The following is a 288,358-nucleotide window of genomic DNA, read 5'->3' on the forward strand; positions in this document are numbered from 1 at the left end:
AAATAAGTAGACTTCACTTAATAAATTATTTATGAAGTCAACATGAAATTCTGGGGCCTTTTCTTTGGAATTAAAGTACAATTCCAGTCTGTGAATAAAACTGAGGATTCTCTCAACTGAATTTGTTGAATAAAGACAACAGGGTTTTTGAATGAATATGAGTGAGCAGAACATTGCTGAATGCCCAGAAAATCACCAAAGTCCTTTGATTGCTCTGTTCGAACAGTATAAATGCTGAAGTTAGAGAACAATTTCATGCCAATTTCTTTGATGTCAAAAGAAAGAACACCGGATGCTGTCAGAGTAGTTTTATGGAGAATGAGGGCAGGGCACCAATCCTTTCATAGAGCCACTCATTATTCTACCCAGAATAAACATTGTTCTCTGCACCTAACACAAACACCCATCACAATGTGTATTTATATTAGCTCCATGAAATGCATTGCAATTTTTTTCTTCACTGACTGTTAAGTCTATAAGAGGATCTCCACAAAACTTTGCTCATTTTTATTGATGTCTCTTCTGGAAGAGATCATATTTGGGATAGCCTTAGAAGCAAGCCTTTTTCAGGAGAAAAATCCTGCACAAAGGGAATTATATTTTCTGCATTATGATTGCTTGAATCTTGCACCTGTGGGCTGTGCTGTTCAAGGTGAGGCAGGCAGAGCTCTGAAAACCCTGTGGTCGTGAATGGAGTGGTTACATTATCCTATTTCAGATTTGTGCCGGCACTTGACAGTTTGCTTGCAATGTTGGAATCAGAAAATACTTCTGGCATCCGTATGTTAAGACAGTCATTCGAGCTGAAAGACTGATGGCGATACACAGTCTGGGAGCCATCACAACCTCTGAGATTATTTTATCTTCTTCATGTGAATTCCTGTAAGGCAAAAAAAAAAGTTATTTTATCACTTGCTGGGGTATCAGCCGAAGAACTCATGCGTCCCTTGTGTTTAACTCTTGGTCTAAACACTGTTCTGACTCTCCACCATTTTTGATATTGACTGAACAAAGAATTTCAATGTATTTTTCTTCCTGTTAAGTAAGTAGCCACTGGTCAGAATTCATCACAGTGGGGCTGGGTTTGTAGCTCGGTGGTAAAACACTTGCCTCGCACCAGTGAGGCACTGGGTTTGAGTCTCAGCACTACACTAAGATAAATAAATAAATAAAAGTTCATCACAAAATTTGCATTTTGGCATTTGGGGGCTCAAATACATAAATGAAACATAGATAATAGGAACCTGGGGAAAAAGATCAAACATGATCTCACAGCTAGCTGCCTGAGCACATCTGTCACTCAAATCCACGCTGGGAACCAATCATAAGTAGGAGTTGGAACAGGTTAAATGGTTGTGAAATCTTACATTAGAAGTAAGTTGAATTTGGTATCAGATGCAAAACCATGGATGCTTCCCATTTTCCTGCCAGGGAGAGCTGTGTTTGGGGGCTCAGTCAACCAACAAAGCCAAGCTGACTTTTCCTAAGATTTTGGAGAGCCTGGGACTTGGCGTGGATGGATTTGAGGAGCAGCAGCCTTTAGGGCTAGGGTTTAATCAGACATGTGGGTCATGGCTGACCTGCTTCCTATCAAGGTCTGGCCTCACCTAGTGTTGTTTGGCTGGTTTTCAGGACATGTGGACTGAGTTAGTCTTTGATTAGTGCCAACTACAATTCATGATGTGGGGCTTTGGTGAAACAACAATCTCTTCCATTCTGGAGTTTAAAGTACTTTTATTCTTAGCTCTTCCTCACTGCCTCCTGACCCCCAGTTTGTCAGCATCCAGACCTTATTTGTGGAGGTCAGGATCTGCTGCAGTGCCAGCTCAGGTTCAAATGACTGTGGCAGCAAATTAGCTCTGTTGAAGTTTTGTAACTTATTGGGAAAAAAAACACACACACAAAAAAAACACCAGAATCCAGGACATTTCGGGCATCCTGACAAAGCAGGACAAATGCAGGGCAAAGCCATTAAATACAGGACATGCCCTGTATATGCAGGATGCCAGTTACCCTGATTTAGGGATCTGTGAAATTGAAGTGGGTCATAGCTGTTTTTCTTCTTTTCATCATTTTAAGATAAATGTGAGGTTTAACCATGAGACAGGTCCTGTTCCAGATCCTGACCTCTATGTCAGACACATGTAATAGCTCAGGAGTGCTGATAAATAGTGGGATATTTCTGAATGTGTGGAATGCAGATGAAGGGAAACCATGGCAGCAAAGTCTGCTGAGGGTCCTCATCCAACTCTGTCACCAGCCTCAGCCAGCCCCATAGACAGTGTTTTAGTGTCCTTCCCCTGGGACCAGGGTCACCAGAATTTCTGTGGGTGCTTGTTTGTGCTTCTAGAGTATCAGAACCTTGGAAGCTTGCAGTTCAGAGGACCCTTTGGTGATTGGCAGGTGTTTCCCAGAGTTTCTACTAAAGCAATTAGAATGTGGAAGAGTTTACTGCAAAGACAAGCTTCACAGCAAATGTATGAAATAAAAGGCATTCACTTCCCTGGAAACACCTGTCAGAGAGAAATGAGAAAAGGTATTCACTTGAGCATAGAAACAAAAAACAAACAATGCACATGAGAATGAGATTAATGAGAGCTGTAGGAGCTGAGGCACCTCTAGGGATGTCAGGAGGGAATGAAAACCCAGTACAGGGAGATGGGGACACATTCAGGGACAAGAAGGCGGAACATTATAGAATGTGAGCACTCTCACCAAATTAATCTGTGGGCTTAATGCAAAACCAACTCTTTAAAAGTGTTTAAAGGATTCCAGAGGAAATGAAACAATTGGAAAAAAAAGCAAAGATAACAGGAAGGCAAGTGTGCAAGATTATAAGAGATTCTGGAACCAAATGCAAGTGATGCAGAATTCAAATCCTTTAGATACTGCTGTCTAGTTAAGATCCATATGAATCTGGCTAGGACCAGAACACCCTGGGAAATTAATTTTTTAAATAACAGAGTGCTTAAGATTTTTATCAGAAAGTACCTCCAAAATCCACTCAAGGATATTTTGAAACCAGCTTTTCAAGAATGGACATGAGCTGAAGAAGTGGCTTGTCTGGTTAATGACATCTGGATGTCACAGGCTCAAAATTCCCTACCAAAAAAAAATATGGTAAGCTCCCTTTTCCAAAGAGAAACATATAGCTGGTGAAGGAGCATAGGACCCTCTATCCCCTTCTCCTCATCCAATCAGTAAGCAGTTTCTCCCCTCTCCCTTCTGGTAAATTACTGCTGCCAACCAATCAAGGAGGCAGACTTGAGCTTTTGCTCTTGTCCTCTTGCTGGTTGACCTTGCAATAAAGCTTTCTTTTTGCAAAACTCAGTACCATAGTATGGCTCATTGTGCACTGGGGAGGGAGCCCTTTGCTTGGTGTCACATAAAAGAGTGTATAAGCAAAAATATAGAAACACAGACCAAAGGAAAAGAATGCAAGCACAGCAGTGTCTGGAACTTGCTGGAGCTAAGTCTCCAAGAGAGGGAAGGATTATGTAATGAATGCTCTTGGAATAACTGGATCACATTATTGGGAGGAGGGATAAAGGAATCCATGCAGTATGTATTGCTGTGGGGTAGATGAGCAAAGTATGCAGTGAGCATGACAAGGAGGGTGACTTTTTAATATGTTCTTCTGATTCTCAGCTTGTTTGATGGTCAAATGAGAACCACTGTCTTCCCATGTTATTGTGGGGAATTTTATTAAAGGCTGTATGGAAGTTCAACTCGGAAGCTTACTCGGTGCTCAGTCCTCTGGTGTCCCTGCTCTTGTATAGAAATGAAGCAAGATGAGCCAGGAGAATGAGGTGCCTGGGCTAGTCCCTGGAACAATGGAAGGTGCGGTTCCGGCCCAGCTGATTGTAAACTGCAGAGGGATTTGATGAATCAGACCATCCCTGCATCTAGCAACAAAGACCTGCCTGGGCAGATTGAACAGCGTTCCACCTTTTGCTTTTCCCTGGCATAAGCCTCTTTGTGCCCAGCTGTGCTGAAAAGGGGAAACGCAACAAAATGTGAGCAGAGAAGATATTTTGGTGCTCTTTTCTAAAGAAGGGAAAAGAATTGCTGATCTTAAAAGGAACCTTTGCTCTCTAAAGATTTTAAAGCTCATTTTGCAAATTTGGAAATCAGAGTCATCAAGGCAGAATTTAAAGCAAAGTCCAAAGTTCTAGGATTCACTAAATCACAAATGTCCAGCTCTACTCTGGGCATGGCTCTGCTGTGGGGCAGGATTCCCAGTGCCCAGGTGGCTGTTGATGATGACAGAGCATAACCTTCTGTCACCCTAGTTCTTTCTTTCAAACCAATTTGCACAAAAATACAGGGCCAGGGAGGGGCCAGTGGCCTTAAAGGAATGTGGTGACTTCTGAGGCTAAGAAGAGGGGACTTCAGAACAACCTTCAGAATCCCCTCCATGGAGCAAAACAAACGACCAAGGAAAACAAAAACAAAAACAAACAAACAAACAAAACACCGAAAAGCAACGAAACCTTCACAGCCCTCCCAAACTACAGAAAAGTGGCTGGGGATACATTGCCCGAAATTTCTAATGGATGTGCTGCAAATGGGACCAGACCAACAGCTGGATTCCATCCACTGCCAAGTGTCCAGGGCAGTAGGTAAAGGACCTGTGAAGTTCCATCCTCAGCCTCTCATTTGGAGAAAAGAGGCAGGAGTGAGACTCAGGGTCTACTTCTCAGGATGAGTAAACTACTTGGGATCCATTAAAAGGGGATTTTTCAAAATAAAAACTGCAGTAATCTAGCTTGGAAGAGACACAAATTGCCACATTCTAGTGGGAAGGACATAGCTGATTATGCTGCAAAACATTAAGGGCAGTGGGAGATAAAAAGGTTCAGACCGAACACCTAGAGATGACAAGTAGGACAAAGGGTAAAAGCAGGGTCACGAGGAAATGAATAATAAATAGCAGTCCTAAAAGCCCACGGATGGAGTGAAATGAAGAAGCCAAGCCGTGGAGAAGCAAAAACAGCGATATGTAAATGAAGTCTGGGAGGCTTTTTGAGATGGTGAAGACAATGTCAAAAAGTACAAAACAGAGGGGGAAGAGGATGAAAAGAATGAAAACAACCACTGGGCTCTCACAGTGGCTATCTTTGTTTCTGGAGAAAAGAACAGAAGCTGAACAGGCACAACATTCAGAGATAAGCTAGAAAACGTTTCCATAATTGGAAAAATGAGGGGCAGATTGCCCAGGGAAGAAGAGCAGGTTGTGGGTACAGGTCATGGTGGGGCCATATGGCTAGGTCTTGGCCATCATGGTGGGCCTGGCTCTGATTCCAAGCCCTCTGCTCCTTTTCACATGGAGTTGGAGGGGTGAGGAAGCCTGCATATCCAGTCTCCCTGGGGTGGACCCAGGAGGACTAAGTAAGGTAAATCACAGACGGAGAGAAGCATTGTGCATGCGTAAGCAATAGACCAAGCCTGAAGGCTACAGTGACTTTGTGTCTGCTGTCATCAGGTGCTGCTCCAGCAACAGAAATGCCAGCTCTGAGCTTGCACATCCCCTTGTCCAGCTCCTTCCTGTCCAGGTTCCTTTTTGCCCATCCCCCTTCCTGTCCAGGCTCTTCCTGTCCCGCCCCCTTGCTCAACCCGCTTCCTGCCCAACTCCTTCCTACCCAGTTTCCTTCCTGTCCATCCCCTTTTCTGTCCTTGCCCTTCCTATCCACTCTGCTTTCTGGTGCACCTCCTTCCTGCCCACCCTGCTTCTGCCCAACCCCTTTGGTAAGCACAAAGTGATGGATGCAAACCTCAACAGATTCAGAGAAGCCATTTATTCATTCACACACTTGGGCACCATAGGGGCTCATTTTCTGGATGTGAAAATGGCCGTCAGCTGCACCATCTCTCATCTTTTTTTCGGGGGCGGTCTTGTAGAAATATTATTTTTCATAATGCTTCATCCTTTCTGTCCAACTCCTTCCTGTCCAGTTCTGGTCCTGGTCAAGCCCCTTTCTTTCCAGGTCCCTTCCCATCTAGCCTCCTTCTTGTCTAGCTCCTTCCTATCCAGTTCTTGGTCTTGTCCAGGTTCCATCCTGTCTAGCCCCTTCCTTTCCTGTTTCCTTTCCTTATTTAAGTCTGTATTTCTTGTTCCAGGGCCCCTCCCCACCCCTGACAACCACACACATCTGTGACAAGTGATTCTCCAGAGCACCCACCTATGCCAGGGCAGGATGACACAAGCTATCTTTTGATTAGTGAGCGATTTGCCAGAATATGCTGCAGTTCACAGGAGCTGATTTGGCTTGGGTTAGAGTGCTGAAATTTGCCGATTTCTGCAGTTTATGAAACTCCCCAGATCAGCACATCTGTGGCTTATTTTTCTTTGTGCCTCACCAGGCACCATCCAGCCCCTTTTCCTGTGTTCAGGGAAGAGCTGAGAGGTCCAGGCCCAGGATTTACAAAGGGTATGAAGCCCCTGCTCCCAGAAAAAGCCCTGTTCCTGCTGCCCCAATCTGATCCCTTCAGTGAGTAAGTGGCTTCCCATCCTGACCTTCCCAGGAATTAAGCCCTGGACACTCACAGGAGCTCTCTGGGCTTCTGTGCACTCTAGAAAGAGGGAACTTGATTCACTCCTCAGGAGCCAAATCCCCAAACAAGTGGAAGCCAGAGATTGGAGCTTGGCCTGGAAAAACTTTGACCCATGTGGATGTTTCCATAGCTTGGCTGTGACTGTGGTTATTGTCCTTCCTGTCTTCATTAGCATTCTCCCTTGTGTCTTACTCTAGTTCTTTTAGTGGCAAATGCATATAATCAATCTTAAGGAAGAGTGGTTTTTTTTTTTTTTTTGCTGTGTTTTTTAAAAATATTATCACTGGCCTAAAGTAATGACCAGATGTACACTCTTTTAAATCTCCAAATTTCATTTATGTGATCTTCTCTCCTTAGAATTCTTAAAGGATTATATCATAGTGACCGGTGGATTTATTTTAAGTTGTACAAAATTTTAAGCAAGTATTTCTGGCAAGATTAAGCCATTCTCTAATTTTTAGAAGACTTTTATTTATTTTTTTTTTTAGAGCAGTTTTAGGTTGGCAACAAAATTGAGAAGAAAAGACAGTTTTCCTTTATACTCCATTACCAACAAATGTACAGGCTGCCCTACTATTAATATCCCTCACTAGAGATATATTTATTACAATTAATGAGTGTTTCGGTCATCTTTCTCATTACTGTAACCAAAAGACCTGACAAGAACAAATTAGAAGAGGAAAAAATTGATGTTCACTCATGGTTTCAGAGGTTCAGTCCATGGTTGGCTGACTCCATAGCTCCGGGTCTGAGGTGAGGCAGAACATCATGGTGAAAAGGTAGAGTGGAGGAGAATAGCACAATATGTGGCAACCAGGAAGGAGAAAGTGAGCTCTACTCACCAGGTACAAAAAATAGCCCCCAAAGACATGTCCCCAGTGACCTACTTCCTCCAGCCACAACCTACCTGTCTAAAGATACTACCTAATTAATCCATACCAGTGGGTTAATCCACTGATTAGGTTACAACTCTCATAATCTAGTCATTTCATCTCTGAATTTTTACATCTTCTCACATATGAGCTTTTGGATTATACTTCATATATAAACCATAACATTCTATCCCTGGTCCCTAAAAGCTCATGCCTATCTCACAATGCAAAATACATTTAGTTCATTTCCAAGAGTCGCTGAAGTCTAAACTGTTCCAGCATTGCCCAAAAGTCCAAGTCCAAATGTAATCTGAAACTCAAGGCAAACCCTTGGATGTTTTTCCCTGTAACGATCAAAAAGAAGTTATATATATATATAGTATATAATGGCACTATAAACATTTTTATTCCACAAGGGAGAAATAGGGGCATAGAATGAAGGGATGGGATCAAAGCAGAACTGATATTCAGCTGGGCAAACAAGTCCTATAGCTCTATGTCTAGAATGTGGGTCACATGACATCAGGATGTTCTCTACAAAGGGCTTGTGTAGCTCTAGCCCTATGGACTTGCTGATTGAAGCCCACATGGCCTCTCTCTTGGCTTGTCTCTTGAGCTTTTGTTGGCAAGTGTTCCAGGATACATAGCAGTGTTGGTTTGCTTCTCACATCTTCATACAATGCCCTCTTAGGGGCTGGTTTCAGGGATTCCAACCCTGCTACACTTTGCCTGGCTTCCTATCTTCTTTTGAAATCTTGGTGGAACCTTCCATGACACAATAACTCTAGCATCCTGAATTCCTGCAGAACCAGCATCACGTGGTTGATGCCAAGACTGCTACCATACTGAGCAGGAACCAAACCTCCTGGGACCACGGCTGCAGAAGTTGCTGAGTGTCTACGTGGCTGAGTGAGGTGAAAACAACTTCCTAGGACACCTGGGCAAGCTGCGTGCTCTTCTTGAAGGAAATTTTATTTTTACACCCTTGAGCCTGAGATGGGTGTGGTCCTGCCAGTTCATGAGATGCCGTGAAGCCATCCTTCCTGTGGATTTTGGGTAAAGTACTTAGCATTTCTTTAGTGGCTATAAACTCTTTAACAACCACAACTTACTTAACAACCCCAACTTACTTAGCCTCTGTTTTACTCATACTTTTCTGGCCAAACTGCAAGTATTTAAAACCTTTCTGCTGCTCCTTCTTATTACAGTGAATTTGGCCAAAACCTCTCAGCAGTATCTGTGACATCCCCTGAATGCTGTAGTACACTGAAATTTCTTCCTCCAGATTAATTAGTCCATCACCTTTAAATTCAGTCTCACAGGAAGTGTCAGGACATGAGCAAACTGTAGATAACTTCTTTGCCAGAACATGAATGGCCTCTAGTCCAATTTTCTCCTTCTCTTCTGAAACCTCAGGAGCACAGTCTTTACTGTCTGGAGTCCTTTCCACATTCTGGTCTTTTGAGCTTCCACCAGAATCACCCATTAAGTGTTGCCTACAATATTCTAAAGCTTTTCCAGCTTGCATCTCTAAACTTTTCAAAATTCCTCCTAAAAACAAGCAAAAAAACAAAAAACCAAAAAACTTCTGAAGGTACAAGGGTTGTAGCTTAGTAGTAGAGTGCTTACCTAGAAGCCACTGGGTTTGATCCTCAGCACCACATAAGAATAAATAAATAAAATAAAGGTAAAAACAAAACAAGACAATACAAACTTCTGAACCACATGGTCAGGTTGGTTACAGCAACAACCTGACTTATAGTACCAATTTCTGTTTGAGTCAGTTTTTTTTTTTTTTTTTTCACTATAACCAAAAGACCTGATAGGAAAAACTTAGAGGAGGAAAAGTTTATTTTGGCTCATAGTTTCAGAGGTTTAGTCCATGGTTGTCCAACTCCATAGCTCTGAGTATGAGGTGAGGCAGAACATCATGACAGAAGAGTGTGGTAAAGGAAAGCAGTTCAAGACACGGCAACCAGGAAGCAGAAAGAGAGCTCCACTCTCCAGGGACAAAATATAATGCCCAAAGGCATGCCCCCAGTGACCTCCTTCCTCTAGCCACAATCTACCTGCCTACAGTTACTACCCAGTTAATCCATACTAGAGGATGGCTTGATAACTCATTTCCTTTTAGTTCTTTTCATTGACTGAATATACCATGGTTTGTTTATTCGTTCACCTATTGAAGGACATCTTGGTTGCTTCCAAGTTTGGCAATTATGAATATGGTTGCCATAAACATCCATGTGCAGGGTTTTTTAAAAAAAATATTCTTTTTAGTTGTCTATGGACCTTTATTTAATTTATTTATTTATATGTAGTGCTGAAAATTGAACCCAGTGCTTCACACATGCTAGGCAAGTGCTCTACCATTGAGCTACAACCCCAGCAACATGTGCAGGATTTTGAGTGCACATGTTTTTTACTCCTTTGAATAATTGCTCAGGAGTGGGATTGCTGGATCATATGGGAAAAGTATATCTAGTTTTGTAAGAGACTACCAGTCTATCTTCCAAAGTGGCTGTACTACTTTTCATTTCCACTGGCAATGAAGGAGAGTTTCTGTTGCTCTGCTTCCTCACTAGCATTGTGTGTTGCCAGTATTCTAGTGAACAGCCTCTACCTCAGAGCAAAGCCTGTCCAAGGAAGGGACATGACCTTTGTCCTTGAAAAGACCCACAGAGCACTCCTAGGCACATTCCCACCCTGCTAAGTTGTTTATCTACAAATAACAGGAGAGATCTGCTGCACCAGGTGTCCCTGACTCAGTCAGGCCAGATGGGGGACCCATAGCAACCCCCTAGCAGCCACCAATCAGCATGAGACAGGGAAATACCTGTGATGCCAGATGACCCTCCCAGTAGTTTATGGTGGTTGATAACATGTTGGGAAACCATGTAGTTCAGCACAAACACCCCTCTTGGCTTAAACCAATCAGTTCAAATGAATCCCCCTCTTGTAGTAACCAATCACCCCTACCCAGCTTGTTCCCACCAGTGAATGTGCTAATCATGTTTTAGAGTTGTTATTTGATTTTCCCGCGATGTGTGATGATTTGCTAAGAGATGCTATGATGCATGTGGGGGTCCCTGCCTTCTCCAAAGAATGTATAAAACTGCTACAAACCCTGGGCTTGGGGCCTTTCAGCATCACCAATTGCTGTGTGCGCACAGAGGACCCAGCTAGCTCGCAATAAACACCTCTTTGCTGTTTACATCCATCTTGGTCTCTGGTGGTCTTTTGGGGGTCCCAAATTCGAGCATAACACTAGACTTTGACCATTCTAAAAAGAATATAGTGAAGGAAATATGTTTGAAAAAAAAGGGGGGAGAGGGAGGGAGGAAAAGATGAAAGAAAAAGGAGAGAGAGAGGAGAAAGAGAGGTGTGCATTTTCTAAGGCCAGTCCTAACATAGCCACTGCCCGTCCAGGTCATTCATTACCCCTCCAGGGGCAGCAGCTGTACCTTGTACTCTGGAGCAATATCAGCTTACTTCTCTAAGAAACTGATTTCTGCAAAGACAGTGCTTATCTGTGAGTGGTGTAGGAAAGAAATGAAGGGATATTTGAATGAATGGAACACATAGTTATTGTCCCCATCCCAACTCCATGTGGATGTGGAGGTGACTGTGGCATTTGCTGGTGTCGATAACATTCCAGCAACTTCCCAGGGATGAATTTCCTAAAATGTTGGTATCTGGTCCAAGCTCAGAGCCAACTCATGATTCCGATGGGCACCAGTGGGATCTGGGATCAAGATTGAATGTGCACTGCCAATAGCAGGGCCACTTAACTGCTGCAGTCCAGGGCACAGGAGCAGCCAGGAGGCCTCTTGCCTGAGGTCTAAATGTTTAATGGACCATTAAAGCTCAAATAGCATTAAATTAGATATGTTTTGTCCTAATGACAATTTTGGAAAATATGTACACGAGCCTCAGAAGTCATCTATGTAATTCCCTGAGGGTGGGTTGCAGTTTTGATACCTCAAGTCTAGGCCCAGACCATAATGAGAGGAGCTGGCCATGTAATCACTGTGGCCAGCAAATGAGTATTATGAAGCCAGTTGTAATGGTTAATTTGAATTGTCAACTTGATTGGACTAAGAAATGCCAAGGCTTAAAGGGTTTATGGGTGTGTCAATGAGGGTTTATGGGTGTGTCCTGGAATCCTCGGCATGTGGAATAGCCAATTGAAATGGAGACCCTCCCTAAGCATGGGCAGCACCGTCCAATAGGATGAGGGCTTGGATGGAATAAAAGTTGGAAGAACAAGGAAGCAGCAGCAGATTCAAGGTCCATTCTTCTTGAATGGGTTGTTGTTGCTGTAATCATCTGAGGATATCGAACCCTTGCTTCTTCACTCGTCCAAAGAGAACCCTGCCAATGATTATCCAGAAGCCTTTGTTCTCAGACTAGGGTAGCACTATCGATCCCTCTTTTGGGGGCTTCAGTCTCTTGGACTGCACAGCTTCTGGTTCTTCCAACTCTCCAGCCTGTAGATGGCCATTGTAGACTATCCAGCTTCTGGTCACATAAGCCAACATAATAAGTCCCCTTTTTATAATTATACTTCCTATTGGTTCTGTTTGTCCAGAGAACTCTAATACACCAATGCACTTTTTTGCCATCAGACTTTTTCAGAAGCAACCAGAATCTGAGTTTTCACAAGAAAGTCGCAATTCTAAAATATTACCTTAAAAAGAAAAGTCTTTAGGGGGTATCTCCACAGAACAGGCTTGATTCTTGAACTTCCAACTAGCAGCCTTGACCTCACATCAGATCTAAACACTCTCCCTGAACACCTGCTCAGCTGTCCCCCTGAGGGAAGTCAGAAAGGCAACCTGGTCAAGGTGACCAAGACAGAGCACAAAGGGCACAACACAAATTCACACAGCCCCAGTTCCTAGAAGTGCTCCCTCCAGGGAGGCCATAGAGGACTCAAAAGAAGGAGGCCCTTGGGATGTTTTATCTGCAGCCCTCCTCTAACAAATGAAGCAACAGTCATGGGATATAGAGCCTGGATTCTCTCCTGCTAAGATGTAACTCCTCATCCCTATAGAAGGGAGTATGGACTCACTATTCTCAACATCACAGACTGTCAGAGCCCAGTTCCCCAGTCTTGGGGAACTGGCTGCCCAACACCTGACTTTTGTAAGTGAGGAAGTGAAGTTAGTGAAGTTGAGAAAGAGGCAAAGATGCTGGGCCGTCCGAGGGAGCAGCTATGTTGATGCATACCCCCTTAGTCTGAAGTTGGCCCAGTATAGGAAAGGCTGGAGATATAAGATGCTGCTCCAGGGCCTGCAAAGGCTCAAGTCAGGGTTGAGAGTGGACAGCCTGATTAATCCTCATGGCAGAGGTTTGATGGGAAAATCCCCACATCCACTTATGGCTGGTTAGGGGAATGGATAAATTCTGACCTAGTCATTTCACAAGTAGAAGGGCCAGCTGTGCCCCTAGTGCTAAGCAATGCAGACCCCCTCCCACTTTCAGGCAGCTTCTGCAATGAAGAATGAGTTAGCTGTGGTGCTTGGGGGATGTGGGCTCTAGAGTCACTAGGAGAAGCCTGCCTCCACACAGTGGAAACCTAAGACCTCCTGGGGCACTTGGCCCATCTGCAGGTACCATTAACCCATGGCATCATTGCTGAGCATGTGACACCACAGGGCCACTGTCACCATTGCCCAGGAGAGAGAACACCAGAATGAGGGGTGCAGGCAAGGTGGGGTGCCAAGGGAGAAGAGCAGGTAGGGATGGCCTGTAGAAGATATGACAGGTGAAGGTGTAGAGTGGGGTGGGGAGGAGTTGCCAGCGGACGTCATGGCATCAGAGCAGAACATGATAATGCCTTGTACTGTAGAACATGTCCAGGGGTCATGAAATAGTTCTCAGGAGGACTGTTAGAATTTTACTCCTTTAAGCACTGGCTGTCATGGATGTTGGCTAGTCTACATCAAAGCAAGGCTACCCAGTCATCTTTCCACAGAAACTGGAACACGCTGCTATTCTGTTTAAGCATAGTAGAAAAAACATATAATTCATCTCTGACTCATGATTGTTTGACTTAAAAATCTCCCACTTTATGATGGTGGAAAAGCAATACTCATTCTGTAGGAAATGTATTTCAAATTTTGAATTTGGATCTTTTCCTAGGCTATGATAGGCAGTTAGATCCTCTGTCACCATGCTGCATAGTGACTGCCACTGTTGCTCCCAGCCAGCCCCATGATCACAAGGGGAAAAAATAGATACTCTACAGTGTCTTACGTGGTTGAGCTGTGATGTTCATTAGGTTAAGTGTAATACGTGCATTTTCCACCTACAATATTTTCAACTCATGATGGGTTTATCCAGTAATTTCAGAAACATTTGCTCATGTCAAACACCTGCAAAGGGGGTATGGAAGTGCTTTGCATGGAAGGGGAGGAGGAGGAATATCCTGCTACCTATGGCTCTGGTACCTCCCTAAGGTGAGATCTGTGCTTAGCCACCTCTCCTCCTTTGGCCCCGGGATGAGTAGGTTTGTCCAAATGGCAGAGGGGCTTTGGGTGTATTCATGGCTTTGGCCACTGTCCTGCACAGAAAAAGGCTGGAAGTTTGCTCCCCTTCCCTCAATAAACTGAGACTTCCTTGAAGGACAGGTACCTATTGTTTAATTGTACCAGTCCTCACCCTCCCAGGGCCTCACCCATGCCTGGCTCCCAGGAATGTTCATCAGATTGGGTTGAGCCTAGAAATGGTTTTATTGACTCCCCAGAAAACCTGTCTCCAAAAGCTCTATGCCTCCCAAGTCCTAGGAGAGAACTATATTTAGCAAATGTTTTATTTCCTAAGGTGCATAGCTTGGTAAAGCCAGCTGGGGGTTCATCTAATCAAGATGCACTTGGGAATATTTATGCTAATCCCTGAACCAACACCTGTTATTTGGGGGAATGAACCCCTTTCCCCCCATCATCACTTCTGGCTGTGCATGTCCTAGGCTGGGGGAAGCAGGAACCTTGCCTGCAGGGCCACCATCCACCCTGGCCTCTCATGTCCCATTTTGGGTCTTCTTCCTTTAAAAAAACCTTCTCATAGGGGTTTAGCCCTGGAGGGGCCTCAAGAAAGCCTTGCTCATACCAACTCATACATTTTACATGTTTTTACAAATATGTGGACTATTGAGTGATAGCACACTGACGGACACACACACACACACACACACACACACACACAAACACACTGTATTTTGTCTTATGTTCTCTTCTCATGTCAATCTTAGCCAAAATCACACGAAGACAGTTTAGAGAGAATTCTCCAGTGTCAACATCTGGTCAGGTTCCTGTCTCCCACATAATGTCTGATCACTATGGCCTGCCTTCAGTGAGAATCCTGTTAGGGCAATTTAACCAGAATCTCCCCACCTTGATGTCAGCTCTTAAGTCATTTTCTGTCTACTGATCTCCTCCACTCCCATTCTGTTCTTTGGCTGAAAATCCCTCCTTGTCCTTTCTGTGTTCAGAACTGAGCCGAGTTCTACACTAAGGTCTCTTTCCCCTGATTGTAATGGTTCCTGAAAAATCTGTTTTTACCACTTTAACTACTATCCATCTGGCTATTTGCCTGCTGTTAGACAGACATAGTCTCCCCTGAGCAACTGCTGTGCTATTTTGTTCAAAAGCAGGTGATGCTTGTATATTCCAACACTGATTCTCCAGCCCCAGCTGGGTGTCCTACAATTCAATTCAAATCTGACACCAACTACCTGGAGGGAGAGCAGACCTCACAGGTTAAAAGGCAAGATCTGCAACAAGAGTTCCCCTGGCTCAGACACCAGCCACCCACAAGGGAGGTCCCTACTTCTGCCCACACAGCTGCAGATTCAGGGGTTCTCACAAGTCTGCTCATGTTCACTAATTTGCAACAAACAAACAAAAACCAACAAAAATATCTTAAAGAACACAAGACCTGGCTGTGTTTGTAATAATAATTTTATTATAAAGGATTAGGTTAAACAAAAAGATGAACAGGTATAGGGCCAGGTCCAGGAGGTCCTGAGCATAGGAACTTCATGGACATGGAGTTGGAGTACACTACTCTCAGCCAGGTGTTCACCAGCCAGGAAGTTCCTGAGTCTGGTGTTCAGTTTTTTTTTTTTTTTTTTTTTTTTTTTTTAGTTTCATTATAGACCATGAGTGATTAAATTGCTGACTGGGTGCTTAAACTCAATCTTAAACTCAACCTCAAGCCCCTTCCTTCCCTAGAGGGGGTTTTGTGGTAAAAGTTCCAACCTAATCATGGGTTTGGTGTTTCTAGCCACCTGCCGCATCCTGAAGCTACCAGGAGTCACCTTATTGGCACATCCAAGATAAAACACTCCTGTCATTAAGAAATTCTAGGGCTCTTAAAGCTCTATTCCAGACACAAGGGACAAAGACCACATATCCTTTATTATTTTACCATGATCTGAGAAAGAGGCATGGTATAAAGAAATTGAATACATTAGTTTCTTTCTTTCTATTTTTTTCTTTTTCTCCTTCCTTTCTACACGAGACTTTGAAAACAAAATCAGCTGTCCCCATTTGAGAGGAATGAAGGGTGGATTAGTGTCAATCCATATGAAGAAGTTTGAGTGGGCTGCTGGTTTGACACGGTATGAAATAGCTTGTGAAAAATTTAAATTTCCTTCATAGAAGAAAATTCTCGAGGAAACAGACATGACTCACCACCATGCTTAGAAATGGAGGTAAGAAAATGAAGGTCATAAAGTCCTATCTCCTTGTTATGGGCTGAGCTGTGTCCCCTAAAATCCATATGCTCAAATCCTAACCCCAGGACCTCAGAACATAACCCTACTCAGAGAAAGATTCTTTAAGAGAGGATAAAGTTCAGAGGAGGTCCCTAGCATGGGCCCTAATCCTATATGACCAATGTCCTTAGAAGAAGAGGAGACTAGACACACAGAGGGGTGGCCATGTAGGAACACAGGGAAAAGAAACTAAGCCAAGACAAGCTGAGGAGAGAGAAACTAACCCTGCTGCTATGCTGATCTGGGGCTTCCAGTTCCCAGAACTGGGAGAAGATACATTTTTGTGGTTGAAACCCCAACTGTGTGGGTTTGTTGTGGCAGCTTGAACAGATGATTATTCTTGTAAACTGTTCTATGGCCTAAACACAATGATGCATGTTTCTGTGCAGAACAGGGTTTGCTGTCACTACACATTAGATGTTGTCACCATCCTGCTGTTGATGTGGTTCCTCCCTTAGGAGAAACAGTGTGACATGTCCTGCATGGGTTATATAGCTGCCATGTGAAGACAGGTCCCAGGCACTAGGAGCACTACCCCACAGACAGATTATCCTCCAGACATCAAACTGCTGCAGACAGATTTGGATCAGAATGTTCTAGTTGCTCCCAGGGGGGTACAATGAGGACCATAATGAAAGACCCACAGGAAAGTAGATCTTGGCAAAACTGTAGGAATGCTTTCTCATACACAGAGCTGCTCTACAATGAAATTGCTCCTTGGTGAGATGATGTCCTCTCAGGACAGAAATTCAAGCTGTTTGGTGACCATCCAGTCAGCAGACTGCAGAGCTGATCCTGCATGACTTATGAGGCCATCTATATCTGAGGGCCTACAACTGGACATTTATGTCCTCCTCCCCTTGCTCTAAGTGGACTTAGAGATGTGGTTTACATTGGCTTGTTCCGAGATAACATAATGTTGAGTATATATTATAGTTTTGTGTTTTTAACGTACTTTTGTTTATTCTCAAGGTTTTTAAGATTCCATACTATGTTTACTTTTAATTTTTAAGTACTTCTCGCTTCCAACAAACCACTTGAATTCCATAAACACCAAATGATTCATTCACAGCACTCAATGTTTAAAGTTTTCTTTGTTCTCTGACTTCTTCCTCTCTTTTTATAATCCCTACAGAAGAATATGAGATGACATTTTAATGTGATTAAAGCTCCAGAATATAGCCAGCAGTTTCTTTTAGGTAATTTTTCATTAGAGTCAAATCTGGAAGGCATTATCGTTTTTAAAAACTGATGCTAATGAGGATTTTTTGTATTTTGATTTTTGATTAGTGGTTACTTGATTTCTGAATGTTCAGTACTGAGATTTCCCATGTTATTCAATGTGCCCCATCCCACCCCTTTTGATGCCAGGACTGGGGAAGCCAGTTTCCTGCACTGGTTATCAATTTTGTTTTGACAATCCTCTTGTTAGCAAGGACATGCCTATCTGCTCTCAATGTCTGGCAGAGACTTTGTATTTGGAGGACATGTTTGTGGCTTTAGCAGAGAGCACTCTGGGAGGTGTGATCTTAAGCAGCACCTGCCCAGCCCTAATTACTTTCTTTTGTAGAGAGATTCTATGGCTGTCAGATTATTAATCATGTGTATCCACATCACTATACTTTATAGCTGAATGTAAGTATGTTTGGGCTCTTATGTCACTTTCGTTGTCATTTTCAGACCTTCTTTGCCAACATATAAATTAAATCTTCCCAGAGTCATCATCCCTGTCCACCTTACTCATGTAATAATTTTCCTACTTATTGATTCAACAATTGTATCTTTATATAATATGAAAGGCAGTCTACCCCAAAAGCCACCTACTCCCCTTTCTAAAAAATTATCTTTGATATGTCAAAGATCAATATCTTTGATGGATGTGCTAATTAGCCTATCTGATCACTATACATTGCATATGTGTATTGAAATGTCACACTTTACTCCTTAAACGTGTACAATGACTATATGTCAGTTACATTAAAAAATAAACATAAATATAAATTTCTTTGACCAACTCAATTATTTATTTTTACAAATAAACTTTCAGATGAGCTAGTTACAACTCAAAATAAAAAGAAAAAGAAACAAAACTCATCGCAATTTTCTTTAAACATTCATTAAATGTACACATGAAATAAATCCTATGAATAGCATGTAGAAAATGATGTAAATTGCAATTTACAATTTGAAATTGGAGTCAGTGACATTGGGACAACTGACTACTTACCTTATGAAGCTGGAATTCATGTGTAACTCTCAATAGCAGCACAAATGTCATAATGATAAAGATTCAAATGTAAAGAGAAAACAAAACTTGGCTGGAGTTGCAGTTCCGGGAAGGACAGAGGAAGTACACTCAGGTTGTCTCTCCCATCAGATACAGCTGTGAATCCTGGACAGAGCATATGGAACAGTGACATAAGAACCCTGAAATGTCAATAAAGCAGGTGAATCTGGAAGAAGAGGAGAATATGAAGTGTCACAGAGCCTATGGTGGCTCAAGGCAGCCACAGCTGAGAGGTGGCACAGACATGGGCAGGGAGCTTTAAGAGAAACCTTGAGCTCTGGCTGAAGAGTAGGAAAAGGACTTAACACATAGAAATAGTGGCTGAACTCTTTCCTATCCCCCTTTTCTTTTCTCTATCCCTCTAGGGCTCCAGCCCCTAGCAATCTTACAATGGTAGAAGCCTAGGAGAGACAGCAGCAGAAAGGGTCCTCAGATACTTAAAACTCTGGAGAAGGGAACCTCCCTCCAAAACCAGAGAAGCAGGTGTCCCAAGAGGGTGGAGCAAATGCCTGTTGCCTCATTTATCTCTTTGTCCTCCCACCCCTTGTCCCAGAATGCAGGTGCTGCCAACAGAGGTGCTTGACAGAGTGAAGAACTAAAGCACCACACTCCACAGTGGGGTCACCAAGGAATTTGAAATTGCAAGGGAAATTATTAAAAATGGAGGTATCCAGCCCAGGTGTGATGGTGCACACCTGTAATCCCAGTGACTTGGGTGGCTGAGGCAGGAGGATCACCAGTTCAAAAGCCAACCTCAGCAACTTAGTGAGGCCCTAAGCAACATAACAAGACCATATCTAGAAAAGGGCTGGAGATGTGACTCAGTGGTTAAGTGCACTTGGGTTCAATCCCTGATACCAAAAAATAAAACTTAAAAATTAAAAAGGAGGATTCATGAAGTTGTTTGTGAACTCTGTGAAACCCAGGGTTTATGCCCATGCAGTGCTTATGTGAACCTGACTCTAAACAACATATTGAAGATTTTGAGATCTGAACTATGGGATCAAGCAGTAGCCAGACCCCAACCTGGCCAGTGAGTGGCCTATAGGTAGGGCAAATCCGGACAACACTGCAGAGATTTAGAAAATAAAACTAACACTGAGACCACAACTCATGGAAGGCATGTTGGAACTTGTAGTCTGAATCATACATTTAGGAGACAATCTAAAATTATTTTGCACACAAAGAATTAGTGTGCAAAAAGACTATTATCTTTTCCTACTCAAGTTAACTTGAGTAGGAAAAGATAATCAACAGAAGCTGATGCAGCAATGATAGAAATGATGACATTATCAGAAAAAGACTTTAAAATTGTTATAAAAATGCTCCGAGAAGTAACAGCAAACAATCTTGAAACAAATGTAATATAGAAACTCTCATAAGAGTAATAGAATATACAAAGGAGAACTGAATGGGAATAGTAAACCTAAAAAAACTCAATAGCCAAAGTGGGGGGAAAAAAGGTACCATGGGTAGCAGAAAGAAAATGAGAAAGGAGTCAGTATCTAATATAATAAGAAAAAGACTGATAAAGAAGGCAGTACTAGAATCTTAGTGACCTGTGGAATAATGCTAAAAGGTTTTGCATTTGTGTCTTAGGGTTCCCAGAATGGGAGATGAAAGAGGATCGTATAGGAAATATATTTGAAGATAAAATGATGAAAGACATACCAAATTGTCAGAAGACCTAAGCCTGAAGATTTAAATTCAGTAATCTGTAAGCAGGGCAAATACACAGAAACTCAACAGATATATCATAAAGATACTAAAGTCAAAGAAAGAGTCTTGAAAGCACTTCTTAAAAAATGATGGAGTACATACAGGGGAACAATGGCTCAAAGGATTGTGGATTCTCATCAAAACCCTAGAGATCAGAAAGAAGAGGGAAGACAGTTTTTAAAGAAATCCATAATTTTACACCGAGAGAAAAATACTCTTCAGAAATGAAGATGAAATATAGACATTCTTAGATGAAGAAAAACTAAGAAAATTGAATGCAAGCAAATCTGTTCTGATAGACTCACCAAAGAAAGTCATTTAGATGGAAAAAAAAGTTACTGAAGGGAAGGGAGCATCAGAAATAAAGGAAGAGCAACAAGAATGGTCAACATATGGATAAATGTAAGAGCTTGTTCTTCTCCTGAATCCATTAAAACGTGTTGCTAATTGAAAGCAAAATTTGTAACACTGCTTATTAGAGTTGTCAAGGTATATAGATAAAATTTCTAAAATCGCTACAAACAGGGGGAAGATAAAGGGGTTTCTATGTTGATAAAGATTCTATATTCCACTTGAAGCAGTAAAATACGGATTGTAAGCTGACTGGGACAAGTTAAGATGCATATTGTAATCCTGAGAGCAATCATTACAAAAAAATGTATAAAGGATATGAGCAAAACCACAATGGACACATTAAAATGGATTACTAAAGATGTTCAAATAATCCACAAAAGAAGGAAATGGGAGGCAGAATGAAGAAATAAAATGGTAGACTTAAAATCTGAACCCAGTAATAATTAGATAAAATATAAGTAGCCAAAGTATACCAATTAAATGATAGAGAATGGATAGATTAAAAAAATGATCCAACTCTGTTATTTGGAAGAAACTTACATCAAATACTATGATATAGTTAGATAAAAAGTGGAATGCCTGAAAATGATAATAGTATAAAAACTCTGGTTAGGAAAGATGGAGTAGCTATATAATAATCAGACAAAATAGATTTTGGAGCAAAGAATAATCCTAGGGATAAAGCACGGTATTACATAATAATAAAAGAGTAAATTTTCCAACAAAAAATAATAATACTAAATGTGTATGCACTTAAAATTATAGAAATAAAAATATGGAGCAAAAATGAGAAATATATAACTCTACAATTATATATGGAGATTTCAATATTCTTCTCTCAGTAACTCATAAAACAGACAGAAAATCAGGAAGAATATAGAAGAATTGAACTACACAACCAACCAACTGCATCTAATTGACATACGAAGCACTCCATCACGAAACAAGAATGCACAATCTTTTTCAGTGCAAATTAAATATTCACTAAAATAGACCGTGTCCTGGGTCAAAATTAAACCTTAACACATGTAAGAGAATTGAAATCATGCAAAGAATGCTTTCTATATAAAATGAAATTAAAGCAGAAATCAAAAATAGAAAGAAGAAAGTCTCCAAACACTAGGAATTTCAATAACATGCTTCTAAATCATCCATGAATCAAAGGGAAAGTCTCAAGGAAAACAGAAAAGTATTTTATATTGAACAAAAATGAAAATATATCAAAATTTATAGGATGAAGATAAACTAGTTCTTGGAGGGAAATTTATTTCATTAAAGCTTACATTAAAAAAGAAGAGCAGTCTCAAATTAATATCTAATCTTTCATATTAGGAAACTAGAAAACGATGAGCAAAAACATCAAAATCCAGCATTTTAGTTAACATTTACACTATTTGCAAAAAGTGAACTTCTCCTTTATAGTGTTCATACTTTATTTTTCCTCTTTTTGTTTCTTTGATTAGACTATTCAGGAAATTTATTAGGGATGGCAAGTGTTCTTATCTGATCTCAGATTTTAATAGAAATATCTATATAATGTAGCACCATAAAGTGAAATGTTAGATAATCATTGAAATGGATTATTCTTTAGAATGTTAAATGATGCCTTTATTTTATCCTGAGGTCAAGAAAAATTTTAAAAATTAAAAATAAATATCAAATTTGATTTATGTATTATTTATTTTAAATGGAATACAGTTAAATGGAGCAGAATTGTAATATTATTTCTCCTTAAAAGAGATAGTGATATTTTTATCTTGGAGAAGGAGGAGAAAAAGGGAAATGGGGTATAAATGGGAACAGAAGATAGCTGGTTATATTTGCAGAAAAGATTTTACAAAAATCATTATGATAAACTTTGTAATTAAACTTGGTAAAAGGCCATTGTTGCTATGAGGACATAGAGAATCATCCAAAAAAAAAAAAGTACATTTGCCTTTAGGAAAATTTCAAAACCAAAAGAACAACTTATATAAAAATCCAACCAGAAAATGAATGAAAAGTCCATTCATAAATATTATTATGGTATCATCAACACAATCTACGTATTCTTAGTACTTCAAAAGGTAATATTAACCACCATCTCAACTTATTTTTCAGTTAGAGTGGATAAAATCAATCCTGTTTCAAAAATAGTCAGAATAGAAAAAAAAAAAAACCTTTAGGAACTTAAATACATGGTACAAAGAAAAGACTAGCAGTTAGTATGAGCCCCTGCCCTATCCCAGGCATAACTAACTTCATTTCCCTCGGTACACTGTGGTCTGCAATGCAGAGGGCAAAGATGGTTATGGGAATGCTCACTGTGAAGTGCATCGGGTTGACCAGCCTCAACCTTGCGCTGCTGCTGGAGGAGGAGCCCGACTGTAGCAGGTGCTTTCTGCTGGGAAGCCACATAGTTGGAAACTTCCAGAATGGTTGGGAAGGGAATTAGTCAGCTCAGGCTGTCAAAGCAAAACTCCACAGATTGGGTAACTTACACAACATACACTTATTTTCCCCAGCTCTGGAATCAAGGTTTTGCAAATTTTGTTCCTGGTGAGGGCTTTCTTCCTGGCTTGTAAACAACTAACTCCTTGGGGAAGTCCTCACATAGTGAAGAGAGACAGAGGGAACTCTGTATATCTTCTTTCCTTACAAGGACACTAATTCCATTGTGGGACCCCATCCTCACTTAACCCTATTTACTTTCTAAAGGCCCTATCTCCAAATACCATCACACTGAGGGCTGGAGCTTCAACATCAGGATTTGGAGAAGGGGCACAGTGAAGTGCAGGCCCAGAGTAAAGGTGCATAAGGAATGCAGGGTTGGGGCTGTATTGTGTTTTGTCAAACGCAGACCTGGCACTAAGAGGTTCCGAGTCGACAGTCATGCAACATGGACATGAGACAGTTGTTTTATGGCAATTTTTGATATGTAGTTGTATATGCTAGAGCTGCCATGAAATTTAGGTGGCCTAAAATGGTTTATTCTCTCACAGAACTGGTGTTCAACATCTAAGATCAAGCTGTAGGCATGGCCTCAGTCTCTCCAGAGACGATAGGGAAGGATTCTCCCTCTTTCATTTTCTGCTGGCTTTGCTATAGACATTTCGTAGCCTCTGAGCAGCATTCTAGAGGAAAGGGGAGTGGGGTGGATAGTAGGCCTTTCTGGTGGGCAGAGGCCTTGCCTGGTGGGCCGTGGAGTGGTAGGGCGTTTGGGAACAGTGGATAATCTCATGGCCAGCACTTAAGACCCAGAAAGGCACAGGTACAGCTGGAGTGCCTAGGACCATATTGCAGATGGAGATGGGGTTTGCATATAGGTCTGGGCAATAGGCTTTTCTGAGAAGAAGTCTCACCCCAGCTTGGAGCTGAAGCTCACCATGCCTGGTAGGGAGCAGCTGGGAGGAAGGAAAAAGATTTCTAGTAGAGTGGTCATTTGGTGAGGGGTAGGGGGAAGATTTGCTTTGTCCAGGCAAGAGTTGTCGAGGGTTAATGTTGGGCTATGCCAGCAGAGTAAAGGGATGAGGCAGCAGGTGACAGAGCCATCCGAGAAGCATGACCTGGTATGATTTGTCCAGGACTTGTGACGGGGGAAGGAGAGAGGGAGGTGAAGGGAGGGAATACAGGGAATAGGCAGGTAACAGGGGCAGTGACATCATAGGGGTGGTGGTAGAGTCAGCGTGAGGTCAACTCAACTTTTCCACCCACCCACTGCAAGTGCTCGGACCTCTACTCTTCCACCCATCTCTTGGTGGCAGTGGGGCATCCTGCTCCGTGCTGCCTCCCAAGAGGACCATGTGGGAGTGTGAGGACCTGCCCCTCACACAAATGAGACACCTCCATGGGGCATGTGAGTTTTTGCATGGGGATATGTTCAATCTTTGCTTTTGGGAGGCATTGCCCTGGTGGGCTGTACTTCTCCCTGCGCCCCCCCCCTGTCCAGTCCCTCCACCCCCCACATTGCTTGCTTTCTTCTCCCCAGGTGATCTCCCTGACAAGCTTCCTGTATGCCGGTCTCCATTGCAGAGGTTGAGTTAGGGGCTGATAACCAGCAGCAAACCCTGGTAGTAATAGCAACTCCCCAGAACTTGCTGAGGACAAACCGAGGAGATGTTTGTAGGACTGTGAACAGCCTCTGCAGGGTGTTGTCATTTTACACACAGAACTTTAGAGTTGGCAGATGAATATTCGGGGGGAGGCAAGGAGTGAGGTCTAAGTAGAAGTAGAGACTCCCTCCTCACCACCTAAAGTGGGCACCGAGGGCAAATTGCTTGTCTCCCAGGTGGCAAAGAACACGAAGTCACTGATTTCCTTTCTTCACTGTAGATTTGCAAAAGCAAGGCGAGGGCGAGCGGGCAACTGTGTTGGAGCATGCAGAGTGCAGGGGAGGCCAGAATTAGACTGCAGGTGGCCACAGAACGGAGGCCAGCGGAAAGTGGATGCCAAATGCAACATGGGGATGTTAAAAAATACACACTTAATTGCTACAGAAAGTGCTGTGAGAATCAGAACTATATTTGGATTGGAATGGCTTATTGGCAAAATATTGCAGCAGATGCTAGAAGGAGGTTTAATTGGAGGAGGCTGCCGGCTCAGATTCTAGAGATTCTGTGTCTGATGCAATTTAAGTTTTGCAAAATATAACGTCTTTTAAAAGGTTGAGAGCTACCATGCAAACCATTTATAGTTGTTAAAGCAGCATTTCTCTTTTTAAAATAATTTGAAATGATCTCTAATGACTGAAAAAGAAAAGTGGTTTCTGGGAGTGGGTGAAGGAAAAAAGAATGACTACAAATGACGTGCTCTATGTCATTATTTAATTTACCCTTCACACTGAAACCCCTGAAAATTAAATAATTTTCTTTTCCCTTTCAAAATAAATTAGGCATCACAGAGATTCAGTGAAGAAAATTGATTCTATCATTTCTAATAAGGATGAAACATTGCTTGAGAGCCATAACATTTTCAAGACCCATTTGCACACATCCTTATAGGATATCAAAGCAAAGATTGGGTTGTCGGCCCCACTCCCTCCTCTAAGACTTGCCTGTCACCCTCAAAGATCACTTCCCTCCCAGTGCTCTTCTTCCTGACCCAGATCACAGCCACAGTTGGTTGGTCAATGGGTAGGTTGTCACCTATCTAAAAGTACACTCTGATTTTTTTTTCCTGCTGGGCACAGAGGAAGGAGACAGAGGTCAATGGCAACCAGGCAGTAATCTTGAAGAAGTGAAATGTAGACTCAGGGCTGAGATGTCCTCTTCAGCTTTCCACCAGCTCTGAGAAGCAGAGAAAAATATTACAGAGAGAAAAGAGTCAAACATGTGTGCAAAGAGGAGAGCTGAGAGAGAGAGAAGGGATGGATGCTCCTGGGTTCTGGCTTCTCTTTCTTGCCAGTTACCATCCATTCCTAGGACATGGCTGAGTCTCTTCCCTTGAATTCTTTGAGAAACTTCACTTACTATAATAATTTCTCCCAAGTTTTTTTTTTTTCAAATTGGGTTCTAGAACTTTCAAAGAAATTCTTAACTAAAGCAGACTTTTTTTTTTTTTTTAAGCAATGGGTGAGGCTTATAGACACAGATCCTAGGAGGAGTGGGATGTGACCTGTGATCCATCTCTGATAGCATGAGCAGCTGTCAGCCTCACCATGAGGTGGTGAAGTAAGAACTTGGGCTGTACCAGAACAAGGTGTGCTGGTTCCTTCAAGCAGCCTTCAGAAAATAGACCGGGAGGATAAAGTCATTCAATTGAAGACTGTAAGAGAATAGTAAGGAATACTTATCTTCAGGTCCAACAAGTGCCCCAACAAACCAAAGCAGCTGAATTCCCTCCTTATCCCTTCCTGCAGAAGAATTTCAAGCAAATATTTAGAAATGGGGTCCTGAGGCTGGAAGGTCATATGCTGTAATGCTTGCAGATGGTAGGAGTCATTAACATTCAGGTTGCTCCCAACCCCCTTCTTGTTGCTGACCTCAGAGTCAGCTTCCTTAGAGCCCCACCTGTAATAGTGATTTGAGATCAGGGGCCATCAGAACTTCTAGTGTGCCACAGAGCTACCTGGAAGCCTTGTTAGAGCTTCAGTTGCTGTGTCCCTCCAAACTTACTGATTCAGTAGGTCTGGGGTACAGTCCTGGAATTTGCATTTATAACAAGTTCCCAGATGTTGCTTGTCTGAGGACCACATTGGAGATCCACTGCTCTACAGAAATGTGACAAAGCTTCTGAGTTAAAAATAGCAATAAAAGTGGTTAGCAGGAACACATTCTAGTGGCAAGGAGATATTCTAAGAGGGACTAGAGAAGAAAGTTGTTCTTTTGTCTTGACAGGGTCTGGATAGGAGGGCAATCAATAACCGAGCGTGGAGGACGTGGACAAAGGATTCAAGTGGGCCCCTCAAGTCCTAAGAGTGGTCTAGCCCTAAGAGTTTAGAAATTCACAAAATAAGAAGGTTTTCTTTCTAGTATAATAAACACACATACTTTTCTTAGGCATTTAGCTTCCTGATACTTTTTTCTACATATCCTTGTAATAACACCCAAACAAAGAATGACAGACCATTCTCCTTTCTTGTATCTCATCCATGTTTCTTCTTGCTTCCTCTCTTAAAACCAAAGTAACTGTTGCATGCTCTATATCATCGTCAATTAGTTGTGATTGTTCTTGAAACTTTCATGAAAGAAAGCAGATAGCAAGTGGTCTTTGTGCTTGTCTCCTTATGCTCAATGTGATCTTATAAGATTCATCCATGCATTGCAGGTGCCAGTACCTTTATCTTATTTTGAAGTTGTGCTATGTTGTCTTTTTTTTTGGCGGGGGTGGGGGGTGGGGGGGGACAGGGGATTGAATCCCAGGGGTGTTTAACCACTGAGCCACATTCCTAGCCCTTTTTAGTGTTTTTTATTTAGAGATAGGGCCTTGCTAAGTTGCTGAGGCTGGCTTTGAACTCATGATCATCTTGCCTCAGCTTCCCAAGCTGCTGAGATTACAGGCATGCACCACTGCCCCCAGCTGTGTTGACTTTTTAACAACATGAAATCACTGTAGATGGACAGGAAGTTGCAAAAATAGGGCAGATAGGCCTTCTATATCCTCCTGTTGTTTCCCCTGTTTAATTCTTACCTGCCTGTAGACCAATATCAAAGCCAGGAGGTTGACTTTGGCAAAATGAGTGTGTATATTGTTCTGTATAATTTTATCACATTCACATGCAGATTCATGCAAACATTACAAAACCAAGTTGTAGAGATATCCCATTATGAAAGTCATCCCCTGTGCCATCTTTTTTAGACATACTCACCCTCTCTTCTCCACTACCTTCCTTAACCTTTGGAACCACTGAGTGGTTCCCCATCTCTACAACTTTTATTTCAAGAATTACATGTATGCATGTGTGTGCAAGTGTGTGTTTATTTATGTTTATTTTATACACTGTGTGTATTTATGTGTGTGTGTGTGTATATATCTATATATATAGATATATAGATATAATGCATATGCAACCTTTTGGTTGCTTTTTTTCCACTCAGCATCTTGCTCCCAAGATCTTGCCCATCTGTCATGTGTATCAGTGTTCCATTTCTTTTTACTATTGAATAATATTCCACGGGGACAGATGAACTGCACTTTATATCACAGTTCATCTGCTGAAGGACATTTCGTTTTTTTCCACTTTGGGAATATTACAAATGAAGCTGATATTCTTATACTAATTTTTGGGTAGACTTAAGTTTTCATTTCTGTGTGATAAATGCCTAGGAGTATAATTGTTAGATTGTGTTGCAAGTATATGTTTAATTGTCAAAGAAACTACCGGAATGTTTTTTCAGAATGGCTCTACCACTTTACATTCTCATCAGTAACATGAAAGGTCCAGTTTTTCTACTTCCTCGCCAGTGTTTGGTATCATCATCTTTTTAGCCATTCAGATAAATGGGAAGTGACCCCTCCTTGTGGTCTTGATTTGTAATTCCACAAGTGGCTGAAGATATTGAAAATCTATTTATGTGCTGATTTCTCCTTTGAATGTTCTCTTCCTCTGTACATCTTCATCTTTTGATCATTTTCTATGTTGATATTTTACAGTTCTTTACATAATCTAGGGAGTAGTTTTTGTCAGATATGTGGCTACAAAGATCTTGTTTCTAGTTTTTTAATGTCTTTTAATCCATTGGACAGAGTCTTTTGCAGAGCCAAGATCTTTATTTATTTACTCAATTATTTTGCAGTGCTGGGGACTGAAACCAGTGCTGCATGCATGCTAAGCAAGCACTCTATACTGAGTTACAACTCAACCCAAAATAATTTTATACTTTAATTTGAGTCTGTGGTCTATATTGAGTTAATTATAAGGCATAGAATGTGAGATTTAGGTCAAGGTTTATTTTTTTTGCCTGTGGGTGTACAATTACTCCAGCAGCATTTGTTGATAGTTCTATCCTTCTCCCAATGAATTGCTTTGACGTCTTCTCAAACATTGGTTGGCTGTGCCTGAGTGGATCTATTTCTGGGCTCTCTACTCTGTTCCTTGATCTATGTGTCTATCTTTTTGTGAATACCACACCATCTTCATTTCTGTAGCTATATAAGTCTAAGTCATTCAGGAAGAGTTACTCCTCACACTTTATTCTTATCAAACTTGTTTTGTCTCTTTTCTTCCTTGGCCTTCCCATCTTGCCCACATCTACAAATAGTCTCACTGTGATTTTAAAAGAATTACATTAAGCTCTTATCAATTAGAGTAGGAGTAATATCTTTACTATATTAAGTTTTCCAATATAAAACACTGTGTCTCTCCATTCATTTAGGTCTTCTTTCACCAGAATTTTGTAGTTTTCAACATACAAGTTCTGTATATGTTTCATTATATTTATATATAAGTATTTCATTTTTGAGCAATTATAATGAGTACTTCATTTTCAATTTCTGTTTCCATGTGTTTATCATTAATATAGAGAAATAAATTAATTTTGTGCTTTATTTCTAGTTTTTTAAAAAAATATATAATTATAATTTCTTTGTGATTTTTTAGGTAATTGTAATTTCTTTGTGATTTTCTAGGTAGGTAGTCCCATTACCTGCAAGTAGAAACGATTTTATTTTTTCCTTTCTAATCCTCATGACTTTTATTTCCTTTTCTTATTCCATTTATCTGGGAACAGAGCTAAGTCTTCACCTGGAAGCATCATCCAGGTAGCACTTCTCAAGGTACACATGAGCTGAGATTGTCTCAGGTGAAGAGGGGGGATGGCAATGAGGGGTTGTACTGAAAAGGTGGGTGAAACCTAGCACATATATCATTCGATGTGATCTGTAGCTACAGGCTGTAAGGAGACATTGGACAGTGTTAAGCACAAGAGTGACACAACCATATTTCCATTTTGAAAATTTAAGTTGATTACTACAGAGAGGACAGACCACAGGCAGGGAGAGACTTGGCCCTGGCCTGGGAAGCAGGGATTGAGAGACCCAAGAGGTCCCCACATGGGTTATTTAGTTAGGCGTCTGATTGGATTTAGAAAAAGCAAAACAATTAGTTAAGTCCCAGGATATTTTCTTGGTGATTGCATAGGTAGAAAAGTAATTTACTACACCAAGACCAAAGTGGTATGACTTTAAGGAGAAACAAGGAGATTTCAATGTTGCACAGGCTGAGTTTGAGATGATTAGATGAGGATCTTTAGATGTGTCAGCACAGAGCAAAGTGTCATCATAGCTGCTGGATTTTATCTTACGATTCCTCTAACCCAGCTACAAAGATGTATTAAAAAACACGACAGGGAACAGACTGGAAACAACAAATGCAGTGAAAATCATGGTGCAAGGGCAGCATGTGAGTCCTGCAGGACAAATGGGATTCATGCTCTCTTGTTCTTGGAATGGCCTCATTATATGGTCACTGAAGTGTCCACCAAGGTGGCGTGGCTGGTAAGGACATAGCACAGGCATCTGTGCTGTCACGTTACAGCATAAGCTGCTCTGGGGTTTGTGGCGGGGCAGGTAGAGGGAATTGTAAAAGGGAGCATTTACCCAGGGATGCTATTTAAGTTAATTTGGCTTTTCAACGATCCCAGACATGCACTCGATGAAGACTGGTCATTGAACATGCCTCAGTACCACAGTGACCCAGGCGGGATCACCTCTGACTCGCAGCAGTGTATGGAGGTCTCCTCTGCCTCTCCATCCCAAAAAGGCAGAACTGGGAGTGGATCTTGTGCTTAGAACAGACCAGACCCCGGGGGGAGGCAGGACCCGCTGAAATAGGCAGTTTCAAACAGATATTGGAAAGTAAAAATAGATCCTTGGCTTTAAAATAAGTCTCTCAAAATAGCGGTTTCTTTGGGGAAAGAATTAACTGGAGGGGTGTGAGGAAGCCAGCTGGGTGCTGGGAATGTTCACGCGCTTGATTTGAGTGGTGGTTTTGTGGGCTTATATATAAGTAAAGAAAGTCAATCCATATTCGTAAGATCTGTATGTTTGACTGTGTTTAAGCTGCTATGGGATGAACTGTGTCCTCCCTCAAATCCACATGTTGAAGTTCTAATTCCCAATACCTTATAATGTGACCTTATTTGGAAGTAGGGTTATTGCAGATAGGATTAGTTAAGTTACATGTATGTAGCTATTCTTAATTAGGATGGGTCTATGATTCCATATGATGGGTGTTGGTGTTAAAAGGGGAAGTTTGGACACAGGCATACACAATGAGAAGGTTGGAGTCAGGGGCCACAAGTGCGCAAAGCACAAGAAACTGGAAAGATGTGTAGAGCAGATACTCCCTCACAACCCCAGAAGAGCTGACACTTCAACCTCGGATGTCCATCCTCCAGGAGAGTGGGATGATGGATTCCTGCTGTTTAAGCCACCCTGACTCTTGACTTTGTTATGGCAGCCCTGTAAATTAATGCATGAACTATACCCTACCTTCTAATGATGATTATCTAGAAGCTTCTGAAACTGCTGCCCCAGCATACTACCCAGCTCTTTAAGGAGAGAACTAATAACACATCCAGACATCTGTCTGAACATCAGGAAAGTACCATGTCAGCTCCTTCCTTTCCAGATCTTGGTTGGAGTTTGTGGCTATTTGAAGTGAACCTCTTTTTTTTTGGGGGGGGGGGAGGAAGGTATTTGTGGGTTCTTTGAGGAAAAATACCTGCATTTCAAATCAGTCATTGTTAAAAACTGAAATAGATGGAGGTAAATATTAAAATAATTTCTGCATAGGTAAGGAATTGTAATTACAAAAAGGATAAAATAAAACAGGAAGGAAAGTACATATTTGTTTACTTAAAAAGTGAGGACAAACATTTTGCCCTCAAGCACAAAATGCATATTCTTTCAAATGCGCATAAAATGTTTTCCAGGATAAGTCATACACTAGGCCATAAAAAAAATACTCAAGAAATCATGTTAAAGGATTAAAAGCAAGGGATGTTCTCTGACCACAATGAAATGACATTAGAAATCCATCAGAGAAAGAAATTTGGGAAATTCATGAGTGTGCGTACATTAAAAAAATAACAAAAAAACTTCTAAATAAACATTGAATCAAAGAAAAAAAATCACAAGAGAAATTAGAAAATGCACTGAGATGAATAGGAAAAAAAAAAAAACTCCTAACATCTCAAAACATGAGATGTGGTGAAAACAGCTTAGAGGGAAATTCATACTTATAAATACCTAGATTAAAACAGAGAGGAAAGATTTCAAATCAATAACCTAATTGTATTAGCCAGGGTTAGTTATGGTTTGGATTTGGAATGTCCTCCGAAGTCTCATGTGTTGGAGGCTTGGTCCCCATTACAGGGATGTTCCAAGGTGGAGCACTTAGGAAGTGATTAGATCAGTCCATTGACGGGTTCATAGTTGATGACACTATGGGGAAGTGGTGGAAACTGGAGGAGGTGGGGCCTATTTGGAGGAAGTAAGTCACTGGGAATGTGCTCTGGAAAGGTATTTCTCGCTGTTGTCCTTTCTTCTCTTTGTGTTTCCTGGCTGCCTCTTGGTTAGCAGCTTTGTTGCACTGTCTACCCCTCCTTGCCATGATGCCTCATCATAGGCCCAGGAACAATGGAGTCAAGTTACCATGAACTGAAACCTCTGAAACCAGGAACTAAAATAAATCCTTCCTCCTTTAAGTTGATTTTCTCAGGTATTAGTCATGGTGAGGAAAAGCTGATGAACAAAGTATTCTCCAAAACAAGAGAACCAATAAGATATTTATGTATGTTTCCGGAATTGGTTCACAAAAGTGTGGGGCCTGAAAAATCCAGACATGTTAGGTAGACAGCAGGTTGGAGACCCAAGAAGAATTAATCTTAAAACTCAAGTCCAAAGGTGGTCTGTAGGAAGAATTCTTCCTTCTTGGTGGAGATCAGCTCCTAGTGCCTTTTAAAGGACCTTCACTGATTAGATAAGGCCCACCTATGTTATGGAAAGTAAAGCACTTTACTCAAAATCTGTAACTAAACATTAATTTCATCTGCAAATGTATTCACAAAAAACCACATAAGTAATATTTGATCAAATATTAGTACTATGGCCTTGTTAAGTTGATCCATAACATTAACTATCATCCTAAACTTCCACCTTAAGAAATCAGAAAAGAACTAAACCCAAAGCAAGAAGAAGAAAGAAAATGATAAAGATTAAAATGAAAATAAATGAAATGAAGAGAAGGAAAACATAGAGGGAATGACTGAAACCAAACTTTAGTCTTTTAAAAATATCAACAAAACTGACAATCCTTGAACTAGACTCAGAAAAAAAGACCCAGTTTGTGAAAGTCAGGAATAAAAGAGGGAACATTACTGTCTATGAACTATGCAGAAACAAAAAGGATTATAGGGGAATACTATGACCATTATATTAGGTAATCTAAATAAAATGGAAAAATTCCTAGAAACATACAAAATGGAGTCAAGAAGAAAAAGCAAATCTAAATAAATCCATAACAAGTAAAATAATTGTATTGGTAATAAAAAATTCTTCCAGTAATGAAACACCTGGGGCCAGATGGATGGTGAATTCTATTGAATATTTGAAGAAAAATTAATATGGCTCTGTCAAAAACTCTTCCAAAATTAAAAGAAGAGGTAATAATTTCCAAGTTTTCCTATGAGGCCAGTATTACCCGGATACTGAAATATGACAATGTAATAAAAACCAGAGACAATATCTCTTATGGGTAAGATTCGAATTCTCAACAAAATACCAGTAAACTGAACTCAATTACATATAAAAAGGATTACACACAATGATCAAGGAATGTACAGGTGGTTCAATATATGAAAATCAAACATTATAATACATAATATTAATAGAAGAAAGAAAAAAATATAATCATCTCATAGATCAGAAAAAAAATTTGACCAAATCAAGTACTCTTTCATCATAAAACAACAAAATAGAGATAGAAGGAAATTTTCTCAATACAATAAAGGGAAATTATGATTAACTTGCAGCTGGCATTATGTATAAAATTGAAAACTGAGTAAATCAAGGAAGAATGTGCTCTTGCCAATTTTATTCAACATTGTATCAGGGAGATTTTTTAACCAGGACAATTAGGTAAGAACAATAAAAGGCATCCAGATCAGAAAAAAAAAAACTACCTCTATTTGAAGGAACACACAACAATAATAGCAGCAGCAGCAAATAAACCAAACAACCCTTACTGAGCTAAAACAAGTTGAGCAAATTTGCAGGATACAATACACAAAAATCAGTTTAAGGTGGATGCACTGGTGCACATGTATAATCCTATTTACTTGGGAGATTGAGGCAGGATGATTGCAAGTTCAAGGTCATCTTGAGAATTTATAAGATCCTGTCTCAAAAAATAAAAAGGGTTCTATAGGTAGCTCAGTGGTAGAGCATCCCTGAGTTCAATTCCAGGTATTGCCTCCCCCCCCCCCACAAAGAATCAGTTTAAATCAACAAAAAGATATCCCATGTTCATGGATATTCATGGAGTAGAAGACATAAATTTTTAGGATGACAATACTCTCCAAAGTATCTACAGATTTGATGCAATTCCTAGAAAAATTCCAATGAAGACATTGGTACAGTTGTCTGGAATTTCATACAGAAATGCAAAGACTCAAAATAGCCCCAAATAATCTTGAAAAAGAAGACCAAAGTTGGAAGACATGCATTTTCAGATTTCAAAAAGTTACCACAAGCCTATGATAGTCAGAATAGCATGGCAATGGCATAAAGATAGATCAATGGGATACAATTAAGAGCCCAGAAATAGACCTGCATGTCTATGGCCAACTGATTTCAATAGGGTGGCGAGACAATCCAATGGGGGAATGAACAGTCTTTTCAACAAATGGTGCTGGGATAATTGGATCCCCACATGTGAAAGAATGAATTCTGAGGCAAGCCTCACAAAAATTAACTCCAAATGGATTGAAAATTAACTCTAAATATCACATTTAAGAGTTAGAACTGTAAAGCTTTTAGAAGAAAATAGGTGTAAATTTTGTGACCTTGAACTAAGTAATATTTTTTAGAAAAATTTATGACACCTAATGCACATGCAACCAAAGGAAAATATAGGTAATTTAACATCAAAATTAAAACCTTTTGTGTATCAAAATACATTATTAAGAAAGCAAAAAGAAAACCCACACAATGGGAGAAATTATTTGCTAATAATATATCTGATGAGTGTCTAGTATTTCGAAAATACAAAGAGCTTTTACATCTCACCAGTACATATATATATTCAAATCCCTTTTAGTTAGGAGACTTTACATATATATAAAGACTTTATATATATATATATATATATATATATATATATATATATATATATATATATATATATATATATAAAGTCTCCTAACTAAAAGGGATTTGAATAAATTTGCCCAAGGAATGTATAAAAATGACTTCCATTCACTGCTGGTGGAAATGTGAAATTGTAAACCTACATTCAAAATCACTCAGCAGTTTCTGAAAATATTAAACATAACATTATTAACCCAGCAATTTCACTACTAGCTACATTACCCAGGAGAGTTGAAAACAAGTTCACACAGAAAATTGCATACAAATGTTTATAGCAGCATCATTCACAACAGCAAAAAAGTAGATGGATAAATAAAATATGCTATATTCATATAATAGAATATTATTCTGGCATAAAAATAAATGACGTATTGATACACACTATGATATAGATGAACTTTGAAAAATCTTAGGCTAAATGAAAGAATCCAGATACAGAAGGCCAAATAGTATATGATTCAATATATAAGAAATTTGTCTAGAATAGGCAAATCCATATACAGAAAGCAAATTAATGGCTTTTAGGGGCTTGGAATGGGGAGAATGGAGAATGACTGCAAAGAGGTACAGGGTTTATTTTGGAGGTGATGAAAATATTATGGAATTAGCGGTGAGCTTACAACCTTTTGAATGAACTAAAAACGACTGAATTGTGCACTTTAAAATGGTGAATTTCATAATATGTGGACTATGTCTTTTTAAAAAGTAAAGCCTAAGTAAAATGAATAAGTAAATAACAAATCAGAAAATTATTTGCAACCCTACAACAAACAAAAAGTTAGTATTCTTAAAATATGTAAAGATCTATTGAAATTAATTTTTAAAACACCCATAGAAGCATTAGCAAAGAACATGAACAGTGAACAGCCTCACATAAAATGAAAAAATATTTAAAAGACAAGAAATAGATGAAGAAATGTCTGCATCACTAGCAAAAGAGTTCAAATTGAAAGACAATATTAGTGATTATAGTCTTATAGTTGTGCAGACTTTTATTTTTATTTGTTTATTTAGTTTACTGAAATAAATTTAACAAATGAATTTCAGTACAATTTATTTGTACTGGGGATTGAACCTGGGAGTACTATACAGAGGCACCACACCTCCAACGCTTTGTATTTGTTTGTTTTTTTTATTTTGAGACAGGGGCTCGCTAAGGTGCTGAGGTGGGCCTTGAACTGGTGATCCTCCTGCTTCAGCCCTCCAAGTAGATGGGATTACAGGTATGTGTCACCATGCCTGGCTTAGTTCTCCATACTTTAAATGTTTTCTGTTAGGTGTATTAGTTTCTATTTTAGAATCATAAAAATTCATTTAAATTATGTCTAATGAAGCCCTTGGAGAATGTGGCAGGGAGCTGGTGACTTGGTGGCTGAGAAGGGACTTTCTGAGGCCACTGGCTACATGCATGCTGATAGGCACTTAGGGAATTCTCTGTAATCCTACGATAATGTATAAATACTCCATTTACAGGTAGTAAAACTGAGGCCAAGCTCTCATGGTGTAACCTGCTGAAGGTCAGGTGGAAAAATCACTAGGAAAACAGGTTCAATCAGGGTCCCAAACTCTTGCTGCTAGGAAAGTGCTTCTCAGGAAGCACCAGGAATTCCCTTCTCCATTCCTCCTGGCAACATAATCTTAATTGCCAGGATTCTTTTCTTTTCCTACTTTATTATTTCAGTAGCCACTCCCAAAATCTGGTCATTCCGGAAGCATCCTGAACTGAGGCCTGGGCTAGTAACCAGGATGCTGAAGGAAGGCTCAGATAGAGGCCAGACCTGGCTCTAGGAAGGTGAAGACCTGGATAGCCCCTCTGGCAGCTGCAATACAGAGATGGACAGCATACTGCTTCCTGGGGAAGCAGCCCCTTACATGTTCCTTGCAGGGTGCAGGAGAGCCTAGGAGGGTGGGGACAAGAGGTTCTGGTTCAGAGAACCCAGGAAAGACAAACCCCCAACAGGAAAACACAGAAACAGTCATTATTGCAGCAAAGATGTGAGACCTGAGGGGTTTGCAAGGATGCAGTGGAGTAGGAATTGAGAGGTGGTAGGCTGAATTTGAAAGACCCATCAGGAGGGCATAAGAATCCCCCTTCTTATGATGGTTGGAACCATGTGTTCATGTGCATTTGTATATTCCTGTATATGTGTGTGCTTGCTTGTATGCTGGTGAACATGAGTGTGTGTGTACATAGCAGGTGTGTATGTGTGTATGTATGTATGCACACACATGCATGCATGCACTGTGGGTAACACATGTAGTGATACTCTCTGCCTGGATGGCCTTGACCACGTCTGTTTCTCTGAGCCTCAACTTAGAGACTCCCAAAGCAAAGCAAAATGAACTCCATTCTGAGGTGAATTAATGTGGTTTCGGGGCAGGTAACCACCTACACTGCCTTTTCAGTATGAAGGATCCCTGGTTGTTGGATCTTTCTCTCTCAAGAAAGGTTCACTCAGGGCCAAGACATAAACACAGCAGGGAAACGTTGTGGCCTTTCACATTCCCAGCAATGACAGCCGTTCTTCCACTTTTCTTGATTCCTTACAGTTACCCCAGTTAGGAAGGGGCCTGTGTAGGAGCATCAACTGGGACATGTGGCCCAAATTACTGCTGGGGACCTTGGCAAGTCACTTGTAGCTCTGTGACTATATGCTCCCTCTTGACTGCATGAGCTGACATACAACATTACAGTAAGCATGATGTAAATGGGCTTTAATACCTGCTTCTACTACTGATGCTCATGTTGCAGACATGACCCCACATAAGGAAACCATGTCCACTGTACATTGGATTTTTTTTTTTCTGGTGTGTTTTGGAATCCTGCCAACTGTACAACTTTGACTTTTGCTTTTTCCATTTAACCTTACTTTGTAAGAGCCTGTCAGTGTCATTAATAATTTTAAGATTCTTGATGCATTAAAAGTTTCACATTTTAATCTCTATAATGTCTGAGCTGGAAACTGTGGGGGAACCAGTACTTCTCCCATGGAAACCATATTCCTCCCATAGCTCTTGAAAGTAAAATGTAGCTAAGCTATCATCGTGGCTCTGTAAAGTTATGTGGACATTTAGGTAATGTTTTAGTCAGCTTTGCATTGCTATGACCAAAAGACCTTACAACAAGAAAAAGAGGAGAAAAAGATTATTATTAGAGGAGAAAAAGATTATTTGGGGGTCACAGATTCAGAAGTCTCAGTCCATAGAGGCCAACTCCATTGCTCTCAGCCCAAGGTGAGACAGAACATCATGGTAGAAGGACCCACTGGAAGAAAGCAGCTCAGCTCAGGGCAGGGTGAGGAAGTAGGTTGGGCATGAGGACCCAGGTAGGGATGATGCACCCTTCCAGGGTACTCCCTAGTGACCCACCTCCTTCAGCCATAGCCCACCCGTCTATAGTTATCACCCAGTCCATTCAGTCAGGAGGGACTGATTAGGTTACAGGTCTCACAATCTAATTATTTTACCTCTGAATATTTCTACATTAACACAAGAGCTTGGTGGGATGCCTCATATCTAAACTATAATAGGTAAACAGGAAAATCTTCACTCCAGGTTTTGAATCAATTTAGTATTATTTCTTGGCCTTTTGGCTAAGATCAAGTGAATCACTTTAGTGTCATAATTTCTGAGTTGACTTTCAGTGGTTGTGCATGAATAGGGTGAGAATGGCAAAGCCCTCTTGGCCAAATCCTAGTTCACCTGCTCCAAAGAGAGCACACATATAAACCACCTGGAAAAGTTATGGAAAGAGGGCATTGCTTCTGTATTTTGTAGTTAAATAGAGAACATACTATGTCTATCAAATAGAATTATTACTTTATTTTCCTCTTCAAATAGTAAGAAATGCAAATTTGAATGGTTTGAAAATATTTCCTCAACTTTTCAATCCCTTTATTCCCTGCCCCACATGCAACCATGCTGGGGATCAAACCCAAGGACTTGCTCATGATAGGTAAATGCTTTATCATGGGTACACCCCAGACCCAGTCCCCCACTCAGTTTTTTTGGCAGTACTGATGATTGAACCCAGGGCTTTTTGCAAGCCAGGAGGCACTCTACTATTAAGCATACCCCCAGCCCTTTAGTTCCCTTATCTTTTAAACAGAGTGAGAAAACAGGTAAGATACAGGCCCTTCAGGGAGAAAAGGAAGTGTTTATTTGTAGCTCTTCCTAACAAGCACAGCAGGTATGCTTAACATAGGTATCAGGCCAGCAGCCACAGTGCTTGGAAATTGTTAAAAATGAACATTCTCTGACTACGTCCAGCTAAAACAGAAACTCTGAAGGTGTGGGGTGGTGGAAATCCAAGTTTGGGGCAATCCTCCAGGTGATGCTAATGCAGGCTCAAGTTTAAGAGCAAAGCATTTGAGGTAATATTCCTAATTATGTAATTCAGAAAAATACATATATCCACAACACCCACATATCCACATATACATAATACACACAAACATATATACCTACATGCATATTTAAATGTGTACATGTACACATACACACATACATAACAAACATGCACACTTATGTATGTAATACATACACAATACATAATATGTGTATACACACATAATACATACATACACATATGTCATACACATTTAATATATTCACACATGCATATATACATATAGTACACATACACACACACCCAAACAGTTTAAGGCTCTCTCTTGTGACCTTTAGAGAAAAAAAGTTGTAAGGTAACTACGAACAGGTTTGGTCTGTAACTGAGACTTTTAATCTCTCTGCCACTCAATTTTTTTGTCTGTAAAAACAGGGTAATGCCTACCCCTCAGAATCACTGTGGACCCTTGTGGAAGACAGGCCCAGGTTCTGCTCTGCTTTCCCTTTCATCCCCAGCATGTTCCAGTAAGATTCACTTGAGCTCACCTTATTTGTAGGACAATTTCTTTCAAGGAAGCACACTGCAGCCCCATTTTTTAATTTCAAATTACATAATAGTTGATTGATACAAAGCAAGCATAACCATATAACCATTAAAAGTAAAAAATGACCTTAACCAATGCCCCAGCTCAAGAACTGAATCATTCCCAATGCTATGTATTTTTCTAATCCAGCATCCTGATTCTAAACCAGAGGTCACAGCAGCACTGAATTGTGAGCTTATTAGGCTCCTGATCTCATAGAAAAAGAGGATTTCTTTAAAAATGTGTGCATCCCTACATAACATAATTTCGATGTTCTTATTTTCAGGTTTTGTGAAGAGTGCCATCATTTCTCTGAGTTATGCATATTATTGTGTCACCATCATGCATTCATTTTTAATGCTTCATAATATTCAATTGTGTTGATACACTGTGAATGCTTTTTTTCTTATTGGAAGTGTTGTCTTTTGGTTTACATGGGTAAGATGTTATCCAGACTTTTAAAAAGAGAAGGGAGTCAGCTCTGGGTGGCAGATTGTGCAGATATTGAAATTTAGAAGGTATATCAAATTGTTTCCCCTGAATTGGATTAATTTGCCTTCCTGCTTCTACCCTTCGGCTCTGCATTAACACATATGCATTTGCCAATCTGGGGAAATTAGAATGATTTTCATTTGTGATTTCCATTAACATGTTCATAATTACCAACAAGATCAGATGTGTTTACATGTGTGTTTATTTGCCAATCATGTTTCCTCTTCCTTGAAATGTTTGTCCTTTGTTTTAGCTTTTTCTCCGCTGTGTCAAAAAGATCTGAAAAAGAACAAATTTCGAGGAGGAAAAGTTTATTTGGGGGCTCATGGTTTCAGAGGTCTAGTCAACATGTTATAGGGCTGGGGCTTTGGGGAAAGTGAGGCAGCATGAAGACTGCCTCCCTTACTCTAAACCCCAATTTTTGTGATCAGGTCACAGAGATTTCAGACAGTGTTGCTCAGAGTAACAGGAATGAGTTTATTGAAGGGATAGGAAAAGGGAAAAGGGGACACTCTCAAGAGAGAAAGTGGGTCCTCCTAGAGAAGAGAGGACAGTGTGCCTTTCTTGCACTCTGATTTTATTGTCTATCCCAGAGAAGTTCCCAGTGAGTCCCACCCACGACTCTCTCTTGACTTTTGATTGACCTCAGGATGATATCAGACTCTCCAGTCCCCACTGCCAAGACAGTTTGGTCACTTTGGCCCTTTACAGATGGGTTCTGATTAGATTCTTAACCACAAATTCCTACACATTTTATGGTTAGGAGGAATTATCCTTATCTCCCTGAGTTTCAGGATCTGGTCTGGGAAAGGGTCACAGAATCTCCCCTTTTAGGGTAACTGGGGTTCCTCTTATCCACATTGTTTGGGGCCTGCATTTCTCCTGCAGACAACACGTAGTTTGTTGAGAATGTGACATATCCTGTCCACTTAGGCCAGGTACAGGGCTGCAGGTAAGTTGCTTCTTGGAAAAGAAAGCATGTGGGCAGGGGCAGCACAGGGGCCCATTTTATAGAATTATTCCCTTAACTTCATGTTCCCACCTCTGTCATCTGTCGTTCCTCTATCACATAGATGACCAACTCCATTCTTTGGGGTCTAAAGTGAAGTAGATCATCATCGTGGATGAGTGTGCCAGAGGAAAGCAGCTGAGAGCATGGTACCAGGAAGCACACAGAGAGGGCTTTGCTCAACCAGAACAAAAATATACCCCAAGGCATGCCCCCAGGGACTCACCTCCTCCAGCCACACCCTACGGTGCTTTCAATTACCATCTAAGTTCCATATCAGTAGATTAACACACTGATTAGGTTTGTACTCTCATAACCCAATCATTTCTTGCATTGTGTCACACATAAGCTTTTGGATGGCACATAATATCTAAACCATAACATCCCTATCTATCTAAACCATAACATTCTTGAGAGAGACTTTCTTTTTTTTTAATGAATTATAAGAATTTGTAGTCATTCCTCAATATCAATGAGGAATTGGTTCCAGGACTTTTGAGGATTCAAAAACACACCGAAGTTCAAGTCCCTCATACAAAATGGTGTAGTATTTGCATATATGCACACCTATGCACTTCATCCTGTATAATCTAAATTATCTCTAGATTATTTATAACACCTAATCAATGTAAATGCTATGTGAATAGTTATTATAGTATACTGTTTAGAAAATAACTGAGAATAAAACTGTGTGTTTTCAGTACAGAGGTGATTATTTCCTAAATATTTTTGATCTGTTGTTGGTTAAATCTGTGAATGTGGAACTTTTGGACGGTATAGTAGTTGGTTGCTGATCCACTCTGAGCTGTGTAAGTGACATAGATCTTTTCCCAGTCTTACGCAGATGAGGTCTTTGGTGAACAGGAATTCTTAATTGCAATGAATAAAATTTATTCAGTGAGTATCTTGCCTTTGATATCTTCTTGAAGTCATCTTCCTTGCCTCAAAGTAAAAAAGGGCCTCTTTCTTTCTCTTTTTTAAATGAGTTAAAATGTCACCTTTCACATTTGATTCTTTATTCTATGGAAGAGTGCAGTCTTGTGTGCAGAATCAAGATAGTTTCCATTTCAGATTTCCCAGCAGTATTTATTGTACCTTTGTCATTTTCCCAGTAATATTACCTTTGCTGAATACCAAATTTCCATATACATATGGGTGTATTCCTAGGTTGTTTTGTTTGGTTGTTTAGTTTATTCCTCTTCAGGATTGTCTTATTCCTCCATAGGTCTCTGCTCTTTCGTTGAAATTTCAGAATTTCTTGTCAATTTCTTTTGGAAACCCCTTTTAGAATTTTGATTGAAACTGCAATAGAATGACAATCTCACCTTGGGGAGAATGGTCAGTTTTTGGATTTTGAGTTTTCTTACCTATAATCATAGAAAATCTTTTCATTTATTTGGATTTTCTCCAGCAACATCCAAAAATTTTCATATTTTTATTCCTGCAGGATTCATACCTCTTTTGTTAGATTTATTCCTTGATATCTTATAATTTGCTACTATTCTATGTAGAATAGATTAGAAATGTCTCTTTCTCTGAGTATTTTTTCAAAGGTATAAATATATAGTTAATTTTTTATGTTGATCTTATATCTAGTCATACTATTAAATGTATAGCACTTCTGATAATTTGGCTCCAATTTTTGTTGTATTTTCTATGTAGGAAATAGTATAACACCAAAATAATAGTAGTTTAATTCCTTACAATTTTCAGAGCTTAACCCTTTTGTTTTTCATATTGTAAATGATTTTTCTTTTTGTATCTTTCAAAGACTATTAGTAAATTGTGAGTGCATGCAATGAGACTGGGCTGTCTTTTGATAGGAGTTATCAGGTTAAGATTCTCTTTCTGTTTGCATTTTATTAGAGGACTTAATATGAACGTGTGCTGAATTCTATCAAATGCTTTTATTGCATCATTTGAGATGATTATGTGGTTCCCCTCTCATTAATCTTTAGAGAAAGATATTTATAGATTATTCTAATGCTAACAAAGTGTAGGAACTCATAAAAGAAGATATAAAGTATGTCCTCTGTTTCTATTTAGATGAAGAGTTTTTGTGATTCTGGAGATATGCACCCCTCAAAAGTTTAGGTTGGGCAGAGGAGTGAGTTGTGGAGTTCTAATGTATAGCAGGTGAGGTAGTTATGAAGCATGTGTTATATACTTGGAATTTGCTGAGAGAGTGGCTTTCACTACACACACACACACACACACACACACACACACTCAGTACCCAAGTACCCAAGTGAGACAGTGGGTAAGTTAATGAGCTTGATTGTGGCAATCATTTCACAACATATTAATGTATCAAAACATCACCATCTAATCTTAAATACTACCATTTTTTGCTTGTCAATCATACCTTAATGAAGCTGGGAAAAAAAGAGATCGTATATTTATTTTCTATTTCATTAATTTAGACTTCAGATCGTGAACACTTTACTAACAGTGCTCATAGGATATTTGAATTTTTTCTAGAGTTCTTTATTCAGCCTCTGAAGTTGGGTCCTTAGCTTTTTAATTTTCAGACTTTCTTCTTCCTACTTAAGTATATGAGACTAAAAGTTTCTTATTAAATACTGTTTCCATTTGCATCTCTTAAATTTTGATATGCAGTACTTTTTATTGTTCAGTTTTAAACATTTAACATTTTTTTCTGTAATAACTTCATTTGGAAATATTTGCTAAAGTGTTCCCATCAATGCACTGATATTAGCAAAATTTTAAAAATTGCATATATTTTAATTTGTTTGTTGCTGGATAACTGATTTGTATGAATCTGAGTCTCTGAGAGTTTTGAGGTTTGCTTATAGGGGAGGAAGCGGTCTCTTTTACTTAACTTCAGTTCTTATGGAGGCTTTTGGACTGGATGTAGGAATCCAATTAATATAAGTTGATCAACAAGATATAATCATAAGTGTTTTATTAATTTTACATATAAATGGGAATCTTTCAAAGAGTGAAACCCCTCTCCAAATGACCAAAGCATGATGCTTTGATATTACTGAGACAAAGAACAATAAATGTGTGAAGGAATGACAGAATAACTGGGTCTCTAGACTAGGGTAGTAAATTTTAGGGATGTCACTAAGAGATATATGAAGAGGTGTGAAGACAGTGAAAGATAAGAGTTACTCCAGTAAGGTGGTGCTGGGCTGTGAGCCAGAGGAAGCTGTGGAGGCCTCCAGCTTGGCACTCACTGTCCCTCTACACTGCCTTGGGACTATTGGGACCTGCCATCTGCCACAGAACTAGGTGGCAACTCCCAGGTCTTGGGAAAAGTGTCAGTGCCTGCCGGACAAGGAGCTGATGACAAGTGGGGCCTGACCCCCAGGACTGGAGCCAAGCATCCTGGGCACCTGCCCAGGTGTACAGCAGGCCCTTTAGTGATGGGGAGGCAGCAAACAGGATCACAGTGGCTCTGTGGTTCCTGGGACTCTATACTCCAGGGCTCACTCCTGCCCATCTCCTTGAAGTCACCAGGAGGGACACACACTAGGGCCTTATATTAGGTTCTTGGTGATACACCTAAAACAAATTCCAGCATCTCTGGGGAATACAACCACTGTAAAGGAAACATCAAACCAAACAGCCCACACCCTCCGCTCTGGTCTGAATATTTGTGTCTCCCCCAAATTCAGACATGAAGTCTTTTTTTTTAAAACACTGTTTCTTTATTTTTTTTTTTGTCTGGAATAATAGTTACTGTTCTAGACAATGCTTGACTATCTGTTTATATATTTATCTTCTTATCCTTGAATCTGTCTTATAATTTTAAGAGTTATATTTTTCTTTTATATGTTATCATTATTTCTTATTTGTGAAATAAAAAGTGTTAACAATTAAAAAAAAAAAAGAGTTACTACAGTGAGTTTACCCATTCAGGTCCATTGAAGCCTATTTTCTTGCCCTGGTATAGGGAAGACATCTTTACCAAATGTGGGCAAAGCCAGATCAAATGCCCCCCCCCTTTTTTTCTGATGGGTAGTACTGCGGATTGAACTCAGGTACACTCAACCACTAAGCCACATCCCCAGCCCTATTTTGTATTTATTTAGAGACAGGGTCTCACTGTGTTGCTTAGTGCCTTGGCATTGCTGAGTCTGACTTTGAACTTGTGATTCTCCTGCCTTAGCCTTTGGAGTCTCTAGGATTCTAGGTGTGCGCCAACTTGCCCAGTGCCAAATGGCCCTTTCTGAAGACAGAATTCCTCAGGTAATTTCAGCCTGAAATAATCTCTACTCCCACTTGGCATACTTTGAGATGGCACATCCTTACCTCCTCACACCCAAAACTGAAAGGAGCCAGGAAGGATCCTCTTCTGTAGGTTTTGGAGAGATCCTGAACCTGCTGACACCTTGATTTTGAACTGTGGGCCTCTAAACAATGAGAGATTAAATTTCTATTGTAAAATGACCACCCAGCTTGTGGTGATATTAGTATGGCAGCCCTAGGAAACTGCCAAGGTCTCACCAGACTTCAGGTACCTTGGTTTCTCTCCTGTGGTCCTGGACCACACAGGTTATCTCTAATTTGATTTTATGTCCCAAATCTCTGTCCCCAGTTCTCAACCCATGGCAACAAGTACTCAACAAACACTGATTGGATTAAAATATATGGATGAGGGCCTGACATGGTGGGGCAGTGTTAATCCCAGCCACTGAGGAGGCCGAGGCAGGAGGATCATACATGACTGCAAGTGACCACAATGCTGCCATCCACAGTGTCTCTCGCTGGTGAGAATATAAGTATTTTCCTCTTTATACATGTTTCTGTGGCTTACAAAACTTTTACCAAAAAAAAAAATGTTATGATCAGAAAAATCAACTTACTGTGATAAGGTTTGAAATCCACCACAGGACAGGTTGCTGTGTGCACCAATAAGCAAATGAGAATATTCAGGGAAAGGACTTTGACAATAGAAAAGTATACAGCACATGTATATTAATATTGTCATACTATTTCTTTTGCTGGACAGGACAAAATATAAACATAGAGAAAAACAAGTCAGATCCTACATTTATTCAGTTCACAATTACTAAGACCCAGTCCTTAACCTGCCAGAGGAGGTACAGATATTAATTAGATGGGAGCCACCTCTCCAGGACCTGGATAGGCATGATGATAAACCAGGGGTCTCTGCTCTATGTCCAATTTTCTTGGCCAGGTTTTTGTCTTAAGAAGAGAGAACTGGAATAATTTAGGCAAGACCTTCCTCCTTCTCCAGAAAAGACCTTTTTTTTTTTTTTTTCCTTACCAGGTTCTCTCCTGGTGCTTTATACAGACAGGGAGTAACTGTTCAGTTACAGCCTGCTAATTAACATTCATAGGGAAAAACAATTAAAACACTACTGAAGTGACCATGGAAGAGAGGATTAAAATGCCAAGGAGATGCCCTGCACACCTGAGAGTAGCTCAATTGGATCTGACCTTGTAGCAGCCCCACTCTCTGCCATGCCCCAGTCCCTATACCTGTGCTCTGACCATGACCAGCAGGCTTTGGGGGGTGCTTCAGGATATTGCACCTAGAATTTGGAAAGTTTCTAATAGTATGTATGTGCAGTGGGGTGTGGGGGGGGGCATTCACTTTGCACAAACCTGCAGTGCTCATTGTCTGGCTGTATCGGCTCTTAGGATTTGTTATCTGCACTAGACTTCTTTCTACTCCACCAGTCCAGGTGAGATCTCTTCCTAATAACTCCAGTCTCCTGTAAAGAGGTGACTCTAAAAATGGAGTGATTATTCAGCCTTTGAAGAAGTGCTGAGACTGCTGTGATGGAAAGAGCCAGGGGGCTGACCTGCCTCCTGGACCAGTGAAGGAGGATCTGCCCCACTGAGTGGGAGGGGGAGAGTAGAGGATCTGCCAATTGAAGGGGAAGAAAGGGGACAGGGATGGAGGTGGGGAGGGCAAAAAGGGTCTTCCCACTGAGAGAGGGGTGGGGGGACAGGGAGAGAGGGCTGTCTTCTACTCTGATGAGCTGCCGCCTAGGACCCAGGGATGGAATCCATCCACATAGTGTGGGTGGAAGAGTTGGTCCTGGGGCACTTGATACCCCTTGAGTGATTATGTGTCCAAGAAAGAAACTTTTATATTAAAAAAGAATAAAAGAAATATTCTGACCAGTTATTATATATGACCCTTGATTGGATCCTAGTTTAGAAAATAAACCAAAGAAAGAGCTTTTGGGGAAACAGTGTGGAAAATGTGAATATGGTCTGTATAAGGTCAGGCACCAGTGTTCAGAAGGAGACAGATTAAAAGCTGCCGAACAAGGCTTTATTGAGATTCCCTCCTGGGTAACACCCGTCCAACAGAGCAGGTCCCAGGGAGTCGCACCCAGGCTCAGCCAGATTGTAATTTTATCGGGCTTAGGGCGGGAAGGGAGGGCTTAGGACAGGAAAGGGAGGTTTTTAGGGTCCCTTGTCCTCCTGGGTTGGTCAGGGGATCTTGCTGAGCTCCATGTCCTGCCAGGATCAGTCAGGAGACCCTAATGATTAGCAGGTGGTTATCACTGCTTGTCTGTTGGCATCTGATTGGTTGTCGCCTGGTGCTTTGTTCCCTTAGCCACCTCAACCGACCTAACAGTCTGGGCCTCAGAGGATATGAAAAATGACGGTGGCCAGTCTACTGGATTTTCCTAAGAGTGACGATAATACTGTGATGGTGAACTCCTGTTTTTATTCTTAGGAAAGAAATGCTGAGGTATTTAGAAATGAAGTTTCACAGCCTCTATAATTTCCTTTCAACCCTCTTTATGGTTGAAAGTCTTCATATCAAAAGTCAAGAAAGGGAAAAGGGAGGGAAGAAATGTCTGGGAATAAAATCCGAAGTGTGCATGACTATTAGCAGAAAACATCCCACAGATAGGCCCCCTAGTTCTCTTCCAATTAATACAAATAAACCAAGTCTGAGTTCATACTCAGAGATCATCAAAGATGCAAAGAAACAAATGACTGAAAGTGACAGTCACCCGATTTAGATCCTCAAGGTCCCCAGACATTGTTATGATCAGAGGTGAAGCATAAACTAGTGATGAACAGCATTTGAAATGAACTAAAGTGTACTTACCAAAGAGCAAGTGCAGAGGCTCTAATAGCAAGAAGACAGTGAGAGCCATTAGAAGAAGAAAGAGACCTTCACCGGCCATGGAACAGGCTGTACCGAGCACAGACTCCAGACAGCAACAAATAGAAGGAAACAAATGTGGATTATTATTTTAAAGGGCTGAGAAAAGAGTAACTCCCAAGTTGGAATTGTGCCATTTGAAGAATAAACTTAGCAAAAGAGGATAAAATGAAGATGTTGCCAGAAAATCAAAGACCAAGAGAGAAACTCTTAACACCGAAATAGCTACAATAATGAAGCTTCTAAGGAACTGCTCCAGGAGGAAAATAAAATGAACCCAGAAAGTTGCTCTGGATTGTAGAATGCATAAAAGACAATGGCTGGGTCTGGGAGCAAAATTTTGCAATATTTTATTCTTAAGAGCTATAACTGGTAATGACACACAGAAGTTGCCAGCAAAGAATCAGGTCAGCAAGGCTAATGCTGGCCAAAGCTAGCTGTCTGGTGGTGTAATATCAGACAAGACAAAACTTCCATACCAGAGTGTTATTGGCATAGAGAAAATTACATCATAAAGACCAGAGTTTCAATTAATTGGCAAGATATCATTCTAAACTTGCAAGCAAAAAGTAGCCTCCAAGGATATAAATTAAGAACTGGTAGAACTACAAGGAGAAATTGCAAACACCATCAGATATGGCTCTTTCAAATATTGACAGATCAAGCTGACAAAACATTAATAAAGAACAAGGAGATAAACTTTTTTTTTTTTTTTTTAAGATGGAGTTCTCACTATGTTGCTGATAATGGCTTCCGTCTTGTGGTCCTCCTGCCTCAGCCTCCTGAGTAGCTGGCATTACAGCCACACGCCACTGGACCTGGCTACAAACTCATTTTCTTTGTTACGTTTATAGAGCTATGTTGTCCGCAATTAGAGAACAAACAGTTTTCTAGGCACATATTGAGCATTTACAAAAATTCACTACTAGGTCACAAAGTGAAAGAATTAAGAATGTGCCATCTCAAACCATGCCAAATTAGTATATTGATTATCTTAAGCTGAAATTGCCTGGAGAGTTCAGATGGGGCCATGTGGCCTGGCTTTTCTCACATGCAGTAAGCCTTGAAGATTCTTTTGGAAGGGGTGTTTTCCCTATACCAAGGTAAGAAAATAGCCTCTGATTACCAGAGCTGGAAACTGAGACTATAATGAACTGGAATGAACAGTCTTTAGAGCAGCCGTATCTTCCACTAGCTTCATACCTTGCTTTATATCCTGCAGTTACACCCTAGAATTTATAACCCTAGTCTAGAGATTCATTTGTTCCCTCATTTCTTCACAAATTTGTCATTCTTTGTCTAAAAACTACAAAAAAAATCTTGATTTGACCATTCCTTTGGACCTCACACTTGCAGAGATCCCCATGTACATGTAAGATTAATAAAGCTTGCATGTTTTTCTCCTATTAATCATTCTTGTGTTTACTTGGTTCCTAGACCCACCTGAAGAGCCCACCACAAGAACCAAGGAAGAACAGAGGGGACCCCTCCACACTCCAGGTGCAATCTTTGACAATCTTTCGCTTCTGCCAATGTTGCTCCAAGAGCTGCCTCTGTCTTCACATGGATTTCTTCCCTGTGTCTATCCTAAATCCAGGATGATGGCATCTCAAGATCCTTAACTAATTGCATCTGCAAAAACCCTATTTCCTCATAAGGTCACATTCTGAGGTTTTGGATGAACATGAATTTTGGGGGGGGACCTCATTCAACTAACTACACAGACATTGGAGAGTGCTAAGATGAAGGGAGAATAAAAGGGGGGACCTGTGAGGGGCCATAAGGAACTGTCTTTCAATGAAGAGGCAACTGTGTTGGCCACAAACAGTGGACACAGTGACAGTGTTTTGTTCAACTGGTGTCCTGATCTTACCCAGTGTGCTCCCATAGAGATGTCTTTCTATGTGTTTCCCCCACAACCCCTAGCCCCAGGGTCAATACTGACCCCAGGTTCCTTCTGGCCGGTCAGAACACCCTGGCCCAGCCCTTGTCTCAGGCACATGACCAAGGCAGGGCCAGAGATACTCTTGGTGGGGATCTGAAGTACAAACTGAGAGATTCTCCTCGGCAATGATGTGCCTGAGAACACAAATGGGGATCTTTCCTGCCTGGTGGTCAGAGCTGTTCTGGACACAGACGTGCATCTATCCCTTAGGTTGGGTCACTTCTTTGGTGTCTGGAAAATAAAATTTGGGCCTTAGGCAAAGACTCGCATGAACCAACTCTGCATTCTGGGCTTCCAGTTCTTTCAGATGTAATTGAGAGGTTTCTGGCCAAGGAATGGGTAAAACTGAGTGAAGTAAGAAAAAATAGGAATCTGGTCTCTGCCCCCATTTCCTGGCATGCTCCTAAGACCCTTGGAGTCTCTGAAGAGTTGTATCTTTGAATGCTGATGAGATGACTGTGGCTGGGACTCCTGGACAGCCTCATGATGGCGGCTGGCTGCCAGGGAACCAACCGTGAGGTTATAGGGTTGGAACTTTCAGTCCATCCTTAACCCTGAGCGAGGATGAAGGGCTAACAGTTGAGTTCATCAACAATGGTCAATGATTGAAGAGAGATCTTCATTAAAAAGCCAAAATGATGAAGCTCAGAGGTCTTATCAATTGGTGACCAAGAGCACATCCATGTGTTGGGAGGGTGGGGGACCCCAAAACTTTATAGGGCCAGAAGCACCTATTCATGGGACCTTTCCAAATCCACTCTAGGTATCTCTTCATCTGTTCAACTGTATTCTTTGATATGTCCTTTGTAACAAACTGGTAACTGAGTAAGGAAGCTATTTTCCAGAGTTCCCTGAGTAGCTCTAGCAAACTACGAAACCAGAGCAAAGAACCTTCAATTTGTGAGAACCTTCAATTTGTAGCCAAGTGAGACAGAGGTGGTGAGTGGCCAGGGGACCTCCTGCCGTGATTGGCATCTGAAGTGGAGGCAGCCTGTGGGACAGAGCCTTTAATCTGTGGGGTCTGATACTAACTCCATGTGGATACAGTCAGAACTAAGTGGAATTTTAGGGCACCCAGATGTTGTCAGAATTGATAGAGGAAGCCAGGTGCCATGGTGTATACCTTTAATCCCAGCAGCTTGGGAGGCTGAGACAGGAAAATTGCAAGTTCCAAGTCAGCCTTAACCTTGAATCAAATAAATAGATAGATATATAAATGAAAGAATGAAAAGAAAGTGCTTGGGAGGTGGCTCAGTGGTTATGCATTCATAGGTTCAATCCCTGGTAGGTCCCCAAAAAACTGATAGAGGAAAATGCACGTATGTCACGTATTTTGGTGATCAAAAGTATTCGGTGTTGAGTGTGAGTAAAAATAATTGACTTTTCCCTAAATTCTCTGAAAGGAACAAGAGAGATTGGACAAGGGTTTGATCTTGCAGGGGGCTGGCAAGATGCAGCTATAGACTGCAAGGGACAAGTTGGGTTTACAGGTGACTCAACAAAGGTGTGTTTGGGGGAGGGAACATTATAGGTCTGAGAGCTGCAGGGCTGAGTTGCTTACTGGTTTCCCCTATCCTTAGGATGCCATTAGGTGTTCTTTGGTCAGACAAATTGGAAATGCTGCCTTAAATGAAGCTAAGCACATTCCTGCTCACAGCATCTCTTGGATGCATTCTAACACAGCATTTCTTTTTTTAGGGTTTTTCTCAGGCCTCTGGTGCTGCAAAAAACACACTTTAGGGGATTCTTTGAGGCACTAGGAAATCATTGATTTTTTTAGAGCAAGAAACTGGTAAGACCCTCTTCATATATCAGGTCAGATGTGTGGGAGCCTGAGCAGGGTTGAGCAGCAGGATTGGGGGATAGCTGGAGGCAGAGTGGAGGAATCTCTGAAGACCTTGGTGGCAAGTGGCAGTGATGGGCTTGGAGCAGAGATGCAGGGGAGGAAACTATTTTGGGGATGGAATTCATAGGACTTGGTGACAGATTGGACGTGGGGAGGAGAGGGAGGTGTGGAGTGTGCCGCTGGGTTTCTGGCCAGGATAAGGTGGTGTGCAGAGATACAGAGAATCCAGAATGGGCTGGGTGGAGTCTGGTTTGTATTCATCGTGTGCTGACATGAGCACTGTCACGTGCATGCGTGTGTGTATGTGTGTGTGTGTGAGAAGTGTGATCAGAGCTGCTGCCTCATTCCCAGATCTCGAGCGGGAGGAGCACTATCTAGCTCGAACCCGAACAGTAGCCACAGGACCACACTGGGCAGAGGTCCAGGGCTATCAGGGTGCACTGCAGGAGCCTCTGGCCCTTTCTGTAAAATGCTGGGCTCCGTGAGCTTATCTCAGGTCCCTTCAGTGCACAGACTGCCTGTGTTGAGCAGGAGACCCCTACCCTCAAAAGGAGATGCAAAATTTATTTTAAAATCCTTCTGGAGTTTTGGTTTTCCTTTTAATCCCAAATGGCCTTTTAAGCTTCGGGCTCCTATATTTAACCTATTTAATGAGATTTCTTTTCCAGTAATTCCTGAAACTGGTAATCTCTAATTGGGTCAAATTCTCTACCCACAAGCCAGCGATGCTATTTTTAGTGCAAATCCTCAGGCTGAAGCTCCTCCGGCCTTTCAGACGCAGCTGTCAGCGCCGACTTTCTGCCACGCTCCGCTCTCCCCAGCCAGACCTGATTTTAAATATTTTCCCGGTACGTTTCAGGGTGAGCCTGCCTGCCCAGCCCTCCGGCCTCCTCCCCATCTGCAGCCCCAGGATGGTTTACACAAATCCATTTAACGCTCATCAGCTTAGGTCCCCAGTGTCACTATAAATAATCGAGTCCTGGCAGCGGCTTTGGGGAAGCACCTGAGCTCTGCTTCCCCGATGCCTTTTGTCCCTGTTGTGGATGAGCCACCTGGGGGACAGACAGGGAGGAAGGCAAGGGCTTATGCTGACCCTGAAAACCTTTGGGGGGTGGGGTGGGGTTGGGATTTAGAGAATCCCTTCTGGTGTCCTCATTCAGCCAGGGGACCTTGTTGGTCCTCAGGTTGTTCCAGGTGCCTCATCCTGCCCACAGCCCTTCCTGGATGCCTTCTGGTGGCAAGAGCCATTGGGGGAAGCAAGTTGGCCCCTATTGTCTCAGTGGCTTCCTGTTCTCCTGCCTCCCCCACCGGACTGTATGCTCCTGGGACAGGGTGGGGCTTCTCTGCCTTGGTGTCCCCAGAGTTCTAGGGGAGTAAATGGACTCCTTCGTAAGGGTGACCTAGGGGCAAATCTGGGGAGCTCTTGTCCCCAACCTTGCTTGAAGTGCACACATCTCAGTTCTGTTGGGGGTGGGGGTGGGGCAAAGAAGAAGCTGCCACCGAGAGACTGAGTTAGGCTGGTGTGGACGTGGTTGTTTCCAGAGTCCACGTGCTCAGCGGTCATGATGGGCCCATGACCAGCAGGCCCTAGCCCCATTTCCTTCAAATCAAGAGTGTTGGAAAAAGGATGAAGTCTGGGGGTATCCTGAGGCTTCTTTCCTGCTGCCCCCAGTTCCCTCCCCCCAAGTTTTTAATCTCTCAACAAAATCCACAGTGAGACAGTTCTGGAAGGTTCTATTGTCCTTCCTACCCCTTCTCAAAAGAAATATGCCCAGCCCTGTTTCACATTCATGTCACAAGTCTCGAGTCCTGAATTTGGAAGGATATTTCTCATTTGAAAGTTTGCCCACTGGCAGAGCATGTGACCTGTCATTGATTCAGGTAAATAAACTTTTCCTTTCTGGGGATTTTGGCCAAACTCTCTGAAAGAGTTAATTTTATGTCATTTTGGCTGAGTGGCATGCCCAGAAATCTAATGAGATGTTATTCTGGATATGTCTGTGAAGGGGATTTTGGATGAGGTCACATTTATTTTTTATTTTTTTAGTCTGCATTCTTTTAAATTTTTTAAATTTATTCTGATTTGTTATACATGATGGCAGAATGCAATTCATTTCATATTACACATATACAGCACAATTTTTCAAGACACTGATTGTACACAAAGTATTTTCACACCATTCGTGTCTTATACATGTGCTTAGGGTAATGATGTCTAACTCATTCCACTATCATTCCTACCCCTTGCCTCTTTCCTTCCTCTGCTTCCTCTCTGCCCCATCTAAAGTTCCTCCATTCCTTGCATGCTTTCCCCCCAATCGCCATTATGGTCAGCATCCTCATTTCAAAGAAAATATTCAGCCTTTGTTTTTTGGGGATTGGCTTGCTTCACTTAGCATTATGTTCTCCAACTTCATCTATTTACCTGAAAATGCCATGATTTTATTCTCTTTTAATGCTGAGTAACGTTCCATTGTGTATATATATACCAAAGTTTCCCTACCCATTCATCTACTGAAGGGCATCTAGGTTGGTTCCATAATTTAACTATTGTGAATTGTGCTGCTATAAACATTGATATGCTGTGTAGCATGCTGTTTTTAAGTCCTTTGGCTGTATATCAGCGACAAAACTTCTGAAACAGAAGTGAGGAAGAACACCCCATTCACAATATCCTCAAAAAATAAAATAAAATACTTGGGAATCAACCTAACAAAAGAGGTGAAAGATTTATACAATGAAAACTACAGAACCCTAAAGAGAGAAATAGAAGAAGATCTTAGAAGATGGAAAAATATACCCTGTTCATGGATAGGCAGAACGAACATCATCAAAATGGCGATATTACCAAAAGTTCTCTATAGGTTTAATGCAATACCAATCAAAATCCCAATGGCATTTCTTGTAGAAATAGATAAAGCAATCATTAAATTCATATGGAAAAATAAAAGACCCAGAATAGCAAAAGCAACTCTAAGCAGGAAGTGTGAATCAGGGGGCATAGCGATACCGGATTTCAAACTATACTACAGAGCAATAGTAACAAAAACAGCATGGTACTGGTACCAAAACAGGCAGATGGACCAATGGTACAGAATAGAGGACACAGAGACTAATCCACAAAGTTACAACTATCTTATATTTGATAAAGGGGCTAAAAGCATGCAATGGAGGAAGGATAGCATCTTCAACAAATGGTGCTGGGAAAACTGGAAATCCATATGCAACAAAATGAAACTGAATCCCCTTCTCTCACCATGCACAAAAGTTAACTCAAAATGGATCAAAGAGCTTGATATCAAATCAGAGACACGGCATCTGATAGAAGAAAAAGTTGGCTACGATCTACATACTGTGGGGTCGGGCTCCAAATTCCTTAATAGGACACCCATAGCACACGAGTTAATAACAAGAATCAACAAATGGGACTTACTTAAACTAAAAAGTTTTTTCTCAGCAAGAGAAACAATAAGAGCGGTAAATAGGGAGCCTACATCATGGGAACACATTTTTACTCCTCACACTTCAGATAGAGCCCTAATATCCAGAGTACACAAAGAACTCAAAAAATTAAACAATAAGATAACAAATAACCCAATCAACAAATGGGCCAAGGACCTGAACAGACACTTCTCAGAGGAGGACATACAATCAATCAACAAGTACATGACAAAATGCTCACCATCTCTAGCAGTCAGAGAAATGCAAATCAAAACCACCCTAAAATCCCATCTCACTCCAGTAAGATTGGCAGCCATTAGGAAGTCAAACAACAACAAGTGCTAGCGAGGATGTGGGGAAAAGGGTACTCTTGTACATTGCTGGTGGGACTGCAAATTGATGCGGCCAATTTGGAAAGCAGTATGGAGATTCCTGGGAAAGCTGGGAATGGAACCACCATTTGACCCAGCTATTGCCCTTCTCGGACTATTCCCTGAACTCCTTAAAAGAGCGTACTACAGGGATACTGCCACATCGATGTTCATAGCAGCACAATTCACAATAGCTAGACTGTGGAACCAACCCAGATGCCCTTCAATAGACGAATCGATAAAAAAAATGTGGCATTTATACACAATGGAGTATTACTCTGCACTAAAAATGACAAAATCATGGAATTTGCAGGGAAATGGATGGCATTAGAGAAGATTATGCTAAGTGAAGCTAGCCAATCCCTAAAAAACAAATGCCAAATGTCTTCTTTGATATAATGAGAGCAATTAAGAACAGAGCAGGGAGGAAGAGCAGGAGGAAAAGATTAACATTAAACAGAGACATGAGGTGGGAGGGAAAGGGAGAGAAAAGGGAAATTGCATGGAAATGGAAGGAGACCCTCATTGTTATACAAAATTACATATAAGAGGTTGTGAGGGGAATGGGAAAAAAAACAAGGAGAGAAATGAATTACAGTAGATGGGGTAGAGAGAGAAGAAGGGAGGGGAGGGAGGGGGGATAGTAGAGGATAGGAAAGGCAGCAGAATACAACAGTTACTAATATGGCATTATGTAAAAATGTGGATGTGTAACCGATGTGATTCTGCAATCTGTATTTGGGGTAAAAATGGGAGTTCATAACCCACTTGATCTAATGTATGAAATATGATATGTCAAGAGTTTTGTAATGTTTTGAACAACCAATAAATAAAATAAAATAAAATAAAAAAATAAAAAATTAAGTCCTTTGGATATAAACTGAGGAGTGGGATAGGTGGGTCAAATGGTGGTTCCATTCCCAGTTTTCCAAGGAATCTCCATACTGCTTTCCATATTGGCTGCACCAATTTGCAGATCCACTAGCGATGTATGAGTGTGTCTATTTCCCCCACATCCTCCCGACTTATTGTTGTTTGTATTCTTGATAGCTGCCATTCTGATTGGAGTGAGATGAAATCTTAGAGTAATTTTGATTTGCATTTCTCTAATTGCTAGAAATGTTGAACATTTTTTCATGTGTACGAGGTTACATTTAAATTGACTGACTCTGAATGAAACTGCTTGTTCTCTATAGGGCCCAACGGAACAAAAAGGATTGGCCTCCCCCAAGTAATGAGGAATTCTCCAGCAGATCATCATATTGGAGTGAACTGGAACATGGTTTCTTCCCTGGAACTCCAACCTTCCCACCCATTCTGCAGATTTGGGACTTGCCAGTCTCCACAATTGCATTGAGTCAATTCCTTAAAATGAGTCTCTTTTTCCATATGGTGTATGTATGTGTGTACACCCCCCTACACACCCATGCATGCACATGTGCACATGCATACGCACACTCTATTGGTTCTGTTTCTTTAGAAAGAAACTTTGACATGTATTGCCCTGTCCATCAGGCTCCAAATATTACTATGCAGTGTACTTCCTGAGATAACTGTGTGGACAGGGTTTAAGCCCATCAGGAGGAGCAGGAAAGAGGGAGGAGAGATGCAGCTTATTGTATAAATGCTCTTGAGCCACACTCAGCAAGGAAGCAACCTAGAGATGGCCACTTCTACTCTCCCAATACTGTAGTCCCTGGCATTTTCCAGCATCACTGTCCCCTGAAAAGACACTCCCACAAGGAGAGGAGGAAAAGATTAGGCATCTTTTATGAAGTTTGCAGTCATCCCCGAGACAACTGGGTTTGATCAAGTATCTGTCCAAGGAAATCACACTGGAGTTGCAATTCTTGATGGAAAAGCTCAAAGCATAGATGAGGACAGACCTTGAGCATCAGGAGCCAGCAAAGTTCCCATGAGGTTGATCCCACTGAGCACTGGAGGGCTTAGTAAGAATAGAACATGTGCCACATGCCATGTCCACCAACAGACAGGAATTTACCTTTCTTTCAGAAAAGAAGTGGAGATTTAGGGCTCTCAATAAACCTTGGTGAATATAATTTCTTTTGAATTTAATATAAATAAATTTCAATTGAAAAAAAAAACAGAAGTAGGATATATTTGCTTTGGGCTACTTTGGGGTGTGTGTTGTACATCTAGGAAGATGACTGACTCTTCCTTAGGAAAACCTGAGTGTATGTGGGTGGGCTGGAAGGACCTGTTGTCTCCATCCTAGAATGTGGACAGGATGGGACAGACAGGCTGCAGGTCTCTACATGCAGATAGTGTAGGGATGTTAAAATTTTTGGTGGACACCCAAGAACCTGGGATATCAGTTAATTTGTAAAGGGGAAGGGAAAAGAGGAAGGATCTCAGAGGGGTTTATGGGACCCCAGGGAGGTGTTACCCTGGGACCAAAGGAGTTCTGGCTAATGAAGTATAGGGTGTTGTAAGGGAGAAAGAGATTTTCCCCTATCCCCCCGCCCCACTTAGTTCCTATGTGGGCTCTTTGGCTGGATGTAAAAACACAATTAATACAAGAGCTGATGAACCAGAGGAAAGCATGAAAATTTTATTGAATTTATAGGCACAAGGGGATCTTTACAAAAGAGTGAAGTACAAAAAAAAATGACCAAAGCACAAAATTTTTTATACTTTTTAGACAAAGAATGATAAGTTTGTGAAGGAATAACATGACAGATGGTTCTCTGGATTAGATTAGGGATGTTATTAAGCATCTATGGGGGGCATGTGGAAGCTTGTGGAAGATAAGGGTTACTTCAGAGTTTGTACATTCAGGTTCATGGTAGCCCCAGTTAGGAGCCTCTGGTAATTAAGTCTATTTTCCAGCCTCAGTATGTAAAGAACACCCCTCCCAGAAGAATCTTTAAGGCTTGCTGCATGTAGAAGACAGGCCAAACGGCCCTTTCTGAACTTAGCGTTTCTCCAGTGATTTCAGCCTGAAGTAATCAAGACACCAGTTCAGCATATTTTGAGGTTACATGTGCTTGCTTTCTTCTGCATCCATGTCTCACGTTCAGTTTTAAAACCTCACCCCAGCACTGTGCTCCCTCTATCCCCAGCTCCTTTTTGAACTTTGCTGTGAAATTTTGCTCCATGTTGCCTTGGTGGACCCATGTGCCACATGCCATGTCCACCAACAGACAGGAACTTGCCTTTCATTCGGAAAAGAAGTGGAGATTTGGGGCTCTCCAGTAAACCTTGGTGAATATAATTTCTTTTGAATTTAATATAAATAAATTGCAATTGAAAAAAAAACAGAAGTAGGATATATTTGCTTTGGGCTATTTTGGAGTGTGTGATGTACATCTAGGAAGATGACTGACTCTTCCTTAGGAAAACCTGAGTGTATGTGGGTGGGCTGGAAGGACCTGTTGTCTCCATCCTAGAATGTGGACAGGATGGGACAGACAGGCTGCAGGTCTCTACATGCAGATAGTGTAGGGATGTTAAATAAGGGAAGGTAACTTAGGGAGAGAGGACTGGGAGAAAGAGGACACCAAGGATGCGTGAGTCCCCCCACATCTCTGCAGGTGCTTTTCTTGGAGCTGTCACACTTCTGATCACACATTGAGGATTTCTGGGTTAGCACCTGCCTCTCCCACTCAGCCAGGAGTTTGAAAGGGCAGGGCTGTGCCTGCTTTGCTCAATGCCAAGACCTGTGTGTGTGTGTGTGTGTGTGTGTGTGTGTGTGTATGGCATTGGAATTGAACCCAAGGGTGCTCCACCACTGAACTACAACCCTGGTTACTTAATATTTTTTTTTTTATTTTGAGATGGCATCTCACTAAGTTGCCCAGGATGACCTTGAACTTGCAATCCTCCTGCCTCAGCCTCCTGAATAGCTGAGGTTACAGGTGTGTGCCACTGTGCCCATTTCACCACCAAACCTTATGCGCCACGAACGATACACAGATCTCTGCCCAAATGCTCAACTGCTAGTTTTCCCTGACAACTGGGACAAACAGTGACTGTTTATCTGATGCCTGGCAGTCCTTAGGCTGGCCTGGGACCCCGGCACAGTGTTGAGGAGGAGGAGTCTCCCAAGACCCACAAGTGTTGCCCTCGGTCCTGCAGAGGCCAAGGGCAGGGCGGCCTCAGAAGCCTCGATCACCATCTTCGGCTCCATCTTCTTTTTGTGCCACGAGGGACATCACAAGACTAGTGGTGCTCAAAGTGGCTGAATCAGTGAGCCCAGATCCTACATCCCGTGTGCGCCCTGGTTGTCTGCAGACTGTCTTCCACCCCCTTCCTGCAGCTGCAGCTCCTGCCTTTAGCACCAGGACCTCTTCTCCTGGGTTCCGGCTGTCTGTGTGCCGCCTTGGTTCCAGAGAGGAGCACGGGGACAACCAGCACCTCCCACCAAGTCACGTGATCAGGTGGCAGTGAAGCCCTCATCACAGGATTCCTCCAGGCTCTAGGGCTGTGGGACAGATGCAATTGTGGCCACACCCAGGCCTTTAGTCTCAGAAATGCCACCTCCCTCGTAGTTTTGAGTGAAGGTAGTGTGTATGGTTTTCCCGTCACTTTTTGGTAGGAGGAATCCTAAACAGAGGCTCATGATGGGTTCTGATTGCGGGCCTTAAGTGACTAAGAACCCTTTCCCATGCCCCACAGGCTCTAAGCCAAAAAGATGTCCCAAGAAGAGCTGGGACACACACTTGTGTCACATATCAGATGAAGCTGGTGTTTGAAAGCCACCTTTATAAAGGGGAAAAATGGGAAAAGGCCAGCATTTGAGGGTTGTAGTCCATTTTATGTTGCTATAACAGAATACCTGAGAATGGATAATTTATAAAGAGAAGATGTTTGTTTTGTTCTCAGTTCTAGAAGCTGGAAGTCTAGGAGCACAGTACCAGAATCTGCTCAGCTTCTGGTGAGGGTCTCATGCTAATCATGCATGGTAGAAATTGGAAGGGTGAGCGAGCACAAGGGGAAGAGGAGAGGGATCAAACTCCCATGGTAGCTAACCTGGTACTGTAAAACAGTATTAATCCATTCATGAGGCTCCACTTCCACGACCCTGACACTTCACACTAGGCCCACTACTGAAAGCTGCTGCACTGGGGAATTAATGCCCAGTATGAGTTTTGGTTGGGTTGAATATTACGTATATTCCAACCGTAACCAGACTCAACTTGGTCTGGGTGGAGCCCCAGCATTGTCAATCAGCGTTGAATGTTTGCCATTTCTGAGACTAAAGTGAGGATCATTTGATTACCTAGAAATTATTTGAACAAAACTAACTTTACTGATTATCCTATGGGCACTGAATCAACAACCTCTTTCCTGTCCAAGCTCATTTCTGCAAGAGGCTCAGAGTCAACAGAAGTAGAGACTGATCTCTCCCAGCAGCTTCACAAGGGAGATTTTGTCCCTAAATATGAAGTGGCAGTGGAGTTGCACCCACTCCTCCAAATCTCTGACCAAGTCAGTAGAAATTAGTGAGCTCTCCACCAATAGAATTTGGGTAAGTTGGCTTTCCCAGCTATTTTGGTCACTAATCAGATGCCTAATTTTGTTGTAAGAATCTGAATGACCCTTGCCCATTTCTATGAATAGAAAACACTGAATTGTTACAAGGAAAACTGTCTTTATTCTACATACACCAAGTGCAGGCTTGTTGTGCATGTGGACCTTTCTTTCTATGACACCTAGGGAGCTAGGCACGAACTCCCAGATCCACAGTAAAGGAGTCAAAGCACAGGTTAAGTATCTTGTTTAAAGTTACACAGTTGGGTGGGTAGCACCAAGATACTAGCCCAGCAATATGACTCAGGGTCCATACTCTTTTAGCCATGACACCACATGGCTGCTTTGTGGAGTCTGTGTGCTGAATCTGGGTCAGATGGGCTGAGGCTCCAGGTTGAACCCACTCGGCACCACCCCCATGATGCTGCAATTCATTTAGTTTCTTCAAAGGCCAGGGCCCTCTGCAGTGGTGAGGCTTTCAATACAAAGATAGACAGGAGAGATTAATTACTAAATGGTGAAAAGCAAAGGGATGCCCAAAGGCATCATTGCTCAAAAAGCCCTCAAAGAGGGCAGCAGCACCCTGTACTAACAGGAAACAAGATTTTGAATCCCAGCCGCCTTCATGTGAACAAAGGTGCCCAAATTGTCCCCACCCCCTTTTTGAGGGGGATACTGGGGATTGAACTCAGAGGCACTCGACTACTGAGCCACATCCCCAGCCGTATTTTGTATTTTATTTAGAGACAGGGTCTCACTGAATTGCTTAGCTCCTTGCTTTTGCTGAGGTTGGATTTGAACTCCTGATCATCCTGCCTCAGCCTCCTGAGCTGCTGGGATTATAGGCAGGCGCCACCACACCCGGCATGTGTTTGTTTTTATTAGGAGGAAAGTGTATGCTGCGGTGACGCAGAGGTAACAGATGCTGGCCCTCACAGGCATGTGCACACCAAGTGGCTGACGGCACTGACTTCTGATGAGGGAGGCAGGTGCTCCCCAGAAGAACAGAATTTCTCACCATGATTCTCAAATCCCCTTGGCTATTGTTCAATATGTACTCACTGCAGCATGGAACACGATCCAGGACAGACCACATGCAAGTGTAATAATTGTCAGCATCCCTTAACAAAGCACCACAGACCGGGCAGCTTCACCCACAGAGCTGCCTCGCAGTTTTGGAGGCAGTCAGTGTCCAGATTTCCCATTTTTATAAGGACATCAATCATATTGGAGGGGGGCCTCCTGCAATGTAGCACAGCCTCCTCTTAACTAATTATATCAGCAATGACCCTATTTTCAGGTAAGGCCACATTCTGAGGTGCTGGAAGTTAACTTCACCGTATGAATTTTGGAGGAGATGCAATTTGACCTGTTATAACCACCAAGAGTACAGGGTGTAATATTTCACTGTACTAAACATGTACTTTCCTGTTGTCCCTGATTGCAAAGTGTCCATTTGAAAGTTTTCACCTTCTAACCCGGAAAATGGGGAGAGAGTATTAAAAATATCTGCATACAAGTCCACACCAACAAAAACAACTGTGAATTCTTGTCCCTCCTGAGATTTAACAAAAGGGGTTGGAGTGAGGAGTTCTATTCTTTAACCAGACACTGGCTTGTCCCTTTTGTGACTTGTGGCCATCTCCAAACATCTCTATGTCTCTGACTCTTCGTTAACAAAATGGGGGCGATAAAAGTTTCTTTCCAAGACACCATAGAGGTCGATGGTTCAACAGGTAGGAGAATGATGGAGAAGCAACTTGGCATCCTGTAGCCCGGGACACTTTATTTAAAGACTGGCATGTGTGGCAGTGAGCAAAGGGTATTGTACCCTTGGGCAACCTTTTTCTCATTCAAACTTGAATATAAATCCTTTCAGGCTTTCTGGATGGCAGCTGATGCCAACCCTACCAAAGAAACTTTTTTTTTTCTTTTTACCAAATAAATTTTTTGAATAAGGAAAGAGGTGAGAGCCAACAGGTGCAAGAACTAGGGAGCTAGGCACGAACTCCCAGATCCACAGTGAAGGAGTCAAAGCACAGGTTAGGTATCTATGAAATTTGTCCCCAGATAACTTTATCACACTTCTCTCATTTTCATGGAATTTGGTCATCTTTGGACATTATTCAGCTTTGCTTTTACAAAATCATTAAAATATCAAACCACACCATTTAACAAGAGAATATGTACTTTGATTCTTGAACAATTTTGTAAATTTTGCTATGTGGGATCAGGTGATGGAAATGGTGCTTTGTCAAGTGGGCCAGGTCATCTCCCCAGTATCAGTTGCTACCCTCCACAGGCTGTACCCCAAAGAGGGGAGGACAAATGGCCACAAAATGAGGTTACAGAGTGGTAGCTGTGAAACTTCATAGAAGGGTAGGGTCTGTGGGTGCTTCACAGGGCCAGGAAGGCTTTCCAGAGAAGGTCACCTGCTGAGGAGTCATTCCAGAAAGCAGAACTAGCTGGTCACCAAGTGTTTCCTGAAGGCCTTAGGTATGAGCTATTGGGTAGATGGGTTGGGAACATGTTCCTACTTAAGGCAAAGACCATGTGGCATCATTATCCTCAACTCTCTGGTAGAAGCAGATGAAAAGAAAGTTGATAGGTGACCATGTTGAACCTTTTACAAAAATGGCAATTCATGGAGCTCAAGCTAATACTAGTGCCAAAGAAAATGGAAACACCACCAATTCTAATCCTTGGGCCCATATAACAGAATGTGGGCAGTGGATTCCAAGCTATTAGAATTCCTGGGTTCTTCTAAAATAGACCAATACCTGGACAGAATCAATTAAATCAGAGTTTCTGTATGGTGCCTACTGAAGTGTAATTAGCCTCTTCTGGTTACCAGCCTCTCCTTCCTTCTTTCCTTCCTTCCTTCCTTCCTTCCTTCCTTCCTTCCTTCCTTCCTTTTTCTTTCTTCTTTTTATCACATTGGTCATGCAGTCTCATATATACACACAGTAATAATAATGTCTATTTCATTCTACTATCCTTCCTATCTCCCCAACCCCTTCCCTCCCTCCATCACTTCTCTCTATCTAATCTAGGGTAACACCATTCTTTTTTTCCCCACATCTTCATACATGTATTTTGTATAACACTGAGGGTCTTCTTCCACCATCCATGCAATTCCCTTTCTCCCTCCCTTTCCCTCCCACCCCTCTTCCCTATGTAGAGGTAATCTTCTTCCCATGTTCTTTTTCTCTTCCCCATTTTGAGTCACCCCCTTTTTATCAGAGAAGACGTTCGGCATTTGTTTTTTTGGGATTGGCTAACTTCACTTAGCATAATCTGCTCTAATGTCATCCTTTTCCCTGCAAATTCCATGATCTTATTATTTTTTAGTGCTGAGTAGTATTCCATTGTGTATATATGCCACATTTTTTTTTTTATCCATTATTTCATGGGACTCCTAGTTCTTGGTTCATCCCCATGATCGTAGAGGGGGCAATTACCTGGGATTTTCGCTAAAGGAGGACAGAATTAACGACTCTAGGGCCCCATCCTGAAGTACCAGCACAAAGTTCTCTCACCTCCAGTAAATGTAACCCCATGTGCTAGTGGGACTCCCTACCATTTACCCTTCTGAAGATAGAAAATCTCTCTCCCTTATTTGGGCATCCACCTTGTCGTTAGGGCAAACAGCATCGCTGTCTCATCTGCCATCTCCCCCCTAATTCCTGCACCTACACCTGACATCGTGTTCCCTGGATAGAGCAGTGCCAGGACCCTGTTCTGGCTTAGTTCAGCAATAGAAATGACCCCTCAGGAGGAACCCCCGGGGGCTCTGCCTCTGGAACTTCACCCAGCCCCTCCCCACACCTCCCCGCTTGCAGCTCCCGCCCGCTCCCGCACACACAGGGGAGACCTGGAAGGATCCTCCGTAAAAGATCCCCGCGTGCGGGCTGAGGGGCCCGGGTTCGAATGCCATAGGCCACTGCCATTCTCCTCTCCGCTCTAGGGTGGGGTGGGGGAGCGGTTCTTTTTGGTTACACCCGGCCTTGACTCTGGGTCCACACTCCGAGCGCAGACTCTTTTCCAGTGACCTGTTTTTATTTGGGGAGGGGGAACACATTTGGCAGGACTACCTCTCCCTCCACGAGGAATTTCAGCGTTTTTAGCATTCCAAAAGACTCCCAGGGGGTGGGTTCTACTGTGCACGGGTGGGGAAACTGAGGCTCAGAGGGATAAGGGAGGTGCCAAGGTCACGCGGCCCCTTTGACGGGCGGGGACGTGGGGCGCTGAGTTGGGACGCGGGCCGTGCGCATCCAGGACCGCTGCTCCCGGGGCTCGGCTGTCGCAGCGCGGTCGCCGGGGAGGACCGCGGCCGGGGCGCGGGCGGGCGCCAGTGCGCAGGCGCGGCGGGCTGGAGGGGACGCGCTCGGGGCGCGCGCGCTGGGCAGCCGGCGCCCCAACTCCGCCCGCCCCGCGCCCCGGCGCCTAGCCGCCCGCCGCCCGCCCGCCCAGGCGCCGCCGCCCGCGCCCCGGCGCCCCGGGCCGGCGAGGGGCGCGCCCGTAGCCGCTGCCGCTGCATGGCGCTGAGATGGCGGGGGCGCCGCGCGGCCGAGGCGGCGGCGGAGGCGGCGCGGGCGAGCCCGGGGGCGCCGAGCGGGCGGCCGGGCCGGGCGGCCGGCGCGGGCTCCGGGCGTGCGGCGAGGAGTTCGCGTGCCCCGAGCTGGAGGCGCTGTTCCGCGGCTACACTCTGCGGCTGGAGCAGGCAGCCACGCTGAAGGCGCTGGCTGTGCTTAGCCTGCTGGCGGGCGCGCTGGCACTGGTCGAGCTGCTAGGTGCGCCGGGGCCCGCGCCCGGCCTGACCAAGGGGTCGCACCCGGTGCACTGCGTCCTCTTCCTGGCGCTGCTCGTGGTCACCAATGTCCGGTCCCTGCAGGTGCCCCAGCTACAGCAGGTCGGTCAGCTGGCGCTGCTCTTCAGTCTCACCTTCGCGCTGCTGTGCTGCCCCTTTGCGCTGGGCGGCCCCGCCAGGGGCTCTGCCGGGGCGGCTGTGGGGTCAGCGGCCGCGGAACAGGGGGTTTGGCAGCTCCTTTTGGTCACCTTCGTTTCGTATGCCTTGCTGCCCGTGCGCAGCCTGCTGGCCATCGGCTTTGGGCTCGTGGTGGCTGCCTCGCACTTACTGGTCACAGCCACCTTGGTCCCCGCCAAGCGCCCGCGTCTCTGGAGGACGGTAAGTGCTGCCACGCGCCCCCCTCCCTCGTTTTCCTTTTGGTCTGAGACACACCTGCCTAGCGGGACTGGGAGTGCCCAGAGTTGGGCGCGCTTTTTTCCCCCTGCGGGTGGGGAAACTGAGGTGCTAAATGGGGGGTGGTTTTTCAAGGTCACTCAACAAGCTGGGGACGCAGTAGGGACTAGCACTCAGCCCGGGCTTTTCCCCGAGATACCGTCCACAAAGCGGCTCTGGGCGTGCGATGTGGAGACGCGAGACAGGTGTGGAGAAGGGGAGGATTGGCCAAGGTCGGGCGGATGGTGAGCGTCCAGGAGTGGGCAAGAGTAGGATTCACTACTGTTTCACCAGACCCATCCTTACGGAGGGTGAAAGTGGGAAGGGGCGCGGGCTCCAGGCCGGGCTCCTCCTCTGGAGTGCAGCCCGAGGCTCCTCCCTCGCCTGCCTGGAGCGCCTTTGGGGCTCACCTCTTAGCCCTGAGGACCCGGGGTAGAAAGGTGGGGGGGACTTTGTCGTCCCGTGTGGACCCGCCATGGTCCAAAAGGAGCAGGGTTTGCCAAGGTCACACACCTCCAGTTCCTCCCGCCCCACTCCACGATCGCCCTGACCCTGGCTCCGCAGCGCTGGAACTTTGTCACTGTCTTCCCAGCTTGGCGGGAGTGGTGGTTGCAAGGACAAGGACGCAGGACGTCTGACTCCTGCGGGCTCCTCTGGACTCTGAAAGCGTCTGTTTCTATCAGGCCACCCCACCCTGATGGGAGATGGACCAAGCGACTTTGCTCCCAGGGATTTGGGGAGCTTTCCCTGGTGCCCACACCGCTCGGTGCAGAGGGATGGTTTTGTTTTTGTCTCTCCAGTTTAGCAGGAGGGTGGTGTGAACCAGATGGGTTGGGGATCCCCTCTAAGGAAAGAACGTGGCTGTGTGTGGGGTGTGGGCAGATGGGGAGAGAGAGAGAGAAAAGGGCCAAAGGGGAAGCTTGACAGAGGGAAATTCCAAATTGGGCAAGAATAACGTGGTGGGGGTAAGGTGTGTGAGATAGTGTGTTAGACAGTATTGCCTGGGGGACCAACAGGATCATCCCCCAAGGACCCAGAGGATCTGAAGACCAACACCCAACCCAAGACCCTGATAGGAGGGGCCACACTTGGACGGGGGGACATGGGATGCACAGCTAGGCACAGGGCAGGCACATGTGGCTCGCAGTTTAAGGTCAGAGACAGACTGGCATGTGCTCAGACCCATGGCAAAGAGCACAGGAGGAAAAAGGGAGAATGTGTAGAGCAGAACTGGCAAGGACGGGGTTGGGAGTGGGAGAAGGAGAAGTAGGGGTGAGGACCAGAGTTAGAGAAGAGGGGAGGAGAAAGGCAGAAAAGAGAGGAACAAAACCATAGGGTTGTGTGTGGGGGTAGGGTTCTCCAGCGTGCCCCTCTACTGCCTCCTCTGGGCAGTGCCTGAGCTTTCCATGACCGTTCTCAGGAGGATCCTCCCATGACTCCCTGGCCCCTCTTCTACCTGCATTTAGCCTCATGCTGGTCCTCACAGCCAGACTGTATCCCCAAGATAACCTCCCCATTCTGAGGGGGAGGGAGGACAGACGCCAGGAAAGCCAGGAGGTGGGAAGGGGACCGGGATCCCATCAGGCTAGGCTTCCCTTGTGCACATCTGGGAGTCAACAGGTGCCATAAAAGGCTGTGTAATTGTTTTCTTTTAAAAGAATTTTCCCTTGCAGCCTCTAGGCATTCCTTTCAGAGAAAAGGTTATAAAAGAGAAGGGGAGTCTACAGGAGTGTCTTTGCACCTCCCCCTGGTGTAAGAGGAGCCCCTGTTACTCTGGGGGGAGGGCAAGAGAAAGCCTACCCTGGGGGCAAGGATTCTTAGCAGATACAGGCTACTAGCTCCCCTGGCAATGTAAACCCCTCCCTCACCAAGTCTCGGTTTCCCCACCTATATAAAGGGAGAGCAGTCCCTCTGCAGTGCGGTGTAGCCAAGGAGAAAAATCCATAGTGGAAAAGCACATATTGGAAATCTTCTGCCACTTCTAATCACTTTGGCCTCGAGAATGTTCGTATACCACCCTACAGGTTGGTAGGATATTGACAAATAGGTGGAGATCAATGCAGAGAAACCTATAGTGAGGAGGAGCTAGGTGATCCCTCAGGGATTTTTGTCTTCTTCAAAGTTCTTCTGTAAAGCCTGTCCTTAATAAGCTCTGCAACTTTGTGCTTGAGATGAGGGAGAAAGGTGGCACTTGCATTAGGGAGCAATGGCGTTTCTGCTCCTCCTCTCTGCTTTTCTGCTGCCTCCCATTGGGCCTGTCACCCTGCAGTGCACTCACCTGCTGACAGTGCTTCCTTCTCAGCTGCGAACTCTGGGGAGGCAGTAGCCATGCAGGCAAGGGGTGGATCCCCCAAAGAGACTGAAAGGTGGACAGAATGAGTGAGGGAATCTTGGAGGGGTGTTGTCCCTGCTGCATATGTATCAGGGCCTTGCTAGTGCTGAGCCCCATGAAAGCACCAGGAATTAGCTGTCTCCAGAGTCAGGTCAATGTTCTTAGCAGAGAGGTGCTTTCCTAGGATCTCAGACCCAAGTGCTTTCTTGTCAAGGATAGCCCTGAAGAGGCCCGGAGAAAGTCTGCACTTTACACAAGGGCCTGGGTTCATTCAAGTCCCTCTCTGTGCAGTGGAACATGTCTCTTTTCAGTCACTGCCTGTCTGCAAGGAGGCTCTTGCAGCTCCTACAGCATTCCTGTGCCATTTCTGGTGGACTAGGCTCTGAGTATGTGGCCCCTATGCTCTGGGGCATCTAGTTCCTCTTACACAGAACCCAGGCCAGCCCTAGGACACTGGGAGGTGGAGAGAAGTGGAAGCCAGGTACATGGCTATTCACATGTAGCTAGTACTAGCCCCTCCCGCAAAGGGTGTGCTTGATACTGATGCCCTGGAGAACACAGAGGTCTTTAGGGAAATGGCCTTGTTCCCCCTGAGACCCAGCAGAGAGGAAGTGCCCTTAACTGTGCCCTGAGTTCTTCCCTCTTTCAGTCCCTTGCTTTCAGGTCATTCATGTACCTAAACAAAATACATTTTTGTTTTGTTTAATTGGGCTACTGTTGGAATTGATAGCATCCTGTTTAAAAGCATTTATGGGAAAAGGCTGGCCACGTGGACTGGAGAGTGTTGGAGTTGGCTGGAGATGAATGCAGCACCCTGTGAGCTGTGGGACATTGTGGGTGGGCAAGAAGTGGGAATGGGATGGGCCCTCTGATGATGCCCCTCACTCTAGGTACTAATAAAATCTCTGAGGGAGGAGGTGACAGACTCTTTGATGTGGGCATGTTCAGGGTTACCAAGGGAGTGGTGGGAGTTGGGAAATAAAAGCAGGAGTGTGTTGGAAAAGGTCCTTGCCCTGGAATACTAGTGAAGGGCAAAGGGAACCTTGGGAGAATGGTGCCCTGTACTGGGCTCACTGGCTCAAGGTCCCTACCCTCAGTGGTCCTTCTCCTGCCCTGCCCACTCCTGTGTGTGGAGCAAAGAAGGCAGACCCCACCTCTCCCAGCTCTGAGCTTCCTCCCTGTGCTACCTTGCTCTGCACCTCCCCCAAATGCTTGCTTTTTGTCTGCTGTGAGTCAGGATTACTGCTATTATTTTTTTTATTTTTGAAGTGGCAGAGGTCTATTGCCTTGTACACAATATGTGTCAATATGGTTACCTTTCATTACAAAGGGAATATATTTTGGTTTCTGCTGAGTTCCTAACCACAGGCAGAATAAAAGAAACCACATTATCACAGATGTCTGCATGACCCCATCCCTGCCTGCCATCAGAGCTATCAGCATTCCCTTTTGGGGGCTTACCATGGTTTTGGATGCTGTCCCTTTCCTGTCTCTGAGGGATAGAGGGCCAGGGCTGAGCTCCCTGGCTTGATAGGTTCCTGCAGGGCTGGAGCCAGGTGGCTCAGATGTTGATAGATAGGTGGGCTTGTGAATGGGTGGATCTCCCTGCACTTCAGGGGTGCTGGTGTAGCTGTGTGACCTGGGGCACAGGATGATCCCCCTGCTTCAGTTTCCTCCACTGTCAGTGGGAACAGTTGTTCATTCTGCAGGTTTGTAGGACAGATGCATCTTCCAGATACTGTATGTGGATTGTGTGGCGGGCATTCTTCCTCTTGCCTGCGCTATCGGGGCTCAGTGGCAGGGGAGCAGCCATGCCACTCACTTACTCTCAGCAGCTGTTCTTAGCTGGTGACCTGCTAGTTTGATTTAGTGAACCTGAACTGTCAAGCGTCAGAGTGAAGCTAGTCTAGATCACATGCTAGGAGAGACCCCATGATGCAGATAGCAGTCCTCTGTCTGTTCTTTATCAACTGTAACGGCAGGAGTAGGACAGCACAGTTAGAGTGGGCCATATGGCTCTAATGGAGGTGTCCCCATGGAGAGAGCCTGTGTGTGTCCATCCTGTCAGGCTGGCCCTTTTCCAGCCAGCCAGGTAGCATGGGAGGCTGCAGTGGCAGGGCCCCAGTGTGGACAGGAAGAGCAGTGTAGCTTTTCTTAGGGAAGAACCTGTTCTCACAGCTACAGGGTTCTCTTTATCTTAGGGACTGAATGAGGTAAGGAGCAGAGTATTCTGCTCTGCAGGATGCTGCTTTACGCTGGCTGAGGATGTGAATCATGTCTGTTCCACTCCTTCATGCTTTCACACACAAGAACACATGTCTACCCATCCACCCTACCACACCCATTCCCACACAGACACTTCCATACACACACACATGTCACAATCATTCTTACACTTACATACACACTCATGCATGTGCACATATGCTCACACATAGGCACACTCACATACTTTACCCTTTTACAAACCCACCGGCATTCACACAAACTCCCACACATGCACTCTCAAACTCAGTCTTACACTTACACATACTCACACGTGTACTCACAAACCCTAAGCACACACACACACACCAATGCATATTCACACACTCATAACACTTGATGCACATACCCACACAAGAACCTGTGTGCATTTACACTCATTTTCACACTTGTACACATTTACATGTACATGCATAAATACACACACATTCATGCACTTATGATCCCACAACACTATGCACACACAAGCACACTCATAAACTAACACATTTGCACACATATATTCATACATCCACATAAACATACCTACCTGCACACTTATACTCATTCCTTTTCATATACCACACTTTTATTGATATACACCTCTTTTTGTGTGTGTATGTGGTGCTGGGAATTGAACACAGGACCTCACGCATGCAAAGCAAGTGCTCTGCCACTGAGGTGCATCCCCAGCCCTTTTTATTTTGAGATAGAATCCTGCTAAGTTATCCAGCCTGGCCTAGAACTTGGAATCCTCCTGCTTTAGCCTTCCAAGTAGCTGGGATTACAGGTGTACACTACCACACCTGGCTAAGGTGCACCTCTTTTGCGGGGGAGATGCTCCACCTTTATCTCTAAAAGAGATGCAGCTCCCCAAAGGGTGCTATATGCCTCTAGTCTCAGTGGTGCCTAGGCGGAGAACCCAGCTGAGGCCTACCTCCTTTACCTCCAATTCCATGACCTTGGGCAACCCAGGGTCTGTAGAGCAAGGATACAAAGCTTAGTCCTTGCTTGGATCAAGGAGATTGGGTGTGTCCCTGGGGACAGTAACTAAGGGTAGGACCCCAGAGCCCTAGGTGGGGAAGGGAGTGGGACCTCCTACTAGTTGACCTAGGCCAAGGTGAGCCTGCCTTCTCTGTCTCCCCCAGCCCATCCATGGCAGTAGTCCCTTCAGTTGTGTGAGGTCCTTTTGTTTCTCTGTCCTCCTCCTTCCCTGGGCTTCTTCCCCTGTCCTTTTTAACTTATCATCTTCCTCTACTTTCTTCTCAGATGGGCACCAGCAGCCTATGTGTTCTTAACCCCAAAGGCCCTACCTTGTCCTTCCCATGTGCTGTGCAGACACACAAGTCTCAGGAAGAGAATGGGGGTCAACCTAGGGGCCGAGCTCTGGCTTTGTCCTGAAGGCAGCACAGAGCCTGATGATCTTCTCCCTGGGTTGGAGGGAAGCAGGGCCCGCTTTGATCTCTAGCTGGGTATTTGCCCCACCTTTTATCAAGGCTGAGAAGAAAGCTCAGAGTTGAGGGAGAGTTGTACTGCCTGATTCCCAAGCCTTGACGTGATTTTGCAGAGCCTGGATGCAGTGCTTGGGGTGGTGCCCTATGTGGTACCTGTGTGCATGTGCTTGTGCGTGTGTGTTTGTGTGTGTGTGTGCATGTGTGCTCATGCATGTGCCTGCTTATTTACACATTGAAATGCACATGGGTGCATGTTCATGTGTGTCTCTGCACAGCCATGCCCATGTGCTCACATATTTGTATGTGTTTTGTGTGCATGCATTCATGCATGTATAATTGTGTGTGCACATGTGTGTAAAACACTTGGTAACATTCAGGGGACCCCAGGGATAGATGGATAGGAAGCCACCCGTGGTGTAATAGGGTCCCTAGATGTAACAGGCATTCTATCCCATCCTCTAAGCCCTGCGGAGGAGAAATTTATCCCTGGTAGCACATTTTGAATCTGTGTTTTGTTTTCACTCTAAAATACAGACTAACCCTTTTCTTAGAGTACAGTGTTCCCCTCTCCAAGTAGATTCTCCAGCCTTCATAAGTGGCCCAGTCTGAGACAGTGCTCATGCACATGCATATGCATGGTGCTTGGCTGGCCCAACTCCCTGGTGCTTGGCCACCTCAGTGCCCTTTTCTTAGCAGTGTGGTTCATCTGATTGATGTCATTTCACATGCTGTGTGTGGTGCATACCCACTGCTTTGACCCTTGGAGCTTTGATGTTTCTGATAGATGGGATATTGTTGCTCACCTAGTGGTCTGTGGGGCTCAAGGGACCACATGGCCAAGGATGGAGATGTGGGATATACACGTGGGGCAAGGAGGATGGCCAGGTCATGGTAGTGCCCTGACTGAGTTAGCATGCCTGGCCACTTTTTTCTGTCGTATCCTGGCTGTGGTCTGTAGGCTAGCTCTGTTCAATAGTCCTGATGGCCTTCTTGACCTCTTGACTCTGCTCTTTCTGGTCTATCTTGGTAAATCTGTATAATGCTGCTTTCTTTGGAAGGTACCACCCTGTCCCAAAGTACCTGTTTGTACAAAGTTGGGTCTAGACCTCTTAGCCTGTGGTTGGCATTCAGCCTTTCCAAGAGAAGCATCACTGTGGGACATCTATCTGTCTGCCTGCCTGTACCATCAGGAGGGCTGCTTCTCAGCCTGTGGGGTGCCTGTGGGTTTTCTTAGCTCTAACATCCAATCCTTGGAAACAGTGTTATCATAGCAAGTGTACATCTGAGTCTTCTTGGGAGGGCAGTGGAAAGTTCGAGACTCAGCAGTTGCAGGTATGCATTAGGAGTTGGGCAGCCACTCCAAAACATCCTGCTCCTTAAGGGAACTTGCAGCAGTGAGCATTCTGAGTGGTCACTGTAAGTGTGCACTGTGCACCTGCCAGCTTGGGGAGCCTGTGCTGGAACCAGCCTGGTGATGCTATTCTTGGAGATGGTTAGTGTATTTCTCTTGGTGCTTTTGCCTGCATCTATCTTAGAAGAGAAATAACCTCCTGTTAAGAAAACTTGTTGCCTTCCTAAATCAAAGTGAAGGATCTGAACAACTGGCTCCTTGAACTTGTTTTCCATGACAGCTATTTTCTCCAATTCTGTGTGCCCTGCTGTGTGAACAATGAACTGAAGATCACGATTTAGGAATCATTGGTTTATCCTGTAGGTTTGAAAATATCTTTGATGTTTACTTATTTTTTTTTTTAAATCTCCACTTTTGGACATCACAAATGTTTCCTGAGCACTGATCATGAGCTGGGTGCTGGGTAGGGTCTTTTCCCTGGTGGGACCCTGTGGAGTGGGCATGTCTTGGGTATAGTTTGTTCAAAGGTCAGCACTGCACAGAGCCACTGTTGGTGTCCAGGTATTTGAAGGGGTTGGGGTGTGGAGACATCACAGATGCTATGGATGGGGGTGGGGACATGTCTGAAGTGGGACTGTCTGAAGGCCTGGTGGGTGAGCTTGAGCCAGAGTCATCCTCTCTGCAAGGCTCAGTTGGTCCTCTGGGAAGGTGTGTGTTGAGCTCTGGGGCGAGCTGCTTGTCTCTTCTAGGAACTGTCCTGGAATGCTTACTGCTTAGGGACTCAGACCTGTCTTCTGAGTCTCTACCTTTAGTTCTTAACTTTCCTAAGATGCCTGAGCCACTATGCACATGTACACCTTTTCCTCTCTCTCTCCTTAGTTAAAAAACATGGGTGTGCATGATGTGCGAGGAGAGGGGGGCACTGTGAGGGAGCAGGTGGCAAGTACAGCTCCTGCATGGGATCATAACACCTGGGACTCCCTTGGCCTTGAGGGGCCAGGGTTATACAAGAAACATAGGGCCTGTTTCCCCAGCTCTGTGAGAATCCATTTCTTCACAAGGCAGAAACCCGTGGACAGAAGCTCTCTGGAGAGTCCCCAGATCCTTCCTTCCTTCCTTCCTTCCTTCCTTCCTTCCTTCCTTCCTTCCTTCCTTCCTTCCTTGTTATTAAACTTGTTTTTGTTTTACTTTTATTATGGGAAATTCAAACATACCCAAAAGTAGAGAGCTGGGCATGGTGATTCCTTGAGTACTCGTCACCAGCTCCAGCAGTGATCAGCATTCTGCCAAACCTCTCTCAAATGATGCTAATTCTAAAACACTTATTAATTCAAAAACAGACAACTAGCAAGCAATTAGGTTAATTTAAGAACATACTTGTGCATGATGTTGCAAAAGTAGCTACTGTTCAAAGAAAATAACACTACATTTTCCACCCAGCCATTGATGGATGCCCATAGGCAGGACTGAGGGGCCTGTGGATGAGGTGGGCTGACCCCACCGACCAGATACCCACAAGTCTGGGCAAAACCGATGGCAGTCAGTGTGTTTGTGATGAGAATGTGTCCAGTGTGGTGTGGGGAGCAGTATGCAGGATCAGCCTCTTCTCTGGAGGTGGCTAAAGCACTGTGTGCTGATGTGAGAAAGCACTTCCTGGATCAGGGTCTTGTGTCCTGTCTGCATACGCCTTTCTGGCAGAAGCTGGTCTGGGTCAGCCCCCATTGGTTTCTTCATCCCCACAGTGGTGCAAATGCTGCCCAGGCTCCATGCCCAAAGTGAGTGTAGCCCAGGCAGCTATGGGTTGAAACTGGAGCAGGTTCAGTGATGAGGTTTGCATATTGAGTAGGGTAATGTTAAATGGGGATACTACAAGATGAGAGAGGACTACTCAGCCCAATCCAAGGATCAGGAGATCACTAAGTGAAGGAGGGAAACCTGCAGACAGGCTGCAGCAAGGGGAGCGGTCTTGAGAGTATGATCTGCCTAGCACCATGTGCTGAACACATGGTGGTGTATGTAGAGCAGGACATGGACTCATGCATGTGCACAAGCTTGAATACATGTGCGGAGCATGGTGGGCAGAGAAAGGTGAGCTTAGTTCTTGACAATCTCCAGCATGCCAGGGATGTAGGACTCTGCCCAGAGGATCTTTTGTTGAGCATACTTCATCCAGTTGCATCCCAGCGTGGGTTGTGCTGGCCAGTGGCGGGGTAGAGAAGTGGGTGGCTTGGGGCCCTCAGGCAGGAATTGATGAAAGTGAGGTGATAGAGAGGGAGGTCAAGGGACTCACAGGTTCTGGACTGGGCAGTGGCACCTGCTCCTGGATGTGGATAGGGTCTCAGGGGTAGGGACCAGGGAGTGTGAGATAATGATGTCAGGTTGGGACAGGCCTTTGCTTCAGGGACTGTGGGACATCTCAAGGCTGCCCCAGCTGCTAGTGCAGTGACTTTGAGGATTCTCCATCCAGTGGCTATTCCATGTCTGGTGGTTTGTCTTCTCATGTTTATTCTGGGGTGCTGAGTTTTCTGCAGGAAGCCCTGGGAGGGGAGTGTCCTCATCACACCGTGCCACTTCCACATCTGTCAATGTGACTTGTCACCATTGAGCTGCTATGATTGCTGCCAGGCTTCTCCACACCCTGAAGTACTTCTTTTTTATCTTTCTTTTCCACATCATGCACTTTGAGAGGAAGCAGTGTGCCCAGCCCACACTTAGGGAATGGGGAGTTTACCTCTTGGAGGGCGGAGTCGTTGCGGATGACTTGGAATGCGCCCAGGGTTTGCCTGTTTGTCTCTTATCCTTTGTTCACATTTTATTCAGCCATTGGTTTCTGTCGGTATGAACTTGTGGATGTTTATTTTTCACTTTGGGTTGCTACTTCATTTTATTGCTCAGATTGTCCCAGCTCTGGCTACACAAAACTCTTTCATCTTGATACTGTGTCCTCTGACACACCCCATTGTTGTATGTGTGTGACTTTTTAAAAGCCCTTGCCTTACTTTGTGGCACTACACGATGCTCCAGGTTCCTGTCATTATGTTCTCTGCCCCAGCCCAAGAAGGCAACCCTTGTTTCTTCTCTTGGAGGTTTGTATTATATCATGATGTGGGCCCTGGGTGTCCTCATTGCTATCGGGGTGCCTTTGCTTCTGTCAGCAGACAGAACTAGGAAATACACACCCATGCATACTTTTGCAGATATTTGTGTTTGTGCCCATTCATGTCTGAATTGAACTGCATATAAGTTCATCCTGATGTCTCAAACTCTAACTTGCTACTTCACAGACCATTCTAGTCTCCTCCCTCACCAGCCTGCAGTCCCCTCCTGCAGTGAGGAGCTGGCTCTTGTGGTGTTTGGGGTTTAATGCCCAAATACATAGAAAGGGCCTCCTGCTCATGGGACCCTCTCCTGAAATGTAACTTGTGGAGCCTCACTGAGCTGGTTCTTCGGGAAGCCCTTCTTCCCCAGGCTCTGCCTGCTGGGTGGGTCCCTTGAGGCTTCTGTGTTCATCCCTGAATGGGTGGGTTCACCCTTTTGTGTTGCCAGCCAGCCTTGCATCCTGTTGGGGAGAGGACCAAATGGAGCTTTCTTACACTCTTGCTGACCTCTGTAAGGTGGGAGCTCTGGTCTAGGTGTTGGATCTGCCTCCCTCACTGGGGCATTGTTTGGGCAGGTCCTTGGGCCACTGCAGACGAGTACACAGGCATCTTGGTGCCTGGGAGATCCTGTCCTCTCTTCTGTACTCAGTGTGTCTCTCTATAGAATGGGATCTGTGGTCAGTGGCAGGATTTGGTGGGGGATGTAAGGGAGGATGGGGAGTAGTTTCCAGTGCTTCCCCCATCCCAGTAGACTCTCAGAAGAGTGGCTCTGCTGTGCTACACACTGAGCTTCCATCTGTCTGGGTGGAGGTCATCAGGAATGTCTGTGACATCAGCTTGATCCTTGGTGGTCCACAAAGAGCTTCCTGAGCTCACGGGGTAGAAGTTGTATTATGATGTGGAACATGCACGTGATGGTTAGATGGGGGCTCCTTTCTTTATATAGCAGTGAACTGAGAGTCCTCAACCATGCTACCCTCCTTGGATACATCTATTCATGAGACCTAGGCTCACAGTGTAGGAGCCCACAGTGACCTAGAAACTAAGAAATGATTAGGAGAAAACTAACTGAAGAAGGGATAGGGATTGTTTAGAAGGAGAGGGAGGGATGGTAGAGAGGGTGTCCATACTGAGACTAGCAGCTTGGGTCCTCTCTGTGCTGGGCTGCCATAGAACCCATGGGTCCAGAGGTGACATGCATTCCACCTGGACCAGATTGCCTTCGAGGAAAGCCAGAATTGAATCCACTGCTCCAGCAGTGACCAGTCAGCAGGGTAGGAGCCAGGCTTCCTCTCCCTTCAGCTCAGCAGCTGGTGGGTCTTTTCCTTTGGATCCACTTGGTGGGTTAGGAATGGTCTGTAATGACTTGTCAGTCATTTTGATACACAAATGCTCCAGCTGATTTTTATGCCCCTGACTGCACTTTCATATACTGTAATCTGAGTCCATTGTGTTCTAGGGGGAAATCATGGGAGAAAGGAAGCGTAGATGTCGACAAATCTCAAAAGGGAGGTTTTATTCTTAATCATAGTTTTAATTTTAAGGGCTGGGGTCTGCCTGCCTTTCATTTCCTTTAGACTGTGGATGGTATGCTTTTGTGCAGGCCCTTCTGCTGGCCTTATCAACTCACCTGATGGCCTGGCTCCTTCCTCCGGCCCTGGCCCTTTCCAGATGCCTGTGGTGCCCGGCGACCAGCCAGTTCTCCTTTCGGCATCCATCTGTTTCAACAGTTTGCTGCGTTGTACTGAGAAGTGCTCCTGCCCCTCAGGCCCCTCCTGCCCTGCCTGGCCTCTCAACTTTTAGCTACTGCTCTTGTCTTCTGTTGAGGGCAAGGGGAGGATAAGGTCATGGCCCTCCAGGGCCCTCTAGGTCATCTGCCTAGTGCCCTTGATGTCCATCCAGCCTGCAGAGTCCCTGAGGTACTGTCCACCCAATGTTCCATCTCCAGGGCTGTTGGGAGCAGCAGAGAGGCTGGAGGGAATTAGCAAAGTGTGTCCTTGCACCAGGAGAACAGACTTTCAGGGAACCATCTGTAGGAATGCTAAGGGTGTAATCAGAAATGCTGGTCAGAACTTTACTTCTGAGGATTTTACTATGACTGGGGCAAAATAATGGAAACCACCAGAAATGCAATTGAAGATCAAGGTTATGTGAAAGAAAGCATCCATTTGCAGCAGTTATCTTGAGTTTTTTTAACATGGCAATTCAGAGCACCTAATACATTGTAATCTCTGTCCTTCCTGTTCATGGAAAAAGTTGGGTCTAATCCTATCCATTCTGTGAAGAAGCTCAATAAAAGGTGTGGAAAGAAAAGAGAAATGGCCAATATTTAGATCACAGTGTAACAGAAGTCAGGGGTTGCATGGATATATTCAGGTCACAATGGCATGTCAGGGTCACAGATGTTCAGGTCACATTGAGATGTTCAGGGTCACAGTGAGATGCTCAGGGTCTTATGGAGATGTTCAAGGTCGCAGTGAGATGTTCATGGTGGCATGGAGAATTTAGGGTTATATTAAAATTTTCAGGTCACATTGAGATGTTCAGGGTCACAGTGAGATGCTCATAGTCTTATGGAGATGTTCAAGTTCACAGTGAGATGTTCATGGTGGCATGGAGAATTTACAATTATCATAAAATTTTCAGGTCACATTGAGATGTTCAGTGTGATTTTCAGGTTACAGCGAAATGTTCAAGATTGCATGGAGATGTTCGGGTCACAGCATTGCTTGGGGTCACAGGTAGATTTTCAAGGTCACATGGAAATGTTCGGGGTCACACATTCTCCCAGGTCGTGGTGAGATGGTCAGGGTTACTTTGTACAATCAGTGTCATAATGGGGATTTCAGGGTCACCATGATGACTTTCAGGGACCTGGAAAGAACCATATCATTGGGTGTTGTATTAGGCAACTTTTGACCACTGTGACAAAATACCCGAGAAAATCAAGTTAGAGGAAGAAAGATTAATTTTGGCACATGGTTTCAAAGGTTTCAGTCTATGTTCACTTGGCTCCATTATTTCTGGGCGTGTGTGGGATGGTGCACTGAAATATAGCTGCTCAAGTAATGGCAGCCAGGAAACAGACAGAGAGTGTGTGTGTGTCAGAAAGGGGCTGGGGGACAAGTATAGCCTCCAAGGACCACTTCCTCCAACTGGGCCCCACCTCCCAAAGTTTCTACCATCTCCCAGTAGTGCCACAGGTTGGTGACCGAGTCTTTAACACATGGCCTTCAGGAGACATTTTAGATCCAAACCATAGCAGATGTCTTTCCACCTTCTCTGACCCTCTCCTGAAGATCACCTTCCCACTGTCCTGCTGGAGGAGGCTGAGGTCAGGGTGTTGACATCTAGGAAGGACAACCAACTAACTCTGAATTTTGTGGTTGATGCCAGCTCCACTTGGTGAGGTGGACATGTGCTTGACTTCACGGGGGGGGGGGGTCGTGCTATACAAAGACCAGCTCTACGGCGCAGGGGAAGGTTCATGTACAGGATAGCCATTCTGTGGGGCCTGTGGATTCATGTTCCTCATCCTCTCTTCTGGTCACATCTTTGAGAATGCTCTAATGTGTTTCTAGAGTACATGTGACTGTTGATCCCAGGATTGTATTTTCAGCCTCTGGGTGCATCATTAGAGGAATAAAAGAGTAAATTGAGACACAATAAAAATTTAAAGAGTTTGACAGGTGCAATTCATGGATTGGAAAACACTGAATCAAAAGAGGTTTAATATTTTTTTTTTTTTTTGGTGTTGTGGATCATGCATACTAGGAAAGCATTGGGCTAATGTTCTGATAACAAAGCATTGAATTTAAGGGCAATCGAAGAAGCAAAATAAAGAAATAGTCTAGTGGCAGTTATACTGCTGCTTATTTGATTTCCATCATTGGAAAGTTCCTCAATAAACTGTTTATTCTATTGGTTGAGCTTATGTTCTGTTTTCTTCTAGTATAGGTGCACATGAAACAGCTCAAGTTAAGGTTTGCCTGTGTTTGCAAATCAAGCCAAGGGTAAGGTCACTTATGAGGCCTGACTGGCTTTGTTGGCTAAGGGTATCTTAAGTCCTGGCCCCCATTTTAATTTGCTTTAGCCTAGGTCATCTCATACACCTCAAGTTCAAAGGTGCCCAAACCCTGAATCTGTCTTCTCTCTGTGGACCTGTCCCTGTCTTGGCTGTCCCACCTGCTCCCTGGCCTAGCATCTAGTTCACCCTTCCTGTAGCTCCTCCCACCCTATTAGGGCAACTTTTCCATTTCTCTTGGGAGTTATCTCAATGGACACCTGCTCCATGTGCCACTGTGTTTGTGTTACATTTGTTCTCTGTTTAATAGTGTGTGGCACACAGTTGCGACTCAGGGTATTTGTGGCTAATCTGTAAAAAGCAGTGACATTTGGAAACTGGATTTCTACTCCCTGGGGCAGCGGTAGAAATGCCAGGTTTAATCAGACATAGAAACTTTTCACTTTTACAGCCGAATGATAGACCCTTGTTTCACACAGTGCTTGTAAACTACATTGGGTAGAGGGTGGGCATCCCCTGCTGGGAGGTGGGGCTGCTATATACCACGTAAGAGGTGCCTCTGTGGTCTGCAAGACATTGGGACAGACCAATGAGGAGACCTGCAGGGGCAGCAGTCAGGGCTGGAGCGTGGGGCCCAAGGCCTAGTCCTAGGTCCACCAGGCCTGGAGGTGAGATCAGGCAGGGAAGTCCTCTTTGCTATTGACAGTTCCTGTGAAGTTCCATTCTTAGTCCTCTGAGGTCTCAATTAGAGCTGGATCAAGGGCCAGGAAATAATAGAAGCTACATTCCTAGGGTCCTCTTTTAACCAAAGCACGGGGCATCCCTTTTGGTCTGGCCATCATTGCAGACCTCGGAGCTGGGCTCCTATAGGATTCTTCTCAACTGGGCCCTCAGAGCTGGGAGAGCAGGAGATGGACCTTAGGATGCAGTTTCCTCATCTTGGGTTGTTGTTTACCTTAGGCCCAGATCAACATCTTGGGTTTTATTTTTGTCAACTCCTGTTTCCTGAATCCTTTTAGAGCATTCTATGCAGTCTTTGTGAACAGTGACACTCTTCACATCTCTATTTTCTAGGTATATTATTTTTCTGGGACTGTCGTAACAGTGACACAGTGGGGTCTTAAATAACAGAAATTTACTTTCTTATAGTCGTGGAGGCTGGAAGTAAAAGATCCATGTGTGGACAGGGTTCGCGGCTTCTGAGACCTCTCCCCTGGGTGTGTAAAATGATATCTTCTCTCTGAGGCCTCTTAGTCTTCCTTCCCTGTGTCTTTATCCTAAGCTATTTGTAAGTTCACCCGTCAGATCAGATCAGGGCCCACCTAATGATCTCATTATACTTTGGTCACCTCTTTAAAGACCCCATCTCCAAATACTGTCACATTCTGAGGTCATATGGGCTAAGGCTTCAACTTAGGAGTTTGGGGAGGGCAAAATTCAGCCCATAATGTTAAACTTGGATGCCACTCAATTCTGTGACATCCTTTGGCATGTGCCAACTGCCTGGATGGACAAAATGTGTTTCCTGCTCCTGCTCAGGGGATAGCCTACTTCATGGTGTGTCTGGGGGCCATCTGCAGAAGCCTCTGATGGATATGGTGGTTGTGGGGCTGGCTGTGGGGTTGCAGAGAGTCTCTGCATGCTCCATGGATGGCTTGTGCCCCTTCTACATGCTGCATCTGTGCTCTCCCTGCAGCTTGGCGCCAATGCCCTGCTCTTCGTGGGTGTGAACATGTATGGCGTCTTTGTGCGGATCCTGACTGAGCGCTCTCAGAGGAAGGCCTTTCTGCAAGCCCGGAGCTGCATTGAGGACCGGCTACGGTTGGAAGATGAGAACGAGAAACAGGTCAGTGGGAGCAGAGTGGACAGGCCCTTTGGCCTGTCCCTGTCCCAGGGCTTCAGGCACCTGGGTCAGTCGGCTGACAGGAGGCAGCTGTGGTTATGGAGTAGAGGAAGCTACCCACCATCTGTCGTCTCTGAGCCTCCAGTTTACCTCTTGGTGACAGGGCCTGCAATTCTTAGTGTTACGTATTGGCATGTGGGGCTGTGGAGAAGACACCCTCCATATTTTATTAGTCTAGTGGATGTGAAACCTGAGCTTGCTGCTCCTACAGAGGCTGAGTTGCTCATGAGCCATGGGACAGTGATTGGGGGTGGCATTTGTGTGCATAATGTCCCTGACGCAGCAGGAAATGGTTCACCTGGCCTTAGAAGGACCAAACTGGTCCTGGCCACACCTTACGTCAATGTGAATGTGCAGCTGGCCCTGAGTTGTCGGTCTGAGGGACCCTGGGCAAGGACCTGAGGCATGTGCCAGCTCTGGCCTTGACTGATTCCTGGGCATTCCTAGGGTACTCAGGGGCTATGCAGGAATCTTAGTGTTCACAGTGGCAGGCCCTAGCATGACCTGAGTACCCTCCTTGGGACTCTTTGCTATGGCCTGCTAAGGCAGCATGACTGGCACTCCATTCTCAAGGTGAAACAGGCTTGGGGGAGCCTTGCTTTAGTCCTACTTACCTCCTGTGGCTCGGCAATGTGTGTCTTTGCATAGGGCTCTGTCCACAGGTGGACCAGGGAAGGGTGAGCCTCAGGGTGAGGCCTGGAGCATCATGGCCTCCCCTTTGCTGGGAGGATTCAGATTTCTCCCAGCTGGGGGCTCACAGGCCCTCTGCATACCAGCACTAATATCTCAGGTGTGTGGTTATCAAGGAAGTGGGAGAACACAGCATCTGGTTCTCAACTGTATTCTTCTTTTGTTGTAAATGTTATACTTACTGTAAATTTAAATATATGCACAAACATTTTTTTCTTATATATGCATTATAATGAAACCTACTAAGTTGGATATAATTGAGGAATAGATCACATATGTTTAGATTGTGTTTTTGGGCATATGGGGGACAGTAGGTGTCTGTGTGTTTATGTGTGCATGCATACTTGTAGATATGCATGTGTGGATATGTGCATATTTTCATTTGTACCCATATGCACACATATGTCAATGGGACTGTGTGTTCCTATGTCATGTGCATATCTATGTATGTTTATATGTCTGTGTGGTTGCATGTGAGTATATGTATCTCTCTCTGGGTATGTTAGCATCTGTGTACATGTTCGTGTGTGTGTTGTATACTGTATGTGTGTCCATGTTCATGTGTGTGTGTAAATCGTACATCTTCTGAGACTGTGTCTCTTCTGAGACTTCTGCCTTGACCAGAGTCATCACACTGGTAGCAATATCTTTTTGTACTTTCCAAGAAATGTTTGACCCTGTTTTTATTTCCTCAGTGAGATTCCAGAACTGAATCTTTAGAAACCCTGTTTCTCCCTTAAATTATATCCTCTGTAGTACTGGAGAAAGCAGGCATTTTGTGGGTCATCCTTGTGTGTATTTCTGAGCACCCTTTCTTTTCCTCTGATCCCCTGCCATCTCCTTTTCAATACCTTCCTTTCCTACTTCCTCTGTTTTGTCAATTTTCATTTCTTTCTGACTTTTGCTGCTTCTCCTGTAGATCATCTTGTCTCTCAGTATGTTACTTTTTTTTTTTAAAAAAAAGTTTTCTTCATATATCCCTTTAGGTTATTTTGTTTTTATTTATTTTTAAATTATTTTTTGATGAACATATTAATTGAATATACTTATCAATTGAGTCCATTGTGACATCTCAACACATGCATGTAGCAGCACCGATTGCATCAGGGTAGTTACATTTCCTTCTTGTCATTTCTTTATGTTTGGAGCCTTTGAGTCACTGTCTACCAGATTTTTGTAGAAATGTATAACAGGTTGTGAAGTGTAGTCACCCCACTATGATGGGGAACACCAGAACTTATTGCTTTTATCTGAGTTTGTTTCAGGTCCCATTGCCCAGCCTCCCTCCATCCTCCTCACCTCTGGCAGTCACTCTTCTCATATGTAGAAGCTACTTTTTTAGCTTCTACATATGAGAGAGAGATCATGCTACAATTGTCTTTCTAAAATGGCTGCCTGGGGCTGGGGCTGTAACTCAGTGGTAGAGTGCTCGCCTCACAGTGGATTTGATCCTCAGCACCACATCAAAATAAAGGTATTGTGTTCATTTACAACTAAAAAAAAAATTTTAAAAAATTAAATAAAATGGATGTCTTGTTTCACTTAACATCCTCCAGTTCCATTCATTTTGCTGCAAATGTCAGCATTTTATTCTTTCTTTATTTGGTATTGGGGCACTACAACCACTGAGCCACATCCCTGGTCCTATTTTGTATTTTATTTGGAGACAGGATCTCACTGAGTTGCTTAGTGCCTCATCATTGCTGAGGCTGGCTTTGAACTTGTGATCCTCCTGTCTCAGCCTCCCAAGGTAATCCCTCCTGGGATTACAGGCATGTGCCACCGTGCCAGGCTTCATTCTTCTTGATAGCTGAATAGTACTCCATTGTTCATATTTTCTTTGTCCGTTCACCCAGGCTGATTCCATATCTTAGCTCTTGTGCATAGTACTGCAGTAAACTCCTCTAGCCATGGCTGCTTGAAGGCGTAGCTTTACTTGGTTTTCTAGCAGTCCTGGGAGCCAAGGTTTATTTCTTAGCTCTACAGATGAGGAAGGCTAGGATCAGACAGGAAATTTCAAAATGGTAAATGTCAGCCAATCCCATTAATCCAGCTGAATGCCCTCTTTTCAAGGTTTTGTCTTTATGTGTATTCTTTTGTCACATATTTGACACCGTGGCATAAAGAATTTTATTTTCTGCATTAAAATAGTTTCATTTGCACCACTTGCATTATAAATGTGATTTAAATCAACAGTTTCTTCTTCCCCTTAGTACATATGCTCCAGTGTTCTCAGCTTCTGATATTTAGATGCCATGCTTTCAAAAAGGTTTTCTTCTTGCACGTCTGCATTTATCTAGCTTTCAAATATTCTCTTAGTTGCATTGTTAGGTGGAGTGAGTATAACCTGCTTTTCCCCCAAGTTCCTGAGTGTTTTCCTAAAGGTTGTGCTCCTATATATCTTTAAGAAGCTGTGTCTGATTACACTCTTCTCCCTGGAATGCTAGTGCTCTGTCTGGGCCATGCCATCAACAGCCCTAGGGAGCCTGTTAAAAATGCAGATTACATGCTCTGCCCAGCCTGGGGATGGGAAAGCCAGGCCCAGGCCCAGGGAGGGTTGGATTCTGGTGAGCAGCCAGCAGTGTTCTGTGTTGCATCTGATTTGCTTCCCATCCCCTCTTCTGCCTCCCATTATGTCTCTTTATCTTTCCCTCTCTTTATCTCTCTTTTCTCTGTTTCTTTATGTGTCACTGACTCGTCTCTGTTTCTTCATATCCCTATCTCTGTATCTCTTTTTGTTTCTGTCTCTCTCTGTCTCCATCTCTCTGTTTCTCGGCATCTGTCTCTTTCTCCCTGTCTCTGCCTCTCCATCTCCTTTTCTGTGTCTGTCTCTTTCTCTCTGTTTCTTCATATTCCTTTCTCTGTCTCTCTTTCTGTCTCTATCTCCATCTCTGTGTTTCTCTGTTTCTCTCTCTCTCCTATCTCTGCTCCTGCATCTCCTGTTTCTCTCTTTCTTTCTGTTTCTTCATATCCTCTCTCTGAGTCTCTTTTTCTCTCTCCCTGTCTCTATCTCTGTTTCTCTGTGTATCTCTCTCTCTTTCTCTCCTGTCTCTGCCTCTCCATCTCCTTCTCTGTCTCTGTCTCTCTCTGTGTCAGGCTGTGGCCCCTCCTGCTTGTCCTGCCCCTCCCATTACTGATGCCATCCCTTCCATCTCTGCTCACCATCTGTTAATTGTGCACTTGACTCTCCTAGGAGCTGGGTGCACAGCTCTCCCCACCACAGAGAGGCAACACTCTGTCCACAGCCCCGTCTTTCTCGGTCCATTCCCCTAGCTTGGCTTTTCTTTGAATGAAAATTCAATCCTTAGTGTTTATAGTTTCCTTCATGGTTTCCCCTGTTGCCTCAAAGTGGAGCTCATGTTCTGATAGTTGAATACTGAGTGAGGACCTGGCTTCTGTGAGTTCCCAAGTCCACCCTGAGATCTCTGCAGACTCTCCTTTTGCTGTATTTTTCTCTGGATCCCCTCTGAGCTTGGGGCTGTATCTCAGGAAGACTATCCTACTCGGTGGGCTGGTACCCAGGACTCAGATGCCTGGTCTCCTGTGGGATGGCAGAAGTAAGGCAGCACCAGGACCCAGCAAGGCCTGCCAGCTTCTGGGTTCTCAGGCATCATGAGCTCATGGTCAATCCGTGTCTGTCCAGGGGGCCTTCTGGAGATGAGGGAGCAGCTCTGCTCCAATCTCCCTGTATCAACATGAAATCATAGCCTCCTCCAGCAATAGGCGAGGGACCCTCTACCAGATAGCTATGTGACTGTAAGTTCCATTCATGGCACAGATGTATCCAGTGGTTGCTTTTAGAGCCTTCTCTACCCATGTAGACTGTTAAGACAAGATGGTGGGTGATTGGAGGGGATCTGGAAGGACATACCTGATGCTGGGGAAAAGGACCTGGGACATGCACCCTAATTCCAGGAGGAGACCTTGGCTCCTTCTACTTCTGGGAGGAGTTTTGGGATTGCACCTGGGTCCTGGAAGATCTGGGCAGTGGAACCCAGTCCTGGGAGGAGTCTGTGCCTATGCAGGAATGAGATGCAGGGCAGAGTTCAGAGGGGCTAGAAGGTGAGGCCTGAGTAGGTTGAGACTCAGGGAAGCAGCCTGGGCAGAGACCCCAGTGGGGTGCTCCAGTGTATGTGGTGCTTTGGGGCCTCTGGTGGCCTCAGCTGGAGCTAGAGAGACCTGAAGGTGGATGGGAAAGCAGGGCTGGTCGGGAGTGTCTCTACTGTGGCTCTTTTCTCAGTGGCTGCATGGGTGCTGTATGAGTGCTAGGCCCTGTAAAAGGACCGCTGCCTGACACTAGTGGGACAGAGGCACGTGGACATGTTGGGAGTCCGTGCACCTGTGGGAGCCTGGAGGCAGGGGAGCAACTGCACTGGGGGAACTTGGGGACTTCTTTGCCCCCTTTTCCTGAGTGTGTAATTTGGGGTGCCTGGCAGGGAGGGGGCTGTACTCAGCTCACAAAGAGCACACCTCCCAGGAATGTCTGCCGATCTGGCTATGCTTCTGTGGCCAGCACTGACCACCTGTGCTTATGAGGGGGAGAGCAAGGGGCTGCTTCTCTGAGATGTGAACTTCTACATTAAAAGTCCCTTGCCCTGTCCCAGGGATTTGATGGAACAGATGAGAACCACAGGGACAGCAGCATTCTGGCCCAGTGCTGCTGGTCAGAGCTCCAAATGGAGGCAGTGGGGCCTAAGCCCTTCTCCACTCTGTTTACAAATTGGATCCCTTGACCCCAGGCCAAAATTGTTGTTAGGTGCTATACCTTAAGCCTTGGGGAAAACCTCCAAGAGCCCTGGGTGATGCTGCCTTGTTGGAATCCACCAGCCACCAGCCGGGACCGTCTCTGAGGCTGTACTTACTGCTCATTTTTGCAGCACGTCCATGAGGAGAGGCATGTTTGATACAGCCATCAGGAGCCCATGCCCTCCATTGTTTACACTGACAGCTGTGTGGCTGCCATGCAGTCAGCCAGGCTGTGTTGCCGTCCGCGTCGGCCCGTTAGGCCCAACTGCTTGCATCATTTCAGGCTCTGAGGCTTCCACCGACATGTGTGCACAAAGAATAACAACACCGCTTTAAAGAAAATAAGAAATTACTCTATTCAGAGCCAAATATGAATGATCATGGTCCAGGAAGACACGTTTGAGTTGCCCTGAATGACACGTTCTTTCATGAAAGATGTTACATGGAGCTTATACAAAGAAGGCCATGCATAAATACATTCCATAAATCCATTGGTGGGCAGTAGGTAGGTGGGCTTCAGCAAAGGGGGAAATTTCTTCCATAGGTTTCAGAAATCATAACATTCTTAGATTTGGGGTTGGTGAAGGCTAGAGGGCTGTTAAGCCTAAGGATATATATTCCAAAAGGTTTATCTAATAGTCATGTGGAGGTTAGGTCATATACAAAGGTTATGAGTAAGTAGCTATTTTTCTAAAGGGCTTAAGATATCCCAATAAATTTGGGTTCTCAACCTGCAGCATTCCATCTCTCCACAATCATCATGCTCTCCCCAGCCAAGGTCAGATACTCTGCAGGTCTTTATATGGCATATGGCTTCTTCAGAGAACTTCAGGTTTGCATGCTTTTGTTTGAGGAATGTTGGAGTTGTTCTTCCTACTCTTCCTGGACCTTCTGGAGTAGCCAGTAGCAGAGGAGGAGATGGGAGAGAGGGTAGAGCAGGGGGCTCCTCTGTTACATTGTACCACTTATTGTACTTCTAGAAGAATTTTTACTCCTGAGAAAAGTTACCTGAATTATCAGTATCACTAAGGCTGATTCCTTTGAGAGGGGCTTGTATATGCTAAAAAGTCCTACCCTCCCAACAAAATAAATGAACAGAACAAGGGGTGTCCTGACCTATGGGACCTGGGTGGGAATAGAAATTCCCAGTGCAAAAATGTTCTTCTTGTCCCATGTGGCTGAATCTCTTTAAAATTAAGAGGTATCTATTAAATGACTAGGCCTCTGTCTCATTGTTAAGATTGTAAGGACTTTATTCTGTTTTATTAATCTGAGAACTGGGGCTCAGATTTTTAAACATTTTGGGAAAGGTAATGAGCAAATCACAAGGTAGTGGTGGGTGGGGCAGAGCCCAGGCAAAGCCCTGCGTTGTCTCCCTTTGTGTCCTGTCCTCCTCAGAGCACAAAGGCTCACTCAGGTGTACTTTACAGAAAACTGAGTTAAATGTTCCAAAGGGATGTGAAGATTCTAGCAGGGCTCTTGCTGTTTCAGAACAGAAATGTCAAAAGTGGATTCTTAGAAAGAGAAAAACCTGAGAGACATCTATCAAGAAGAAAGAGAGCTGGCACACATGAGTGGTATGAGGGACAAGAAGAGGCCGGCTGCAGACAAAGCAGTGACCCAAAATAGATAATAGAGAGATGCTAAGAATAACCTTTTGCCTGCATATTCGAAAACTTAGACAAAATGGACAAATTCCCAGAAACGTGTCAGTTGCCAAAGATGATCTGAAAAGAAAAAGAAAGCCTGAAAAATCTTACAACCATCAAAAACACTGACTCAGTCTTTTTACAGGGTTACAAAAATGACAGCAGGCCCTGAAGGGTTTGCAGATGAGTTCTGTTTTTTTTTTTCTCCCGTACCAGGTATTGAACCCAGGGATGCTTGCTTAACCACTGAGCCATCTCCCCCATCCCCTTTTTATGTTTATTTGGACAGGGTCTCACTAAGTTGAGACTGGCTTTGAACTCAAATTTCTCCTGCCTCAGCCCTCCTAAACTGCTGGGATTACAGTTGTGCACTACCATGCCGGCCTGTCGATGAGTTCTGTACAACTTGGAGGAAGATGTCATTCCAACTGGATCATGCACAGGATAGGAAACTGATTCTCTGAGTTCCATGGGACCTTGCTTGAGCTGGGGTGGGGGTGGGTGGAGCGTGAATCTAACAGGAAGCTCAGATGTACACGCCTGTTTCCCTTTCCAGTTTTCATTAGTGGCCCCTCTTGGGCTCTGTGCTTCATGTGCCTGAGTGGACTGGGAGGGAGTCCCTTAGCTGCTTGTCCCCTTTTGGTGTTGCTAATGCACTGGGCTCTAGGAGAGAGAGGGGCAGGTGTGCCACTTGGTTGGGACCTGACTCCCTTGTGTAGTTCATCCCACAGTAGCCAGGACACCGTGTTAGTGGAATTGAGGCCCCAGTGGCCCCAGAAAAGTATTGGCTCGGGTTGACCTTAGATCTCCTGATTCCTGGTCAGATGCCTGGAAGGGGAGGTGACTACCTCCATTACGTCTTTTTTGAGCAGTCCCTGCCTGGCATTCTTTCTACCTGAAGTAGTCAGCATGGGTGTGGTGGGGCACCCTCCTCTAGCCTGGATGCTGCACCTTATCTATACACGCAGTGCTGAGTCCTTTGGCAGGACTGTCCAGGGGTCCTCTGACTCCACAGCCCTCCAGTATTCCTTTACTGCTCTGTGATCAGCCTTGCCACATTGTTTCTGCCACTTATGCTTCGGAATCAGACCTGTAGAAGCCATGGGGATCCAGTGTCACCTCCTTGTTCTTCCATGGTGGGGGCTGTGTGTTGTCAGGAAGAGACCAGAGCTGGTTGAATCCTTGGTCTCTAGGCAAGGGGGCCTGTGGGGATCCCAGCCATCCACCTCCTATGTTGTGTTTCTCATTTGTCTTAGGCCTATGTGGTAATTGGAGGTGGTGGCCAACATGCTGTTCCTGGGACAGTCCTCTTGGTTCTCCTCTTGATGGCAAAGCCCAGACACAGGAGCCACTAGGATAACATAGAGGCGTGGTGTGGCTGGGAAAGAAGGATCCCTTGAGCCCCAGGGTCTCTATCCTTGGCCTACAAATAGCCACCTTCTTTCTGTGTATTCCCTGTGTGCACATCCCTCGGATCTCGGTCCAAATCTCTTCACCAGTCAGACTGGATTAAGGCCCACTCCAGTGACCTCATTTTAATTTAATTACTTTCTTAGAGGCCCTGTCTCCAAATATGGTTACAATGGGGGGTTGGGATTCAACCTATAAATTTGAGGGAGGGAAAAATTCCACCCACAACATGTCCCAAGCCACGTGATACTCTGTCATGTAAAAGTCAAGTACATGATCCAAGAATGAGGAGATGCTGGCTCTGAGCCCTGGGTGTGGGTGGAGTGCAGAGTACCTGTTCTTGTCCCTAGATGGCCAGGCACAGAGATAAGGAGCAAATCTTGGCTCCTGTGCAGCTGGTGGAGAAGCCACCTTGGCTGAAGACTGGACCCTTTCTGTTGGTTCCCCCCTCCCTCCTGCTCTAACCTGAGATGTGCTACATGGTGGCAGAAGGAGCAGGAATCCAAGCAGGCTGTCTTCTTGATCCAGATAGGTGGTGACTGTGAGCAGCTCATTGGCCATCCTGAGCCTGGGACTCACCAGCTTGAGTACAGATCTGCCCCTTCCTCAGGATTTTCTCCTCTCAGCCTAGGGTGCCCTGCAACCTACTTGGGTCTGCTGTCCCTATGGATGGAGATGTCCTTTCTCAGTACTCCAAGAACTTTAAAAAGGGTTATTCTTAGTGTTTCTAAGGTCTTTTGGGTTTCCCTTAGTATTGATCTTCTCACCTGGCACAGTGATTGGCAGAGGTCTTGTCATGAATATAGGTGGACCAGGAACAAATTCCATCTGAGGAGGATTCATCCTCTGGTCTCCTTGGCCCAGCTCTCCTGGGGCCTCTCTGTTTGCAGATCTCACACACCCACGGTTGTTGACCTTGGCAGTAAGCTGGGGTGAGGGGCGGGGTGAGGACAGTGGAAGACAGACCTTGCTCTTTGACATGTCTGGCTTGGAGCTGGTGTGAGAAGAGAGGGTCCTGATCTCAGCCAGCAGGGCAGGTGGAGGACAGTGGCTGAGGTTGCTTGCCGGACGGGGGGCAGAGAAGGGAATACCCAGCTGGTTCCTCCAGATATGGAGAAGCTTCCAGAAATGACCAGTTCTAAGAATCAAGGAGGTTCTGACTGGACCAAGGAGGAAAGTCAATCCCAGGTGCAAGTCTATGGTGGGGTATAGGTGGATCTTGGGCAGTGTGGGTAATCAGTACCGCGGCCTTCAGGGAGTTGACTCAGAGAACTCTTGGCAGCCTGGCTGGACAGAAGACTGAGGGTCTGGTGTGTGAGGGCAGGGGAGATGCAGATGGACACTGATGTGCTGCCCCTCCTGTTTTGGACAGCCATCCCCTGCCTCCTCTAGGCACCTTCACTCCCATTTTCCCTATGCATTTGGGTCTGAGTCTTCAGCATGACCTCCCACAAGCACCTGACTGTTCTGAGTTACCTGGGAAGATGGATCTCATCTGTGGGGAATCAGCTGGACGATGTTGCCCTGATGTGGTCTCCAGCCACCATAGGCACTGGTGAGAGATGCAGCAGATGATGCCCTGCCCAGACCTACTATAAACTTCAGCTCTATCACTGAATCTCAGAAGGGGTGTCTAAAGAGGGTCCCAGGTGCTTATACACAGACTTCCATAGCAAGCACCTGGCACGGATTCTGGCAGCATATGCCCTCTGTGGAGTGTGCTGTGTGGAGGAGTATGATCAGAGGTTTAAGGGGTATGTAAGAGTTTGCCAGATAGAGGCAGGTGCCATTCAGGCAGCAGACTGGGGGAGGTCATGTGTTAATTTGGGGAAAGGATGGCCAAGTGCCTGCCTAGGCATGAGCTCTGCCTTCCTTCAGCATGGAGATGATAGGGATGTGGGTTAAAAGGACAGTTCCACCAAGACCACCTGGGGTCCTCAGGATGTTTATAGCCCCACCCTGAGGGTCTGGCCATGGGATCTGTGCCTGTCACAGCTGGAGAGCACAGGAGTGAGAGAGCACAGATCCTCTGCCACCCCCACAGCCTATGGGGGAAGGGACCCCCAGTTCAGCTTCCCCTTCCTAAGTGTGGAGGCAGGTTCCTCCAAGGGCCCTGCCTGTTCCTCAGATGCCACTACTAAATCAGAATTCTAAAAATAACACACAGCTATTTAAATCTCACACTCAATTTGTTATCCCAACAAGGTAAATGGAACGATTTTGAGTTCCCGGTGTGTAAGGAAATTTATTAAGAGAAAGAAAACTTTCATTTAAGTAATGTAGGATGGATTGCTAAACAGGCCGAGCCATTCTCATTACTCTTTTCAAAACACTGCAGTTGTTATTTATAACTTCATTTTTAATTCTATTTTTTATGGTTTTGCAGTTCTGGGAATTGAATGCATTGTTACTTAAACATCTTTGTTGATAGTTGACATGTAAAGTTTAATTGAAAGATCAAAAGCAGTTTCAATATTTATAGAATTATTTTTATATTGGATTATTATACAATAATCTTAATCCTATGTGTTTATTTTATTTGATATATATTTATAGATCTTAATCTTATTAATCATATTCTTACACATTAATCTTATTTAATAACCTTACACATTAATCTTGTTTAACATATATTAAACAATCTTAATATTATTGTATAGAATTATATAGTAATCATTAGAAGACAGGAATGATTGAAATCAATCAAATTGAGAATAAAAAAAAAAATTCCAAAGGATCAATGAACAAAGAGTTGGTGTTTTGAAAAGCTAAAAACAGGATTGACAAACCCTTAGCCAAATTAACAAAAAGAAAGAGAAGATTCAAATGAATAAAATAAGAATTGATAAAGGAAATATCACCCCAGACACTACTGAAATCCAGAGGATCATCAGAAACTATTTTGAAAATTTATACTTCAACAAACTAGAAAATATTGAAGATACTGACGGATTCCTAGAGAAATATGACCTACCCAAATTGAACCATGAGAAAATAGAAAACTTAAACAGATTAATATCAAGTAATGAAATGAAGCAGCTATCAAAAGCCTTCCAAAAATAAAAGCCCAAGAATGATGAATTCTCATCTACCAGATCATTAAAGAACCACTAATACCAATACTGCTCAAATTATTCCATGAAAAGGAGAGAAAACTGCCGAATTTATTCTATGATGCCAGTATCACCTTGATACTCAGAACAAAGACACATCAAGGAAAGAAAACTTGAGGCTGATATCCTTGGTGAATATAAATGCAAAAATTCTTAATATTAGCAAATCATATACACAAACACATTAAAAAGACAGTGCACAATGTTCAAGTGGGTTTCATCCCAGGGATGCAAGGTTGGTTCAACATATAGAAATCAATAAGTGTAATTCACTGCATATATTGATTAAGGGACAGGAATCACATGATTATCTCCATAGATGTAGAAAAAGCATTTGACAAAGTCCAATTCAACTTATGCTTATTCATGTTTAAAACACTAGAATAACTAGGGATAGAAGGAACTTACCTCAATATTGTAAATGCTATATATGACAAACCCAAGGTCAACATCATAATGAATGGAGAAAGACTGAAAGCATTTTGTTTAAAAACAGGAAAAGGACAAGGATGTCCACTCTCAACACTTCTATTCAAAATAGTCTTTGAAACTCTAGCCAGAGCAATCAGAAAAGAAAAGGAAATTAAGGTATACAAATAGGAAAGAAGAGCTTCAATTATTTCTGTTTACTGAGGACATGAGTCTATATTTAGAAGACCCCCCCAAAAACAAACTTCACCAGAAGATTTCTAGAGCTGATAAACAAATTTAGTAAAGTAGCAGGGTACAAGATCAACATATATAAATCAGTTGCTTTCCTATACTCCAATAATGAATCTGCTGGAAAAGAAATTAGGAAAACTATCCCATTTACAATAACCTAAGAAAAATACTTGGGAATTAATCTAATGAAAGAGGTGAAGAACCTCTACAATGAAAACTATAGAACACTGAAGAAAGAAATCAGAGAAGTCATTAGAAGATGGAAAGACCTCCCATGTTCTTGGATAGACAGAATTAATATTATCAAAATGGCCGAACTACCAAAGCGTTATACAGATTCAATGCAATTCACATCAAAATATAAAGATATTCCTCACAGATCTAGAAAAAGCATTTCTAAAATTCATTTGGAAAAATAAGAGAACCAGACTATTTTGAGCCTCAAAAAGAGTGATGCTGGAGGCATCACAATAGTGTGATACAAATTATACTACATAGCTGGGAGTGGTGGCACACTGCTGTAATTTCAGTGGCTTGGGAGACTGAATCAGGAAGATTGCAAGTTCAAAGCCAGCCTCAGCAATTTAGCAAGGCTCTTAGCAACTTAGTGAGCCCTGTCTCTAAATAAAGTACACAAAAGGGCTGGGGATGTGATTCAGTGGTTAAGCACCCCTGGGATCAATCCCTGGTACCACCCTCCAAATGTATTACAGAGCTATAATAACAAATATGGCATGGTACTTGCACCAAAACAGATGTGAAGACCAATTAAATAGAATAGAAGACACAGAGGCAAATCCACATAAATATAATTATCTGATAATAGGTATCTCCTATGTATATTCTTAGCATACATAGGAGAAAAGATAGACTTTTTAATAAATGGGCAAACTGGAAATCCTTATATAGAAAAATGCAACTGATGCCTATTTCTCCCCTGCATGAAAGTCAACTCAAAGTGGACCAAAGCCCTAGGAATTAGAATCTCTGCAACTGCTAAAATAAAATGTCAGCCCAACACTTCAGTATATTAGGACAGAAACTGGCTTTCTTAACAAGACTCCTAAAATGTAAGAAGTAAAATTTAAAAAATCAGTAAATGGGCTGGGTGTGGTGGTGCATATCTGTTATCCCAGCAACCTGTGAGGCTGGGGCAGGAGGATCACGAGTTCAAAGCCAGCCTCAGTAATTTAGTGAGGCCTTAAGCAACTTAGTGGGAACTTGTCTCAAAATAAAACATTAAAAAGGGCTGGGGATGTGGCTCAGTGGTTTCAATCCCTGGTACCAAAACAAACAAAAAATCAACAAGTGGGATGACATCAAATTAAAAAGCTTTAGCTCAATAAAGGAAACAAATAACCTGAAGAGATAGCCCACAGAATGGGAAAAGATCTTTGCTACCTGCTCCTCAGCTGGGGCATTAATATCCAGAATGTATAAAACATTCAAAAAATTTAACACCAACAAAACACATAAAACAAACTAATAAATGGGCAAAAGAACTAAACAGACATTTCTTAAAAGAAAAAATACAAATGGCTAACACATATATGAAAAAATGTTCAAGATCTCTAGCAATTAGGGAAATGCAAATCAAAACTACATTGAGATTTCATCTCATTCCAGTCAGAGTGGCAGCTATCAAGAACACAGATAACAATAAGTATTGGTGAAGATGTGGGGAAAAAGTTACATTCATACATGGTTGGTAGGACTGCAAATTAGTGCAGCCACTCTGGAAAGATTTGTGGAGATTTTTTTTTTTTTTAAAAACTAGTGATGGAACTACCATATAATTCAGCTCTTCCACTCCTTGGTATATATCCAGAATATAAAATCACCATTCTATACAGCCACATCAATGTTTATAGCAGCATAGTTCACAATAGCCAAGCTATGGAACCAACTTAGGTGCCCATCAACAGATGAATGGATAAATAAAATGTGGCATATGTACACAATGGAGTGTTATTCAGCCACAAAGAAGAATAATAAAATTATGGCATTTGCAGGTAAAAGAATGGTACTAGAGACTATCATGCTAAGTGAAATAAGCCAAACCTCAAAAGTCAAATGTTTTCTTTGATATGCAGAAGTTAGTCCAAAATAAAGAGAGACAGAGGGAGAGGGAGGAGAGGAAGAGAAAGAAAGGAAAAAAATAGGGGGAATTCTGTCAAAATGGAAGAAAAGATGTATGGAGTAGACTAGGGTATTGGGAAGGGAGGGAAGGATAGGATAAGGAAAGAATGGTAGAATGACTCTGACCTAACTTTCCTATATATGAATATACCACAGTGAATCTCACCATTACGTATATCCACAAGATACTATTAAAAAAACAAACCAACCATGAAATAGCAGAAATATCAGTAGATTATAAGGAAAGGTATGGGGGAAGGAGGAGGGAAAGGAGAGAGGAAGTACTAAGAACTGAATTAGAGCAAATCATATTCCATGATTTAATAAATATGTTAAAAGAATCCTCATGTTATATAATGAAAAATAAAAAAGAGAAAGATCATCCTAATCCTATGTTGACTTTATATACATGTATATATCTTAACCTTATTAATCTCAATAATATTAACCTTACATTTTAATCTTATTTAACCCATGTATTAAGTCATCTTAATATTATTATGTAGAACTATATATAATAATCTAATTTTAGAATATTTTTATTATTTCCCAAAGAAACCTTGTATCCATTAGCTGTCACTCCCCATCATGCCCCTACTGTCCCTCAACCATACCTAGGCTCCCACAAATCTGCTTTCTGTCTCTATGGATTTAACTATCCTGATATTTTATACAAATGGAAACATATAACATATGGTCTTTTGTGACTATAACTTTCCTTAGCATAATGTGTTTAATGTTCATCCAGATTGTGGTATGCATCAATACTTCATTCATTTTATGGACAACTACTTTTCTACTGTATGGATGTCCAATCATTCTAGCATTTGTTTAAAAACCATCCTTCCTCCATTGAATAACTTTTGGGCCTTTGTCAAAATTGGACAAATTTGTGTGGATTTCTTTCTTGATTCTAAATTCTGTTCCTTTGTCCATTGAGTTTATCCTTCTACTAGTACCACATAGTCTCAATTATTGTTTCTTTCTAGTAAGTCTGAAATTGAATACTGATTCCTTCCACCTCATTATTCTTTTTTTAAAAATATTTTTAGTTGTAAATGGACATATAGCCTATATTTTATTCATTTATTTTTATGTGGCTTTGAGGATCGACCTCACATGTGCTAGGCAAGCTCTCTACCACTAAGCTACAACCCCGGCCCCTTCATTATTCTTTTTTCAAAATTATGTTAACTGTGTATAATTCCTTTTCATTTCCATAGCAATTTTTAGAATAATCTTTCCCATGTCCATAAAGTCATTGCTGGGATTTTGATTGGTTTTGTATTAAGCCTGTTTATCACTTTGGAGAAAATTTGCATCTGTACTCTGTTGTCTTCCATGAATACAATATGAACATAGTATGAACATATAACATACTATTATGTTCTCTTTAATCAGTTTTGTAATTTTCAGCATAAAAATTCTATACATTGTTTTGGATTTATAGCTATATTTCATTTTTGAGCATTTGTAAATGGTATAGTATTTTTAGTATCAATGTCTGTTCATTTCTAGTATAGAGAAATGCCCCTGGATTTTGTAAGTTAATCTTGTATCCTATGACCTTTTGAACTCAATTATTTGTTTTAGACATGTTTTAGTATTATTTTGCCTTTGTAGCATTTTTTTTGCCTATGTAGACATCATATATTTTTTATTTCTTCCTTTTCAATCTATATGCCTTTTCTTACCTTATTGCACTGCCTAACCCTTCCAGTGTGATGTTGAATATGAGTGATGAGGGATGATATCCTTCCCTTGTTCCAAGTAAAAGCCCTGAATGTTCCATCATTAAGTATAATGTTAGCATTTGGGGGATGTTACTCAGGAAGTTCACTATTCCTATTTTCCTGAAAGTTTATCATGAATAGATGTTGTATTTTGTTACATTCTTTTCCAGTATTAATTGCTATGTATTTTTTATTCTTTATCCTATTGATGTGGTATATAGCATTGATTGATATCTCAATATCGAATTAGCATTGTGTTTTTGTCAGTTTATGCATTGCTGCGACCAAAATACCCAAACAGAACAACTTAGAGGAGGGGAAATTTATTTGGGACTCTTGGTTTTAGAGGTTCAGTCCAGCGGGGGCCAATATAAGGCAAGCACATCATGGCAGAAGGCCCAGTTAGGGGAAATTTGCTTAGCTCATGGTAGGATCAAGAAGCGGGTGTGTGTGTGGTGGGGAAGGGGCCACAGGGAAGATGCAACCTTCTAGGGCATGACCCAAGTGACCCACCTCCTGCAGCCATGTCCCACCTGCCAGATACCCAATTAGTTCATTCAAACTGGGAGGAACTGGATAGGTTACAGCTCTCACAAGCCAATCACTTTACCTTCGAACATTCCTGCATTAGCCCAGGAGCTTTTGGCATTCTTGAATTAAACGCATTTGTCAGGGTATATAATTCTTTATTTTTTTGTGTTGGTGAATTGCTGATACCTTGTCAAGCTCTTATAATCAATATTCATTTTTAAAGGGTGTTGGTGTTTTAGTTCTTCATTGAGTCATTTTTATGATGACTGTTATGAGGTCTTCATTAGCTGTTCTTGCGTCTCTGCCTTCATTGTGCTTGTTCTAGTTCTTGGTGTGATGAATGATAGACATTGGGGGTACATTGCATGAAGCTCTGAATCTTATTTGAACCTTGTGTTTGGATTAGTTTTCTTTGACATCACTCTAGCAGGGGAAGGGGAGCTACAGTCTCTTTATGCCAGGTTTAGGTTGAAGTCCAGGCTCCACACTCAGCTCCCATGACCCCCGTGAAAGGAGGGCTTCTCCTTCCTGCTGGGTACGAGGGTGACTGTCAGTCCCTATGGACCCCACTAATAGCTCTGGGATGGGGGAGGGGGAGCCAGGCCTGTCATTTCCATTTGGTGATAACAAATGCTCCTCCTCACTCTATGGGGTCAGTGGGGACTATAGGGCTCTCCTGCTCCTCCCCCTCCCCCAGCCCAGAGCTATTAGAGGGGTCCATAGGGAATGATAGTAACATTCCTACCCAGCAGAGGAGAAGCCCTCCTTTCACGAGGGTCCTGGAAGCTGAGTGTGGAGCCTGGATTTCAACCTCAACCTGGCATGAAGAGACTGTAGCTCCCCTTCCCCTGCTAGAGTGATGTCAAAGAAAACTAATCCAAACACAAGGTTCAAATTAGATTCAGAACTCATGCAATGTACCCCCAATGTCTATCATTCAGCACACCAAGAACTAGAACAAACTGGCTGTTCCCTCTTGGTCTGTGGGCTGGAGAGAGCATCTTTTGTTGAGCCTTCTCTTCATTTGTGCCCCCTGGTGTTTCTGAGTTGCCTACTTCTCCAGACTGGGTCTGGGACACAGGAGGCAAGCAGAAGGTCCTGGGAACTCCCACCTTGTTTCTTGGTCCTGGTTTTCTTCCTTCTTCCCTTCACCTGTAAGTCTTGTGATGTTTGATATGGAACCTCCAGGACTTTCAGTGGTCCTCAGTAGGAAAAACAGGGAGAAATACTTCTCCATCTTCCCAGAAAAGGGCCCTAATATAGTTGTCATTTAAATATCAAAACTTTATTAAGAATAGTACATTTGTTCTAAGCCACATTTTGATAGTTGAGATGAATGTGTTAAGGTTTTAACACAGCCTTTGCAGACACTGTAATACTCTGATTTCTGGTTTTGTGTCTTATTTTGTTGTTTAGAATTTATCAACGTCATCTTGAATTCCTAATGTTAATGTTTATTGTGTTTGGGGCTTCAGGGTCAGAGATTGGAAACTGATTGCAGGCATTATTTTTTTTCATGTGTACGAGTTACTTTGTATTAGGTGTTTTATTTTGAATCAGGGATAGTATGTGACATTATCAGATGTTTGCTTTGCTCCCATCTTTAGTTTTGGTTATTAACAGGTACTGGCTTTGGGTACTTTTTGTTAATCTAATGGAGGGGATTAATGCTGAGTTCTTGGCTGGAAGTACATTCTACCATTAGAAACTTCACAATGCCAGTAGCTTAAGCAAGTAAAGTAGCTCTCTGTTTTCATATATGCATTCCAGGGCAGGCACTCTCTGGTATTGTGCCAGGTCTGATCCATGAAACTCTTCCCAGTCTGGTCTTTCTGTTTAGTTCACCACCTTTGTCCCTACTGTGTGGCCTTCATCCTTGTGACTCAAGATGGTAGGTAGAAATCCAGCCTTTATGATTACCTCCCCAACAATGGGAGGGGAGAGAAGGGAGGAGCTGACTTTAAGGAATATTCCAGAGGCTTCCTGTGTTAGTCAACTTGACAACTTGAAATCGGTCTTGAAAATCAGGATTGGGTCCTTGTTCCCCTCAGTGTTAAAGATTAAACACCTGAGAAATGCCCAGGCAAGAAACAAGTTTTATTTAAGGAATACAACAGAGACTCCTCTGGAGAAGAGGGGGTTCAGAGCTGGTGCTTGAGGGGGTAACGATATCTTGCCCCTTTTATAGATTTCAGGTTTCCCTTCTTCTCATGCCTTTGTGGTCCAAAGGCAGGAAGAGAGCCTTCCAGGGGGTGTTGCCTGTGTTGGAAAGTGAGATCCTTCCCCTCCCTGGAGGATTTTGGTGATCTGATGATGGGAAGTGCTATCTATCTGCCCATTTCCTTTTGTTTGATAATCAGCTACCTGTTCTTTGCCCCGGTCTCAAACTTTCCATCATTATAATGAAATAACCTGAGATAACTTCCAAAGGGTTTATTTTGGCCCACAGTTTTGGAGGTTCCAGTTCAAGATAAATTGGCTCCATTGCTTTGGGCCTTTGGCGAGGCCACCCATCACGTTTGGGAGCATGTGGCAGAGCAAAAATTGCTCACCTCATTGCCAGGAAGCAAAGAGAATGAAGAGGAAGGGACAGGGCTTAACTGTTCCCTTCAAAGATACGTGAGCAGTGACTCAAAGACCTCCAAAGGCCTCTCCTCTCATAGGTTCCACCACCTCCCAACAGCACCACCAGGACCAAGCCTTTAACATATGGGCCCTTGGGGAATATTCAAGATCCAAACCACAGCACTCCCACATGGTCCTCGTCATCTGTCTCCTTGGTCACATCTAGCTGCATGGGAGACAGAAAATGTGGTCCTTTTGCTAGGTAGCTAAGAACCCTGAGGCAAATGAGGCCTTCATTGTGGTGTCAGCAGTAAAGTAGCTTGCTGGGACGGTAAGCCGATGGCCAGTGGCTGCCATAGCTACTTCTCCTAATACCCTGTATCGAAATCCAGCCTATGAAGTATCCTGTGCCAAGGGCTATGTGCAGGAACTGCTTAGGGCCCTTCTCTCTTTCCCTCTTGGATGAGAATCTAGGGCCCAGATGCCCCCTTTCCCTGGAGGTTGGTTCAGTCCTGTGGCCTGTGGTTCATTGTTGTCCTGTCTTCATTCCCAACTGTGCAGTGCAGTGAGGTGATGGTAAGACCAAGAACCCCTAGGACCTGCCTACAGGTGTATAGTGGGAGTGTTCTGGGGGCTGCTGGGGAGGTTGTTTCGAGGACATTGACTGTACAAGAAGGCATGGGATGGGTTCTGGGTGAAGGACAGTGCTTTACTTGGGTTGGGAGTATTTTCATACTTGGTAGTTGCAGGTGAGAGACAGATGGGAGATCAGTGAGCTGAATGCTGGAGTGATGGGGTGGTGTGCTGGTGGGAACAATGGCCTTGCAGTGACTGCCAAAGCTGTGTGAGGCTAAGGCCCAGCCTTTGGGTTCTGTGTACTCTCAGATGTTACCCTTACCTGTCAGGCATGATGGCACTGGGACAGCTTCACTAACTCCCCTGAAACCATTGAGTCAGTAATTGAAGCCAGGCCTCCTGGGATCCCGATGTGGGTCTCTCGGGGTTCTGCCCAGGGCTGCTCTGGTACTGCCTCCCAAACCTGCACCTGGCTTGTTGACTTGAGGAGCTTCTGATTCTCTCCATAACTCTGGGGCCATTGGAGCAAGCACTGAGCCTGCACTGTGCTTCCTCAGGGGCCTTTCCTGCACGGCCTTCCAAGTTTATGCAGCAGCTTCACTTTCCTACCTGGCTGGTGCTCTGGAGCCTCAGGTCAGTGACTGACGCTGCTCCTGGTCCATAGGAGCATGTCCAGAGTGAACACCACCTGGGTTCTCTCCAGCTCAGTATGGCCGGTTACCTACAGTTGTCCCTTTCTGAGAGCCACATTGGGGGCTGTGTCCCAGAGTCCCCTATCAAGGAAGGGACCTGACAGCCTCTTAGCACTAGACATGCTCCAGTTCCCACTCCCTCTGCAAAGGGACTTTCCTGAGGCTGTTCCGAGGCAGGGTGGCTGGAACATTGCATGTCTTCTCCCCTTGTGATCTAAGGTGGAGAGTGGTCATGAGTGATTCAGCCTCCTGCAGAGTCCCTTCTGGAGTGTCAGAAACCATCCACAGGAGTTTCCTGGGGCGCAGTAGAGGGTCTGTAGAACAACTTCTGGGCAGAACCCAGGCAGGTCTTGCTTGGACACATAAATTCAGCTCCATTTAGCCTCTGAGGGGGGTGGGCCGGGCTTCATCCTCCAAATTTTATATGGAAACAGCTCACCTGGAGGTTTCTCCTGTGTGTCCAGCATGTTTTCCATCATGGGATGACTGTACACATGTAGTGTCATCTGTGGTGTGGAGCAGAGGGGCAAGGCCTCCTGGCCACTTCCCAGAATCCACCTTGCGTTCGGAGTCTGTGTGCCTGGTGTCCTGATGGGTCCTGGGCACAAAAGTATGGGCACTTGTTCTCCTGGAAAAGTCAATTGGGATGGCAGCTGCTCCCAGTCAGGATGTGGGCTTCTACCCTGAAGAGTGGGTTGGAGTCTGGGAGCCCTGAGGGCAGCTTCTTTAGCCTGCACTAGCCTGGGAGACAGGGAAGGCAGGAATGAGACTTAGGTGGCTGCTGCTGAGGCTCCCCAGAGGGTGGGTGGACCACAGATCAGGAGCCTAGGAAGAAGGCTGCAGAGAGATGAGGCAGGGATGGAGCTTTGCCTCCTGCTCTTGTCCTTGTGTCCTCCCTTATCAATGGGATGTTTTATTTATTTATTTATTTATTTATTTTTAAATATTTATTTTTTAGTTTTTCAATGGACACAACATCTTTATTTGTATGTGGTGCTGAGGATGGAACCCAGCACCCCATGCATGCCAGGTGAGCGCGCTACCGCTTGAGCCACATCCCCAGCCCCTATTTATTTTTTTATGTGGTGCTAAGGATTGAACGCAGAGTCTCACATGTGCTAGGCAAGTGCTGTACCACTGAGCTACAACCCCAGCCCCTAAATTCCATTCTTTTAGTTTCCTCTCCAATGCAGTGTGAGAGGGGACGTGGGTGGGCCTGAAGGAAAAGCGGAGACCCTCACACCAAAAATCCAGCATGAGATTTCTCAGACACAGGGCTGTGCCCTGTGGGTCAGGGGCCCGTGGAGGCTAAGGTCGGGAAAGGATCCATGTTCCTGGAGAGAATCAAAGTCCTACTCACACTGGTGCAGATGAGGAAACTGAGGCCTTGGGAATGGCCCTCTTTAGGGTGGCACAGCTGTCCTTGAAAAATCCCAACATGGGGGATCTTAGAGGGGATCCAAGCTGTGCTTTCCAACTTGTCTGCAGTTTGAAATCAATTCATCTAGAGAATACCCACACAGCAACGTAGGTATCTGAGGGAACACACTGAGGATCAGCAGTAAACTGACAGACTTGGAAAGACTCAGAAATTCTGGTTACTGAAACAGACAGTGAGAGAGAATCAGTTATGAGCTTGCACATGTGCTGCCTAGACAGGGGAGGAGGGAGGGAAGCCAAAGAAAGGAGACAAAGAGGCAAAATGATAAGATTGCTTTGAAAATAGCAGTAGAAGAGAATATTAGACTGAACTTAGCTGACACAGAAGCCGCGCATTGTGACAGAAGTGTTCTGCTTTTCTCCGTTTTTCAGTAGAATACTGTGGCAGGAAGCCATTTTGTGAGGGTCTGCCTTAGTTGGCCGTGCTAGAAAAGCTAAACTCTGGTGTCCACTCAGTCCTGGAAGTGGTAGCAGTTTTGGCTCCAGAGAATGATTTTGAATTAGACTGAGAGATCAAGGGGAGCCTAGGACTGCTGAGAGCCAATGCCCATCATAGTGAGAGAGGAATCCGGGCTGGAGCAGAGCTGCTGTGGGACCAGAGCTGTGACAGGGTGCACTGAACCCGCAGCAGAGCTTTCAGGGCTTCCTCGGTGGAGCTGAAGGGTGGGATGTGAACTGTGTTAAGAGTACTAGGTGTGGACTCTGCCCCATGAACATGCAGTGCCCCCACCAGAGGTTTGGCCTCTGGGCTGTACAAATCCCCAGACCATCATGTTTATGCTTCCAGACGTATCTCCAGCATCTGGGCCTGACACAGAGCCACTAAGTGGACCAGCATACAGTCCTGGAAGTGGGAAGAAGTAAAGATTCCATGCCCCAACCTAACACTGAGCCTGTGTATTCAATTACCGCCTCCACACCCAGAGTCTTTCAGAAGTCATGCTTCTGTAGCTTGAATATTTGCCACACCCTCAATCCTTCACAGATTCTTAATCCAGAAGTCCTCAAAGAAAGGCTCTCTACCTTATGTATCCAGGGAAGGAGAAAAATCATAGTTTTGATATGAGTTGTATGGTAATTATTAGTTTTGATTCCTTCATTATTGTGATTGCATACTTTTATATAAAATCATACTTCAAAAAATTCGCTATTTCTCTTTAGTCCTTTTTATCTTCTTTCTCATTTTTATACCCTCCTATTTGTCCTTCTTCATCTTGTTTTCTCTTCATTTGTCCCTCCTCCTGCACTACTTTTTGGGGAGCTTAGACAAGAAGGATGAACCCTTAGCCGAAATAAGCAAAAGAAAGAGAAGACCCAGATTAATAAAATTAGAGACCAAAACACAAAACAAAAAAGAAGCTATTACAACAAAAGCCAGTGAAACCCAGAGGAATAACGAAATTGAAGACACAAGATAGGCAGAACTAATATTGTTAATATTAGTTAATATTAATATTAATATTAGTTAATGTTAATATTTATTAATATTATTTTACTAATAATATTATTTATAATATTATTATTAATGTTAATATTAGTTAATGTTAATATTACCAAAAGCAATCTACAAATGCAGTGCAATTTCTATCAAAGTGCCAATGATATTCTTTTTCTTATTAGAAAAAAGAATCCTAAAATTCATGTGGAAGAACAAAAGACCCTGGATAGTCAAAGCAATCCTGAGCAAAAAGAGCAATACTGGAGACATCATTATACCTGGACTTCAGATTATACTGCAGAACCATAGGAATAAAAATAGCAGGGTATTTGCATAAAAACAGACATGCAGACCAATGGAGCAGAATAGGCACAAACAAACCCACACTGATAACGTTGTCTGATTCTGGAAAAGGTGACAAGAAAAGGCAGCCTCTATAAGAAGTAGTGCTAGGAAAACTGGACATCCAGTGTTAGAAGAATGAAAATTATTTCCTGCCTCTCACCTTGTAAAAAAATCAACTTAAAATGGATCCAAGATCTAGGAATAAGACCAGAAACTTTGCAAGCATTAGAAGGAAAAACAGGGGCAACACTTCAACATAGGTGCAGGCAAACATTTACTGAATAGGACCCCTATGGCTCAGGAAATAGGAGGAAAAAATCAATAAATGAGATGGCATCAAATTAAAAACCTTCCGCACAACAAAGAAAACAATAGACTGAAGAGACAACCCATGAAATGGGAGGGAATCTTTGTCAGCTCCTCTTCCAACAAAGGATTGATAACCAGAATACATCAAAAACTAAAAAATTCAATATTCAAAAGTCAATTAACCCAATCATTAAATGGACAAATGAACTGAACAGGCACTTCTCAAAAGAAGTAGTACAGATGGCCAACAATTTTATGAAAAAGAGGTTCAATATCTTTAGCAATTAGGGAAATACAAGTCAAAACTACACTAAGATTCCATTTCATTCCAGTCAGAATGACAGTCACCAAGAATACAATTAACAATAAATGCTTGTGAAGATAGGAGAGTAGGGGGAGGATGAGGAACTTATGCACTGTTGGTGCGAATGTAAATTAGTATAGTTACTGTGGAAATCAATATGGAGGTTCCTCAAAAAGCTAAAATTAGAACTATCATAAGATCCAGCTATACTACTTCTTGCTATTTATCCAAAAAGAATTAAAGTCAGCATTCTTTAGGGATACATGCATTCCTATATTTATTGCAATACAAACTTAAAAAACAGATTGATAGACCAATGGAGCATAATACTGAACATTATTACAGTAGCCAACTTAAGGTGTCCCTTAACGTATGAATGGAAAAAAAGAAAACACAATGGAGTTTTAGTCAGTCATAAAGAAGAATGAGATTATGCCATCTGCAGGAAAATGGAGCTGGAGATCACAATTTTGAGTGAAATAAATCAGACTCAGAGAAGAGACTCATGTTTTCTCTCATATGTGGAAGGTAGAGGGATATCAGGGAATAGAGGGATTTCATGAAAACAGAAAGGAGACCATTAGGGTAGAGGAAGGGGATCAGGAGGTGGAGAGTGGGGAAAGTATTTGAGCATGAAATCGGCCAAATAATGTTTTTATGTATGTCTGAATATACCACAATAAAACCCACAATTCTTTATGGTTAATAATGATTATTACTAAAATTAATATTATTTATCACTGATTTTTATAAAACCCAAACATTTTTTTGGGGGGGGGGGATTTTAAAAATGCCTTACCTCCATAGAGCAGGGAGAAATAAGGCAAAGGCCAGGAGAAAATATCACTTCATCCCCAAAGCTTTGTCTCTATGTTAGAACAAAGATCTGGCCAGTCTCTGCCTTGGGAAGAGTGACTTGTGAAAGCAATCTGAAGGACTCTTTCTGGACTGAATTGGGGCTGTGGAGGCTGCGAAGAGGGTCTGGGTAGGGGCTCAGGTCAGAGATGGTTGTCTTTTTGCAGCCATGATCCCACTGCACACTGAAGCTTGGAGAGCCCAGCAGGCCAAGACTCAGTATCTTGGCCCAAGGAGCAGTGTGCAGGGGCTGTGGGCAAGGCTGTGTGCTCAGGAGGTCAGGCCCTGCTCAGCCAGCATTCTTGGAGCCAGTTACTTGCTCAAAGTCCAGTTCTGGTGTGGGACCCACTGAGGCTCTGGGAACTGGGCAGTGTCTGCAGACCTGGATGCTTATAGGCTAAGCCTGAGGAGGGTCTATAGCTCCTCATGAAGGACAGCTCTTTAACCCATCCTTATCCAGGATGGTCTGAGGAAGAACTGGGAGTCCCATGTTGTCTGATGTGAACCTTCTTTCCTCTCTAGGAGCGGCTGCTTATGAGCCTCCTTCCCCGGAATGTTGCCATGGAGATGAAGGAGGACTTCTTGAAGCCCCCTGAGAGGATTTTCCACAAGATTTACATCCAGAGGCATGACAATGTGAGGTAGGGCTGGGCCTGTGGTGTAGAGGTGAAGAGGGAGATGGGCAGGGGTGAGGAAAGGCTGGGGGAGGTGGTGGGATGATGGAGGAGGAGAGGAGATGAAGGAAGCAGCCGGGAGATGGTGGAGGGAGGGAGAGGAGGGGTAGGGAAGGAGGTTGGAAAATCATAATAGTTAGGGGAGGAGTGGGGAGGTGTGGGCAGGAAGCCTAGGTAGGCATCTGTCCTGCAGGGAGTCTGCTCCCATGTGGAAGGGGCTGTGGCTTCTTAGATGACGCTGGAGTTCTCTCTTCCATTTCTTACTTCACTACCCTTGAACTTCTTGTGTTGACCAGAGGGTTAGAATTCTGTCCCTAAAATTGGGTCTGAGCAGGGACATTATGGGCTGAGGATTTGCCTATGTCTGAATTATAGCTGAATATTATTTTAGTTGCTGCTTGGGTCTGGGGAGTGCTTATTCCACTTTTCATCTCTTGACCGTCCTTGAAGGTAGGGACTGTTATTCCCATTTTCCAGGTGAAGAAGCTGATCTCTCAGGTGAATCAGCTTGCTGCAGACTCCGAAGTTTGTCTGTCTGTTTTTAACATTATGTTGAAAATATTTATCTTTCTACATTGTACATTCTTTTCAAACATTTTTTTGCTAAAGTGTAGCACACTTAGAATAGTGGAGTGTCACTTGTTTGGGATGGGCACTTTGCATAAGTGCTACTCATGTAGGAGATAGTTTTGGGTGAACCCCAAAGCACTTTCCTTTTCAGCTTTTGATAAGCTGGCTCTTCTTGGTTTTGGGTATCATTGGCCCTTGAAGACACAAAAAAAGTATACTATCTTATGTCAAGCACCATAGGCTGATGCGAAATGAAGTTCTTAAACAGAAAATGCAAGAATGCTAAACAGCAACACAATAGGAATTCCCATTACCCAATTATAGCAATACAGATTTTGTGTTTGTCTCTGCATTTTCCTTTACCGATCAGTTTCATAAAAGACATAGAGTAGATGAATGGGTAACAACAACAACAACAACAACAACAACAACAAATGGGTAACAAACAAAAATCAAACAACAACAATAACCACACATAAGCCTAATGTTTTAGACAACTTTTCATTGCTGTGACCAAAAATACCTGATAAGAACAGCTTAGAGGAGGAAAAGTTTATTTGGGGCTCATGGTGTCAGAGGTCTCATTGCATAGATAGTCGATTCCATTGATCTGGGTGAAGGTGAGGCACCAAATCATGATGGAATGGCCCAGTGAAGGAAAGCTTCTGAGCTCATGGTAGGGTCAGGAAGCAGAGAGGGGAAGGTGAGAAGGGACTTTAGGGACTACAGAGGGTTGTGATCCTTTCAGGGCATGCCTTTAGTGATCTACCTCCTGCAGCCATGCCCCACCTGCCCATAGTTACCACCCAGTCTTTCCATTCATACTGATTTAAAAATGGGCAAAGGACTTAAAAGGACAATTTTCTCAAATGAAGAATTTCACATGGCCAATAGGTGTATGAAAAAAAAATGCTCAACGTCACTAATCATCAGAGTAATTCAAATTAAAACCACAACAAGAAATCATCTTATACCTATTAGAATGACTCCTTTCAAAGACAACAGATAAATGTTGGTGAGGTTATTGAGAAGAGGAAACTTTTGTACAGTGTTGGTGAGGATATAAATTGGTATAGCTATTATGGACATCAGTATAAAAATGCCTCAAAAATTACCGGGCTGGGGATGTGGCTCAAGCGGTAGCACGCTTGCCTGGCATGTGTGTGGTTCGGGTTCCATCCTCAGCACCACAAACAAACAAAGATGTTGTGTCCGCCGAAATCTAAAAAATAAATATTAAAATTCTCTCTCTCTCACTCTTCTCTTTAAAAAACAAAAATAGAACTACCACAGGGTGTATATACAAAGGACATGAAATCAGTATATCAAATAGGTATCTGCACTCCCATATTGCATTATTCACCCTAAGCAAGATGTGGAAGCAACCTAAGTGCTCTCAAAATATGAACGAATAAAGAAAATATGATATATATATTCTATACTGTAGAATACTATTCTGCCTTAAAAAGAAGGAAATCTTGCCAGTTATGCCAATAGAGATTGAGCTGGAGGACATTGCAGTAAGTTAAATTAGACACATTTCCATGTGCAACTAAAATGGTAAAACTCATAGAAGCAAAGGGGGGAGGGTTGCTTGCCAGGAGCTGGAGGGAGGTGAAAATGGAATAAAGTTGATGAAAGAATGAAAGTTTTAGCTACATAGGCTGAATATGTTCTGAAATCTGATGTGCAACAGGATGATTAAACTTAACAATATATTCTTGAAATTTGCTAAGAGTTCAATCAATTTGCTCCAAGGTTCAATCTTATTAACACGTGTACATACACAGAGGATGGTAACTAGGTGGAAGTGATGGATATTTTAATAATATATGTGTATATCAAACCATCAAGTTGTACACCACACACACCCAATATTTATGCAGTGATATTTCAGTAAAGGTGTTACAAAAGAAAATGTGGTATGTACATAAAATGGAATACTACTCCTTCATAGAAAAGGAAAGTCTGCTTTATGTAACAATATAAATAAGAGTTGAGGGCATGATGCTGAGTGAAATAAGCCAGTCACTAAAAGACAAGTAATGCATGATTCTATTTATATGAGGTATTTAAAGCAGTCAAATGTGAAGGTAGGTCACTAAAGAGTGAAATCAGAGTGGCACGGTGTTTTCTGGGGAGTAGGGGAAGGGAAACTGAGGAGTTATAAGTTAAGAAGAGCCATAAAGTTTCAGTAAAACTAGATGAATAAGTCCTAGAGATCTGCTATAAAATATTGTACCCTTAACTAACAATAATTTGATTTCATGTTAGATTCTTACCAGAATAGAATTTTTGTTGTTGTTGTTGTTGTTACCAGGGATTGAACCCAGGGGCATTCCACCACTGAGCTACATCCCCAACCCTGTTTTGTATTTTATTTAGAGACTGGGTCTCACTGAGTTGCTAAGCACCTTGCCATTGCTGAGGCTGACTTTGAACTCATGATCCTCCTGCCTCAGCCACCCAAGACACTAGGATCGGCAATTTTTTTTTTTTTTTTAAAGTCAAGGTTCTCCTGGGGAATACAGCTGGAGTTGAACACAGGGTCTGGACACCTAAGTGCCTTTCCCTCAGCTGGCTTCTTATCTGGGGACAGGGAAAAAAAATGCAGATGCAGGGAACCACCACTTTTCTTCTCTATTGAAAGTTATCCATCTGCATCTCCTGATTGGCATCTTAGTCCCCCAGCAGTGGGTAGGATGTTGCAGGTTCAACACTCTGAGCAAGGAAGCTGAGCCTCCTTATTGCTGATGGTGCCAGCTCCACCTTCACCCCTCTGGCCACCATTGGAAACCATCACAGATGTGTTTCTCTATCCCAGATATGAACATCTTGCTGTTCTTTTCCCATTCTCATTAGAATCTCCTAGTGATTCTGAATCACTCCAGGATCGATGTCTAAATTCAGTGTGCCATACACAGTTCACATGGACTGATGTCATCTGGGCTGGTGTAGCAAGTACATTTCACAATCCTCTTCTCTGAGAATGCACAAACAATACTGGAAGACGTTGTAAGAACTCTTGAAATTAGCCAAAATCTTGCAACAATCCAGGAGTATTTAAGAAAAATAACTAAATTTCAAGAACAGTGAGCTGTGTGGCTTTTTAACTTGCCTTATGCCAACCTTCTGTCTCCTCAGCTCTACAATAGCATTGAAAACCAACAATAGCAATCAGAGTGAAAACTAGCACCCTGGAAGCCACTGAGGGGGGTCGGAATGGAATTGATGGCTCTTTCTAAGCCCCATTCTCAGAGAATTGTCATTATTTGTCTGAACTTCCCTGGGAAATCCTACTCATGAGCCAACTCTATTGTACCTGATGCATAGCCCAGTGTGGACTGCCTTTGCTCAGCACCTTTGATGAAAAAAACAACCAGTGGCAATTGTTTAACATCATAGCTGCCTTAGGTAAACAGAAAGGTAACCAAAAAAAAAAAAAAAAATTAAAGGATAATCTGGGGAATGAGATGTACACAAGGTGTTTTGAATAGCTCTGGAAATTTCAGAAGACCAAATGTACATAGAATTAGTCCATAAGAATCACTAAATACGATCAAACCAAATAGCAACAACTAAAATACCTGAGATGGGAATGGGGTAAGGAAACGTTATTTCCAGAGTTGCCACATTGTACTATTCAGCTCACAATAGAAATATATTAGATATGAAATAATAAAATAAATAAAATAAGTGTATATATGGTCACACACAGGACAAAAAGAACAGTTAATGGAAACCATCCCTGAGGAAGCCTAGATATTGGACTTCTTAAACAAAAATTTTAACTCAGCAGTTTTAAATGTGTTCAAGGATCAAAACTGTATCTATATAACTAGAGGAAATGCTAAGAATAATTTTGCACTAAATAGAGAATGTCAATAGGGAGTAGAAATTATTAAAAAACCAATAGAAGTTCTAAAGTTGAAAAGTACAATAACTGAAATGAAAAATTTCCTAAATGGCCTCCACAATTAGTCTTGAGTAGGCAGAAAAAGAATCAGTGAACTTGAAGATAGGTCCATTGAGATTTTCCAATCAGAAGAACAATGAAAAATATGAAGAGAAACTCAGAGCTGTGAGACACCCTCAAGAATATCAACACATGCATAGTGAGTCCCACAGGAAAGGAAAAAGAGAAAGGGGCAGGAAGACTATTTAAAGAAATAATGGCCAAAAAGGTCCCTAATGTTTTTGGAAAACACTAACACATACAACTAAAAAGCTCAATGCCCCCTAAAAAGAGACCCACAGCAAGACACATTATGATCAAATGGAAATAAATTAAAGATGCAGAGACAACCTTTAAAGTAGCAAAAAAGAAATGACTGTTCACCTACAAATGAGCTTTTATAAGATTAACTACTGAGTTCCCATCAGAAACAGGGAGGCCAGAGGCAGGGGGATGGGAGTGAGAGGCTGAAATGAAAAGTTAAATTCCAGCAAAACTCACAGGAGCATTATCTTTTCTTCCCTCCGCCTGGAATCCTGTCTTCTCATTGTCTATGCATCGCCCTCCTCCCGTCTCACAAAACTCACCTGATCCATTCTAGGTAACAGTACACACAACTCCATGTCTGTCTCCCCAGCTTCAGTTTTCACTATACTTAAACTTGTCATTTTGGCATACTCTGTATGTCCCTTCCTTAAATGGAAGGGGATTCTTCCAAGGACAGTCATGTTTGTTTGAATCTTTTGTTTACTACCAAGTTTCAATCCCCTAAAATAATGCCAGTACATCTAGCCCTCAATATATACTTGTCAAATGAGCAAGTGAATGAATGAATGAATGAATTATAATACTTAAAAATAATTGTAAATGATTGTAAATAATGAGAGAGCTCTTACTTGATGTAAGGTGGCCTCTTGTCTTATTCCTATTTTATAAATTAAAGGATGGACATAAGGTTTGGGTCAGTTGCCTGAGGCCCCTTGCTATAGCTGGTAGAGCTGGACAGTCCTGCTAGAGTAGAGCTCTGAGCCCCTGCTTTGCTTTCCTTTCTTCTTCTATTTTCATTCTTTTTTTTTTTTTTTTTTTTGTAGTGCTGGAGGTTGAACACAGGGCCGTGAGCATGCTAGGCAAATGCTCTACTACTGAGCTACACCCACAGCCCTATTTATGTATGTATGTATGTATGTATGTATTTAGAGAGACAGGGTCTTGCTAAATTGCCCAGGCTGGCTCGAATTTGTGCTCCTGCCTCAGTCTTCTGAGTACCTGGGATTACAGATGTTCATCAGTTTAGCTGGGCTGGTTCCTCTTTGGTGATACTCTCTGTTGTCCACAAAATGCTTGTTTTCTTTTTTTTTTTGGAGGGGGGGATACCAGGGATTGAACTCAAGGGCACTCTACCACTTCACCACTGAGCCACATCCCTAGCCCTATTTTGTATTTTAAGGAACTCACTGAGTTGCTTAGCACCTCACCATTGCTGAGGCTGGCTTTGAACTCGTGATCCTCCTGCCTCAGCCTCCTGAGCTGCTGGGATTGCAGGTGTGTGCCACCACGCCTGGCTTTGTTTTCTTTTATTGGCATTTATGGCTTCCTTAGAGGGATTCTGGGAGGAGGTTGTATAGGTTAAGGAAGTCCAAAAGTTAGAGAAAGCTAAGAACACCTTATACCTTGAATAGTAGTTATGGCCATGTTTTAAGATGTATCTTAAAATGTAATGTTTTCAAGACAAACAGTTTTTCTTCATTTCTCAAATACTCTGCAGAGAGCATGTTTTAATTTTATAAGAAAACAACTGGGTATGGTGGTATCTGCCTATAATCCCAGCAATTTGGAAGGCTGAGGTGGAAGTTTCAGTTTAAAGGTCAGCCCCAGTAAGCCAGTGAGACCCAGTCTCAAAACAAAAACCAAACAGTAAATAGGTAAATTAATTAATTAATTAATTAAAGAAGTTAGAAAGGAAGGAAATCCTAGAAAACATCTTTTAAACTCAGTTTTGTCCCTCACCCCAGATGTGGAACACATATGAAAACTTAAATTGAGCAACAAATATACTACTTATAGTAACTTTGAAATAATATTTGAATATTTATTATGTTTGCAGTATTAGACTTGGGACTTAAGTCTTTTCTACAAACTCTAGAAAAATAGTTCTGCTCTGTGGGTGGGCACTAAGTTCTTGAAGCTGACTCAGGTTCTATCATAAATATGTTGGAGGGCTTGACATAAGAGTATAACATCTCTATAGAACAATTCAGTGATCTGTCCCCTTTAATTGTGAGGCTCTAATACCCCACCAAGGGCCTCACAGTCACCTGTGTCCAGCTGGCAGTGGAAGGAGAAAAAGAAGATGTCGTGTGGAGGGGCCCACACACTTCTTCAAAGCTTATCACTTCAGTTCAGTGCTTCTGGCCACCACCTGGTCACATGACCTCCCTGGGAAGAGGCAAGTCTAATAGACAGTGGGTAGTGGGAGGGGTTGGCATGGGGGACAGCAAGCTCTGAATGACCCAGCAGCTAAACTCCTTCTGGGACCAAGAGGGGAGTCCTGCAGCTGCTCTGAGCCTCAGTCTTCTCACCTGTAAAATGGGAATAGGGAAGCCTTTATTTCTAGCCTGTACTGAGGGATAAATGGGGTGATTTATTCTAAAGTGCTTTGTGGGTGTAAATATCTATGCAACTCTGGAGGTCATTATTTCCCAAGTGACTGAGAGGAGATGGCCCTGGCACCCCTTTCTCTTGCAGCATCCTGTTTGCGGACATCGTGGGCTTCACAGGCTTGGCATCCCAGTGCACGGCCCAGGAGCTGGTGAAACTGCTCAACGAACTCTTTGGCAAGTTCGACGAGTTAGCCACGGTAAGCTCAGCATTTTCCTTTGTTCAGGTTAAATCAGAATGGCTTCTGTGCTCAGTGATTCCCTGTATCTAGAATGGGAGCTAGACTGAGTGCCAAGTCATTTATCACCAGGAAGGTGGTAAATTGCTGTGTTTGGAGCCTCACTGTTCATTGATTTCTCTCCTTGGATTTGCACGTACCAGAGTAGTGCACATGGCACAAACTCTGCCAGTGTACCTTTCAACCAAGTCTTCTAGAAAGAGGCTGTGTCCTGCAGGCTGTGCCCAGGCACAGAGCTGCCTTTTGCCATTCCTCCTGGCAGACAGAGCCAGTGGCCACAACCCCTCGTCCTGAGGCAGCCATGGCCATGTCTCTACTGACGCTGGGCTTGCCACTCTTCTGGGGCTGCAACTGCCAGTGGACATGCTGGGTCTGGGCAGTGGTCATCATTGCCCTCAATAGGCTTCATGCTGGAGTGGAACAGGTCATAACTGGCACCAAGTCCTGCTGAGGTCCAGCCAAGGCTACGTTAACAGCTTTGGCTTGAAACGTAGTGTTTGGATGTTGAGAACAGGAAACCCACAGAGCCTCCCTGTGTACCACATAATCCCCTGGGCTACCACTGCCCCCCATGGGAGCCTGGTCAATAGCCTCAGGAGCTCTTTGCATTGGCCAGCAGGCTCTGAGGGGCTACCAGGGTCTCCCCTTCATCCTGGAACATGTTTAAAGCAGAGAGAGAGAGAGAGCATGTGGGGCAAGAGTCCAAGTTTCAGAAACTGACAGGCTATGCCAGGCCTCAGGAGGGCACATTTGCTGAGTGGGATGCCCTTCATTTTTCTCTACTGCCCAGGGGAATGTTTGGAATAAATTGCACTGCTCACAGCAGTAATCAGATCAGAGCTAAGAATGTGCCCTGCTACTCTGTAGTGGAAATCCTCTTCTAGCTCTTTCATCTGGCAAATCCTCCCTGATACTGGTTCCCAGCCTGTGCAGACAGGGGCGGCTTCTGCAGGAAGACTGACCACAACCCAGGAAGGCTCCTCTCTCGGTGGGAGGAAGGGAGCAGAGGACAGTGGTGGGATGCCCAGATGTGAGGCTTGCTGGGGCATTGGCCATCAGGGCTTCCTTAGACCCCAGACCCTCCCCATCTCTGCTCTTTGAGGAGGTGGAAGGATGGAGCCAAGTTCCCCTTCTCTTTTGTTGAGCCCTCCTCCAGGTGGGGGAGGGGATGCTGAGGTCAGTGGATGGGGAGGGAGCACCCAGCTCCCTTTCTCAGTGGGGGCAATGGTGAAGGCCTTGGGAGAAAGAGTGGATGTTCCCTCAATGGAGGGGATAGGAGAGGGCCCTGCTGGGGCTGGTAGTGAGGCAGTAGAGTTGAGAGCATCTTTGCATGGTGTAGGCTGAGTGAGGAGCCCCGCTGGGCAGAGCAGGGCCAGGCGATGATCACATGGGGCTGAGGCGGCTGAACTTGCTGTACTTGGGTGATTTCGTTTTGGGGTCCAATTGTATGTGTGTGTGTGTGTGTGGGGCAAACCTGGGCATGCAGGTAGACATCTGGGATAGGGAGAGAGCTTAAGAGGGGTGAGAAGGATAGGGCCTGGAGACTTTGGACACTGCTGTCTTTGGGGGATTCCTGTGGGGAGCAAACGTCCTGAGATTCAATCCTAATATTGCTGTCAACATTCCTAGTGGACAGGTTAAAGGAGCCCTTTCTCCTGGGGCACCCCTGGGCATGCTGGGCCAGGGTGCTATGGAACTCTATTTAGGAAAAGCTGTGACCTCCTTTCTGAGGAAGAAAGGAAGGTGATGGCTTTCCATCTGGGAAGGGCACACTTTCTGGCTGAAATGATGTTTTTGCCTGGCTTGGGGGCTGCCCGTCTATGGTACCCTTGTAGCCCTGTCTGACTATCCACTGTCCTTGTCCCCAACTGTGGCTATAACTATCTTCCCACAAGCTTTACTGTCTTCTTAGGAAAGTCCCAGGGCTCTTCCTTCCTATCTGCTGCATAGGATTTCTGGCTGCCATGAAGGAGGTGTGGTGAGCCATGCCTCGGGTGCTCCTCAGTGCATGGGGTGGGACTCTAGCCCCTCTGTAGTAGTCAAAGAGCACATTCTGTCCAGATGGTGGGGGGTGGCTAAAGCTTCCAGGAGGAACTGTGACCTAGTGCTCTTACAGAGCAGTGAATAGCATTCCCAAGGGCCTGTTTCTTGCTTCACCCTTTACCAGACAGCTCATCCTTTTGGAAGCTTCTGGATAGAGTGTACCAATTAGTCCTGCCAGGGCTTTCTTTCCTTTTTTTTTTTTTTTTCCTTCTTTTCTCTCCTGAGCTTGTACTGCCAATGGGAGGGGTTGGGTCATTTTTGTATGGTGTTTGAAAAGTTTTTGCCCAAAGTGCTACCACTGTGTGTTGGTTTCTCAAAACCATGGTGGCAGATTACCACAAACTTGGTGGCTTGAAACAACAGAAATTTGTTTTCTCAGTTTTGGAGGTTGAAAGTCTGAAATCAGTACTGCTTGTCCCAAATCAAGATGTTGGCAGATGCTGCACGTGGTGGAGCATGCCTATAATTCCAACAACTTTGGAGGCTGAGGCAGGAGGATGGCAAGTTCAAGGCCAGCCTCATTAACTTAGTGATATCCTGTCTTGAAATAAAATAAAATGTGGAGGAGATTCTGGGGATGTAGCTCAATGGTAAGCATCCCTAGTTTCAATCTCCAGTACCAATAGTACGTAAATACATAAAAAATAGATGTTGGCAGCAGCATCCCCCCACCCCAAGGAGAATCTGTCCCTTGCAGCTTACATCTTCTCTTGGCTACTGCAGTTCCTTGGCTTGTGCCATATCACTCCAGTCTCCTTTATCTTCATGTCATTGCCTCTTCCTTGCTTCTCCTCCTCCTACTACTACTCCCTCTCCTTCTCTTTCTCCTCCTCTTCTTTTTTTTTTGAGAGAGAGAGAGAGAGAGAGAGAGAGAGAATTTTTTAATTTTTTTTTTTTTTAGTTTTCGGTGGACACAACATCTTTATTTTATTTGTATGTGGTGCTGAGGATCGAACCCAGCGCCCCGCACATGCCAGGTGAGCGCCCTACCACTTGAGCCACATCCCCAGCCCTGCCTTCTCTTCTTCTCTCTTTTTCTTTGAAATAAATTTCCTCCTGCCTTCCTCTTATCAGACATGTACCCAGGGCCCATCTGCATGATCTAGGATGGTCTCTCCATCTCAGGATTCTTAATTTAATCACACCTGCAAAGATTCCTCTTTTTATTTGTCATACAAAGTGACATTCACACATTCCAGGCATTTGATCATGGATAGCTTTTGGGAGACCATTTTTCAGCCTCCCACACTCTTGGAGGCAGTCATCCAGTGACTCACTTTTTGTCTTCCCATTGAAAACAAGGGACTGGCTATGACTGTTTCAAGGTGTTAGTGTAGTGAGAAGTCAAATAGTGGAAAGCAAAATAATAGAAAGCATGAAACACCTAGCACAGTGCTTAGGGCAGAGTTAACCCTCTACGAACAACAGTTACTGTTGTTTCCAGAAGAGCTATACTCAGTGAGTCAGAACTGCACAGGTATTTGAAAATTCAGTGTGAAAAAAAATTAGCAGCTTCTAACATAAAGCTCATTTTCCTTTAATCCCATTAAGTTCTTAAATCATAACCAGATAACACTGCTGTTAGAAAATGCCCACTTGTTGGCTGGATCTGTTTTAGAGAATTGTCAAATAACTTTTTTTCCTACTACTATTGTAATTAAATCAGATTCTGCCTTAACTTTTCAAATATTCACACACTCAGCTATGTGGGAGGAATTCTGCCGTTCACAGGACTTGCATTTCCAAGCAGGACACAGACTTTATTTATCAGTTTCATAATCCAGAAGAGGAAAACAAGTGTTCCTTATACCCTTGCTTCATAGAGCACCCACTATATTACCAATAAAGGGAATACTTTAATTTAGTATTCTCCATTTTATGAGGTCTGTACCCAAACTTGAGAACAAACATCAGTAACAAAAAGTCCAAGCAATAGATATAGTAGTTATATTCATGGTCAATGAAATGAAAACATGACATAATACTCATAAATTTTTTTTTGCGTGTGAATTTTTCACAGCTTTACAAACACATACTGTCTTTAGAAAATTGCATATGGCAAAGATATACAAATAATTGCAGGTCATTTATTTCATTTGCCAGCTATCTAAACCAAGCCTGTGTACCCCTGGCTCTCATATTATTGTTGTTAAATAAATAAATATAATATTTTTTTTCCTAATCAAGATCATAAAAATTTTCTCCTGTGTTTTCTTTCAGAGTTTTATAATTTTAGATTTTACATTTAAGTTAATAATACATTTTGATTGAATTTTTGTGTATGCTATGAGGTATGGATCAAAGTTTTTTTTTTTTTTTTTTTTTGTATATGGGTATCTAATTGTTTCAGCAACATTTGCTGAAAAGACTATCATTTCTGCCCTAAATTGTATTTCCAAAACTTTAGAAAAACCACTTTTCTACAAATAGGTGGGCCTATTTTGGGTTTTCTTTTCCTTTTCATTGATCTGTGAGTCTATTTTGACACCGAAGTTGTACACTTTGGCCCTGTGGCTTTATAACAAGTCTCAAGAGAGGTATTGTGAACCCTCCAAGTTTGTTATTCTTTTTCGAAATGATTTTTGGCTATTCTAGGTTCTTTCCCTTTTTTGTCTGAATTTTATAATCAACTTGTTAGTTTCTAAAACAGAGGCTGCCAAAATTTTGTTTGGGATTGTGTTGAATCTATATTACGAATCTAGGGAGACCTGGAATTCCATAAATACAAAAGCTTGTGATTCATGAACATAGTATATGTTTCCATTTCTTAGATCTTGTTTAATTTTTTTCAGAAATGTATAGTTTTCAGTATACAGATATTTCATATATTTTACCAAATTTGTCCCTAAATAGTTTCTACTTTTTGGTATTTTTTAGATGCTTTTGACTTTTAACTTTTAATTTCTAATTTTTGTTACTAGAATAGTGTTAGTCAGTTTTATGTCACTGTGGCCAAAATACCTGACAAAAACAACTTAGATGAAGAAAAGTTTATTTTGGCACACAAATTCAGAGGTTTCGCCCATAACCAACCAATTCCATTACTCTGGGCCCAAGGTGAGGTTGAACATCATGGCAGAAGAACATGGTAGAGGAGGAGTGTTGCTCACTTCGTGGTGGAACCAAAGAAAAGGGTAAGGGGCTATGAACCTTTCCAGGGCACATCTCCATTGACCCACTTCCTCCAGCTCTGCCCCATCTGCCTACAATTACCACCAATTCCATTCCAATTAGGATGAACTGATGAGGTTATAACTCTCGCAATGCAATCTTTTCACCTCTGAACACTTCTTTTTTATTTTATTTTATTTTGAGTCTTTCAAAATTCTGCTTTATTTAAAATGCCTTTAAAATCTGCTAAGGTCATTTACCAACTAGTATGTATTAAGTAGGTATTACATATGCATACAATTTCATTTGGAGCATCTTATGCAATTTTTTAACATTTTGAAAATATTTGTAAATTAACTGTCATTAAGTGATTTGAATGGGTTTGCCAATACACAGTAATTATTATTTTTTTAAAAGAGAGAGAGAGAGAGAGAGAGAGAGAGAGAGAGAGAGAGAGAGAGAGAGAGAGAAAGATAATTTTAACATTTATTTTTTAGTTTTTGGCGGACACAACATCTTTGTTTGTATGTGGTGCTGAGGATTGAACCCGGGCCGCATGCATGCCAGCCGAGCGCGCTACCGCTTGAGCCACATCCCCAGCCCCACAGTAATTATTTTTGATTGTTTCTTTTTTTTCCTTTTGAGTGCAACTTTATTTTTTAAAAAATTTTGACTTGTCATATATGACAACAGAATGCATTACAATTCATAGTAAACATATAGAGCACAAATTTTTCATATCTCTGGTTGAACAGAAAGTAGAGACACATCCTTTGTGTCTTCTTATATGTATTTAGATTAATGATGACCATCGCATTCCACCATCTTTCTTATACCTATGCCCCTTTCCTTTCCCTCCCTCCCTCCCCTTTTCCTCTTTGCCAAATCTAGAGTTCATTTAATCCTCCCGTAATTTCTACTTTTTGGGATGGATTCAAACTAAAAAGCTTCTTAGCAAAAGAAACAATCAGTGAGGTGAATAGAGAGCCTACTAATTGGGAACAAATTCTTACCACACTCATGTCAGATAGAGCAATAATCTCTAGAATACGTGAAGAACTCAAAAATCTTAACACCAAAAACAAACAAACAAAAAACAACCAAATAACCAGTCAATAAATAGGCCAAAGAACTGAACAGACTCTTCTCAGAAGAGGATATACAATCAATCAACAAATATATGAAAAAATGTTCAACATTTCTAGCAATTAGAGAAATGCAAATCAAAACTACTCTAAGATTGTGGGAGGCCATCCTCGCACGTGATTTGAGTTACCTCCCTGCCTGGGTGAGAGGCGCTTAGACATAGCAGTGTTAGAGCCTTCCCCACCCTGTCCCAGGTACGAGGGCGTGTAGAGGCTGCCTGGCCACTGACCTGAAGACCCAATCATTGGCCCTGACCTTGGGATGCTGCCCCACTTAACCTTCATTTGATGGGATTTTCCCTTGAATTTTTTGTTCCCCAATAAAAGCTGACTCCCTGGCGTGCGCGCTCTCTCTCTCCTTAGCCTCTTCTGTAAACCTTGCCACCGTATTAGGTGGCTGGAGGTGGGAGCCAGGAGAAGCCATCTCAGAGCTGGGAATAAAGGTAAATGAGAGTCTGTCTCTTTAATTTAAAACTCACTAGCAATTTTTTTATGCATTGAACCTTCTTTTATGAAGCTCACACGCTGGTCGCATGGCAGATAAGATTTCATCTCACTCCAGTCAAAATGGCAGCTATTAAGAATTCAAACAACAGTAAGTGTTGGCGAGGATGTGGGGAAAAAGGCACACTCATACATTGCTGGTGGGACTGCAAATTGGTGCAGCCAATATGGAAAGTAGTATGGAGAATTCTTGGAAAACTAGGAATGGAACCACTATTTGACCCAGCTATCCCACTCCTTGGTCTATACCCAAAGGACTTAAAAACATACAGGGACACAGCCACATCAGTGTTTATAGCAGCACTAGTCACCATAGCTAAACTGTAGAACGAACCTAGATGCTCTTCAGTAGATGAATGGATAAAGAAAATGAGGTATGTATACACACACACACACACACACACACACACACACACACACAATGGAATATTATTCAGCATTAAAAGAGAATAAAATCATGGCATTTGCAGGTAAATGGATGAAGCTGGAGAATATAATGCTAACTGAAATTAGCCAATCCCCAAAAACCAAATGCCGAATGATTTCTCTGATTTAAGGATACTGATCCATAATATGCTGTGTAGTGGGGGGTGGGAGGATTAAATGAACTCACCTCTGAACACTTCTTTATTAACATAGGAGCTTTTGAGGGATGCCTCATATCCAAACCATAGCAAAAAGCAAACCAAAATTGTGTTTTTGTATTGATTGACTTAAAATGAGTTTAACAAACTCATTTTAGTAGGTCTTTCTAGATTTCCACTGGATTTTCTATGTAAATGATATTTTGTTTGCAAATGAAGACAATTTTCCCCCATTCATCATCTGTTTGCCTTTTATTTGCTTGCCTTATTTCTCTGGCTAGAACCTCTGGTATACATGTCAGATAGAAGTGGCAAGAGCAGACAGTCTTGTCTTGTTCTCTATCCTAGGAGGAAAGCATTGTGTCTTTTACAATTAAGTATGATGCTAGCTGTGGGCGTTTTGTGGATGCTTTTTATCAAGTTGAGTAAGTTTCCTTTTATTCCGATCCTGCTGAGAGCTTTTTACCAGAAATAGATGTTGGATTTTTGTCAGTTTTTTCTTTTGTGCCTATAGGAATGGTCATATGATTAGTCTGCTAATATAATAAATTACATTGATTGATGGTAGAATGATAAAACATCCTTGCATTCCTGGGATAAACCGTACTTGGACATATTGTCCTCTTACGAACTGTTGCCTTTGATTTGTTAGAATTTTATTTAGAACTTTTTCCATTTGTTACTTAAGGATATTAGTCTGTAACTTTTTTTAATTTTGTCTTTATATAGTATCACTGATCTCAGAGATGGCTTTGGGAGTGTTTCTTCTTATTCAAATTTCTGGGAAAGTTTGAGTAGAAATGGTGGTATTTATTTTTTAAATGTTTGGTAGATTTACTAGTAATCCAACTGGGCCTGTGTTTTCTTTGTAGAAAAGTTTTTACCTACAAATTCAGTTTCTTACCCATTTTTTTTTTCTTGAATGATTTGGCAGTGTTGTTTTTGGGGGTGGGGGCGTTGGTCAGGGAGTTTATCTACCTACTCTAAGTTGTCAAAATCACTGGAATGAAGTTGTTGTTCATCATATTTTCTTGTTATCCTTCAGTATCTGTAGACTTTAAAGGATGTCACTGCTTTTATTCCTGTTTGGGTAATTTGTGTCTTCTTCCAGTCATTTTGTCTAGAGGTTAATCAATCTTATTGATTTTTCTTAAAGAATGCTTTTGGTTTCGTTGATCTATTTTTCTATCCCAATAATTTCAGATATTTATTAGTGTATATCTTCTTATTTTGGGTTTAATGTTTTTAACTTTTTTTTGTATTTGGTTCAGATGGCAATGGTCATTAATTTGAATTTTTTTCTTTTAATATAAGCTTTTCATGCTACAAACTTCCCCTGAAATGCTGCACAATAGCACCCAAATTTCTAATTTGTTTTTATAGAGTTCAAATACTTTTTAATTTCCCTTTTGATTTTTTCTAGACCCATGGATTATTTAGAGGTATGATTTAAGGATTTTTGAAGATCTTTTTTGCTTTTGACTTCTATTTTAATCCTATTGTGGTTGGAGATTATATTTTTTATGATTAGAATTATCTTAAATTTATGGCCAAGAATATAGTCTTCTTGGTAAATGACCCATGTATGCTTGAAAATAATGTGTACTCTGCATTTGGAGAATTCTTTTATTAATAGCGTGTTCTTTAAAAACCTGTCCTGGCTATTTATTCTCTCAATTATTGTGAGAGACATGTCAAAAATTTCAGCATAATTGTATATTCTTCCTTTGGTTCTGTTGTCTATTGCTTCACATATTCTTAGGCTTTGTTACTGGATTCTTCATTTAATAACAGGATTGTAATTTCCTCTTGATAAATTCGTGTATGTGTGTGTGTGTGTGTATGTGTGTGTGCGCGCGCGCGTGTGTGTGGTGTGTTACTGGGGACTGAGTCCAGGGATGCTCTGCTGTTCCCAGTCCTTTCTCTTTTTAAATTTGAGTCTGTGTTTCACTAAGTTCCCCAGAGTGGCCTCGAACTTGTTATCCTCCTGCCTCAGCCTTCCATTTAGCTGGGATTATAGGTGTGCTTGGCTAAGTCAACTCTTTTATTAGTAAGAAATGATCCTCTTTATTCTGGTGATAATCTTTACTTTGTCTGATATAAATACAGACATTCCAACTTTTTTTTTTTTGATTATTGATAGAAACTATATCTTTTCCTGTCCTTTTGTTTTTAGTCTTTCTTTTTATCTGAAGTTTGTTTCCAGTTGGATTTTGCTTTTATTTTTATCCAGAATGACAATCTCTGCATTGGGTCAAAGGCTGTCACCTTGCTGTTTACTTTTGATTTGTCCCATCTGTTCTTTGTTTCCCTTTTTGCTTTTATTGCCTTTTATTACCTTTGTTGGCTTATTAGTAGAAAGTGTTGTTTCAGTTATTTTCATCATTGCTGTGGGGTTTTATAGTAGGTATTTCAACTTATACTGTGTCCTTCATCATGTGATTTTTATTTACTATTCAAGAAGCTTATTTACCATATGAAAAGTAGATACTTCTGTTTCTGCCCTCTTGGCCTTTATAAAATTGTTGCCATACATTAAACTTTTTAATGTATTATTTTTTGTGTTACCTTACTTTGTTCATATTTCTGTTTACATAGATAATTCTCTTTGGAAAAGATTTAAATGATAAAAATCTTACCTATTCTTGTAGCTTCCATTTCCCTGGCTCTTCATTCATGTGATCGGTGTATCTCTGTGTTGTATTTTTCTGCCTGGGGAATGTCCTTCAACCTGTCTTACAGTTACAGAACTGCCCACGCCCCTTTGAAATGATGGAGAAACAGCTGTCCTTCTGCTGGCGATCAAGTCTTTCAGTTTTGTACTTTTGGAAAGTTCTTTATTTGACCTTCATTTTTTGGAATTTATTTCTACTGGTGTCATACTCTAGGCTGATGGCTTGATTTTGCATTGTTTTCTGCAGAACCCTGAGGATGTTGTTCTGTTGTCTTCCCTTATAGGCCATCTGCTGTCAGTTCTTGGTTCCTTTGTATGAAGTTGGTTCCTTTTCTCTGTCTACTTTTAAGAGTTCCTTAAAAGTAGTATTGCTGGTTCTAATAAATTTGATTTTGTTGTGCCTTGGTGTAGTTTTCCTCACGTTACCTGTGCTTGCAGTGCATTGAACTTCTTGCGTCTGCACATTTAGAATCATTATCAAATTTAGAAAAGACAAAAACCAAATCATCCTTTTTCAAACATTTTTATGTTCCCTCCCTCTCTTCCTTCAGGGACACCAGTGCTACCTGTGCTAGGTTTTCTTGAGGCTGTTCTGTAGCTCATTCATGATCTTTTAAAAAAGAATTTTAGATTCCTTTTGTATTTCATTTTGAACAGTATCTATTTTCTTCCGCGGTGAATAGCTGGTCACTGCTATCCACTGTCATTTTCTTCTCAAACACTATAGCTTTTATCTTCAGAAGTTTAAATTGGACCACTTTTTTCTCAGTGTTGAGGTAACTGCTAAGAATCTGAAAATTGGAATGACCTCTTTCATGTCATCTTTTTCTGTATCAATTGTCTCTTTTTTTCCTTTGTGCTCTTGATGGTATTGTGAATTTTTAAGAGTGTGATTTGCCCTAATCTGCATGAGTCCTTTTTAGAGGAACCCATGGGGTTCATCACAGCTGCGCTCATTTTGGGTTGCAGTACCTAGCATTGAGATGCAGGGTGGCCCTTGTGAAGTGCAGGCTTGGAAAATTACACACAGCTGCAGTCCAAACACCTTTTCTTTACGAAGGTGCCTGCAGGAAGTTAAATAAACACAGAACATATTTGCCTTAGTCTTAATAGTAGCTGATGGTTTATTTACCTCCTTAGCCATGGTTGATAGTCACAGATGTGAGCAATATTTTTGACCTTTCCCCCATTTATTGGATTCTTGTTAGATTTGCACTGGTTCTTATATGCATGTATGTTTGCAAAACTGTCCACACCCCTTTGAAATGATGGAGAAACACCTGTCCTTCTGTGGTGACCAAAAACCTGACAAGAACAATTTAAAAGGAAGAAAAGTTTATTTGACGCTGTGGTTTCAGAGGTCTCAGTCCATAGATGGCCAGACCATTGCTCTGGGTCCTAGGGGAGCAAAAGGGTATGGAGAAGGAAAGCAGCTCACAACATGGCATCAAGAAGCAAAGAGTGCTTTTCTCATCGGGAGCAAAATATAATCTCCAAAAGCAAACCTATAGACACCTACAGTGACTTATCTCCTCCAGCCACACCCTACCTGCCTACTGTTACCACCCAGTTAATCCATTTAAATGGATCAATCCACTGATTAGGTTAAGGCTTTCCTAACCCAATCATTTCACCTTTAAAAACTGTCTTGATTGTCTCACACAAGAGTTTTTGGGGTGTGCCTCATCTAAACTATTAACAGCCTTATTTCACCTCTACCTATGGAGGGACAGGGTTCTATCTCTGGATGTCGGTTTTCTTAACAGGAACATGAACAGGTTGAACCAGGTACACAGTCCCTTTAGCTGATTCAGAGACTCCCATCTGTAGAGATAAACCAATTTCAGTGTGGCCTTTTATCAGCAAGGCAACCTGGGGCTCATCCTGATCCCAGTTCTCATGTAGATGAGGACAGAATTTCTTAGTTTTGATCATAACTCCCAGAACACTTCCTGGGTTCCTTTCCTTGTCCCTATTAACAAGAGCATATCATATTTTAAGTTCTCAGCTCCAATGTGATGCTTGCCTGGTACGGGTCAGAGGATAGACTCAGACTTGAGATGCTATAGCTGGGTGCTCTTATTGATGCAGCAATTCGTGCAAGGATTGGCTGGGAAGGGTAGCAAGGTTGACAACTCTGTGAGGTATTTCCTTTCCCTGGACTGGGTTTTGAGGTCATCCCTAGGTGTGAGTAGTAACTGAGGAATGTTCAGGGTCTGAAGTCAGTGCTGTCCCCAAACACGGATATACCAGGAGACTTTCTGATCCATGAGGAAATATCACAGAGGCTTATTGAACAAAAATAATGAATATTTAAGTTAGGATCATTTGCATTCATATAATTTGCTTTAAGAGAAAATAGGGCAATCATGCTGAGTTGAGGAATTCTTTTGCAGACTAAAATGGCATTGGGCCTCCTGACCATAAATCACGAGACAGACACACATGGCTTTATGATACAATCTGGTCATTTTGTTCAGTCTTTAATTGCTGAAAGATGACACTTTTATGGTCTGTGTTAGTGAGGTTATTGTTTTGCATTTTTTTTTTTTTTTTTGTTTCCTCTGGATATTTCCAAAAGGGACTCTGGGAAGCTGGGCTGGGGACTAGCGCTGTCCCTGTAGGCTCCAAGTCCATTGGGAAGTGTGTTCACATCCATCTTATCAGTGCCTGTCCTGGTCTTTGCCCTCATCAAGCCTTTCATTGGCTTCAATTTAAAGACCAGAACTCACCAGGCAGCCCTGAGTACTCAGACTCATCATCATTACTTCTCATGCTTCAGTTTCTCTGCCTGCAAAAATGTGAGGAGAATACAGAAGGGTCTCCACATCCCCTCCAGCTCCAACTCCCTAGTTCTGTGAGCCACTGAAAAATTGGCCATCTTAGAACCCTGAAGTGACTTTCTTGGTTAGTTGTATTCACTGTTGATGGTGTTCTTGTAGCAAACTGGTTTGCCATGCACATTGAGCACAGAACACACTGAGAGGTAGAATAAAGAGGGCTGCAGTCTCCGTCTTTATGGCTCAGTACAGGGGACTTGAGTTTTGTGTAAAACCAGGAATTTGCTGAATAAAATGTTCCACACATTATGACCAGTATAGAAATAAAATATCATGAGTGCTGTCCAGAGGGGGGACGTGTTGCATTTCCTGGGAGTTGATCTTCCGGGTAGAGACAGTGGAAAATAGGGAGAACATGGTGCTTTTCATGGGGCACAGTGTTAAGGAATTAAAAGAGTGGATATGAAGAAAAACAGTGCTGAATTGTGATTTGAATGCAGAATCTGATTGGGAAATGGGGGAGGGGAGGCGGATACCTGTCTTGGAACAGGTCCTGACCTCCAAGAAGACCAAGAAGATTAAACACCTGAGAAATGCCAAGGCAAGCATAGAAAGCAAATTTTATTGAAGAGAGAAACAGAGGTAGCAGACTTGTCTGGAGAGAAGGTGGCCCAGAGCTGCATGGCCATGAAGATCTTGCTCTTTTGTAGACCTCGGAACCCCCACTTTGTCTTTTATCTCTGTGTACTTGCCTAATGGCAGGAAGAGGCAGGAGCACAGGAGGTAATGACTTGTGCTGGGAAGTGCAGTCCTAGAGGTGTTAGCAACCCCTTGAGCTGGGAAGTGTGATTGATCCTGGAGGTTAGCTGTTAGCAACCCAGTGATCAGCAGCCATCATGGTCTCACTATCTACACTGACTGCCAGGCCTTCTGATCTGCTGCCTCAATTTGTTGAGTAATATGACATTTCCTGTCCCCTTGGTCCAGGTGGGGCTGCAGGCAGATTGCTTTTTGGCAAAGAAAGCATGTGAGGAGTCAGGACAGTGGGCTCATTTTATAGAATTAGTCTGTTAACCTCGTGTTTCCATCATCCTCATCTATTTGTCCTCTTAGGAAGCCTGGGTGAGAAGCAGATCAGTTAGATAGGGAGGTCCTGCAGGGCACGGTAGGAGGTGCATTCACCCCTCAGTCCATCTTCAGGGGAGACCGATGTTCAAAATGGGGGTGTGTTCATTCAGAAAACAGGTACTGAGCTGCAGGTGTGGTGATGCACTTGTGTAATCCCAGCTACTCTGGAAGCTGAGGCAGGAGGATGGCAAGTTCAAGTTCATTCTGAGCAAGTTAGTGAGACCTTGTCTCTGATGTGATTCTGCAATTTGTATACGGGGTAAAAATGGGAGTTCATAACCCACTTGAATCAAAGTGTGAAATATGATATATCAAGAACTATGTAATGTTTTGAACAACCAACAATAAAAAAAATAAAAATAAAAAAAATGAAATTTAAGAAGAGTTGAGGAAGTAGCTTTGTGGTAGAGCACCCCTGGGTTCCACCCCTAGTGTTGAAAGAAAACAAAAACAAAAGCAAAGCAAAACAAACAAACAAACAAAAAAACTAAAACCAGCTACTGAGTCCCCACTGTGAACTGTGCATTTTTCTAGAAGATCAGGATGTAGCATGAATGAATGAGGCACCAACCCTGCTCTTAGGAGCCTGTCATTTTATAATATGACTTCATCAGATATTAATTATGGCTTGTCTTATTTGGTCTCTATCCTATCTCCTCCTAAATACTAGATATAGTCTCATGTCACCTTAAGTCCTTCAGTGTATAGCTCTCCATCTGAGAACACTTCAGCCAGTGCCACCATACTGTTGTCATTTCCAACCAAACCAAGGACAGCCACATCATTTACCCCTTTTCAGTGGCTGGTTTGTTCCTTCAGGATTCAAATGAGTTGGACTTATGTCTTGATTGCCCTGTGGGGATGTTCATTGATGGGGTGACCCCAGTGAGGACACCAAGAGAACAATGTCATTGAAGGAAGCTTATCCCTGTAGTCACCAAAATAAGAGAAGCATTCTTTGCCAAGCCAGGCCACTCAGCAGGTGGGAAGAAGCAAGGGGCAGCAAGGCTTTGAGCCTTTTATTTTGTTCTCTAGGGAGTACAGGGGTGAGGCAAGCTAAGTAGTTCATTATGTTTAGGATTGGCTAGTTTGAATAATTGTCCCTGGGCTCTGGGCTCTAGGTATGGTTTCTAATTGTCTGGTCCCTGGCCCTGAGGCCTTTTGGGAATGGAAAATGTGACTTGGTATGTGAAAGTTAGGTTAGATAAAGGGGGTTGGGGATGTGGATTAGGGCTTGGTTAGTTTGCATACGAAAGGAGAGTTCTCAGTAGCTATTTGCTGACTCTAGGGATTAGCTAACCCTGGGAGGCCTGTCTCTCCTCAGTCTGCCAAACTCCAGAAGCTGTCAGAGCTTCTGAAAATACAGGAAATAGAACAATGTGAATTTTCTTTTTTCTCTCCGAAGTTTCAATAATTTTAGTCCATGAAATAAACTACCTAATGGACAGACATAACAGGAAGAAAAGCATCGACATATATTAACATGCAGAAACATGGAGGCCACACAGCAAGTACAAGACTCAAAGAATAAGAAATAGAGTTAAAGTCTGAATAGAATTTTGAGGTAGAGAAAAACAACAGGGGCTTGAGGCTTTGGGAGGTGTGGACAGTATAGGCAATGGAAGGGTCAGGGGAGGAAAATGCTCCTGAAGGAAGGTGGTCTCCTTAGGCAGTGTCTCCAGGTAGCCTGTGCAGGTAGCCTCCAGAGGACTGTCTGCGCTGTCTGTCTGGGTCATGTGTCAGACCCCAGTCTCTTCTTCCTGTGAAAATGCCTTCCTAGATAGGCCGGGGCTTTAGAGAAGGCCTCTTTACATCTGCTGTTACTTGTGCTGCAGACAACAAATGTCCCCCACAGAAAGCTTTTCAAAGCTGTCCTGTGTCTTCATTTCCTCTGAAAAGCCATCTCAAAATATGCAGTAGAAGTGTATTTTGATGTGGCCTACCTTGATCTCCCTCACATGATCAATAATACAACCTGTTGCCCTTGGTGGATAGGGTCAGTGGGTTTTGTTTTGTTTTGCTTTTTCCTTTTTCATTCTCCAACAGTTTCCCTCCCTTTTTGGCCTCTCATCCTCTGTGGTTTTATGTTAAATCACCCAGTCTCTTATCATCTCCTATGAATTAGAACTGGTAGATCCCAGAGACTTGACTGAGTAGGTTCTTCTTGAGTCTGCACCCTTCCATGCTGTGCTGTGAGCCTCCCATTGCTTCTCCCCAGCAGAGGGCGCCAGAGGTTTTCTCTTCCTGGCGGGTTGAGGTGAATGGTGGATTCAGGCCTCACCAGTGAGATCCACCCCTCACCTGGCTCCATACACTGTTGCATCTCTTGGTCTTAATAGCAGCTGCCTTGTAAGCAATGGCAGGATTTCATACTTCATTTGAGTGTGTTTTTTAATTCCATCACTTCTGCTCATATTAGCTCATATTTTTTTATTAAAAAGAATGTTTACTCATCAGCTATTTTTTTTACTCAAAAATAGTAAATAAATGCTTCATTTTTTAAACTGTATTCATCAGTTTTTAAAAACAGTGAATTTGAGCCTCATTATGAACTTGTGGATTTTTAAAAATCGGATGTTCTGATCCATTGCCATCTTTTTTACTTTTGGGGCTTTAATTTCCCACGTTGGCCTGACCCAGCTGGCTTCTATTTCCTTTTGACATGGCAATTTGCCTCTGAGCATCATCTTTAGGGACAGTGAGGAGTTCCTGCTGCAGACTCACACTTGGTATTGTGCCAGAAGCTCTAGTTTCCTTCAGTGGGAATTGGGGTTTCAGTCCTAGAAACTGGGTTGCCGTTGGTTCTGGGACTCTTCCAGGGGCAGAGATAGATTTTTGTTCTTTAGAAAAGAAAAATAAATTATGAGTTTATATTGGTATTTCCAATTCACTTAACTCCATGCATTCCTTTGATTTTGATATTTCTAATTCATTGAACTCCACTCTTTGGATTTTTATGTTTGTATTTTTTTTCTTGATGCTTAAAAAATCCTAATGACAATGCTATGGTTCTAATATGTACCCAAAAGTTCTTGTGTTGGAAAGTTAATTCCTAATTCAATAGTATTAAAAATTGGGACCTAGCAAGAGGCTAGGCCCTGAGGGCTCTACCCTTACCAATGGATTACTGTCATTTTTGTACGACATGGGCTAGGATCCTTAAGTGGGTTGTTACAAAAGTAAGTTCAGCCCCAGCTCGGTTTCTCATGCACTCCCTGCTTTTCTGGCTGCCACCAGGGGAGTGTGAAGGTCTTCTCCAAATGTGGACCCCTCAACCTTGGACTTCCCAGATTCCAAAACTGTAAGAAATAATAAAAATCTCTGTTCTTTTAAAAATACCCATTCTCAGATTAACTCAGGACAAATTGTGACTCTCACACGAGAACCCTTCCTTTATAGTCTCCAGGTTTCCTTACTTTTGGTAGGGCTGACACAAGTGTACATTTTAAGTTACACTAAAAAAACCCTCAAATATTGTTTTTCCTTTTAAATGTCCATGTAGGGCTGTGCTTTTAGGTTAAACTCTCCTGCCGGGCATTTAAGACCAGTTGGTCAAAACTGACCTTCTTCCTGTCTGCTCTGAAGAGTCAGCTGAGGTTCCTCAGAGATCACTTTTGGGGACGTGTGTGAAGCCTCCTGGCTCCTTTAGCTTTCCTCTACTAGTGGTGCTATCTGCCAGGGTCCTGCTGACCATATGCAGCTTCTCTTAGAAGCATCAGGAAGATATCCATTCTCAGGTATTCTGTAATAATAACAGAAAACGAATGAAGACAATAATATTATTTTTTCACCTTACCATATTTTAGTAGGTTCAAAATAACTGCCAATACTATTATAATCAAGAATAAGCCCACTGGGTGCATTTTAACATTTCTTGGTGGTTCTATCCACCAGATATACAGCATAATGTGTTTTTGCATCCCTTGGAATAATTCTTCTGTGTGTGGTCATGTTGTCAAGGTAGTAAAGTTGCCAGAGTCCTAGGCCAGAGGCGGGGACTGGTTTCAGGAGTCCCACCAAACCAGGTCCAGCCACTTGCCCCATACTTCTGGTGAACGTAGTAATGGTGAAGTAGGAAAGAAATTTATTGGGTATAAGTACCCTGAGAAGATAAGGGGACCAGCATCCTCAGCCTTGTCTTTGGGGCACTGACATGAACTTAGGTTTAAATAGAAAAAGGAACACAATGGGGGCACAAGAAGTATGTGTAATTAAGTCCTCTTGTTCAAACTGATGCGGTGGATCATGATCTCAATTCTGGTTCTGTGTGGTCCAGAAGAAGTGGTTATGTGCTTGAGGGAGCAATCTGGTTCTCATCATGAGATGACTGCTGAGGGGGCAGCCTTGGTTTCCATCGTGAGGTGATTGCACCTGTAGAGGGGCAGACCCACCGCGGGATGATGTGCCTGCAAGTTTTAGGGAAGTAACTGGAGACCTTTAGGAAGCTCCCGGGGATCTGGAATAGGAAGTTGTAAAAGCTCTTAGGTGGCAATTCGTTGATTATGACTTCCCTGCAAATCTTAAAGATGCCTTAGTTACTCTTAGTGCCTTCGACCTTGAAGGGGGATAAGAGAGGTTAGGTAAATTTAGAGCTAATCAATTTGTATTACCAGTTTTTAGACAGACACTCCTTTAAATGATTAACAAGTCTACGTGCAAAGTTGAGCAGAAATCTGATGCCACGTTTAAGGTGGAAGGAGACAGATACACAATGAAGGCAGAGATGACAACCTTTTATCGGAGGACCAAGTGAAGAGTCAGTGCTTTTAGCAGAAGCGGCCTCTAAGTCTATGTTATAGTAACAGGGTTTATTTCATTTTGGTTTGGATTTTTTAGGCATCGCTGTTTTTAATTTAATTTTCTTTTGAGAGTCTCCCTGATGACAGGGCAGGCTAACTCCTCTTAGTCCTTCCTGAGTCTGGGGAAACCTCACGGGGACTGTGTTTGCCTAGTACCTGTTGATGGACAGATGTCCACAGAATTCTTAGGTTTCAATTCCTCTGCCCTGTATATTCCAGTCCCTGTAGTGGGAAGCTCCAAAAAAAAAAAAAACAAAGACCTTCTCTCCTTTCATTGACTCTTATGTATTCCATGCTTTAGTCCCAGTGAATGGCTGGCTCATCGTGGGGTTGAATGAAAGCAACTGTGGCAGAATAAATTGTGAACACTGCGGTTGAAATAACGATTCTTCTTAACTTCTGGTGATTGCCACTGAGTGTATTGCAGTTCATTTCTTTTTAATCCTGTGGGCCCAGCAGGTTAAATGTATCCAGTTGCTACACATGTACAGTTGTCACATGTTGCTACATAGAAATACAGTTTTCTAACTTTTCCTATTCTGTTTTTCCACTCACAGTCAAACCCTCAATTGTACAAAGTTCATAGGACTTGGTCAGTGTGGGTTTTGAATACTGTCACTTCAGGGCAAAAACTAGATTAATTCAGGCATGCATGTGTCACCTCCTTCATTAGGGGAGCCCAGGGATTTACCTACCCCTTCAAAATCAAGGTATAGTGTGGGGTCCTCGTGTTGTCCTCTGGCCTCTCTGGACTCTACTGTTTTAGGGCTGGCCCAGCAGGGATCAGACATCGTAGGGCTCTAGAATCAGTAGCAATTATCCTGCCTATGACTCTGCTTCCTCCTAGACCTGCAAGATGGTGATCTTTAACTTCATCATTTATGTATGGAATTAAAGTCCTCTATGGCCCCTTGCCATCAGTGCTCTATGATCTTCTGGGGCTGGGCAGGGTTAGAATATGCTGCTGCTGTGTAGTGGCACTGCTGTCTTGGATCCTTCCCTGTGACTTCCCACTCATGCAGGGTCATGGCTAGTCTAGACTTTGTAAGCAGACCATACCTCTTCAGGCCACACCTGAGAAGCAAATCCGGAGATTGTCCTACCTGCACTCTCTCTCTCAGTCCTGTCTCTCTGTGCCTGGGAAGGAGGGGCAGCTTTGGTCCCTCAGGCTGCATACCCCTCAGGGCCCCTTTTCACCCTGCTCCTCTTCTGTCTTCTTGGTGGGACACAGAACCATATGAGTATCATAAGTGTTTTCCTCTGTGCTTCCTGTAGTGAGTGACTCCCGGCAGTGGCTTTCCATATTTGCAGAGAAGATTCTAAAAATCAAAAGCATTTAAAACCATCCTTTTGACCTCTTAAGCCTGCTCACAAAACCCAGGACATTTGAGATTAAAAATAAACCAAAATAATGTACCCAGTACTCATTCTAGGGGTATCTACCAGGGCAGGTGTCATAGAGGCTGGTGGGGAAAGGAAGCTGGGAGGGGCCAGGAGAGGTCTGGGCTTCACAGCACAGGACAATCCAAAGACTTGCCTGTAATGCTGGATGAGCTAGGATCACGCACCCACATGTTGTGCATGTTGACCAGGTTCTAGGTATGTATTGCTGTTCTAAGACAGGTGTTCTGCACAATTTCTCCAGAATACACCTGGCCCTGGTCGGCCTTAAGCCCTTGATATGTAGATGTGTACACATGGATATTCAATATTAGATGGCTTTGTCCTTGGTCTCTGTTGAGAGATGAATTCTCCCCATGCACACCTTGGCTGTGATGTGCAGTAATGGCCACACTTCACATTCCTGTGGGTGTCTTTTTCTTCATCACAGTGTGCTGTTTGCATCTCCTTGTGCATATGACTCCTGTAGGGATTGTAATCAAAGATTACACCTTTGCCAGCCCCACAGAGATGTTTCTTTTCTGTGATGCTGTTGTGTGGAAGGAGTGGGCATGGAGCCATCTGCACAGCTGGTGGCATCCCCTTCTCAGATGCTCACAGGGGGCTGGAATCATTTCTCAAGGTCCCTGCAGCACCAAGCCTGGGGCAGCTCAGGACAGCAGTGAGGGACGTGGTTTGCCCATCTCTGGGAAGATCTGACCATGGACAGGCCTGGGGGTAGAGTCCCCTCAACATCCAGCTGTTATGCTGACTCCCTGCTCAGCCTGGGCACTTGTTAATTCACAGCATTTGTGAAAACCTACAGCAGACAGCTCATTAATAAGAAACTAAAGGGTAAAATTAGATATAAACTGTGAAGGTGTTCTCCAAGTACAGTTTGAGGAGCTCTGTGGCTCTATGAGACCATCTTAGGGTCTGGAAGGTCCTTTCTTTCCCAGCAGTGTACTTGTGTGGGTTCGTTTCCTTCAGTGCACATCTATGGCAACAACACAGCATGAAGCATGTGTCCAGCTGTCTGCTTTGAAAATGCGCGTCAGAGAAACACAGAAGTGGACAGCTAAGCATACTTCTCATTTATTGCATTTTATGTAGGGAAAATGTTATAGTTTTTCATAAAAATGTTATTTATATTAACATGGAAATGAGCTGTTGCCTTTAAATGAATTCATATGTGTTTAAAAAGGTCTCACTTGTGGCTTCTAATTGGTAAATGTCAACAGTTATAACCCACATCAAAATTTTTTGTTGGAACATCAGTTATTTCAAGATATAAAGGGGTCCTGAAGTGGAGATGTTTTAGAACTGCAGTTTAATGCTTAAAACAAAAATAGCAGTCATGATAGTCCTAACTGACACCTATCGAGTAGCACTGGCCAGATAGAGTGGTAATTGACTGACTTTCTTGATTTCCATTATCACCCCCCTGTCCTTCCTAAGAGATCTTGCACATTCCAGGAGGGCTGCCCGTGGCCCTTTGTATGTTGGTCAGGGGAACGCTGTGCAAATGCCATGGGTTGGAGCAGATTTCCCACAGAGGCTCCGTTTTGGGTTGAGTATATGTAATCTGAAATCCCAAATCTGAAACTTTGAGCATCATTTTGATACTCAAAAACTTTTGGATTTTGAGGCATTTGGGGTCTCAGGTTTTCAGATTAGGGATGCTCAGCCAGTTTTAAAGTCTTTGAAAGTATTCCAAAATCTGAAACATTCAAAATGTGAAACACTTTTGGTTGGACAGGGGATACTCAGCCTGTTTTCTTCTTCTTCATATAATGAGGGAGTGGATATTCAGTGACAGCAAGTGTCTTCTAGAAATGTGCTCTAGGGTGGGGTTATTGAGAGTTGCAGGAAAACCTGGATGGGTATGTTCTGTCCTTCCTGGGGGACCTCATGTTGTCCAGAAGGGCTGCCCATGACCCTCTGTGTTGATGGATGGGGGCGAGGACTGTCCCAATTTTGTGTTGTGGCAGACTCCCCATAGAGGTGGCCTTACACCTGGACCTGGGGGGATTTGCTTACCAAATGGAGGTAGGAGAAATGAATACCCCAAATGGAAAGAGGCTCTGAGTAAGGGTATCAGGGGCAGCAAGGGAAACATCAGTGTGAGCTTGATTCTGTCCATTGTGATGACCACACTGGTAAGTTGTCCACATGCTTGGTGGCCGCTAGCATCTAAAGGTGATGTGGAAATCAGTGTTTCTCAGTGCTGTCACTGACCATGTGCTTTGCCTTCCCTGAAGGAGAACCACTGTCGTCGCATCAAGATTCTTGGGGACTGCTACTACTGTGTTTCAGGCCTAACCCAGCCCAAGACTGACCATGCCCATTGCTGCGTGGAGATGGGGCTCGACATGATTGACACCATCACGTGAGTGCCATGTTGCCCCAAGGGTCTTTTCAGGGCTGCAGAGGCTGATGAGGCAGTGGGAGGTTGCTGGGTCCAGGAGTTCTCTCCTGAACCAAGAAGTGAGGCTTCAGTGACCACCTCCTACATTTTGCTGTGATGTATTTCTTTGTTCAGAGGATCCTGTGTATTGTCAGGTATATCGGAGACATAAAAAAAGAAATGGCCTTTATAATTAGACTGGATAAGCCATTCAGAAAGGGTGGCCAAATACAGCCATGTGTGCTGGTTCTTCCTCTAGGCAAGTGACTGCCTCAGTGCTCTGTGTGGAGAGTGGGCTGGGGTCTGGGAAGGTTAGTCCTTGAGGAGGGATAGTACCTGTGAGGTCTGGCCTTGGTTAGGCTTTGCTTACCAAAGTCTGTCTCAGTCCACAGATGGCTGCCTCCATTGCTCCAAGATAAGGTGTGGAGGTGGCCTGATGGATGTAGGGTAGATCCCGATTCAAACATCTTAAAGCATGGAGAGGTGGGTCTATTCCAACAAGAAGGTTGAACAGAGATTGGTGCGAAGTTTCATGCTTGGAGCAGAAAGTAATAGCACAAGAAGCACAAGAATCGTGTGGGGTAGATGTGATAAAGTAAACTAGCCGCTGGGTGAAAGAAAGCACACACTTCACACTATGTGCTCCCACAGTTGAGGCTGTGGAGATTGAGTGATACCTGGAGACCCTGTGAGACCCCATTGTGCTGTGGAATACCCCAATGCTACCCTTGCACACTGCAGCTGGAGGAGGCATGAGGGAACCAGCACCATGGGTACGTTAAGTGCCAGTCACAGTGAGCAAAGCTGGACCCTCTTAGGAGTGGTTCTCCAGTGTGGCTTCCTCATGTCAAGAGTCCAAAGGAGCTGCTCTGGGCCATGTTCTGGCCTGAGATGGAAAGGCACCCAACTGACTGCAATACACAGCAAAATGCCAGAAACACTGCTTTGGGAAAAAGCAGCCAGCTGCAAGAAATGCTGGGCTGAAACTGGGGAAGGAAGGCAGGCAGGAAGGAGGGACTCCTAACTTGGAGGAGACTCAGAAGGCAGTGACTGTCTTTTATTCTGGATGCCAAGCCATAAGTCACATGGCATAACATCACATTGCATATCATATATCACCTGTGATAGCACACATTATATCATGTCACTAGCTCTGTCACCTATGTCCTGACACATCATGTCATATATATGTTATATGTTACATCTTGCATTGTGTCATATATCATATGCCCTATTATGTCAGATCACATACAACACATCGTATATCATCTAATATTCGTACATCATATTGGTTTTAGTGGGCTTTTTCACCACTGTGACCTAAAGACCTGACAAGAAAAATTTTAGAGGAAGAAAAGTTTATTTTGGTAATCATGTTTCAGTCCACAGATGGCTGCCTCCATTCCTCTGGGCACAAGGCAAGGCAGAACACCATGGTAGAAAGGTATGGCAGAGGAGAGGAGCTCAGCACAGGACACTAGGAAGGAGAGAGAGACTTATCCTTTCACCAAGGACAAAATATATATCCCAAAGGCATGTTCCCTAATGACCCACCTCCTCCAGCCTATATACAGTTACACCCAGGTAATCCATTCAAGTGAATTAACACTGATACATTGATTAGGTTAAGGCCCTCATAACCTGATCATTTCACTTCTAAACTTTCTTGCATTGTCTCACATATGAGCTTTTGGGGGATAACTCACATGTAAACCATAACAATATCATTTATCATATGCTGTATTATATCACTTCACACATACCACATCATATACCATCTAATATACATATCACTATCATATTGTATCATGTCATGTATCACATCATATCACACTGTGTATCACATATATCAAATATATCACATTACAGCATTATATATCACATCATGTAACATACAAGTCTATTTACTCACTGCTCAGAAAAGGGCCCAATGCATGGAGAATGGATTTGGGAGGACAAAGAAAAAGATTTATTTGACAAAGCAGGAAAACTGATGGTAGACTAGTATTCTGGCAAATCATCTTAACACAGGCTTTAAGTTCCTTTCATCTGTTCCTTTAGGCACAGGGAAGGAAAAGAGGGGTTTAGGTTAAGAAGTGATTGGTGAAAGCTGGTGGCTCTTGATCTGTTAAGTTGGCACAGGTATAAATCCACCCTGTGCTGCTAGTTTCAGCTTTTAAGTGATTAACAGGGGCTGCATGTCAGGGAGGGTCTGGAGGTGTGGTTAAATACAATATGGGGCTGTGGTGCTGAGTTTTCTGTGAGCCATAAGCATGGCTACAATGCCACATAGCCTTGTGTTGTATATTGCATTATATCACATTATATGTCGTATATTATTAATGTGTCAGATCTTGTTTTAAGTGATCTCCTTGGAGTAAAATGAGGAAGCTATAAGTGGGAGCTGTAAGGAGACAGAGGTCACCTTGTTCATTTGGAAAATATTTATGATGCCTCTGTGTTAGCCATGCAGATACAGATGGTTGGCTGGGTGCTCCAGCTGACCTGTGCTGACCAGGAGGCTGATGAGGTTGCACCTTATGCCTCTGCGGTTGGTAGCCTTGACTGAACTCTTCAGCCTCTTGGGTCTCTTCTGTGCATTGGAGCCTCATCCTATCTCTCCCAAGGGGCTCTGGCCTTAGGTGGAGCTGCCCTTCCTTTCCTTACTGTTTTCTTACTTGACTTGCATGTTTATGGTTCTGAACAGTTTCTACAGGAGTGCCCCTTCCTGGCTGCTGCCCAGGAAACCTGCTGGGTTTTATGTCCAGCACTGAGCTGCAGCCTCACCTGTCTTGAAACGCTTCCTTGTCCCTTTGCTTCTTGAAGCTGTGTCCCCTTTGCTGCTCCCTCAGCATTTCAGCTGCTGGGTTTCTGGCTCCATGTCTCTGGTCTTGCCATTTGAGAATGGTGTACCCTGGGCTGGTGTCTTCCTCCCAGGGCTGCTCTCTGCTTCAGTTTCCTGAATTAACAGAGCCTGAGGGATAGCAGCAAACCTGGAGCCCCTGTCTGGGCTGAATTTTTGGCCTCCCACCAAGATACTGATCTCAGAAGATGGCCTCCTGCCCAAACAAGTCTGTTCTCCCTTCTAGACTGTCACAGAGCCAGGGACCATCAGTGTATTCTCAGCATGGCACTGAGGGGCCTACCTCCAGGGAACGAGACTCCTGGCATCTGGTGCTCTCCCTGTTGGTCTCTCTGGGCTGAGTGTGTCCCTGTCTTGTACACAGAAACACACACTCAGAACAGAATATGTTTATCAAAAGGATAGGCATGTCCAGATAGAGGGGAATGTTTGTGTGATTGTTTTTCTCTGACCTTGGAGTGCTTTATTTGGAACTTTGGAGATTCAAGAACTCCTTGAGAAGAACTGACACGAATAAGCCAAGTGACCGAAGCTCACATTCGTGGCAGAGTCTTGCTGACGGTCTCCTTTGTGAGAAGAAGGTCTATGCTATATCAAGCTAGAGGAGCTTCCTTCTATATCAAGCTAGAAGAACAGGCCAGGCCTTAAGGAGCTGGATTCAGCTGGTTGGGGAATCATCTCTTCTTCTTCTTCTTCTTTTTTTTTTTTTAAGAGAGAGAGAAAGAGAGAATTTTTTTTAATATTTATTTTTTAGTTCTCGGCAGACACAACATCTTTGTTTGTATGTGGTGCTGAGGATCGAACCTGGGCCGCACGCATGCCAGACGAGCGTGCTACCGCTTGAGCCACATCCCCAGCCCGAATCATCTCTTCTTAAAAGCCTTTGGGTGGCAGGCACCATGGCTGGATGTCCAGGGAGGAGCTGGTCCTGCAGGGCAGAGATGTTCTTCATCAGGCACCACAGTCACATCTGTTCTAGACTTGGGGAATTCTGAGCAGGCAGAGGAAATCTTGAGGAACAAGGGATGGTTTGGCTATTGGAAGCTTCTTGAAGCATTTCAAGCAGACTCCTGTGTCCAGAAGGTGCTCCAGTGCAGGGTAGCAGGGAAGTCACTCCTCCCCACCTTGAGGGGTCTAGGCTACCCCGTTAGCTTTCTTTCTGTCACGACTTCTCTAACAGTACCTGTACCAGGATCCTGTACTTCTGAGAACACAACAGTCTCATTGTGATGCAAGTGCCTTTAGAGTGGATTTCCAAAGGGGCAGGGCAAGGCCAGAGGAAAAGAAATAAAGGAATTATAAAATCCAGGACAGATGCTGCTTCAGGTGCAGGTGTGGGCAGGCAGGCAGCCATGCTGGGTCTTAGCTTCTTACCAGGCTGGCAGAGTCAATATTGTTTCCTTGTCAAACCAGTGAGGAATGATCTCATTATTGTTACCTTGAAGATTGTTCATTCCTATGGGAAAAGCAGATAGAAACGTTTACCATGTTTTCCTTTTGGATCCTTGATACCCAGGCCACCCACAACTGCCATCTCGTTATTGTTCAATGCAGACTGATCTTTTGGGAAGTCAAGGACCTTGTATGTCCAAGGCCTGATAGCATAAGACAGCCCCCGAGTGAACCCCAAAGTGGGGCAGTGAGGCCCACCAAAGTGCAGGGTGGGTGTATTAGTCAGCTTTCTATTGCTGTGACAAAACTACCTTAGAAAATCAACTTATAGGAGAAGAGGTTGATTTTGGTTCACGGTTTCCAAGGTTTTAGCTCATGGTTGGTTAGGCCCATCACTCTGGGCCTGTGGTGAGGCAGAATGTCATAGAGGGGAGCATATGGTGGAGCAAATCTGCTCACCTCATAGCGGCCAGGAAGTGGAGAGGAAGGAGCTGGGATCCCAATTTCCTTTTCAACAACATGTCCCCAAAGACCCAACTTCCCTCCATAAGAACCTACCACTTAAAGGTTCCACCACCTCCCAATAGCACTACAGGATGGAACCAAGCCCCTGGGGAATACTTCAGACCCAACACAGCAGCTGGCATTTCCCTGTAATACTATAGATAAGGAATGCTCACTTTGAAGTAGAGGCTAGTTCTTTTCCTCCTCAGCCACTTGTGGCTTAGACAGCCTGACCTTGCTGGGAGCTGTGGCATCTGGAAACAAGAGCAGAGGACAGGGGGCCTGCCAGGCAAGTGTTGCCCTGGAATCTCCTAGGCTGCAGCTGGGTCTGAGGATTTCCTGTCTTCAGATTTCCCTGCTCCAACCTCTATCACCTGGAAAGATTTACCCTAAAATATTGTAGGCCTCATTTGGGTATGCATTATGCTCTTAAAAAAAAAGTGTTAATTTTTATTGGTGTGATTTTCATCCATTATTTTGAGTGATATGTGTTCCCTGTTGGGTCAGGTGGATTCCATCAGTAGGAGGGAAAAAGCCGAGGTGTTCAGAGAATTTAATTCCTGGGCTGGTCTTGCCTCTGAGGTACTGTATAACCCTGGGCACATCACTTCTGTCTTGGGGCCTCACTTTTCCAATTCATAAAAATCCATGACATCCTGGCTCTGAGAGAAGGGTGCAGTGGCAGCAGAGATGAGGGTATCAGGACCACCCTGGCAGCTGCTATGCCTGGGCCATGGGATGGGGTCCTGCATTTTGACTCCAGGGGTAGTCCTTGGCTTCCTGTTTTTGTGGGTTTCTCCAGGATGCCCATGATACTCTGGCCACAGCTGCACATGGGACCTTTGTCAGCCTCTGACCTTCCAGGGAATGGGAGGCCCCTCCCCTCTGATAGGCAACCCAAAACTCCACTTTTCCTGAGTGGGCCAGAGACTTCTGATTCCCATGGAAGCAGATGAGCCTTTGGATTCCTGACTCCCATCCTGGGGCAACACCTCATATTCCTCAGTGTAAAATGAATGAGTCATTTTGCATCTCCAAGTTGTTATGAGATGATGTGGGCTCTCATAGGTGAGCTTCCTGTTGCCACTGTAGGGGTTGGTTTATCACCTGCCAGACAAAGGGAGCTGGCCCATCAGAGAGGGAGCCCCTCTTCTGTGGGATTTCCTTTGTGGCACATGGTCCTGTATACCTGTAGAAAGGGGGACATGCCTGTTCATCTCTGGGGGAAGCTTCTGTTGGCATAGGCGATAAGGAAACAGGAACCTCATTATTCTTCCATGCAATCCCAAAGCATGCTAAGTGCCATTTTTTTAAATAGACTTAATCCAGATATGGCCTTGCTCATGGTATCTGTGTTTTTTTTTTGTTTTGTTTTCTCTTTTCTGTTCTGAATTAAGTGAGTAGGAAAAGGCATGTGCTTTTCCTCCCCTGGCCCACATGAACAGGTGAGGACAGCTTGCACATGCCATACACCAGCAGATCCTGATGGCCTCCCTGGGTGGAGCCCGAGGTCCTGTTAGAAGGGACACCTATGGCCTGTTTCCAGACACCTGGGCTCTCTCCTACAGCCCCTTCCTTTTTAACAAGCTGGGTTCTGTGTGTGAGCTAGGGAGCTTTTCTCAGTTTCTCATCAGAAAGTAACTTTAGGGATTATTGATTTCATGTTGTTCCTGGATTCTAGTTTTCAGAGCCAGAGCCATGAATACATTCAGGGATGGATTTTCTGTGGGGTAGAGGATGGTTTGGGTACAACTCATGTCTCTATTTGCATAAGGTTTTCATCAAAACCTTAGGGGATCTGGAGATTCTGAACCTGTGCATTCCAGGTTGAGAACTTGCATTTTTACAGCTGGGGTAGCTGAGGCCCAGGAGGGGAAGCGAGGAGCCCGAGTTGAGGCCATTCCTTTGAACAAGGGACTTGACAACCATTTGCTCATTCTTCCTCTATGCTTGGAAACTTCCATCTAGATGATAGTAAATTGGCCTCTATGGTGTCCATTACCTCCTTTTTATTTTTTTTCCTTGTGTGCACAGCTGTAGCCACAGTGCTTTGAATAATGGGTGAAGGGAGTCAGCTCAATAGATGTTTGTTGAACAAATGAACAGAAGCACCCTCATCTGCCCCTTCATTTTCAAGCTTCAGTATAATCATGATTACATTTCTTTCTGCCAGGATTTATTCATGCCATGGTGCTGACGGGGGTCCTCCATGTCTTGGGATAGGCTGCTTCCTTGTTTCTTCCCTGTTGGAATCAAGCACTCGAGGGCTAAGGTCAGGGCTGCAGACTGAGCAAGAGTCTGGCTTTTTCCTTGCATAGAAAATACTTGAGATAAATAAGCAAACCCGAGCATATAAATAAGAAAGAAAAACAGGACAAATAAAGTCAGAAGGACTGGGGAATTCTGGTTCCTTGGAAATGACATGAGAAGTTCTATGGGATAAATAGCCAAATCTAACTGAGATGTTCCAGGAACTGTAGGGCCAAGAGGAGCAGCAGGGAGAACAGCTCTGGATGTGTGATTTCTTTAGGGGCAGCTGTCCAGTTTCCTGAAGACCAGATGGTGTCAGCATTGAGATACTGGAGGCGGAATCTGCCAAAGACAGAGAGTATTGGCAGAGGGCGCAGGGTGGCAGATGTGTGGGGCTGCATAGACCTGGTTGGCGGTGCTTGAAGAGGTCCAGGGACAGGGATGGATGTGAGTCCCAATAGTCTCTGAGTCATTTGCTCTTTCATAACTGCACAAGTATAATTGCTCAAAGTGCTCTGAAACACCATTGGCAGGTTTCAGCATCTACGTTTTCCCACAGGCGTTTCCTGTTCTGAATTTTGAAATGTTTTAACTTCAAGATCTTGTTTCAGTGTCTCTTATTGGTGATTGGCAAACAACTGAAAAAAAAGATAAATTTTTAAAAAAAAAATCATATTCAAAATGTATAAAACCAAACAGGTATTAAAGATGTTTTAATAGTCTTTCAAAACACTTCTTCCTAAATCTGTGGAATGAACACTTCTGAGGCTACTGAAGCTGAACTTGCACTAGGATTTCTGGGACCCTGACTTAAACATGTCCGATTCTACTCTCTTGCATCCTCCAATGTGGAGGTAGGCAGGCAGCTGTCTTGGAGTGGCTGTCGGATCCACTGTGTGCTGTGGTTATGGGGGACAGGCCCTTTTGCAGGCAAATGCATGATGATGGCAGAGCTGTTTGTAAGATGAGCCCAGCAGGGTTGAGTGGAGGTCAAGAGGCCTTGGAGACATGCTGGGCAGTTGCTCCCTCCACTATGGCTGAAGCTTCGGGCATGGAAATAAGGGAAGTCAGAGTGAAGGTGAGCCAGACATATCGCAGGTGGTGTGGGGTCAGCCTATTCATTTCATGTCATCATTGATAAATGCAATGTACAGAGGCCTCTGGAGTGGGACTGCAGGGCACATCATGGATCAGGGTTGAGGGCAAAGTGAGGGCTGCCTCACTGACAGTGGCAAGGGGGTAGGCTATGCTTCCTGGAGACTTTTTTTAAAAATATATTTCCACACTTAGTGGAATAGAATGAGTTAGCAGGTTGGCTGCTCCCTCATGTACTGGGGTACACTGGGGTGAGTTTACATGACTTCAGACATTGTCAGAACCAATGTAGTCAGAGCTGGGCTTTTATGCAAGGAAACTGAGGCTCAGGGACGGGCAGTGGTGTGTGCAAAATTGGCCAGGCTGGCCTAGCATTACCCAGATCCTCAGTACCCTCAGCACAATTTGCCTTCATTTATGTCCCCAGAGCCCCTTGCCTGATGACAAGACTTGTGAGGGATTTGAGATCCTAGGTTCGTTTCCCTCTGGGGATGTTCCTAGATGGGAAGGGGTAGGAGAAAGCCATGGAGGGAAGGTACCAAGCTGGTGTGGACATTGTGAGATGGCCAAGATGGCCTTGCCTGCCCACCTGGGACTCACAGGCAAGGTAGAGAAGCACTGCCATCCACTGATCAGGACAGGAGACCTCCACATCCTGACCCTTCCCAGATGGTAGAGCAGTGTCGAAGTCTAGTTTCCCCATTGCTCACAACCTCACAGAGCAGACTGCAGTGGTCTATTGAGGCAGGTGCCGGTGGTCCCAGCCCCATGCTGTATGCTGTGTTACAGGTCTGTGGCTGAGGCCACTGAGGTGGACCTGAACATGCGTGTGGGGCTACACACCGGCAGGGTCCTCTGTGGTGTTCTGGGCCTGCGCAAGTGGCAATACGACGTGTGGTCCAATGATGTGACCCTGGCCAACGTCATGGAAGCTGCCGGCCTGCCTGGGTAAGTTGGGGACTTGGTAAGGGGTGACCCCACAGTGGCCATGTGTTCTCCCCGAGTCCTCTCTCTGGGCATTGCTCCTGAGGGTATCTGTGTGGGTTCTAATTTGACCTTTAGCATCAGGACCTCAGGAGCTTGGCTTGCCCTGGCCACACCTGTCACTGCATTCCTGTGGTGGGGGCTCCTGCTGAGCCCACTTCTGTTCTCCCTGGGATTCAGCTGAGGCCCAGTATACATTTGCAGAAAGGCGGTGTTAGATCAGAAGACCAGATATGCATGGGGACCTTCACCTGATGCAAGTGGTGTCCTTATAGCTTATTATTGCTTTCTTTGTTTTGCTCCGTTTCGTTTTATTTTCTTAAAACATGTGCATGAAAAGCGCTGTGACCTCAGACACCCATCAGGGACTGGCAGTTTCCTTTCCATTCCAACCTCTCCTACCCATCCCATCCGTTGAGGCTCATAAAGCAGCCACTACTGGAAAAGGCCACTGGTGACCACCCAGGCCTTGGAGTTCTGGCAAATTTGGAACCTCCACCCTCAGTCTGACCCCCACCTTAGTGGGGCCTCCTTGAATTCCCCCTCAGCCAGCCAGGGAGTTCAGTTTTGAAATCAAGCCTTTCCTCTGAAAGGAAGTCAGAAGATCGCATGGTGAAGAGTGGAGTTGGTCAGGGAGTTTTCTTCTTGTCCCCTGAGCACATGGTGGAGGAGAGGAGGCTGCCAGTATTTCATCTGTCTGTTGGATTTGCATCTTCTACAGAGGTGATGCTTCCTTTGAGGGGTTCATCTGCCCTTGCCTGAAGACATGTGGGGCAGTATGAAGGCCTTGGGCCCCATGCACCACCGTGTGTCCTGCTATTCTGTCCACTCTCATCGTGTGGGGCCAGGCTGGCCAGCCCTGACCTACGTGGCTAACCAGAGGCTGCCCTAATAGTTTGGAAAGTGGCTCCTGTTTCTCTTCTTCCTTTCTCTTCCTCCTCTCACCCCACATTTCCTCTTCTCCATTCCTGGTTGCAGCCTTCTGACGTTTTTCTCAGAAGGCCCTTCATCCTCCTCTGCTGTCCCTTCTCTGTCCTCCTGGGCATGTCCCTTCCTTCTTTGCTTGCCTCCCTCTCCTTTCTTCCTAGGTTACCAGTGCAGAACATGCACAGGGAGCAGGAATGCTCCTCGGGGAGCTTACCCTGGGTCAGGAAGCCTGATCCATGGGCCCACACGAGGGCAAGGCTCACAATTCCATGCGCATGTGTCCTTTTCTCATAGGAAGGTTCATATCACAAAGACAACCCTTGCGTGCTTGAACGGGGACTACGAGGTGGAGCCAGGCCATGGACACGAGAGGAACAGCTTCCTGAAAACTCATAACATTGAGACCTTCTTTATTGTGCCATCCCATCGGAGAAAGGTAGGTACCTGGACCCCCTCTCACCCTCCATTTGGGTCTTAAATAGCCTGGTCTGACAGAACTTTAAAGACACACTTGTCCTCACCTCCTCCTCCTGTGATGGCTTTTGTGGTTATGGACTTGCTGAGAGAGAGAGGGGTGCCTCCACTAACATTGGGTCCAGGGCTTTGTTGGGGGGGGGGCAGGGGGAGCAAGTCAGAGAGCAGAGGGGATGAGAATCCCCAGTTGGACATCTGGGGTTATCTTAGGGCTGCACCCTCCCTTCCCACCCTGGACCTTCACTGCCTCCTCTGCAAAGTGAATATGAGACCCCTGCAAGAGGTCGGGGAGGTGGAGCTCTGTGAACTGAGGGGTGCTGCATACAAGGGGGCCATGGTCATCCTAACCAGGCACTTGCAGTCACTCCACCCAGAAAAAAGTGATCTGGTCATGCTTGAGGGTGATAGAACTGCGTTCAGGGCTCAGGTGAGGGAATAAGGACATGTCTCTGTGTGTGTTTTAAAGAAACAATTAAAAAAAAAGAAAAGTATGGCTTCATTGCCTGTGTTCTCTACTGAATATCACCCTTATCACCACTGTGTTTGGACCTTTTTATCCCTGTTATCAGAATACCTGAAAAGAACAACTTATGGGAAGAAAATTTTATTTTAGCTCATGGTTTCAGAAGTTTCAGTTCAAGATCAGCTGAGTCCATTGTGGAAAACTCATGGCAGAAGGGTGTGGAGGGGAACGCTTCTCAACTTACTGCATCCAGGAAGCAGAGAGAGACAGAGAGAGACAGAGAAGAACCAGAGACAAGATATAGTCCCCAGGATTAGCCTCCAGTGGCCTACCTCCTCTAGCCACACCCACCTGTTGACAGCAGTGCCCAGGAATCCATTCAAATTATTATTAGTATTATTTTTGGGTGTAGGGGGAGCGGGTTGAACCCAGGTGTACTTAACCAGGGAGCCACAGCCCTTTTTTTGTATTTTTAATTTAGAGACAGGGTCTCACTGAGTTGCTTAGGGCCTTGCTAAGTTGTTGAGGCTGGCTTTGAACTTGTGATCCTCTTGCCCCAGCCTCTTGAGCCACTGGGATTACAGGTATGTGCCACTGTGCTAGGCCATTCAAATTAGTAATTCATTAAATGGATTAAGCCACTGATGAGGTTCCAATTGAGGATCCAACCACTGCCTGAAAGCCCTACCTCTGAACCTTGCTGCATTGGGGATCATGCTTTCAACACATGAGCTTTTGGCGGGGGGGCATTCAAAACTCAATCATAACAACCATTCTGGGGAATATAGCTTCCACACAGTTTGCATGGCTGGATCTCCTGGGGATGATCCTTTTTTGTGAACGCCAGTGCAAAGCTGTGTCCTAGGTGGCTTCCTTTGACCTTGGCTATCTCCCACTTAAGGGTCTAAAGGACGTAGAATGGATAGGTCTGGGCCCTCCTCAGACTGGAACACCCCTAGCTGTGACTAGAATCATAGTCTCATCCCAGTAGGTGTGTGAGCCAAGACTGAGATTTGAAAACAGAAAGGGCATGCCAAGTGAGCTAAACCCCTCTCTGCCTAAACCCCGGAGTTGCTACTACTCAGTTGCTTCTACCAGTAATGCAGAGTCAGCGTTGAGCAAACAGATCCCTGTGCCCTGGGGTCCCCGTCACCACCAGGGTCATGTTTTTAACCTGATAGTCAAAATGTATTTCATTGATAGCATTTCTCTCCATTCATTGTGTTTGCATAGATATTCCCAGGCCTGATTCTCTCAGATATAAAGCCGGCCAAGAGGATGAAGTTTAAGACTGTCTGCTACCTGCTGGTGCAGCTCATGCACTGCCGAAAGATGTTCAAGGCTGAGATTCCCTTCTCCAATGTCATGACCTGTGAAGACGATGACAAGGTAGGAGCCACCAGGGGCACTGCTGGCAGGAACCAATGGGAAATGAGTCTCCATCCCATCTTCTCCTCTCCCTTCCTCTGCACTATAGTCCCTGTGCAGCATGGTTAGGTCCAACATCACTGTTTACACATTGTTTAGTCAGCCTTTCATTGCAGTGGCTAAAAAACTGACAAGAATAACTTAGAGGACGAAAAGTTTATTTTGAGCTCACAATTTCAGAGATTCAGTCCGTGGTTGGTAGATTGCATTGTGAGGGGCCTGAGACAAAGCAGAACATCATAGTAAAAGGGCATAGTGGAGGAAAGTTTCCCAGCTTATGGCAGCCAAGAAGTAGAGAGTGAGAGAGGAAGGGGCCATGGACAGATAGAGTTCAAGGTCATGCCCCCAGTGACCTACTTCCTTCAGCCATGTCTCACCTGCCTACAGTTTCTACCCAGTAGTCCATTCATATTATTAATCTATCAAATGAATTAATCCACTGACGAGGTTACAGCTCTCATAATCTGAATAGTCCTGAACATTGCCTAACACATGAGCTTTTCAAGGGACATTTGAGATCCAAACTGTAATACACATTTATGATCTTGTGAATGCTGCCCCAGAGCTAAGTCAAGTTTTATTTATGCACAAATTGTACTTTTCACACCTTTGCAATCTGTATTTATCTAAGTTCAAGCTAACATTCCCCACACATGGTCTAAGCTCAAGATAGTCCTTCTGTCCTAATGTCCTAGCCATTTTAGCCTTGATCTGACCATTCCCTGAGGCTGGCCCCTACCGCCTCAGGGGCTTCTTTGGCCTTGTCTTCCTCCTGTGGTTGACCTTGTGTCTCTCATATCATATGGGCTCCTCCCCATGATTCATTTTCTTCTTTTGATGGATCATGGACTCCAGCAACTGACCATGGAAGGGAAAGGAGGCAATGTTGGGGCACCTTGGATGAATAAAGGGGTCTTTCCAGGCCCTCACTTGGAGAGCTTTGCAGCCTGCTGGTGTGATGGGGCCCCAGTCACTAGGTTGATGTATTAGTTTGCTCAGGCTCCACAGCCTGGGAGAGGCCTTAAACCACAGACATTCATTTTCTCACAGTGCTGGAGGCTGGAAATCCAAGATCAAGGTGTCAGCAGAGCTGGTCTCTCCTAGTCATCTCTCCTTGGCTTTGCAGATGGCATCTTCTTGCTGCATCCTCACATGGCAGAGAGAAGGGGGCTCTGGTGTCTCTTCCTCTCCTTTTAAGGGTGCTACACCCATCAGAATCTCATCTATAAGTCCCCACCTCCTACTGCCATCATGTTGGAGGGCAGAATTACAATAAGTAGATTTGGAGTGATGCATACATTTGGTCCATGACAGTTCGCCATGATCTTTCTTCCTCTGACAGTTTGTTTCAATATGTTCTGGCTTCTGCCGTTGCTGCTGAGAAGCTCAGAGTTATCCTCATTCCCAACCTTTTGATGTGACCCTTCTGAGTCTTCTTGCTCTCAGGAAGTTTATGGAACCTGTTCTTTGTAAGTGGTATTCTGAACTTGCCCTAAATATGCCTTGATCTAGGTGTTTGGGTTTTTTTTAATTTTAAAATTTTTAAAAATTTTTTATGCTTTGGGATAGATAGTCCATGGACCCAGATGATCTACCTCTGGAAGTATTCAGGGATTATTTTGTTGATTATTTCTTTCCTTCATTTTTTTCCCCTAAAACTCCTATTATTTGATTATTTGGGCATTGAATCTCCTGAACTGACCTAATTCTCCTTCTCTGTCTGTCTTCACTTTCTGGAAAATTTCTTTGATTTTATCATCCGACATTCTTTTCTTTTCTTTTTTTTTTTTTTAAATTGGTACCAGGGATTGAATCCAGAGACCACAGAACCACATCCCAACTCTTTTTATATTTTATTTTGAGCCAGGGTCTCACTAAATTGCTTAGGGCCTTGCTAAGTTGCTTAGGACCTCGCTAAGTTGCTAAGGCTGGTTTTGAACCCACGATCCTTCTGACTCAGTCTCCCAAGTCTCTGGTGTTGCAAGAGTGCGCCATCTTACCCAGCCCAGCACTTTTTTTTGAGGTTTTCATTTATTCATCCACATTAAAAAAAAAAAAAAAACAACTTCCATGATCTCTATTTTGTTTTATAAATAGTCCTTTTTATGAAATCCTATTTCCACCTCAGGGGTGTATTTTTTTCCCATTTCGTCTTACTGAGATTTTTTTAAAAAAATATTCTGTCCCAGAGGCATCTCTGTTTCCTCTGATTGGCTCCCCCGCAGCCCTGTTTGTCTTCCTTTATAATCCCATCTTCCATTGATGTCGAAAGCCCTTACTCTTGTTGATTAAGATGGGGAATTACTGAGCTAACTGGGAGTGCAGATCCAGGAGAAGGGTTCCCCTCTCTGAACTTTCTTTTGGGCACCAGGATTTTATGTTTCTCTTCTTGGATGGGAGAGGGTTACCTGTGATTCTTAAATTTTCTGCTGGTAAGCAAGGGGTCTCAGACTTTACTTCAACCACATAGGCCTTGCATCAATCACTCTGAGTTGGAGACCCTGATTTCCCCCCAAGAAAAGACTCCACTCGTACTTTTGGGGGTTGATGGGTCCATACACCCAGACCATCGAAAAAACCGGGGGCTGTTGACACCACCTTGTGGATGGCATTTGATCATAGCAGCTGTGACCACCAGTGCTTGAGCCTGAGCTGTCCTGGCTCTTTACTGTCAGCTGGGGTCCAGCCCTCTAGGGTCTGCCCCATCTTGTTTTCTGAACTCCCACTTTTTCCACCTTCATTTCTTTCCTGCCTTCATGGGTTTTATGCCTTTTAAAGAAACCTCTTGCTGTAATTTAGAGACTTCTCAGGAAGAAGCAAGATTCTCAGGGTCATGGTTCATTATTTGTGTGCGTGAGCTCAACTTTGCTAGAACTTTATCTAATAATTCTCTAAGAACTCTGCTCCTGATGTATTCCATCAAAGAAAATTGGTCTTTATGCCTGTCAGGCAGCAAGGGGCTGTTTTAAACTAAATGGTTGGCTTCTAATGTTCACATGTCCTGGGTAGTAAGAGTTTTGGCCCTGATCAGGTCAGTAGGCACATGTTTTCAAGAGTTTCCACTCCATTCAGAGTGGGATCCGAGACAGATGAGTCTTCTCATCTCCCATGCAAGGAACTGTCTGCTGAGGGTGGAGCCTCTTGGGCCTGGGATTCCCACCACTTTCAGGCCTTAGCTTGTTGTGCTGGTGTTCTGAGAGTGCCCGTGAAATATGCAGCACTTCAGATGTGCTGCAAATCTGTCAGTGCCACTGCCTCAGGGCAGACAGTAGCTTGGCATTCTTGCCCTGTCTAGACTCCCACTTACCTGAACATATCTGACCTCTAAATGACGTTTAGATTTTCTAACCAGAGAATTTTCTTTGCCATATTGTCAGATTTAGTCTCTGTCTTTCTCCCCTAGTGCTCGGGGGCCCCCACATATCTTCCCACCAGGGCTAGAACAAGGGTGGGCAAATCAGGTGCACAATTTAAGCATTTACCCAAACTCAGTCATCTAGACAAATAATATTTTCATGCAGTATTTTGAAAAATCAATTTTAATCTGAAAGAAATCCAGGTCTTCTCCCTGCCTAGGACTTTTCTTGGAGCAATTGTGGTGGTGGGGATAAGTCATTCTTATTTGATCATTGAGGAACTCAGGTTTAATAAGACTCTGCAATTCAGACATGTTTCCAGGCAGAACATGCTGGCCTCTGATTCACATGTTAAAGTTTTGTTGGACAAACCAAGACTCTGAGGGGGCTGCCTTCTCTCCTGATCTGGGAGAAAGCAACATCTGTCTCTGCTTAGATTTTAGGCAGCTCCAATGGCAGCCCTTCAGTGGCTCTGTAGGTTTGTAAGGAGGCAAACCTGGGCTTCCCAGACCCCACTGAGCCATCTGCAGCCACATTCCAGTGGCTTGCTGCTGCCCCCAGCCCTCTGCTGCCACCATCCTTGCTTCCTGCAGTCTTAGCCTGGCCTAGGCAGTGAATCCTATGAAGCATCTCCTCGCCCTCCTTTCCAGTGTTAGAGTGTTGGTCTGCATTCCTCCTTTCATTCTGTGCTTGACTGCTTCAGCCAAGCTTTTATGTGCACATGCCTCTCACCTCCCTGGTCAAAGGCATGGACCCCTTGCTTTGCACCTTCCTACCTTCTCTGGGGGCACTGAGTGTTGTCCAATTTCATCTTTGGTCCCTCTGTCCCCTCAGTCCTCTAGATAGATGTTTAGAGACTCAGACCTCACCTGTGAGCTCAGGGTTCTGAATTGCAGACCCTGCTGCTGCCTACATACTCCCCTGGAAGGCTCAAACCCTCCATATTGTGCCCCCTTCTCTCTCATCATGGTACCATACCACCTTCTCTGAACTCTGGGCCCTGTCCTGGCTGGGCCCTTCAGTCCCCAACCCCAAGAGGCCTGTGTGATGGTGCTGGCCCTTTTCGCTTTGGATGACTCCTGGACATCTGACTAAGCCTTCTGGACCTTGAGGCTTGCCCCGCACCCCATCACCTTGTCCACAGTGCCTCCCTCTTGTGTCTCATCCTTCTATCCAACTGCCTGTCATGCTGCTTTATAACTCCATATCTGTACATGACTCTCTGCCTGTAGATGATCCTCCCCTGTCATGCCCTGGTCAGCAATCGAGTCAGTACTGCCAAATGCTGCCAGAACACCGTCTTCTTGTTTTATCGCTCTAATCTCTGACCCCTTGCCCTCCATGGTGCCTGATTCTGGCCCCTTTGCTCCATGGGTAGCCTCTGTAGCTAGGGCAACTCCCTTACCCCAGTATCTATTCCTCCCTAGGGAGAAACTAAGAGTCATCCCAACTTCCATGGAAAAATCTTTGCTTTTTCAATATCCTTATCGCCATCTGTTCCCAGGCTGGGCCCCTAGCTGTAGCCCATGATTAGTGAAAACAAGTCCCCAATGGGGGCAGAGAGAGTCTCTATCATGGAAGTCATCAAAGAGTGATGATGGGCAGTGGCATGGGGCCTCTGCAGGGATATCTGTGGTGGCTCCAGGTAAGGCCTGATCCTGGGCATGTGATGAGTTTGCTGTGAGTGCCAGGTGGACACTGGCCTGCAGCTCTTTCCCTCTATGTGGTATTCCAGGCCTGTCTTCACTTGTCCATCTCAAACTCTTCCCACCCTCTGCTCCCCTGCTCCTCCAGACATGCTCACCTGGCATCCTCAGTGTAAGGTGGAGCCAACAAGGGGCTGGGGTTGGGGTAGGGTGGGAGTGTGCTTTTTACCTTGGAATCTAGGCTTGGCTTTTGTCAGTGTGTCCAGTTCCGGGGAGTGACTTAGAAGTGTACTTGAGCAGCCTCAAACTATTCCATCCCTGTGGGTCCAGTGTTCTCAGGTGCTGCTCATTTAGGGGACCCGGAGGCAAGACAGCAAAGATTGACCAATAGGTGGCAGTGTTGCACAATGAGCCAGTCCAGGGTCAGGAATGATGTGCCATTATGAGGAAATCATTCCATGACACTTGTTGGGATGCAGTAAAGGCTACTTTATTCAGGATCTTTGCAGTTGGACCAGGCAGTGGGGTCCCAAAGTTGCGGAGGAAATTGGGGTGAACTTCAAATACAACAGGGAAAGTGGGAATCTATAGCCAAGTTGTAGGGTGGAGTCAGTGGATAGAAAATTACTGAGAGGAAGGAAACGTCATGGGTAGGATTCTGGCAAAACCAGCCAACAGACTCCTGCTGATGATAAGCTAAGGTGATCATACATTACCCGGAGCAAGGTGGAGGATGAGGGAAGTGATGGAAGTTATGGAAGGTGGATCAGATATCGAGGGGGGTTGGATTTTGCTAAGCTGACTTAGCAGGATTCTTTGCTGAAACTGGATTTTATAAGGAAGTACACAGAGGGACCTAGAGGAAGATTTTAGATGCATCTGAATCTTGATCCATTCCTACATATTCTGATGCCTCTGATAGGTTTGAGCCACCCCTCACTGAGTGGCCTGGACCTCCTCCTGGGGGTTTGATCTCTTACCTGCACCCACATGGCTTTAGGTCTTGCTCATGGCTTTAGGGCTTGCTCAAACAGCTATTGTTGTCATACTGCAGGGATAAGCTCCTACAGTAAACTGTAGCCTCCAGTGTATTTATACCTCTTTTCTTTGTTGTTTGAACACTCCCTAAGATTATAAAACTATTTATTGTGGAAAATATGAAGAAATGAAAAAATTCATGAAGAAGAAAACAAAAAACGTTTATCTATAATCCTATCAACCCCCACAAAAAACTATCATTAACATTTTGTTTCTTCCTGTTTCTTAAGAGTGTGTGTGTATAAATTTTTTAACAAAACTTGTTTGGGTGACATACTAACCGTTTGGTATGTTTCTTCAGTGTGTCCACTTCTGGGGTAAGTTTCTTTGGTAAGTTTCTTCTTCACTCGCCAATATATCTTAAAGATTTTCTTATATTATCACATATTCCTCAAAAATTTGATTTTCAATCATTGTATAGAGCCCTAGCCTAAGAAGAGACCGTTTACTTAATCAACCTTCACTGATATATATTTCTATTTTGTTTTAAATGAAGCATAGCAAGCACAGCATCTTTGTTCCTGAAATTTCTTTCTTGGATCATTCTGTAAAATGAATCCTATGAGTCAAGGTCTGCATGCATGGGTGTGTCACTCATTAGGGTTTGTGATGCCTGTCACCCATTGGACCCATCGGGTTGGAGACATGCTGATGCTAGTCAGAGCTAGTCTGGGGACTCTTCTTGATTCTTGTTTCCTAATACTTGAAGAATATTTGTTCACCTACTTTATACACCCAGGAACCTGCTTCTGTCTGCCTTCTCCCCCTTCTCTCTCTTTTAGCATTGCTTTTGTCCTTGTCCTTTGTACTTTGTCCTTTGTCCTTTTGTACTTCAATATCTAAGTTTTTTGATTAAACAACAACTACTACTACTATAAATATGCTGGGCATGGTGGTGCATGCTTGTAATCCCAGTGATTTGGGAGGCTGAGAAAGGAGGATCATAAATTCAAGGCCCTCCTAGGCAACTTAATGAGTCTCTGTCTCAAAATAAAAACTGAAATGGACTGGGGATGTAGCTCAGTGGTAAAGCACCCCTGGGTCCAATCCCTCATACCTAAATAAAAAAATAAAAATAGAAGCAATATGTACACATGATACAAAAGTTAAATCTTTCAAACTTGACCATTTTGTGTTCTTTCTAGAAATCAATGTGTATGTACCAGCAGGTAAATGTAAGTGGGAACTGAGATTACTGTACTTACACACAGTCTTTTCACTCATGCTGGACCTTAGGCATCTTGGAGGCTCACCCCAACCCAAGTCCCTTCTCTGTGGCTGAATGGCCCCCAAGTCTGGGTGCTGACCTGATTTCACCCCTCGCTTGTTGGTAGATAGGGACTTCATTTCATCATGTCCACGGGTGCTGGGAGCATCCTTTTTAACAAACATCTTAGCAAGAGGTACAATGATAGCCTGGGGTATTGCTTTGTGGTGAAATTGCTGGGTTAATGGAGTGTCTATTTTAATTTTGGAGAGCTATTGCCAAATTGTGCTCTCCCAAGCATTTGCCCTCCTAACCCTGCTCATGGTACGTAGGAGCTCTGGCTTCCCCGACCTCTTCAGCTCTGCCCTTAGCACAGTTTAAAATATCACCAATGTGCTCTCTGCTGTGTCTTTTCTTCTATTTCTGATCTACTTAGCCTCTTGCCTGCCCTGTCTTCTGGGCTTTATGTTTAAATATGTCTAGGGATTATTTTTGTAAGCATAATGTGTACCATATCTATCTAATATAGTGAAGATAAAATTTTAGCTTGTTTGGTCCACACATTGAAACTGATTGCAGTAACTTTTTACTTAATTTTCTTGATCTACAGAAATATGTATTACAAATAATGAGAATTATGCTTCTTCTTCCTTCCATTATTAAGTGACCTTAATGAGGGTGGGCAGTCTTTTTATTTTGGTTTTAATAGTTAAAACAAATAGGGTTTTGCCACTAATGGTGACATTTTTAGCTAAATGTAATAGAATATGCCTAATTATTTCAGGGAAGTAGTTAGTATTAGCAGTTTTTAAATGAGAAGTGGATGCTGGATTTAGGAAATACGTTTGCATATGTTTTAAGATGATCCACTTAGAGGTTTTGTCCTCTGACTGTTCCTATGGTGTGTGATGTGCCTGGATGTCCAGTGTGTCTTTGATCTTATGAGGTGTGGTAGGGGTGCTGTCTTGTTACTGCCAGGTGGACGTGGAAGTCCAGGTTGCACACCCGTCTTCCGTGACATCGCTATTGTGCAGGTATGGAAGTTGATTCTCCTTGGGGCTGCCAGTCACAGCATAAGTACAGAGTCATTGCCATCTCCTAGATATGAGCACTTTGGCTCTGTTGGGCTTTCTTTGGCACTGTCTTAGTTGGGGTGCAGCTATACTCCCTCACAGCCCTATGAGGATATAGAATTCAAGATGCCAATGTTGCCTTTGCTGGATGAATGGGGGTAAGAAACAGATTTTTCAGTGGTCTTGGAAAGAGTAGCATCATTATTGTCTAAGTTTTCTTTTTCTCTAGGTTTCTCATTCTTGGTCCTTTGGCCAGAGAAAACAGGCTTTTCTTGGGGCTTTTGCTGTATACATTTTGCCTGTACCTGTTGGCATTTCCAGGCCATGAGCTTCTCCAGTTTCTGATCTGAGATAAATAAGACAAAAAGATACCCTAGGGGGACCTCCTGCTCTACCATACAGTTTTTCTTTGAATCGCAAAGTTCCTAGAGCACCTCATCTTTTTCTTTTTACTGTTGGCATTCTGACCATTTGGTTAGAATAAAATGGAATAATGTATTTATTTCTTCTTTTCTGGAACTGCATGGACAGCATCTTTTTAATATTCTTGTATTCTCCTAAAATGTGTTAAGCACCAGAGGCCCTGCTTATGAAGTCCAAAAATGAGATCACAGTAGGTGGTTTCAGATTAGACTCCATTTTCCTTTTGGCAAACAGGTGCATTCTTGTACCCCATCCGTGACATGTGGGAGCTGTGTAGTAGGGTTCATGCTCTATTCCCATCAGCCCTGGCTGTAGCAAGAGACCTGGTAAGGTCTCGTCTTTCAGGTATAATGTGCAGGTGTCTGCTCTTCACTGGACACTGTTTCACCACTGCACACATGTTGAGTCCCACAACCCTCACACAGTGCTGTGGCACAGCTGCCCTGTAACCCCAGCACAGATGTGGGAACCCCAACACTGAGTGCGAGAGACTTCCCCTGTCATCTCAGGTCACCAGGGGCAAAGCCATGATAGCATCTCCTATCCTCAAATGGAGCTCACCCTGCAGCAGACAGGATGCAGGCTGGCGGGGGGGAGGCGAATATAACCCCTTTTCTTCAAAAAGGGGAGAATTTGATGACATTTCTTTGTTTCCATGATGACTGCAGCGGAGAGCATTGAGAACAGCATCAGAAAAACTTCGAAACCGCTCGTCTTTCTCTACAAATGTGGTCTACACCACACCAGGCACGCGTGTCAATAGGTATTTAAGCCGCCTCCTGGAAGCCCGCCAGACGGAGTTGGAGATGGCGGACCTGAATTTCTTTACCTTGAAGTACAAACATGTTGAACGGGAGCAAAAGGTAAGTCACTCTGGTTTTAATTTTCCTTGATGTGGTGGGTCAAGGCTCTGTGTGGGGCCCATAAGCTCGAAGCTCCAGTTGATCAATATCTCTCCCTCCCCACTTTGCAGTACCACCAGCTTCAGGACGAGTATTTCACCAGCGCTGTCGTCCTTGCCCTCATCCTGGCTGCCTTATTTGGCCTTGTCTACCTTCTTATGATCCCACAGTAAGTGCTGTTCCTGTTCTGATCAGTGTGTGGGAAGGTGACCATGAATTTGAGGTCCCTGGCCAGGCATGGTGGCATTACACTTGTTATCTCAGCGTCTTCGGAGGCTGAGGCAGGAAGATCGCAGGTTCAAAGCCAGACTCAGCAACTTAGTGAGGCCCTAAGCAACTTAGCAAGACCTTGTCTCAAAAAAAAAAAAAAAAAAAAAGGCGGGGGGGCGGGGCAGGGATATGGCTCAGTGGTTAGGTACCCCCTGGTCCAAAAAAAAAAAAAAAATTGGGATGCACACAGATTTGAGGTCCCTGAGGTTGGTGGCTGTGTGTTCTTTTTATATTCAGGATTCACCTTCTAGATACTCTTCCATCATGCCCAGCATTAGGGGAAGACATTGGCCACCACCATTTATTTAAGTCACTAGTTAGCAAGCTTTATGGCATACAGCTTGGGACTGGTCACTATTGATTTTTAATTTTGAACTGATTGAATTCTAAGACACCATATACCACATACTTACAGGTTCTGCATCCTTGTGGCATGTACCTTTGCCCTAATAACTATTTTCAAGGGGGAAGCAGAGTGTACTAAATGGCCTCACTGATTTCTAGGTTCATGTCATTTTTAGAAACATTCAAATGAGAAAAGGAGGGTTCTGAAAAGGAAGAAAAATATACTAATTATCATATGAGTCAGTGTGAGTTTGGCAGGTTTTCTTGGTTGAGGAAGATACCCGAAAGTCTCTGCTTGTTACTTTTCTTCCAGACATACCTGTTTCTTTATAAAACCTCCCTAGGGGGAATGAATAATATCTTCTTTGAGTTTCCAAAAAACACACAGAAGGTCCTCATACCTGGTGAGGACAGGGGGCCTCATCTGTGGGAGGCACACAGATTCTGAACACAGTGATCTACCCAAGGCCCCTGTTTGGGAATCTAGCTTTTTCTAGAAACGTCCTTCCCATACAAAGCCCAACAGAAGGGCAGCTCACCAAACTGTGTGAGCAGTTCCTATGCTTCTGTCAGGAGTAAAGGGCTTTCATAAAGGTTTATGTCCCTCAGCCTAGGTTAGAATTTGGAGGTGGGGTGGTGCAAGTCGAGGATAACTCAGAAAAGACCCCTTTACCTTTACCCCTTTACCCCTTTGCCTCCCTTGAAGATAGCAGATGTGGCAAATCCCAAGGGATCTGAGGGCAGGCAACCTGGTGTATGACACTGCTTCATCTTGAGAGCTCAGGAGATTTAGAGGGAGGGTACGACCAAGGACTGATTTCCAGATATCTCTTGGATTATGTCACCTGGCCTCTGACCAGCAGTGACTTGCATGTCCTCTGTCTCTAGGAGTGTGGCTGTCCTGCTCCTGCTGGTGTTCTGTATCTGCTTCCTGGTGGCCTGTGTCCTCTACCTGCACATCACCCGGGTCCAGGTATGTGTGTGATGTGTGACTTCTCCCGGAACTTCACCTGGTCCAGGCCTATGGACCATCTCTGCCTGCCTGCTGGACAGGACAAGTGGGATGTTGGAGTCAGTCCTGTCCCTTGCTTTCCATGGCAGGTGGAAATGTCTGCCTTTGTGCTGGATGTTCTGGTCCTATACCCGGCTCCGTGTGCTGTGTGCAACCTGCCTACTGGGCACAATGGGTGGATGATGGATGCCAGTGAAGTAAATGAACACAAAATATTGATCCTGATGTTCGAGATGGAGAGCTTAGGGGAGAAGGGAAGGGTGCCTTCTTGGGTTTTTCATGTCTCAAACCTGGGAGAGCATTTTCCAGGTGGGCCATTAGCCCTCCAGGTCCCCATGCTCGTCTTCTCAGCTCTTTGGACTTTGGGTGCAGAGTCCTGAGCACCACAGCCTTGTGCCTTTTGCTGTTCATCAGAGAGGACTCTTTTGTTCCTCATGGCCCTTCATTCCTTCATCACATCCTCAGTCTTCATTCCCAACTGCCCCATTTCCCCCAGAATACCCCTACTTGTTCCTTCTAGTAGACCCAGTGTTATTTTTGTATAATTGTTGAAAACAGCAATTCTTAAAACGATTAGGTCTAGTTTTATTTGTGTAGCTTTGTCATTATTCATAGGTAGGTACCATTCTGATTTTTTTCTTAACTAGCTGACACTATTTATTAAAACTGCATTTGCAGCTCTTTGACTTCTATAGGTTGAGTGATATTTTGTTTGAAATTTTCCCCCCTTCAAATAAGTTTGCTTTTGTCATATAATTTCAAGTGAAACCATGATGGATGATAATTTTCAAAGCCTGTCACTTTGTCCACAAATGGTGGGAACTGGCATGGCCACCTGATGGTGTGCAAATAGCCTAAGATATGCAGAAAACAGAATGAATACTGCTGGGGAAAGAACAACAGCCACCAAGCGTAGCTGAGGAATTCACCAGCCCCACAAGCCCACCTGGCATCTCACTCCAGGAATATGGATTCTCCTGAGCAGATTCATACCCCTTTCTTGAACCTCCCATGTGGGATTGAGACACATTAGCCTCTTGCTGTAGATGAGGGACATGGGGTTTGGGCAGCTAAGCAATCTGATCAAATGACTTAGAAGCAAAATCTATACCTGGTCTCCTGTCCATAAAACTAATATTCAAACCTAAACACTCTATGGCTCCATAAAACATGTATTCAGTGAGATTGGGCTGTGACTGTGCCTGGAATTAACCCTCTTGGTCGATAAGGCAGCCGCCCTGTGGCTGGGAACTTTGGCCAGATTAATTTCAGAGTGATAACATTAAAAATAAACTAGTCTACGTCATCCCATGTGATGCTTCTTACTGAGATGTTTTGTTCTCTTGGTGGACTCTGCCCAGGCTTCAATGGTTCTCTTTTTTTCTAAGGTGCACTCCCCACCCCCACCCCCCATGGGAATGGAGTGTTTTTCTAACCATGTGTTTGTGAAGCACCAGGCTCACAAAGCTGCAGGACCTGACTTTCCTAGGAGCTGGCGTCAGTGGCCCATGCACTGATGTGCAGAAAGCAGAGTCTGTTCTCAGCTCAGGCAGGAGGCAGGGCCAAGCTTACAGCAAGTATCCACTGGGTCAGGGCTTGACGGAACCAGCAATGTATACTAACCATCTTCACCAGGCTCTGCACTGGGCTCAGAGCATCCTTTGTGGGGGATGATTGGGGCCATGGCAGATGCCTGTATAAAATACACTGTGGGGATGACAAATGACAGGATGGAGGCATGGGGAGGTTGGCACACAGCAAGTCAAATCCATCCAGGAAAAAGCTAGCTTCACCCAAAGGGGAGGCATGAGTGGGTGGGGTCAGCCACTCAGGTGGGGTTAGGTCTAGTTCCCAGAACATATTCCTGGGACCCTTGTGGCATCAATAGTGTAGAAATGTTCTCTTCCCTGATGTCAACAGTGTTCAGAGCCAGGTGTCCATGGGACCTTCACCCTTTGCATTGGTTCTTGTAATTATCATTTTTCAGTCCTAGAGAGATAGTTTAGCTTCTGTTTACATGATAAAATATATTCATAGGAACAAATATTGAGCATCAGATGGAGAGGATCTGAAGTACTCCAGTTTCCTCACTGAGGGTGTGAGCCAGAGTAGCCAGCCTCCCAAAGATGCCACCTCTATAAAGTTCCTGGAGCAACAGTTGACATTTTGCAAGTGACCAAATAGTCAATCCAAAGTGCTTGAAATGATAAAAAGTTATGTATTGGCTCATGCATCCAGAAAGACCAAGGGAGAGCCCAGGGTTGGTTTTAGTCAAATTACTCCATTCTGCCATCAGAGACAAATTTCTTTCTTTCTGTCCCCTAGAGCCAGTCTCAGCCCAAAGCTAGTCTCCTTTAAGGGTTTCAAAACAATGGCAGCCGACCCGCTTTATGTACATCTACCATGCATCTGGAATAGGAGCTGATGCCTCTCTATATCTCTCTAAAGATCTCAAAGCCTCCTGCACTGAATCAGTTGCCAACCTCACGTAAATCAAATTTTCTCAGAGGAGCAGAACCTTGTGGGCATACAAGTATCCTTCTGTATAGAAATGCTCCTTGTAGGGATTTGACCATAGCGGATCCAATATCACTCTCTGGGATAAAGACTGAAACAAGGTTTCTCTAGCCTGCTCCTTGGAATTCTTCCCACCTCCTCCTGCTGCCCAGGTCCAAAGCTGTTCCTATGTTTTGATACCTATTACAGCACTGTACTTCTAGAGATTCAACTTTTCTGACTTACCCTTCTGTTATCAACCAGAGAAAATTATCTCTTTTTTTTCATTAAATTTTTTTGATGAGTAACAACTACATACATTTATGGCATACAATATGAGGCTATGATATACATATACATATGTATGTATATATATATCATTCTACAGTGTACACATATGTGTATGTAGATGTATATTAAGCAATTGAATTACCTCACATATTTAGCATTTCTTTGTGGTGAGAACATCTAAGATATATTATCTTAGCAATTTTGATATACATGTTATTTTTTTTTTTTACTATAGTTACCACACTGAGCAATACATCTCAAAATCTTATTCTTTCTGTCCACTTAAAACTTTGTACCCATTGACCAACATCTTCATTCCCACCCCCCAATACCACCAGCTGGCAATCTCCATTCTACTTTCCTCTTCTAGAAATTTGACTTTTGGAGTCCACATATATGTGAGATCTTGTGGTGTTTGTGCTTCTATACCTGGCTTATTAATGAAACAAGCATTTTGTCCTCTGGGTTCATCCATGTTGGTGCAAATGATAAGATTTCCTTTTTTTATAAGGCTAAATAGTACTCCATTGTGTATGTGTATCCATTCATCCTTGGATGGATACCTAGGTTGATTCCACCATATCTTGGCCCTTGTGAATAGTGCTGCAGTGAACACGGGAGTATAACTATCTGACATGCTAATTTCATTTCCTTTGGCTCTATACCCAGTAGTGTGGTTACTGGATTGTATGGTAGTTCTATTTTTAATTTTTTGAGGCACCTCCATACTGTTAGGAATGTACTAATTTACATTCCCACCAACATTATACAAGGATTCCCTTTTCTCTACATTTTTGCTAACACTTGTAACAAAAGCCTTTTTTTTAAAAAAAAATAATAACCATTCTACTTGGAAAGAGGTGATATCTTATTGTGGTTTAAATTTGCATTTCTCTCATGATAAGTGATCTTTGTCTTCATTTGAGAAATGTGTATTAAGGCCCTTTTGCCCATTTTAAATTGGGTTATTTGGGGTTTTTTCTGCTATTGAGTTGTCTCAATACTTATATATTTTGGATATTATTCCCTTATCAGATGTAATGTTTGCAGACATTATCTCCCAAAGTATGAGTTATTTCTTCACTTTATTCATTGTCATAGAGGAAAAGCTCCATGGCTTTCATGTGGACAATGCTTTTTTTTTCACAGAGTTTTAAAAACACATGAAAAAAAGGGAAAATAGACAAATGAAGTTGCATCAAACTAAAAGGAATGTGCACAGCAAAGAAAGGCCTCATGTGATTAGATTAGGTACAGCAAGTACTCCTATCTGATGCAGAATTATCTTATTATTAAGCTTAATTACAGCTTTAGAGTCCCTTTTACCAAAATATCACATGATCATGGACATTCTCATTCATCATAGTCTCTGGCCCAGATTTAGCTGAGAAACCTTGGGGACTTTTAGGAATTATGCCAATCCCAAATATACTAAATAAAATTCATTTTACTAACTTAAAAATTTTCTCCATATATTTATAACCTAGAGGATTTTTTAAAAAACTGTTTTTGGCAAATTTTTAAAGGGTTTTGGGGAATCATAATTCTTCCCATTGATTATTAAGGTTATATTTATATGGTTTCTGCTTGCATGGTCATTTTCATGGCCCTGCGCTAACTAGCTTGCAGTGAAGCACTGACTGTTTGATACGCTATTTTAGTCAGCTTTTCATCACTGTGACCAAAAGACCCAACAAGAACAACTTAGAGGAGGAAGTTTATTTTGGTTCAGTCCATGGTCAGCAGACTTCATAGTTCTGGCCTGCTACAGTCCGGCTGAGCAAAATAACCGAGAGGTGACAAGCAACTTGAAGGTTGAAGCAGGGACTACTTTATTGCAAGTGAACTCAGCCGGAACTGAGCAAGAACTCAAAGTAGCTGGCTCCTAAGGTAGCGGAATCGCTTTATTGCGGGACAGCAGAGGTATATATACCTGTTTACACACAGCTTGACTCAATAACATCATCTAGATACAGCAATCATCCAATAAGGAATCCTCACCATCTTAATGGCTCGCTGGCATTGCTTCACAAACCACTCCTCCTGGCAAACTGCCAGATGACATCTTGACTTGATTTGCATCCCCAACACTGGCCCAAGGTGATAAAGAACATCATTGCAGAAAGATAAAGAACATCATAGCATTACTCAAAAGCCCAAGTCCATCATTGTTGGAAGAGAGCTGTTCAGTTCATGACAGCCAGGATGCAGACAGTGAGATCCACTTGCCAGGGACAAAGTATAAACCCCAAAGGCTTTCCCCAGTGACCTACTTCCTCTGGCTACACCTTACCTGTCTATACTCACCACGCAGTATAGTAGTCCTTTCAAGTTAATTCATTAAGTGTATAAATCCATTGATTAGGCTACAGCTCTTATAATCTAACCATATCATCTTTGGACATTTTTGCATTGTCTCACATGAGCCCTGGTGGTTACCTTATATCTAAATAATAACATTCTGCCCCTGGTCCCCTAAAGCTCATGTCCATCTCACAATGCAAAATATATTTAGTTAATTTCCAAGAGTTCCCATAGTCTTAACAGTTCTAGCATTACCCAAAAGCCCAAGTCCAAATTATCATTCAAGTCTCAAGGCAAACTCTTAGCTGTGAGTCCCTATAAAAATCAAAATCAGGTTACATATATCCATATCTAATGGCTAGTAAACATTTCCATTTCAAAAGGGATAAATAAAGACATAGAAAGAAGAGATGGGATTAAAGCAATGCTGAAATCTAACGGGCAAATGAGTTCTCTAGTTTCATGTCCAGCATTTGGGGCACATGGTATTGTGATGTTCTTTCCAAAGTGTTTGTGTAACTCTACTCCTATGTCCTTGATGGTTGCAGCCCACATGACCTCTGTTAGCTTATTCCTGCAGCTTTCCTTGGTAGTAGTTCTATCATACTGACATCTCTACTACAGCTTCAGCTTCCTTCTATATCACCCTCCCAGGAGCTGTCTGCAGGAATTTGGAACCTACTACGCTTTGTCTGGCCTCCCATACCTTCTTTTGAAATCTTGGTAGAAACCTCCATGACCTCTTAACTCCAGTATCCTGCATTCCTGCAGAACCAGCACCACATGGATGATGCCAAGATTGGCCACCATCTTGAGCAGTACCCAGGCTTCCTAGAATCCTGGCTGCAGCAGCCTCTGAGTACCTGAGCAGCTGAGCAGGGTGAAACAATTTCCTAGGCCCCCCTATATAAGCAGGGTGCCCCATTTTTCTCAAAGGAATTTTTACTTTTCCATCCTTGAACCTGAGATGAGGGTGGTCTTGCGAGTTCCTGAAATGCCCTGAAGTCATCTTTTCTATTGTCTCTGGGTGAAGTATTTAGCATTTCTTTAGTGGCTATAATCTCTTTAACCAGAACTTCTTTAGCCACAGTTTTACTTATACTTTTCTGGCCAAACTGCAAGTTTTTAAATTTTTCTTCTCTGCTTTCTGTTCCTTAATATCACAGTAAACTTGACTAAAAATTGCCAGAAATATCTGTGCCACCCAGAGTGTTATGGTACCTTGATATTTCCTCTGCCTGATTAATTAGAACATCACCTTTTAATTCAACCTCACAGAAAATCTCAGGTCTTAGGCAAAATGTAGACAACTTCTTTGCCAGAATGTAACATGAGTGGTTTCTAGTCCAATTTCCAGTAGAGTCCTCCTTTTCCTCTGAAACCTCATAAGCTCAGTCTTTATTGTCCACAGTTCTATCAGTGTTCTTGTCTTTTGAGCTTCTACCAGAAATCACTCATTAAGCCCTGCTTACAATATTCTAAAGCTTTTCTAGCTTATATCTTTAAACTTTTCAAAATTCCTCCCACAAACTTCAAATGGCACCAAAAGCTTCTGAATGACATGGTCAGATTACTCACAACATTGACCCCACTCTCAGTACCAATTACTGTTTCACTTAGCTTTTGTGTTTCTGTGACCAAAATACCTGACAAGAATGACTTAGAGGAAGAAGTTTATTTTGGATCATGATTTCAGCAGTTTAGTCCATGGTTGGCTGTCTCTTTAGCTTTGGGTCAGAGGCAAGGCAGAACAAATTGCAGAAAGGCATGGCTGAGAAGAGCTGGCTGCTCAGTTCATGACCGCCAGGATGTAGAGAGAGAGCGCACTGCTGGCCTGGGACAAAATATAAGCCCTAAAGTCATACCCCCAGTGATTTACTTCCTCCAGCCATGCCCTATCTGCCTAAGATAAGGCATATCATTGTATTAATCCACTGATTAGGTCATAGCTGTCATAATCTAATCATTTCACTTCTGAACATTCTTGCATTATTCCACACAAGAGCTTTTGGGAGATTCCTATCTAAACCATAACACTGGGGAAAGAGGTTGACTGGTATCTAAAGAAAAGGTCATTCAATCCCCCTGATTATTAAAATCCCCCTGAAGTCACCTTTTGGTGAGAATTTCTCTTTCACACGTAGAGAGGTCATTCCATATACCTGTGTCCCAGATTTCCTTCTCATTAGCATTCAATCCCATTCCTTTCAAGTCCCTGTCTATCTAGCCACACTGTTGGTCCCAGTCCATGAATCAGTGTATAATTGCATATCTGACCTAGGTGTACTGCCCTGAGTTCTACCAGTGGGAGGATTTCCCTTCATCATTGCTTTCAGGGATATCCTGAGAGGACCTGTAGTGCTGTAGATGTCCACTTTCAGGTGGTGCCTGCGTATCATGCAGAACCTTCTGTAAACCAGGCCTGAATCTTTGCTGTTTCTGTCAGCTGATAATAGGGACTCCCCCATGGGGCCACAATTGGGAGAGAGGAGGCATTGCAACAGGAGAGGGGACCTTGGGCATTTGGGCCAATTCTTTTGCCTAGCTTAATTGTGCCTTCAGGGCCTGATCAGGCCCCATTATGTAAAGATTACTTCCATTTGGTGATGGAGTGCTGCTGCACAGGCCCAACTTTGTGGCTTGGTGGGTCAGATAACACATGCTTTTGATGAGCAGTTCAGATCACATGGTAACTTGGTGGCCCATTGTCAGACATTCCATTTCTTTTAAGTCAAGAACTTAAAAGAACCTTTCTTTGGGTCAAGAACTGTCCTTAAAAGGAGAGCTGTTATCTGCAGAGGATAGTAGCCTTGTTCCAAAATCCTGTTCCAGGGACAGGGTGTGGTTAATGGCCTGGAAGTTGGGGGCTGCCAATGGCTCTGGCCATGTTCCTAACCATGTGGAGTTCTGCCATGGCCAGAGCTAGGGAAGTAGCCTAAGGAGGGCCATGTTAAAGATCAGGAACCAAAAATTGGGGCCTGAATTCATATCCTGCCAGCTATATGCATTGGGAAATTGCTCTTTCCTCATCCCCAGAATTCATGATCCTGGGCTTGGAGGTGTTTGTATCAGCCTTTCCTTAGCTGCCCAGTGGGAAAAAATATTCCCGGATTGCAGGAATAATTTGCAGATCTCCAAGGATGTCCTTCCAGGTGCCTGCTGTTGGTGCTGGTGTTGTTTCCCATAAAATGCTATGGGTATTTATTTTGGTGTGTATTTTTTATTTTCAGGAATGTGAGTGTAAAAGGACTTTTTACTTTTATGCTTGAAAACATTTATTGAATATTCCAATTGTATTTGTATTTAAAATAAAAGTCCTATGAACTTTTAAGAATTATATAAAACCTACACAAAGAGTGTGGTAAAGTCACTTAAAAGCCATAAAAGAAGACAAATGAGTGGAAATTCTTGACATTACTAAAATAGGAGAATGCATATAATGAAAATGTCAATTATTCTACTCCATTTTAATGCCAATCAAAGTCACATTGCCTGGCAGAAGGAAGGTGATATTACCTTTTTTAATTTAAAGAATTATAGGTTTTAAAAACTTTGGTGGGTTCTTCATCTGGGAAAGAAGTATATGAAAACAGCCAAGAAATCTGTGTGGGGGATGAACAGGTGAGGGCGTAGGGACATGCAGACCATTCTTTGCATTCTGTTTCATGTGGATCATTTATTATGCACATGAATCTATTTTTTAATCAGATGATATTTTTTAAATGATGTTTTTTTGTTCAGTGTTTTCCAGGGTGCCTGACGATTCAGATTCGTACCGTCTTGTGCATATTCATAGTGGTCTTAATCTATTCTGTAGCCCAAGGATGTGTGGTAAGCATCCATTATAACTTTTGAAAAGCACTGGGGCAAGAGAACTGGAGGGAGCAGGGAGGACTAACAGGAGGGAACAGGACAGGAGTAACAGATGGAGGGGGCAGAAGAAACAGGATGGAACTGGGGCAGGACTAACAAGATGAAGCCAGGATAGTAGTAACAAGAGGGAGCTGGGGCAGGAGTCACAGGATAGAGATGCCAGGCTTGGGGTGCAGGGAGGGATGGTGCCTCTAGGTCCTGCTTAGCCCCTTCCCCTGCAGCCTTTGCAGGCTGTGGGCAGCAGGATGGTTGAGGCCTGGCTGGTGACATGAGGGGATGGTTATGGTAAAAGGCATGGAGAGCTGGGAGACTGGGATACCTGAATGTTCTGAGAGAATGCTGGCTGCTTCCTGGCCTTTCCTAAATCCCTCTGTCCCTCACTTCCCAGGTGGGCTGCCTACCCTGGGCCTGGAGCTCCCAGTCCAACAGCTCCCTGGTGGTCCTTGCGGCTGGGGGCCGGCGCACTGTGCTGCCTGCCTTGCCCTGTGAGTCTGCACATCATGCCCTGCTCTGCTGCCTGGTGGGTACCCTCCCGCTAGCCATATTCCTGCGGGTGTCCTCCTTGCCAAAGATGATCCTGCTGTCTGGGCTCACCACATCCTACATCCTCGTTCTGGAGCTCAGCGGATACACCAAGGCTGAGTGAGTGTAGTTGCCTCAAGGAAAAGGCCCCGGGTGGGATGCTGTTACTGAAATCTGTGTGTACAGCTACATATAGCCTCTTCCAATTAGCAAATTAATGAGGACCAAGTCTATGCAAAATTTTTAGTTCCATGGCTTTTCCATTTCTCCTCTTCAGCCCAGGTTCTAGCAAGGCATCAGACTTCCTGTTGAGAAGGAGGTCTTGGCCTGGGTCAGCCCCAGCAAGCTGTTTGTGGGCATCACCACCCGAGGACCACTCTCTGCCCTGCTCCAGGGTTTGCTGGCCACGTCTTGCCTGGAAGCTCTACATTGACTGGGGTTTCTTCCTCACCTTCCCCCAGGGGCGGTGGTGTCTCTGGGCGCAGCTACGAGCCGATCGTGGCCATCCTGCTGTTCTCGTGCACGCTGGCCCTGCACGCCAGGCAGGTGGACGTGAGGCTGCGGCTGGACTACCTCTGGGCAGCACAGGCAAGATAAGCCCTCTCTCCTTCCTGGGGGTGTGGGATGGGGATCCTTCAGCAACTGGCGCAGCTGGCTGACACATTCACTGGCTATGTGACCTGCAGAGGTCCCCACTCAGCAGTATGGAAGGACCAGGTTCTAGAAGAGACCTGTGCCAGGGGCTTGAGAATTAGGGACAATCCCCATGGAATGACTATATGGAAGGCTGCAGGAAGAGTGTTCGAGATAATAATGTCGGAATGGCTGTTTTATGAGGCAGTGAGCTCCCCATCCCAGGTAGAGGGGCCTTGGACTCTGTGGGGTCTGGATGATGATTGCAAGTCCCATCAGAGTTATTGGGAAATAAGGGAATGACGAATCTCACTCCACCCACTCCATATTGAGTGGCTCTGTGGGTGGGAACTGAGAATCTATATTTTTGACAAGGATCCTGGGAAATTCTGACAGGAGAGGCGTGAGGACCCCTTATGGAGGGATTCCAAGAAGTAGTGGTATGAGCTGGCTTTGGACCTTGACCTTCTGGTTACCAAGTGGGGAGTCACAATTTCTTGAAATCTGTTCAGATGTGAGACAGATGCCAACTGTCGGATCTTTACCTGAGCCCATGCTGTGTAGCTAAGTTCAGAGACAGAAGGGCTTACCTATGTCTGTGGTGGGACCAGGGCAGCACCTGGTGCTAATGTGAATGCATCTCTGTCTGTGTGCCTGGGCCCCCAATTGCTCTGTGCTCCCCAGGCCTCTGGGATATGAGGCATTTGAATAGTCAGGATTAGGTTACCCAGGCTCATATCCCATCTGCAGACTCTCTTGCTCTGGGCTAATTGCCCCACCTAATTTTCTTCACCTGAATGTGGGGAATGAAGGCTTGATGAATCTTAGCTTTAGCAAAAGGCAGTCTTCTTATTCTGATATATCAAGAATAGCTCTTGGCTGTTGGAACTACCTGATTTCATTTATACCTCAGAGTAGTGTTGTCCAGGAGGTGAGATTACACATTGGAAAACAGGGTCCACAGAAGAGAATGTCAGGGTCTTTCAGTCCTGAGTGGCTGAAGCAGAGGGCTCACTGTGGACATGGAAGACCTGATTGTGTCCAGGTGTCTTGTGGCAGTGGGACCGGCTCTGACATATCTGCTTGGCAGGAGAGCTTTTTGGTTTGTCCTCTAGTTCCTGAGACTGAGTGGCAGCAGGTTACACAGTGGAGGGCAAAAACCCTTCTCAGTAGCAGGAGGGGTAACAAGGGCTGGGCCTGGCATTAGGTAGTCGCTCTCTCACATTCTGGCAATGTCACAGCCAGTGTTCGACCATACTCGCCTTTTTCCAGCCATAAAATGGGGGTGAGAACCTCAATCTGGGCTTCCAAGAATAACTGAAATTACCCTGTAGACACACTGGCCCCAGACTGGAGTGAAGGAGGAAGGCATGCAGGATCCCTCCTGGCTTGGTTTCTGCAGGTGACTTTGTCCCTTGGCTGTCGGTTATGAATCTGTTTGAGTAACCTGCACCTGCTGATGCTCCCCATTGTCCCAGTACAACTGGAAGCAGGACGCCGGGGACCTATTGGTTGGGAGTCTCTAGGTCAACCTCCCTGGTGGTGGGTAGTGGTTTCAGGTGCTGGCACATACCAATTCTTAGAAAGGAGCCCAGCTGCAGTTTGCCCAAGCTTGCCAGGTAATGGGAGGAGCCTCTTTTTGATGGGTTTTGCTGCTGATATTTATTCTGCTCTGCCAGCTGTCCAGCAAAATCCAGCAGTCCAGTTCCTAACACCCACCAGCCCTGCCATCAGCCCTGCCATCAGCCTCTGGTTTGAGATCTTCTTATATGAGCAGTGTCTGAGGCCACATGGGCATATCCTCAGCCCAGGGCCTCCGCTCTGCAGCCAGGACTGAATGGACCCCACCTCAGAGTTGGGGCCAAATACCAGATACCTACCCAGAGCTGGAGAAGAATGGATTTGGCATGAATCAGGAAGACTGAGACAACTGGGACACCAAGATGGAGGGTTTATAAAGTTGTTTACTATGATGCCCAGTTGGCTGCATAATTGAAGTGAGTAAAACTGAGGCCATAGCTGTGACTTCCAGCTGGGAGATACTCCCTGGGGGAGACATGGTTTTCTCATCTGGGTTGGCATGGCCTTTTCTCGGCTTTAAATATTAAATTAAAATATTGGTTATTAAGTACAATTTTTTTTAAATATACAGTATTTGACCCTGTCATGTGATTCTCCATTTGACCACAACCCCTATCAACTTCAGGGCACAAATGCATTTTGGGTGAGTCTGTGACCCTCATGAATGTGTGTCATTGGGTAAGGTTGCTAAATGGAACATAGTGACACATTTTTTTCCATAGATATGTTACAATAAATGCTACTTTGCTTTCCCATAATCCCAGCAAAACACAGAACTTTCTAGACTTTACCTGTTTGCCCTCTGGACATTTAAATAGGTTGTTCAGACATCAGAGTTCCTCAAACTATTACACAATTTTCAGGGTTAATTATTTATGAAGACCAAATTGGTTGTTCAAACCTGCATAAATAGATGGGTTTTACCATTATGATGACATCCTGAACCTCTTCATCTTTTAACTATTGAGATGCTTTTGGTTCCAGTGTTGTTATTTTCTTTGATCTCAGTAGATAATCACCATGAAAACACAGTTAACTTATTTGTCTACCCAATAAATACTTAATCCAAGGATAATTCCCATTGTGCAATAGCCATTACAGACTTTGAGAAGAAGTTTGCCTATAGTATGGTCACAGTACAGACTTGGAACTCTCAGCCATAGAACCAAGTTAGAGACACCATTGAATTCCTGATTTCGAACCCTTTTGTTCTTGAGCTGTATTTCTGCACATGTGATGGTAACATGGTGTGACAGTAACAGGGAGTTTATGTCATGAATGTCAGGGTCACCTTTCTCAGACTCTGAAATACTGCAGCATGTTGTGTGTCATTTTGTTCTGTTACTTGCCACAGGTTTTACCTTTGGGCTTTGGGTGGGCACACCCTCAAAACAGCTTTAAGTAAAGACAGATGATTCTGAATCACTTCCCACTAGGTCCTATCTCTTATAGGCCCCTCACCTCCCAACATCACTACCCTAGGACCAAACACCAATCCATGAACCTATGGGGACAAACCACATCTGAACCATAGCAGGGTCTTTATCTGCTTTTGGTATGAGAGTAATCAGATAAAGGATGAGTGGAGTATTCCATCCTTGTCAGTTTTTCTATGGAGTTTGTATAGAAGAGGTATTATTTCTTAAATGTTTAAGACCTGATCTACCTATTTTTGTTTTTGTTTGTTTGTTTGATGAGGAAACTTTAAACTAAAATTCAATTTCTCTTAGGATATATGGCTATTTAGGCTTTCTATATCTTTTTGAGGTGTCTATGGAAATTTGTATTCTTCCCGTAAATTTGTTGATTTTTTGAAATTTGGCTATAATGTTTCCTTATTATCTCTTTAATATTAGCATAACCTGGTCTATATTATTTAATTTCTTATGATTATTTTCAGATTAATTTACTGTTAGCTTTGGAGCTGTAAGATAATTTGAGAGAGGCTTTTCTTCCTGTGTAACATAGGTGCTTTGTGTTATAAATTTGCCTCTAAATACTGCATTAGCTGAATTCCACAAATGTTGGTGTTATATATAGGTTCATTTTCATTTGGTTCAAAGTACTTTCTAATTTTCCTTTTGGCTGCTGCTCCTCCTCCTCCCCCTCCTCCTCCTCCTCCCCCTCCTCCTCCTCCTCCTCTTCCTCCTCCTCACTTTAATTAGTGTAGTTACAACAGGAAGACAGAAGGACAAGGGGACCTATATCCAAAGCCCTGTCTTCATCAGGTAATAGACTTTGAGGTTTTATAGAAAAGGGGAATGAGGGTAATGGTGTGTGTTTGTGTGGGGGGTCTGCATAGCCAGAGGGATTGCTGTCAAAGCAGGTGATCTTGATCAAGTGCAGGTGTGACCTTGCTGTTGCTGCTAGTAGCTTCCATTTATCACACAGTGTTCACTGGATCAGACCTTGTTTCAGGAATCCAAGATGACCTGGAGTGAAGGGGACAGATGCAGAATGGAGACAGAGATGCCAAGGCTCTAATCCTGCTTTTAGCCACCCATTCGATATTTGAAGGCAAAAGTAAAGAGTCTTATGTCTTTGTTACAATTCTATCTTTTGGCCATTCCTCAATCTTGAGGGAATCAGGGTGTCAGCCAGTCTGATTTTCCAGTTTTCCTGGCCCAGTGATTACTAGCTTTTGAATTACAATTGAGGCAAAAAAGGGTTAGATGCCTAAGCCTAAAAGTAGAAGTGCCATTACAAGCTATAAAGCAGAATATAAGAGTCAATGTCTGAAGGTGTCCAAACTTTAGATTGGAGGGTGTCTCTTTCCTTTTTCATAGTTCTGTGAGTATGGACTACTAAATACACACGCACACACACACACTCTTATTCAGAAAAGAATAGTCATTTTCTTGGTTTTGTCTAAATGGAGGACCCTTGCCTAAGCTATGAGTTCTACCTTCGATGTGGAGGCTCCTGGCTTTTGTGTCAGGCAATCATGCATAAGAATGTCATCTCCAAAACATCTTGGCCTTACTAACTTTTGGTAGGGCTGACACAAGTGCACGTCTCAAGTCACCTTTAAAAGGGCCACTGTCCCCTCACTTCCTGAACAACCAACAATAAAAATTAAAAAAAAAAAAAGGGGGGGCCACTGTTTTTCCCTTTTAATTATTCTTGCATAACTGTTCTTTGACTTTTCTTCCACTCCATATTAGTACATTTGTCTCTGGTTATACTTTCCTTTGGGTGTTCAAGACTGATTACCTAATTGTGGGCCCCCTGTGTTGTCCTCTTTCCTTCCTTTTGTTAAGTCCAGCTGAGACTCCTCAGGGGTTACTTTTTAGGCTCTTTTGAGGAGCCTCTTGACTCTTTCTGTCTTTTTCTCTACTAGTTGTGCCATCTGCCAGACTGGGTCAGAGTCTTGCTGACTACATGTGACTTCCCTTGGAAGCATTTAGGGACATTCCCCTCTCCAAGGACCCTCTTGTTTGCAGAATGTATACTGACTGGCTTTCTGTTCTCCAGGGTCCTGGCAATTCCCCTGATCAAGAGGTCAAGTTGTTATAGAGCTGGGGCCTTCCATGAAACTGAGGCAGCACGAAGACACCCACCACCCTGCTTTAAACCCTGATCCTAGTGATCAAGTCAGAAAGATTTCAGACATGTTGCTCAGAGAAATAGGCACATGTTTATTAAAAAGGAAATGGGGGACACTCTCAAGGGAGAGCGTGTGTTCTCTCAGAGAGGAGTGGGACCATGTACCTTTCCTGCACTCTGTTTTTTTGGGGGGTTTCAGTGGAGTTTCCAGAGAGTCCTGTTCAGTTCTACATACTAACTTTTGACATCAGACTTTCAGTCTCAGCTGTCATGAATGACCGCTCTAGTTCACTAGGGCCCATGCTGACCGGTTCTAATTAAAACCTGTTCTTTCAGATGTTATGGTTATGGAGAATTATTTTTATCTCCCCGAGTTCTGGGATCTGCTCTGTGTAAGGGTCACAAAAGTCCCACACACATATTTTAGGGTAACTTGTATTTTTATGGACATTATTTCAGACCTGCTTTTCTCCTGCAGATAGCAGGTAGTTTTCTGAGGAATGTAACATATCCTGTCCATGTAAGCCAGGCAGGGTTGCAGGTAAATTGCTTCTTAGAAAAGAAAGGATGCTGGGGTCTGCACAGTGGGCCCAGTTTCTGGAATTATTCCCTTAATCTCATGTTCTCATCACTCACCTAGGTCTGTCCCCTATCAGAGTGACTCATCTGAGATACAGGGCCCTTAAAGGGATCCTATCATTACCTAAGTCCTGGCTGACCTTGGAGGGTAAGGGCCAACATATTGGCTGTTTTTGTTCCTTAGCTCTTTTATTTCTTTGTCTTTGGGCACCAAATCTTGGTTTTGAAAATCCTAGAAGCCCATTTCCACCAGTCTTGAAGAGGGAATAATGAGTTTTGATTTTTACGGTTATACCTTCCATCTAATTGGGGTCGGTATTAGTACTGGAGTCAGCATCACATCTTGTCTGTCTTGAAGGTGATGACTTCTTATCTCAAATGAAGTCAGCTTATTCTGTTAGAAATTGTATTTCTATAAAACATCAATAAACAACAGTTGTAAAATTTTACAAGGAAAATACAAAACAAGAGCAAAAACATTCAGTTTGAATAAGAGCTCTGAATCAAGAAACATTTTTAATAACACTAGTGTATCTTTGATATCTTTTCAGCTTCTGCAAAAAAATCCATAGTCAACTCAATCACATACAAATCTTTTACAAATTCTATTTCTGTTTTGAAACCCTGTTAAAATGTTTAAACACCTTTTATAATTTACCCAAACCCTTATGTAGTTTTGCAATATATTTCTTTCTATTTTGGGATGACAGTAATCTTTACAAAACAAATTTATCCTTTGAACAGAACTTTAAATGAGTTTAATTTTAGCTTTACTTTGGGGCCATCCTAACATTGAATAGGGCAAGAGGCAAAGCCTTACCTCAGATGAGGGTGGCCTTTTGGAATCTTAAAGTGTTTTACATTTGAAGCTAATCTTTGCCTCTTTCTAAATATCATTGTATTTAGGAATAGAAGAAAACAAATTTTCCTATATTGTTCTATCTGAATATAAGTTAACATAATAGTATTAAATCTGCAACATGAATTCAACAGAAAGGCTAAGAGTCCTCTTTAATTTCCTTCCTTTGTAGAAAAAGCAGCAAAACATTTCCATATTCCACATTGCTAGTCTTTAAACAAATCACGCCCTCCTTATTATCATACTCCAGGTATTTCTCCATTGCTGGGAGCCATCAGCCAAGTAGGTATGACAAATTCCTTGCCAGCTTACTCCCATGCTGTCTAGTGGAAGGACTTCTGAAAGGTGACCTTGCTCAAGGACCAGGGCAGGATCCATGTTTAGGGTGTTCCCCCTTTAGAATAGGGCGGTTTAGCATAATAGGAGATTAGGGTGTTCCCCCTTTAGAATAGGGCAGTTTAGCATAATAGGAGATTAGGGTGTTCCCCCTTTAGAATAGGGCCTATCCTGCTGCTGAGTTCCTCTTGAGTGCTTAGGGTCAGACAGTATATTTGGGAGACAGAAGCCCATGTGGAGAGGATTTGGGCAGAGAGTGGATTTGGGAGAGAGTGGATTTGGGCAGAGAACGTGGATTCCCCTAGAACGTGTTTGTAGACGGCCTGTGTGAGTTTGGGAATAAAGAATTGCTGTTTGAATCTACAAGCTGTGTGGAGACTCGTGATTTGTGCCCAGCCAGAGACTGCGGCACTCCATATATCAATTACTGATTTCATTTTTGCCCAGTTAAAGAACATTAAATGACATAAATAAGTCTAAGCTTCCTATTTTTATATAAGCAAAAAAAAAAAAAAAAAATGCTATCCTACTAACAGATTTTAGTTTTTACATGGATAGTAAAGGGCTCTCCTAAGCTTTACATTTTAGAAGGCTTGTACTATTGGGGAACATAAATAAATTTAACATACAAAGAAGTCAATAATGATTACCATCCCAGTTACACAGATGTCTTCATATTAACAATTTTAACTTTTGAAGCAAAATTTGGAATCCCTGTTTCCATGGGATAACTATAGTAACAGGTCTATCTAGATTAACAACAAACAAAATCAAAGGATAATTTTAGGCCTCTTATAGGTTTAGAATACCAAGCTAATGACCACAAGTGCACCATGTGTGTGTGTGTGTGTGTGTGTGTGTGTGTGTGTGTATAAAAATATGTGTATTCGACTGGGTATTGAACACAGGAGAACTTGATCACTGAACTACACCCCCCCAGTCCTTTTTATTTTAAGTAAGTGAGCCACTAATATACACAAATGGTGAAAATGCCAAAAGCTTAATAGTTCATTTTTTATGTTTATATGTTTAATGTACAAATATAATGTATATTATATTGAATAGAGCACTTATTGGTTAACTTGCCTGTATTAAACCTACATAGCTCTAATTCTACAAACTTTTATATAACATTTAGGCAAAGCTTTGACAAATGTATTTAGCCCTCAGATATATGTATTTCCAGTTGCATATATTTAGGGTGTCAAGTGTACTGTAATAACCTAACATAGCAGTTGTATATTTAATCAGAGTTATAAAGCAGTCATTTAAAAGACTTTAAAACAGGTACTTAAGTGAACCCTAATTCTTGTAAGACTTAGTTTCCCTAAGTGATAAAAACCTAACAGATATAAGAAATTACCTCGATAAATAAGATCAAATCAATTTTTTAATAAACTCTTATTTTTTTAAACATAAAAGAATTAGATTCTGGGGGCTGGGGATGTGGCTCAAGCAGTAGTGCGCTTGTCTGGCATGCGCGCGGCGCTGGGTTCGATCCTCAGCACCACATACAAATAAAGATGTTGTGTCCGCCGAAAACTAAAAAATAAATATTAAAAAAAAAAGAATTAGATTCTGATTTTATATCAGTACATTAAATTTTGACTTTAGAAAAACCCCTACATGATTTTAACTGGTTTAATTATAGACAACTAAATTAAACATAAAATTTTCCTAAGATTTATCTTCTGCAAACCTTATGCAACTTACTCAGACTTTGTATATCCTTAATTTTGTCCCATCTCACTTTTTCCCATCTTGAAATTTAGGGCAAAAATATTACTTAACTATATAAGATACTTACTCATGCAGAAACATTTCCTTTTAATTTTTCTTACCAAAATAAATCCCCTTGTATTTATCTTCTTGTATCTCTTTCTTCTTCTAGCTTGCTCTCTTTTTTTTTTGTCTTCAATTTATATTCTAAAACAATCCATATAAAATTTTTAAAATTGGATTTCTCCTTTTTTCCTCAGTGTGATAAACTACTTTATGCTTTCTATAGTATTTTATTTTAATTAAAACACAACTGAAATTCTTCATATTTTTGCATATAGAATTACATCTGTGTTAATTAGAATTTTCACTCTTCGTAAGCTTACTTTTTATTGAAGACCCAGAAACAAAGCAATCTTGAACTGTTGTTTCCATATAACAATAATTTTTAAAACACTTTATGTAGACTCTAAAATATATATTTTTTTCTTAAAGAATTCAAGAGGACAAGAGTACCCCCCCACCACCACCTTTTGGACTAGGTATTGAACCCAGGGGAACTTTATCACTGAACTACACCCCCAGTCCTTTATATTTTAAGACTGTGACTCTTTAAGTTGCCAGGAGGAAGCTAAGTTGCTGAAGCTAGCCTTGAATTTGCAAATCTTCTGCCTCAGGCTTCCAAGATGTGGTGATACTGGTCTTAGAAATCAGGAGAAGGTCTTCTTCCCTCTGTATTAAAGATTGAAAAACGGAGAAACCCTTATGGCAAGCACAGAAAGCAAATTTATTTAAGAAAGAGGCAGAACAGAGATAGCAGACTTCTCCAGAGAGAAGCTGGGGCCCAGAGCTGGGTGCCCCAGGGAGGGGGTGCATGTGCCTTTTTATAGATCCCAGATTTCTTCTCCCTCCCCACTTCCTTGTCTGTTTGCCTAAGGGTAAGAGGGAGCAGCCCAGGAGGTGATCATTAGCAATTCCTTTGCTGGGAAGATTTCCCTGGAGGTGTTAGCAGCCAGTTGAGCGGAGGAAGTGCTCTGGAGGTGTTAGCAACCCATTTCCTTTACTCTGATAATCAATTCTCATCTTTCTGACCCCATCATTTACTGTCTCCTCTAACTACCAGTCCTTTGTTCCCGTCTCACTGGGATTATAGGTAGGAACCACCACACCCAGGAAATTTATCCATTTTTCCAAACAGCTTATTTTTCATTTACCCATGAAAACCAAAATATCAGATGAACGTAGTTAACATTTAAGGCATTTTTCCTGCCTCCCCCCAAAAATAAAAGCAATTGACATTGTACTTTAAACAACAGAGAAAAATACGATTTCAAATGTCTAGTAACCTAGGCAAAAAAAAAAAAAAAGTGGTATTTATCATCTTAAAGATATCTTTACTTTTGTCTAACCAACAAAATTAATTTATCAAAGATTTATTTAAGACATGTGAACTAAAGTATTTAGACTCATAGCCTTTAAAAATGTCTGAGAGTTCATTTGTTTATTAGCCAATATGATACTATGCAGACATAACACATATACATTCATAAAAATTACAGAAAACCAAGATTTCATAGCTTTCATTTAAAGTCACCATTTGCTGTTCTTTTTTTAAACTGATCTGTTGATATAGTCCTAAAACATCCTTAATCTTAAATCTGAACTTCCAAAAATATAACTTAGTTGGAACAAAGCAGAAAATTTACATCTCAAATACACAAATGTTAGACCAAACATTATTGAGAAGGCAAAAACAAAGGCCTAGTGAAAGCAAGTGTTTTAAGAGTGAGGCAGTCATGCAGTCTGAGGCTAATCTTTCCCTATTTTAAGAGCTAATTAATAGAGGGAGGAACCCTTACATGTGGACATTTCTTTCATAACAGATTAGAAAAATCACATTTTGGAGAACTATCTAGTTGATAAGTCATCCTGACCCAACTTGTTTTCTAGTCAGTTGTAGGGTAAAGGGAACTTTATATGTTCACCCAACTTGGGAAAACCTCCTTTGAGCTTCCTGAAGTTCTTTCTTCCTGTTTTATCACCGGTTTCAGTCGATTTAGAAAGAGCTTGTGTTAAATTTTAAAACATTTCCCATTGTATCAGAATTTAGAATGGCTGGTCAGAAATTTGCATATATTTTACTCATATATTAACATGCTTGCCTGACATGCTTGAGTCCCTGGGTTCAATCCCCAGCACACTGCACCCCCCTGCCCAAAACCGCTAAAAAAAATCAGGAATATTAAATGTTCTACGTTTCTTAAGTACTTGCAAGTTGAGGCACTATAATCATCAAACATAAAACCAGTCGGAGTACCAAATGGGGTTTTTCTCCAAACACTATCTGTTTTCTTGAATTTCTCTTCTGATTTAGCGAAGATGTCCCTTCTCTCAAAATTGTTAACCTTCTGAGCTAACTGGTGGACTTGTGTTTTGGACTAAAAGGTGCAAGGCTGCAAAGATCAGGAGAAAGAGACAAAAAAGCAAAAAAGGCAAATCTGCACAGTGTAGAGAAAGAAGAAAAAGACTCTATGCTAGCAGACAATGATTCTGAAACAAAGGCTATCCAAATGAACCAACTCGGAATCAACAACTGCCAACCAAACAGTAAATTTTCAGTAGAGGCGGTGACTGCCAGCCATCACATTTTTTTTTTTTTCCTTTACCAAGTCAGGCATTGTGAACAGACAGAAGAACACATGAAATAATTACATTTTATAATAAAAAGTGCACTTTCAGGTTCGCCCTAGGAGGCACCTGCACAGAATCAGAGCTGTCCATTCTTATGCAAATTACAACAGAGATCTCCCCAAACCAGCCTGGTTTCTTTTAATTAATTCTTCTATTAATTGGCACCACAAAGTTACAGAATCCAGACTTACCTTTCAGACAAATAGCTCCATTCAAAAGAATTCAAATTGCTCAAAATAGCCCCAAACAAGAATGAAAAGGAAGAAGGGCGAGACCCAACTTGCACTGTGGGACAGAACCTACCAGGGTTCAGACTTTGGGGCCTCTAGAGTCCAAAAAGTTCAATTTCTGTTCCAACAAATGATGGTATAAAGGAACTGATGCCATCCTGAAGCGGAAAGAAAGGGAGAGACTCCCCAAATGAATGTAATTTTGGCAGTTACACAGGTCCCTCTTTGTCTGCCCTCTTCGTTCTGGAGAAGCAAACTGCAAGTGGCTAATGCCCGAATAGCATGCTTTCTCCTGGCAAGGCTCGTCAAAGTGATTACCAAAGTCCTAAGCCAGGGACTGACTCTGGGCATCCAATAAATCAAATCCGGTACTCGTCCCCCAAACCAAACAGAAACGGTAATGGTGAAAATCATGAAAGGAACTTTAATCAGTGTAGCTGGCTACACCAGGAAGATAAGAGGATCCATGTCCTTAGGCCTGTCTTCTGATTACTTCTTTAAACCAAAAATTAAGAAGCGTTTTCTTTAGTTGAGGATTTCCTAGAGATCTTGCAGTTGTTGACTTCAGATTTTATTACCCTGTGGTCAAAGAATACACTTGGTATGATTTGAATTATTTTAAATTTCTTGAGACTTGCTGTATAGTCCGTATTCCATGTGCTCTTGAAGAGAATGTGTATTTGGTTGCCATTGGATGCTTCATTTTATAAATTTCAGTTAAGTTGACCTGGTTGGTAATGTCCTTACTGATTTTCTTTCTGTAATCTATCAGTTTATTTTAGAAGGTTCTTGGAATCTCCAGCTACACTTCTGGGTAGAACTTCTTACAGTTCTCAGTTTTTGCTTTATGGATTTTGATGATCTGTTATTAGCTACTTAAATATTTGCCCCTTTGTCACTCTTAAGCACTTATAGGAAAAAAACAAAAACAACTTTTTTTACCCTAGGTGATTTTTTGGCTCTACAGGCTACTTTGTCTGTAATTAATGTAAGTAATCCCATTTTCATATTCTTTTTCCAACATTTTATTTTTAAGCTATTTGTCTTTTAATTTAAAGTGTATTCATTTTAAGCAATATATGATAGAGTCTTGCTCTTTTTTTCCAATTTATAAATCTCTACCTTTTAACTGTTAAGGCCATTTATAGTGTAATTTTTGACATTGTTGGATTTTTACCATCTTGCTGCCTCTTATTTCCTTTGTTTCTTTGTTTTCTGCCTGTTTGGGGTTAATTATTTTTGTTATTCCATTTAATCTTTTTCTCCCTTAGCTATACCTTTTTTTTTTTTTGCATTGTCATAATAGGTACTTACCATAGTCTACCTTCAAGTGATATACTATCTCACACATCATGTAAGAATCTTATAACAGAATATGTCTACAGTAGATTGTTTGTGTTGCCCCCAAAGTCCATATATTGAAGTTCTAACCCCTAATTTTATGGTATTAGAAGGTAGGGTGTTAGCACAGGAGGGTGGAGCCCTCATGAATGTGATAAGTGCCCTTGCAAAAGAGGGCCCAAAGATCTCTCTTATCCTCTTTCTGCCACATGAAGAGAACAATGAGAAGCTGGCTATCTGCAACCAGGAAGCAGGTTCTTGTCAAAACCCGGCCATGCTGGTGCCCTGAGCCTTTGTAGCCTTCTGAGTTGGAAGAAATGCTTGTTCTTTATGTCATCCTGTCTGTGATAATTTATATTGAGAGTATCCTTAACTGATTGAGACCATTTCTTCCATCTTAAGTTTTTGCAGTTGTCATTATAGATTTATTTTATTTGTACATATATTTTAAACCCCAAAATACATTGTTATCGATAGAAAATCATGAGCAATTATATTTTATTATTTTTATTTTTTTTTTTGTAGCAGCTTTATTTATAATTTCCAAAACTTGGAAATGAGCAAGTTGTCCTTTAGTAGGTGAATGAATGGTACATCTTGAGAATGGAATATTACTAAATATTCCAGAACTAAAAAGAAGTCAATCAATGAACACATGGAAAGACCTTAAATACATATTTCAGACAATCTGAAAGGCTACGTGTGATATGATTCCAAATATTTGACATTCTAGTAAAGGCAAAGCTTATGAGGACAGTAAAAATATCCGACTTACATAGGATGGGGAGAGGGTAAAACAGGTGTGGCCCGAGGGCATTTTAGGGCATCGAAACTATTCTGTGTGAAGTTTCATGCAGAATGTTGGATGCATCTACTCAAACATTGGTCAGTGACAGGCATGGTGGCATACAGCCATAATCCCAGCTACTTGGAAGGCTGAGGCAGAAGAATTGCAAATTCAAGACTGGCCTCAACAACTTTTTTTTTTTTTTTTTTTTGGCATTGAGGATTGAACCCAGAGGTGCTCTACCACTGAGCTATATCCCCAGTCTTTTGTATTTTTAGATAGCATCTCACTCAGTTGCTGAGACTGACCTCAAAGTTGCAATCCTCTTGCCACAGCCTCCCCTAGTCGCTGGGATTGCAGGTGTGCACCACTTTTCTTGGCCAGCCTCAGCAATTTAGCAAGACCTTATCTCAAAATAAAAAAAATAAAAAGGGCTGTGGATGTAGTTCAATGGTAGAGCACCCTTATGCCCAATCTCCAGTACTGAAAAACAAAACAAAACAAAACAAAAAACGACTTAGTTAATAATATACCAATATCGATTCATCAGTTGTAACAAATGTACCATACTAACAGACGCTGTTAATATTAAAGCCACACATCTATGATCCCAGCTACTTAGGAGGGTGAGGCAAGATTGCAAGATCAAGGCCAGTCTCAGCAATTTAGCAAGACCCAGTCTTAAAATAAAAAAAAAATAAAAAGGGTTAGGGATATAGCTTAGTGGTATAACATCCCTGAGTTCAATCCCCAGTTCAAAAATAAATAAAAATAAAACTAATATTAAAAGCAGCAACCGGAGAAGAAGTATATGGGACCCTTTCTGATGAACAATTATAATTTTAGAGATATTTAGTAAGTTTTTAACTTACCCACATGGTTACGATTTCTGATACTTTTCCCTTTTCTGTGTGCATCTATATTTCTACTTATCTAAAGAACTTGCTTTAACATGTCTTTCAGGTCTGTTTGTAATTATTTTTTTTTTTCAGCTTTTAGATGTCTAAAAAAATCTTTATCTTATCATCATAATTGAAAGGGTTTTTTGGGGGGAGGGTGGGGGAATAGAATTCTAGGTAGATGACCTTTCATTTCAGTGCTTTAAAGACATTCCCACCATCTTCTGTCTGGCGTTGTTGCTGCCATCTGCACTGGTTTCTCTCTATATAATGTGTCTTTTTTAAAATCTGTTTTTTAAAGAATTTATCACTGGTTTTAAGTGGTTGTGATGTTCTTGGTGTAGTTTTTTCATACTTCTTATATTTAGGGTTTGTTGATCTTCTTAGATCTCCGGCTTTACAGTTCCATAAAATTTGGGAAAATCTTAGCCATTATTTCTTCCATTCTATCTCTCCCCACTTTCTGTCTCTCTCCTTCTTCAGGAACACCTGTTACACATGCACTAGGCTTCTTGTAGTTGTCCCACACTTCACTAATACTTTGTTCATTTTTTTGTTGTTTTTTCCTTTTTCTGTGTTTATTTTTGGTAGTTTTTACAACTATGTCTTCTAGTTCACTAATCTTTTCTACTGAAATGTCTAACCTAATGTTTTTCACCTCAGATATTACAGGTTTTTTGAAGTTATATTTAGGTCTTTTTAATATCTTCAATGTTTATACTTACAGTGGTTCCTCTGCCTTATATGGAATACATGCATAATAACTGTTATAATATCTTTGTCTAACTAATCCTATTAACTGTAATCAAGTTAATATTCGTTTATTTTCTTATTATGAGTTGTACTTTTTTGCTTCTTTGCATATGTTAATTTTTAATGGGTTATCTTTTTTTTTTTTTTTTTTTTGAGTGCTGGATAGACTTGTGTTCCTAAAATTATTCTTGATCCTTTCTCTGGGACCCTGATAAGTTACTTGGCAACATTTTGATCCTTTTGGGTCTTGCTTTTAACGTTCATTAGAAAGAAATTGAACAACATTTATTCTAGGGCAAATTTTTCCCACTATGGAGGCAAAACTCTTTTAGTATTCTAAAGTATTTAGGTATTTAGTATTCTACCTAATGGATAGTGAATTATGAGGTTTCTCATTTTGTCAGTGGGGATAGGAAATGTATTCAGCATTGTGTGAGCTTTGGGGGATTGTTCCTCTGATTTGTTGGGTGATTTGTTTTCTAATCTGTCCTAATTAGTACTTAACTGAAGACTTGAAGGGAACTCTCTACAAGTCTTCAGACTTCCCTCTCCTCTTTGATATTCTCCCTGTGAACTCATTCGGCCTTGATCTCCCTAGTCTCCCAGATTAGTCAACATTGTGAGAACCCACAGGCTGCATATGATTTTGTTCCGTAAGCAACCTAGAAACTATACTTTCCGGACCCACTGGGCCAAGAGAGAAGTGGAGCTGATCTGAACAGCAGGCAGCAGATGAAAGAGAAATATATAGAGAGAATAGCCTGTATACTGGCAGAACTTGATGGATAGGAAGTATTGAGATGGGCAAGGGACAAGCAAGGACACTGAGCAATTAGGACAGGGAGGTGGGGGAGGTTAGGTACACAGATTAGAAACATCTGCATAACAGTCAGCCTGACCCATAGGATTAATAGTATGTGTAAAGACTTATGCATGATCTGAAGAAATTGTTAGTGAGATGCATACATGTTTTCATGATTTTTGTAGTCCCTGGTGTAAGCAGACAAAGTCAGCGTTTCTGGCAGGGAACTAGAACTCTCTCTCTGTCTCTCAGTGATGCTTCCTTCTTTGCCTTTAATTGGTCATTTATGTCCCTGGTCTTGGAGTTTGAGAAAGATATGGGGCTTGGAGCTGCCATCAAAATGACCCTTACAGGGCTCAGAATTCAAGCTCACCATGACAGCTGGATTCCTGGAACAATTGGACAGGATAAAACTGAAAGGGAATTTTGTGTTTGAAACACAGTCCTCTGCAAGCATAGGGTAGAACAAACAGTTTAGCAGCAGCTCCCAGAGAGAGACTGGGGGTGGGGGGCTAGGTTAGCTGGGAGCTGGGCATTTGGCTAAAGATTGGATTCAGGCCAGTGCCCTGCCTGTGAGAGAACTTGGCTATAACCTAACCTGCTAGCCTCAGTTTGGATACCCAGCCAGTGAGGGCCCTTCAGAGCAGCCACAGTTAGGAGGGGTAGCTGAAGGAACCAAGGCGGTACTGTGAGTGAGGGGATCCCAGCCCTCCAATCTTGACATGGTTGGTCTCTAGCCGACTGAGAACAGAACAAGGACCTTCGGACAAAAGGTCCAGAATTTTATTCAACAACAGGGGAGTTCTTCAGCAGCCTGAGTGTTGGAGATTGGATGAGGCAGACTTACATAGTAGTGAATTTTGGATCTCTTCAAGCTACTCAAGGAAAAGTGGATTATGGCTCAAGATGGTGGAGATTGGTTCACTCATCCCAGAGAGGTGAGATGACCTCTTCAACTGCTTCTTGACCCAGGTGATCTTAGACCTGCATATCAGGCTTGCCCTGGAGAAGTCAGCACTTTCCAATATGTACTCATGATGCTATAATGAGGAACCATCTTGAGAAGGTCACATGAGAGCTTGCTGCTTTGGAGAATTCCCTGCATCTTTCTGTCCCCAGGAACCTGCAACAAATACTAGTACACTGTCTCAGTGGGTGTTTCAATTGAGATTCAGTTTAGCCCCTGGAAGTGCCGCTGAGACAAACCTGTGGGAAACTCTATGCAGTGGAATACCAGTTGTGTCATAAAAGGGTGTGGACCTTGCTTTCCCCTTTAAGGCCAGTGGCTCTGGTAGCCATCTGAAGATATTCTGGAGGGACTGAGCAGGCATGTGTTATTACGCCTGGGAGCTGGGTCTCATAAGCCGGGGTTGTGGGCATTGGATTTTATATGGCCTGCTATGCCCCCTGACTCAGTGCAGAGTTGCTTTGCCCTCTGTGTGGCCTTCTCAAGAGGCACCAGAGATGTAGATGTGATGCAGTGCTCAGCATCAGAGCACTGATGGAGTGTGCTGAGTTAATCTTTCTTCAGTAAGTTTCTGCCAAGGGAACATTGCATTCCATAGTAACCCTAACCCTAACCCTAACCCTAACCCTAACCCTAACCCTAAACCTATTCCAGCTGGCTCCAATCCCAGTCCACTCTTTCGGTTCATCTGTCAAGCAACACAAAAGAAAGAAGGGGCGAATAATCCCCAGTCTTTGCTTTCTCCAAGTGGTGCATAGCATAAGAGGACAAGGAAAGAAGTATGATCAACACACATAGGAAACATCAACTCTTGTCCACACAATCAACCAAATCAATGCACACAATATTTTCATTTTCTTTCAACTTTTTCTTAATGTTTTGGCTGTTTGGTCCGTGTGTGTGTGTGTGTGTGTGTGTGTGTGTGTGTGTGTTCCTTTTTTCCTTTTTACTTATTCTTTTTTTTTCCTTTTAAGATTCACATTTTCTTTTCTTTCTTTAATTTTAACTTTTACTTTCTTGCTTTATCCTGCTTTCTGTTTTTGAATTTTCTGTTATTTTGCTTTCCCTTTTCCCCCTCTTTATTAATTTCATTTCTATCTTATTTTTTTTATGAGGATTGAGCCCAGGAATGCTTAACCACTGAGCCACATCCTGAGTCCTTTTTAATATTTTAGAGATAGGGTCTCACTGGATTGCTTAGTGCCTTCCTGTTGCTGAGTCTAGCTTTGAACTTGTGATCCTCCTGTCTTAGCTTCCAGAGCTGCTGGGATTACAGGTGTGTGCCGCAGCACATGGCTTGAACAATACATTTTGAACAAAGGGTGAGTCGTTGAAGAAATCAGGGGAGAGGATTTAAAAATTCCTAGAATCAAATTAAAATGAAAACACAACACACCAGAGGTGTGAAATACAGAGGAAGCAGTACTAAGAGGGAAGTGTGTAGCTATGAGTGACAACTTTAAAAAAAACTTACAGAACTCAAGTAAATAACCTAATCATGTATTTCAAGGCTTTAGAAAAACAAGAACAAAGGAGATCCAAAATCAGTAGAAGGAAAGAAATAATAAAGACCAGAGCTGAATTAAATGAAATCAGACTAAAAGGACCTTTGGACAAAAGGTCCAGAATTTTATTCAACAACAGGGGAGTTCTTCAGCAGCCTGAGTGTTTGAGATTGGATGAGGCAGACTTGTATAGTAGTGAATTTTGGATCTATTCAAGCTACTCAAGGAAAGGTGGATTATGGCTCAAGATGGTGGAGACTGGTTCACTAATCCCATAGAGGTGAGATGACCTCTTAAACTGCTTCTTGACCCAGGTGATCTTAGACCTGCATATCAGGTCTAAGAATCAATAAAAAGAATCAATGAAACAAAGAGTTGGTTAACAGATTGACAAACTCTTATCTAAACTAACAAAAAGAAAGAAGACCTACATTAACATAATTAGCTATGAAAATGGAGACATTAAGCCAGATAGCACTGACATACAGATGATCAGTAGGGACTGTTTTTTTAAAAAAACTATATTTCAATAAAATGGAAAATCTGGAAAAAATGGACAAATTCCTGAACATGTCTGATCTTCCAACATTGAACCTAGAGGATATAGAAAATGTGAACAGAGAAATAAAGTGCAGTGAAATTGAAGCAATAATGAAAAGTCTTCCAACAAACAAGAGCCCAGGTGGTCCACTGCTGAATTTTGCTAGACTTTTAAAGAACTAATACTGGTGCTCCTTAAATTGCTCCATAAAATGGAAAGGGAAGAAATCCTTCCAAACTTATTCTACAAGCCAGTGGTACCCTACTGCTAAAACCAAATAAGAACAAAATGAAGAAAAAAAAATACTGTTAAGTCAGGCATGATAGCACACACCTCTAATTCCAGTGAGTTAGGAAACTGAAGCAGGAGGATCACGAGTTCAAGGCCAGCCTCAGAAATTTAGTGAGGCCGTGAGCAACTTTTTGGGATTCTGTATCAAAATTAAAAAAGAAAGAAAGAAAGAAAAATGGCTAAGGATATAGCTCAGTGGTAAAGCACTCTTAGGTTCAATTCCTAGTAGAAAAAAAGAAATAAAAGGAAAACAAAAACCTGTAGACCAATATCCTTGATGAATACTCATGTAAAAATTTATATATTATACTTGTAAATTGAATTTAAAAGCACATTAAAAATCAGTCATGCACCATGATCAACAAGTTGTTTTCATTCCAGGGGTGCAAGAATGGTTTAACATATTCAAATGCACTAATGGAATAAAACATAAAATAGAATCAAGGACAAAAATCACATGATAATGTCAATGGATGCATAAAACGCCTGTGATAAAATTCAGTAAGACTTCTTAATTAAAAACAAAACAAAAATCACCAAAAAAAACTAGGAGCAAAGATCATATCTTAGCATAATAAAAGCTATGTACAACAAACCCATTGCCAGAATCATCCTGAATGTGGAAAAAACTAGAATCGTTTTCTTTAAAATCAAGAATGAGACTAGGTTGTGTACTCCCACCCTTTTATTCAATGTTATAGTTGAAATTTTAAACAGAACATACAGGCAAGAGAAAGAATCCGTAAGTGATACAAGTAGTAAAGGAGGGAGTTAAATTATTCCTGTTTGCAGATGATATAATTCTAAACTTAGAAGACCTTAAAGACTCTACCGAAAGACTCTTCAAACTGATAAATAAATTAAAAGTTGCCTCAAAAATATAGAGATAAATCTAACCAAGGAGGTGAAAGACCTCTATGATGAAAATTATAAAACACTGAAGAAAGAAATTGAAGAAGATACTAGGAGATGGAAATACTTTCCATGTTCATGGGCTGGGAGAATTAATATTGTTAAAATGGCCCTACAATCAAAAACAATAAAAGGGTTTAATGCAAAACTCATTAGAGTACCAAAGACTTTCTTCATAGAACTAGAATACAAGAATCCTAAATTTCATAGAGAAGCACAAAAGACAAAAAAAAAAACAAAAAACAAACAAACAAACAAACAAACAAACTAAGCCATCCTGAGCAAAGAGCAATCCTTGGAGCATCACAATACCTAATTTCACAATATATTCAGAGCCATAGTTATAAAATCAGCATGCTGTTGCCACAAAATAGATATGAAACAGAATGAAACAAAATAGAGGACCCAGAATTAAACCCATACACCTGGAACTATCTGATTTTCACCAAAGGTGCCAAATATACATTGGAGACAAGAGAGCCTCTATAAATTGTGCTGGGAACACAGAGTAATCACATGTAGAAGATTGAGCCTAGAATAATATCTATCAGAGCGAATAAAAACCAACTCAAAATGAAATAAGACTTTAAGATTTGAAACTTTGAAACTACTAGAGGAAAACATAGGGGAAACACTTTAGGATATTGGCACAAACCATAACACCCTAAATAGTCCTCCAGTAGCTCAGGAAATAATATTAAGAACTAACAAATGGGAATACATCAAATTCAAAAGCTGCACATCAGAAAAACAATTAACAGTGGAAAGACTGTCCAAAGAATGGGAGAAATTTTTGCCAGCTATTTATCTGACAGAGAATTAATATCCAGAATATACAAAGAACTGTTAAAAGAAAAAAGTGATCTAATCAATAAGTGGATAAATGGATCTAGATACTTCTCAAAGTAAGTACAGATTTTATGTATGTGTGTATAAATGCTCAACATCTTTAGTCATCAGGGAAATGAAAATCAAACCTTATGTTGAGATTACATCTCACCCCAGTCAGAATAGCTATTACCAAACAACACAACAACAACAACAACAAAACAATAAACCAAATGCTGCAAGTATACACTGTTCATGGGAATGTCAATTAGTACTGCCACTATGGAAATCAGTATGGAGGTGCTTCAAAAAACTAAAAGTAGAACTATCATATGATCCATCTATACCACTCCTCAAGGAAAGGAAGTCAGCACACCACAGAGACACCTGTACACTCATGTTTATGGAAGCACAGTTCACAATAGCCAAGATCAGTCTAGTTGCCTGTCAGCAGATGAATGGATAAAGAAAATGTGGCTTATACATAATGAAGTTTTATTCAGATATAAAAAAAATGAAATTGTGTCAATTGCAGGAAAATTAATGAAATTGGAGATAAGTATTGCATGCATTCTCTCATATGTGTTAGGTAAAAAAATAAAAAGATGACCTAAAATTAGAAGACTAGGGAGGGGTTAAGGGAGCCAGTGAAGAGGGGAGAAGGGAGGGGGCAAGAGTTGGCAATAGATGTGGTTGAAATGACCAATGTATGTGTGGAAATGTCACAGTGAAACCCATTAATTTGTACAGATAATATGGTTAAAATAATTATAATAAAAATAAATAATACTGCTTCTTGAAATGCTGTTATTTGAGGGAAAACCCTTCCTTATCAAGCCTGGAAAGAGTCAGGGACAGAGGTGGAGAATACATGATCACACTTGCAGGGGACAAGGGAGGGTGGGGGTCTGGAATGGTGTAGAAGCCTGTTAGGGACTTAACTGTATGGAGGGAGATAAGGGGAAAGGTGGAAGTTCCCCCAAAGTGTGGCCCTTTAGAGCTTCTCTTGGAACCCAGCACTCTGAGGGTCAGACTGGGCTGGGCTGCAGGGAGAGATCTCCAGGAGTCAGTAGGATAAATCAGCAAGGTTTACAGGTCATCAAGGGAACCACAGCACTGTAGCCCTCCAGGAGCCATGCTGATGGACATTAGAGATTCCTTAGCTCTTTTCAGCATGGAAAGGTGGGTGGAGGGGTTCAGGGCCACGCTGAGGATTCTAGGCCAGAAGCAGCGTGTGGTCCTCACTCATCTTCAAGGGTGGCTTGTGTGACTTTGTCATTCCTAGAAGTCAGTGGGGGGACATTAGGAATGTCTACTCCAGAGCCATCAGGGAAGAAGGAAGCCACTAGGATCTGTTCAAGGTGGACTGCTCAAGTTTCAGTCTTCCTGAAAAACTTCAGGGGTGGGTGCTGCTCTGGGCACTCATCCCACCTAGCCTGCCATGTCTGGGCCACTCTGATCTTAAGACTCGATCCATCTGAGGGGCAGTGACATGATGCAGAGATGTATGCCATCGCTGATTGACATGTTGTGGATTTTTTTGTGGAAAATCAATTTTCAAAGGGAAATAACATGAAACAACTCTGTTCCAAAGTTAGGAACTATGACCTCTACCCTGTGCCCTGAAGTTGCTTGATCTTAGCTGTTCCCTGTGCTAGGGAAAAATTTTTTTCCCTCTCTATATCCTCCCCCAAAGAAGTGGTTCTCCGAGCTGGAAGGATTCTAGATGGTTCAGTGGGAGAGGACATCAGAAAGTTCATTTATAGTGATTGTATCTGAACATTAAGAAAGGTACTGCCCTAGTATGGAAGAACAAATTGTCTGTGCTGATCTCTCCCAGCAAACGTCGTGTGTCCCTTGCAAGAGGGCACAGAGGGAGAACGGGGCCACCCTGTAGTGCTCTTCCCTCATAGGGAGGGCAATGTTGATTCTAGGTGCTGGGCTGGGGGTTGCTGATCTCATTTGTTGGACTGAGGACTCTTTGTCAGGGTGATGGCAAGAGTCAGCTACAGTACCTGTCAGTGTCACAGGAAGTTGACAAGTCAGGCTGTGTGTTGTTTGGCTTGGGTTATTGTTTCATAATGATAGGTGCCTCAGGTGGGGACCTCCTCTGAAATGCTGCATTCTGGTCAATAGATGTGCCTTGGTAGAAAAATTCTAAAATATAAGCACAAGTGAGAAGGGAAGTCCTTTTGAAAGGAACTACTGTCAAGAGAACATTTTGGAAAGTTGTGACTGTGCATCTGTCATGTGACTCTGTTGTGTGTCACCCACAAGTCTTTAAAATACTAGTTTCCTGGCAGGTTGGAATTCTAGAGAATTCCAGTGGACTTTCATCTCATTGAAACATAACAGTATAACTTCTGCTTAGTTCATAAAATCAACTGGCATGGGGAAGAACTACATTTTTCAGTCAAGTTTCAACAAAAAAATCTTTGCATCTCTATGTGGACTAAAACCTATATAATGAGTTAGGAAGGACAGCTACTTGGACGGCTCATAATTCAGATGTTGACATAACAGAACTCAGAGGCAGACTTTTTCAAATCACAATGTAATAAGCCAAGGTTTTGTTCTTAATCATACATTCAATTGCATTGTTATCACTAAAATATTAACATTTACATTGGAAAGATGATAATTTTTTTGTTCCATTAATAAATACAACAAAACCAGTATTTATTTGTTTGATTTTTTATTTATTTTAGTACCAGGGATTGAACTCTGAGGAGCTTACCCACTGAGTCATATCCCCAGACCATTTTAAATTTTTTTTTTTATTTTGAGTTGGTGGTCTCTAAGTTGCCTAGGGCATTGCTAAGTTGCTGAGGCTGGCTTTGAACTTGGGATCCTCCTGCCCCAGCCTCCCAAGCCGCTGGGATTACACAAAACTGCTTCCTGTTCATCTCACCCTTTAAGAACCTTTCTTCTTTGTGTATTAGAGGGTAACACGGTAACACATAATAATGTGTGCCCCATGGAGAGAAGCATGTTCTAAACGTTATAGTGAAAGGACTCTGAGATGAAAAGACAATCAGAGACTATAAAATAGAGGCCACTGACCTTTGAGTGAGACCCAAAGCAAGACATGGATTTCATGAGGCTTGCTGCCTGTGTTGCACCTAAATAGTAAAGGCTTGTGGCAGGCGCATGCCCATGTTGCCCTCTGTGACTTTTCTTTCCAACACAGTCCATGAACCCTGAGACCCTTTCAGAACTGCCCATGGCCATGTTCTACTGTTTACAGATCAGGCTCCAGGCTGTCTGGGCAGCCCGTGAACAGCTCTGCTCTGACCTGGAGGTCATGGCCCAGGGTTGTCTCTTTTGTCTTTGCCCACTGTGTTTTGCTTTTGCTAAAAAGCAGGATAAACACATTGATGGGGCTGTCTTCGTAGGTCCTGCTGGTTCATTGGCCATTTTTCCTCAGAAAACACCTAATGGTGGGGTCCTTCCCAGCATAGCCAGGTGATCTTGTGGTCAGAGTGGCCTCATGCCCAACCCCCGCAGCTCGACGCCTCCTCACATCTCTCCTTGGAAATCTCCACTTCGTGATTTAACGGTTAGAATCTCTACATGAAGTCTAGCAACAAGTAAATAGCCAGTTCAACTTAAATCATAGCAATCCTACCAAGAAGAGAGACTACACTTTTAAGGCCCAGGAGGCCACATGCCACTCTGGAGTCCTTGATGAGTACAGCCCTAGAAATGGGCCTCTAAAAACAGATATTTCGTACATATTTTATAACAAGAATACAGTAGCACGGAGAGGTGCAAGCTGCCTGTCACCCCCAGGACATGAACCATGGTGCTGGTCTTTGAGCCATGGCCTTTAGCAATAGGTCTTGGGACTTCAGCAAGGATGTGATTATGCAATTTCTACTATACCCAGAAGTTTGGTGCCCTTCAATACTGGCACATGTAGATTTCCAAGGCTGAGCTCCTTGTTCATCAGATTTTCGATGATGGATGTACAGTGACTCCAGTGGCTTCTGTCTTTGAAGGCTGCCTGTGCCACAGGCCATGGGCCCTGCCAGCAGCACATCTTAAGGCCCCTGGTGGCCCATGCTGCTGTTTTCATCAGCCTCTGCAGAGCCCTGCAGCTGGTGGTGAGCAGGCTAGGACTAGGCTGTGCCTGCTGTTCACATCGGAGCCTCTGGTTTCCTGTTCTAGGAGATGGTGCTTATTACTGGCCAGAGCTCGTAGGTCCACCCCACCAGGTCCCCACAGCAATATCTCTCTCTCTCTCTCTCTCTCTCTCTCTCTCTCTCTCTCTCTCTTAGAGCATTATAGTTACACATAGTAATTGGGTTCATTTTGACAAAATCATACATGCATGGAATTTGATTTACCCATTTCAGTTTCTGTTCCCTGCCACCACCTTTCCCTCCCCTTCTTTATCCTACTTTTCTCCTTCCTCTGTGCTTCTGATCTTACTTCCACTTGTTTATTTGTATATTTTTGATGGGTGCTTTCTACATATACATAAAGGTGAAATTTCCTGTGTTGTATATATACATGCATGTAGTGTAATTTTGTTAAACTTATTCTGTATTTCCTCCCCTTTGGTGTCCCTCTTCCCTCCTTCTCAATCTTCTTCTACTGCACTAGTCGTCCCTATAGCTTTATGAAATCCAATCCCCCCACCCCTTTCCCCCCTTGTTTTGCTCTAGCTTTCATATATGAAAGCAAACATTTGACCCTTGATTTTCTGAATCAGGCTTATTTCATTTAGTGTGATGTTTTCCATTTCTATACACTTAGAGCTAAATGCCATAATCTCATTCTTCTTTATGACAGAGTAAAACTCCATGGTGTATATACCTTATATTTTCTTAATCCATTCATCTACTGGTGGGCACCTGGGCTGGTTCCATAACTTGGTTATTGTGAATTGTGCTGCTATAAATATTGACCTAGCTGTATCACTGTAGAATAATGATTTTAATTATTTTGGATAAATATCAAAGAGTGGGGATAGCAGGTCCATATGGTGGTTCCACTCCTAGTTTTTTGAGGAATCTCCATACTGTGTTCGAGAGTGGTTGCACTAATTTGCAGTCCTATATATATGAGTGTATCTTACATTCTCACCAGCATTTATTATTATTTGTATTCTTGATAAGTTTCACTTCAACTAGCGTGAGATGAAATCTTAGTGCAGTTTTGACTTGCATTTCCCAGATTTCTAGGGTTGTTAAATAATTTTTCATATATTTGTTGGCCATCTGTGTTTCTTTTTAGGAGAAATTCTATATAGTTCTTTTGCCCATTTATTAATTGGGTCATTTGTTTTGTGATACTAAGCTTTTTGAGTTCTTTATGTATTCTGGATCAGAGAAGTGTCTAGCAAACATTTTCTGTTATTCTGTAAGCTCTCTCTTCATGCTCTTAATCATTTTCTTTGCTATGCAGAAGGTTTTTATTTTGATGGCATCCCACTTATTGATTCTTATCTTTATTTCTTCAGCTTTAGGGGTCTTTTTAAGGAAATTGGTGCCTGCACCTGTATGATAGAGTATTGATCCTTTGTTTTCTTCTAGTAATTGAAAAGTTTCTTTTCTAATTCCTATGTCTTTGATCCACTTTGGTTTGACTTTGTGCAGAATGAGAGATACAGATCTAATTTCATTCGTCTACATGTGAATATCCAGTTTTTCTAGCACCATTTGTTTAAAAGACTATCTTTTATCCAACATGTATTTTTGGCACTTTTGTCAAGTATCAGAGGACTGTAAATATGTGGGTTTATTTCTATCTTCTAGTCCATTGGTCTTTATGTCTATTTTGTTGCCGATACCATGCTGGTTTTGTTACAATAGCTCTGTACTATAATTTAAGATCAGGTACTGTGATGTCTTCTGCATCACTCCTCTTGCTCAGGATTTCTTTGCCTATTCTGAGTCTCTTATTCTTCCAAATGGATGATGAATGTAAGGGCTGTTTTTTTCTTGATCTGTTTTTTTTTCTAGATTAATTCCCAAGTATTTTAGTTTTTCCAGGTCATTATAAATAGGATAGTTTTCCTTTCTCAGCAGGATCACAGTTGTAATGCAGGAAAGCTATTGATTTATGAATGTTGATCTTGTATTCTACTATACAGTTACTTGATTCGTATAGATATAGGATCATGTCATCAGCAAACAAATAAAAATTGACTTCTTTTCCTATTTGTATTCCTTGGATTTCCCTTTATTTCATGATCACTTTGGCTGATGTTTTGAGGACTATATTGAATAGGAGTGGTGGTGAGAGTGTCTTGTTTATGATTGTAGAGGAAATGCTTTTAGTTTTTTTTTCATCTTGTATGATGTTGACAAGCCCAAAGGCTTGTCATAAATAGCCTTTACGATGTTGAGGTAAGTATCTTTGATCTTCTTTAGCATTTTTATAATGAATGGGTGCTGCATTTTATCAAAGGCCTATTCTGATTATGTGATTTGTATCCTTAACTCTGTTTATGTGGTGAATTACATTTATGGATTCATGTATGTCTAGCAACCTTGCATCCCTGTAACAAAATCCATTGATTGTAGTGTATTATCTTTTTGATGTGCTTTTGAAAGGAGTTTGCTAATATTTTATTAAGGATTTTTGCACATATGTTCTTTAGGGGTATTGACATTTAGATTTTTTGTTTGTTTGTTTGTTTGTTTTTTTGTTGTTCCTTGATGAGTCTTGGGTTTTGGTATCAGGGTTTACTGGCTTCATGGAATGTATTTGGGAGTGTTCCCTCCCTTTCAATTTCATGGAATAATTTGAGAAAGACTGGTGTTAGTTCTTCTTTAAAGGTCTGGTGTAATGCAACTGAGAATCTATCTGATCTCGGACTTTTCTTTTTGGGAAGACTTTCAGTTACTGTTTCAAGTTCATTACTTGATATTGGTCTGTGTAGGTTTTCTATATCTTCCTGATTAAATTTGGGCAGGTCATTTATGTCTAGAAATTTGTCAGTGTCATCTACATTTTCCAGTTTATTGGAGTATAAATTTTCAAAATAAGTTCTGATAATCTTCTGGATTTCAGGGGGTGTGTGGCGATATGACTTTTTCATCTCTTTTCGGTTATTTGGGTTTTCTTTTGCTTTCTTTTGGTTAGTTTGGCTAAGAGTTACCAATACTACTTATCTTTTAGAAGAACCAACTCTTTGCTGCACTGATATTGTGTATTTTTTATTCTCTATTTAATTAATTTTGGATCTGATTTTAATTATTTCCTGTCTTCTACTGATTTTGGAATTAGTTTTTTCCCCTAAGGCCTTGAGTGGTAGCATAAGCTTATTTATTTGGGATCTCTCTATTTTTTAATGCAGGCAGTCAATGTTATAAATTTCCCTCTTTGAACTGCTTTCATCCTATCCCGTAGATTTTTATATGTTGTATCTCTGTTCATGTTCATTTCTAAGAGTTTTTTATTTCTATTCTCATTTCTTCTTTGATCCATTCTTCATTTAACAGACTATTATTCAATCTCCATGTGTTTATATGGTTTCCAATGTTTTTCTTGCTGTTAATTTCTGGTTTCATTCCATTATTATCTGATAGGTTGCACAGGATTATACAAGTTATTTTGTATTTATTAACATAAAACATGGTCTATTTTGGAAAAAGTTTCATGAGCTACCGAGAAGAAAGTAAATTCAGCTGTTTGGGGGTAAAATATTCTGTAGATGTCTACTAGATCCATTTGACTTATATTAATATCATAAATATCTTCCTTGAATGGCCCATTGGTGATAAGAATGTGTCGAAAGCCCCCAGTAGTTTTGTACTGAGTTCTATCTGGGATTGAACATCAAGAGGAAATATATATGTATGTATGTGTATGTATGTATGTATATATATATATATATATATATATATATATATATGTAAATCTATAAGGTAATTTGAACATCAAGAGTATATATGTATATGTGTATATATATATATATATATATATATATATATATATATATATATATAATTAGGTGCACTAATTGACTAATTGGGCTATATATATTTACTATTGTTATATCTTCTTGTTGGATAGCTCCTGTTACCAGTCCATAATGGCCTTCTTTGTCTTATCTGGTTAACTTTTGCTTAAAATCTGCTTGTCAGTTATGAGAATAACTACACCTGCTTGTTTTCAGATTTCATTTGCATGGAATATTTTTTCCATCATTCTACTTTCAGCCTGTGAGGTCTTTGCCCATAAGATCAGTCTCTTGCACACTGCATGTAGTTGGATTTTGTTTTTTGATCCAGTCTGCTAATCTATGTGTTTTAATTGGGGAGTTGAGATCATTTACATTCAGTGTTATTATGTACATATGTTTTTATTTTTCTGCCATTTTGGTTTGTTTGCTATATTTAACTGTCTTAATTTTCAATCAATTGGCTGCTCTTCTAGTGATCTTAATCCCTTTGGGAGCTTTGGGTTTGCTTTTGGTTTCCTCCGTTTGCAGTATGTCTTGAGTATTCTTTGTAAAAGTGGCTTAGTGGTCATGAATTCTTTTAGTTTATCCATGTCATGTGAAGTTTTTAATTCTTCATTGAATTTGAAATATAGCCTTTCTGGAGATAGCAATCTTGGCTGGTATTTGTTATCTTTTAAAGAGTTTCGAATATCTTATTCCAGGCCCTCCTTGATTTGGGGGTCTGACTTGGGAAGTCTGAGATGAGCCTTTTGGTTTGCCTCCAAATGAGAGCTGACATCCCACAGCATTCTTATCTCAATACCAGAGGGATATGAGCTCTCATGAAGGAAGACAGAGAAGTTCTAGAGGGATCTTTGGGTGCCTTAGGGAAGTATCCGCTGCCTGATACTGGGCAAACAGACCTGGGTGGATGCCTGGAGCTGGTGCAAAGTATCTGTTTCCCAGGAAGTGGCTGGGGATGGGGAAGACCCTGAAAGTGAGAGGAGCCATTATCTAATCTTTGAAAATTACAGTAGTAGGGGAGATGATTTATGCATACATCTGTAAATCTCCCAGTTCAATAATCTGGCTCTGGTCCCTGTGTCTGGTGGGAGGGAAGGGAAAGCCCTAGTATGGACCGTTCATTCGCACAGAGTCCAGTGTGGATGATCAGAGAGAAGCTGCAGTGGGCAGGTAAGGGCAGGTGAATGACTGATCCTCATGATCCCCATGCCCCTCAGGCAGAAGAGGAGCGGGATGATATGGAGAGGGTAAAGCTGGACAACAAGAGGATCCTCTTTAACCTCCTTCCAGCCCACGTTGCACAGCACTTCCTCATGTCCAATCCCCGGAATATGGTGAGCACCTTGCTACATGGTTACCACATTCTGTACCTCTACTGAAGTTTGCTGGGATCTTTTGAGGTGTCAGGGGATCCTGATTTGCAGGTGAAGATCTAGTTTGGACCCACCCTCTTTTCTCTGTTTTAACTGGAGGCCTCCCTAGCTGAAGGATGTTGTGATTTAGCAGACTCAGCTTCTCACTGGGCCATCTGGCCTGTGCGTGAGGGAAGGGCCAGTGCTGGGTCATCAGGGAGCTCCTGGGGCCCCATTTGAAGGAGTGTTTGATTTAGTTTTCTTCTCCTCTTTGAATCATGGGAAAGAACATAGTATTTATTATTATTCCATCCAAGGCAAAGAAAACCACAGATGTGGTTTCTCAAGACTTAAAAATTTCAAATTACCTTATAGATAATTTTTCGCCAAAAAAAAAAAAGAGCATGCTTGGCCATGGAGTGATTTGCCTTGTTACATATGCTTGAAACCTCTGAAGACTCGTTTTTCCCTTCCCTTTGCTTAGCGTATTGGAGTTGTTCAGAACTTTTAACAGCCGTAACTGCTATAGCAGTAAGTTGGAACATTAATATAGTAGAAGCCAAGTGCTTTAAAAGGCCAAATTTAAAAATGAAGAAATGTGGATTGGTCTTTTAAGGTCCTAAAGGCAGAAATGAAACCCCAAGTTTCAGCTTTGATTTTCTTTGGCCTGAAGTCGCTCCAGGTGCTAATTGTTCATCTGGCTGAGTTTTGCAGCCAAGTAGTGCAAGGCTTTCCTAAATTTCTGTCTTTTCCTATGGCCTCTTCATCTTCCTGGCCTCCAAGAGAAGGTGGGACATAGGGGTCTTCCCTGAGGTGTGAGTCTCATGACCTGAAACCCCTGAAATCTCCTTGTCTGTAAAACAGGCTGGGCCCATGCAGCCTGGATTGTCCCTAGCCCAAGTGCTGCTCTGTCTACCCACTGCCTGGCAGGTTGACCTTTCTGCTCTTGCAGGACCTCTACTACCAGTCCTACTCCCAGGTGGGTGTCATGTTTGCCTCTATCCCCAACTTCAATGACTTCTACATCGAGCTGGATGGCAACAACATGGGAGTGGAGTGTCTGCGACTCCTCAACGAGATTATTGCTGACTTTGATGAGGTGAGGCCATGCTGCATTGTCTGCTTACATCGTACTGATTGGTTTTCCCTGCACCTGATCCAATATGTCATGCTCTTTAGATGTGTAGGGAGTAAGCACAACACATCTCCTTTAGGGTCCGGGTCGGCTGTGACAATTTAAAAAGGAGGTGTTTACACTAGGATAGGAGACAAGGACCACTGAGTTGTCAAGAGCTTGACATCTACAGTGACCAGGCTGTGCAGCTTCCTCTGTAGAAGGGCAGGCAGTTGGGTACCTCCAGGTACCTTCTCCAATCAGATACTGTGTCTGCCTGTTGCTGCCCTCACCAGAAACCCCATTTCCCCCAGTGACTGTGAGCTCAGTTGCAGGGACAGGGATGGGTCTTGACCATTCCTCCTTGCTGCCTTTTTCATATGCAGTCCCAGAACCTATCTGGCATCCAAAAGAAAGAGGTTGGGTTGCTCTGCACAATGTATATTGGTCAGCTCCCGAGTTGCTCCCAATAGCTGATGACTACAATGATGTCTCTCAAATGTTCTATAATGTTTAACTGTCTTGTTTTTGACAAAGCTCATGGACAAAGACTTTTATAAGGATCTAGAGAAGATCAAGACCATTGGAAGCACTTACATGGCTGCAGTGGGGCTGGCGCCCACAGCAGGAACCAGAGTGAGTAGTGCCCCTGTTGTGCCTGGGCCTGGGTCCAGTCCTGCTCCAGAGGACTCTGGGACCCCGGGAAGGTCCCCACACCGGGGTTGGTTTTCCCCTTCATTGGATCAGGAGAGTGGATCCCAGCCTATCTTGTCGAGTTGCTGGCTCACTCCAGACATGATCTCTTAGGGAAAATCCACACAGAAAGTTGATCACAAGGGCTTCTCTAGCTTTGACCCACCCTCTTATCCCTACTTGCTCCCTCTTCTTCCTTCCAGCACTGCACCACTGAGTATTCTCCTTCCTCAAAGCAGAACTGTGAATATGAAAATAAATATGGTTAATAGATCTATAGCTATTAAATAAATTGATTCAATAATTAACATCTTCCAAAACAGAAAGCAGCAGGCCCAGATGCATTCATTGTAATAGTTTTTTTTTTCATGAAGAATTTTATGTATGTATATAAGTTTGTGGTGCTTGGGATTGAACCCAGGGCTAAGCACATGCTGGGCAAGTTTTCTACAGCCCCCAGATGCATTAATTGGCAAATTCTACCATTCAAGGAAAAAAAAAATGATACCAATTATCTTCAGTTTCTTCCAGAAGATAAAAACAGAACACTGCTAACTTATTCTACGAGGCCAGCATCACCCTGATCAGAAATTCAGACAAAAATACACAAGAAAGGAAAGCTATATACTAGTATTTGTCATGAGTATGCATTAGAAAATTGAATTCAGTAATGAATGAAAAGAATTATGAACTAAGACCAAGTTAGATTCATTCCAGATATATAAGGCAGGTTCAACATTACAACTTGTGTGAACTTCATCACATCAATAGGATAAAGAGGAAAAATGATTTCATCATATTAATCTAGGTAGAAGAATCATTTAACTATATCCAACACTCATTCCCAATAAAAACTAGGTAAACTGTGAATGTAAAGAAACATCCTCTACAAAACAAACAAAAAACAAAACAAAACAAAAAACCTATAGCTTAATATCAATTAGGAACTTTCACCCTCAGATCAGGAGCACAGTAAGAATTTCCTCTCTCTCTAATCCTTTTCAATATTGTATCAAAAGTCCTATCTAAGCAATAAGACAAGAAAATAAAATGAAAGGCATGCAGATTGGGAAGAAAGAAAATTGTCTTTGTTTGCGGATAGCATGATTATTTGTGTAGTAAATTTGAAAAAGTCAACAATAAAAAAAAATCCTGGAACTAGTAAGTGATTCTAGCAAGGTTGCAGGATATAAAGTTTAATATATAAAATTTAATCGCTATCCTATATATCAGCAGTGAACAATTGGAATTGGAAATTACAAACACTGTACCATTTACATTAGCACCCAAAAATGCTAGATATAAATCTAACAAGATATATACAAGATCTATATGAAGGAAACTACAAAGCTCTGATAAAAGAATTCAAGAAAGGGATAAATAAGTGGAAATATATTCCATGTTTTTGCACAGGAAGAATTAATATTATCAAGATTTCAGTTCTTCCTGACTTGATCTATAGATTTAATGCAATACTAATCAAATTCCCACCAGGATATTTTATGATATTCACAAAATGATCCCAAGTTTATAATTAAAGACAAAAGGTCCAGCATAGCAAACACAATATTAAAGAGGAAGAACAAAGCTGGAGGACTAACAATGTCCAGCTTCAAGACTGAAAATAAAGCTACAGTAATCAAGATAGTATGGTATTAGGGAAAGAACAGACAAAGAGATCAATGAATTAGAATAAAGAGCCCATAAATAGACCCACACAAATATAGTCAACTGATCTGTGACAAATGAAGAGAAATGATAGTCCTCTTAACAAATGATGCTAGAACAACTGGATATCCATTAAAAAGAAGAAAAAATATAAATGCAGACCTTGTTACCCATCACAAAAATTAACTCAAATAGGTAATTAACCTAAATACAAAATTCAAAACTATAAAATGATTTCTGGTTTGGTGATGACTTTTTAGAGACAATACCAAAAGCATGATCCATGAAAGAAAAAAAATTTAATTTGAGGTTTATTAAATTTAATTTTATTAAAATTAAAAACTCCTACTCCACGAAATATATTAAGCAAATGAAAAGTCAAGCCACAAGCTTGGAGAAAATCTTTGCAAACTACCTGATAAAGGGTTTATATCTAAAATATACAAAGACTTCTTAAAATCAATAATAGAAGGAAAACAACCTAGTTAAAAAGTGAATCTGAACATGCAGTTTACCAAAGAAGATCCATGGTAGGCATCAGGAACTCTCATCCATTGTTGGTGGGAAGAAAAATGGTACAGCCACTGTGAAGGCAGTTTGGCAGAATCTTATTACAAAGCTGAACGTAGTCTTATCCATGCTGTCTAGACAATTGCAGTCATTGATATTTATCAAAATGAGATGCAAACTGTGTCCACACAGAAATAGAAATGTGTGCAGCTTTATTGATTGCAGCTTTATTATCACCGAAACCTGTGAGCCCTTCAATTAATGAATGGGTGAACAAATTCTAATATATTCATAAAATTGAATATTATTAAGTGATAAAAAGAAATGAGCTCTCAAGTCATAAAGAGACATGGTGAAACCTTAAATACAAATTACTACATAAAGGAAGCCAGTCTGAAAAGCCTACCTACTTGGGAGCTGGGATTGTGGTTCAGTGTTAGAGAGCACTCGCCTAGCACTGGCGGGACCCGGGTTCGCTCCTCAGCACCACATAAAAATAAAGGCATTGTGTTGTGTCCATCTACATCAGAAAATAAATATTAAAAAAAAGCCTACCTACTGTATGATTCCAATCACATGACATTCTAGAAAAGGAAAAATTATGGAGGCTATAAAAAGATTAGTGTTTGTTGGGGTTTGGGGAAAGGGAGAAATGACTAGGCACAGAAGATTTTTAAGGCATTGAAACTATTTTGTGTGACACTGGTGGTAGATGTGTGTCACTGTATGTTATGCATTTGTCAAAACCCATTAAATACACAACACTAAGAATAAGCCCTAATGTTAACTGTAATCTTTGGGTGATAATTTTATGTCAGCATTGGCCCTTCAGTTGTAACAAGTGTACAGAGGAATGGGTGATTTTAGCAATAATGGGAATTCTATGTGGAGGAGGATGGGAACATGAGAACTTTATATAATCTACTCAGTTTATTTATAAACCAAAACCTGTCCTGAAAAATAGTCTGCTGATTTTTTTTCAAGGCATTAGTTCTCTGATGTTGAGGGCTAATAAAATTTTCTTTAGAAAATAAAAATTAGAAACCTTACAACTGTTACTCTTTCACGAAAAGACTTCAACACCCACCCCCCCACACACACACACACACACTCCCAACAGGAAGGAAGTTGGCGCTGCTCCCTGGCATAGTTCCTCTGTCCTTGCTTTGTTCATTTGCAGTGGGTGATGACAGCATTATCTGAGTAGGAATTTGAGCAGGTCTCCCAATCCCAGGGCTCACCAGCCCGCAGAGGGGCATGACCAGGTTTGCATGGTTTTAGGAGAAGCCTGTCTCTGTCCCTTGGGAGGCAGTGTGGACAGTACCCTGCCTTACTCTCCACCCCATAAGAAGGACTGATAAATGTACCCTCAACCAGATACCAGCAGCAGCTACAGTTTCCAGGGCTGCTGTGCTTTAATATAGGAATCAAATCACAGACCCAGGACTGGTGCAGATGGTCTGTATCCTCCTGTAATGGCACCCTCCAAACATAATGCTTTCATCTGTTCATGCCTAGGCTAAGAAGTCCATCTCCTCCCACCTCAGCACACTGGCTGACTTTGCTATTGACATGTTTGACGTCTTGGATGAAATCAACTACCAGTCGTACAATGACTTTGTCCTCCGAGTTGGTAGGTGGCTCTAGACCTATCCCATCTTTGGTGGAGAATACCTTTCCTATTCCTACCTGAGAGAGGGCTGCAGGTTCCTGGTCTTGTAGGAGGGAGAGTGGCATCCAGGAACACGTCGCAGACATGGGGACACCCTTGCCTCTGAAAGTGACTTGTGGAAGTACGGATGCTTCAGAAAAGGACTTAGGACAAAAGAGTCTTTGTCCAGCTCAGAGACATGCTAGAAATCTAGGTTGTTGCCGAGTTGTTCAGAGGCGTACACACTCAACTGGTGGAATAGTGTCCTTTCAGCTCATGAGTGCTAGCTGCAGCGGCTGAGGCATGTGGGTCCCCTTAGAAAGAGACCTTGGCTAGGCCCGTTTGTGGAACCCAGGCAGCTCCTTCTCTGGCCTGTGAAGTGAGGAAAGAAAGCTAGGTGTCTAAGTTCCTTTCTAGCTTTTACAAAACTATGGTTGGTTGATGGGGGCGGGATGTTAATTCCTAATTCACCCTTTTCTGAGATGTAGATAGTTTATAAGAAAACTTCATGCTAGTCCAGAATCCAATAAAAACAGATATTTATGGTTACTTCCTTTCTCTCCCAAATGCTTGCTTGCTTCCTTCCTTCCTTTCTTCTAGTCTAGTATGCAGTTAAACTAGAGGTTTATGGTTGTCCTATAATTCAAATATCCAGTGGCCTTTAAAACAAACTTGGGTGGTGCTTGAGTGTGAGGGAGGCAGTTACGTACTTCGTAGTCATGGAAAGCTGATGTCCTTAGATGCCAAGTTCTGTTTTAGCATGGTGTCCAGCCTGAAGGTAGGGCAAGGGTCAGCCACCACCCCTCCTCCCTAGCATCTGGGCCTCCTCTTGAGCCTTGGGCTCCAGTTACTAGACGTACTGATGTAACCAGAATTAGATTTGGTGGTGGGTTGGAGAGATTCTGTTCCTTCATCTCACACAAAGGAAGACATGACGTGATCAGCAGCCCTTGCAGTCGTACTGCCCAACAGGCTGGTCCCAACTCAATCTCGTCCACCTAGGATGAGGTTTCCAGAGTTGACATAAAAATAGATTCATAAGCACAGAAAGAAGGGAAGATAAGATGTGGCATCTGCTCCTATCAGACTTGGTCTCTGGGACAGTGCCAGTGGTCTGTGATGAATCCCCTGGCTGTCCTGCCTAAGGCCAGGCCAGGGCAGCACAAGAAGTTTTGTGCCCCATTTACAGGGAAGGAAACCCAGACCCAGAGAAGGTAAGCACTTTGCCAGAGGTCTCACAAGGGTGATTCAGACTCAGGTGCACCTGGACCTTGTGACACTCTCCAGGAGTGCAGGTGCTCAGAGGCCAGCTGGACCCCACGCTGCAGAAAGAGAGGGGCCTCCACAGCCTCCCCTCAGAGCATCTGAATTATCATGCTTAGTTCTATGACCCATGTGCTGAAATAGTTGCAGCATTGTACCCTGAGAAAAGTTCAGGAGAAAGTGCAGTCAGACTTTTTGGTAGCTCTAGAGAACAACTCCACACAAGGGCCAGTATTGCCGGACCTGGGCTTTTCCTTGAGATTAGGAATTATTTCTGACGGTGCTATTGCAAACAGCAGTGGAGGGTGTTGTGAGGGGACTGCCCACTGGCTACCTGGGAGCCCTGGGCAGGAAGGACTTGCTGCTGCCCCTCTGTGAGTCTGGAGGAGTTCTGCTTTAGGACACAGCAAGACCTAGAAGGGGGCAGCTTTTCTCCACTGAGGACATCATTAAATACACTGGGTGGCCCCAGCCAGTGAGTCCTACTTTTCCAGCTGACCACAGGGCCATACATGACTGTTTTCTAGGTATCAATGTTGGCCCTGTGGTGGCTGGAGTGATTGGTGCTCGTAGGCCCCAGTACGACATCTGGGGAAACACGGTCAATGTGGCCAGTCGGATGGACAGCACCGGAGTCCAGGGCAGAATCCAGGTAAGTTTACTCACAAATTCCCAAGATGCAATGCCCAAACTGAGGCATAGAGGGCCGAGGGGGTTCTGACGTATGCGACCGGTAAGTGGTACTGCATAGCTCAAGGTCTGGAGGGTACAGTTCCTCCTTGTCAATTTGATTTTGCTATTTGATTTGTTTGTGCTGCCTTGTGGGTGGCTTTTGAATGAGCAGTAGAGAGTTGGGGATCACAGTGAGTCATGGGGTCAGGGCCATGCACTAATCCTGACAGCCTAATTGCTCAGTTTCCTCTCTTGTCTCAGGACCTGGGCTCTGCCTGGCTGCCATAGGAGGGAAGGGTTTTACCTGAATTTGAAGGTCAGGGTGCATGCCACCATAACTGAGGAACTTCTGGACAACTCAGAAGGGGCTGTGACACCTTCTAAGAACCACTGAAAGGACAAAAAGGCAGTGGGGGGAGGGAGTGCCTTTAGGATTCCCCTTAGAGTAACATGAAACCTGGCCTTGATGCCTACTTGGATAAGGCCCTGTGGGCCAGCCCCCCTGCCACCCGACCTGGCACTGAAGGCCTGAGGCACCCCCAGTGCATGATTGATCTGTTCACTATGGAATGGGGAAGGGAACAGAGGGCACTTGACAGTTAGGGCTGGTTCTCTCCTGCTGTGGCTGGGCCCTGGGAGGGGTTGTCTGACTCAATTCAGTGACAGCTGTCACTGTGTTGTGTCCCACTGGGTGTTGGTCCTTCACCTTACCACAAAGCCTCACTGCAGATGACCGTGAGGTGCAAGCATTGGCTCCACAAATAAGACACCAAGTTTCAGCATCCAGGGCAGCAGCCAGCATATCCTCATTCAGTTGAAGAGGCCCCCAGGCAGGGCTCAGATGTTTCTCTGAGGAGCATTTATTGGGCAACATCTCAAGGTCAGGTGCTTTGGTTGGTTGTTGGGTTCCACAGTTTAAGAAATAGACCAATCAGGCACAGTGGCACATGCCTGTAATCCCAGTGACTAGGGAGGCTGAAGCAGGAGGATCAATTACGAGACCAGCCTTAGCAACTTCAAAAGGACTAGGGATGTAGTTTAGTGGTAAAGTACCCCTGGGTTCAATCCTCTGTATACCACTCCCTTCAGAAAAAGAAAAAAAAGTAGGTAAGCCAAAATCTTTGTGGTACTTCCTCTCCTGTCTGGAACATGCACAGAACATCTCTGTACTTCTGCATTATTACTTTTTTTTTTCTTTTTCCTAAGATTTATTTATTATTATAAAATGTACTGTCATAACCATGTGTAAGAGCACAGCTGAGTGGCATTCAGTACTCTCCCATAGTTGTTCAGCCTTCACTGTCGTCCCTCTCTAGGATGTGCTCAATACTTTGTTACCATGACCTCTGGCTTCCATTCTTCTGTAGTCTTCCTAAAGCTGGTCACTCCCCAAGGGAGAATTTCAAGGCAGCCCTGCCCTATCTTCAGGCAGGCCACTGCCCCATGTCAGTGTTGCTGATTCTGTGTTTCTAGAATGATATCTGAGCCTCCCATGGCCTCATCTCCCCTTGCCTGGGTGCAACCGTCCACCCACGGCTTCCCCTACACCTAGGGCCTCTGTCCTCTCTCCCCTGCCCAGGCATCCTGATAACTAATGCCAGGGCCCCCACCCCAGCTCTGCCAGGACATGAGAAGGTAGCTTGTGGCAGATTGCATTGTTTTAACTAAAAAGATGGTGGTGGCCATGGAGGGAGAGAGGTGGCTCCAAGACGAAGTAGAAATCCTGTCCTGTGCTGTTCACATGACCCTATTGAAGAGAAAGTGCTTCTCATCTTGTATCCTCTCTCTGACTTTGTGAGACAGGAATTTTTGGGGGTAAAATTCTGATTAGAGACTTGATAAAAAGGGGAGCTAAGAGATGACCCTGTTTTCTCCTGGCAGTTTGCCTCTGCCCTCTATATGCTAGTGACCCCTACTCCCAGAACCCTGGAGACAGCTGTACCCTAACCCTGGCAACTAAAGGCATCGCACCTTGTCCCAAGGCTTCCACCAGGTTCATGCAGTCAGGGTGGGCAAGTGAGAGATACAGGATGGAATGGTGCACTTGGGGATCCCGTCCCCAGAGGACCCCCGCTTACTGCTTATGACTGAGAATAACCTGGCTTCTCCTTATGACAGGTGACTGAGGAGGTGCACCGGCTGCTGAGAAAGTGTGCCTACCATTTTGTGTGCCGAGGCAAAGTCAGTGTCAAAGGCAAGGGGGAAATGCTGACGTACTTCCTAGAAGGCAGGACTGATGGAAATGGCTCCCACCCCAGGCCTCTTCACTTGGAGCGCAAGATGTGTGCTTATGGGAGAGCTGGAGGCCAGGCCAGACGGCCCCCACTGTGTCCCGCAGCAGGCCCACCAGTCAGGGCAGGGCTCCCCGCAGTTCCCACAGGCCAGTACCTGCCACCTGCAGCAGCGGGAAAGGAAGCTTAACCGAGCTCACGTTGGCCTCTGGAGGTGCATGCAGGGCAAGAATGCTCCAGGGTGACACAGGCCACCTTGGCTCCAGTCAGGACCATCCAGATGAGCAGAACAGGAAGACAGTGACCGGGAAGGAGAAAGAGCATTTTCAAGGTGGGACCTGAGAGTCAATAGGAGATGTGCCTAAGCCACCCCTTTGGGGCATAGGGAAGCCCTGCCTCTTCCCAGTGTAGCTACCCAGGTCTGGTCAGTGTCACCGTCGATGCTGGGACCTTCAGAATATCTGTGAGGAACACAACAAGAGTCATGGAGTTCTGGCTGGCAGAGTGACAGACGAATCCATCATCAGTGAGCCCTGAGTTGGCACCACGGCAATCTGGCTGTGATGGATCCTGGCCTGTGGACAGCCCCAGCCCTGGGCAGCAGCTCTAAGAACTGCACTGGGAAGTCAGCACTGTGGGGCAGGGCCATAAGGGCTGAGCTCTTCACACTGTGGACACAGCACAGAGCTGGTCAGGTCTTGAACAGGACAGTCTGGAGAGAATCGAGAAGCTGCCTCTCATTGCATGGAGAGTGAAGGCTGCTGGCTTTTCTCATGAGCAGGATTTTACCAGAAGCCAGAGGCAGGCCTTCTGGAACCGTCAGGGGGCCCCACAGCCCCACTCCATCATGGGCCAGCACCAGCTGCTTGTTCCGCCTGTGCGTTCTCCCGCTGCCCCACCTGCCAGCTCAGGCTCCTGTGACAGCTGGATGTTCCTCTTACTGCACCATGGCTATGTATCCAAAGGAGAGAGGGGTGAGCATCATGCCTTGCCTAAGCCCTGGTGACTTGGACCCTGTACATTACAATCAAGGTTCCGTTGGTGTTGAAAACAAGGGACCGTCACACCACAAGCCAGCTTCCTTGATGGAAGGCATAGTTTCTCTGACAGAACCAGCCCTCCTGGAGCAGGTGGGTGGTCGTAAGGTTAGCAGAGTTTGTGGTCCTGAGTCCAGGTGCCCCTGCTCCAGTGTGCAAGGAAATCAGCTGAAGGTGGTCCTGTTGACATCTGGGACCTCCCACCTGTGCTTAATGGTTGTAATGGGTATGAAGATGAAGGATGTGGGGAACAGGGGTCCAGGAGAGTCAGTAGGTAGATAGGAATGGACTGGCCAGAAATAACTGGAAGATTTGGCTCCTGTAGACTTCTGACCTTGTCACAGGCAGCTTGAAATATGGTGGTGGGGGAGGGGGAGAGGTTCTAGGCCAGTGCCTTGGTTGGTGAATGTCTAGAGACCTGTAGCTCCGAAAGGTTTATGTGGCCTGAATCTTGTCCTACTCATGTCTATGGGGGTCCCTCTCTGCACTGCTCCCAGGGACTCTCCCTACTTCCTAGGGATCTCAGCTTTTCAGGATAGGAGCAGAGAAAAGCCCAGATTTCCTTCCCCGAGGTGCAGACTTGCGTATGGGCAGCACCCTTTAGCTCAGCCCTGGCTCAGTTGTGTGACTGTGCAGTGGCAACAGGGACCTTGCCCATGGCTGGAGCTTTGTGGGCCAGCTGGTGTGATGATGCTTGGGGCAAGCTGACTACCTGTCTCGACAGGACTCAGTTGAGGCAGGACTTAGGACAGAGGTGGGCAGAGTGAATAGCTTTGGGCAGGGGACAGTAGGAGATGGAACTGCATTCAGGGTCCCCATGTACCTGAGGCCCTGGACTATGGGTGACCAGGTGGGGCTGTGAGGACTGTCCTTTCGTGACTGTGATGGTGCAGGGAGCAAGCATATGGCCTCCAGTTCCTCCTGCAGGCGACTCTGTCCAGGTCTGCTGTCTTCCTGGCACCTTCCCCAGGGTGAGATGAGGAACTCACAGGCCAGGGCCAAGCTGACCCCCAGGACCTCACTACAGACATTGGGGATGGAGAATAGGCAATGTGTCCTTATGTAGTCATTTCTGATTCTTGTGGGCCTGGTGTTTTGGTGTCCCTATGTGCAGGTGGAGGCTGTTCCTGTGAGGCGGAGGGCAGGAGGGGGTACTCTCGGGGGCCTCTCCTTGTCATCAGAGATCATGTTTATAGGAATGTGCTTTGAGGGCTCCTGAGGACAGGCATTTTTATCCACCTGAGCCAGCCACAGGGCTGAGAACCTGTAGGGCACCCTGCCACCACTCATTATCAGCCCTGTCTCGTGTCTGCTCCCACGCTTTCCTGTCTTTGGGACAAATGGGTCATCCTTTTCCACTAGGATTTTCTCATCTTTCCTAACGAGATTTGAGGCAGTCAGTTCAGACAGGAGCACACACAGGAGCAAATACATTGTTGTCTTGGGCTCTGTAGGCTGTGGGGGGCGGGGGGCTGCCCTACTCCTCCTGTTATGACTGTGGTGCTGTCCCCAGACCCACAGGCCCACATAGCTCAGTCCTAGTTCATGTCTCCCCTACATAGCTCTGGCTCTCCAGTGCTACTGCCCAATGGGGCCATCTAGGTTAGGCACAGAGCAGTGGCTTTCAAAGATGCCCACACCCTGACTGGATGCTGGGTCCTAAGGGTGTGTTCTGTTACATAGTAAAAGGGACTTTGCAGATGGAATGAAGGTGAGGAGCCTGAGAATTGGAAAGGGTCCTAGACCGTCTGGGTGGGCTGGCTGCAGCACAGGGCCCTGCAGACATGGATGAGGGGGCAGGAGGGCCAGGGTGTGACCGTGACTGAGCCCTCATTGCTGGCTTAAACATGAGGCGCCACAAGACAACACTGGCGATTGAACGTGAGAACAACCCCACCCAACGAAGAAGCAGGGATGTTGCTCCCAAGGCCACCGGAGATGAACTTGGCAACAGCCTGAATGAGCAGGAGACAGGACCATCAGCAGGATCCTAATCTGAGGACACCTGGACTTGGTCTGTGTGACTCTGAGTCGAGTCAACCGGCCATACTGTGTCCTAGCTGAGGTCCATAGTGCTTTATGGTCATGAGTTTGTGCGCAAAGCCATGAAATCTGATGGGTGTGTGTACAAAGCCCTTGAGGTATGGTCAGGTTCAAAGGAAGCCACTACAGGGGACGATGCTACCTTCTCTGGGCACAGGACTGTTCTGAAGTGGACCACATGGCAGTCTTGGTGGAGTCTCTACATCAGGGGCAGACATCTCCTCCATCATCAGCAATTCCAAACCCTGTCTACTTCCTGTGAGGTCAGGAACACATTTAGCCATAATGTTCCTTGGGGTTTGGTAAAAATCAACTTCCTTTTTATTTGTGATAAAACTGTATTATATTGCCTTATTTATTTTTAATCTTGTACAATATTCATGTACAAATGGTAGAGCCATTCGGGTAGGATTCTTCTCTAAATTATTTATTTTAAGATGCTCTGTATATAGTGCACCAATTACAGGTGCTGCCTGTTCACTTGTACCAAAAATGAGGAAAAGCCCGGCACCCACATCAACCCCTGCACGGTGATGCCGTGGCCCTTGGGAAATGACCCTGTGTGTTCCCTTCCGGACCCTCGCATGCCTCCCGTGCCTGACACTGTAGAGTAGAACACAGCCCCAGAATGCTTCCAAATGCTTCCACAGGCTGCGCCAACCCGGGCCAGTCCACTCCTTACACCCAGCAACCCAGTTGCCAGCCGTGTTTCTCAAACTCTAAGCCTCCAGGGCTTCCGGACCCCTTCTGTCATAGAAGCAATAATTGTAACTCTATACTGTAGAGACGAGTCTGGCTTGAGCAGATTGATAATTCAGATAAGCCATGCATACAAATTTGCTGTGGGGGACTGCCACTCCCAAAGCCCCCAACCTTCTGAGGACCCAGCTTTGGCAACCTAGTTCTTAGGGTTGAACTCACTGCCCCAGGCAGGTGAGCAGATCAATCTAGCATCTAACCTAAGTCCCCACACTTGGTCAGGAGAGGAAAGAGGAGTGAGGGCACCAGCCCCCATCCAAACTCTCTTCTGATTCTTGAACGTCAACGCTGGTCTCATGTGACGGAGGATGGTAAGCTCCATGGTTTGTCCCAGCAGAGCATTAAAGAATAACATTTCAAGGCTTACCTATGGTATACCATTTTTTAAAAAGTAATGGTGTCTGAAAGGGTACTCTCCTCACCTTGCACTTGACCTATTGGTAAGAGAAGAGCCCACAGGGCAGGATGCCTGTCTTCCCTGGATGAATACAACTGTGCAGCAGGAAAGGCTGGGACGCTTTGATTGATGTGGAGAATTCTGTGCTTGGCAGGATGTGGCTAACCTTTAGTGACTCTGTGTTTTATTTGTATCTCACAGAAAGACTGTGCCATCATCCTTATAGTAACCTGGAAAGATTGTATAGACTGCTTGCTTTAATGGGCCACTTAAGAAGGAAATGGTTTGGATTGGTGAAATGAAGGGTGTGTGGAGGGCTTCACCTGGGAACGTGCACCTGTCACTGCTCCAGCAGGGAGGTTTCTGGAACTCCCCAAACCCCAGGTATCTTGTTCACAACCCATGCAGGGCCTGTCCAATGGCATGCATGGTTTATAAAGCAAGTGTGCACCCATAACTGTGCATATTACAGGAAAAGAAAGAACATGCTTACATATATTGTACATCTTACAGTACAAGAGGTCCCAGATGTGCTATTAGTACTTAAAGTTCTGAAAACCTGCAGATTTGATGACTGTATATAAAGTAACCCTCCAGAAACATGGTTTAGTAATGACTTCAATTTTTAAAAAATATGTGCGCGTGCGTGTGTGCGCACGCGCGCACACACACACACACACACACACACACAATCCTTCATAGAGGTAACTGGATTTCAAAATGTTTGATTCAGTAAAATAAATAAAGAGCAAACTGACTGGGCCACATTCTGGAAACCTGGATGTTGCATGGCATAACTTTTTCTCCAGACCCTGGGACATGCTGCCTCCCTAGCTACAGTATGCTTTGAAAGTTCAACTGACCAATAGGTCCTTGTTTTCATTCAGAACTCCAGGTTTGAGAACGGAATGGATAATGGAAGTGGGATTGTTTCTTCATATGATATCTTGAGGTTTGCGTTTGCATTCATGGCTCTTTAGCTGGGGGTTAGAAGAGCTGCCTGGGACTGGACTTAAGTTAGATTCATGGGCCTGTTGGAGGAGGTAGCAGGGCCCAGAGCTCAGCAGGCAGGATTGGGGAGCCATTCCCAGCTTGCCTGGGCATAGAAAGTTTAATCCAAAGCACACAGAATGATTACTGTGCCAGAAGTTGTTTGGGTATAGGAGTTGGTACCTAGAGTGAGACTTCTCCCTGCCTCCCCCACGTTTGATGGGAAGGCCTGAGCCAACGAGTTGCTTCAGTCTCGTGCCATCTCACTCTCTCATTGTGCCCATTAAGTCAACCAGAGTCTGTTTCCAGCTGACGGAGTCAGAGGTTGAGAAGTTGAAGCCAGAAGCAGGGGGTGGAGGCAGGGGGTCAGAGGGCCTGAGCACCTGCTCCCTGTCCTGGAGGACAAAGTGGGGACAGAACCAAGGAGATTCTGGAAGGCCTAGTGTGTAGGGCTCAGCAGAAGGAATGATCTCCAAGTTGTGATTTTCCATATGAGGACTTGTATGATTGGGCCCCGCTGTTGGCAGGTGAGAGCTGTGTAGGGCCTCTACCTGGAAGCCATAGGCCCTGTGTTGCTGGACATTCTGCCGGTGGGGTGGAGGTGTGTGGAGGGGAGCCCCTGGGCCCTGCGGTTAGATGTCCCTCAGCAACATACCCATCATATAATGACTCAGATATGTGTAGTTTTAAGTTTCCTTGAAAAAAAAATATGTATCTGTTCTGTTGCATATTGGACCTGTTCACTATCTTAGAAGATGCAATGATTCTACTAGAGGCCATGCTTAGTTGGTGTGTGCCCCTGTGCACATGTGGGCATGTAGGTCATATAGCATTAAAAAATAAAGATCAATTATTCATTCTTGGGATTGATTCATACAAGGAACAAAATTAAAATGGAATATAGCCAGGTGGCCACCACTTAGAGTCCCTACTTGATTTGTCAGAAAACACTCATCAGAGGGAGGAGGGCAGGGGCATCCCAGACCCTAAGCGATACCCACATGGTCCCTGAGCTTCTGTGAGATGACAGCTTGTAACCTCCAGTTACTCAGGAGGTTCAGGCAGGAGAATTACAAGTTTAAGGCCAGCCCGGGCAACACAGTAAGACCCCATCTCAAAAAAAAAAAAAAAAAAAAAAAGTCTCTACTATATCAGCACTTAAGGTCCAGATATATTGAAGCACTAAATTGCTCCTTATTTCTTTTGGTTGGTTATTTTCAGGTTTTTTTTCTTCTCTCCCCCACACACAGTGGTATGTGGATCTGTGGAGGGACTTCAGGGTAGATATACAGCAGGAATTTCAAATGCGGAGCCAATTGGGGGCTGAATCTTGATTACCATCAACAAGCACCCCATCCTCCTATTACAGAGTGACTTGGAAGCCAGGTCCTCCTAACAGGATATGTTAGCACCAATCTCTCCAGCAACAGACAGGTGGCCTTGTTGGGTTGTGGCTCACTACTAGCTGAAAAACAAACATCAGAAAACCAACCACAGTAGTCACCACATGGCCTGACCCCATGTTCTCCATCTTGACAGGCTTTATTTATTTTAGATCTAATTTCTTTATCCTTTGTGAAATTACTAAATTTCTTGCAACAGGTCACTAGATTCACTATGTTCTGCACTCAACCACAGGGAAGGGCAAGCATCACTCTTTGTCTAGTTAAAACAGGTCTCCAGAGGGCCTTTTGGTATGACCACAAATTAACACATTCATTACTAGTTCCCAAATCTGACTTTTCAGTCAGTGGGTACCTTCTGCCTGTGGAAGGGATGGAATGATGATATTCTTGCTGTCCGTGGAGAATCCAAGCCCCACAGGTTAGGGAGTTGAGAGTGCCACACAGCCTTGAGAGGCAGGGTCAGACCTCAACTCCTATTCTGTCCCCATCTCAAGCCCTTCTGTTTTCTGTTACATTTAGGACTTACTAACATTAAAATCTGCAATTGATGGAAAACACTATCTTGTCCATACAATTGTGTCCAGCATGAAGGAGGAGACCCTGCTTAGGATGCTCTTCCATGGGCAAGTCTCACTCTGATTCACGTCCTAGGAGCATGTGTCCAAGACACATTGGCTCTGAAGTCCTTGGCTTCTTGTTGCTCGGTTAGAGCCTGTAATTCCTCTTGGCTAAACCATATTTTTTCTTTAACATTACTGATCCCCCACAAGGAAATAAAGTGTTAGATTTGGGGGTTAAAAAAAAAAACACCTTTCTACCTTGTGATATTGTCCTTTAACTTCTATAGCTCTTTTGGAGCACAACCTGTCGTATCTGAAATGATACAGAATCTCCTTAAACAGGGAGGACAGCTGTTTTTTTCTGGAAGGCCCCTCTGACATCAAATAGGGAAGTATAGCTCCTCCTCCCCAAGCACCCCCAAACTACACACCTTTCTCCACTTACACCCAGCCTGCTAGGCTCCAGTTGCTGGGGAGGAGTTTCATGAGCACTGGGAAGGCTTAGGTTGCCTTTGCCATTTCTGCTCCTCTTCCTCTGCTGTGGAACCATTCAGTATTGTTCATGTGCTATTGGTGCAGTGTAGGAGGTCAAGGTGCCTTCCCAGGGATTGGAGGATGTATGAAAAATGGATCTCCCCAGGAGCATTTGTAAGGCAAGGAAGGGTTTATGATGGATGGTGAGAGGTTTGGCAAACAATTCCAGGGGCCCTGACCATCTCATGGGTGTTGGTTTCTACTGGTACCAAGCAGTACAGACTCTGAGAGTGTTGGTTTCCAAAACCGCTTTCAGTCATTTATTGAGAATTAATGTGTAAACAGAAAAGACATCCTAGACCAACTGCAGAGCCTATATAAATGAAATCCTGCACTTAAATAAACTTGTGCAGGATGTCTGTGCAGGAACAGCTGGCTCAGAGCATGCTGTGGGTGTCCACCTCCTGCAGCAGGTGCAGTGAGAAGTTGGCCCGACAGCAGCCAGAACTTGTTTCTTGCCTCCCACCAGCAACCACCACTCAACTCCGGGCCCCGGGCACATGAAGCACAAGTCTCAGGGGACCATTCCCACATTGTGGGGATCCCAAGGACGCCCATGGCACCTCTAGCATACACCGGAATTGTGGACCCAACTGATCACCAGGAGCACACATGCCCGGTGTGGAGGGCCCTCTGTGTTGCCTTCATCCCTGTTAAAACTGCGTATATGCAAGCCATTTGCACTCTGGAATTGCATGCTGTGAAATTCCTAATTGTGTGGAACTCAGTTTGAATTTGAAATCATGCAGCATGTGCTCAGGCTTGCCCCTGAGTCATCTGCCTGCTAGGTGCAGAGCACCCCTGTGAGCCAGGGTGAGTCCCATGGAACCTGAGCTTTGTGTAGCTCGAGCACTTAGTATGCACCGTCTCCTTTCAGCCCAAACTCCCTTTCTACTATCCTCTCATTTATATTGATTGCACTCCAACTTCCACAAATGGAAATGTCATTATCATGACCATCTCAGCAGTAATTCCATTCTGATTTAAGGTAAGTCCAAAGCCCACCTCTGGATTTTCTTACTTGCTGAGAAAAGTCATGTAAGCTCCTATGCCCTGTGTTTGGCTAGAGAGGGTTGCATCTCTCGGTGAGATAAAGAGTGGCACTGGCAAGGGATCCTTTTCTCCCACACAATAAACTCACTGAGGATGCTTCTGTAGACATGAGAACACAATGATTATATTCAGAATCACAATAACTCAAACTCACTGGGTAACTTCTCATGATAGATTTGTATAATCAATACGGGTCTATTTTTATGTCAACTGAACACTGTAGAGCACCTTCCAGTCTTTTTCAAGATTGTTAAATTGAGACAAGTAATTGAATAATTTGTCCTATTTTTATTTAAAAAAAAAAAAAGTGAATGGACTGAAATGTTAAATGTGAATGTACATTTCTTAATTGCAACTTTTCTACTGAGTGTTTGCACTATACTTTCTGGAGTCTTATTTAACAAAAATAAAGGAAAAATTGCTTGACTAAATTGTGATCATTTCAATTGAAAAATAAATGGTTGTGTGGATGTTTTAAGACACTCTTGGCTCTTTCACATACTTTCAAGGGATAATTTTTTTATGCAAAATATTGAGTATTTCGTGACCCTGTGTTAACCAGATTTTCAACACTGTGACTCAAATACCTGACACGACAATGTAGAGGAGGTGAAGTTTATTTCGGGCTCACGGCTTCAGAGGTCTCAGGCCATGGTTGGCTAACCCCAGTGCTCTGGGCCTGAGATGAGATAGCATCCTGGCAGAAGGAAAGCTGCTCATGAAGCCAGGAAGTAGACAGTACAGGGAGCCAGGGACAAAATATATCTTCTGTAAGTCACACTCCCAGTGATGCACTTCCTCCAACCATACCCTTCCTACTTGCAGTTATCATTCAGTAATCCATTCAAAATATTAATCCACCAAATGGATTAAGCTACTGATTATAGTTCTCAGAATCTAATAATTTTATTTCTTGTATTAATACAGGAAGCTTTGGGAGAGTCACCTCATATCCAAACCATAACAACCCTACTCAGACTAAACATTAACTTTTCCCATCAGCCCACTCCTAATTCCACACTGTTCTTATCTGGTATTTATTTTTTTTTGGCATCTCACAACTAAGATACTTATTTTATGCTGATAATAGTTCAAATTTAATATAGAATCCCCATTTGTTTTTCACAAACCCTTCTTGGGTGTAAGAGTATCCTGCAGGAGAACACAGCTGTTCCTGACTTTTTCAGAAACTCCTTTAGCTCAGGAATCAGCCGGTGTAAATTCACTTTAATTCCACCTGTCAATTACTTCATCTCCCTTCAAAGATAAACACTGAGCGCCCACTTACCAGTGGATAGGTTATTTGCTTTCAAAGGTTTGAAAATATGATCTCCTCCAAGTTTAACTGGAGTGGTGAGGGGTTGCTTCCCCTGTTGTCCTGGAGAAATCTGTGGAGTTGTATTTTCTTTGATTTGTATTAAAGTTCTCCAGAGAGACATGAACACGAAGGGTGTGGGTATGAGAGTGTACTCTTGTGTGTATTGGGGACATTGAAACAATTTATTTTAAGGAACCGGTTCACATTGTCGCAGGATGGTAAATCTGAATTCTTCAGGGCACAGACCAGGGAGGAGCTGAGGGTGCAGCTGCAGTTGGAAGGCCAGGGCCAGCTGGAGGCAGAACCCTCTTCCTCGGAGGATTTCAGTCATCTAAGACCTTCAGCTTGAGTGAGCGACACCCACCCATTTTGTGAATGGGCATCTGCTGTTTTACTCAAAGTCTACCAATTACAAATGTCAGTCACATCTAAAAAAAAAAAAAAAAATGACCTTCACAGCAACATCCAAACTGAGGTTTGACCAGATAACTGGGAAGAACCATGGCCCAGCCAAGCTGACAGATGAAATTAACCATCACATATATGATATATAGTTTTCAAAAGACTGCCTCTTTAGTTAAAAAAAAATCAATTCCTAGTGAAGGGATTTAGAAAATAATATGGAAAGAATACCCCAATAGATTTTTAAACATCAAAGGGTAGATAAAAACTTTATCAGAGAAGCTGGGTGTGATGGCACATGCCTGTAATCCCGGCAGCTTGGAAGGCTGAGGCAAGAGGATCTTGAGTTCAAAGCCAGCCTCAGCAACTTAGCGAGATCCTGTCTCAAAAAAGAGAGAAAAAAAAAAAAATAGGATGATCAGAGAAAGAAAGAACAACTGAGACAGCCAAGCTGGCTCTCAGCTTTATGGAGTTAACTGACATACCAGAAAGTTAGGAACTAAAATGGGTACCAGTCTTTAAGGTTATGGAATTAAGATAACACACAGAAGATGAGAGGTTGAGAGGTCAATGCAGCCTTTTGAGACTGTGAGCCAAGATACTAAGCAGCCAGGGCCAGACCAATTCAACCCACTGAGGCCAATAGTCTGGCTTGTTTTAAAAATAATATTAGGGACTCTCCCAGATAACAAAGGGCGGATTCCAGGTGATGAGGGGCAAATGCTTGGGTAGAACAGTTAGTAAAATAACTGCAGTTACCTTTCCACACATAGTAAAACATACCCCAAGGCAGAGTCTTCAGGTGGTAATAAGACACTCCCATGAAGAGGCAGGATAAGAAACTAAAACCCCACCCCTACATGGGACTACATCAAGAAAACAGGTCCCTGCCTACTTTGTAGATGCCATAAACCTGTACAGCTTTGATCCTCTGCTTGAGTCAGCCTGGGATTTCTTGTCTCTGTACACTGTCTCCCTTGTGCCTGAGCATTAAAAATAAAGAGCTTCCCAGTGGCTCAGGAGGCTGTGGCAAGAGGATTGTGAGTTCAAAGCCAGCCTCAGCAATGGCAAGGTGCCAAGCAACTTAGTAAAAGACCCTATCTCTAAATAAAATACAAAATAGGGCTGGGCATGTGGCTCAGTGGTCAAGGGCCCCCAAGTTCAATCTCCAGTACCAAAAAAAAAAAAAAAAAAAAAGCGCCTTATTCCTGCCTTTCTGATTTTTCTGATGGAGTATGCAACCACCCACCCAGTCAGTGACATAGTCAGAGAACACAAAGACATCAACAGGACTTTTAATGAAAGACATGTCAATGCAAATGACTATTGAAAGTCAGGCTTTTAAAAGAGATTATAGTATTAGCAAAGCTATAGTGAGATTCTACTTATATACTTGCTCACAGGAATTGTCCCTTGTGCAGCAGAATTCCACAGGAACCATAAAGTTTAATATTCTTTAATATAGTAAAACAACCCCTATGATTCTATCAAAATCAGTAGGTATGAATAGGTTTTTATTTTTGGTACAAAAGTTGCCATCACTGATATTAATAATGTAAAATTAGGAACAAACCATGGTAAATAGAGAAAGAAAGAGCAACTGAGACAGATGCCCCGCCCAAGATTCCACGCCCCCTAATTAGAACCTGTGAGAGGATGGCCTCCCAATTGTGTGGGTCATATTTTCTGGCACAATGGACCTCTCAGGAGTCCTGAAAGCAGAGAAGTTTCTCTGACTGGTGACAGAAGGAAAAACCAGAGGGATTCAAAGGATGACATGATTTTGCCCAGCCACTGCTGGTGTGAACACGGAGGCAGCCATATCACTAGGAATGGGAGGGGGTCCTTTAGGATACAAAAGCAAAACAGCACCTCACTGACAGCCATCAAGGGAACACACCTCAGCCCTGCAACCACAAGCAACCAGATCCTACCAATCTGAATGAGGTTAGAGGTAGTTTCTTGGCCAGGTAAGCTGCCTGGATCTCACCTCAAGAGATCCCAGGCAAAGCCCCAGCTGAGCTTCCAGAGTGGTGAGATAATAAAGGGATGTTGTTGTGGAGTCCCTAAGCTTATGATCATTTGTTATGTAACCGATGGAAATAAAAATGCAGTGGAGACTAATATACTAACAGAAACTGATGTCCAACAGAAAACAAATATACAAATTAAATCTGAGAGGCAATTTAAACACACAACATAGACATATCGTATGACAGAATGTGGGCAGTGACCACCCATCGGTTCTCTGAACCACACTTGAAGAAAGGGGTGGGCTGCTCAGGCCTTGGGTGTAAATATGATGTTCAATCTAGGGGAAAGAAGTATGATTTCAATAAAGATTAGCGGGAGCAGCTTCTCAGCATTCAAGCATATTTTAGGTTGAAGGGAAGCTGCCAGGGAAAAGAATGCATTTCCTTTCCTTGCATTTTCTGAAAAATACATGGCTTTGCAAATATCACAAGAATTAAGGAAAACATTTTTATGCCAAATAATAGTACAGGTTGCATTCATGATCATATGTGATCATCATTGTATTGTCTAAGGACCATTGTTTATCAGCTTATCATTGGATCATTAATTTAGGGATCTTGCTGTTTGTCTAACCTGAGCTGGCAACATTCATTTCCTATGTGCCTCAGTCTGGGAATTCCCCATCTCTTGTTCCAGTTTATCACAACCAGCTCTTCTAAGGACACAGAAATGTCAGGCCATCTGTGTGTCTGGGTACTTGGGTGGCAGCACTGGTTCCTTCCTTTGCCAGCTTCCCATAGGCATTTGCCCATGAACGAGATGTACATACTATCTTATTGGTGAAATATCCTGGAGACCTGCTCTTTAACCAGAGTGCCTCTGTATAAATGCATAGACTCCCCAGCTGGGAAAGTATATATAATAATCCCTAAAAGATGCAATATCTTCTAGGAAATCATCTGTCACACACACACACACAAAAAAAAATTTTCTGAGTGCCTCCAATTTCAAATCTTTTTTCCTCTCCAAACATGAAAGGAGTAGGATTTATTCAAGTGTAAAGAAGAGAAACAAAACTCTCTCAGGGTCAAGAGGGGACCCAATATGGGTTGCCATCAAAACTTTAAGAAAACATTTCTTCAAACCTTCTCCCAGATGCATTGCAAGTTCAAGTTTCATCCTTTGAAAAATATAATTTGTTCAACTGCATCTTCAAATCAATTTGTACTAAAGACTCGAGAATGGTTCTCAAAATAGTTTATTTTTAGTAAAGATCGGAAGGAATTCCTCTGATTTATCCATATGCTATACAGTTCTAGCCAGTTTTTCTGCTTCATACTTCAAAAACTAATGGTTTTCTCATATTTATAAATCTGATAGTTGTATAGCCTAATAATTGGGGGAAAAAAGTAAACTATTTTAGTGGCATGCTCAGGAGGAACTAGTTCAGAAAAATCAGCCAATGTTTAAATATACAACACAGTAAATACATTTTTTTCTCTTATCTCTATAAGTATCAGATGGAATTTAAATTTACTTTCCTAATTATACCTTTTATTTTGCATCTAATGGCTCTTGTGGGATCCATCTGTTGGAATCCTCCAAAAAAAAAAAAAATTGTGAGTGCTTCCAGGGAGAAGCAATTCTTGACATTAATCACTTTTGACCCACACTATGGCAGAGTGAAACTTTTCATCTCTCTCTCAAACCAAACATACTGGAACTTACATACCCTTAGAATCTATTACATCCCATTTTCAAATTCAATCTGAGGGCTCATTTAGAGGTTGTCCTTTTTGATTCCATTATAGCAACAACCTTTTATCCATATGCCCAAGAAGCCCCAGACCACCTGCTAACACACCAAGAGGGTGAACAGGAGGCAGGATAAATGAGCTAGAAATGAAAGCATGCTTGTTTTTAGTCAGAAAAAAAAAGCAAACATTTTTAGATAAAGTGTGGGATGCAAGTATTCACAAGAATAAAAATAAAAGCATTTAAATGGTTATAACATGTCCACAGGAAGATGTGTTCCTGAAATTTGACGCTGGTCTCTTGTTAAACTGAAGCTCAGGCATGTTTGTCTCCTCTTCCTTCCAGTAAGGTATTAGGGTGATATGTCCATCACTCCTATGGGCCTGGATGCTAAGTAGAGGGCACAGTATGAGATGGGGTAGGAGGCTATACCAGGCAATAACAAGAGGTTAAATTCCTATAACCTGGCCCAGGAAACCATTACAAACACTTCTGCAGATTTCCAGAATGCTCCCCAGGTGAGAGTCAGTTTCAGGGCTTTCTCCTCCAGGACCTACTGTGTTCCTACCAGATCCCTCATGTTCAAGTTTCACCTGTGGGCTGGCATGATGGAGACCAGGTCTGGGGCCTCAGCCCTGGTCAGCCATGCAACATTGGCAGCAAGTGGTGGCCTGAACGCTCAAGCTTCCTGGTCTTTACCTGAATCGTCCTGAGATCCCAGGGCCTGTTTCCTCACTGGGGTCTGTCAGGGAGAGAGGGGACTGCTCTCCAGGAAGTGGAGACTGTGGGCCCTTCTCTGTCAGAACCTGCACCCTCTTCCACAGATGGGAAAGGGAAATACATCCCTCACCATCACTGCTGGGGTGAGCACTCTATGAGCGCACCATGGTTGGGGACCTGCTTCTGGCTGTAACTATGGTGTCCCTGAAGATGGACTGGGAATTGGCTTAATCCTTTCCTGAGGGGACGGAGGCCCAAACTGAGACTTTATCCACTTTCCAGTTTCTTTTATCCTGGGAGAACCCATTAGAAGCCTCCTTCTATGTCTGTGCCCCTGAGGACCCACCCAGAAAATGAGCTTCCGCACCTTCTGTCCTCTCTGCCATGGGCCTGGCTGAGCACCAAGGTCAAGCTCGTAGCATCAGAATTCCATTCCCCAGTGTAATGAGTTTATTTCCACCCACCGGGAAAAGTTGGAGGAGGCCAGCTTGGGAACAGTCCCAATGAGTCACCACCAGAAAACTCAGGTAGCTTATCTATTTTCCTCAAGGGCAAACCCTCATGTTCAGTGTCTGCCCCTGGTAGGTTGCTCAAGGGCCCTGGGGGAGCTTTCTTTACTACCACAACCTCCCTGTTGATCCCACATCCCTGGGGGTCTGAAGGGATCAGCCCAGAGTGGTCTGAGGATCCCGATACCCATCCCTTTCTAAGGGCAAAGGGAGAAGGGCCACATGGCCACCCTCACACTCATTGGTCTTGTGTTCCTAATGTTGCCCTGGGATGGGTTTCTGTCATAGTTCAAATAAGAAAACCAGGGTCAGACAGTCAGAGAGATGTCCCCGAAGGTCACAGCCAGGAAGTAGGGGAGGTGGAGCTCAATCAGGCCAGCTGGTTTTTAAATTATACAACATACAGAACCTCATTCTCTAACCTGCCAACTCTGTCCCCTGGCCCCACTCCACTGGCATCTCTGACCCCAACTTTATGGTCTGGGTAACATCTGCTTCCACCTCCCCATGAGGGGCCTTGGGGACCCAGGCCAGCTGGAGGACAACTCCACGTAGATGACTATGTCAGGCCAAGGAGGCAGGTCCCCGAGCACCTACCTTTGCTGCCCCAGTGTCAAGTGCTCACTCGGCTTGGATGAAGAGTTCATGGTGGACCGCCTCTTCAATTTCCTGAAGTAGACGGCTTTCCCATTGCCTCACCCGCTGCATCTGTTTGGAAGACAGCTGTTACACAGGAACGGTCATTTTTACTAGGGACAAACTTGCACACTGCAAAAATGCACTTAGGAAAAGAAATAACCACCAGACCTGGGAACAGACATTTGCTCAGATCAGACACCTGAGCACTCCAGCCCTACCCGGTGCCCCCTCCCTGTGCTCCAGATTGAGCCAGTTCCCCTTGCTTCTTTAGGGGAAGCCTGTCCCTTATGCCAGGTGGGTGTTGGGGAGGGTTTTCTCCCGTCTCATCTGATCAGCAGAGAAAGAGAACTATGTCAAAGAGAAATGTGGGTCTTTCACAACTTATGCCCTGTTAGCTGCCCCACCACAGGAGCTTAGACCTTGCTGTGTGAGGGTGCAACATCTCTGTTCTAAGGCAGCACTAGGGAAGGAGTCAGGGCCGCCTCAGTCAAGCCCTGGGAAGCTAGGACTGTCTCAGGAGTGGTGACAGCTTCCTGCTAATAGCTCAAAGAGCAGAGAGGAGCCGAGACTCAGCACAGGGTGGCAGTTTTCACTGGAAGATGTCAATGCCCAACAGGATTGTTCTTGCCACCAACCTTGTTTGCACCCTCAGGAGAGTTGGTACCCAATTCCCCCGTGGGTCAGAGACCAAGCATAGGGAGCAACCAGAGCCACAGCAAAGGCTCAAAAGGCAAAGCCACGGCTGGGAAGCCTTTCAGGCAACAATGGCCACAGGATCCCCTCCGAGCAGAGAGCCACCTTAGGACAGGACAGCACCAGGGGTTAGAAAGGCTGACGGCCTCAGTGACCTCCTGTGAAGAGTGGGTGGTTGGCCCTCCATGTCTGTGGTTGAAAGGACATGAAGTCACGCAAGGTGGGTGCCAGTGCACCACAGCTTGGCAGCACTTGCCTTCCTGTCAACAGGCACTTGGAGTTGTATGGGGTGGGGGTGAGAAAGGGACAGGGCAAGACCTTACCACAGCCTCCTGTCCTTTGTGGTCTCGTCTGTTCTTCCTGGTTATATCTGGAATCCCAGGCAATCCCAAAGTTCCTGGCCACCTCTTTGCTTCCCTGGCCTCTCTTTTCTGCTCCCGTTTGGCTAATGGGGCCGACACAGGTGGGTCTTTCCCAGGAGCCAGATCGTCCAAATAGGACCCTAACTGCCCACTGGTGCCCTCAGATGCCCTGATGGGCGACAGCTTTCTCTTTCTGAAGGTGGCTATAGGGCTGACCCCTGCCAGTTGGGACATAAGGTCCTTGGAGGACTGAGAAGGCACTGGGGACCCTAGGAGGTGGGAAGTCCCTCTGGGTGGCCTTGGACTCCTCCAGCCCAAGGCTGTCTCCTCAGGGGTGCTATGCTTGGTGGACTTCTTCCAGGACCTCTTCTTTGTCACTAGAAAGGGGCTCTCATCCTCAGAGGAACTCAATACAGAAACCTATAAAGTAAAAAAAACCAGATTCAGATCCTCATCAGGCATAGCAAGCTTTCTAGATAGCTCAAATCCCACCCCAGGCACATTCTCATCTGGGCAGGGCCACCCTATGAGACAGACCCTAAAGTCACCCCACAGAGGAGAATGTGCAGCACGGAGGGGTGACACCCGGCACAAGATGGGACACATGCTTCTGCACATGGTTTTCACTCACTACTTTCAACATGGCAGCAGTGGTCAGAGGTGGGTGTTTAATGGGGCAAATAGGAACAGAGGATGTTCAGGAAACCCCCTCCCTAGTAAAACACTGCCAATGAAATAATTTTAACATGCAAATTAACATAGAAAGATGAAATTATTTATGAACATTGCAGCTTTTCACACATGAATAGGTGAAGAGAGTTAGGCAGGAGGCTCTAGCTGGTTGGTTGAGGTAGAAAGTATTTGGACCACAGGTTAATATCCCAACCCAAGGCCCATGACTGACTGCAGCCATTATGTTGGTCAAGTTTTCCTCCAAGATCAAGTCTAGATTAAGCCATTCATACTCCTGTTCTCACACTCCAGCCCCCCACCCCACCCCGCACCCAGATAACAAGTTACAGTTAGCTTCTATTCAGCAGATTCCACACTGGCAGATTCAACAAATCAGAGGTCGAAAATATTCCAGAACAAAATTGTATTGAACTGTGGAGAGCAGGGACAGTGAATGGGAGAGCAGTGTCTGAAATTGGGGTCTTTGATGACTTCATGGCTGTGGCATGCTTGGTGCCTGGGAAAGTTTCTGTGAAAAGGTGCAGGATGCCCAGTTGCTATGGTAATGCCCTCCATGAGGGGGCTCCATGCTAGAGTCTTATCAGCCTCAACCTTGATCTCAGGCACATAGCTCCTGGGAATAAAGGAACTCTTTTGCTAGACAACTACAGTATTTCACGGACTCTGCTGCTCCTGAACCTGCCCGCATAACAGTAACTTTAAACAATGGACTTTCTTGAGAGCTACACAAAGCTCCTAACATTGCACATTGCAACTGTAGGATGTCACTGAAGAATAAACTGCATAATGTTGCTAACTTTGTAATTTTCATGAATACAAAGAATAATGTTTGCATAGGCTTTAATCTGATTAATGTGATATTAATAAAGATTGCTGCTGTAATTCTTTAGACCTGCTTCTCCATCAGAGAGCAGTGCTCCACCTAACACCAGCTGTTATCTTCAAAATCTGTGCATATGAGTCTTTAATTCTAACCTTTCATTGCCCCTTGTGGGAAACTGCTGGCTTGACCATGCTGGTCATCATGGCATTGAACATGTGCAATTTTTTTTTTAAAGAGAGAGAGAGAGAATTTTTTAATATTTATTTTTTAGTTTTTGGTGGACACAACATCTTTATTTTATTTTTTTATGTGGTGCTGAAGATCGAACCCAGTGCCCCGCACATGCCAGGCAAGTGCGCTACCACTTGAGACACATCCCCAGCCCCATGTGCAATTTTTTCTTGTCCTTATTTTCCATATCATGCAGTATAACAATATTTTTCATAGGCTTTGCAATGCATTCAGTATTATAAGTAATCTAGAGATGATTTAAAGTATATGTGTGGAACCTAAGTAGATCCTCTCAAACACTACACCATTTTATATAAGTGACTTGAGCATCCTTAGCGGCCTGGAACTGATCCCAATAGAAAACATGCTCATGTCTTCACAGTGCCCCTTAGAAACTGTTCATGTCAAATGACCTGATGGCAGCTAAGCAGTCTATCATGTTTTCATCATTCCTAGGTATCTTGAGGTATACGATACTAACAGCATTATAGAATATCTGCCCCACTTTACTACACATTGAGGAAACTTGCAAGTACATACCAGATTTTTAATTTTTGTTTTACCCCACTCTAATGGAATAATTTCTTGCATGTGTTTTTTTAGTAATGAGAATAACCCTTTCCAGTTACAATGTCCATTGCAGTCTATGACATCCCCAAACTGTTAAGGAAGCTATTGTCACATTGGTGATAGGGGAACTGAAAAGTTTCTAAAAGAGAATAGAATGTTTTTTTAGGAGTGATTTTTGACATTCCCTGATGCTTATCTATACCGTGTGATTAGCCACTGCATTCCTATGACCTGGACAGAATCAGCAATCCATAAGAACTTGGAACTTATACAAGAGAAACTCAAGGGGCTGGGGATGTGGCTCAAGCAGTAGCGCGCTCGCCTGGCATGCGTGCGGCCCGGGTTTGATCCTCAGCACCACATACAAACAAAGATGTTGTGTCTGCCAATAACTAAAAAATAAATATTAAAATTCTTTCAAAAAAAAAAAAAAAAAAAGAGAAACTCAAGCACACACATGAACTTCCCTGAAAACAGTCAAGGTCAAAGTCTGAGGACTCCATTTCCAATCCATCTGCTCATGCCTGTCTTCTGCTTGGAGTGATAACTGTTAGAGCAAGTAAAACATTCTACTTTACTGAATTATTGTCCATATTTATGTGCCCAGTGGAAATATTTAGTAATTAATTTTGGTGGAAGCCCAACTAGAAGGCTTGTTTCCAATGTTGAAGTAATAGGGAGCTAAACTTCTATTAGAAGAAAATAAAAATAGATGAGTATATTAACTTTAAACATGAGACTGATTAAGAATATTAGTCTGAAGCAATGGGAACATGTAAGAGTTTACCATTTGCTGCATAACAAATTACATTTAAACTTAGTGGCTTAAAACAAATATTTATATAGTCTTCCCTTATCAATGGGGCTATATTTCAAGAACCCCAGTGGGTGCCAAAAATCACACAGAGAACTGACCCCCAAAATACCATTTTCACCCCAAACATATGTAACTAAACTTTCACCTGTACACTAAACTTTAATCTTTTCACTTAAAGGAAGCACTTCATGGCTTCTCTTAGGCATATCTAAATTGCAGGCATCACAGCTCCTGCACATTGGGGCCATTACAATAAAAGAGTCACTTGAACCCGAGCACTGCAAAATCGTGACAGTTGATCTGAAAATCAGGACAGCTATTAGGTGACTAAGAGATGGGTAGCACACACCATGTGGACACACTGGACAAAGGGATGATTCATGCCCAGGCAGGACAGAGAGGGATGTCTTCACAATGCTCAGAATGGCAATTTAAAACTTATGAATTGTCTTCTTCTGGAATTTTCCACTTAATATATTTGGACCACATTTTACTGTAGGTACTGTATATCTCACATTTTTTTTTTTTTTAAAAAACACACTTAGATTCCTATTTTCATAAATGGAACCAAGTTACTCCTTACTGCATACTCTTCCAAATTACTGATGACTTTTCATGTCGCTGACTTTGGAACACAACATGCACAGTAGAAAAGTTGTAGTGTCATGAGGCTGTACAAGGACAGTTATGTGTTTAATCCCCACAAGGACCTCAGAATGAGGCCAGGGGTGAAGAAGTTTTGGAAATTTAGTGAGGGGTTTTTCGGGAAACATTTATCCAGCAGGGTGTGTGGGAACACTTAAAATCTGCTTCCACTGATTTCTAAATTACGAGTGAAGCATGACTGTCCTCCATAACTGAGAAGTTAAAGACTGAAGGCCGAGTGGCCCGAAACAAGAAGTGGCAGCAGTGAAGGGTGGACTGGATTTGGTGAGATCAAGGCTTAAGCTCTTCCCATGGGTTCAGAGACCCAGCTGCACAAACCAAGAGCCCTGATGCTTAGCCAGAAGGTGGTGAAGGAGTGCCCACTCCCTTGAAGAGGACGAGTTGATTGTGACCATGAACAGAGCTTCTGTTGTGTAGCCTTGGGGTAAGTTTTATTTATTTTTTATTTTTTTGGATACCAGGGATCGAACTCAGGGGCACTCACCCACTGAGCCCCATCCCCAGCCCTATTTTGTGTTTTATTTAGAGACAGAGCATCATTGCTGAGGCTAGCTTTGAACTTGCAATCCTCCTGCCTCAGTCCCCCAAGCTGCTGGGATTATAGGCATGCACCACCATATCCAGCTTGGGATAAGTTTTGTACACCGTTTCCTTTCAGCAAAACCTTGGGACTGGATTCATGGCAACTCCAAGCAACCCAAAGGATGAATTTAAGCCTAAGCATGAGTCGGCATCAGATCCCGCTGCCCTGGTGTTCAACGTGGTTGTACCATTCTTCAACCCCACCAGCAACATATGGAGTTCTTGCTGCTCCAAAATATCACTAGCTTGTGTCATGTTTTTTTTTTTTTAATTTAGTTTTCTAATAGGTGAGTAGTATATTTCATTTTCATGAGTAGAATCTCATTTGCATGGTGGTCCTAATAAGCATCTCTATAATGAGTAATGAAGGTGAACTTCTTTTCATGTATTTAACAGTCTACATATTTTGATTGGTAAACTAAAATAACTAAAGGCCAAAGACATCTATATTATTGACAAGGGCAAATGGAGTAAACTCATCTATCAAAGGATCCTCAGATTGAATAAGAAAAACCCAACTATGGACTGCATAAAATAAGATGTATCTAAGAGAATGGCTGAGCTCAGTGGTGCACACCTGTCATCCCAGTGACTCAGGAGGCTGAGGCAGGAGGATTGAGAGTTCAAAACGAGCCTCAACTTAGTGAGGCTTTAAGCAATTCAACAAGACTCTGTCTCTAAATTAAAAGGAAAAATAAAAATAAAAACATGCTGGGGATGTAATTCCGTGGTGAAATACCTCTGGGCTCAATTCCTGGTGCCAAAGGTAGGGGAGGAATGTATAATGAGAAAAAATAATATTGGGGAAGTAAAAATGAACAAATACAGACTTAAATACTTATATTGGAAAGGTTGAATTCATGGCAAAACCTATTAAAAAAACAAAACCAAAAGCACAGTGTAATAAAAACAACTAAAATGAATAGTCGTTGTGAAATTTTTGTACCAGATAATAGAAAAATGAACATCCATAAAGAAAAATACTAGGAGAAATAGGAACAAGAGGAATGAAGTAGTAATTGAAACTAATTCATTTTTTTAGCCCATGCTAGATCAAGGCAGGAAAAATAAATGATTAAATTAGAGGAAAAAGAAATGATCAATACCACATTAAAGTTTATCACCTTTCCTGTAAAAATCATCAGCACTTATAAAAAGAGACTTTGAATCCTAGTATTTCAGAGGACAAGATCTCAGAGTAAATATATTGGGATAAGAGAAAGAATTGGGACTTTGATCAAAAATAAATTGCAAGGTAATAGTATATTTTCTTACTAACAGGAGGTACTATTAACTAGCTATTTATAACAATGAACTGAGACTCTAGTTTGATGTTTTCTAATAATATTGAAATGCGTTGAAAGCTTACACATCAAACAATTTAGTATTGTTTTACAAACATGTAGAAAGAACAGATGCTCCAGACTCACATATGAAGGCAGCATATGCAAAAAAGAAAAATATCAGATGAACAGGGAGGAGAGTTTTTGTCTTTTATCACATGTTCTTCTGGATGTTTGGCCATTTGGAAAAAATAAAAAAATAAAGCCAAATTCCTAGCTCCTGCCTTGAACTAAAACAAATTATAAGGGATTGAAGGTTATACTCTAGAAATCACAAATTATGGGAAGAACAAAAAAAAAACCTTTAAAAATATGAAACAAAGTTGAGTTCTTACATCATCACATCATTTACTAAGATAAATTTCAAGTGGATTAAATACAAAAAGCCCCCAACATTTTAAAGTATCCGGAGGAAATGGACAGATTGAAGGAAAAGGGTAGATTATTCTGTCAATTTATCGTAAGTAAGGCTTTTCCATGACTCACAACATAGATTTTAAAAAATGGACTATCTTTTAAGACTTCTGCAAAAAAAAAAAATAAATAATGATACAGTATTGAAAAGATAAAAGACAAATACAATTCCTTTAAAAGATAAACAAAGGGCAAGTCTGTCTATAATTTAGGAAACACACAGCAGCCTGATGGACAAATCCACAAGGTTCCTGAGCAGCTGGTAAAACTGGCCTTTCTGGCATACACATACTCAACCGCCTTCTTGGTAATAAAAATGCAGATTGAAATGAAAGCAACGTACCATTTGCTTCCATCTGCGAGTCTGGCAAAAAAAATCGAGAAGCATGAAAACTTTAGACAAGGCAGTGAGGAAATTGCTGCATCCACTATGGGAGGTAATTTGGGAGCATTGAGAGTACATACATGTTCCATTTGACCAGCAACATTCCTAAACACTGATTCTACAGAAAGATACACGCATACATGTACATGTACAAGGTGGTTGATAACATCATTTTGTAGAAGATTGGAAACAACCCAAATATTCATCATTGTGGACCTGTTAAACTATTACTATTTAAAGGAATACTGTGCATCTATAAAAAGCATGCAAGCACTTTTCATAGAATGATAAGGAAAAATTTCTATGTTTTAAATAGTCTTGGACTAACTGAGGAAAAATAAGACTTTAAATAAGTTCTAGAAGCAGCTTTAAATTAACAGGTATGGTGAGGAAGGGTTGGATAGAGGATAGAAGGAGTCACTGTGTATCTTTTTAGGTCAATGTTTTGGAACTATAGAAGCGTATTGCCACTTAGGAGTGAAAAAGGAAAAAAAAAAATGACTTTCTGATGAAAAAGCCAAGGCACATGGACACTAAGGCGGGGGCCCAGGACTTCCTGGTTGGGGGAGTAGTTAAGGGTCCTAACCCAACAGGTGCTCCAGGGCATGCTCAAAGCATGGTAGGCACTGATAGGTTTTGACACCATGTAGGATTATCTCATTCTCCTAGGCCAGCATTTCATTGTGCATCTAGAGCAGTCAGACAGACAGACAGACAGCTCATGGGATTTCTCTTGTGCCCTGAAGCCCCCTCTGACAGGGAGGCCTGGGGCATCTGGTCTCCTTGGCCTTCTGCATTAGCACCCTCCCCCCCCCACACACACCTTGGGTTAAGGGGGCTATTACTGCCCAGATTTGGGAGATCTTGCCAGGTGGGCCAGGAGAGGGAAAGAGTAAATGCCCAGAGTCTTAGTACTGCAGTTACCAGGCGACTGGGACCTTCCCTGGGGTTCAATATAATCCACAGCCTAGAGTACCCCCTCTCTGCCTACCTGCATCCTGGGCTCCATCCTGTCTCCTCACCAGGACCTGCCTTCTTACAGTGCCCTGGCAGCCCCACCGTCTAGATATACCTGCCCCTGCCCCGTGGTGCTGAATCACCACTCAGGCCTGGGGCAGGTGCAGAAGCCCACCTGTGCGGGATCTACCTAATGACCTCGTGGCGGCGCTAGGCAGGTTCAGGCGGGTTCTCCTCGTTGGTTACTCTTGAGTACACTTGAATGTGGGCCAGTGGCGTTCTGTAAGTAGACGGGGAGAGGGGGTGCTCCCAGCAAGAAGCCCTGTATGACAAAAGGAAAGGGGATTATCTCCTTAGCCAATTCAACCAAGACCAAACTCCTTTCTGTGTCCAGCCAAGCTGAGAGGACTTCAGAGTATGTTCTGTGACTGCGGACTTTCCTTTTCTTCAGCGATTCTCCAATTTCAGTTGCTCAGGAACCCCTGGAAGACGTGTTAACTGCTCAGAGTGCTGGACCAGCCAAGTTCCCGACTGAGCTGCTGCCATTAGCTTCTCTAACAATTCCCAGGTGATTCACTGGTGTAGGTCCACTTTGGAGACTTGGCTTTAATGAGTGGCAATAAAGACCACAGAGTAATGGTAAACTTGGGTTATGCTAATCTATACTGGTTTTGGTCTCCTATACTAATATTCATTTCCTAACACGCCTTGAGCATCTAGGGGGACTGAACTAAAAATAGAGGAAATCAAGCCCTAGGAACACCTGATGGAATGAAACAGCTCAATATGGAATATTTAGGCAATTTAAAAACCTTTATTACTTACCAAAGAACCAAACATGATATTGTTTTAAGGAAGCTGGCAACAATTAGAAGAAACTACATGTTAGTTTTAGACATAATTTTTTGGCGGGGGGAGGGGTAACAGGGATTGAACTCGGGGCACTTAGCTACTGAGCCACATCCCGAGTCCTATTTTGTTAGAGACAGGGTCTCACTGTGTTGCTTAGTGCCTTTTGCTGAGGCTAGCTTTGAACTCCCGATTTTACTGCCTCAGCCTCCCAAGCTGCTGATTTACAGGCATACACCACCACGCCCAGCAGTTTTAGACATAATCGCAACCTTCCGACATCCCTAAGAACGAAGTTGTTAGTATGTCCACTTTAATGAAGGGAAGATGGATCTTAGAAATTGAGGTATGTATCTTGGGGTCACTTAGTGGTAGTCAGCAGAATCAAGACAAGAACCTGGGATTTGTACCAAATTAAAAAAATAGGGAGAACTTGGGCTTGCCTGGTTTTCAAGCAAAAGTGCTCTATACCCTTGTTATTATTTTTTAAAAAATATTATTTTTCTGAACTTTGCCACTAAGTTGCTGTGTGATTTTGGTGGGCTCTCTCCTGTCTGTGTAAAATGAGATAGTATATAGGGCTTTCCCAGCTTTGAAACATCCTCACATGCAGGAACCTAAGAAAGGAGAAGAGAGCTGAAGAGAGATCACGTGGGCTCAGTGCACAGGCCCGTGGGCAGGTGCAGAGCTAAATTCGGGTGGACACCTACCCACCCTCCTGACTGTTCACTTTGAGGACATAAATAGGTGGCAAAGAGGCTGAGATCCCTTAATTCTAAAGTCTTCCTGAGGATTCAGAGAGCACTAAAGGGGGATGGGGACTCATCTGACCTGTACAGGTTTCACAGAACTGCACAGCTAGGTGACTGGTTGCAGGTGAAGGTGTTGATGGTGGCCAGAAAGGAGAACTCCTCTATGCTGCTGGTGAGCCTCAGGGGGCAGCCGTTCTATGGTGAAAATTGGCATTAATGTGTGATATGCATGCAAGTGTTCATGACCTTGAACGAATGTGTCAGGAGATAATCAGATGGAGTTGTTACTTATTTCCTGCTACTGATATCCATGGAGAATGGTCTTTCAGTGCCCCAATATATTCAGTGTGCATAGCCAGGAAAAGAACGCTGCTGGAATAAATTAGGGCAAATCTAAGGAAAGGAATACCTTGCAGAAATATGTGTCTAAACACGTGTGTGCAGGTACATACATGTACACATATGATGTATATATAGATAAATAAGTACACTATAGTCAAGATATGTGCAAAAGAGATGCATGAACATGGTAATATCAGTCTCATCCAGGAGGCAGGATGATGGGTAAATGCTGCAACACACGGTTAAATCAGTCAGGGTCACTACAGGTGAATTGGGCTGGCACTAAACAACCACACAGAGACAGAGAAAATGCCTTTTTCTTGGGGTTCAGCGATGGTTCCACTGCCCCAGTTCCCTCAAGGAAGGCCAGAGAGACAGGCAAAAGAGAGTGAGTACCAGCTAAAACTCTATGTATTGGAGGGGACACACTCGAGAAAGTTTCACCCAAAGGAGGCAAGGGATTGGGTTTCGGGGGATGTAGCCCAATCCCATTGGATGACACCCACTCCCAGAGCTGTAATTCCTTGCCCAACAAAGATGAGGTCCACCTGCTTTCACACGGCGAGTGGAAGCCTGTTCCACACCTTCATTGCTCAAGGCTAAGGGTACGTGCTCAGCTCCTGTTCATGGTGGCCTCCGATAGGTAAAAAATTTGTTTTTCAGTACTAGGGTGGAACCCAGGCCTTTGTGCATTCTAGGTAAGTGTTCTGCCAATGAACTACACACCCCAATCCTTTTAAAATTTTTATTTTGAGACAGGGTCTCACTAAGTTGTGCAAGCTGTCCTTTAGCTTTTGATATTCCTGACTCAGTTTCCCAAGTAGGTGATTATAGACCTGAACCACCATGCCAGGCATGATGGGTAAATTTGAACATTACTAGCCAGGTGTCTGGTGCATACCTGTAGTCCCAGCCACTTGGGAGACTGAGGCAGGGGAACTACAATATATAGTGAGACCCATCTTAAAAAATAAGTTTAGTATCACTTATTTCTGTTTTACATGTTCCTAAAAAGAAGATATAATGAATATATAATAATTTAAAAAAGTAAAACTCACTTAGCATAGTTCATTTATTTTCCAGATGGGGAAACTGAGGGTGGCAGTGGAGAGGGGCTTGTCCCAAATCCCTAAGTAAGTCAAGCCAAGGCTGCTTCACCCTCTGCCTTGTGCTACCTGATATGACTGAGAACAGAGCAATATGTTCTTAGACAAGTTCCTGAATTGCTTCATCAACAGATGAGTTACAGACACAGTCCCTGTCCATCAAAGACCTTCACAGTCCAAGACCAGGATGGATTAGATACACGTGACAAGTATTTGTCACAAGGACCATATGGTCCCAGAATAGTGGCCCGCAGAGGTGACAATGAGAACTCCTCCCTAGGTCTCTGTTAATGTGTGAGAATACCTTGGGCAGAGGCATGGGGTAAACTCAACACTTGGTAGCACCTTCTATTACAGGTTAAGCATCCCTAATTCAAAAATCTGGAACCCGAAATGCTGAAAAATCCTTAGTTTTTTTTTTTTTTACTATAAATACATATAATTTTTATTCGTAATTATATCATTTTTGTGTTCTTTTTAGATATACATGACAATAGAGTATATTTTGACATATTATACATACATGGAGTATAACTTCCCATTCTTGTAGCTGTACATGATGAGAAGTTATACTGTTGTGAATTCATATATGAATATAGGAAAGTTACGTATTATTCATTCCACTATCTTTCCCTATTCCCATCCCTCCTCCCTTAACTCCATTCCCCTTTGTTTAATCTAATGAACTTCTCTCCCCCACCATATTGTGCATTAGCATCTGCATATCACAGAAAACATTTGGCTTTTGATTTTGGGGGATTGGTTTATTTCACTTAGCATGATAGTCTCCAGTTCCATCAATTTGCCAGCAAATGAGATAATTTTATTCTTCTTTATGGCTGAGTAATATTCCATTGTGTATATGTACCACATTTTCTTTATCCATTCATGTGTTGAAGGGTATCTAGTTTGGTTCCATAGCTTAGCTATTGTGAATTGAGTTGCCTTAGCTTTTTTTTTTTTTTTTTTTTTTTTTTTTTTGACACAGTGGAAAATACCTGACCTCATGTGATAAGTTACATGCAAAACACAGGCCCACTAAAAATATCCAAAATTATCTTCAGGTCATATGTAAAAGGTGTATATGAAACATAAATAAGTTTTGTTTTTAGTTTTGGGTCCCATTCTGAAGATATCTCATCATGTTTATGCAAATATTCCAAAACTGGATAAAATACAAAATTTGAAATAATTCTAGTCCAAAGCATTTCAATAAGGGACACTCAGTTGGTGATGCATTTTCTATTGGAACTGTTTTTACTACTGGGTTCTACCAAAATTTCCATTGAACATTCTTATTTCTCCAAACTCCACTTGAAGGAATTACATGTTTCTGATGTGCTTCAGGCTGCCTTTAATCTCTAGATATAGAAAAGTAGCTAATGGTAAATACTCTTGTAAAGAACCGCAGCACAATTCACAATAGCTAAACTGGAACCAACAAGATGCCCTTCAATAGATGAACGGATTTTAAAAAGTGGCATATAGACACAATGGAATATTACTCAGCAATAAAAGAGAATAAAATCATGGCATTTGTAGGTAAGTAGATGGAGTTAGAGAAGATAATGCTAAATGAAGTTAGCCAATCTCAAAAAAACTAAATGCCAAATGTTTTCTCTGAAATAAGGAGGCTGAATCATAGTGGGATAGGGAGTGGGAGCATGGGAGGAGTAGATGAACTCTAGATAGGGCAGAGGGGTTGGAGGGGAAGGGAGGGGCATGGGGTTAGAAATGATGGTAGAATGTGATGGTCATTATTATCCAAAGTACATGTATGAAGACATGAATTGGTGTGAATATACTTTGTATACAACCAGAGATATGAAAAATTGTGCTCTATATGTGTAATAAGAATTGTAATGCATTCTGCTGTCTTATATAAATAAAAAATAAATATAAAAAAATAAACTAAACAAAATTTGGGAAAAAAGAACCATATAGAGTGTATGTGTGTGTGTGTGTGGGGGGGGGCTCTGTAAACTCTATTGATAATCAAATAAGTGCAAAATATTGTAAAGCAGTATTGCTTTAAAATTATTGAATGTGCAAATGTGAAAGTGTCCACATACAAAATCAGTGATGTTGGTGTGAAATTGTGTTTTTGTGCATTGTTGCTGGCAATGTAAAGGAGTATAAGAAAGCAATTTATTCTGTGAATCTAGACCCTTAAAAATTGCATCTGAAGCCAGGCCTGTAATCCCAGTGACTCGGGAGGCTGAGGCAGGAGGATCGTGAGTTCAAAGCCAGCCTCAGAAAAAAATGTGACACAACTAAACAACTCAGTGAGACTCTGTCTCTAAATAAAATACAAAATAGGGCTGGGTATGTGGCTCAGTGGTCATATGCCCTTAAGTTCGATTCCCCAGTATAAAAAAAAAAAAAATCTCATTTGCGACTTTTCAAGCTGGAACAAGGAAAAAAAAATGTAGCATTATTTGTCACAAAGAAAAGTTGGAAACAAACCACTACCCAACTATCCAAGTGCAGCAAACTGGGCTCTCAATAAGTACAAGAGAAAGGGAATTTGGGAAGAAGGGTATTTGACATTATTGGGCTTTGGGATTACAATTAGAAGTTCCTCCTTTTTGATTCTTTGGCTCTCGGTTAATGTCTGCGCTTGGCCTTTTTGCAATAAGCAACTTTACCAAGAAGAGATCTTTACCAAGAAGCATACTCCTTCAGTCACTCTGCTGTGGATATCCACCCTCTTTACCCTCAGATACCAGGCAGCCACAGCTCCCTGCAGGCAGGCCTGGATCTGAGAGTATCTGCCTGAGAGATGTCCACAGGAAACTGGGCTCGTACGTTGGCTCTGTCATTTGAGGAAAATTGCATAATCCTTCTGAACCTGTGTTTGACTAGTGAAATGGATCTGTGATGCACATGAAATGAAATAACAGGAATGATGATTAGTCATCACAGTGCACTGGGAAGAGGCAGTGGCTGGCAGAGAGCAAGATGTACCAGGAAGGGTAGAGAGTGATGTGGAGCTACAATAGGCCTGTGGAGAGGAGGTGACAGGTGAGGGGGAAGAAAGGAGAGCATCTTGCAACAGGAAGAAGAAAGGAAAACATGAGATGAGCACCTCCATAAACCTGTCAGAGAGACAATTTTCCATGATTCAGACCCTTGATACATACACAATGATGTGAGTGACAGCATCCCACACGATACACACACCTATGGAGGTGACGGTGCCTCAGGGAATGTGCTCACTGTGACTCAGAGGTTGGGACCCCACCCTTTTGGGGTCAGAGTCGTTCTGCCTGACCAAATAACTAGAGCCAGGTCACTAGTCCCTAGTGCCTCCAACCATGCCATAAGTCAAGACCTTTGTTCAAAGTTGATGTGTTCAGGAATTAAGCAGGGGACTGAGGGCTTGTGGAGAAGAAACCTACAGCCCCATCCTGGGGAGGGGGATCCTGCGGGCCCTTGAGGCAGTCTGTTGTGGGCTGGGTGAGGGCAGCCTCAGTATTTGCATTGGACTGATGGCCTTATAGGTGCATTAAGGTCTCTGGCTGAGAGTGGCCGCCTCAAGTACAAGCTGTAAAGGGGCCTGAGGGTGGAGTTCTCAGTGTAGGTTCACAGAGCCAGCTAATGCAATAGGTTTCACCTCACCAAAGTCATGGCCCTCTCCACCATGGGTCTATGCTGGATCAAGCAACACGGTGCCCAGAGGTGTAGCAGGGGTGGTGTGGCTTCTGGAGGCCCCTGTGTGTCCCAAGTTAGCTTCTTCTATCAACATACTCTGTTTATAAAAGGGGCAACAAAGACTCCATGTGGATATCCACTTGGGATGAGCCCCAGGGAGCTAGCTGGTAACTCCTCCACATTTCCCTCCCACCACGCAGCTGTAACAAGGATTACTCTGTATCTGCATTTCTTCCATCAAATGCATTCATTGCCCTGAACCAGAACTTGACACCACTCCTCTTGCAGCGGGGGTAGGGGGGTGGGGTGGGGGGGGATGGGAAAGTGGGGGCGTTTGAACAAGTGAGAGACAAGAGGGAGAGTACATCAGAAGCAACCCTGATTCCATGGCCTGGGGTGGGGCCTGAAGATCAGCATTTCTACTCAGTTCCCAGGTGGCTTGGTGCTGGTCTAAACCTGTACACTTTAAACAGAGCAGAGTGATGAGGAGGGGCCAAGTCTCAGCAGCCTCACTGCAGGGCAAGGACAAGGGAGTGACTCTTATGTGCGCCTTCCCAGTGCCAGGCACTTAGTATCTGTCCATGTTTTATTTCTTATCTATTTATTTATTTATTTAATTTTTTAGTTTGAGATGGACACAGTGCATTTATTTATTTATTTATTTATTTATTTATTTATTTATTTATTTATATGTGGTCCTGAGGATGGAACCCAGTGCCTCACATAGTAAGCAACTGTTCTATCACTGAGCCACCATCCCAGTCCCAGTATCTGCTCTCTTTAACCAACCCCCAATGCACCCCTGAATGCACTGGGAGCCTGGTTTTACCGCTAACACTGTCTTCTGACAGGGACCCCTGAGTTCATTTGACTCCTCTCATGTTTAGAATCTGGCATTGTTGACATGACAGGAGTTAGGTGAATTTTCCACCTGGGTTACTGGGGAGCGTAGGTGTGAGCTATTTTTTCCCAGCCTTTCTTTCAGTTTGCAGAGCGGTACCTTTATCTGCCTGGGAGATAAGGGCAGCAGGCGAGGCCTTTGCATAGATTTACATCATCCCCTTTGTTGATCATAACACAGGCAGAACAACTTTTTGTGCTTTCCCCCCAGGTCAAAAACAGCTTCCCTTTTGAGGTTTCCCTGGATTGCAGTGGTTTTTTTTTTTTTCCCCCTTTGAAAGTTTGACTTTGCCCTTGACTCTATTATTTTTCAGGGTACAGATTGCCCAATTTCTCTGGCTGCCAGTGGGTAAGCAGCACATAACCCAAAAGGCAGAATTGGGAAGAGTGGATGATGGAAGGCTTTGCATAGTTTACATCATGCAAAGGCCCACATCCTCTGCCCATGGCAGCAGGAGCTCACTGTGATACCCAGGATGACAATAGCTCACATCCATTCAGTGCTTACTTAAGCCAGAAACTCCACTGTGCCCATCTTACAGGTGAAAAATCTGAGGCCCAAAGACACAGAAATCCAAAGTGAAAAAATGTGGTCTTGCTCTGGTGTGACCTCCCCTTCAGGCTCTAGTAAACCTCCTGGAGTTGATTTAAAAAAAAAAAAAAACACACACACTTTTTTAGTTGTAGATGGACACAATATCTTTGTTTTTATTCATTTATTTTTTCATGTGGTGCTGATGATCGACCCCAGTGCCTCACATGTGTGAGGCAAGCACTCGACCACTGAGCTACAACCCCACCCAGTTGAGTTCTTTTGATGTAACAGTCAACACTGATTCTTGGCATTCCTACAATGAAAAGACAGGAGTGTTAAGTGCTATTTAATTATTGGCAAAGATGCTATAAGCTGTCTGTTCACTTGGCGCCCCCTGGAGTCCATAGTGGGAGTGCCACCACCATGTGTTTCTTGCCTTTTCTAAAGTGGTTTCCTCTTCTCTACCACAGAGAATTTACAGCAGGGTAGGAGGTGGTGGCTATCTTCCAGTAATTGTCATATGTTCTTTTTTTGTTCAAGTTGACATAATACATATTCCATAACTGGCACCAAAATCTTCCTAAGATTTGTTGTAGCCTCCAAACCATCTTTCAACACTGCCTCCCCAAACGAGCCTGAAATTGCCCCAGCACATGAAGACACTTTTGGCTTTACCCTACAGCAAATGCCTGCTTGATGTAGGGTAATGCCAAAAGTGTTTGCAGGAATCATAAGGCTTTGATTCAGGTCAAGTAGGGGTTGCAGCCCAGCTGGTGCTGATGAGATCGCCTGGTAACAGTTTTGTCTCCACTTGATACTAGGTGTATACACTAAGTGCTTAAAAATACTGATTCGCTCCCCTGCCCATTCCTGGCTACTCCCCACCCTGTGTCCAGGTACTCTTGGCTCCTGGATTCCACCCTTGTTTATGGGGCACCTATTGTGTCTTGTGTAGGTTCTGGGCAGAGGAGCACTGGGCACCCATTCCTGCCCACTCAGCCAGATGGGAGACAAACACACACACACACACACACACACACACACACACATACATATATATATATATATAGAGAGAGAGAGAGAGAGAGAGAAGTGAGCTTGTTTTGGATCTTCAGCATGACCACAACACAATGCATCCTCATGCTTTGGGAAGCTAGGGAAGCTGCTGCCTAAGTCTCCCTGGGACCCAGGGAAGACTGTGAGGAGGAGAGGCCATTTACGGCAGGTCTCAGACAATAGAGAAGGGGTTAAAGGGAGACAGGACCATAGCTGTGAAGATTGAACTGAGCCTAAGAAAGGCCTTCAAGCTTTGGATGTTCAAAGAGCCCTTAGAGTCACTGACAACTTCCCAAAGACCACATAGTAGCACAAGGGTTATACAGGTAACTAGGGAGTCCTTGAGGTGACACGTGGATCCCTTCTCTCTGGCTTCCTTTATTTGTCCCACCATAGTCATGCTGCATTCTCTGACTCCGCTAGAAATTCTGTCCAGCATCGAAGCATCTATTGAAAGCTCCCTCCATGCCCTCCTTCGAATGGCCCTTTTTCTCTCCTTCATGCATTTATTACAAGCTGCAGGACATTTTGTTATAACATCTGTTTATTTTCCCCTCTAGATGTTTGAGGATGGGGCTGTGTCTCAACAATCCTCCGTTCCATCTGGGTGTCTGGCTGATGCTCCAAAAGGAGGCTGGAAGAGGGTCTCCAGAGCTGCTCCCTCCCTGGTGATGTGTCAGGGGCCCTTTCTAATGTTCTCCTACAGGAGGAACCTCTGGCTACCGGCAGAACACCATACTCTCTCCAGTTCCCTGCCCTCACCAGCTCCCTGTGCTCTCACACGGCACCTTCATTCTTTGTTGCTCGGAGGAGTCCCATGTGTGTTTCAGGACCAGCCATGGCGGCACTTTTTCCAGAGATGCCTGAACATGCTGCATGCTTTTCTTTGCCACCAAAGTAGGACAGAAGAGGCTGGACACCTGAGGAATTTTCAGGAAGCAGGTTTATTGACTGCAGGGTCCAGAGGTGGCTCTCGCCTAAGAATTCTTCCTCTGAACAATGGAGTATAGAAATTCGTTGAACCTTACACTCTTTTAAGGGGACCTAAGAGGTTCATATGACAAGTGCTCTCTGATCCCATCCTGTAGACCAGACACAGGTTTCACAAGTTTTTACTAAGAAAACAGAGATAATATCTTTTTTTTATAACAAGCTTATAGACTCTACTCTGTCACATCTTTTGAGTGCAAAGCTGGCATTTGTAAGAAAGAGGAAAACTCCCAACCACAATAACCTCTGCAGACATCCTGCTGATCTGACAAGAGGAGAGGCTTAATTATGGCAAGGGTCTTCTGGAGGGGGGACTCTGGCCTGTTTCACCACCACAATCATCACAGGATGAGTTTATAACCCTCGAGAGACACCCTCCTCCCACTAGGACTGTGAACATGTCAGATTGCTGCTCAGTCTGGGGCGTCTCATTACCTACCTCCACAAACCTAGCTCCAAACCCACCACACTGAAAGAAGAGCTCTCTGATTGCCATTTGGCTACATTGGTTGGGACCAAGAAAGCAGACAGTAGCTCAGAAAATGCATGATGGAAGGAAGGAAGAAAGATACCTTCTGCTGTTTTTGGTCACAGGAGGGTGGGGGTTATCAGGACAGAGTCTTGGAAGAAAACTTCTGGGATGGATATAAGAGATCATGGGCTCTGGAGATGAGGACAGTGAGACAATGGAAATTGAGGCATGAGGACAGCAAGACCAGAGTCTTGAGGTGTGGAAGGAAAATTGTGTTGTTTTTAATGAACAGGGGAGTAGGTTCATTAAAGTTGGAAAATGAGCCAGAGTTTTGGAGTCTTTGGCCTGGATTAGGATTAGAGGAGCAAGTCACAGGTGGCTGAGTCACTATTGTGCTCACCCCATAGAGGACTGACACACGAACAGAGAGTCCAAATGGGCCTGGAGGAAAGGGCTGAGCTCATTTGTGTTGACAGAGGGTTGGGAGGAAAAGCGGAACTCTTAGGTTGAGTGGCTGTTTGGTTTGTTTGATGCTATGAGGCAAGCAATGGAAACATTTGGGAAATCGATCTTCAGGGAAGATCCACTACGTGCAAAATGAGGGTGACCTCAGGGAGGGAGGGAGGGCAGGAGGGTAAGTGCATGATGGGGTGAACTGTCCAGGCCCAGGCAAACTAACTGGCACACAGTAGGTGGGCCCCAAGGATTTGCCAAAAAATTTTCTCATTCATGTATTTCATTAAGAAATTGTTCAAAGTGTGGACGGTGATCACAAATTGATGAAGTCAAAGAGAACAGAAAATTCAGACCACAAATTCTTCTACAAATGAAATTATTTTAGGGACCTACATCAAATGTGTTAATTTAAAACAATTAAAATTTAAATTTAAAATATTAATTTTAAAGCAAAATGTTAAAGTAAATTTGAAATCTCAATAAAAAATGACAAACATGATCATGAACTTCCAAGTAAAATTACTTTGATGGATTTTATTTTGATTGTTGCTGAAGAGATACTGGAGCTGTTGCTCTTTGAGACTTTTCAGGTAGAACAAAAAGGAACATGGCAAAACTGAGGCACTTTCTTGGGTCCTGGCAACCAAGGAAGTGACTAGGATAGGAGGTAATAAGTTAATTTCAATTTTGTTATTCTTAGGTAGGTAAAGTAACAGAGAAACTAAATATATAATACAAATCCAGAAAGGATACAGAAAAGTTCAGACTGTCCCTTAGCCACTTAAATTCACACACTACCCTACTGCCAAGTGGGCATTATATCTGTTTTCATGTAGTCTTCTCAAGACATTCCATAAATTTAGAGTCACAGTTACTTTTATTATACAATCAACAATGGCATATTCTGTACCTTCTCATTCTGAGCTTGGAGGTTTTATTTAATTTGAAAAAGTACTCATCTTGAAGATTTTTTTTGCTATCAGGTAATATAGAGCTGCTTTTTTTCCTCATTAATAACTGCATATTTCCCAGTGAAAAGATGCTCCCAAAGATTTAGTTATCCAGCCCCTGGCAATAGACATTTAAGTTGTGAGCAGGATGGCTTCAGAGTAGAGATTGATTGGCTGGTGCATTTTTACATTTTACATTTACATTACATAATCTCACACCTGTCTCCAACTCTGTGGGCCATGTAGCCCAGGGCCAGCAAGACTTGTCCTTTGAGTATCCTTTTCTCTTTCCCATATGGCTCCCCTCATTGGTGGCCTTGGGCTGTGTCCATCTCTGCAGCACCAGGAAGTAGGGTCAGAGGCAACTCCCTCTACCCTCTCTGGTGAATCTAAGGAGGACCTTTGGATACAGGGACCATCTTGGTTAGTCTTCCTGAACACTTTGCAAGCTTCTGTGTGATGGGGCCATGTTCCTCTGCTACTAACTCCTCCACACCCACCTTGGATATCTTCCCTCAGCCCCCCACCTTCTAAAGCCTCCTTAATCCTTAACTCCCAACTCAGGAGACTTCTCGGCAGGCAGGTGTTCTACTGTGAGCTATCATAGTGTCCCCCTGACCCATCTCCCTGGTCCTTGGTATTGTATTCCTTATCTTTTAGGGTTTTCAATGAACCTCAAATTCTAGAAGTACATTAGTCACTATTGTCACTTCCCCATACACTTGCTCTGGAGGAAGCATCAGTGCTGGTTTCCTTGAATGGAAGAATATCAGTTCCTTATTTAGCCAAGTTACAGAGAAAGGCATTTTCTTAAGACTCAGGTAACATGAACCTAAGTGCACCACAGTGTACCAGTAGTGCAAGGTGTGCCATAACAGCCTTTGTGACTTTGACCTGCAATGTTCTTCATCCTCTGGCCTCAGAGTCCATTAATGTAAAGCAAGGGACTGGACAGATGCTTGCCACTCCAACCACCTTCCAGGGACTCCCCAGGCCTGAAATACCACTCCTAAAGAACCTGAAGAGAAGGACAAACAGGGGTCAGGGCCAGGGCTGGGGGCTGCTCTGGGCCTGTGACTAGACCAGCAAAGATGGGGACAGGCAGGTGAGGAAATATGGGGCTGGACGAAATGCTGCTCCTGGAGTCCCAGAGGCAGGGTTCCACACTTTCCTGATCATAGTTGTTTTCCTGAGAAGCCATGGACCGGTGTGCCAGAGAGAGCCTGCAGCTCCTGGAGCTGAGCTCACTTCTGATTTTCTTTAAAGGCATCTGACTTCTTTTCCTTCCTTGTGATCTAAGAGAATAACCAAGAAATAGGAATTTTACCTAAGAAAAGATTTCATATTTGACATTAATAAATATTTGGCTTAAGCCATAATGTCAGAAGGAGTTTTGAGGTCCTGGCTCCATTGCCAGCAACTAGACTGTTCCTTCAGGCTTTGAGCCTGTCTCCTTGGAGGTGAATTAACAAGGTCCTTCTCTTGGGGCTGAAGTGAGATTTGATGTGTTTGGCAGAAACCTCCCTGTAAACTGTGGGTTTCCCTGACTGCTAGGAGGAGTCTTCCTGCAGAACAAGGGAGGCACTTCTGGGCTTAGCCATAGAGAATCCACTCCCTACTCATGTTCCTTGAAGCTTACAGAGACCTGGTCTTCATGTGTCCAACCTTCCAACCCCAGGCCTTGGTTTCCCCATATGAATGCTCAGGCTTTCCCTGAGTCCAGTAGGAGAGCGTTGGCTAACCAAGATGACTGTCTTTCAACAAAAACAAGTGCCATCCCCCATCTGATTGCATGCTTGTTGTTAGATATGGACTTTAGCTCCAGGCCTTAACCCCCATAACAACAGGACAAACATTGTCTGAAACCGGAACCGTTTACCCTTCTTCCACCCACGGTTTGCGCAGAAAGCAGGAGCAAAACAAACTTATTTTGAACACTAGGCTCCTAGCACACCGCGCTGGCAATCATTAACTTTCTAGTCCAAGTGGAGTGAACCGCGCCCTTTATAAGGCGCGGGCTGCACCCAGCGAGCATCGTGCACTGCCCACTGCGATCCAGAATCGGACACCTATCAAGCCACTGCCAGCTGCCCAGAGAGCATCAACCACCGTGCCACTGCCACCGGCCCAGAGAGCATCGTTCACTGCCTGCTACCCTCACTTTGCTATGCCTGAGGTCCCAGCTGCCGGCCTCTGGCCGTTCCTGCTTCTGCTGGCTGTCCAGGTCAGCGCGGTTGCCAGCTCGACCCAACCCTGGCACTGTGCGCCCTGCTCTGCAGAGAGGCTCGCGCTCTGCCCACCAGTGCCCTCCTTGTGCCCGGAACTCTCCCGGCCTGCTGGCTGCGGCTGCTGCCCTATGTGTGCCCTGCCTTTAGGCGCTGCCTGCGGCGTGGCCACTGCACGCTGCGCCAGGGGACTCAGCTGCCGTGCACTGCCGGGAGAACCTCGGCCCCTGCACGCTCTCACCCGGGGTCAGGGCGCCTGCGTGCCTGAGCCTGCCACAGCCACCGCGAGTGGACTCTCCAGCATTGAAAAAGAAGGTGAGGGTACTATAGCCCCTGTCCTGGGATATTTTAGAGGCCTGAAGCCCCACAGGGACTTGTCCAAAGCCCACAGTGAGTGGGGTCACAGATGGCCCAGGTGGAGTGCTTGAAGCTGGAGTCTGTAGTGGGGAAAAGAGCTTCAGTCACTTAGTGGAGGCCCAATACTGTTGGGTCCTGGGGGGAGGTGCCCCTACTGAAAAAGGTCGAGGCCCAAGGGCACACAGCTTAGTGAAGCATAGAAAAGAGAACCCACAGGAGGCACCCTGGCCCATTGAGCTCTTGAGATCAAGACAGTGGAGGCCATGAGACTGCGGGGACTTAGCCCTCCTCTCCCCTGCCTGTGACAGCCCCAAGGGCTGGTGCATTCATTTGGAAAGGTTTAGGATGGGACTCCCTCCAGCTGGCCCCTCCAGGAGGTGGTTGGAATGTCCTTTGTAATATATGTCCTGTGGATACAGTATGTGCTTCCCAGATGTTTACAGAACATAATGTGAAAATTTAAGCTAAAAACTTCATTTCCATTCATTGCCATAGACAAACAGTGTTTGATGTGTATGTTGCCCCTAAGAACTTGACAATCAAGTTGCTTCCTGAATTTAAGCAGTGATTTGTTTGTAGTAGGAAGCTTAGGAAATGCCTCTTCCTCTACTCCAGCCCCATATCTCCCCATCTGGGCTGGTTGCACTTCCTGTGTGGGTCTTGGAGTAGTCTCCAGGTTCCATAACTTTATAGGAATCTGTATGGGAGCACCAGACTATTCTGAGTAGGGAACACAGTTTTTTCTGCCCTTGAGAGTAAAAGAAATGGAGCTGTCTCAACATTCCTCAAAGGAAATGGATTTCCCTTGGGCTAGGGGTGAGGTCCTTTGAGCTAATTCTCTCAGATTCTTTCCATGTATCCTTGGACTCTATCTCCAAGGTGTCTAGTGACTTCCCTTTCTTTGGATGGGGGCAGAGAGGATGTTGGTTACAGAGAAGTCACTTAGTATTCACTTAGTGAATAGGGCAGGGCCCCCTGGAAGACAAGAGGCTACTGGTTTGGGTTAGGGGAGCTGCATTCTAGACCCTACCTCTCACCGAACTCTACCACCTGTTTATGGGATATCACATTTTATGGATGGAAATCTGAGGTTCTAAGATTCCTCACTAATGGGGTCAGGAATTGAGCCCTAATCCTTGGCTTCTTCCGGGTGTTCCTGGCCTCAGCAAACTTACGTGTTGCTCCTTCCCAGCCACTTTAGAACTAAAATCACGGGGCACCCTTAACACCCTCCAGAACTAGTTTCTTCTAGAATTGAACTGGGATTGCTGTTGGGTCATCGATGATCCCTTCCCAGAAACTATCTCCAAAAATCTGGGTTAACCTGACCATAGTTGCATCCTGGCCTGGTGCTTTTGAGGGAAGGAAGTGACTCTGAGGAGTCAAGGGCAGGTGTTTTCAGAGGGCTCATGAGTTTGCTGCATTTCTTTTTCAGAAGCGAAGGCCTCCGTGGTCCCCGAGAGAGTGCCTCCTGAGAGTGCGGAGATGACTGAAGAGCAGCTATTAGAGAGTTTCCACCTAATGGCCTCCTCCAGCGAAGACCAGCCCATTCTTTGGAATGCCATCAGTACCTACAAAAGCATGAGGGCCCGTGAGATGGCCGACATAAAAAAATGGAAGGTGAGGCCCTATGGTTAGATGCATTTGCTGCTAAGTACCTTTAGGCAGGTTCCTTCATGTCTCTGAGCTCATCCCTAAACAAGGGGTCAGAGTAGAAAATCACTAAAGAACATTGGGTTATACTTTGCTGAAGCTAAGCACAAGAGCCCAACTATCCTGCCTCCCGTCATATCTTTTTGTCCCCTTTAAAAATTATGGTAAAATATACATAAAATTTATCATTCTAGCCATTGTAAATACAAGCTTCTGTCTCATTAAGTACATAGTGGCAACCATCATCACCATCCCTCATCACCATCCATCTCCCAAACTGAAATTTGAAACCCATTAAAAAATAACTTCCCATCACACTTTAATTCTACCACTCGAGGGCGACAGAGAACCAAAGTTGGAGTGACTTAATTTCATTCCGGAGTTGGGTGAGGCATAAAAGAAAGAAAATCACTACCACAGACATGCATGCCCAGAAGAGTGAAATACTGAATTATTTTTTGGATGCTTCAGAATTTCATCTGGAAATGATGACACATGGAGGAAAGTTAATTCTTAACTCAGGATGCCTTGTTCCTCACTTGATTTGGATTATGTGAAATAACTTTGTAGATTGCAAAGTTTTTCGAAATCTGAAAGTCTCTGCTGCTAAATTCTCTGTTTTCTCACTCTCATTTCTACCAAATGGTGGGTGCCAACAAGTGGCAGGAGTTGTACAGAAAGGTTTTATGGTATTGGCTAGACTTTTGCCAGGGGATGTCTCTGTATAGGTGTTTAGAAAGCATTCAGTGAGGGAGGGAGTGATGTTCCCATCCTTTATCCTAAAAGCTTAAGTCAGAGACCAAACCCCTTGCACACATGTGGGAAAAGAAGTCCTAGAGACTGCTGGTAATTTGAAACTGGGTCCTGGGACCTCATGGCTAAATGTTGGGGCTGCTCTGGCCCATATAAAACCCCAATTGATTATCATTTAAGACGATAATTTTCTGATATTCATCCTAATCAAAATTTTCTTTTATCAGCCCTGCCGACGAGAACTCTACAAAGTGCTGGAGAGATTAGCTAAGGCACAACAGAAAGCAGGAGAAGAAATTTACAAATTTTATCTGCCAAACTGCAACAAGAATGGATTTTATCACAGCAAACAGGTAGGTGGCCTTACTACTGGGTGTTCTCATAGGGATAGCCACCGTTGCCCCACATCGATGGTAAAGAAAGTTTAGTCCTACATGGTTTTATTAAGTCCAAGGCTGGTTTTATTAAGCTGGTTTCCTGTGGGTATCAGGAAAATCTAGTTCCAAGGTAGTCTCATGAGCTTCTCAATATTCCAAAGCCAGTGGAGGAAACCCTATGCTGGCCAGCAGTCTGGAGATGACCCTTGCTCAATCACTCAGCAAGCAAAGGAGACAGAGGGCTTCACAGGTTTCCTAACACTTGTGATATCAGTTCCTGGCCTATAATGCTAGAGAAACAGAACAAACTCAGTTTGGAAGAGAAAGTGTCTTTGAACATCTGTTACTTTTTCTCCCCCACAAGGAGAAACAACCTCTAAAATAAAGCACAATAACATATTTGTGACTTGCAAATAATAAATGTGACCAAACAAACCCAGACTTAATTTTGAGGAAGCTTTTAGGATTCATTGAAGCACACATTCTGGAGGTTTTTTTTTTTTTTTTTTTAATGGGTGGGGGTGAGAAACTTGAGGTCTAGGCATTGCCTCATAACACACAGGGAACAGTGGTTCCAACATGGGATATGTTGCCTTGGGACTGGGCTCCTCTGGCATTGGGGCCATGAAGCAGACAGATGTCACAGTACTGTCTTTCACACATTTACTAAGTTCTTATCACATATGCTACTCAGCCATTGCCTCCATATGGGTTGAGAATGAGGATGGTGTTGGATTTGCCCTCTTGGCTGGTGGGTGGCTCTGCAATGCTCTGGCTGTGCTCAGGGAGGGGGCTGGCCAGAGCCACACCTTCCCTGTCCGCTCCTTGTCTGCTGCTCTTGACCTTGGACTTGTCTTTGCAGTGTGAGACATCGCTGGATGGAGAGGCAGGACTGTGCTGGTGTGTCTACCCTTGGAGTGGGAGGAGGATCCCGGGATCTCTGGAGATCAGAGGGGACCCCAACTGCCACCAGTATTTTAATGTGAAAAATCAAAAATAGATGCTGCATATGTTCTTTCACATGAAGTATTTAAGTATATAGCATATTTATACTCTAGGACATACACACATTTTTATATATGTGTACATGTATATATATAAGGACTACTTTTTATACTCCACATATTCCTTGATATATAAAACTGGTTTATATTTATTCACTGTAAGTTTATTTTTTTCTACACAGTATCTTGTGCTATATTAATTTGTATATCATGAAACACTTCTCATCACCTTATGTGTAAATACTATATTTCAGTTCTTCAAAAGCTCATGCTTCTGTTTATAAAGAGCATAGAGGGCTACTATCTAGAAGATGCAGAAGCAAATAGGAGGCAGTGGTCTTCCAAGTGGTTTAAATGACAGTCAACCTGTATTTAAGAATGATTTACTCGGCACATCCCGCCGATCCATGTCTGATATAAATTTTCATGGAAAGTTGAAAAGTTAAAATGTTGACTATGTAATCAAAGCTAGACGTGGTGATGTTGCTCCATGTTAAAAAAATGTGCATTGGATACATTGTTAAATACACAACAGAACATTTGGAATAAATATTCTGCATGAAAATATTTTTATCTCTGTGGCCATTAATTGAAATATGTTGTCATCTTTGTTTCTGAAATCCCTTTCTCTTTTACCCTTACCTGCCTCATAGGGTTTATGTTTTTGCTGTAGATGGTGTTTTCTGTCTGCCCTATACCCCTGGCCTCCTACTTCACAGCATAGTCAGGCGTCCTCTGTATGCACCAGGATGGCTGTCCCCTCCTACCTCCCAGACAGCCCCCTTCTTCCCCAGGGCTCTTTGCCTACTCTCCTTCCCTTCAACTTAAAAATCGGCTCAGGGTTTCTTCCATCTTCAAGGCAAGAAGGAAACACTTTAGTTTTGTTCACTCAATGTTCTCCTCCCTCACCTTCTACTACCTATTCGTTGAACCTTCTGCCTTGAGCAAACACTCCAGTGGGTCCTGGGTCCTGCCTGGTGGGAGGTCCTACTCTGCCTTCCTGAAGGGTCTGGGGCATCATAGCCCTGCATGGATTAGCTGTTGTAGTTTCCTATTGACCTTAACCACAAGGAATAATAATGCTAAGAGACTTCTTGAAGGATTGCCTGTGTTCCAGATATGCTCATCCTTACTGCCACCGTAGTGCAGTAGTCCACTTCCCCTGGTCGTCAGGATCAGTCATCCCAGCCATCACTGTGGCTACCTTCTTTACCTTTTGACTCAGATATGAGGACCTCAAAGTGGCCAGTGGCAGCCTTAATTTTCAGTTTGGTGAATCACAGTTGTGTCTCCTGACAGAATCAAGACCTGTAGGCCAGAAGAGCATAAAATTGTGGGAAGAGAAAGCAAATTTTATGCTATTGGGTTAGTAGGAGTAAAAGTGAGTGGTGCAACTCTCATTTCCACCCCTTGATTTGTGGAATCAATGGGGGAAACAACATCACTCATTGACATAGGTTCAGAACATACACAGCCTCCTGGAGAACCTTGCCAAGCCCTGCAAGGTATTGCCCCCTAGCTGGGGCTGTCACTGTGACTTCAAAAGGCCATCCCACCATTCCATCAAGACACCTGCTTCAGGATGATGGAGAACCTGGGAAGACCAGTGAGTTCTACAAGCATGACCCACTGCTGCACTTCATTTGCTGTGAAGTGAGTTCTTTGATCAAAAGCAATGCCGTGTGGAATAGCATGTTGGTAGATAGGCCCCTCTCTGTCAGTCCACAAATGATAAATTTTGCAGAAGCATGTGCAGGGGAGTGCAAGTTCATATTCAGAATAAGTATTTATTCTAGTCATGACAAAATGCCGGTGCTTCCATAATCGAGGAAGCCCACTGTAATCAATCTGCCACTAGATAGGTGGGTGATCCCCTTGGGGAATGATGCCACAGCAGGAGCTCAGCCTTGGTTTCTACTGGTGGCAGATTGGGCACTCAGCAGTGGCCACAGCCAGGTTGGTCTTAGTGAGTGGAAGTCTATGTCACTGAGACCATGCATAATCTCTATCCCTGCCACTACTGCCACTGTGTTCACAAGCCACTGCACAGTGACAGAGGAGGATAGAAAGAGAGGAGGCTGACTGTTACTCACAGAATGGGTCACCCTATCCACCTGGTTATTAAACTCTTCCTCTGCTGAGGTCAACCTTTAGTGAGCATTCACATGGGACACAAATTATCTTCACCTGGCTTTTGCCCATCCAAAGAGGTCTAAGAACAGTGGCTTGGAGCTGGTGCCACTTTTCTGAACAAAGTGCTCCGTCCTCTTTCATCTAGGTACTGTGAAAGCAAAGGCCTGCCCACAGAGATGTAAGTCAAAAGGACAGAGCAGAACGCTTGGGGAGAGCAGGAAAGCTGCTGCTGTGGCATCTTGAAAGATGTGAAAGCTTCTGTGAGTCACCTCCACTCTAAATTAGTTCAGAGAGGATGATATTTATTCTAAAACATCCCATCTTATTAGTGTCTTTTTTTTTTTTACTATATAATGTTACATTTGGCCATCTCCCCATCCTCTGTGGTCCTATCAGAATGTTCATATGACATGTATTAGTTGAAACACTAAAGAAAAATCTTGTTAACTCCTTGAAATAAGGGCTCTCCTCCACAGTGGGCTATGTTGCCAGGTGTGGTGGTGCATACCTGTAATCCCCATGACTTGGGAGGCTGAGGCAGGAGAATCATAAGTTTGAGGTCAGCTTCAGCAACTTATGAGACTCTGTCTCAACATGAAGTATAAAAAGGGCTGTAGATGTTGTTCAGTGGCAGATTGCCCCTAGATTCAATCCCTAGGAACATTCTCTCTCTCTCTCTCTCTCTCTCTCTCTCTCTCTCTCTCTCTCTCTCTCACACACACACACACACACACATACACACACTGAGTAAATGAATAAATAGATAAGTAAATATATAAATCAGGATCCACAGTGATTCATATTAACCCTTCCCTGCACTGGAATTCTCTGGATTTCAAATTTTTCACTTGTCCCTTAGCAATGCTGCACTATGAACTTGGATTTCTTTTTTTACTATATAATGCTACATTTGGCCATCTCTCCTGCTCCCAAAGCTCAGTTTGCCAAATCTTGAATTGCCTGAGCCCCACGCCAGCATCTTTCCCAATCTTCCATACTTCAGATCTCTAGGAAAACTTTTCTTTTGTGCAAGAAGTTTTCAGATGTAGTGTTGTTTTTCAAGACAGCAACTACAAGGGACAAACATTGGTTGGCTTTGGGGCAAGGCAGAGTTCAAATCCAGAGTGTTACGTGTCATGGCTGCAGTGAGAATGAGAAATGGCCCAACAGAACATTTTTGATAGAAATTATACTTAGAAATTAAACCTAAATACATGGGAAAACATGCCATATCCATGGGTTATCAGGGTGTTAATACATCCCAAACTGACCTACACATTTAATGCTATCTCATCAGAAATTCAGCTGGCTTCTTTGTAGATTTGGCATGCTGATTTAAAAATTTATGTGGACTTTTGAAGGATGCATAATAGCCAAAGCAATCATGAAAGAACAGCAAAGTAGAACTCACACTTCCTGATTTCAAAACTTAAATTGAGTGTCCATTAGTAACCCACTATATCGATAGTCAACAATGTTCAATAAGGGTGCCAAGACTTTTCAATGGGGGATAACAACACTGGTAGGACAGCTGGATGTCCACAGATAGAAGAGTGAAGTTGACTCCTTCCTCATGCCAAGTACACAATTTAACTCAACCCAGCAGCTTGGGAGGCTGAGGCAGGAGGATCATGAGTTCAAAGCCAGCTTCAGCAACTCAGTGAGACCCTCTCTCTAATATATATATATATATATATATAGTCTGGGTATGTGGCTCAGTGGTTAAGTGCTTCTGGGTTCAATCTCTGGTATTAATTAAAAAAAAAACTCAAAATTAAAGAATTTTTTTTAAGATGTAAAGCTAAGAAACTCTTAGAAGAAAGCAGGAGTTAATCTTCAAGAGCCCAAATTTGGCAAAGCATCCTTAGATACGATATTAAGAGCAAGAGTAACAAAAAATAAAATAAAAAATTGGATGTCTACAAAATAAAAAACTTATGAATTTCAAAAGACACCATCAGGCAAGTGAGAAAACAACCCACTGAAGTGGGGGGAAATATTCACAAATTGTGTATGTAGTAAGAGATTGGACAAAGTAGGGGAAGAATAGAAGTTCAGTGGATTAGACAAAGGGAGTGAAGGGAAGGAAGGGTGACAGGAATAGGAAAGACAGTGGGATGAATCTGACACAACTTTCCTATGTATATATATGAATACACACGGTGAATCCCCACATCAAGTACAACCACAAGACTGGGACCCTAATTAGAATAATATGTACTCCGTGTTTGTATAAATATGTCAAAGTATACCCTACTGTCATATATATCTATAAAGAACAAATAAAATTTTAAAATATTGATTTTTAGAACATCTAAGGGACTTTTATAACTCAATACTATGACAAGTAACACAATTAGAAATAGGCAAAGGATCTGAATTGATATTTCTCCAGAGAAGATACATAAATGGCCATGAAAAAATGCTTGGACTCATAAATGATGAAGGAAATGTGTGGGAGGCTGCCATGAAAACACATGTGACCAGTGTTTTCATCTCCTGATTGGCTTTAGGCACTGTTGGTTATTCCCAATGATCTGGCCACTTTCAAGTGGCTGCAGACTAGCCCCCCATCTTGAGAGTAGTAAAAATGCAGCCAAATATATCTTCGTGCATGGGCATGCCTTCCTATATCCCCAGGGATGGAGTTACCTCACCTGTCCTTGTAACCCTGCCCGCCTTGACCTTCATTGGATGGAAATTTCTAAAGAATCCAGAGTCCCCCCAATAAAAGTCCATTCTGAAGTGTGCTCCCTCTCTCTCACCAGCCTATAATGACATTCCTTGCTCTCCCATTTGGGGAGTTTGAGGCTGAGGGCAGAAGAGCTGTCCTGGGGCTTGAATTTAAAGGTAAATTGTGTGTCTGTGTTTTATTTGCTACCTTAGGAAATTCAATAGAGCGACCTCTAGTTTAGCTGCCTGAGCTGGCCACAGGCGGCAGAAATGCAAATTAAAATTAAAATGAGATACCATTCACTTGACTAGAATCAAAGAGTCATATAGCAAGAAGTGTTGGCAAGGATGTGAAGAAATTGGCATCCTTATATAGTGCTGGTGGGATTGTCAAATGGTGCAATAACTCTGGAAAATGGTCTCATATTTTCTCAACTAATTAAATATAGAGCTATCATATAATCTACCAATTCCTCAAAATTCCATCCCAAAGCCCACCAACATATGAGAGCTTCCAGGTATAAACTATTTCCAAGTATATACTCAACATAAATGAAAATATGCTTGCATGTAAAACCTTGTATAAAAATGTTCATAGAGACATTTATAAGAGCCAAAATGTGACAATGTTTCTAATGTCCATCAAATGGATAAATGAAATGTTCCAAGTTTCTAGACAGTGAAATGTTATTCAGCTAACAAACAGCATAGATTACTGAATAATAGTATCAGTGTGGATGGACCTTGGAAACATGATGTTAAGTGGAAGAAGCCAGTCACATACAACCACACATTGCATGATTACATTCATATGAAAATTAAGGAAAGAGCCATTTATATAGACAGAAAGCAGATGTTTCATTGCTTAGAACTAGGGAGGGAAGATGAAGAATTATTGCTCAAGGTATCTTACTGAAGTGATTAAAATGTTCTAAAATTCTCTTGGTGATAGGTACACATCTGTAACTATACTACAAGTCCTTGAATTGTGCAGTTTAAATGGGTAGATTTTATGGTATTTGAATTACATCTCAACCTGTTAAAAAGAAAGAGTTCTCAGTGGGAGTAACACTGCTACTGTAGCACTTTAGAAAGAAGATTTTAGAAGCAAAGATTATTATAGATTTTAAAAGATAAAGGAGGCTAGGAGTTGGTTGGAACTTTTGGTTGTAGCAAGGTCAGAAGAAGAAGGTCAAGAGCCTCAGTGTGGTGGAAAAGAGGCAGATCAGAGTCTACAAAGAGAGGGACAGAGAATCAACTTCTAGAAGTCCTTGTTAACTCCAACTTCTCTCCTCTCTATTCTCTTTTGAACACACTTTCATCAATTGGGATGATTCATCATAATCCTTGTTTTTGTAGTTGTTGTTTTTGTTTTGGTACCAGGGATTGAACCCAGAGGCTCATTACCACTGAAACACATCCTCATCCCTCTTCATTTTTTGACTCAGGTTCTCAACAAGTTGTTTAAGGGCTTGATAAGTTGCTAAGGCTGGACTTGAACTTGCAATCCTCCTGTCTCAGCCTCTCAAGTTGCTGGCATTACAGGAGTGCACCACCATGCCCGGCTTAGAATCCTTGGTTTAGAACTCACACTCACTACTGATCCACAATTGACACTCATTTTTAATAATGTAATAATGATCCATGTGACCTGAGAGCTAAAATTCTGGCAATAATCACTTATTATTTCACTCTCATTTAATTGTATCACATCTGTATCTATTTTACAAAGTATATTTTTATTTTCAATGACTTGTTTTTTTTTTAACATTTTATAAATTATGTTTTGTAGAATGTGATCCTTAGGGACTTGATTTCTAAACTTGATGCTGCAAAACTGTGTATCATCTGAATTGTTGTTTGGGCCTACTGTTTATTCATTTAGACTTCAAAAAGCCCTTTCCTCTTGCACAATACCACTGCTCATCCATCCAGGCTCATGTTTATGTGAATAAGGTTGTTTTCAGGTTTAAAAACTTGTCAGCAGTGCTACTAAAACATTCTTGCAAATGGACATGTTGTGGCTTAGATTGGTTCTTCAGAAAGCATATCCTAAGACAAAAAAAGTAAAAGTAACTTATTATGATGTATTCTCTCTCTCTCTCTCTCTCTCTCTCTCACACACACACACACACACACACACACACACACCCCACCTGTTTGGTTTTGAGGAAATGGGACTAGGAAGGTAGAAAGGCCAAACCAGTCCAAGTCCCACAGAAGGTAACTAGGGTATGCCCTGCAGAAGTTATGCTAGGAAGCAATTTTAAGTGAGGGAATGAAGGATTTACTTTTCAAAGCCCCAGCTCTGAAGGTGAGGAGTTATGGGGTGTGCTCTAAGGTAACTGTGGCTGAGGAGTCCCTGATCAGCTGGTAAAACACCATTTAAAGCTACCAAAGAAGCAAACACCGGAGATCACAGCTTGCTGTCTGGCCTCAGCCCCATCTCCCTCCAGAACTGCTCCACACCCAGGTCTCGCTGACAGTTATACCTGCTCCTGCCTCTGGATATTCTCTCTCTCTCTCTCTCTCTCTCTCTCTCTCTCTCTCTCTCTCTCTCTCTCACACACACACACACACACACACACACCCATTCAATACATATGTATACATATATGTGTGTGTATATTTATTAGCTGGGCTTATACCACCAGAAGCTGGGTAGTCCCACAATGGCTGTCTGCTGGCTGGAGAGCTGGAAGAACGAGTAGCTGCTCAGTTCAAGAAGCTGGAGCCTCAGAACAAGAGGGATCAACGATGCACAATGATGCAAGTCCAATCTGGAACTGAAGGTCTGGAAATTTCCTGGTGAGCCGCTGGTCAGAGTCCACTTTCTCTTTCAAAGAGTGAAGGAGCTGGAGTCCTTCTCAGGTGAATGATTGCAGTAGAATTCTCAAGAAGAATGGAGCTTGCATCTGCTTTGGCTGCCTCATTCTTCCACCTTTTTTGTTCCATGTAGGTCTCCAACCTATTGGAACGTGCTGCCCATGTTTCTGGTGGTTCTCCTTCTCAGTTTGCTGTACCAGACACCAATACTTCCTAGAAACACCCTCACTGACACACCGAGAAGCCTTTTAACCTTAGGCATCTCTGAATTTGTTCAAGTTGACAACTCAGATTAACCATCTGAGTTGTGGAGAAGGTGCCCAGGGGGCTGATGGAAATGAAATTCTTTGCTCAAGTCAAACTAAAGGCAGGGGAATAAAAAAAAAATGCAACTTATTTTTCTGAATAAAAAGTACAATCATGTTTATTATAGAAATTGTTATGATTATAATGAAGTAGAAATAAAATAAGGACATGATCTCTATTCACATTGCCAGGGTTAACATTTGGGTGTATTTTCTTTTAGTTTACACAGTTTAATAGTATTATGCTTTTATTTTTAGCCTGCCACAACATTCTTCCATGTTATCAACTTTTTTTCAAAAACATTTCAGTCAGGGCAAAATATTCCTTTGTATGGATTCACTTTTTTTTTTTAATGTCTTGCTCTTTCCTGGGCACTCCTCTGAGGATGCTATTAGGATCATTTCTGCAATCAGTTTAGAAGTTGTGTCAATGTTAAAGAGGCTGTTGACACAGCCTCTGCATTGCCCTGACTCCAGGGTGTCAAAAGCTTTCCATTTCTGTGTGTGCAGGGTAGATGGCACAGGACCTTAAAGCCTGAGAGGGCAGAAGGTGGCTGGGGGAGAAGGCAGCGGGGCAGAGGAGCTTCCCAGGGTCCAGCTGGGAGGCAGAGGAGTGGTGGGCAAGAGAAGAACCAGGTGGGCATAATTTCTCCATATTTACTGCAAGTGGAAAGAATATTTAGAAGGAAGATATGATCAAAGGTGTTGGATTAGTCAAAGCTCTCCAGAGAAACAGAACCAATAATTTACATCTATGCATGTAAATATGTACGCATCTTCTTGTGTATCTGTTGTCTATCTATATTTATCTATCATTTATCTATCTCTGTGTATTTTTTAGTATAGGGTATTGAAAGCAGGACCTCTCACTCTACCACTGAGCTACAACTCCAGCTCTATAATCTATCAATCATCCTTTGGTCATCTATCATCTATCAATTATCCTTTAAGTGCCTATTTATAAATCTATCTTCTCTCAATCCTCTATCATCTAACAATTTATCATTTATCAATCCCTTCCATCTATCTCCTTCTATCTATCCATCAAACATCTATGATCTGTATCTATATCCATCAATCATCTATTGATTTTGTATCAATCTATCAATCATCTTTCTACATCCATTTATCCATCAGTCATCTCCTATCTATCATTGATCTACCTAATCACCTATCAAAAGTTATTTATTGGGGCTGGGGTTGTGGCTCAGCAATAGAGTGCTCGCCTATCACATGCAAGGCACTGTGTTCAATCCTCAGCACCACATAAAAATAAATAAAATAAAGGTTGTGTGTTAAACTACAACTAAAAAATTATTTTAAAAGTTATTTATTATGAAGAACTGGCTTACACACTCGAGCTTTGAGGAGTTCCACCATCTGCCATCTATAAGCTATATACTTGGGAAAACTGATGGTGGAGTTAATTCTTGAATCCAAAGACTTGAGAATTGATAATGTGGTGGTGTGAGTTCCAGTGGAAGGCCAGAGAGGATATGGCCTAGGCAGGCAGGAAAAAAGGTGCAAATTCTTTCTTCCTCTGCCCTTTGCTCTATTAAGACCTTCAATGGATTCGATGATGCCCCATCACATAACCTGCTTTATTGGACTCACTGATTCAAATCCTCCTGTCATCTGGAGACAGTTGCTGACATACCCTTAAATGACATTTCATCTGGGCACTCCAGTCAAGCTGATGCATAGACTGACCATCACAAGTATGGAAAGTAGCAGAGGCTAGAGGTTAAGGAGTGAGAACAAGGAAGGCACACTAGTTAGTGGCTTCCCTGTAGACTTCTAAAGAACCATCATTGGGTGGATGGTGCACACCTGTAATCTCAGAAACTTGGGAAAATGAGGCAGGAGGATTGCCTGTGAGTTTGACGGTGTCTAAAAAAAAAAGAAAGAAAGAAAGAAAAAAGAACTGGGAATATAGTTCCTCGTTCAATAACCAGTACTTGGGGGCAGGGAGAAAAGGCATAATTGTGTGGCTCATACCTCTGCAGTGGCACTGAAGGCCCTGCCAAACTCCTGCCCTGGATCCCTAGATGCCTGGCCTGCTGCAAAGGTATACTCCATGGTCTCTGAGTCTCTCCCACCCCCAGGTGAGCTCACTCAGTTTATAGGCTCCCTCCATTCTTGCAACTTTGCAAGCTTAGCCCCCCAAGGTGTCTGCATCCTCATTTTCTCTGGTTTCTCACATGATCAACTCCATGGCTACACCCCACACTCCCAAACCTCTGAACACCCCCAGAACCAACTTTTTGCTCACTATGTACAACTCTGACTTTGGAACCATTTTAGATGTTTTATTGACAGATGAGACATGGCTCTGAACAGCTGATTCCTTGATGTGCAGTTTGTCCTCCAATGCCCTGAAGTTGAGGGCTCAGTACATTTCTTCAAGTTGCTTTGTGACAAGAGACAATTGTTCCAAGGCTGCAGAGAGGGGACTGAGATCTCAGAACCCCTCCTAGTATCTCTTGGGGACCCTCCTCTTCTTCCTGCCTCTGTCCGTTTTGTCCCTCCAAGGAGACATTGGCAAAAGAGCCACAGGAAAAGGACATGGGGCTGGTTGGGGGAGTGTCTTTCTCAAATGTCATCCTGCATGGCTTAGGGAGGCTGCTCTTAAGACAATACAGGGCACAATTCCAAAATACAAGAACCAGAAATCCACAGACCACGTCTGCTGACCTCTTTGACCTGCCCACACAGTGACAGCCACTATTACAACCTCCCAGAACTGGACATTCTTTCAGATGTGGCCCAGTGCTAAATGGACGCCAATGAAGGCCAGTGGAGCTCTCTTTTTTTTTTTTTTTTTTTAATTAATTTTTATTGTAGGTTGTTCAAAACTCTCTTGATGGGGTCTTTTGTTAGCCATGGAGACAGAGCAACATGTTTAAGAGAGAGTGAGAGAGGAGAGAGACAGAGAGAGAGAATTTTTAATATTTATTTTTTAGTTATCAGCAGACACAACATCTCTGTTTGTATGTGGTGCTGAGGATCGAACCCGGGCCGCACGCATGCCAGGCGAGCGCGCTACCGCTTGAGCCACATCCCCAGCCCAGCAACATGTTTAAGAAGTCTTCTACTGTGTCTAGAATAGTCTACCCTCTCAAGAGTTATTTCTATCATGATGCAAAATCTGGAGGCGGTCAATAACAAGGGGAAGAAGGTATTTTTTTTTTAATGGTAAAAACTTTATTTACTATTTATAAATACATTGCAAGACAAACTTTTCAAAAATACTTTTTTTTCCCCAAAAACTTAATTAAAAAAATAAAGAAAAGCTAATAGGTAGGCAGAATGTCTTGAGACCCCTTTGTGTTCTCAAGGAGAGCTCTGTGCAGTGTGCATCCACCCCTAGGACCATGGCAGGCAGGGGAGGGTCCCTCTGCCCATCTTTGCCAGACCTCCATGGTTTGGCCTAGGGGAGAACAGCCCGGCCTCTGGACCCGAGCTCTTTTCCTCGGTCATGGCCGTGGTTAAATCATCTAGTATCTCTAACATTTTATCTAGGATTATCTAGTACAGATCCTATTATATTTGGGCTATGTTGTATACAATGTTAACAATTATTAAGAATGTATTTTTTTCTGAATATATGTGTTAATTATAAAGAAAGTAGGAGAACTCCAAGTTCAACAAACACAGGTGAGTCTCTGTGTTCCCAGTGTCCTTGATAGGCTCCCCAACAAGCCATTCATCTTTCCCGTTTACAGAGTATTTTTATTTTTTACATTGTACCAAGAAGGATAAAGAGATAACAATAAAACTATCCTCAAAAATAAATTTTGTTTTGAGGAATTCACCTAGAAAACACTATTTTCTGCAGTCATCCAAAGAATCCTGTCATTGTTTATGATGCTGTTGAACACGGAGGCTGAGGCTTACCACCCTTGCCCTTCCTACCCTACGGGGGCCACAGCAATGGCCATCCTGGGCCTTCCACTGGGCCACATCTTCAGGAAGCTGCCTGACAAAGGGGAGTCAAAAATACCTGCCTTTATAGGTTTCCAGAGTTCCCTAGAGCATTCTTGGTCATTTTTTTTTTTTTTTTTTAAGATTCCACTTTATACTCTGCAATAGTTCCCAAGCAGATATGGTCACTGGCAGAGAGTAAGCAATGATCTTCATGATTGAGGGACCAGGCCTTTGACTCAGAGATGGCAACACAGAGGGCTGTGAGCCTCAGGAGGATGCGCCAGGATGTCCAGGTGACTGGGGTTTAGGGGTTTTCCTACTCTTGAGGGTGGGGATGAAGTGTGTTCTCTACATTAAGCAACACAGCCGCCACAGTCTTGAAGTCGGAGGGTCGGCCGCCTCAGCAAACACACGGTGAAAATTCCAGGTGGGGAGAAGTCCACAGCCTTGTGCATGAGCGTGTGAGTACTTTTATAGGCAGCAACAGAGAAATTCAAACTGTTTTTCACTGACTACTGGAAAGTGGAAAGATGCTCAAGTTTACCATTTAAAGGAACCATAGGCATTTCAAAAAAAAAAAAAAAAAAAAAAACAAAAAACAAAACAAAAAAACCTGTCTAAACTTTGGTTTTCTATTTTTTTTTTTTTAAATCAGTTCACCACAAAAGAAATATAAATGGAGGCTGTAGCCAGCTGCTGTTCATGTCGTTGGCAGTCTGTTGTGCAAAATAAGGCGTATTTGAGCTCCACATTAACTGAAACAAAAAGAAAAAAAAATATGATGGTATAATCACCTGAAAAACTAAAAGGGTACAACTCTTGCTTGGGGATTTGCAGACATAGGCCCTAGATAAATGGTGTTGTGGTGTATGCAGTGGACTGGGGTCAACTTGCTACCTTTCAAGAAAGCAAAGAACACTATAAGTTGCTCAGAGTTGGAAAATGTTACCCTAACATTAGAATTATTATTTTTCTAACTTCCAAGGGAAAAAAATAAACTAACTAAAAATAAAACTTTCTACTACTTTCTAAATGTCTTGAGGAGATAAAACAATACATTTATTCCTATTTCCCCCCGCCACCAAGGACTCTCTTACTTATTAAAAAAGAATATCGAATAGCATTCGATGATGGCTTAAAATTCCAATTTCATATTAAACAAGTTTTCTTAAAGTTATATTAACTACAGACTGAGAATATTCACAATATATTTATAGGAAAAAAAAATCAGCCACATCTTTAATTTAGAAACTGGGGTCTTTAACAAGTTCTTGTGGATGAAAACAGTTTCCCTGATGTGAAGATAAAGAATCATCAGAGTTCCAAGGAGAAAGCTTCACTTTGAAAAGCCTTCACGCTGTGCGTGGGTTGAAGATTTCATGTTGTAGACTCTTTAAAATAAAGCACAGTGTCTGAGACCACCCTGGTTCTGGCCTTTCTCCCTGTATTGTTGGTTGGGTTGGTCTGATCTGTCCCATTGCCTTTCTCTCCTGGGCCTGGCTGTAGCTCCTGGGTGTAGTTGCAGTGAACCTGAGCAAGGGCCAGTGGTTATGCCCAGCTCTCATTATCCCACCACTCCCAGGAAGAGGAGCCCCAGGGCCAGGGATGCTAAGGCCCCCACAGCCCCACCCAGTCCCTGGGCTTACATGGTGTAGTGGAGTCTACTGGCTCTGCATGCTGAGGCAATGCACGTCGTCCTTCCCCTTGGTGTCATAGCCCGGGAGGGGCTGCCCGTATTTGTCCACACACCAGCAGAAGCCCCGCTTTCTGCCTTTGGAAGGACGGCACTGAGGGAAGGAAAGAGAAGACAGACATGAACAACCTGGGCAAGTCAATGACAAGGGCACAAGGTGGCTTTCCCTGCATGGCTCTGCTGGGTTGAGAAAGCATAACAGAATTTTTGGCCAACACTCCCACAGAGTCACTTGTGGGTGGGTGGCCGTGTACATGTCTATGTGCATGTGTGTGCAGCATAACCTCTCCATGAGAACAGGAGAGATGAGTATGTTCCTTCTGCCTTGGGGATAACAGACTGACTCTGAGCCCCAGCCCAGCATTATACATGGCACCTTCTCAGTATAAATCTGCTGAATGGGTGATTGGCAGAAAATGAGTGTGTGAATAAGGGCCCAAGTGCAACAGCTATGGAAGAAGACAAGTTCTCTGACGTGGCTGCTATGACAAACACTATGACAAAGATGGCCACGCTATGGCCAGTTCTGCTTGCTTAGGTCTTCTGAGATCCATGGTGTGCCATACAGGTATACTTATTTTGGTTCAACTACATCTAAAATTTGTTAATCCTTTTATAGCTTGTCACCACCAGGAAGGTGTCAATTCCAGATCTTATGTCCTCATGTTAGAAATTCACCTCTGTAGTTATTCAGAATGTCACTTCATGATGCAAAATTAACAAATGTGTTAGTGTGTCCTTTACAGTTTCTAAAGGGATCCTCCATGTATCTTCTGGGTATGTAGTTAAAACAGACAGTAAAAAGTAGAATTGGATCTGGGCTCGACCCTCACTTAGAGCACCAAGCCAAAGTTCCCCTTAGTCCCATCTCCTGAGATTGACTCCAAGTGCCAGTGCCACATGGCTTGGAGTTAGAACTATGGCCAGGAAAAACCTGGGGGTTGACCTGAGGCCAATTTCTTCTCTGAGCCAACAGAGAAGAGGAGAGGAAGAAAATATGCAGAGGCCCCTACTCACCTGCTTTTTCTTATAAAATCCCTTCTTGTCACAGTTTGGGATGTGCACGCCCCTGGGACTGAGCACATTGAGGAACTTCAGGTGATTCAGTGTGTCCTCCATTTCTCTACGGCAGGGACCCTGTGGATTAGGAAGTACCAGAAATACAGGGGCATGGTTATTGCTTTAAAATCCTATTATGTATTATAATAATCTCACAGCCATCCCAGGAGGGTCCTACATCCCTTCAGTACTTCTTGAATAGGTTAGCAAGAAAGTCCCATGAAGAAGTTAATCATTGCTCCCCCTTTTTTAAATCCCCAGAATATGACATAGAATCTGGCAGAGGTCCAAAAACAGTGCCCAGTGAATAAAATAAAACCATCTTTATGAGAATCTATCTGTGCAGAGGTTAAAGGGCACACCATACACTTCATAAGTGCTAGGAGGGGTGAAAGGCTGCCCACATGTCCAGGACCATTAGGACTTGTCATGTGAAGACAGCCCCTTATGGATCTTGGTAGGTGTCCCCTCTCCTGGCTTTAAGAGGAAAGGTTCTCACATATTCTGTCTCCCGCTTGGACTCAGAGGAGAAATTCTGGGTGTCTGTGCTTTGTGACTCGTAGTCCACTTTGTAGCGCTGGCTATCCTTGGCATGTCCCTTCTTGATGACATCCATTTTGGTATGGAGGGGATGGAACTTGGAGTCAGTCACCCTGTGTGTGCTGGGGACTGCCTGGCTCTCCACACTTCCAGTGCTGCGGTCCTCCTCGGATTCACTAGCATTTCCTAGAAAAGCACAGGGGAGAGAAAGATGTGATTACTGTTGACATGGAACAATAGTCTTTTCAAAATCTTGCTATTACAATCAGGTCTCATCTAAATGGCAAAGTTATTCGACCATTCCAAATAAATTAAAAAATAAAAAACCTTGACAAAATGTTATTCTGTAATACTGCTTGCTGTACTGTGGTTGCTTTACCTCAAGAGACAATCTGTTTAAAAGTCAGCTGGCCATGTGCTTTTTCTATGTAGCTGCAACTGAAAGTGGGAAATGCTTATCAAGTGCCCTCAAAGACTTAGACTCCAAAGCAGCAGTGTTCTATGTGTCCAGCAGGGGGCGAATATACACCACAGAAGTTGCTGCAGAGCTGATTAGAAATCTCTCAGCTTCAAGTATGGTTTCCTTCTCCTGGGAGCAGCGACTACTCCAGGATCTGGGGGAAAAGTTATATTCTCTACCCCAGAAAAATGGATGGTGGCAGAAGACTGGGTGTGAACAAGTCCTCCTGGGAATTCTCAAATTCATTCCAGTTTGACTAGCACTGTCCTCTACTTTGCCAGTGCTATAAACTTTTTGTCCAGCTCTGATGGGAAAATAATTCTACCTATAACAAAGGGTCTTGCTGCAGGACCCAGCATCACACAGACATATTGGGGCCTTGTTTCCCATCTGTCCCATCTCTAAAACTCAAGGTCCACACTGACCCTGTGTTTCTTGGGGCACATTATTAGGTGAGTCCTCTGTGCCGGTCAGCAATAGCCTGTCAGCATAGCATCACCAGAGTTGTAGTTGGCACCAAAGCCCCACTCAAAGTGCCAAAGAGTGTTCATTCCTTGGGGTCGGTGGGTATGAAGGAGAAAGCCACCTCTGGAAAACTCCCCTTTTATAATTAAAATGCTAATGAAGAAAGCTCAATAATTGACAAGGATGCTGGAATGTTAACAGTTTAACTGAAACTTCAGGTATATGACTAAATGGGTGCTGGATGTATAGTCAGAATCCTTAACTCTATCCCTTTCCAGGAATGGACTTGAAATGCTTTCAAGCTGGCTGTACGGTGGGTATACAGCTCTGATCCCCAAGGGTTTCAGTTTTAGCTGCAGGTGATTGTCATGGAATTCCTTTACTTCCACAATCAGAACCTTAATGCTTCCCCTTGTCAGGGCGCTGGTCATTGTCCAACTGGTTCAGTATCCATTACTGTTTCTTGCCTCCAGGGGATATGCCTAGCTGTGGAGACTGGGAAACAGCCATAGCCTCTAGCTCTTGGCTCAGAGGAGCAAAAACCTGGTTCCCTGAAAACTACCAAAGGGGTGAAATAATTGGGCTGCAGACACTCTGCTCTCTCCTCCTACTAGCAGGCTAATGGGGAGATTTGGGGGGAAGCCCCTCCCCTCCCTGGGGCTCAGTGTCACCTACCCAACAGCTCCTGGAGGTCCCCAAGGTGTTTAGTGCCTTGGGAAGTAAAATTTCCCAGAGTCTAGTTCAGGATTTGACAGAAAAGTTTCATAATTGATCAATTTAGTTTCAATGTCCTTTAATCTTAGTTGTTTTTTTTTTTTTTCCTCTTCCAAGGGAGTTCTGGGACAATGGAGATGCTAAGAATATGTAAATAAACATATTTGCATTTCTTTTCCAAGAAACCTGAGTAATTTCTTAAACTTCCTCTGTTTCTTTTAATGCTTAGACTGCAGACTAGAACCTGAAGAAAAAGCAGTTCTATTTAAGCAAGAGAATTATGACTTTAGACTATTACATGACTTTACTTTTTCCAAAATTAATTTTAGAAGTCAACTTAGTTTTTTAAAAAATAACTTTATAAGACCCCACATCAACCAACAGATAGATACTATACAGCTATAAAGGTGATAATCATAACGATTATTAAAGCCTAACTAAAAAGGACATTGTTTCTAAGCACTTCTAAGATAACTTTTTGAATACCCCCAAATGTACTAGAACAATAAGGTCCACAATCAAATGACGTAACATTGTTATGAGAGAAGAGCATTCAGAGACTTTAACAATTGGCTAGAGCCAGTGTGACCACTGGAATCTTGCCTTTCCGCTAATCCGGTTCCTTAGGGACGAATAAAGCCAGCCTTGACCAGCAAGGGAATAGCTTCATCCAAGAGTGTAACTCTACAACTACAGAAATTACAAAGGGACTGTACATTTTGCTAATCCAGGATGGGGGCTTGCCCAGCACCATCTGTCCAGCATGATGGGGAGGGGGGGGGGTGGAGGCGGGGGACTAGGGTGAGAAGAATTCTCCCTGCCTTCAGCTGTGCAGGGCAGGAACTTTCCTCACATAACTAAGCAAGACTGGCTAAGCATGCTTGAAATTTAGAACAGCTGCCAAATCCATTTAAAAAAAAATTATTTTTAAGAGAACAATGTGATGTCCTTAAACAGAGTTACTGCCGCCTGCCTGGTAGTGGCTGAGCCAAAAGGGGGAATTGCCAAAGATTTGCATTTTTCCTCCTTTGGAGGCTCCCTTCAACTGTACCTCATTCCTTCCTCTTGGCATTAAGGAGGGAAACAGTCCTCTGGTTTCAACTCCCTTCTCAGTTGTTGAAATTCTCTGGGTCTGTACTTCCCGCTGCACCAACACCTTTGCTTTTTTCTGACCGCCTCCCGGGCTCAGGGCGTGATAGGATGTACAGAGTTATGATACTGAAAGTCTCAAATGGGGGTCAAACCTATAAGACTGCTTCCCCTGGGTGACCTTGAGATGTTACTTCTTTTTGAACTTCAGGTTTTCCAACCACAATCACATCTCAGTCGTTTTCAGACACAAGAGGACATGACATTGCTTTCCAAGCCAAAGACTATGCAAATGTTAATATTTTTAGACAGGTATCTTCCTAGACTTTCCTGCCCAGCTCCCCAGATCCAAATCCACCCCCGTGTTCCTGCCTCCGCGCCTTTCTACTTTGTGGGGAATGAAAGCCGAGTCCCAGAGCTGGGCTACATAATACACACCTGCTTCTCCGCATTGGGAAAGGAGAATCTCCAGAGTATAGGACCTTTTTTCCTTTTTATTGACGTGCTGGGAAACCGAACCAAACTCACGCACGATGGGCATAGCGCTCTGCCACTGAGCTACATTCCCAGCCCCAGGCTCTTTCCACAGACAGCCAATTTTGGTGTCCGCTTTCCACGCCAATGAAACCTACCCAGTTTCACTGAAAGCGCTTTTACCAGAACTCTGCACTGTGAGAACGAAGCAAGTCTCTAGGTTGGCTGCGGAGGGTACCTCTAGCGAGCGCCTTCGTCTCCCGGAGCCCCAGTTTCCCCACTACCACCTTCTGGATGAGAAGTGCGGAGTTTCCCATAGCAGCACACCCTGTTCCCCCCAGCCATTCGCACCGGGTCCCTGCTGTAGCGCGCGGTGCGCCTGGCGCTGGCAGCTCACCTGGAGAGGATGGTGCCGGCAGCAGGTAGGCGCGCAGACGGCCAGCAGCGCTGGCATTAGCGCAGAACCCGCGGCCGTCCAGCAGCGCCTGCAGCGGGCGCGGCTCTCCGGGCGGCGGCTGGCAGCGGAGGCCGGCGCCACAGCGCTCAGTGTAGACACCGCACGGCTGGCCCTCGCGCAGCGCGCACGTCATGCAGCAGCCACAGCCTGGCTCGCGCACCAGCTCGGCGCACGCGGGCGCTGTGGGCGGAGGCGCGCACTGGGCCAGCGCACGCGCATCGCATGGCTCACAGCGCACTACGGGGCCCGCGCCCACCGCGCCAGCGCCTGCCCGCGCCACTGGCGGTCCGCGGAGCAGCGTCAGTGCGGTCAGCGCAGTGGCCCAGAGTGCGGGGCGCGCCCGATGCATGGCGCCCACCGCGAGGGCCTGCTGCTCAATAAGCCGGAACACACGGGGATTGGGCGACAGAAAGTGGTGCGAGGATGTGGGATCTGAGCAGGCAAATGCAGGTCCTCAGCACCTAGCCGCAGCGCTCGCATCTGGGCAGCCTGGGCGCACCAGCTGCTATATAGGAGAAGGGGTGGCCGAGGACACGCCCCGGAACGGCGCGCCCAGGAGTCGGAGGGGGGCGGGCCGGCGCGAGCACGACTCCGGGGGCCCGCGCCTCACCCTTTACAGCGGGGCCCAAGTGCGGGGGCGCGCATCATGTGGTTCGCACCGACACCTGCTCCCGTCGCCCGTGTCCGGCGCCAAAGCCATCCGGTTGCTCACGGGAACCACGGTACCCCTGGCTACACAGCCACCTGGGCACCTCAGGCTACTACAGTGCCTCGGTCACTTCAGTAGTTCCCAGCCAACTCGGTGCCCCCGACGCCCTTCCCCCCTCCACGTCGGTATTGAGGTTGCCCCGCGGCGAACAGATGTCAGGGAAACTGGCAAGCTTCGCTCTTCACTTTTCACTCTTTGCTTTGCAAAGCTTTCTAAAATTTAAATCCTATGTAGGGCATGTTGTGGGACATTTCTGAATGAGAATACCTGATTCATATCGGGGTCTCTGGCAGCTAAAGCGCTGCGGGGTTTAATCTGCACCCGCTGGGCCATTCGAACCCCCGGGGAGCCATAAATACGTGCGCAGAAGCTCAGGAGGCCTTTACCGGTTTACAAGCTTGCTTCTCAAAGCAGACACGACTCACACTTGCTCCTTTGCTGCAAGTCCTTAGCAGAGTGGGCTGGCAGCGAATTCGTCTTTAAAGCAAGGGATTCGAAGATTTTAAATCCCAACAGTTTTTCTTGCTTTGTGTTTCATTACGTTTTCAAATAGAGTTTATATCTGCGACCAAAGAACTAAAGGTACTAAAGACGGCTCTGCTGAAACGAAATTAATAACCAAGTAGTCCTTAAAATTAGTAATTTTGACACTCGTTTTTTTGAAGGTTTCTTTGTATCCCTGTACTAAATTATTTCCGGTGCGTTCAAGTGGGCACAGGGATTCTCGCTAATCTGCGCAATCTGAACACTTTGCGGTAGATTTTAAATTCGTGGCGCAATCGCGCCCTTGAGGTCTTTGTGACTGATGTCTGCTTTCTCTCCAGCGCGCGACTTTCTGGTGTTGTCTGCGCACTCCTTCACTAGATGACCAACAGAGGACGCTAGTTGTCCAGGATTGGATTGAGAAACTTTTTGTGTCTGTTTCACAGAGTTTATGGATGAACAGTGGTAACAAGTGAGACCACCGCAGGGAACATTCCTAAGCGTTGTTGAAATTGTGTACTGACATCAGGAGGTGGATTATTTTAGAGGAGACCTGTGTGCAGCTTGCAGCAGGAATAGCAAACCAGGACCTCTTTTCCTGCCCCCTCCAGCATGCAGTTTCAGGTGAAGTTAGCATTCATCCACCCATTTCCCTCTGTCCCTCTTCCTCTCTCCCTCACTCCCTCACTCCCTCACTCCCTTCCCCGTCCTTCCCTCTCCCTCTGTTTACCTCCTTTTCCTTTCTGCCTCTGTCTCTATCTATATACAAGCATACATTTATCTTTTGTAAATATATAGCCACTTTTTAGAATGGGAACATCAATTTAGTTCCTCTTTTCCAAGGCAAATAGATAAACAATATTCTATCACTTGACCTTTACAAAGGAAAAGAGACCAAAGACAAGAAGTGTGTCTCTGGCAGTCCCACCAACACACAACACCTTCGTTTTCTTATTAGCTCTTCTCCCACTGTGCTCAGGCTGTGGCCCAACCCTGTTTACAATAAACTGTGCCACAATTGTCACTTGCTATTTCCTTTCTCCTGTCACTCCTTTGTAGCTGCATAGTATCTTCTGTGATACCCAAGAATAGGGGCTGATTTCATTGGAAAATTAAAGGAAACAAAACAAATCCCTTAGTTACATTTGTTCCTTAAATAACCACAGAGACCTTGACTTTGAAAGTAGAGCTGGGTTTTGTATCAAAAAAGATTTTTGAAGTCCCAGGCCTGTACATGAAGCCATCCTGGTCACTGGTAGTGTAGCAATTTTGCCCAGATTTATCATCTGGCTAGTGGGCAAGGGACACTCAGAAGGAATGTCTTTTGGGAGAGGATAAAAATAAGTCTTTGCCCTTGGTTCTCCTTCATTTTTGATTAACAGAGAACCTTGCCATTGCCTTGCAGTTTGAGAAATGGGTGCTTGTTCCAAGCAAGACTCCTAGGGGGCGCCAGAGTGCCAGGAGTCCACCCAAGCTTATGGATTCCGGAGAAGCAAACTGTTAAATTACAACTTTCAAAGGATATATTCCTATAATAATGTTTTATATAGACTGTCATCACTTTTATCTTGAAATCTTGCAACAGCAGAGTAAATCCGTGGTAATGACGTGAGGAGAATTGTGTTTTAATATTTAGCCATTTTTATTTGACAAACTGCAGGGGAAGAAACCCCCCAGAATGTAATTGTTGCAGGAAGGATTTGGATGGGATAAAACTCAATTTTGTGACATGCTAGTTAATTTTGTCAAACTTTCAATTAACTTGGTGTTTGTGGTTATAAACATAATCTAGCATATTTAGTGGGAAAGATGTTTTTCCCCTTCTTAAAGGTACTTGGCATACAATTGCTAATAATTGTGAAATAGTATATAACCATCAGAGTAACAGGAGGCTGAATATGCTTCTTTGCACTAATCCAACCCAGTGGACCCAATTATAATTAGTGATTCCTGGGGCCACCCTGCTTATCTTACATAGTTGACATAAACACCTCATTTTATTTTATTTTTATTTAGCCCACTTTGCTGCTAATGGACAACTTGTCAGTGATGAGTCTGGCCTCCTTTCTTCTCTTCTACTTAGGCTCTGGCTTTATAAGCAACCTTTAGGCTTCAGTTCTTAGGCACTTGCCTACAGCAAGTACCATCTCCCCTTGTCTCCAGAGATGAGGCTGTGAGGCTTATAAACCATCTCTAGATTCAGAATAAAAAGGTCCAAACTTCTTGGGAAATAACATTTATGATCCAGTTTTCAGGACTTGTGTCACACAGCCTAAGGCTTTAGAATTTCCCCCAGGGTAAGTATGAATGGGGAAAGGCTAATTTTTCTCCCTTGGGGCACCTGCTGGTTAAGCCTTCCAGAATAATATATTCTGGGCTTGGAGATACTTTTGAGACCATCAATTGTGAACAACACTCCTGCTAACACTGCAAATGACTGTTACCCACAAATGATAATTGAATATGTTCATGTGCCAGTTACATGGCTTTGGAGGCTGTCCAGAGAGACTCATCAGAGACCAAAACATGGTGGGCAGTGTGACCATGGGGAGAACAGAGGGATTTCCCAAATACATTTGTAACCGAGCAGAGGAATGGCAAACGTGCCCAGTGGCCAGGAAAAGCTTCCAAGGGGTGATGTCATTTGAGTTAGGTCTTAAATGATGTGTAAGAGGACAGTTGAGGGAGTCAGGCAGGAGGAAGAATGTGTGCATGTGAATCCAAGGAGAATTGCTCTTTGTGTTGGAAGGATGAGGGAGAGGGCTCAGAAGGAACAGTGTGGACATCAGCACGTGTGTTTTGAGGAAGAAATAATACTGAAGGATGGAAGTGGAGAGAAGGTAACTGGATAAAGTGGACTGGAAAAGGTAGCACCTGTGGCATTGGAAAACCAAAGTCTAGAACTTGGGGCTCCTCAGACTTAGTGCTGTTCATTTCATGCAACAATTTGGGGATGAACGATGGGCTCCTAGAGAAAAGACTTAGGCATATTGTGAACAGAAGGCAAGCCTTCCTAGGACCCCATACCTTGGAAGGGAGTTTCTTAGTACAGTCATGCCATATCATGGCCTCCCCCCATCTCCTCGCCAATAGTGCTGCTTTCCACCTGTGCACCCACAGCCATGCCAACGTTGCCAGAAATTTACATGGCAAGAGCTATTTCTCTATCATCTGGTCATTCAAACAGGTAAATTCCTATCTCTGTCTCACATTGTTATGATTTAGGTATGAGGAATCCCCCCAAAGCTCATGTTTGAGATAATGCAAGAATGTTCAGAGGTGAAACAATTAGATTATGAGAGTTATAACCCATTGGTTCATTGATAGAGATTAACTTGGTGGTAACTTTGGGCAGGTAGGATGTTGCTGGAGGAGGTAGGTCACTGGGGTTGTGACTTTGGGATTTGTATTTTGTCCTTGGTGAGTGAAGCACTACCTTACCCTCTGCTTCTTGATTGCCATGTCCCGAGATGCTTTCCTCCTCCACATCCTTCCCTCATGATGTTCTGCCTCAACTTGGGCCCAGAGCAGAGGAATTGACTGTCTATGGATTGTGACTTCTGAAATTGTTCTTGTCAGGTTCTTTTGGTCACAGTGATGAAAAAGCTTACTAAAACAGAAATTGGTACTGAGAAGTGGAGTCCTTGCTGTGACTAACCTGACCATGTGGTTCAGAAGCCTTTAAAGCTAGTTTGTGCAGGGGAAGAATTTTGAAAAGTTTAGAAATGCAAGCTGAAAAAGCTTTATAACCTTGTAGGAATTGCTTAATGAGCAATTCTGGTGGGAGTTTACACCTGAATGCTGATAGGACTGTGGTCAGTAAAGACGGGGCTTATGAGGTTTCAGAGAAGAAGGAAGAGTCTTTTGGAAATTTAATTAGAGGCCATGTTTTGTTCTGACAAAGAATCTGTCTGCATTTTGTCCATGTCCTGAGATTTTCTGTGAGGCTGAATTTGAAGGTGATGGACTAATTAATCTGGTGGAGGAAATTTCACGGTAACACAGCATTCAGGGGGTGGTACCTATATTGCTGGCAGCTTATAGCCAAGTTTACTATGATAATCAGAAATAGAAAGCAGACATGAAAGATTTGAAAACTTGCAGCTTGGTCAGAAAAAGGCAAGTAAAGCTGTGGCTAAAGAAGATAAGATTGTTAGATTATAGCCACTAAAGAAATGCTGGATACTTTACTTAGAGACCATAGAAAAAATGACCTGATCTTTTCATCTCAGGAACTGGCAAGATCACTCCCATCTCAAGTTCAATGGTATAAAAGTAAAAATTCCTTTGAGAACAGAATAGATGAAAACACATCCACCTGTTTGTCAAGGTCCAACCTTCAGGAACTATAAGATTTCGGACTTGGATCATAGTAGAGCTGCGTTTATTCTCACCTGCTTGCTCAGTTCTCCTTTTACTAGCTTTCTGACAGAAACATGTTCTGCAGCTTAATTCTAGGACTAAGGCCACCAACTAGGACTTGAGGCAAGGACAGAAGAATTCACTCTTAAACACAGTGTTGCCTGATGTGGGAAGTCAAAGTTTATTATTGTGTTCATTTAGTTACTTGAAGAAATCTTACATTAGAGGTTTTATTCTCAAATGTATTTTAGCACAGCCCGCATGCCTCCCAGATGCTTGTCACCTTAGTTCAAATGTCAGTGTGTTCACAATTGATGTTCTTCTGGCCATGATATATAGTCTTCAGATGGACCATGTGTATAATAGATCCTTTCCCTGGCCAGAAATAAGAAATATTTTGGGACGTTTTTCATTCTGCTGGTTTGCCCTTGGCATCAATATTCATCCTGTGCCCTTCCCTAAAGGGCAGCTACCTGCCACTTCTGGATCTTTGTCCATCTCTGAAAGGCCAGATGGAAAGGAGGAGATTCCTATAATTCTCCCACGCTAGAAGTTTCCATGGGTGCTATTATTCATCTTTTTCAGGGGAAATGCAGGTTATTCCTCTTTCATACTTTACTGAGTTTTCTAGAACATCATCCACAGATGATATGGTACCTCCCCCATTTTATTGACTGGTAGATAGGTAGATCTTTCTTTTTTTATTTAAGAATAATTAACATAACATATGTTAGACTACATAACTTCAAAATGTACACAGTTTGATAGGTTTTCCTGCATACACTCAGGAAATCATTACAATGTAATGTAAGTTTCCATCACTCTAAACTTCTTGACATAATCTAGAGCCTCCTTCCTTCTATCCTCACCCCCTGGCAACTGCAGATCTCTCTTCTGTTACTCTAGATTAATTTTTGCTTCCTAGAATTTTATATAAATGAGATCATATAGTGTGATATCTTTCTTCTGAGTTCTTTTACTCAGAGATTTATCTTTTACTTTGAGATTCAACTCTGTTGAGGCATGTATAAATAGTTCACCCCTTTTTATTGAGTTAAATTCTATTGTATGAATATATCATGGTTTGCTTATTTGTCTGTTGATGGACCTTTGGATTTCTTTCATTTCATTTTGATTTATTTTGCTATTAAACATAAAGCTACTATGAATTTGTGTACTAGTCTTTGTATGAATATATGTTTTCAATTCTACTGGTGAAATGTTTGAACTATTTAATATATATATATATATGCATATTATTCATATATATTATATATACACACATATACATAACTTTATGTAAATATGTAAATGAACATCAAGCATATATATCAAATAAAGCCTTGTGTATGTGTGTGTATGTGTATGTAAGCCTATATATTAAATAAAGTACATGTATGTATATATGCTTAATGTCTTAATGAATAGTCAAATTGTATTTACACAATTTTATATTCCTACTGGCAGTATATAAGAGTTCCAGATTCTCCACATTCTTTCCATGTATATATTATTAAATTTTCCATTCTATTAGCTGAGTAGAAGTATCTCATTTTAGTTTTAATTTGCATTTGCCTCATGAAAAAGGATGTAGAGCAGCTATTATGTGCTAATATTTGTGTGTCTTCTTTGGTGGAGTATCTGTTAACATTTTTGCCCATCTTTAAAATAGGACCATTTGTTTTCTTATTGAGTTTTGGAAGTTTTTTATATGGTCTGGACACAAGTCTTTTTTTTTTTTTTTTGCTACATATGTAATTTTTGAAAATATTTTTTCTCTGCTTTTCATTTTTTAACAGTCTTTTGAAGAGTGAAGATTTTAATTTTCATGAAGTGCTATTTATCATTTTTTTCTTTTATGACTCATACTTGTGGTGTTGTATTGAATATTTTTGCCTAATTAAGATTCAGTAGGATCTATCCTCTATTTATTCTAAAAGGTTTATAGTTTTAACATTTACGTTTATGTCAATGATCCATTTTGAGTTAATTTTCAAGTATGGTGTAAGTTATAAGTGAAACAATATAATATCCTATTTCTTGAATCTTTCTCTACTGACTTGCCTTTGTTCCATTTTTGAAAACTAGGTTTCTGTATATATATCTGTATATTTCTTAGTTCTGTAGTCTATCCATTATATCATCTATATTTATCTACATGGGAATATCATACTATTTTCACAATTATAGCTTGATTATAAATCTTAAAACCAGGTAGTGCTATTTTTCTAAATTTGTTTTTCAAAGTTGTTTTTGTCTATTTAAGATCTTTGAAATTCCATATGAATTTGAGAACCAATTTTCCAGTTTCTACAAAAAATGCTACTGGAGTTTTTGATTGGTATTTCACTGGTTCTAGAAATCAATTTTGAGAGAATTGGCCTCTTCACAATATTGAGTCTTCAAATCCATAAGCATGGCATGGTACCCATTCATTTAGGCCTTTAAAAATTTCCCTCAGCAAGATTTTGTAGTTTTCAGTGTCTGAGTCTTATACTTCTTTTGTCATAAACATTCCTAAGCATGTGATATTTTTGGTTCTTTTGTAAATGGTATTTTTTTTTGGAGGTTTTACTTTACAAGTTTGCATAGCTTCTATATAAAAGCACAACTGATTGTGGGAGACTGTATCAATGCAAAACTCACTTATTTGTTCTAGTAGATTTATTGTGCATTATACCCACATTTATCTGTGAATAAATATAGTTTTTCCCCAATCTGGATGTCTTTATTTATTTTTCTTGCCTTATCACCCTGGCTAGAACTTCTAGTATAATATTTAATAGAGATGTTAAGAGGACTTTCTTTCCTGATTTCTGATCATAGTGGGGAAAGCATTCAGTCTTCATTATCAGAAATGATATTAGCTGTAGGTTTTCCATAAGTGACATTCATCAGGATGAGAAATTCCTTTCTCCTGTTTTTATAGAGAGATTTTTGATCAGAAATACATATTGGATTGCATTAAATGCTTTTCTTGAATTCATTGTTTTTGAATTACACAGATTAATTTTCAAATGTTAAACTAACCGTGCAGTACTGGAATAGACCCCTCCACACCTTCATAATGATATATTATTTTATTATTTTTGAACTTTATTTGCCAATTTTCTTTTTTAGAATTTTTGCATCTGTGTCCATAGCAGTATTGCTATGTTGTCATGAGCTGTCTGTGGGTTGCATGTGGGTCACGGTGCATGGAAGCCTCATGGATAGAGACATCTGATGTCTGGGAATGGCCAGTGAACATTTCCTCTGGTCAATTGCCAAGGACATTGTGAGTCTGTTTCCTGCTCTGCCACAGCCCACGTAGCACCTGAGATGAGTGTGGCCTGCCAAGATGTCACAAGATGTCAATCAACCTGCTGACTGCAAGATGTCACCAAGTAAGACTTCACCCTTGAAATATATATATATATAATATATACAAAATATATAATATATAAACATATCTATAATTATATCTATAATATATATTATATTTATATTATATTATATTATATAAACTAACAGAGCCTTGTTAGTTTGTCTTTGTCTAGTTCCAGAACCCATTGGATTAGATCTATCAGGGGCTTCATTTCATATAAATATACTTCTGAGTATCTGTGCTTTGTTATTTGCTAATTATCTGAGTTTACAAGTTTTAGGGTGGCTTGGATTCCTGGGCAGAAAGAAGGAGCCCTTATTGAGATGCTGGCCATCATTTGCTCCCTGAAACTATGTAGTTTTCTTGTAATTTTTTTTTATTAAAGAGACTAATGTTGTTGTTATTTCTTCTTTACATGTTTGGTAGCGAAGTCATCTGGGTTAAAGTCTTTTTGGTAGAAAAAGTATTTTTTTTCTGCTTTGCTTTTGTTTTGTTTGATTTTTACCTTTGCAGACTTTGAGGGTGAAACATTAAAAACAGAGGATTATTCTTAAACCTACTGTAATTTTCTTGCTGTGGCTTGAATTTGCTTAGAACATGGGAATCTTTTATTTCTATCAATTTCTTCCTTTTGGGATGGGAATGTCTATCCTGTGTCTAACCTACTGTTGTATTTTGAAAGTAGGCGACATGCTTAGTTTAAAAGACATATTTTGGAAGTAGGCAACATATTGCAGGGTTTATAGTTTTAGTATAAAAATCATGTATGTATTTCATAAGATCTGTACCTGAGTATTTCATGTTGAAAGCTATTCTGAAAGGTAATTTTAAGTTAAAGAAGTTTAATCGTTCATAATATACAAAAACATGATTGAATTTTTGTGTTGACTTTATATTCTCTGTCCTTGCTACTCTTACATATTTATTCCAAAAGTATTTTTTTTTGTAGGTTCTTTGGAATATTCTATGTAGACAATTATATTGTCTGTAAATATTGACATTTTTATATCTTACTTTTCGATCAGTATGACTCATTTCTTTTTCTTGCCTTAGGGTTGAATAGGGCCATGAGAAAGGACAACCTTGTCGTGTACTTGATCTTAGTGATAAAGCATTCAGTCTTACACTATTAAGTATGATGCTAGTTGTGGAACTTTTATTGATGCCTTTTATTAGATTAACAATGTTGCCTACTCTTTAGTTTGCTGAAAATTTTATTATGATTGATTGGTTGTTACATTTTGTCAAATGATTTTTTTCTGCATTGATAAATATTATCATATGTGTTTTCTTTCAGCTCTTGGTATAATAAATGACACTGATTTATTTCAGAATATTGAATCAGTCTTTCATTTTTAGGATTTAATCCTTTGTTCATGCTAAATTAAGAAATATATATTGCTATATTTTATTTGCTAGGATTTGTTGAGGATTTTTATGCCTATATTCATGCGGGATATTGGCCTATATATTTTCTGACACTGTCTTTTCTGTTTTTGTTATGATGTCTATTCTGGATATAGAATGAAATGAAATGTATTTTACTTTTTTCTAAATGAAAATATTTACAATTTATGCAATTTCTCCTGTGTTTGTGAAAATTCACTATTGAAATTTAACCTGAAGTTTTTTGGGGGAAGGTTTAATTTATTTATTTTTAATTTTTAAAAACTTGTTCTTTTTAGTTATACATGACAGTAGAATGTATTTTGACATATACATACTTGGAGTTTAACTTTCCATTCTGGTGGTTGTACATGATGTGCAGTTGTTACCGCTGGTGACCGGTGAAGAGTCCTTGCTTCTCCAATGTTGAAGAATAACACCAGAGAAGCACGCCCAGGCAAGGCCAGAGTAGAAATTAGAAGTTTATTAAAGGGCAGCAGAAAAGACTTCTCCTGGAGGAAGAAGGGGACCCAAGAGGTGGAATCCCTGCAAGGGCTGTTGTCTCCCCTTTTTATGGTTCTTTCAGTGATGGAATGTAGGTTGGAAGGCCAGGGGTGGACACAGGTGGGCCAAAGAAGTAATCTGGGCAGGAAGGAGTTCATTAACATTTCTTTGGCATGGGCTATCTTCAAATCTGCTGGGGCTGTTCATTAACATTCCTTTGGATGGACTTTGGGCCTAGGGCTTTTCTGGGGACTTCATTAACATTCCATGAGTTGTCCTGAGTCTCCCCGGAATTCATTCAACATGGCCTCCATTTTAGATCTTATTCGATATTAGACCCGATTTACCTAACTACACTGACTACCTAACCTTAAATCTGGCTTCACAGTTCCACTGTTTGTGTATTCATAGAAAAACACAGGAAAGTTATGTCTGATTCATTCTACTGTCATTCCTATTCCTGTTTCCCTTTACTTCCTTTAATTTACCTTTGTATAGTCCAGTGAATGTCTATTCCCCTCCCAACTTATTGTGCGTCAGCATCCACATATCAGAGAAAATATTTGGCTTTTGGTTTTTTGTGATAGGCTTATTTCACTTAGCATAATAGTCTCCAGTTCTATTCATTTACCATAAAATGCCATAATTCTTCTTTATAGCTGAGCAATAGTCAATTGTATATATATACCACATTTTCTTTATCCATTCATCTGTTGAAAGGCACCCAGGTTGGTTCCAAAGCTTAGTTATTGTAAGTTGAGCTGCTATAAACATTGATGTGGTCGCGTGACTGTAGCATGCTGTTTTTAAGTCCTTTGGGTATATGCTGAGGAGTGAGATAACTGGGTCAAACTGATTCCATCCCAAGTTTTCTGAGGAATCTCCATACTGCATTACATAGTGGTTGCACCAATTTGATGTCCCACCAGCAATGTATGATTTTACCTTTTCCCCCACATCATTGCCAACATTTATTGTTATTTGTATTCTTAAGAATTGCCATTTAGACTGAAGTGTGATGAAATCTTGGAGTAGATTTGATTTGCATTTCTTTAATTGCTAGAAATGTTAAATGATTTTTTAAAAATATATTTGACTGCATTTCTTTTTCTGTGAAGTGTCTGTTCAGTTCCTTTGCCCATTTATTGATTGGGTTATCTTTTTTTTTTTTTTTTTGGTGTTAAGATTTTGAAGTTCTTTATATATCCTAGAGATTGATGCTGTATCTGAGGTGCAGGTGGCAAAGATTTTTCTCCCATTCTGTAGGCTTTTTGTTTATGTTCTTGAATGTTTCATTTGCTGTAAAGAAGCTTTTGAATTTGATACCATCCCATTTATTGATTCTTGATTTAACTTCTTTTTTTTTTTAAGATTTTTTTTTTTTTTTTTTTAAAGAGAGAGGTGAGAGAGAGAGACAGAGAGAATTTTTAATATTTATTTTTTAGTTATCGGCGGACACAACATCTTTGTTTGTATGTGGTGCTGAGGATCGAACCCAGGCCTCACGCATACCAGGCGAGCGCGCTACCGCTTGAGCCACATCCCCAGCCCTTGATTTAACTTCTTATGCTTTAGGAGTCTTAGTGAGGAATTTGGTTCCTAAAATGACGTAATGAAGATTTGAGCCTAAATTTAATATAATAGACACAGGGTCTCTGGTCAAATGCCTAGGTCCATGATTCATTTTCAGTTGAGCTTTGTCCAGGATGAGAGATAGGAGTTCATTTCATTCTGCTACATATGTATTTTCAGTTTTCCCAGCATCATTTGTTGAATAGGCTGTCTTCTCCAATGTATGTTTATGGCACCTTTGTCTAGTATGACATACCAGTATTTATGTCAGTTTGTCTCTGTGTCTTCTATTCTATACCATTGGTCTACATGCCTATTTTGGTGCCAATACCATGCCATTTTTGTTACTATAACCCTGTAGCATAATTTAAGTCCTGGTATTGTGATGCCCCCTGCTTCACTTTTCTTGCTGAGGATTGCTTTGGTTCTTTTGGGCCTCTTATTTTTCAAAATGAATTTCATGACTGCTTTTTCTATTTCTATAAAGAATGTCATTGGGATTTTAATAGGAATTGCATTAAATCTGTATAACGCTTTTGGTAGTATGGCCATTTTGACAATATTAATTCTGCTAT

At 43.0% G+C, this 288,358-nt stretch overlaps 3 protein-coding genes across 3 annotated transcripts; 2 read left to right on the forward strand and 1 right to left on the reverse strand.

The window, feature by feature from the left end:
* Positions 1-66,562: 66,562 nt before the first annotated feature.
* On the forward strand, positions 66,563-213,712 carry Adcy1 (adenylate cyclase 1). The gene is made up of 20 exons (XM_076864453.2): positions 66,563-67,201; positions 83,455-83,604; positions 109,382-109,500; positions 116,804-116,915; positions 139,364-139,491; positions 148,403-148,561; positions 149,819-149,960; positions 151,695-151,850; positions 161,301-161,495; positions 161,606-161,703; positions 163,038-163,122; positions 171,994-172,083; positions 172,514-172,767; positions 173,109-173,235; positions 203,586-203,702; positions 204,673-204,819; positions 205,372-205,470; positions 209,224-209,338; positions 211,147-211,271; positions 213,410-213,712. Exons 1-20 carry the CDS (start codon positions 66,563-66,565, stop codon positions 213,710-213,712), a joined length of 3,360 nt encoding a protein of 1,119 aa, XP_076720568.2.
* Positions 213,713-252,383: 38,671 nt separating this feature from the next.
* On the forward strand, positions 252,384-256,581 carry Igfbp1 (insulin like growth factor binding protein 1). Its single transcript, XM_076854183.2, has 4 exons — positions 252,384-252,756; positions 254,234-254,418; positions 255,432-255,557; positions 256,444-256,581. The coding sequence occupies exons 1-4, from the start codon at positions 252,384-252,386 to the stop codon at positions 256,579-256,581; spliced, it is 822 nt and encodes a 273-aa protein (XP_076710298.2).
* An 11,133-nt stretch (positions 256,582-267,714) lies between these two features.
* On the reverse strand, positions 267,715-275,845 carry Igfbp3 (insulin like growth factor binding protein 3). Its single transcript, XM_076864465.2, has 5 exons — positions 275,341-275,845; positions 271,701-271,927; positions 271,160-271,279; positions 270,096-270,236; positions 267,715-269,204 (listed from the first exon to the last, which is right to left on the reverse strand). The coding sequence occupies exons 1-4, from the start codon at positions 275,747-275,749 to the stop codon at positions 270,111-270,113; spliced, it is 882 nt and encodes a 293-aa protein (XP_076720580.1). The 5' UTR covers positions 275,750-275,845; the 3' UTR covers positions 267,715-269,204; positions 270,096-270,110.
* Between the last annotated feature and the right edge of the window lie 12,513 nt (positions 275,846-288,358).

This window comes from Callospermophilus lateralis, chromosome 1 (genome assembly GCF_048772815.1).
Source record: "Callospermophilus lateralis isolate mCalLat2 chromosome 1, mCalLat2.hap1, whole genome shotgun sequence".
Lineage (NCBI taxonomy): Eukaryota > Metazoa > Chordata > Mammalia > Rodentia > Sciuridae > Callospermophilus > Callospermophilus lateralis.

Excerpts from the sequence above, each read along its gene's own strand:
- Igfbp1 (XM_076854183.2), top strand. The coding sequence starts at position 252,384 with ATGCCTGAGGTCCCAGCTGCCGGCCTCTGGCCGTTCCTGCTTCTGCTG. Across the intron at positions 254,419-255,431 it reads CCGACATAAAAAAATGGAAG|CCCTGCCGACGAGAACTCTA; the intron begins GTGAGGCCCTAT and ends TTCTTTTATCAG. Across the intron at positions 255,558-256,443 it reads GATTTTATCACAGCAAACAG|TGTGAGACATCGCTGGATGG; the intron begins GTAGGTGGCCTT and ends TTGTCTTTGCAG.
- Igfbp3 (XM_076864465.2), bottom strand. The coding sequence starts at position 275,749 with ATGCATCGGGCGCGCCCCGCACTCTGGGCCACTGCGCTGACCGCACTG. Across the intron at positions 271,928-275,340 it reads GCCGGCACCATCCTCTCCAG|GAAATGCTAGTGAATCCGAG; the intron begins GTGAGCTGCCAG and ends GTGCTTTTCTAG. Across the intron at positions 271,280-271,700 it reads CCAAGCGGGAGACAGAATAT|GGTCCCTGCCGTAGAGAAAT; the intron begins GTGAGAACCTTT and ends CCTAATCCACAG.
- Adcy1 (XM_076864453.2), top strand. The coding sequence starts at position 66,563 with ATGGCGGGGGCGCCGCGCGGCCGAGGCGGCGGCGGAGGCGGCGCGGGC. Across the intron at positions 163,123-171,993 it reads TGCACATCACCCGGGTCCAG|TGTTTTCCAGGGTGCCTGAC; the intron begins GTATGTGTGTGA and ends TTTTTTGTTCAG. Across the intron at positions 173,236-203,585 it reads ACTACCTCTGGGCAGCACAG|GCAGAAGAGGAGCGGGATGA; the intron begins GCAAGATAAGCC and ends CATGCCCCTCAG.